This window comes from Podarcis tiliguerta, assembly GCF_965153285.1.
Source record: "Podarcis tiliguerta genome assembly, chromosome: 12".
Lineage (NCBI taxonomy): Eukaryota > Metazoa > Chordata > Lepidosauria > Squamata > Lacertidae > Podarcis > Podarcis tiliguerta.
Window position 1 is genome coordinate 9,230,971 of NC_139545.1, and position 288,358 is coordinate 9,519,328.

Below are 288,358 nucleotides of genomic sequence, written 5' to 3' on the forward strand. Positions count from 1 at the left end.
GCTAATTCTATTTCCCATGATAAAAACCCATCTGTTTCCACCGAAAAAGCCTTCAGTCGATTGTTTACAACAGTTTGGCACCATTTCTGAGTGAATTGCAGAACGTCAGATTTTTGCTGAAATTGTGACCGCGCGGCTTAGGGATTTTTCAAAAAAAGGTGTTCAGACATCGAGGGCTAATTCTGTTTCCCATGATAAAAACCCATCTGTTTCCACCGAAAAAGCTTTCAGTCGATCGTTTACAACAGTTTGGCACCATTTCTGAGTGAATTGCAGAACGTCAGATTTTTGCTGAAATTGTGACCGCGCGGCTTAGGGATTTTTTCAAAAAAAGTTGTTCAGACGTCGAGGGCTAATTCTGTTTCCCATGATAAAAACCCATCTGTTTCCACCGAAAAATCTTTCAGTCGATCGTTTGCAACAGTTTGGCACCATTTCTGAGTGAATTGCAGAACGTCAGATTTTTGCTGAAATTGTGACCGCGCAGCTTAGGGATTTTTTTCAAAAAAAGGTGCTCAGACGTCGAGGGCTAATTCTGTTTCCCATGATAAAAACCCATCTGTTTCCACCAAAAAAGCTTTCAGTCGATCGTTTGCAACAGTTTGGCACCATTTCTGAGTGAATTGCAGAACGTCAGATATTTGCTGAAATTGTGACCGCGCGGCTTAGGGTTTTTTTCAAAAAAAGTTGTTCAGACGTCGAGGGCTAATTCTGTTTCCCATGATAAAAACGCATCTGTTTCCACCGAAAAATCTTTCAGTCAATCGTTTGCAACAGTTTGGCACCATTTCTGAGTGAATTGCAGAACGTCAGATTTTTGCTGAAATTGTGACCGCGCGGCTTAGGGATTTTTTCAAAAAAAGTTGTTCAGACGTCGAGGGCTAATTCTGTTTCCCATGATAAAAACGCATCTGTTTCCACCGAAAAAGCTTTCAGGGGATCGTTTGCAACAGTTTGGCACCATTCCTGAGTAAATTGCAGAACGTCAGATTTTTGCTGAAATTGTGACCGCGCGGCTTAGGGATTTTTTCAGAAAAAGGTTTTCAGACATATAGGGCTAATTCTGTTTCCCATGATAAAAACCCATCTGTTTCCACCGAAAAAGCTTTCAGTCGATCGTTTACAACAGTTTGGCACCATTTCTGAGTGAATTGCAGAACGTCAGATTTTTGCTGAAATTGTGACCGCGCGGCTTAGGGATTTTTCAAAAAAAGGTGTTCAGACATCGAGGGCTAATTCTGTTTCCCATGATAAAAACCCATCTGTTTCCACCGAAAAAGCTTTCAGTCGATCGTTTACAACAGTTTGGCACCATTTCTGAGTGAATTGCAGAACGCCAGATTTTTGCTGAAATTGTGACCGCGCGGCTTAGGGATTTTTTCAAAAAAAGTTTTTCAGACGTCGAGGGCTAATTCTGTTTCCCATGATAAAAACCCATCTGTTTCCACCGAAAAAGCTTTCACTCGATCGTTTGCAATAGTTTGGCACCATTTCTGAGTGAATTGCAGAACGTCAGATTTTTGCTGAAATTGTGACCGCGCAGCTTAGGGATTTTTTTCAAAAAAAGGTGCTCAGACGTCGAGGGCTAATTCTGTTTCCCATGATAAAAACCGATCTGTTTCCACCGAAAAAGCTTTCAGTCGATCGTTTACAACAGTTTGGCACCATTTCTGAGTGAATTGCAGAACGCCAGATTTTTCCTGAAATTGTGACCGCGCGGCTTAGGGATTTTTTCAAAAAAAGTTGTTCAGACGTCGAGGGCTAATTCTGTTTCCCATGATAAAAACCCATCTGTTTCCACTGAAAAAGCTTTCAGGGGATCGTTTGCAACAGTTTGGCACCATTTCTGATTGAATTGCAGAACGTCAGATTTTTGCTGAAATTGTGACCGCGCAGCTTAGGGATTTTTTCAAAAAACGGTGCTCAGACGTCGAGGGCTAATTCTGTTTCCCATGATAAAAACCCATCTGTTTCCACCGAAAAAGCTTTCAGTCGATCGTTTACAACAGTTTGGCACCATTTCTGAGTGAATTGCAGAACGCCAGATTTTTCCTGAAATTGTGACCGCGCGGCTTAGGGATTTTTTCAAAAAAAGTTGTTCAGACGTCGAGGGCTAATTCTGTTTCCCATGATAAAAACCCATCTGTTTCCACCGAAAAAGCTTTCACTCGATCGTTTGCAACAGTTTGGCACCATTTCTGAGTGAATTGCAGAACGTCAGATTTTTGCTGAAATTGTGACCGCGCAGCTTAGGGATTTTTTTCAAAAAAAGGTGCTCAGACGTCGAGGGCTAATTCTGTTTCCCATGATAAAAACTCATCTGTTTCCACCGAAAAAGCTTTCAGTCGATCGTTTACAACAGTTTGGCACCATTTCTGAGTGAATTGCAGAACGCCAGATTTTTCCTGAAATTGTGACCGCGCGGCTTAGGGATTTTTTCAAAAAAAGTTGTTCAGACGTCGAGGGCTAATTCTGTTTCCCATGATAAAAACCCATCTGTTTCCACCGAAAAAGCTTTCAGGGGATCGTTTGCAACAGTTTGGCACCATTTCTGATTGAATTGCAGAACGTCAGATTTTTGCTGAAATTGTGACCGCGCAGCTTAGGGATTTTTTCAAAAAAAGGTGCTCAGACGTCGAGGGCTAATTCTGTTTCCCATGATAAAAACCCATCTGTTTCCACCGAAAAAGCTTTCAGTCGATCGTTTACAACAGTTTGGCACCATTTCTGAGTGAATTGCAGAACGCCAGATTTTTCCTGAAATTGTGACCGCGCGGCTTAGGGATTTTTTTCAAAAAAAGTTGTTCAGACGTCGAGGGCTAATTCTGTTTCCCATGATAAAAACCCATCTGTTTCCACCGAAAAAGCTTTCACTCGATCGTTTGCAACAGTTTGGCACCATTTCTGAGTGAATTAGAGAACGTCCGATTTTAGCTGAAATTCTGACCGCGCGGCTTAGGGATTTTTTCAAAAAAATGTTCAGACGTCGAGGGCTAATTCTGTTTCCGATGATAAAAACTCATCAGTTTCCACAGAAAAAGCTTTCAGGGGATCGTTTGCAACAGTTTGGCACCATTTTTGAGTGAATTAGAGAACGTCCGATTTTAGCTGAAATTCTGACCGCGCGGATTAGGGATTTTTTTAAAATAAAGTTGTTCAAACGTCGAGGGATAATTCTGTTTCCGATGATAAAAACCCATCTGTTTCCACGGAAAAACCTTTCAGGGGATGGTTTGCAACAGTTTGGCACCATTTTTGAGTGAATTGCAGAACGTAATTCTGTTTCCGATGATAAAAGCCCATCTGTTTCAACCGAAAAACTTTTCAGGACATGGTTTGCAACAGTTGAGCAAAGGTGAGTCCCCAAGCAAGTCTCCACCCCCCATTCGTTCTTAGACTCCTTATTGGGTGAGCCACGCAGCAAAGCAACACAGTCAGAGCCTCCCTCCTCCCTGGCCGGCAGGGAGGGAGGGAGGGAGAGGAGCTGCTTCCTTTGAAACCCGGGAAATTTAAGGGACATCATCAATAAGGGACAGCAGCAGGAAACAGCACTGGGATAAGGGAGTTTCCCGCCAAATAAGGGACAATTGACAGCTATGACAGTGTAGGGGTGCTACTTGCTGAAGGTACAACTGAAATATGAAGGGGAGAGGGGAACAATGGGGCTTAAAAGGGAGACCCTGCCTTCTTTCAGAAGCATTTCAACTGCAGCCGCCGACCCTTCGGCTTCAGGAACACTGAGATCTTTCAGAAGCAGGGCGTTCAGGCCTAACACACACACACACACACACACACACAGATAGACAGAGTGAGGGATTGTTGCTCACCCTCTCCACTTATCCTGAGGACAACATCTAGGTGCCAGGCTGCAGAACCAGGTCAAAGGTCCAGCAAGTCAGAGAGACAAAGGAGGCTGGACCAAATCAGGCCCTTGAGCCCATCTAGCTCTGCCTGACCACAATGGCTCTCCAGGGTCCCAGACAGGGAGTCTTCCCCTGAGCCCTACCTGGAGATGCCACTGAAGCTGGGGCCTTCCGCACGCCAAGCAGGTTCTGCCATGGAGCTACAAAGGCCCTTCTTCCACCCAAACACGGTCTCTTTGGGAGAGTTATCTGTGGCTTGTTGTGCGAGAGCTCTAAAACTGCTTGGTTCTCTTAATCTTTTCAAAAGCTGCCCGGCAACCTTTGCTTGGTCTGTCTAGCTCAGCCCTGTCTCCTCTCGCTAGACCACCACATTCATCCCAGATGTACAATTTCACCAATTTTGCCGTCAAAGGAACTAGAAAAGGGCACGGAAGAAGTGTTGGCTCCCACTGACTGTCGACTGAGGCCAGACATCAGACACACGGAGAATGGAGAAATTGATCTGGCTAGCAAAGAGAAAGAGAGACTAGAAGAGAAGCAGAGAGCTGCTTGTAAGGAACGTGCAGAAGATGAAGCCGAATGGAGAACAAGATGGTTTCATCAGGGCACCAATCCATACCTTGGGACTCTTGACTGGTTATACTCAGGAGGGTACTTTGACAGAAACTTCTTTGACTGTCCAGATGTCTGCCGAAATCTTGAATGCAGTTGCTCCTTTGCCCAGGTTTGGCAGACTTTACCCCAGTGACTCTGGCACCACCATGACCAGAAACCATCCTTCTTCTAAAGCTAAATTTTAATGAAAATTATCAGTCATCGGTGAAGGAATTGTCACAGTTTTGATTACCAAACTGTCTCCTCTCGCTGGCAGAGCAGTGGCTCTCCAGGGCTTTCAGACTCCAGAGTCTTTCTGCCACAAAGCCACAACCCCTCCCCTTTTCGATTCCTGTTTTAATAGAAAAGGAGGGGGGTCTAAGTGGCAAAGCCAACTGCAGAGGAAGAGCGCATGCCCCTCCACTCTGAGTGGCCTGTGCCGCGTATGTGTGTGTGTCTTGGCAGAAGAGGTTGTTTCTTTCATGTGCCCACAGTCTTCTTCTTGCTGATGCACAGATGAAAAGGCCCCTCCTGGATGAGTTGGTGCTCCCTCAGGTCAAGGTTCTGCACAGCAGGGGCAGAAAAAGGCAGCATTACACAGAGGGGAAGAGCAGGACAAGGCCAGCTGTTATGTACTGAGTTGAATAGGATCCAGATTGCAGCAGTCTGATTGGTCCTAGAACAGGAGGATTCAGAATGCAGCAGTCTGATTGGTCCTAGAACAGGAGGATTCAGAATGCAGCAGTCTGATTGGTCCTAGAACAGGAGGATTCAGAATGCAGCACTCTGATTGGTCCGCAGGAGCCACCCAATCCAACTCCAGGTGGAAGTGAAGTCGCAACCTGATTGGCCTACAGGAGAATCCCAGAATTAGCCAATCATGTGGCACCCATTGTGTAAATAATGTCTATAAAGCAGACATTTGGGGGGAACTTCCATTCCTCACTACTATGAGCTGAATAAAGAGCATGAAATCCACACTCGACTCCCAGTATATTTCAGGGATTGGAGGGCAGGGCAAAGGGGAGGCCCTACCTGGAAATGCCTGGCCAGTGGGTGACCGTTCTTCCACAGAGACCTGGCATCCAGGCACCTTTGGTAGGCAGCCAGCTGCTGGTGGTACTCTGCCTGCCTCACCTCCTCCTTCACTCCTTCAAGGAACTCCTTACACTCCTTGCATGCCAGGCAAAGGCACTGGTGCTCACAAATTGACTCTGAGCAAGGAAAGTGCAGAGAGAGGCACAGAGGCTGCCTGCAAAGTTGGTTTCATTTTATTAGCTTGAAAGCCAACGCAGATCCCAGCACAAACTAGGAACAAGGCTGCACTGAAAAGCAAACAGGTCTGAAAGGCAGATGAGCAGCAGCAGCAGCCCAGATACATAAGGCAAAGGGATCCTTGTTTGCTGATAGGAAAGTGAGCTGCTGAACAACACCTATGCCCTGCAGACACAGCCCCACAGGGCACTAATTCAAGCAGACGGGGTTGTATAAACACAGGACATCATCTCTCCCCCCACCATCACCCTCTTGGGCGCTGGCTTTCCCCAGTAAGGCAGGCTCAATGCAGCTCACAACCCCCCAAAGTTAGGAAGCATATCAACATGGAATCATGGAGAGACACAGCTCTCCTGGGACACAAATATATGGAGAAGGAGGAAGAGTGTCCTGGGTGATATTATTCAGCAGCAGAGGGTAAGTGGCCAGGCGCTGCATCTTGCAGTCCAGGAAATTGGTCAGCCGGTGGTGGTGGTGGCATTCAGAGCCAGCAGACAACAAAATGGATGAGACTTAACTGAGAGTTGAATCGAACGGGAACTGAACTGAACCAAAATGGCTGTGTGACTCTGCTTTTATAGAGTCACACTCATCTGCTGAATAACTGACAGCAGGGACAGGAAGTTACACCCCCACACACACACCCGTCTCTGTCTACTCTGGGAAGTAAAGCATGTTGCAACTGACTGCACTGATGTAACACATCCCACTACAACAACCCTGTGAGGTAGGTTAGACTTAGAGGCAGCAACTGGCTGCCACCTCCATCCTCCCCTGACCAAGGCAGTGGATGCCTCTGAATAATCCCCATTCCTGGGGGGCATTGTCCTTGCGCTCCTGACCTGCTGCTTCTGCCCCCCCCCCCTGAAAACAGGCTGTAAGACTGGCTGGGTCCCTTGGGCCTGATCCTGCTGCAGAGCTCTTTGGGTGCTGTGCTCCGATTTTTGGCCTTTCTCCCTCTGCTCCTGACCTGCCCAGGAAGAAGCAGAGGCCTGGGCCAGCCACAGAGGGGAAGCAGACTTACTGTGGATCTTGAGCAATTCTCGTAGGTTGGGGAAAATGAGGGCCAGCTCCTCCTGTTAAAGGAGTTTCTATTTATACATCCATTGGTAAAACAGGACCACCAGACTATGCAGCGAATGTAGGTGGGAGGCCTCCGTCATAAACAGCTCTGTGCAAAGAGGGCAGAAGGAGAAGAACATCAGGTTGAGGCTGAATCCTTAAGGGTCTGGAAAAGAGGCAGCTAAAGTGGGTTCTTTCAAAAAAGACTTGGGCTCTGCCTTACAAGGAGAGATGGATCCTGCTCTCCTCCTGAACTGGGAGCAAAGTCCAGACTGGCCACTGGTGGGGCGCCAAGGAGCTGCCTTGTCCAGTCAGACCATTGGTCCACCTGGCCCAAAGTGACCTCCACGGCAGGTGCCTCAAGCAGGGGTCTCTCCTTCCCAGGCCTTCCTGGAGATGCTACTGCACTTGGGGTTCATGCAGGCAAGGCAAGAGCTATGGCCACTCGCCAGCCTAGACACCAGGAAGCACCCAATGGCTCTGCTGGTTTTAGGGTGGCGTGACTGGTGTGGCCGCACTGGGTGCCACACTGCAGCGGGTGCCCAAAGAATGCTTTGGAACAGAGCACAAGTGGTGGCAGTGGACGGCGGGGGGGGGGGGTGGGGGTGGGGGTGGAGTTGCACAGGGTGGCACTGGAATTTGAGAGCCCAAAGTCCACCACTGCCATTCTGGGTCTTGTTTGGAGAAAAATTCTCTCCTGGCCATTTTCGAGAACTCCAAAGTTCCAGGCTACCCTTGGGAGGGAGAAGGAAGGAGATTCTGGCTCTTCTGTGGAAGAAGGGAGAAGCAGGGGTCTCAAGTCTGTGCTATAGGTCTCCAGCCCTTGATTTGGGGGCTCTCTTGGGGTTCAGCATTTTAACAGAGGAAGAATGAAGACATGTATTTCCCGTTACATCACTGATAGCTGAACCCTTTCAGTTGGAGTGGGGGGGGGGGTATTTATGTATGCTACTACTGTGGCCTGTGTTTTGTTAGCCCCAAAATGGAAGACAAGAAAGATCCCTACTAAAAGTGATGGACTATGTGCAGCTTGCAGACTTAACATATAGAAAAAGAGAACAAGAAGAACGTATGTTTTAAAAAGATTGGAAAATGTTTACTGAATATATGGGTGAAAATTGTGTACGTTTCAAAACGTTGGCAACATTAAGATAAATTCAACAGTGTAAATCAGTTTTCATGGATGTAACAATGGAATACTGAATGGTTTAGTTTAAGCACAATATGCAGGGATTTATGGTATGTGAAATGAACCATGGAAAGAGAAGGGAAGTCATTGATATTTTAAGGTTGTTTAAATGAATATTCTAAAATGTAAAGCAGAAAAACTTAATAAAAAAATTATACCAAAGGAGGGGGGGAGGGGAGAAAGGTAAAATAACCATTCATGCGGGGGCGTGAATTTTCATAATGTCTCCCCTCTTTCCCATGATTTTACCTTCTGCAAAACCAGCAGCACATTACGCAACAGGTCTGAAAATATCCAGAACAGAAGAAGTGATCTGATCTTCAACCGAGTGGGCTTTCAACTGACCCAGGGATCCTTTCAAGCAACTCACCTGGCCTCCTAGGAAACAAAACATTCTGCAGGATTCCACAGCCGGTTGTGAGGTCAGAGGCTGGCCAAGGACTGGAGCCAATGGGCTCTGGGCTCCAGGAACGCTCTCTCTGCCACGCCCATGTCACCTGGGCAGCTGCCAAGCATCTGGCCCACCCCTGCATTTACCCCCAAGCAGAAGGCTCAGGCAGCTGGAACCCCTTAGAGTTCCCCCCAGTCTTCCCAACTTTGCACCCCTCTGGAGAATCGAAGGAAATAAGGCAGACCATGACTGATCCAGTTTCTGGCACCTCTTTAAAACTCACCTGTTTGCCCAGGTGTGGCTGGATAGTGGGCCACCATTTGGTCACGGTGTAGTCTAGGTTCTAGGGGGGTGAATGTTCTTTTTTAAAAAATGAGACAGGGACTTCATTGTATTATGGAACCACCTTCTCTCTCTGGGTGCTCACCCACATTTGCCACCTCTAGGCATCTTTTTAAAAACATGTTTGGCCTTTCTTGTTGCTTTATTGCATTCTTACATGAAAACTCATTTTTTTAAATCAAGGAACTTGGTATACGATGCAATTCCTCTCTCCAAATGATCTTCACAATAACCCTGTGAGGTAGGCTAGGCTAAAAGCCTGAAACCTGGTCCAAGGTCACCCAGGGAGCTTTATAGCCAAGAGATTTGAACCCTGGACAGCTGGGTCCTAGTCCGGTCTGGACACTGCAGTACATTAACAACATGGATGGCTTTAAAGGAGGATCAGACTGAAGAAGGCAAACAATGACTACTAGCCATGGCTGCAATATTTTGCCTTCACAATCAGAATGAGTAACACTTTGGAACAGGGCTGACCCAAAACATTTTGGCACCTGAGATGAACCATGAATTGGCACCACCCACCCACCCCAATTAGTGGAGATGATGGTATGGAAGAAATTTGGCTTCGTTTGAAAAATGTACAAACCCAGGCTTTTAAACACAACACTGTAGTCTCCACACAATGAAGCCCGCAAAAATAAAGTCATAGTGTTTTGTGCCCTTTGGAACTTGAGTTTACCTGCTTTTAGCATTCCAATTCTGGTACCAAGGAAGTTTGTGCAAGCTCAGTGTTGTCCCCACCCCCGCCTGCCCAACACTCTCAGGTGTCGGGTTCGAATTCCAGCTTCTTTGTAAAGCTCACATGGTCACTTTGAGCCAATTACAACCTCTCAGCCTAACCCACCTCACCAGATTGTTGTGAGGAAAAAATGTGCAAAGGAAGGGATAATGTGCAATACCTTTATCTCCAACAGATAAATGAAATATATTTTTTTTAATTTCTAGAGTTGGAAAAAATATCTGAGCCTAGCATGCAAAATCCTAGCCCTTGCATTGCGTGGTGCCTTGCAGTCTACACACATTAATTAATCCTAAATTTAATTTTACAAAGACCCAGGGAAGGCAGCAAAGTTTGTCATCCTTTGCACACTCACCTGTGAGTAAGCGCAACTGAGCATAGTGTGACTGACTTCTGAGTAAGCCTGCATAGGTTTCTGCTGCAAATCCTATAGACTGACTGACACGAAGCAACCAAGCAGAGCAAGCACAGAAAGGAGAAGTTAAAAATCGGCACCAAGCAATCAAAAACAATTTTTAAAAATAAAAATGCCTCTTTAAAGACAAATACAGTGGTGCCTCGCAAGACAAAATTAATCCATTCCACGAGTCTCTTCGTCTAGCGGTTTTTTCGTCTTGCGAAGCAACCCTATTAGCGGATTGGCGCTATTAGCGGTTTAGCGGCTATTAGCGGCTATTAAAGGCTTAAGGGATTAGCGGATTAGCTGCTAAAAGGCTATTAGCAGCTTAGCACCTTAGAAAAAGGGGTGGGGAGCGAAAAAAACCCTCAAGAATCGCAAGACATTTTCGTCTTGCGAAGCAAGCCCATAGAGAATTCGTCCTGCGAAGCGCATTGAAAAACGGAAAACCCTTTCGTCTAGCGGGTTTTCCGTCTTGCGAGGCATTCGTCTTGCGGGGTACCACTGTACTTGTGCCATCCCCGAATCCCCAGTGTGAGGCATGAGTCAGAAAAAATGAAATGCATTCATAGAGGCTCCTCACGAGGCTGGAGGAACAATGCCTGGCTGTGGGGTGTGAAGGCCGCTCCCTGCAAGGCCCTTTCCACCTGGCCTAGGGGGTGAGGCCCAGACTCTCCAGCCCCACTGAAGAGGCTCCTCATGAGGCTGGAGGAAGACAAACTTTCCCTTTGCTAGGCTTCTCTCCTGCTATTAAAAGCAAGCAGCAAATTATTATTAAATGGCCTCGGTCCAGTATATCTCAAGGAGCGTCTCCACCCCCATCGTTCTACCCAGACACTGAGGTCCAGCGCTGAGGGCCTTCTGGCGGTTCCCTCCCTGCGAGAAGCCAAGTTACAGGGAACCAGGCAGGGGGCCTTCTCGGTGGTGGCGCCCACCCTTTGGAACCCCCTCCCACCAGATGTCAAAGAGAACAACAACTACCAGACTTTTAGAAGACATCTGAAGGCAGCCCTGTTTAGGGAAGCTTTTAATGTTTGATGTATTACTGTATTTTCATATTTGGTTGGAAGCCGACCAGAGTGGCTGGGGAAGCCCAGCCAGATGGGCAGGGTATAATTATTATTGGCTTGCAGCAGCACGTGATAAGAAGCAGGCTGTATTAGAGGCCTCTCTAGCAGTCTAGCGGACTGATTTGGGGCAAGGGTGGTCATCTTGAGGTAGTGATGGCATGTGACGGCTTTCTAGCTTCTCCTTTCTCTTCTTTTGACAAAGGGGGGAACAAGACAGTATATGATTTTGGGTGGCAATTGGCGGCCACCTTTTTCTGAAGCGACAGGAACCACCAGTTATGATAGCCGTTATTCCGGCTAGCCAGGGAAATGGGGATTGACAGCAGCCCACCCAAAGGAATCACAGCATCCACAACCAGTTTCTGGGCCAGGAGGAAACACTGGATGTGAATGGTAACCGACACACATTGCTTCCAGTTTGAAGTATTGCTACCTGGTTGAAATGCTACACAGCTGTTGGGGCTTAGTTTAAACTGGCAGGCACCTAAGTCCTTCACCAGTTATAGCCCATTGGGGTTTTCCTTCCTATAGTGAGGAGGATGTACAATCAACACAACATTCAGTGCTAAACCAATCTAATTAACAATTGACTATTGTATTTGACACGTGACCTGGAAGTGTCTGCGGACAGCGCTGGCTCTCGGCCTATAGAGTGAGATGAGCGCACAACCCTAGAGTCTGGCAAGACTGGCCCGTACAGGCAGGGGTACCTTTACCTTTACCTATTGTATTTGATTGAGTTAACGTGGAGTGGAGAAAGCATGGATTCCTCTTCAATTTGCATGAACCTTACAGAAGGGTGTTTTCCGCTTCCCAGTGTCCACAAAACACAGCTACTTCTGCTATTGGAAGGGCAGCCAAGGGGCACACCCAGATAGTCATCTAGATTTAACATGTAAATGACAACACATTTACCCACAAGAGGTCAAACCCGATTATATTCATAAAGATGCAACACCAGTGACATTTCCTGAGTTCATTTGCCGGGGAACCAGAGAAACCAAGCTGAAGTTTTGCAGTGTGTTATCATTTCATCTCACGAGATATGCAGCTTGAATGTCATAAAACTTCAAAGTGGTTTTAAAAAAGAATAAAACAATAAATTTACCAGTAGGTAAAAACAACTTGGGACACGGGTGGCGCTGTGGGTTAAAGCCTCAGTGCCTAGGGCTTGCCGATCGAAAGGTCGGCGGTTCGAATCCCCGCGGCGGGGTGCGCTCCCGCTGTTCGGTCCCAGCGCCTGCCAACCTAGCAGTTCGAAAGCACCCCTGGGTGCAAGTAGATAAATAGGGACTGCTTACTAGCGGGAAGGTAAACGGCGTTTCCGTGTGCGGCTCTCGCTCGCCAGAGCAGCAATGTCATGCTGGCCACGTGACCCGGAAGTGTCTTCGGACAGCGCTGGCCCTTGGCCTCTTTGAGTGAGATGGGCGCACAACCCTAGAGTCTGTCAAGACTGGCCCGTACGGGCAGGGGTACCTTTACCTTTACCTTTTTAAAAACAACTATTTAAAACATTTTAAAATAATAATTAAAACCAATGCAGCTAAAAACCAAATCAAAATATAATGCTTGTCTAGTATTCTTAGCGAACACTCAATGCCAAAGTCACAGGAGTTATATTTTTTGATAGAAAACCAAAGAATGTTCCCTTGAAGAGATTTACTGATTTGCCGAGTGCATTCGTTCACAGAATAGAACTCTCAAAAACCTTCGCAGTCAGAAACAGGTCACTATCCAGCTTTCTCAAAGTATCTGGTTAATATGTTATCCCCTCCATTACAAGGTGGAATTTATTCCGACAGATTTAAACAAGTCTGTTTCCTTTGCTATTTCAGAGTACTATCCTACAGCCGTTTTTGTAAAAGGTTGCATAACCAAAGCCCGATACATTATGCACATAATGTCTTCCAAAGTAAGTCACTTTCAAGGTCATGCAGAAATCAGCAGAGCCTAATACCACTTTTTTACATGCAGTAGTTCCTATCAATCTTCAGCTAGTACATTCATTTAGGTAGAACAACGTCATAGGTTTACGAGACACTTCAAGCAATGAATGCTGTTAGGCTCTAAACTGTGCATTCATCTTTAGACCCCATGTGCAAGTAGGGACCAGTTTCTTAACGTTTTAGCATATGGTGGTTTTACTGCTAGTCACCCCCCACCCCACCGTAGGTCAGGTTATGATCTGGTAGCGGTCATGCACAACAGCTGAAGCTACAGTAATTAACAGTAGCTAGCTACTAATTACTGGACGCGGGTGGCGCTGTGGGTAAAACCTCAGTGCCTAGGACTTGCTGATCGCATGGTCGGCGGTTCGAATCCCCGCGGCGGGGTGAGCTCCCGTCGTTCAGTCCCAGCTCCTGCCCACCTAGCAGTTCGAAAGCACCCCTAAGTGCAAGTAGATAAATAGGTACCGCTTTATAGCGGGAAGGTAAACAGCGTTTCCGTGTGCTGTGCTGGTGCTGGCTCGCCAGCTGCAGCTTCGTCACGCTGGCCACGTGACCCAGAAGTGTCTTCGGATGGCGCCGGCTCACGGCCTCTTGAACGAGATGAGCACGCAACCCTAGAATCGGACACGACTGGCCCGTACGGGCAGGGGTACCTTTACCTTTACGATACTAATAAACTCCTTGAATCTACTTCAGCTTGAAATCAGTTCTTCCAAGACTTCCTCTTCATTTTCATTCCGGCTCACGGCAACAAGTGTGTGAATAACCCAGACTGAAAATAACAAAGGGGCTTCATGCAGCCTGGAGAATGAACTGAGCCATGCTGTGAAATGGCATCGTGAGAGCAGAAATTGTCAGTATTCTTGCAGAGGATGTAGTATAAATGCCGACAGCTGCCTAATAGTTTGCAATGTCAGCTAAACCTAGAATGGTCACATGGACGTCCACATTTTTCTGATCAGGCTGAGAGTGGCACCCACCATAGCTAGTAGCATTTGGGAATAATCTCAAAACCCCTTTGTGCCTTCAGACCCTGAGGAATAGGATTCACTGTGTTGATCCTGAATTCCAAGCCAACTTCATCTACTTCTCCTGCCAGATTTATAGTTTGCAAAAGTGGGTAGATAGAGCACCAGCACTTACTTCAGCATGAATTCAAGCGTACCAACATATACATTCATGAGAACTTATGTTTTGTGTCTTCCAAGTTCAGGTAAGGCCTATATGACAGGTTTAGAGAGATATCAGCAGTTGATTGAATTCTCCAGAAGCTATCTGGATATGATCTGGAATTCCACAATATACTGTAGGCTCTCCAAGAATCCTTGTTAATTCTCAGCATTCAAGCACCAAATTCTTCATAACACATATGATTCTCCTAACCTGAAGCTAGGAAGGAGTATCTCCCTGATAAAGCAGCAGCAGTTGACACTATTACAAAAACATTCAATAGAATTTCCACTGCCAGAGGCCAGGATTAAGGATGATAAACTACATTTTTACCCAATACAGTCTGTTATGTAATCTTTGGCAACGCTTACAGTCAAAGTATGTTTAAATGTGTTTGTGTTGGCTGTTTTCTTCTCAGATTTAACTTAGTTTACCAGGTAGTCAAGAAGCTACTAACATGCTTATGATTCACTGAAGGCTCTTGTTTAATGCATCCAAATCAATCAGGAGTTTTAAGATAAGAGACGTTTTTATTTAAGCTGCAACACACATGGTTTTAATACAACATTTAAATCAGGTGAAAAGTAAAACACTGAACTATCAGCAGTAGAACATTTCCATTGGAAATGTGTTAAAATTCTCAAGGATCTCGTGTTACCATCTTACTGCAGTTTTCTTATGTGTTTCTAGCCTACACTCCATATGTTTTCTGTAGTCATGCAAAAGCAAATAAGATTTTGAATGGGAAGTCCATCGACTGCAAAGAATCATTTTTCACAGAGTAGCCAGCTTAGGTAAGAACAAAACCTGCAGAAGTTCTTCATGTAAACACACACATTTTAGAAGCCATGAACTTTCAGCTGCTCCTCCTTGACAATGCCAACCTGCAGAAGAGAAGGAGATGGCAGTAAGCCGGCAGCAGTTAGAACCTGAAAGTCCAACACAAAAATGAAGTTACACACTTGTCAATCCCAAGGCAGATGGAGAAAGAGTTAACATACAGATGAAACTGTACCAATGTACAATGGGAGGGGGAGAGACTCTTTTCGGTCTGAGGTGTGCCATCTTCCTGGTGTGCAACTGTCTATGGGTTGCAAGCCAGAAGCAAAAATGAGTGGACCAATGGAGGCGAATCTTACCTCTGTTATAGTTGGCTACATGAGAGCCATGGGTGGGGGGAAATCAGACTAACACATTCTATCCAATGAAGAATTACTGTTCAAGGACTCGTTTCAGGCAGGCTAAAGCACTCAAGGAGGGAGTGGAGCAACCCCTAGTACGGGGCATGGACCCAGGGAGTGAGTTTGGCCTTGGGAGAGTCCCGAGGGCTGAAGAGAGAAGCCTGGAAGAACACATCTGCCCCCTGGACCAGTGCCCCCCCCCCATGGTACAAGAGGATCTACAGCAGCCATTCTTTTAAGGTTACATTCAGAGAAGTGCCAAGCAGTGCCTTATGCAATTAATTAATTTCTTGTGATAAAACCCAGCTGCTCAAATATATATCTCCGACTGCCGAAGTCAGGCCTGTTGCATTCCTCCCCCCTTGCCGCCAGTGTAACTCAGCTCACCCCTTTTAGTCCAGGCAGCAATATGGCTCACAGCTAGGGGTAGTGACTCACTCAACCCTGCCATGTTATGTTACATTCAGAGTCCAAAGCGTCTCGCTTAAATAGGCTTCCGAGTGCATTTTAACATTTGAGCAAGCAGCCTGAGCTGACTGACCTCTAGGAGGAACTGGCAAATGTTCTTCCTTTGGTCCCCTTGCAACTGGATCACTTCCCCGTATTCAGGATGCTCAATCACAGTACCATTACAGGCAAATTTCTACAAAGAAAGGTTTAATGCTTTAAAAAAAACCAGTAGCAAATTATGTTTAGATCACTTTCAGAAGAGAACCAAAATCCATTATTTTGGTTATTATTTTTTTCTTTCAGAAGACATGCTCCAAAGGTTTTGCTAGCAAATGAGATATATGCTTTTCTAGTGATGGATTTTGGCAGAAGTTCCTAGATGCTTGGAGCTTAGAATTGCAGAGCTCAGCAATGCCTAAATCAACTGCAGAAGTCAAATCAATGTTCTGGCCCAACTTCACATTTCCCCCTACAACCTGACGACCACAAACTAGATGAGTACACTGTATTTTGCTCCACTCCACACCCAACCTCAGATATCTTCCCATATCACCTCCCAGGGTTTTTCCTCTTTGCTCCAGGCTTGTCTCCCCACTTTTTTTTACTACTGTTCTAGAAATATAGAACTGAATGTTCAAAATAGAACTCGATGTAAAAACATCAATTCCTCCTCTGCAACACAATTGGCATTGTCAAAAACAGGCAACACAGTACTGAGCTATTTGTTCCAGGAACAACTTTCTGGTTACCTTTTGCAGCAATATATCTCCTTATGTGGCTTTAAAGTCATTTTAAAGGGTCTGGATCCATTCCTAGACAGTGACAATTGTAGAAAAGAGCATGAAAGCTGGTTATTGCAACTAAATTGACCAGCACACTGCTCAAACATTAATTTTTTTTCAGTTAAGACTGGCTGCTCCTGTCAGTGCATTCAACATCTGAAATGGTCTTATACTGGAAAGCTGTCTCAACCAGAACATTTAACACGCCTGTCGCAGCATTTGATCTTTCACTTCCCCACTGGAAATTGTTAATTTACATGCATTTCTCTTTCAAGCACAAAAGCTTCAGGACCTAGGAGAAGAACAGTGCTACCTTTTTGAAGGCTTTCACAAGCTTCTTTTTGTCATAGTCATCTGCAATTCCCTGAACAGTAGTTAGTGTCTTTCTGCCGTTTCGTTGCTGGATCCTTATATGAATGTAGTCTTCAGTCCCTGCCGGGAGTAAGTCGTCACCCTTAGTTGCATCAGCAAAGGGGTCTGGAGGGGTGAAAAGTCAACATGAGTTAGTCTGATGCAAACCTTCAAGTTCCTACATATTTTGAATGTCTTTTCCAAATGGTAGATAAAACATACTTCTTAGTATTCTAAACTACTTAATCCAGGCAGCAGCAATTCATTACCATGTCAATACAAACATGATCGTGAAATATTGTCACATATGGTAATTTCTGCATATCTGTGGGTGTTGTCTGCTCTCTAAGGCCCATACCTGGGCTCTGTTTCTCATTCTCTGCTACAGACTAACCCAGTCTTCATATCACCTTGAGAACTTCCTCAAACACTAATCAGGAATACTCTAACACAAATGTATTCAGGACAGACTACTAACTGTGGGGAGAAAAACATACCAGCAACCATAAGTAGTCTGATATTCCATTAGGCACCCTGGTAGTGACAAGGTTTTTATTTTAGCCTTTGTCCACTAGTGCTCCCAAACCCACCAATTCCTCCATACGACGTTTCACTGCTTGCCTGCTACTAAAATGGGTGCTCCTTTCCACCTATGCCTTGTTTGAGGCTCAATCTGAGGAAGATCAGTTCCCTGCTTTTAGGCCAACCAGCTACCCGGATGAGGAAAAGGTCAATCTACCTTCAAAGAACTCCTTCCACAGCAGTCTGCCATGCAACTCCTGTGCATTGTAGAGGGGAGATTCTGGGGCCACTTCCAAGGTACACTGTCGGTTCGCACCAGGCACTGGAGAGGCCTGTTGGGCTTACCCATTGACACATAGGAGCCCCCCTGCAGCTGCACAATGAACCTAGAGGTAATGCTTTGGCAAGTTAACAAGGGGAGGCAAGGGCAAGTCCAATATAAACACCAGGTACAAGCTGTACAATGAGGGAAGGCAGAGAATTCCAAATGGCCCTGGCATTCAAATCGTATTGCATGAATGAGGAAACTGTGGCCCTATGAGCATCGTTGGCTCCAACTCCCATCAGGCTACTTCTGCGTCACTGCAAAAGTTACAACAACTTGTTCACAGACTCCAATATGTCCAAGTCTAGTTCTGAGAGGCTACAAGCCTGTGCCACACTTCTGGCTGTAGGGAGGGCTGGAGCGCCTTATTGTTTTTTGTGTTTTTATTCTGAATGAGGAGCAACGAGTCATATGACCTCCCTCCCTGCAGTCAGAGCTTAGACAAAGGTTGACTACCTCCGTGAACTCCTTAAAACGGTGCTGTGTTCTGTGAAGCAGAAAGTGGATTATGGGAGAATACGGCAGAATTTTAGCTTAAAGCATCTTCCACTGTTCCCTTAGCTACAGAGACCAAGCCTACAAAATCTGCACTCCTTCATAGCTACTTGTCACTCCCCATCTGAAAGAGAAGTAGAGTCACACTGAAAACCCATTATCAATTTTCCACCATTCCCTCCTTTAGCAATTGACAAATTCTAAAGTCCTATCCAATTCAGGCATAAACCTCTACGAATGAAAAACGTCTTCAAAAAGCTGTTTTCAACAGATCAGGAAGTTTATTCATGGCAAGGTGGATGTATCTGTGTTCAATAAGCTTGGACTGGAGGGGGGAATCACTTGACTGAATGCTCCTCAGGAGAATAATGTCAAATAGGCACAGAGTCATTGATCCCTCAAGAAAGAACATGCAACAAGGTAGCTCTCCCCCCGCCCACACCCCAATATAAGTATTAAGTTAGCAAATGCAAAGGAGAGGGAAAGTTTCTGAGTCATTATAGCACTGAGAACTGCAGGAATAAACTGCAGGGCTGGTGATCTGAGCGGCTCAGACAGCTTGCAAGATGTCAAATGGGTAGAACAAGCCAAATTCCTGAACCGCAATGCTGGGGGGGGGGGGCAGGGGGTTCCTTGAGGCAAAGGGGTCCCTCTGCCCAGTCCGTCTGCTGGCAACGAAACTCTGCTGCAGGTGAGGAAGTCCCAGGAACAAGGGGCACCCTAATGTGTCACTCAAACAGCAAGTCAAGTCGGTGGAAGCTACCACTGGTGTTACATTCCTGCTGTTGATAGCCAGCAGAAGACACACCTCCCTAAAAGAAAAAGAAACAAGAGAAGAGCTTGCTGGTATAAAATCCACTGGATCCAGAGTTGGCCCTTCTGCCATCATGTGACAGCAACAGACCCAGTTTGGGCCTCTTCCCATTACCAGCAAGGGTTCCCTGCCCCAGCTTCAATCCTGGCAGGGCTGAGGATGCAAAACTTGCTACTACTCCACTAACCCCACCCTTGCTGGCCAGGAGGTTGCATTTTATCCCAATTCTTAAATACGCTGTTAGTACAGCTTTATGTCAACAACTGGCAATACTAATGTGGAAGGGTCTACAGTAGGCTACAAACCAAATTTGGTCAATGCAGTAATAACAAATGGAAATAGCTGGATCAGGTGAGTGAGTAAGATCTTGTGCACTAGGCTAGCTAGCTATATAGAGGGTGTAACTGATTTGTCACATAGATATCAGTTACGGGAGCAGGAGTTTACTGTGAAGACATCAGCAAACAAAGTCTTAACATCGGACTATACAATGTGGACCAAGGTTAATAAAGTGGTTTAACCTAGCCCAGTGTTTCCAAAAGCTGAGTCTCCAGCTGTTTCTGGACTACAACTCCCATCATCCCTAGCTAGCAGGTCCGGTGGTTGGGGATGATGGGAACTGTAGTCCAAAAACAGCTGGCGACCCAAGTTTGGGGAAACCCACAAGCTACACTTAAAGTCCCAGTTTGCAAAACAGCCGCCAACTAGCAGAACACAGTAGAAGCCTGTTAAAGAGATACCATAATGAATAATGAATAATAATAATAATACAAATATTTTATTATTTATACCCAGCCACTCTGGGCAGCTTCCAACAAAATATTAAAATACAAGAGTCCATCAAACATTAAAAGCTTTCCTAAACAGGGCTGCCTTCAGGTGTCTTCTAAAAGTCCGTGGTTGTTTTCCTCTTTGACATCTGGTGAGAAGAACTCTGGCCCTCCCATCCACAAAACACACAGCCTCCTAGAAGGCACTTTGAAGCCACTGAACACCCAACATTTTTAGACAGCAAGGGTCAAGCAGACGTGTCCCGGCCCCATAGCAAGGAATCAACTCTGCGTGAAAGGAGAGAGGGTGAAGGGTGTGGGGGCAAGCGCAGAGGGGGCAAAGGCTGGCACAGCTCACCTTCCCTTTGTCAGACCAGGGGCAGGAAGATGCCAAGACCCGTGCCAACAGCAGCAAACCCTTGCAGCTTAACAACATGGACTGCGCGCAGCGCAGGGAAAGAGGCGTCTCTGCTGGGATCCCCCCCCCAAAAAAATCTTGCGCGCTCCATCCATGCACCCATTTATCTCAACCTCCTGGGTGCTGCGCAAAGGGATGCAAAGGCTTTCCCGGGGGGGAGAGGGTGGCAAGGGGGGCGGAGGCAAGAGAGGACTCCCCCTTATGCGCACCCCGTTTGCTGCCAGGATAACGGACACCTGAGATGGGCATCCCCGAGCCCCATTTCCCTCCACCAAGACCGAGGGAGCCCGGGGCGGAGGTGGGGCGTCTTCGCTGCCGGGCCTTTGCGCCAGTCCCCGTCCGATCCTGCGCTAGCTGCGCGGGGGCCGCCGCTTCTTACCGAAGGATTGGAGGTTCTGGATAGTGGACATGCGATTCTGTGGCTGGGCGCTGCTCGGGGGGAAAAGGCCGCGGCTGCGTTGGCCCGGGGCTCCCTCAGGTTCAGCAGCGAGAGGAAGCGGGGGCCGAGAAAGAGAGAGAGAAGAGAGGGAGGGAGGGAGGCAAGCAGCCGGCGAGGCCCGGGCGGCGAGGAAGGCAGGCAGAGCGGACGCGGCGGGAGAGAGGAGAAGCAGCGGCGGCAGCAGCAGCAGCAGCAGCTGATCTAACGGCGACGTTCGCTCACAAAATGGCCGCCCGCTCGCCCGGAGCCTCTCCTTCGCCCAAGCGCGGGGCACGTGATTGCAGTGGGATTCAGCCCTCCGCCCCGCGCGGAATCCCGGGAAACGGAGTCCTCTCCGCCAAAGGAGAGCGCGAGGGAGCTCGCAGGAGGGACTACAACTCCCGGCGAGCATGGCGGGAAAGGGTTTTGTTTTTGTTCTGGCGCTCTCCGCCTCCTCCCAACCGCCTTTTCTCTGTGTGTGCTTGCCGTCGAATGTCACGTCAGGACGAGTGCAAACGCGTGTTGCGGATGATTATAAATTGATGTGTTATATATTACATGTTATATATAAATTATATTATATTATATATAAATTATACATATTGTAAATTATATTTTCATTAATGATAAATTATTTATATTAATATTAATTAATAAATTATTATTATTATTATTATCATCATCATCATCATCATACTGCCCTCCATCTGTAGATCTCAGAGGCAGTTCACAAGATGGAAACACAAAATACATCATAAAAACAAAAACAACACAATTTTCCTACTCCCATTCCCCCAAACACATTAAAAAGGGGTATAAGATGTTAATCAGGCCAAGGCCTGGATGAAGAGGAATGTTTTCACCTGCAGCCTAAAAATACATAGTGAAGGCACCAGGCGAACCTCCCTGGGGAAAGCATTCCACACACAGGGGCCACTGCAGAAAAGGCCTTTTCCTGTGTCAGCACCCTCTGGACCTCTCATGGAGGAGGCGCACGAAGAAGGGATCGTAGGGTCCAGGTGGGTTCATATAGGGAGAGGCCTTGAGGTATTGTGCAGGTTAAGGCTTTATCGGTCAAAACCGGTGAGGCATCTGATCAAAGATCTGTATTTTAAAATAAGCTTAAAAATATATTTGTAGATGCTTGCTCCAAATGCTTGCTCCAGGCCAGGCAGAAACCACCTGGCTGAGAGCCTTTTGTTTATTCTCCTGAACAAGGGCCCCTCATTGATTTGTTGCAGTACCTCAAAGTTGTAAAAAGGAGCAAAAGCTGGGAACAAAAGGTCATACAATTTACAGAATACAATCCAAGCTGCAAAAACACTAATTAGAGTTGGTAAATAATGCCTCCCATCAAACATCTTCTCAAGGTTTAAGGTATCCTGAGAAGGTTAAAAGGCAAAGAGCTAAAAGCAACAAAAGCTGCTGCCTGGTGAGGAAGAGAAACTGCTCTGAGGTTGTTTTTTTGGTCACTTTGGAAACAGTTCTTGTTCTTTTGGTCATTTTAGAAACTTGATTTTTAATAAGTTCTTCCCTTCTAAAAATCAATCTATATATATATATGTACTGACTTTAATGTGACTTTAATGTAAAAGAATGTAGAAAGTAAGAGATGTTAGATTCTTATGTTAGATTCATATTTCATTGATGGTGTGTGAGAAGGTGAACCCAAGACCTCTGTTTATATGACAAAATTTGAAACCATGAGCCATCTGTTTTAGCCATTTGCCCCTGTTGCCAAGGGCAGAAGAGCAAAGAGCAGAAGAGCAAAGGGCATAGGGTGATCTGATATTTAAGAGGCCTTGTCAAGGCAAATGTAAGATATTGATAGAAGGAAATATAGCTCTTTGTCTCCCATAAAAGGTAATAGGAAATGGGTGTATCTTTTATGATTGGTTCTAGCAAACAGCCAATAGGAATTTCAACCAGGCTGATTGGACAGAGGCAGCCAAAAGGAGGAGTAAGGAGGCTGGGCTGAGGGAATATAAGTGCTGGTCACCAGGGCTGGGGTGGTGCAGAGCTTTTGGTAAATATACCACTGTGCCAATCATTTATTTGTCTGACAAATAAATTATTATTTTAATTTCTCTATTGCTGCGTTGAATATTTCATTCCAGCTAAGCGTTAACCACAAGCAGGGTGCTACATTTTATGGTGCCTCTGTGACTCGGATAAGTGGTCTGCTGGAACGCAGCCCCTTCGCCTTAGTGGGCAGGGTACCAGAGGGAGGACACTCACTGTCTACCCAGCGCGCACTGGAACTTTTTTCCAGGGGAACGCAGCAGTCTCGTCTTTCTACTACCCTGCTCACTGAACGGCGACGGAACCGGGGGGAACCAGAGAAATTAACAGGGAACCAGCTAAGGGTAAGTGCACAAAAGGGATTGTGGCCCTCCAATTAATTGGGAGGAAGAGAAGTCTTGATCAAACTTCTGCGTCTCAGTTAAGGGGAACTGAGTACGCTAGGTGGCTGGGTACATCAGATGCTGGTCTGGTGGAGGAAAAGGGAAATATTGGGAGGTAGAGTGTGGTGAAGTATCCAGCGCATTGTATGTGTGAGAAAGTACTATTTGTAGCTGACCTGAGTGTGGAGTGGGTAGTACTTCGTTTCCCAGTAAGGCGACTTCACTGGGCAAGGAACCCCACGAAGCGAGTGTGTGAGTGACTGAGTGGATACTTCACAGGGCCATACAATGGGAGTTGGAGGTTCAAAGGGGGGAAATACACCTCTTGAATGTATGTTAAATAATTTTAAGAAAGCCTTCTCAGGAGCTTATGGTGTCAAAATGACCCCAGAGCGCTTGAGAACGTTATGTGAATTAGACTGGCCGAAACAAAATACTGCATAGCCGTCTCAAGGAACTTTTGATATAAATTTAGCAAGCAAACTTTGGTCTAACATCACCAAAGAAACTGGAGGGTGCCCAGAACAATTTTCATATATAGACTCTTGGCTGAGCACATTAAATAATAATCCTCCATGGATAAGGGAATGCAAAGTCCAACAATGCAAATTATTGGCTGTAAAAGCCGAAGCTAGGAAAGGAATCTTGCCAAATAAACTCAAACCCATTTTTGAGGGACCAGAGGAAGAGGTGCTTTCACCTCCACCCTATGCTCCACGTCGGGGGGAGCCTAATCCAAACACTCCACCAGTTGCAACCCCAAGGCAAGAAAGTGGAATGAGTAATGGAGCTGAAGTCACAGACCTTGATTCCTTGATAGATTATGATAAATATCTTCAGGAGGCATTGGAGTCCTATAATAAAGCCCAAGCAGAAGTGGTTGTTCCACTTGTGAGTCCCAGTAGAACTCCATCTACAGTCTCCTTTAGTGGAACAACTGATTGCCCACCCCAAACCCCTGTACATCCAAGTCCTAGAGAATTATTACAGAAGTTACAGGGAGACCTTGAACGGTCAGCAAGCAATACAGCCAGGCGTATAAAGCTGCTAAAAGAACGCCTTGGGACAGATACCATCCCCTATGATTTGAGGCCCCTAGAGCAAAGTGAAGAGAAAGGTCACGTAGTAGCCCCTCTTAGAAGAGTATTTGATGCACTTGAGGAGCCTGTGCTGGTTAACGGGCAACCCGGACCACGGCCACCTCGAACTTCGACCCTCCAATACATTCCATTCACGACTATGGGTCTAATGAATTGAAAAAGCACAGATATATTTGCATGAGCAGGCCAGAGTGGGAAATATTTGTCATCTCCAGGACAAACTTCCCCTTGGAAGATCCTAATTGGGATCCAAACAATGCAATTCACCTGGCCAGGCTTACTACCTACCGCCAGACGCTTGTGCAAGGTATCCGCAGGGCATGCCAGAAGCCCACTAATATGTCTAAAGTCTCAGAAGTAGAATAGAAATCAAATGTTCTACTTTTGGCCGAGAGACTTTTTGAGAGGCTGCAGGAAGTCTATCGTATATAGACTCCTTTTGACCCTGAAGCCCCTGAAAACAGCAGAATGATTACTGCTACTTTTGTGGCCCAGTGCGCTTCTGACATTCGTAAGAAAATTCAGAAATCAGAAGGGTGCGCACCCACAAAAAGACTTAAGTTGTCACCTTTTGAGTTCCTGTATGGGAGGCCACCCTCCTTTGTTCGGGATATTCCAGCTGACCTCAAATAGGAGACCATGTGACACAGGGACAAGTGCAATCTCTCTCCCGTGTTTTGTTTGTTTGTTTGTTTCTCTTAACAGGTGGGCCCTCAGCGCACGCCGTGCAGCATTGCCGAGCCGATTCATCAGTTCCAGGCTGGCATAGCTATGGGTGAAAGAGTGGAAACCTGATCCACTTGCTCCTAAGTGGCGTGGGCCTTACACCGTCTTGCTCTCTACTCCAACAGCGGTGAAGGTAGCTGAGGTGACCCCCTGGATTCATCACTCCCGTTTGAAGAAGTCCGAAGGCAGTTGGACGTGCAAAGGTGACCCCTCTAATCCTTTAAAACTGACTCTCTCCAAAAACCCCTGTATCTAGCCCTACGGGGAACGGGCTAGGTCACGGGCAACATTGAGATGACCGGCCTGCTGCAGCCACAACCTGGAAGCTGGCTGACCTGCGCACGCCTGAAGCTTGAGGAGCGTCTAAACCAGCGATTGTGAACGGGAAGATTCTCTTATATAATTGATTGACTGCCCCCCCCCCCTTGTGGAACAATTATCAGGGATATTACTCATTGGGGATCCTCGGGATATATGTTTTGGTCTTGGTGGTTTCCCATTTCTGTCACTGGGGGAATTATATAGGGGCTAATATTTTTTGCTATCACAATAAGGTAATCTTTTGTGGGAGGAATGCATATACTAGACATCAACATGATTTTATTATTAATCCTGATCCCTTGGGAAGGGGAAGGGTCCTTGAATCTGACCAAATATGCTAAATATGGATTTCGCCATGACCACAATATGTGGGTAGGCTTAGCTGAAATGGTAGCCAATGCTACAAATAAGACTAATTGCCTTGTTTGCTCTCTTGGGCCAGATGATTCAGAGGGAGGTATGCCCTTATTACCGATACCATTAAATGCCATTGGTATGGTAAGCGAAATGCCATATCAAACAGAAGTACAGAATTTCCCTGGATGGAACTCACCTAAACCAATACGAGTTATACCTGTACAAGGGGAATTCTGTGTACATAAATCATCAGATGCAGCTGATTCTACCATGGTAGGCTCTTCTCGTTGCCACTATACTTGGAATTATATTAAGAATAATCAAACCTGGGCAGACGGTACTTCCTATCGAACTAGGAATACCTTGCCCTGTGCACCTCCTTTTATTCATGCATGGAAAATGGTGTGGAACAAAACTGTGACAGCAAAAGGCAATCTAACATACTGTATTGTGAACTCTTTACCCCTTGTGATATTTCGCCTTATGCACTCCACGTTCCAAAAACCTCAGACCCGATGGTTGTGGTGGATATGTGGAGAATGGGCATACAAGCAACTCCCTTCTAAATGGAGTGGGACTTGTTTCCTGGGATGGGTATTACCACCAATGTGGGTTATGCCCACTAGTTCAGTCAAACGTACACGAAGAAATGCTGATATTTCTCATATAGCAGGAGGAAGTACCCAGAGTTGGAGCGATACTGATGATTGGCCACCAGAGCGCATTATAGCCTATTATGATCCTGCCTCCTGGAATCCTGATGAGCTGATACAAGGGGCACGGGATCCTATTTATAATCTAAACAGAATAATTCGATTGCAAGCAGTAGTGGAACTTGTAACCAATGCAACGGCCCAGAGTTTGAGACTAATTGCACAACAGTTGGATGAAAGTAGAGCCGCCATTTTTCAGCTAAAATTGGGAATGGATTATGTACTTGCCAGGCAGGGAGGCCTATGTGGAGTCTTGAACTTGACAGGGAATGCCTGTTGCTTTAACATTTCTGATAATGGTGAGGCAATCCGTGTGTTGGCCACAAAGATGGAGAGTATAGCACATGTCCCAGTACAAACATGGGAAGGATGGGATATGGGATGGCTCACCAATTGGTTACCAAATGTTGCAGGACTCAAAGGGATACTATTGTCTTGCTTGTTTTTCTTGACGGTAGTAGTCATGGTTTTATGTATGGTGCCATGTATCTTTTCATGTTTTAGAAGTACAATTAGCAAGATGATTTCAAATGAAACTCTACCTCATATCATGGCCCTATACAGAGCTTTACCTCAGGAATATGATGAAGGTCAAGCTATCAAGGACACTTGGGATGAAGGTCCTTGAGCTTGAAAGGGGGGAATGAGGCATCTGATCAAAGATCTGTATTTTAAAATAAGCTTAAAAATATATTTGTAGATGCTTGCTCCAAATGCTTGCTCCAGGCCAGGCAGAAACCACCTGGCTGAGAGCCTTTTGTTTATTCTCCTGAACAAGGGCCCCTCATTGATTTGTTGCAGTACCTCAAAGTTGTAAAAAGGAGCAAAAGCTGGGAACAAAAGGTCATACAATTTACAGAATACAATCCAAGCTGCAAAAACACTAATTAGAGTTGGTAAATAATGCCTCCCATCAAACATCTTCTCAAGGTTTAAGGTATCCTGAGAAGGTTAAAAGGCAAAGAGCTAAAAGCAACAAAAGCTGCTGCCTGGTGAGGAAGAGAAACTGCTCTGAGGTTGTTTTTTTGGTCACTTTGGAAACAGTTCTTGTTCTTTTGGTCATTTTAGAAACTTGATTTTTAATAAGTTCTTCCCTTCTAAAAATCAATCTATATATATATATGTACTGACTTTAATGTGACTTTAATGTAAAAGAATGTAGAAAGTAAGAGATGTTAGATTCTTATGTTAGATTCATATTTCATTGATGGTGTGTGAGAAGGTGAACCCAAGACCTCTGTTTATATGACAAAATTTGAAACCATGAGCCATCTGTTTTAGCCATTTGCCCCTGTTGCCAAGGGCAGAAGAGCAAAGAGCAGAAGAGCAAAGGGCATAGGGTGATCTGATATTTAAGACGCCTTGTCAAGGCAAATGTAAGATATTGATAGAAGGAAATATAGCTCTTTGTCTCCCATAAAAGGTAATAGGAAATGGGTGTATCTTTTATGATTGGTTCTAGCAAACAGCCAATAGGAATTTCAACCAGGCTGATTGGACAGAGGCAGCCAAAAGGAGGAGTAAGGAGGCTGGGCTGAGGGAATATAAGTGCTGGTCACCAGGGCTGGGGTGGTGCAGAGCTTTTGGTAAATATACCACTGTGCCAATCATTTATTTGTCTGACAAATAAATTATTATTTTAATTTCTCTATTGCTGCGTTGAATATTTCATTCCAGCTAAGCGTTAACCACAAGCAGGGTGCTACACCGGCACTTGCGATGGGGCCTGGAAACTAATGGGCAGAAAGATGCGCACAAGGCAGTGAGCAAATCCTTGTTTTGCAAACATTATAGGCCAGGCACATCCCTCACAAATAGCATCACATTACTTTGTGCTTATTCCATCCTGATCCCTCAGGACAATGGATCGCATAAGCCTCTCATTACTCCTGACAGAGTCAGGGATACTTCGTAGTGCATGGTACACAGGGTCCTAAAGGTAAAGGTACACCTGACCGTTAGCTCCAGTCGTGGACGACTCGGGTTGTAGCACTCATCTTGCTCTATAGGCTGAGGGAGCCGGCGTTTGTACGCAGACAGCTTCCAGGTCATGTGGCCAGCATGATTAAGCCGCTTCTGGCGAACCAGAGCAGCACACGGAAACGCCACTTACCTTCCCGCTGAAGCAGTACCTATTTATCAACTTGCACTTTGACGTGCTTTTGAACTGCTAGGTTGGCAGGAGCAGGGACTGAGCAATGGGAGGTCACCCCGTTGCGGGGATTTGAACCGCCGACCTTCTGATCAGCAAGCCCTAGGCTCTGTGGTTTAGACCACAGCACCACCCGTGTCCCCTGAAAAGGGTCCTGTTGTTGTTTAGTCGTTTAGTCGTGTCCGACTCTTCGTGACCCCATGGACCAGAGCATGCCAGGCACTTCTGTCTTCCACTGCCTCCTGCAGTTTGGTCAGACTCATGTTTGTAGCTTCGAAGACACTATCCAACCATCTTGTCCTCTGTCGTCCCCTTCTCCTTGTGCCCTCCATCTTTCCCAACATCAGGGTCTTTTCCAGTGAGTCTTCTCTTCTCATGAGGTGGCCAAAGTATTGGAGCCTCAGCTTCAGGATCTGTCCTTCCAGTGAGCACTCAGGGCTGATTTCCTTCAGAATGGATAGGTTTGATCTTCTTGCAGTCCATGGGACTCTCAAGAGTCTCCTCCAGCACCATAATTCAAAAGCATCAATTCTTCGGCGATCAGCCTTCTTTATGGTCCAGCTCTTACTTCCATACATCACTACTGGGAAAACCATAGTTTTTACTATACGGACCTTTGTTGGCAAGGTGATGTCTCTGCTTTTTAAGATTAAGAAAAGGGTCCTAGGCATTGCCAAAGATTACTTTGTCCTGGGCATTCTCACTGGAGATTGTTTGTGTGTGGCTCATAGTAGGTGGCCAGCGAACTTGTGGAAAGAACAGGAATAGGTCTAAACCTCCTGATGCTGCATTGCCTAACTAGGAATCCCGAGCCTGGAAAACACGCTCAGTCCATATGACTTGCGCCTGCCGATCTCAGTTCGTAAAATAAAATAACATAGAGTTGGAAGGTACCATGGGGGGGGGGGCGTGTCATCTCATCCAACCCCCTGCAATGCAGGAATCTCAACGCATTTGAAACCATACCAGACCCTGCTTAGCTTTGCAAATGTGGTAGCAGTTTTACTGCTGCACCAGGCCTGCGGCGATGAAAACCCATTCTATCTACATATGCTCAGAGGCACTCTCTTTATTCTCCTTCATTTCTAGTTGGGTTTTTGGTTTTTAAAAAAAGGGGGGGAAGAGAGGTGTCAGTATTCATATCTTGGTACAAGCGCTGTGGGTGCCAGCACAAGATGGCTGCTGTGGACAGAAAATAAACAAACAAAAATTGTGGCAATGCTGTATAGTGGTGAGTACACTCGGGGGGGGGGGGACTACTGCTTATTACCGTATTTCACACTTTCAGCTAATAAAACAGCTCTATGGCTTCCTTTAAATGTCTTCTAAAGGTTTAATGTAGAGTTACTTATCTCCTTGGCTCAGGGGGTCACATAACTTCATACCCTCCAACATTTCTCTAATGAAAATAGGGACATCCTACTATACCCAACAACATTTCTCTGATGTCCCAGTTTCCAGGATCAAATTGGAAACTGGGACGGCTTCTATAAATCTGGGACTGTCCCTGGAAAACAGGGACACTTGGAGGGTTGTGGCAGCAGCTAATGGCTGAGCTGGCCCTATCTGGTCTACTGTTCGGTGTGTCACATCATTTGGGAAGTCAGGCGAACTAATGCCAGTGTACCAGAAGAAGCAAAGATCACCAGTGTCAAAGCAATGATTCTTCAACTTCAGCTTTGTTGGACTGGTCATATTCGGATGCCTCATTATCGTCTTCCGAAGCAACTGCAGTGGTACCTCAGGTTAAGTACTTAATTCGTTCCAGAGGTCCGTTCTTAACCTGAAACTGTTCTTAACCTGAAGCACCTCTTTAGCTAATGGGGCCTCCTGCTGCCGCTGCACCGCCGGAACACGATTTCTGTTCTCATCCTGAAGCAAAGTTCTTAACCCGAGGTAATATTTCTGGGTTAGCGGAGTCTGTAGCCTGAAGCGTACGTAACCTGAAGCGTATGTAACCTGAGGTACCACTGTACTCTATTCCGAACTTAAAAATGGAAAGCATAATGGTGGTCAACAAAAAAGGTTTAAAGACTCTCTCGGGGCAAAGCTTAAAAAATGTAATATAAACACCGACAACGGGGAAACACTGGCCTGCTCCAGTTGGAGAACAGCCTTTACCAAAGGTGCCATGGGCTTTGAAGATGCTCGAACTCAGGACGAAAGGGAGAAACGTGCTAAGAGGAAGGCACGTTTGGGTGATCAACTCCCGCCCGGAAACCAATGTCCCCACTGTGGGAGGACGTGTGGATCCAAAATTGGCCTCCACAGTCACTCACGGACTCACTGTTAAGACCGTGTTCATGGAAGACAATCTTACTTGGCTACAAGTGATCGCTAAAGAAAGAAAGAAGACTGTTCTGCCCATTAGCCTTAACAGCCCACAGCTCAGTGTCTGCTGTTATTCTTATGTGTTCATAGGCACCTTATATCAACGAGAGAGCTACAGGCTGCTATCATTCAGTAAGATGGAGTAGCTCCCCCCAGCCCCAGTCTTAATAACCTTGCAGTCTAAACGAAGCTGTCTTGAGCTACTCCAGAGATGAAAGACCCTTCCGGGGTCTTCTGGACTGGAAGGACGTTGAGGAAAAATACACTGCCGTTTTCACAAATAAGGGGCTGGCATAAGACGTTAAGACTGCTATTCTGTACGCCTCCTTCCAACGATTAGTCAAGGATCTTCGCATCCAGCATATCCTGCATTGTCCAAGATGCTCTGATAATCATGGGAAAGGTTATATTGGTCCAGAACAGGCTTGATTTCTTAAAATAAGTGCTTCATTTCTAAGAGAGTACAGATGATAGAGTTCAAAGCTTCCTGGAAATCATGAGTTTTGACTTGGAAACCTTTAATTCTTCCCTGAGGAGCAGGGGTTTGATTTGTGAGCACCAGGCATTTGCACATTCTCTCTTAAATTATTTGCCTTTTCTGAAGATCCAGAACCCTGATTTAAAAAGGTACTGGGGCTTCACTGGGCCTTATAAAATTGAAACTAAGTTCTGATGCAAATCTCAAAACATTTCCTTCTGTTTCTTGACTTTGGCAGCCTATCTTGGGAAAGCTGAGAAACTGCCCATCTCGAGAGGGGACAGTTTGTACTTTGAGAATTAACAACTGATCTTTCAGACCCTCCAAGTATCCCTATTTTCCAGGGACAGTCCTGGATTTACAGAAGCCGTCTGGTTTCTGGTTGGATCCTGGAACCTCCTGCTTTTCCTTAGGACGTTCCTATTTTCCTTGGAGAAATGTTGGAGGGTATGGAGTTATCCGACCCCTGAGCTATCTGGAAGCAGCACTGTACAGGGAAGTTTTTCAAAGTTTAATAGGCAGAGTATAAATAGTAAAATTATTATTGTTGTTGTTGCTGTTATTACTATTACTATTAAACAGAGCACCTCTATTTTAATCAAAGAAATATTGGAGGGTATGAACTTTCCCTATCTTCTTTACATGTTTGACTCCCAGTCCATGATAACGCTCTGAAGGTTATACTGCTGAGTCTGTACACTAGGTGGTGCTCATCTATCAAAAAACATCTTAAAAAAATCTTTAAATGTGCTTCCTCTGAACCTGGAGAATTTGTGTTTGTGTGTGTGTCTGAGTCCCCCAGTTCACATGCAAAAAACTGTTAATTATGCTCTGCTAAATTTATGTTTAATGTAAATCGGAATAATTTACTGCTTTGTTCCCCAAAACTAGTTGACAATCCAAGCAGTTGCTTTCTTTTGATCCACGCGACGGTCACCTCCAGACTGGATTATTGTAACTCGCTCTACATGGGGCTGCCCTTGAGACTGATCCAGAAACTCCAGCGGGTGCAGAATGCCGCAGCGAGACTCCTTACGGGGTCTTCGCTGCGAGATCACATTCATCCGGTGCTATACCAGCTGCACTGGCTCCCGGTGGAGTACAGGATCAGGTTTAAGCCCTATACGGCCTAGGACCCTCGTACCTACGGGACCGCCTCTTCTGGTATGCCCCACAGAGAAACTTACGGTCTTCAAATAAAAACATCTTGAAGGTCCCAGGCCACAGAAAGGTTAGGCTGGCCTCAACTAGAGCCAGGGCTTTTTCGGCTGTGGCTCCAACCTGGTGGAACGCTCTGTCACAAGAGACAAGGGCCCTGCAGGACTTGACATCTTTCCGCAGGGCCTGCAAGACAGAGCTGTTCCACCAGGCCTTTGGTCAGGGTGCAGCCTGACCCCCCCCCCTCCTTTGGCAATCTTTACAAAACTTTAATTTATGGTTGCCATCAATTTTGAATTTGATTTTAATTATTTTTTTATAATGTTTTTATAATGTTGCACTATTTTAGTGTTGTTAGCCGCCCTGAGCCCTGCTTCGGCTGCGGAGGGCGGGATATAAATAAAATTTATTATTATTATTATTATTATTATTATTATTATTATTATTATTATTATTTTCTAAACAGCAAATTATTGTAGAATGAGCAAAGTTTAAAGCAGAGGCTGGAAGAGACATCACAGTAGTGAATTTTCTGCATCAGCAGGGAATTGTACCAGATGACCTCTACGATTCTACGGCTCCCAGTGTGAAAACACGTCTTGCAAACAATGCTGTAAAAAGTAAGGCAACTGAATATATAAAATGATGAGACAAGCCTCTCTTGGGAAAGGACACTACAAACCACCCAGTGTTGGATTACGAATCTGCTGCAGATCCAGCTGTCCTCCTTTAGCAACACAGTTCCTTTTCCTCCAAGGAAGAGTATCTTTCCTCCTTGTTCTTCGCATTTGGCAGAGGAGTATTTATTTATTGGAGAGTCACAAAATTGTGTCAAACTTTCACGTTCTCCAGAACTCTTCATCGGTCAAGCTGATAAAAAAAGCAGGCGTTGGTGAGACGAGGAATTTTTATTTTTTTTAAAAAAATATAGAATAGGTTGGATGTTGCAACCTTGAGGTCAGCTGGTAGGGTAACTACAGGGGGAAATGGTATTACTTTGTGGTGGAGAAACTATGTAGGTTTTGCTTTATGCACACATATGACGTTGTTATAAAGACAGCTGACCGTTTCTTTGGGTTGTATTCAAAGTAGTGCTAAGGGGAGGGTTCTATCAGCACGACTGCACAATTCAACTTTTCCGTCTCTCCTTTTCTTCTCCACGCCCCCTAAAACTGTTCTGGGTCCCCCCCCCCCTGAAACTAATATGGGGATGGGGGGAGCATGATTGGGGGGGGCCAAGTGCCCTTTCACAATTGGAACGCATTCTGCTTGTGCGATAATTTAGATGAATACTGTTATGTACTGAAGTTCTCACCCTGGGCCAGCAGGGGGATACTGTAGATAGTTATGCAAATGAAGGATCAAAAAGTGACGTTTAGTGATTGGATAGTTTTGTATGCAAATGAAGGATTGAAAAGTGACGTTCAGTGATTGGATAGTTTTAGAACGTTGCAACAGTTACAATTGTTCTGTAGCTCTATATAAGCAGGCTGACTGAGCTCCTCAGTTTAGTTCTGTTCCAGCTTACAAAATAAAGAGCCGCTTTGGAGAAATCGCTGTGTCGTCTGCTATGTCAACCCACAACTTAACAAATACCACCCATTGTGTGGTTTCTTTTATGTATGATTTTATTTTACTCGTCTTTTGGGGACAACTGAAGACTGTAGTGTAGGCCTTCGTTTGCATTTTGTTAAGTACTATGATCAGGCTGATAAATGATGAGTTGGTTGGTTGGTTAACTGAGTTATTATCTAAAGAATTTCATATCATGTATGTGCAAAGAAGACACTATCATTTGGCTTTACCAAATGGACCATCCCTATTTCTTCCAGAGATGCATAACATCCAAATTGGCAAGAGCTCGGGTGTTGTGGCGGAAAACCTAGGAAAGGCTACAAACAGTTATCAGGTTTGCTAATTCTGTCTTGAAAGTACTAAACAGGCCTAGGATTACAAGAAGAATGTGGTATAGTAATATGGATTTAAGACAATAAGAAGAGAGTTGAATAGAGTTGAATAGAAAAGAGTTGGCGGTTCCCTCATTGCGAGAAGTGAGGTTACAGGGAACCAGACAGAGGGCCTTCTTGGTAGTGGCGCCTGCCCTGTGGAACACCCTCCCTTCAGATGTGAAGGAAATAAGCAGCTATCTTCTTTTTAAAAGATATCTGAAGGCAGCCCTGTTTAGGGAAGTTTTTAATATTTAATGCAGTATTGTTTTTAAGACTTGATTGGAAGCTGGGGAAACTCAGCCAGATGGGCGGAGTATAAATAAATTATTATTATTATTATTATTATTATTATTATTATATAGTAAACTGAAGGAACTAATTATATAATTATATAGAAAGATGTTTGGGAGAACTGTTAAAAGGTGATATAACAAAATTCAGTTAGGGGGGATTTGAGGAAGTCACTTAACAATGGAATTTAAAATGAATATGAGAAGGAATATGTCTTTTTGTTTTTATTTATTTTTTCTTTCTTACTATTGTAATGTGTTTTGTTTTGTGTGTTTTATATGTTATATTTGTTATAAAGGTGGAAAATCAATAAAAACATTTGGGGAAAAAGTTTGCTAATTTTAAGAGCTCCAGCAAGGAACAGCAACTTGCTGGTGACCAGCCTGCTTTCTCTCTTTTAGGAAAAAAAAATAGTAATCGATGGCATCACTCGCCAGACCAGTCATTTTGTCCGTTCAGCCTGACAGTGATGAGAACGCAGTGTTAGCATTCCAATCACGAAGAGAAAGCTATCAAAGTCACAGCCTCCAAGCTGAAGTAGTGCTTTAGAAAAAAACCCACTTTGTGCGTCTCAGTACAACACAGTACGTCAATGGAGACAAAAAGCTTGCCTATTTTAGCCTCCTGTGTTTTTTATGGTACCCATTGAATGAAGTGCATGCAGCAGGGAAATGTGAACATGAATAAACCAAGGTATCTGTGTCAGCTTTACTTCCTTGGAATAAGCAAAGGGGTGTTTCTGGGGTCTAGTAACTAGACTCTAGTTCCTACTGAGGAATCTTTTTTCCTCTTCCTCCCCTTTGCCACCGCTTCCAAAACTCTCTCCTATGATCTCTGCTTTCTCACTTTCTCCTGAAGCTGATTCCTCTGGGCTCATTGGGCTGGAGTAAGAATAGGCTACAAATACGTTGGTAAGGAAAGTTCACAAGTAATTTGGGGGTGTGGTGTGCAGAATGGGTGCAGGATAAACTGGAGCCAAGGAAGCCTATTTAAAAAGTATATATGTAACATTTCCAGGAATGTGAAAGACTTTGCTCAGCAGCAAACCACACATTATGCCAACTCAAATACTGAGTTGCCAGTGACCACATTTGGGATTTTGAGAAAGTGCCGTTGGTGCCTGCCACAAAATGGCTCCTGTAGAGTGTATGGAGTAACACAAAATGGCTGCCCCATCAATGGGGGGAAAAGGCTCCTGTATCAGCTACCGCCACACTTGCTCACATAGAAAAGCACTTTCCCCCTCTCCTCTGTTCAGTACAGAAGGGGAGGTGGGTGCCCAATCTGTGGGATAGTCATCCTCATATAACCAACACGCTGAAGTCTAATTAATGCATGAAGGGGTTAATACCATGGAGTAAGTTGCCCTGCCCGGCTTAGCTCACCTTGGGAAGAAGGTAACCATGCCTTTGCTCCCTTCAGTCTACCTGATGAACTCAGCGTGTGAAGAGGCTAAGCTGGTTGCTCCAGCTCAGCCACATGGCTCTCACAAGCCATTCTTGTGTTCCTATACCAATAACTTAGGAACTTTCACACTTTGGAACTAAACCAGGCATAGGCAACCTCGGCCCTCCAGGTGTTTTTGGCCTACAACTCCCATGATCCCTAGCTAACAGGACCAGTGGTCAGGGATGATGGGAATTGTAGTCTCAAAACATCTGGAGGACTGATGTTGCCTATGCCTGAACTTACTGCCTGTGCCACCTTTCTGACTGATGTAAGAAAAGGCACATGAACCTGGTCTTTGAAGAGTTTGTAAGTAAACCTAATTTTAACTTACTAAACATGGGGTATTTTCCTGTGCTGGGGCAAGAGAGAAGCTTTGGGATGCACAAGGGCACATTTTAAAGGTCTATACTTCCCCACTTTACTTTGCTGTGGATTTTTGAGGGGATATTTACTGAAACTTTTTTGAGAGTGGTACAGGAGGCACTGTATGTAACAAAGTCTCTTTGGGGGACAATGACAGGAAGGAGAGGTTTAAGCAGTTCCTTCTTTGATGCAAACTGTCCTCTTCTGTCCTACAAAAGAGAGGGGAGCTTTGCAGCTACTTTAGACAGTTGCTGAGCAATACGTGGCTTCGCCCTTCATGTGTGCCTGGGTATGCAATTAACAAGGCTGCTGTGTCTAAATATTGAGTCGCAAATGTTCACCCTTTTGTTCCTGAAGTACAAAAGAAAATGTTCTGAAGGTAAGAAATGGAGAAGACGGGGCTGATATGCATTATTGACTCGGTCATCTTCAGAAAGCAGCATTGTGACTCCCAGTCTTTGAAGGGAGATGATGGCTCATCAATTAGGCAAACTCGCCCTGTTGGATGATGGCTTCCTTAAAGCACACACTCCACAACTCGAGAATGATTCTTTTCTTAAGTTAGGGAAGTGGAACATAGCCAGTTGCTGCCCCACTGCTAAGGGTGAGCTGTGAGCAGGTGTCACAGGTGGGTTGAGAAAGAGGGAAGGGGAATACATCAATGGCAGGACACCTGCTTTGTCTGCAAAAGGACCCAGGTTCATCATTTGGCATCTCTGGGAAGAACAGGGAGTATCTCCTGCCAGGCATCTTGCCTCTCAGCCTACCCTACCTTTCAGGGTTGTTGTGAGAATGAAATGGGGAGGGGGAGAACCATGTACACCACCTCAAGTTTCTTGGAAGATATACTGTATTTTTTGCTCTATAAAACTCACTTTTTCCCTCCTAAAAAGTAAGGGGAAATGTGTGTGTGTCTTATGGAGCGAATGCAGGCTGCGCAGCTATCCCAGAAGCCAGAACAGCAAGAGGGATTGCTGCTTTCACTGCACAGCGATCCCTCTTGCTGTTCTGGCTTCTGAGATTCAGAATATTTTTTTTCTTGTTTTCCTCCTCCAAAAACTAGGTGCGTCTTGTGGTCTGGTGCGTCTTATAGAGCGAAAAATACGGTAAGTGTAACCCTAAAGAAAATACAAATATTTGTTTTAACAAGCTGCTCTGAATGAGGATCTTTGGCTGAAAGGTAGCTAATACATTTCTTGAACAAATAAACTATGTAAAAAATAAATCCACACTACTGGACATTAGCTGGGAGCGATGGACAGCATTCTTGCTCTGAAAAGATCAATGAAGCAGAAGGATAACTCATCCCCTCCTATCTTGCTTCCCCTTTCCGGGTGGTGGCGGCTAAGGACTTTGCCAAAGTTGACTGTTCCTTGCTAATAAAGTGCTCCCAACACGTACTTTGTCAACACCACTTCCAGCTAGCCTCTTGATCTGCTTTTAAAACAGCACTACTAGAATGCATGCCCCTGTATTTAAATGCTGCTCATTGATGCAGCTGACGTGTCCTCATCCATTTCCCCTCTTCCCCTCCCCACGACCAGATCTATAAAGAGTCTAGCTATGGTTGGCTTGGAGCATTGGTCACCTGTTGAGCAGCCCCTGAGGAAGCAGGTAAGTGGGATGCTCTCGCTTTGCCCATTCCTCTTCTCTGGGTTCCTGGGAGGGAGAGAAAAAGCAGCAGAAAGGCTTCTGTCCTTTGAGACGGACTGAATAGAAAGAAAGAAGTCTAAACCATGTTATTTGTTGTGGGCAGGTATGAAGGCAGCCAAGTTAGACTGTTTCTTCTTATTTTCCTCCTTTCCCCCTTTTTGTGGTGATCTCCCTTTCCTGCAAGTCTACCTGTATAAACAAAGATCTGCTTCCCAGTTATTTGATTTTGTGAGTGTATATTATTTTTTATAGCCCAAGCAGCTCTAAGGTTTATGTGCTGTGCAGTACCATGCATCTGACTGCAAGCAGTGAACTTTATTTGCTAAGTGTGTTTAGGATAACAGCCTTATTCATAATTTTACCCCACCTGTTCGATCTTAACGAAGCTCTTCAGGCAGCTAGTTCAATGGTGTTTACTTTTGAGTAAGTATGTATAGGATCTCACCCCTAAAATGTGATGCCTCCTCACTGATTGGCTTATTCCTAAATTCCACTGATAAGGAATAAGCCACAGCGGGTAGCACTGTGGTCTAAACCACTGAGCCTCAGGGGATTGCCAATTGGGAGGTTGGTGGTTCGAAGCCCCGCAAAGGGGTGAGCTCCCATTGCTCTGTCCCAGCTCCTGTGAACCTAGCAGTTTGAAAGCATGCCAGTGCAAGTAGATAAATAGGTACCGCTGCGGCAGGAAGGTAAACAGCGTTTCCATGCTCTCTGCTTTCCGTCACAGTGTCCTGCTGCACCAGAAGCAGTTTAGTCCTGCTGGCCACATGACCCGAAAAGCTGCCTGCGGACAAACATTGTCTCCTTTGACCTGAAAGCAAGATGAGCGCTGCAACCCCTTAGTCGCCTTTGGCTGGACTTAACCAGGGGTCCTTTACCTTACCCACATTGGAAATAGAAAGGTGGTTTTTGCACACTTGGTTTTCTGTGGCATTTGTCTGTGCCTCATGGTAATCATGTGCAGCAGTAGATTCCCACCCCCCTTAAAAGTTCAACATTCATAGTTAAGGCCTGATATCCAAAACAAGTCTTGCTCACTGTTTTAAGCCCAGCAGGCTTAAAAAGTCATCTACTAAAGGTCCTCACAGCTGACAGAGTAAAATGCACAGCAGAGTTTGCTGAAAATAATCAGGTGTAAATCTTGTAGCCAGAAAGTCTGATCTTGTGATAGCGCCCTGTTCTCTTAGTGGCAATAGTCCCAGCGAATTCACCGCCTCAAGTAAGTGGGAAGGGATTAAGAAGTGCAAGCATATCTATTCCACTGGCTAATCAATGAGTGTGGAGGATTGTCCTTCAGTAACTGGAATCCTGTGCACACTTACTAAGGAGTAAACACCACTGGTTGCAGCGAGGAATTACTTCCGAGTAAACATGCACGGGATTGTGGGGCAAGGGACCGAGGGGATGCTTGCATGCACAGTCCTGAAGTTAGTGCATATTGTAGAGGGATGAGGTGTCGGAACCCCCAGATGTTCCTATTTTCCAGGTATAGCCCCAGATTTACAGACGCTGTCCTGGTTTCTGATTTGATCCCATAATGTCCTGCTTTTCCTTAGGACGTCCCTATTTTCATTAGAGAAATGTTGGAGTGTATGGAACTATGCGACCCCCGAGCCAAGGAGATACCGTATTTTTCACTCCACAAGGCGCACCTGACCATAAGGCGCACCTACTTTTTTTTGGGGGGGGGGGATTCAAGAAAGAAAGAAAATGCGGCTCTTGGGGGCTTTTGCGGGAGGTGGGGGGAGTGAGAGAGCGTCGCTCTGTCCCTTCCCCCACCTTCCGCAAAAGCCATGGATAGCCGTGCGAAGCCTCCCCAGGGCAGCAGGATGAAGGCTCCCTGCTGCCCTGCAGAGGCTTCGCAGGCTACCCCAGAGCTGCTCAGGAGCTTGTGGGGTTGGCAGGGGAAGCCTGGCTTTTCCCCACCCCCAGCCCCAAAGAGCAGATCAGGGCTGGCGGGGGAAGCCCGGGTCCCCCCCCCAGCCCCAGGGACCACACATTCGCTCCACAAGACGCACAGACATTTCCCCTTAGATTTTAAGAGGAAAAAAGTGTGTCTTATGGAACGAAAAATACGGTAAGTAACTCTACAACCTTTAGAAGACATCTGAAGGCAGCCATAGAGCTGTTTTATGAGGTGAAAGTGTGAAATATGGTAATAAGCAGCGAGGTTTCCCCTCCCCCAGGGTACTCACCACTATACAGTATTGCCACCATTTTTATTTGTTTGTTTATTTGCTGTCCACAGCAGCCATCTTGTGCTGGCACCCACGGCACTTGTACCAAGATATGAATACCTTTTTCTTTCCTTTCCCCCCAACCCAACTAGAAAATGAGGGAAAATAAAGAGAGTGCCTCTGAGCATATGTAGAACAGGTGTTCATCCCCGCAGGCCTGGCGCAGCAATAAAACTGCCAGCACATTTGCCAAGCTAAGCAGGGTCTGTTATGGTTTCAAACTGGATGGGGAACTATATGTTGAGATTCCTGAATTACAGGGGGTTTGACTAGATGACCCCACGGTAACTTCCAACTCTATGATTTTTATGAACTGAAATCGGCAGGTGCAGGTTATATAGACAGAGCAAGCTTTTTAAATGTTTAATATTTTGTTTTATATGTTGGAAGCCACCCAGAATGGCTGGGGCAACCCAGTCAGATGGATGGGGTGTAAATAATAAAATTATTATTATAATGGAATAGGAAGTCCCTATTTTCATCAGAGAAATATTGACGGGCATGAGGTGTTCTGACCATGAAAGGAGGGGAGCGAGTTATCTTCTCCTTTGCCTCAGGCAACAAGAATGGTTGCCTTAAATCCCTTGCTTGTACACTTTTGAAGGCATCTGACTGTTTGGAAACAGAATTCTTGACATCCTAGATAGTCTTGGTCTGATTCAGCAGTAGATGAACCCTGAATTGTTTTTCTTTTTTAAAAGAAGTATCTCTATTTAGCCAGCAGTCAAAGAAATAACACATTCATGATTTAACTTTTTAAAAGTGTACATATTTATTTCTTCATGCCCCGCTTTTCTCAGAGACATAAACAATGCAAATAATGGATTCCACATGGAAACTTTCAAACTGTGTGTGTTCCTGTTTGCTAAGGCTGCTGGGAGTTGTTTGGAGACCCCTCACGGCACCACAATTCTCAGCACCCTTAAGAAACCACAGTTCCTACGATTCTTTGTGGAAAGCCATAGCCGCTACAGTGTAAAAGAGGGCTTTCAATGTATGGTGTGACCAGCATAAATAAATCAACCCACATGGCAACACTCCTCTGGGCCCCATTGCACTGACTAGGTGCATCTTTTGTTGTCCATAGGGATGCCACCAGCTACTATGGGCTTAGCCACACCGTCATTTGTTCCACCGCTTTGCTCTGGGAATACCTCCTCTTTAGTGCTGAATCGGAACAAACGGCAATCGGGTTTCTTGCGGGTTGCCGTTTGTTCCAATTTAGCACTAAAGAGTGCATTTCCCTTGGGAAAGTGGTGGGGGATGGCAGAACCACTCAGACCCATGCCTAGAAAGCGCAGAAACCTTGCTTAGACCTGTGCGTAGTCGAACCCAGAGGGTCTAGTAAACCATGATGAGAGTGGGATTAGGGCAATTAAACTGAAGGAGAAGGCATTTATATGTCGAATTCTTCAGCTGGATAGTAGTTCCAGCAATGAAGAAAGGAGAAGTGTCATTAACACAGGACCATAACGGTTGGCAATGACTCCATTGAGAGAGCGGGGCTGGCCCTTAATAATCTTGTACCACACTGTTATGTATTGATGAGTGAATTAGTTCACAAATATGGACTATTTGGTTCTGTTTAAGCCTTTTAAACTTTGTGTGCAGCTCTCAATTGCCAGTTGGTGACTTTCCTCCTTCTCAATGATGCATTATAATTTCTTGAAAGCTGGTATATTTCTCCTTATTCTTTCTTTTCCATGTTTATGCCTCAGGTTTCTAGAGACGACTCATCATGTGTGGTCTTGCCTTGGGGTTTCCTCCGTATCAGTTTTGTCCTCGACCCAAATCATCAAAACTGATTACAGTCTACATCTTGGTGCTGATTCTATCAGTCAGTTTCACTTCCGGCCAAAGAAGCTACTTTAAACACCAGATTGACAACCGAAGTGAGTAGCAACTTCTCTGCTTTTCATATTCTTACTCTTTTGCTTTTACTTAAAAAAAAAAAAATCAAGAAAATCAAATTTCAAAGGTCGTGTTAAAGGGTAAAGGGACCCCTGACCATTAGGTCCAGTCGTGACCGACTCTGGGGTTGCAGCGCTCATCTCGCTTTATTGGCCGAGGGAGCCAGAGTACAGCTTCCGGGTCATGTGGCCAGCATGACTAAGCTGCTTCTGGAGAACCAGAGCAGTGCACGGAAATGCCTTTTACCTTCCCGCCAGAGCGGTACCTATTTATCTACTTGCACTTTGATGTGCTTTTGAACTGCTAGGTTGACAGGAGCAGGGACCGAGCTACGGGAGCTCCTCCCGTCACGGGGATTCGAACTGCCGACCTTCTGATCAGCAAGTCCTAGGCTCTGTGGTTTAACCCACAGCGCCACCCGCGTCCTTTTAAAGGTCATGTTAGGTCTATGTGAAATGTCAGAATGATGCTAGCAGGACTAAATTAGGAGTGTAGGAAGAGGAAGTTTTTAACTTCCTGTCTTGCATTTTGCCCAACTATAATTCCACCTCCAGGGTACTTACCGTAAGCTGTTAAAAGGGTTTGAGCCAGGTCAACAGCTCCTTCTCATTTTTCATCCCATCTTCCCTCAGCCAATGCTCTCAGCAGTCTGTGGCTCAAGTGCTCTCAAGATTCCTTATGTTTTGGAAGCTCACAGAGCCATTTTGAGGAGTTTTAAAATAGCCAAACAAATTTACTTTTGGATAGCCCAGTTTTGCTACTAATGAAAAGTTGGTTATTATAGAAGGAAATGATAACAAGGAACTGAATGAGTGAAACATAAACTCTGGAACCATAAAATAAGCCTACCTTAAGCCAGTTTGGGTTGTTGTTATTTTGTTCTCAATGAACAGTCTGTGGGGAACAGGGAGTCTTCTGGCAATTAAGGTGAAGATCATGAGGGACAAAACTAACTTCTGCAGAGCATAAAGACGCATTCCATTAAATGTTATGGAAATTTGCGGTTGAGATGCATGAGAAATTCCATCTTTGCAAGTTCCATCTTTGCAGATGTCCTGAACTGCCTTTTTCAGAATAACATCTGCATTGGGACTTAGATGTTGCAACTTTCAAATGTTGTGATATAGTTCTTGGCAGTTTAAATAAGTATTTGAGTAAGGTGGTTTTTTGTGGGGGGGGGGTAAACATTGCAAATTAGTGTGGACATGTAATTGACTTACGAGTAAAGTCTGTGTGAGATGGACATAAAATAGATTCATCTGTCCCTAATCCTAGGTATTTTACAGAGAAAGTAATAAGCAAGCTGCTACAGATTCTTCTGTATTGGCCCCCCAAATGCAAAGCCCTTAAATAACAAAATGAACAAGAAAATACAGGAGCCCTAAAATACCCAGACCTATATGTATTTCATCTTCAAGCAATGCTGAGTGCTGTGACTTGTAGCCGTGCTGCAAATTGGGCAAATTCCTCTCTCATTTTGTACCATTTCTTCTGTATTTGCGTTGCTATTTATGCGTTGCTTATTCTGGTCTTGCAAGTCATAGGGAGGGGCAAAGCCCTATGGAGGACAGCGGGACTCTTCACCTCCTTCTCTGCCCCACCAAAGATCTGTTTCAGCCACTACTACTAATATACACACCTCATGGGCACTGCAAGTAGGCTAGGCAAGGGAACTGTGTTGAAATCAGGCGAGAGAGTGGTCTTGTCTGGGCTGTAAGTTGTTTAGCCTCACCACAATGCATCTATCAGCAACAGGATTGTGGAACCACTCTGGCTGAATTCCAGATCCTGAATCCAATTAGGCCAATGTGGGTTGCTTTAGGATTGGGCTGGAGTGAGCTGAGGCAGCCCCAAGTCACACTGAGTTCACCTGGAGTAATCTGGGGCTGTCAAAGTGGGTGGAGGCTGGGTAGCACAGGGAGGAGACACAGGCAGGGCTTAATTAAATTAAATAAATTATACAATGTGCAACCCCTTGATTCAGTTTGGGGCCCAGATCTGGGCTTTGACAGCCACGGATCATCCCGGGTTGTGATGGAGCCATTCCAAAGTGCCACATGGTGGTGATGCGCAGTCTTGATTTCCATTTCAAGTTGCATAGTGAATATATCACCTGTCCTTTGACTCTTGTCAATACTATCCCTTTTATGATATGCGTTATTGGTAAAAAAATATTGACGGCATGTTCTTCCCTTGGGTTTGTTTTATATACCTCCTGTCAACAGTGACAAACCTTTGAGTGTTTTGCAAGAGACCAGGGGATTTACGGGTACATTGTTATGCCAAGCATTGCTAACCGATAAATGGGTCGATAGGTCTATGTTCACCAACTGCTTTGAATTCCAGGTCCTGAGATCGATCCATTTTGGTATGTGGGGCGTGGAGTTCGACCCATTGGCCGGTTTGGGAAAAGGCAGCTGAAGTTTGGTCGGAATAATCTGCGGTCTAGAAGCAGAAACTTGGAACTTATCTTGACTGCTTTAAAAAAACAAGCAGCGCTAGAAGCAGATGATGATGGCTGGTGACTTTCTTTCTGCTCATTATACTTAACAGAAACTAACTTTATTTTCATTTTTTCACTTTAAGTGCCATCTCCTTTCTACACACCCATGCTCATTTGCCTGGTCTAGATTTGCTGCCCTGTACTTATTTCGTGTGCAAATGGCATGTACTTAAGATTCAAAATCTTGAATCCAATTCACGTCCAAATCGTGTAGTGAGCACAAATTCAGTCCCATCTTCCACCCCATTACCTTAGTCAGGAGACCAAGAGTCTCAGAGCTGACCATGAGAGCTGTTTATGAAGGTCCATACAGCATGTGCCATAATGCGCACATTTCCAGAAACTGGATGCAAGGGGACTTTACTCCATGGGGCACCCATTTGTATGCACAGGACGCAGTGGTCACTCTTGCTAAACTGGGATAACTTTGCTGTTACACTGGGCAAAAGATGCCTGCATTGCAGGGCGCTGGACCCTCGTGGCCCCTTCCAACTCTACAATTCTATGATAGTTTGACCAAAAAGATATGCACTTGAAATAAGTTGTATAAAAAGTTATCGGCTGCATCCTGTCCTGCAATATTTCACAGTGTGTTATAATGAACGAAAACTACATTGATAAAAGCATTATGTAATGGTTACTATTAAAAAGAAAGAAAGATGTGAAATCTGAACTCTTGTCTGATTTTAGGCTGTTACCAATACAGCAGCCTGGTGGTCTGCAGCTCTCATCGGCACCTGCAAGGCAAGGAGTTGGTTGCACTGGAGTTGGTTACTGGAGCCAGTCATTCAACAAGTGTACAAAATGTTAAGAAAATTGGATGACATGAGGTTAAAAAAAAGGTGGATCACTTGATGGAATGACCCATACGGAAAACCACTTGGAATTTGGGGTTCTGTCAAACTCAGATCCATAGCCTGGGATTAATGGAGGGGACATAACAAAAATAGTTCTCCGTGTATTGGGCTTTGGCCTAATTCTCTCTGAGATGGACGTCTCCTTAGGGCATGGCTGGAAGCATTCTCAGGTCAATGCAGTCCTCCAACATACGATAGGAATGTATGAGCAGCAGGTTCATCTACTACTAGAGCGTATACTGTATTGTAATAGCTGGCCTTAAATCCCATACATACATCTGGTCAGCAATATATATATACACAAATCCAAGCATACTGAGTACATTACATGTTTTCTGTATCAATCAGGGCCCCTAAAAACCACGTATTTTTCCGTAAATCATTTGTTTTACTCTCATATCATTTCTCTTCACAATAATTCCTGGCAAAAATGCAGATAACAACAACAAGGCAAGCATTAAGTTCCACTCAGACTGAATCATATTATCTTAACCATTAAAATATTCTTCATTTATATATATAAAAAAATCTAAATATAAATATTGACACTAAGGATTGAACTCACTGGATGACAAAATAATTATTTGTGTGCTATAACATATACATTTTATGGTTTTCTTTAAAACGGTAAATTAAATCTTTGCACATTTGGCACAGGTAAACCTTTGTAAAAATCGAAATGCCATACAGCAGGCAGGGATTTGACTTTTTTTTTTGCAATGTCTACAAGTACACATTTTTGTCAAAGATGACTGAATAGTTTAACATTTGAACACAGTAGTTGCTTCTCATGCCTCTTATGGAAAACATTCTATTCCAAACTCAGTTTTGTTTTATATCACACCAACAGAACAAAAGTCAAAGAGTTATCTATTAAAATTAGTCATGTTGGATTGAATATTACATACACAATAGTAGCTAATAATATCATTGGACAATTATGTAGACCAGCCATCATTATTGACATTTCGTTAACACACACAGACCTGCAGAAACAAGAATCTAGGAATGTATCTTGGACCAGTACAGAAAGAGTGGTGTGAATGGAAACCGACACAATTGTATTAGACCCCTACTTTAGTTAAGTAGCTTAGTTTATTTGATCATATACTATATGGATGTTTTTTATATACTGCAGAAAAAAACCCTGCCATCTGAAGAGTCAAGTTTTATAAAACTTAGTAAGAATTTCATGCATGTATATAATAGCATCATTTTGTCTGCAGCATGTTAAAAAAGGGAGTGAATGTGGATAGGGATTTTAGATAAGGGCCTAGGAATACACAAACCCAAACGAAAGTAATGAAACTAACATTGTTGCAGGTACGCAATTCCATTGTAGTGCAATCCTAAGCCTGTTTACTCAGCAGTAAGTGACATTAAGCTCAGTAGGATTTACTCCCTGGGATTGCAGCCAGAATCTGTTTTAACCAGTCTTCTATTCTTACAATTAAAGAGTGGTAAAGGCATTAAGTCTAGCCTTTTAATGCATGCTTATGAGTGAAGTGGGGGTTCTAATGTGTTAGCATTTGTCGCATAGAACCTGGGTTGCTAGTTGTATGAAGATTATCAGAAAAAGAGCACGAGGCTGCAATCTTGTACACAGTGTCCTGACCACAGTAGGGCTTGCAGCAACAAACCTATTTGCTGTTCATTCTAATGTGCCCAGTGTTGCTGCCTGGATTTTAGCTCACATACTCAACCAAATCAACTGCTAAAGCCACTAAATGATTCTGGCCCAGCACCAGTTTTTGCCAGCCAAGTCAGCCATAATGAGCACATAGTAAGCAGTACAGACTGATTGATGGACCTCACTTGTCTAGATTGTGGGGGTTGAGAGCCCTGAAACAGAACCATCCATCGAAATTATGACTTTCTGAAAAGGACCAGTGATTCCAAAAGCCCCTTCCGCACACTCTGGTGGGAACAAAGGAATCAATAATAGACTCTCAATCAAGGGACTATCTGATCATTAAACTGCAAACACACACTTCTAAAAGTACCTATATATATATATATATATATATATATATATATAGTCCCATATTAGGGTGATCACCTACACTTTATGGCTAGCTCACTTTTGTAACTGAAGGTGAAGCGAATGTGCATTAATCTGAATCTTATATTCTAGGAAAGGCTCTGAAGTTACAGACTCGGAGACCAGTTCTAGCAGTGGAAAGACTAGGACTGATTTCAGCTGCACGTGCCTTTTGTTGAGAATGGGAGAGATTTATAATTCATCCAGGGGGAAGTTCATTTAACAAGCAAATATAGGGTGCTTCGAGATAGGAATTTATTGTGGAATCAGGACTGCTCATGAACACAAGGTTTGCCCAGCATCTGCCTGACACGGTTGTCATCAAAATGTCAGTCCATACCCTTTTCCACACACACACACCCCGATTTCCTTAACATGGAAAGTAAAATACCTCATTGAACATGCACAGCCATTGCTGGTGTGAAAGTTCTTTAGCCCAGTGGTTTGTTAGGTGTGAGTTGGTGTATTGATAAACAGCCTCTACCACCACACTCCTACCTCTGAGTGTGCTCCTCACATGAGCACAACCTAGCCATTTCGTTTCTGGTGGCCATGGCCCAAACAATACGAGTGTGCCTGTTTCTGCAGATTGCCACATGCGGAAGGCCTGTCCGAATTTCAACAGCCCAGTTTGGAGGAGCTGCTCTCTCAAGATCCTCAAACAGTACATGCAAGGAATTACTGACTCAACACACAATTTTAATACAGAGGTCTTTGGATGAGCATTTCAGTTCTTCGTTGCTGATGTGCTGCTGTTCATTTGGTTGGGGGACTGTTTGTTTATGCCGCTGATGGTTACAGGGGTCTGCAAAGTATTACATTATTAATTGTTTTGGATACTGCTGCATCCAAATCAAACAGCTAAGTATCACTCTTGCAAAAGACCTCAGTATTATTATTATCATTATGGAAAAGAACAAATGAATGGAAATTGATTCCTGCCCCCCAAGCCCACCCACCCTGAAAAAGAAAGTACAAACCTCTGTTTCCTGTTGTGAATTAAGATAAATAAAGGCTTGTAATAGCACTTCTGGTAATTTTTTTTTTAATGATTGCACAAAAGTACCTGCACATATGCTCAGAATGGAACTGTAGTGGGGGAGGGGGTTTGACATAAAAGGCCCAGCACAGATGCATTCTTTCAAGCTCTGTGCATTGCTAATAACTGAATAGCAACAGATGTCCATAACCGGGGGGGGGGGGGGGGGGGGGATGAAAGCTAATTGACAATAGGTAAAGGGACCCCTGACCATTAGGTCCAGTCGTGACCGACTCTAGGGTTGCGGCACTCATCTCGCTTTATTGGCCGAGGAAGCCGGCGTACAGCTTCCGGGTAATGTGGCCAGCATGACTAAGCCACTTCTGGCAAACCAGAGCAGTGCACGGAAACGCCGTTTACCTTCCCGCCGGAGTGGTACCTATTTATCTACTTGCACTTTGAGGTGCTTTCAAACTGCTAGGTTGGCAGGAGCAGGGACTGAGCAACGGGAGCTCACCCCGTCGCGGGCATTAGAACTGCCAACCTTCTGATCAGCAAGTCCTAGGCTCAGTAGTGGTTTAACCCAGAGCGCCACCCGCGTCCCCTAATTTGATAATAGTGTGCATATAAAAAAACGAATCTGAGCTACCTTTTAGATTTATAAAGCTCGTATCTGGAAGCACCCATATCTTCCACTTACAACACTCATGGAAGGCAAGCACAGATCACAAACGGAAAAATGCTTTCCTTCCCATTTAAGCTCCCCAGTGGCCATCCCTTTCCAGCATTTGCTTTGTGATTTACCCAAGTTACTTTTGGAGTTTCTCTTATTGCTCAACAATACATACATGACTATGACTGTGTGAACAGTAAGGTCCAAGCAAATCTGGATGACGGGGTGGATGGCTTCAGTTTTTCCTTGATCTACACGTGGGATATCGGCTGACGTTAACGGATGAATTAGGAATACAAAACATACTGTATTTTAAAGACAACGTATTTTAGAACAGTTGACAATGGGGGGGGGGGGAGTGCATCTTAAAACATGGAGCCTTGCTTATATGAAACTCGACGTCCTATTTGGAGTCTCATGAGAACTTTAAGGCAGAGCTTCCAACAGCAGACCACAATGCTGAAGACTTGAACAGCTTTCTCAGTGAGGTATCCAAGCAAAGCCCTATTACCGAGGCATTGTGGGTTCTTGAGGGTCCATTTTTTTATTGGATGTATACAATGGCTGTTATATAAAGGCACTCGAGTGTGTAGCCTCAGGCAGTGTGTTAATGGCAGTAGAATTATAGAATTCTAGTACATTACAGCAGACCCTATTGTTGGTTCCTAAAAAGGGGAAATACAGAATTAAAGAAACATTAAATTTGATAACGAAATAATATAAATATACAGCAAAACTTCTAAAAGGCAATTATTTAACTCATGGGATCAGACTATTTACAGGCTCAATGATCCAAAGTCCACAATGGTGAAAGGGCTATTCCAAAGGTCTCTTGGTCAGTTGCACCTCACTGTTCTTCCCAAAGGTGAACAAAAAATTGTAATTTAGGCTTAACATGTTACTCATTTCTAAAACTCAATTTTGGCTTTGAAGTTCAAAAAAATTTAATTTAGAAACTGAGATTTTGAAGTCATTTTATAACCGGGATGACGTATCGCAAAAATGATGGTGTTAAAAATACACACGTGTTTTTTTGAGTTGCAGCATGAAGTTCCTGCTTGATTCAATACATTTCGTTGGTAAACGAATTTTAGAATTCAAAACTTGTAATGAAGTTTGAAAGTTTTGGGGTTTTTTCCTCTTAAGATCTGGGTTTTGGGAGAGAAACAGCAAACCCAAGAACCACTGGGATGAGTGAGTTTGGGAGAGGTGGGCCCTGGGCTATCTCAGGTCTAGGCTGGCAACCCTCAAGCAACTTATGTTGGAAGCTCGGCTCTGCTCTCGCCGGTCCTGGAAGGAGCCTTTAAATAAGTCCCATATGCTCAGAGACTTTGCGCCTGTTCATTGGGGGGTATAGGAAGCCCAGAGCACTTGTTCTTTAGATGTCCCTTTTATGAAGAGGCTTGTAGTAAGACCATTGATCCCCTACTGGTGAGGCTTGCTGACCTCCCGGAAAAGCAAAAATTCAACCTTTTCCTGTTAGGCAAAGATCAGAAGACGACCTGGATGGTCGCCAGATTCTGTGTACATATCTGTAGGCACAGACCATCTCCCAACTCAAACTAGTTCGTTAAGAAAATCCCCAAACTCGGTTTTATGGGTGACTCTGGGTCAGCTCCCTGCGGTAGTTTATTGTTGTACATTGTTTTTAAATTTATTGTTGTACATTGTTTTAATTGTTTGTTTTCCTTCTGTGACTGTACCCCAAGTGTGTTTTATAAGCTGGTCTCCGACCATAATAAATTATCTATCTATCTATCTATCTATCTATCTATCTATCTATCTATCTATGTTGGCATAAGCCCCCAAAGGGGTGTTATGGAGGGTGAGTAGAGTATTACATCTACTCCAAACTTCTTTTCACTCGGTCACAAGACCTGGCAACCCAGCAGAAGTTATACTAGCAAATGGGGTGGTGTAAGTCAGACTGTATTGTAAAGGCTTGTTTTCCTCCTGCCAAGCTCGTTCTGGATCAGCTAGCAATAACCTCACTCCTGAACAGAGTTTGGAACTGGGGTAACTTAAACCAGCATCAACTTATGCCGGCTTCCTCTGCTTCAGGTTGCTCTGTAAGCTTCTACTTGGTACTTACCTTCTTATCCTTGGCAGTGCTTTTCCTCTCCTTTTTGGTTCTCTGCGTGAGAGATCCTTGGAGTATGAAATTCCTGTTGAATGTTCTAACAGGTGTAACCGGAGATGCGTCCATGTCTTCACCTGAAAAAAGAGTCGTCACCAGCGTTCTGCATAAATTCAAGAGAATGATGGAGGAGGCAACATGTGTAGCTAAGCTCCTACAAAAGAAGTGGGGGGGGCAAGGTTCAAATCTGGAAGATGCAGTATGAGCCATTCTCAACCTGGTGGCCTCCAGATGTTTATATGACTGTAGTGCCTATCAGCTCCATCATCCATCAATGATGATGGATTGTGGGAGTTGTAGTCCATCAAAGCTGGAATGCACCCATTTGCGAAGGCTGCAGTATGTCTTCCAATCATGAGACAACACTACCTCTTTCCTGTGGAGTTATCTCTTGCTGAAAGTGCACCGCGTACCGTATTTTTCGCTCTATAAGACGCACCAGACCACAAGACGCACCTAGTTTTTGGAGGAGGAAAACAAGAAAAAAATATTCTGAATCCCAGAAGCCAGAACAGCAAGAGGGATCGCTGCGCAGTGAAAGCAGCGATCCCTCTTGCTGTTCTGGCTTCTGGGATAGCTGCGCAGCCTGCATTCGCTCCATAAGACACACACACATTTCCCCTTACTTTTTGGGAGGGAAAAAATGAGTCTTATGGAGCAAAAAATACGGTAATTTCCCAGGCTTCCCTCTGAAGTAGGAAATTTTGGCGGTGGTAGAAAGAGACTTTCAGCCGAGTATTTCTTAGGCTGTGTACATCTGAAGCACATTCAAAGAAGGTTTCTTTCCCTCGAAGAATTCTGAGCACTGTAGTTTGTTAGGGGTAGCTAGGAACTGTAACTCTGCAAGGGATATCGTACTGTACCCAGAATTATTAGAGGAGGGGCAGATATGCTTAGAATGTGCTATACAGTTAGAGTGCATATGTGAATAATTAATACAAATGACATGCTTGTTGTATGACCCTCAAGAAGAAATGGCAAAAGATAGTTAATATCAATTTCATTCAGCTTTAATGACAAAAAAGCCCAGAAAAAAATCCTGTCCCATCTCCACCCAGATATGGGGAAAAATGGGAAGATTAGGGTGGGGAATGTAGCTAGCAACCCACCCTCTCAAAATTGTTTCTAAAATGCTTTTCTAAAATAAAACTGTTCCTGCTAACTGCCATTCATTTGCAGTGCTGTATATTCTCAGATGGAAGGTCCAGTGAATTCCATGAGATACTCCCAGGTAAGTATACACAGAAAATATTTTAAGGCAGCAATTTTATTTATAATAAAGTTATGATTGTTTGTTTTTAATCTGGCTTTGAAATATCCAAAATTTTAACATGTATAATAAACTCATAGTTAGTGATGTGAGGTGAGAATGTTCTTGAGAATTCTCCGGAGAATATTATTCACAAACTGTAAATTCTAATGTAAGAACTAGTTTTACAACCCACATTTTTAAAAAATCTAGTAAATAATAAGTCAAGTTATGATATTGCCAGTATAAGTAATGAATAATTATTTTTTGATCCAGTTATATTAATGGGCATTGTGTCATTCACCATTGGCAGTTCTGAAATGTGAGCTACAAAAAACATTTTTATTTATTTTTAGTTTTAAAAATGCTATTCATTTAATTTGATGAACATTTGTATTCATATGTATTTCAACTATATGTAATAGCCTTTTTTCTATTTTGTTGTGACATTATTTGCAATTCTATACCCTTGACCAGTGTGATTCCCCCCCCCCCGAAAGCATGTTTAATGCTTTATACACTTAAAGTACCTAGGCCTATACAATTCTGTGTAACAGCATGTGAGGTGGCCTTGATTTAAACAGTTGACGTTTCTATATTTTTATTTAGTGCCAGTTGCTGGTTTTTGCAGTGCCATTTACCAGAGATTGACATACTGAAATATATTATCATATAATGATAATATATTTAATGTTAATGGCTCCTTTATTATATATATGCATATATAGCCTTGTTTATCAAGCTGTGTTTTAGTCACCAAAACAGCTATGAAGTGTTAGAACTATTAGAAACACAAGATAGCCTATTACTGAATTTACTTGTATCAAACCTTAACATGCCAATTGTATATTTTGACTTGTCCTATATGTACATGTTCTAATGGAAGAATAAAATATGATTTAACTACTGAGTTTCCTTATACCAAAGCTTAACATGACAATCACTGGTGCCATCACCTTAGAATGGTTCGGTGCAAAAAATCAACGAATGTGAATTCACTGCATTGCCCCATTGCATAAAAGTATCTGTACAGTTTTTGGTTGCCATCTGAACAAGTTTACCCATGAATAAACATGTATATTAACTAATTATATCATTTTCAATGCATTAAAATTATATCATTTTCAATGCATTAAAACAAATATTCTCCTATGTAATGGTTCTAGGGGTTGCTCGTGCGTAAGTTGCCTTTACTCCTGGCTAGGTTGCATGGTTGAACCCTTTCCGTCAGGACAGCCTCAAGATCCGTGGCTGCCTCAGTCGCTGGCAGAATCCATCAGTGGGCGTTTCTTAAACCGCTTCCAACATAGAAGCTGTTTGACGCCCAGTCTCCTCCCCCGTTGCCTGCGCGAAAGTTTCCTGCGCAAGGTGGGTGTGGGCAACGGAGCACTCGTCCCCTCTCCGCTGGTCTCCTGCGAAGAGTCCTGGAGCCACCTCTCCGATTCCTCTATCTCCTCACCCTTTCACACTGGTGTTACGCTGATTACCTTCCCCAGCAGATGGGCTATCCCTCCTTCTACTAGGACCCTCTCCACCATCGTCCGGGAGCCTCCTCTCCACCTCCCGCTCCGATGGCAGTTCCCTGACATCCTATTTCAAATGAAAATTCTCTAATATTCATATTAATCGAGAATATTCTCGACAATATTCTCCAAAAGATTATTCTCAAGAATTTAACATCCCTAGTATAATTTTCCATTGTTCCTAAATTGGTCATATTGGCTGCTGATGTTGGCACCCATCTTTCTTGAGAGACAATGGAGTGCATCCCTGGGGGTGAAGTCAAACCACTGTACTAGCAGCACGGCGTGATCTCCCTGGGGTGCCAGCCTGGGCAGTGTCTGGAGGTCCTTGGCTGCCCAGACAAGACCCCCTCTCAGCCTCGCTGATGTGTTCCAAAGGAAAGCAGAGCAATGTGTTTGGCACCAGGTTGGCTGCAGAGTTGCTGGAAGGAGACAAACAAAGGTGCCATCCAACCGTCTTAGGGACTCCACTCTGAATTTGTGTAGGGTTTATTCTCCCAAGGATACCCCACAAGGCAGCAGAGGTTTAGGATCAGAGTTTTCCTTCTCTGGATGGGCTACCTTCCCAGGTTGACAGGCCCCATCCACCCCTCACTTCCCTCTAACAGCATGTGCAGAAATCGCCTTCTTGACCGTTTGGACCCATCCTTGGTCTTATCCACTCAATCTGCCAAAGCTTGAGCTCAAGTGCAGGGGAAGTCAATATGTACTACAGAATCAAAACAAGCATACTGTTGTTTTCCACTGTTTTTCAGTACCTGTCACTGGTGGAGCTGGAAGCTTTCGTCTCTGCTGTCTTGATGTGTCTATCGTGTGCATCTATGGGATGAAAAACGCCCCACAGTTTATTAGTAAATGATTAGCACATAACAGGGAACCAATACTGGCTCCAGTCCAACTCTGGCTACATACAGCTGGTCAAATGCAAGGGCTAGTAGTCTGGACCACAGCAGACCAGGGACATCCATCCCCCACCTGCCTTACAGACACATGGCCAGCTTAATGAGGACTAGGTGAGGATTATGCTGCAGATGTTGACACACATTTCAGTGGGCATCTATACCAGCTTTGGCCATACAGATGTGTGCCTGCTTCACTACACAAGTCTGGTTGGATCAGTGGGGTGGCTACTGGTTTAATTTTTCTCACCTGGTTTGTTTGCTGTTGGTCACGTTTCCTTGTCAGATGAACACACGGAGCTACATTCAAGCCTGCCACTGTTAGTGCTGAAATTCTGCTCTCTATATCTGAAATCTTTAAAAGAAACATTCAAACAATAATTCAAATCAGCAATGAAAACAGATGAAAACACATATCCGGGTAGACTTGTTCAATCAGAAATGTTTTTAGTAGGAAGGTGCCTGCCTGGTGTCAAAAAGCAGGGAGTCCCACGCTGCCACACTAAAGGATTGATTTCTTACAAATGTGGAATGAGTATTATGCAACATTGATAGCAGTACTAGTTCCACAGATTGAAATGGTCGAGCGGGAATGTATGGGGAAAGAAGATCTTGCAGGCAAAATGCCTGCAAGTTGCTAAGGGCTTTATATACAGTATTGTGATGAATGTAGCTGAGTCCATCTCACGGGTGGTTGTTTAACACAATGAAAGAATACGAAATTATCTGGCAGGTACGAACTGGGGAGCTAGCTGTTCATCTCACCTGAAGTTCTGCATGATGAACCTGTGCTGCTGCTGTTGCCACTTGGTCTTCCAGGTCAGCCAACTCTGATTCTGAACTAATGCTGTTAATTCTGCGTGCTGCATCCTCAAGGTCATTGAGCTGACTCTCCAAGCCATACACACTGCCGGCTGTTAGGTAGACCTAAGCAGTACATGTGCCAGAATCCAGTTAGGTAAGTCTACAGCTTTGGGGCCTCTTTAAGCACTAGGGCCTGAGGTTCCTGCCGCCACCCCACTGACCACTACTGACCAACACTGCATTAATCATTCATTCATTCCACATTTTAATGTGTTTCCCCATCAGATTTGGAAGTGCAAAAGGCAGTTTCTTTTCTGTTTAAAGTGAATTTGTTGTGCTAGGGCACGCTTTAAGCCACTTTAATTAATCAAACCTAAATTTCCTCCCTTCTGCAAAACACTGACAGTCTGGCAGAGGTGCTTTAGAGACAAATGCGTAAGTAGAAACATTGCAGTTTGGGATGCCAGTGTCTGCAAAACATTGCTTTGGCCAAGATCATACTGTACAAGCAAGAGGCACTTTTGCTCATGAAGGTGGGGAAAGGAAGATTTTCCTCTTCTCCAGCCCCAGGTCCTGCATTATCAAAAGTGGTTCCAGAGCAAGTATTTCAGGAGAATACAAGAGGACTTTTGATATTGGGGGGGGGGGGTGGATTGTGAGTCTCATCCCTCCAAAGAAGCAGGTGTGCTCCTAACTCGCACAGTGGGATATTTGGATCCAAGCCAATGACTCCAAATTTGTTTACATTCATGTAACTACAGTGGTGAGCCTGTGTGTGATCACGAGGCTATCTTCAACATGACAAGTCTCAGCTCAAAGGATACAGCCCTTTAAAAAATGCTTTGCCCCCCCCCCCCCCAAGTGATTTTTACATTCATTTTGTCCCCAGAGGAGCTTAGGACAGAAATGGATGAATAAAAGATGAACATTCCGACTTAACAAACAATATGCTTGATTGATTTTGGAATATTAATGAGGACTAGTGAAAATTCGCAGACGTGCTCTGTTTGTAAGTTAAACTTAGAGAGCGTACGTGTGTGCTTGATTTTCTTTGCTAATCTACTTGTTCCGTGCTTTGGTTCGAGACCTCATTCACCTTTCCCTGACTATGGAAAATGCCCCAACAGCTCATCCAAACCTGGCTTCAACTTTACTACTACTGCATAAATGTGTTTTCCTGAATCAGAGATAAGTAAACATGAAAGAAGTGATTCACACAGAGGGACAGATGTTTTTATTTATTTTTTATTATTAATTATTAATTATTATTATTATTATTATTATTATTATTATTATATTATTATTATTATTATTATTATTATTATTATTATTCTGCCCTATACCTGCAGCTCTGTCTCTGTTGCTCTGTGTCTGTTGCTATCCCATTCTTATGCTGTCAGATGCATTTTAGAACCCTGATTCTAAATCTCACAGGAATAACAATAAGAATGGGGGGGCTTTGCTCTGATTCAGAATACCTAAACAGGGCTTTTGTCTTATAGTTTGCTTGGGTTTTTTGTATACACAATTGCCATTCGAAACCAGCGGCTCTCTTTTCCCACAAGACTAAGCTAAGCAGGACTACCCACAGCACAGACAGATAGAACATGAAGTCTTCTGCCACTCTTACATTTTCTTCCAGTGTGGTGAGCTGCTCATCAAGTCTGATAGGGTCTGCACCCAGGGGGAATTCTCCTTTGCCTTTGTCAGAGACATCTGCTGCAAAATCACAAGGACCTGTAGATTCTGCTATGAGCTCCTCTGTTGCATTGATGACTTTTAGGACCTCAGTAGATATGTTGCAGAGAGACACTGCAGAATATTTCTGTTGTAAAACAGGAAAGTTTCTTGTTAGAAGGAAGAGGCAAATGTAGTGAAATTATTTTGCTTCATGAATACACAAAAGCCTCAGCTTTCCTTTTTTGATAAGCTCCCGTTTAGCCACATAATCTGCTTACAACAGGTAGTCACCCTCTATCTATATAATGAAGCTGAATGTTGCAGAGATTTTTCCATATGGACTTTTTTTTTTTTTTTAAAAAAAAGCAGATTACGACTAAAGATAATGGGCTTATGAATCAAACACATGTGAAATTGAGTGAAATAGAATAATCTATCTTTCCTGAATCATACCCACCATCTCCCTAGTCTTGGAGTTGATTGGGGTTTGAAGAATAGACAGGGAGATTGGCAAAGCCATTGTGAAATCTACTCTCACCAGTGATCTGTATCTCCATCAGTCCAGTTGGTATAAAACACCAAATCCAGGCCATGGTCTACAATGCACTTTTGAACATGTTGCCATTCTCCTTATCTACTCATGCATGAGCTTCATAGTTTATACTGGCAATGTTATTCAGCACTCACAAACAAAAATCTGATGTAAATAATAATAAAAACCAATAGTTTCCAGAATGGTTTATTCTTTTACAACAAATCAGATCCCATTGTATTTTGAGCTGCACAGGGAACGAGTTGGCTCTCCTGCAAGAAAACTGACATGACAGAATGTTTGCTTATTGTCGAGGACAACAACAAGTAAACGTTTTGTCATGTCCCCTGAGACAGTCGGCTTGAAGTTTGGTTATTTGCAGACCATAACAGGGTATAGATAAGAAGAAGCTCTGCTGGCTCTGACCATGCTGTAATTGCTTTCCTAGCAAGTTATGGTTCCTATCCACAGAACAAGCAGTGCTGTACTTTAGATATTTGGGAAGTAGGCATAATTCGGTGGTACTGCATTTGCTGTGTACACAGAAGGCTTCCTTCCGGTTTCATCTCAGAAGATGTGTAGGTAGCAGGTCTAGAAAAGATCGCAGTTCGATACCTTGGACAGCTCCTGCCATTCAGAGTAATTAGCCCTGGCAAGATAGGCCAGTGATCTGACTCAGTGCAAGGCAGATTTGTATGTTCACATTCTTCACATGCCAGTTCGTCAGTAAGATGTTTACTGAATAAATGCTCTTTCAATGCCTTCATACATTGATCTTCCAACATATGGTTGAAGCCCCGTGATTAAAGAGACACTCAGGCAGCAGGTTAGATAGAATCAGGTCTTTGGCCTGTCTGGCAAGAATAACAGCGATAATTAAAGCAGCTAAATGTTTCCTGTCTTCACAGACTGGGAGATACTTGAATCATGAAGAGCTGCTCAACCTCTCATGATGTTTCCAAGTTTCCCATTTACTCTTGCAGGTGCCAATTAGTTTGAAGGAAATCAATAATATTTAGGGAGAAATCAATGCTGTAGAGGGGTTATTTTAGGTATTTTGCTTTCACTGGCCTCTTTTCCATGCCCCATTATTCCATTAATTATATTTTTTATTTTTTTTTAAAAAAGCTGCCAGAGCTATTACATTTTCTTCAAAGTATCTACATATTGACAAATGTTTCAGTCTTCAAAGAAATGTGCCCGGAGTTCTTCCTTCTTCATAATCCAGACAGCACTTGAAAAATATTTATTAAGTCTTAGATCTTTATGTCTTGCTGCAATCCTTTATAAACAGGTCACAAATGATGTGAAACATTCAGAGCTTATGCACACAACCCGAATATCACCAGTTGTTACATGGACTAGCAGTGATGATGGTTTTATTTTATTGACTGTGTAAACACTTCCAAAAATATGTACAATCGTACCTTGGTTTTCAAACAGAATGCATTCCAGAAGTCTGTTCGACTTCCGAAATGTTTGGAAACCAAGGCGCGGCTTCCAATTGGCGGCAGGAGCGTCCTGCCGCCAATTGGAAATCGTGGAAGCCACGCTGGGTGTTCAGCTTCTGAAGCAAAGTTCGCAAACCGGAACACCTACTTCTGGGTTTGTGATGTTTGAGTTCCGAGTTGTTCATGAACTAAGCTGTTCGAAAACCAAAGTACAACTGTACCAGTGCCTGACTCAAGCAAAAAGATGACTATCACGGGCATCCCACAATGGATCATTGGTCAGTGGCAACTACCGACATGGATGCTCTCATTCCTTAAACAGCAATATTACATTTGAATTCCCATGAATTACTACTGCTTCCTATCATGAGAACACCAGTTGTGGCAAGTATTAGAACTACTGTAAAAAGAATCCATTGCATTAAAGTGGATTAGAAGAGACTCATTAGTGAGGGTTATCCAGAAGAATAGCTCTATCTGATAGACCTATTTTGGAAGCAGTGACACAAACTCTCTCTCTCTCCCCCCCCCCCCCCGTGCAGAAAGCAGGGATAAAGGGCATAAGAGAAATAATTGGGCACATGGCCATGAGAACCAAGAACCACAAACCACAATTTCTCCAAGCTGTAGCACTTTTACAAACAGATCTCTGTGTTATCATATCTCTGAGTTGCTGTTTTAAATCATGGCCTATATTCAGCCTCTAACTGCCCAGTCTATAATTTCAATCACCTGGATGATTTGACTCACCAAGAGAAAGTGGGTTTTTGAGGGTAATGGAAGAACCCTGAATCAGGAGGCTGGCTCTGATTTTCCTACTATAAATAAAGTAGGTCTAGCCATCAGAATAATGTTGAAATGTTTAGGTGGAATAGGCGTTCCCTTATAGTCACAAGAATGTACAAAGAAAGGTCAAGTAAACAGGTGGACAACTGGTACTGGGGGGAAAGCCCTTTTGACTGGCATTTGCTGTATCTGACTCTTCATATTGCTGAAAACTTATCCTTACCTACAATAGGCGATTCTCAAAGATACCTGTCACATCTACTCGTGTTTCTCAGCTAAGCAACTATTAGGGAAGTGACAGACATTTAGGCAATCTAGCTGTGCTGTTGCAGTTACAGAGCTAAAGAGAACCGAAATCCAAAATATTAGCTAAAGCTTCTGCATCAGCTCTGCCAGCATTAACTTTAAGCAAATGGCAATTACTAACATAATTATAATTATTAACATAATGCTGCATAATTATTATTATGATGCTGCAGTAGCATAGCATAGGTTGCCAGTGTCCAGGGCAAGGCAAGTATCCTTGGCATTGCCCACTGATAGGCTGGAACGAAGAGCCAATAGCTTGGTGACCTATCCAAGTGGCAGCTGTAGCACCCTGTGAGCATCAAGCACGGTGGAAAGCAGGATGGGGGATTGGTTGGCAACAGGTATCTTTCTAAAACCTATGCAGAGGGCATCCTAGCAACTGGCTGTCATTGCAGAGATAGGAACATGGGAATGTATCTTTGCATCATTGGTCTATTTAGCTCAGTATTGTCAACATTGACTGGCAGTGGCTATCCAGGGTTTCAGGCAGGGGATTTCCCAGCCCCTCCTGGAGATGTTGGGGGTGGAACCTGTGACCTTCTCTTTTCCATTGAGCTAGAGCCTTCCCCCTTCTGGAACTAGCTTTGACACAGAGACCTTCAGCGACTGTTGATGACCTGCCAGTAGGGATGGAGGAGACATTTTGAAGTGAACTAACCTAATTTGCTGATCACAGACAATTTAAATGATGGGGGTTTTTATGCTTAAAAGGGACTGGCCCTATGATTGGGAAACTGACCTGGGGAAGGCAGAAACCGATTCATCTGTTCCTACCTACTATAATTCCACTAATGGCTGCTCATGAATACAGAAATGTAGCAAATTGCATTAGGCTGAGATCTTTCCCATACATCCTTTCCCCCAGTCTGTTCTTGTTACTTGCCAGCTGAAAGGTTAATGGTGCTAATTTTAACACTGAGAGCCCTTAAAATTGGTTCCACTGAAACTATGGGGTGATACATTTGTGAATGGCAACCAGTAAATTCAGGAGGAGATCCAGCAAAGAATGGGACAGCAGTAGGTAGTTTCAGGGAAAACCAGCACTTTTGCTTTCTGTACTTAAACCTACATTAGTTCTTGTTAACTTCCTCATTTATTTAAGTTACCAATATTTAAGTGGTTGTGGTACTGGTATATTGTATTTGCATGCCTGATATTGAACTTCCATCATACATTATTGCACTGGAACCTGATTTTAAAGGGTATTTGAACTCTATGAATATTTCCATGCTCCACTCCAAATATCCTACTTTTAAGCAGGTTTTTGTTTGTTTGTTTGTTTTGTTTTTAGATGAGGCTCAAAAAGGGAACAAGAGGAAGGGATCTTTGTTGCCAAAGCAGTTGGGCTGCTGTTCTTGAGCTCCAATTAAGATGCAGTTGTATCAGAATGTGGGTAGGGATGTGCATTTGTATGTGAATCTCATTGAAAAACCAATTCAATGGAGTAAGCAGCATCTGCATTCAGATGCGCACTATTTTGTACTCACATCCAGGATGCCCCCTATCTAGACACACTGCACTGCTAAGCAACGGTCTCATGGTTATAGTGGGCACCCCAGTATGGCAGCCTCAACACCCTCCCCTCCCGAAAACTGATGGCCTCTCTCCCCTCCCTAAACCAATTTAAACTGAGGACAGACTTTTGGTTTCATTTGCACCTGTCAGTGATGCTGTCACTTTTAATGGGAGAAATAAACTTGTGCTTAAATTTAACCCATTTAAATAAACTGGACAGAAAAGTGCTTAACTTTGACTGGGCCATTACTCCTAAAGTTTTGGTCATTGCTGAGTGAGATACTACGAACCTTGGACTCTGAATTCAACGGTGATTTATGCAGTGACTTACGCTATCTCTGAGGAAACGTCAAATCAACATGAGGCACACAGAATGAGTGCATAAAAATCTTTTCCATCTCTAATGGCTCCTGTCAGTATTGACCACATCCTTAAATCACCATGCACACATTACAAGCTCCATTATTGAGGTGCTTTATCATGCTCACAGCAGTGTGGCTGTTCTTCAGTCATTATCTGTTGTCTTCATCTAAGGGGTGGTAACAGGTTGTACATTGATTCATCATTGTTGGAGTTACGCAATTCACTTCAGACTTCACAAAAATATTGGGGGGGGGGGAATTGAAATGTACCTCATACCATGCCTTTGACTCTCTTTCATTCTTTCAATTTGCATTCCTTTTAAGCCTCACAGTAAAAATGGCTGCACCAACTAGTTTCTTAGAACTAATAGCAAACTTTCTGAGTGCTGGTCCCAATACTCTGGGGCATTTTTTCAGCCGGAACTCACTGGAGCCCTGTTCTGGCACCTCTCAGGTGGGCACCATTGCCATTCTAAGAGAACAAAGGTAGTGTTTTAAGGAAGTATTTTCTAGAAAAATAGCACTGCTTATATTGCCAAAATTGTACCATCTAAACACAACAGGGAGGTATCAACAAGCTTTAGGGAACCCCAAATAGTCTGCCCTTGGATAAAACAACCTCCTACATCTATATTATTGTGTTTCTAAGTGGTTTCCTCCAAATTTCTGACTGCAAGGCACACCTTTTCCAAATTAAAATTGGAGTCACACTTCTCTTCTCCAGCCAAAAAAACACATATTATTTTTACTATGTAGGAGCAAGAATAAGCTGCCCCCAGAAGAGTCCAACATTGTCACTGTCACTGTCACTGTCTTAGGTCAGAAGTCAGGCTGACCTAAGACATTTAGCTGCAAGCAAAGGACAAGCTGGCATTCCAGTATATTTGGGAAGGGGGAGAATAATAATAATAGTAATTCTATTATTTATACCCCACCCACTCTGGGTGGCTTACAGCATATCTAAAAACATAAAACATCAAGCATTAAAAACCTCCCGATACAGGGCTGCCTTCAGATGTCTTCTAAAAGTTGTGTAATTTTTTATCTCCTTGACGTCTAAAGGGAGGGCGTTCCACAGGGAGGGCGCCACTGCTGAGAAGGCTCTCTGCTTAGTTCCCTGTAACTTCACTTCTCGCAGTGAGGGAACTAGCAGAAGACCCTCAAAGGGAGGACCTCAGTGTCTGGGCTGAGCAATGGGGGTGGAGATGCTCCTTCAGGTGTACTGGGCCGAGGCTATTTAGGGCTTTAAAGGTCAGCACCAACACTTTGAATTGTGCTCAGAAACATACTGGGAGCCAGTGACGATCATTTAGGAGTGGTGTTATACGGTCCCAGCAGCCACTCCCAGTCACCAGTCTAGCTGCCGCATTCTGGATTGGTTGTAGCCCCACGTAGAGTGCATTGCAGTAGTCCAAGTGGGAGATAACTAGGGCATGCACCACTGTGGTGAGACAGTCTGTGGGCAGGTAGGGTCACAGCCTGCGTACCAGATGGAGCTGGTAGACAGCTGCCCTGGACACAGAATTGACCTGTGCCTCCATGGACAGCTATGAGTCCAAAATGACTCCCAGGTTGTGCATCTGGTCTTTCAGGGGCAAGGTTACCCCATTCAGGACCAGGGAGTCCCCCACACCCACACACCCCTGTCCCTCCCCCCCAAACAGTACTTCTGTCTCGTCAGGATTCAACCTCAATCTGTTAGCCACCATCCATCCACCAACTGCCCCAAGACACTCACATAGGACCTTGACAGCTCTCAAGCCCAGAAGTCTGGCTCATGTTTTATGATTAGGAAAAATGAACAGGTTGATTATCAGCAGCACACAAAGCAAAAGTTTGACTCTTTTGTTATTGTTTTCTTTTGCTACAATACGTTTTATCTGAATGGTGAGCAGAACAGTTAAGAAGCAACTTAGAAATGCATTATTAGAATTGCTTTTTATCATATCCAAACCCTGCAAACCTCAGAATACGAGTAAATGCATGGAAGAGTGATTATTTCAGATGAAGATCACTAGCACACATAAAGTCGTCCAGTCTCACCTGCTGAAGTGCTGAGGTTAAAAACTGGAGTTTAAGATGGAGATCAAAAGCCTTTTGTTTTTCCTAGGTAGTTGGAAAGCAGTTTAGAAAAGAAGAGGAGAGAGAAATTAGATAGTGATAGACACAATTAACTGGGCAAGAGCTATGGAGTGAAGGGGAGACAGAATAAAAAGAGTTAAAAAATGTGTACTAGTTTGAACCTACCATTAAAGGTTACTATCCTGCCCTTAGCTGCACATGGTTTTGGAAAATGGGAGCTGTTCCACCATGGAGCTATCCCACACAGTTGCAGGTATATTGTGGGCAGGAGGTAGAGTAGTTTTGTGGGTCTTCTCCATCTGCTTGTTACCCTCCCCCCTCACATTGTCACTTGCTGCCCCATTACAGTAATAAAAGTAATTAAAATGGAAGATCATTTAAAGGGTTCGCCTGCTGTTGTTTGAAATACTTGTTCGCTCATTAACACAGCAAATCAACTTTTATAGTGGATGAAATGCTCTCAGCCAGCTGAACAATTTATCACTAGACTATGTTGGATTAAAAAACCAGTATCTATGAAGGCAGTTTTTTGAAGTTTCTACAGCAAAAGAGGACTTCCTCTCTTAAGCGTAAAATGTAATAGGCAATACTTTGTAGTTAATCAAATTTTATAAAGTGAAGTACTTTCCATCACAACATCACACCAAAATGGTTTTTCAAATAAACAAGCTCAAGATTAAGCAGTGTTGCAGCACAACTAGGCCTAAAAGATCACGATTTCAAATGAGCACTGCTTGCTTCAGTTGTCTTATTGTCATTAAGACGCTTTTTGTCACATGTCAGAATTTCAGTTGCTGGGTGAGGTAACTGGATTTTCCACTGTGGCACCCAGTTTATGAAACAACCCCCACAGAGTGGTTTGGTTGGTGCCTCATTGATCACTTTTAAGCAGGCACTAACAATCTTATTTTCGCAAGCATTTTTGAGAGAAAAAATAAATCATTGGTTTTGCTTTTCCATTTCACCTCTGTTGATTGCTGGCTTTTTGTTTGATTATAGATAGATCGATAGATGATAGATGATAGATGACAGATGATATGTGATAGATGATAGATAGATAGATGGATAGATAGATATAGATATATATTTAAAGTCACATTGAGTTGTTATTTAGCCTAGCAAGGTGGGTTACACAATTTAATAATAAAAAAATTAAATGATTAGCATTAGTATCTTAAAGCCAGAGTCGTTCCAACCTGAAAGGCAAACCATGTGCTAGTTTTGCAAACAAGCCAGGAATAAAAACAGAATTTTCATGTTTCATAAACTCTGGAGCAGGAAAGAGGAAACAGATCCATCTGTGCGGACTGCACGATGACTGGAACTTTATGAGTCATCTGTTCCAGAGTTGTTACTTGTCATCAGTCTTGGTAACTAATTAGTGACTAAACTTTAATAGCCAATTGAATGCTATTTGCTTAATCACACCAAATGATTTATCAAAGCTTGAACTTCTACAGATCATAGAGTTTACTCCTGTCATCTAACTGTATGAAGCTGCCACTTCTAAAACCACCACCATTTACCACTTAAAATATATCTATGTTCTGCAGGAACAGAGATTGGAACAATATACCAATGGGAGTTCTATGTCTTATTTTATTCTTGTTCTTTTGTATATACCTTTGAAGCACTGGATCATTGAAAATGAACCAGAAATATATTTGTTTTTATCTATCTATCTATCTATCTATCTATCTTTTAAAAACAAATCTTTGAGAAAGGCTTCTATCCAAAAGAATGAACAAAGAGCACAAATCTGAACACAAATGTTCCCAGTCACCTTCTTGAATTGAAGAATAATGTTGCCGTCAAATGCCATCATCCAAAACACTGGCAGTCACTCACCCAGTCATAACATGATACTCATAGCAGCTACAAGGAAATGAAGTGGAGACTTAACAATGCAATGCTGCCAGCCACATGGTGACTGCATATACACTGGCTACGATGCGGATGCTGGCAAATCGCAACTTGTACTTGTGGCAACCGCTGCTTCTAGGCACATACGTGTCTCCTGCCCCAGTAGCATATTCACCCGTGTTTGCAAACCGTTCAACCACCAGGCACTACCTACCTTCTTTAGCTCCTCCTGGATGCATTTGCCACTGTCTTCTGAAGATAAGCACGATTTCTGGTTCTCAGATTCTGTTCTTGGCTCTGACACCTGTTCCTCTGAAGAGGTTTCCCTATTGTCACTCATTTTTGCAGCCAGTTCATATAACCTTGACTTCAGCTTTTCTTCCATAGGGTCTGCCTTGGTCTGATGGTCTTCACTGCTTATGTCAGTTTCTGATAAATCATCAGATGCCTTAAATATATTTTTTTAATAAAAAAGAGAGGGACAAAGAAAAAGCATCTCAAAGAGAAGAAAATCAAAGTTATATATATACAAAAGCTATTCAAAAAAGCTGTTTATACCACAGGAGATCTATAAGCGTATCACTCTGATGACAACAACATAAGTAGATATAGTGGTACCTTGGTTCTCAAACGCCTTGGTTGCCAAACATTGAAAAGTAAGTGTTCCTGTTTTCGAACGTTTTTCGGAAGCCAAACTTCGGATGCGGCTGTCGGCTATTGTTTCCAGGGCACCTGTGCCAATCAGAAGCTGCGCCTTGGTTTTTGAACATTTTGGAAGTCAAATGGTCTTCTGGAATGGATTAAGTTTGGCGCTTTTGTTTTTGCTATTTATTTTGCGTTTTTGTTTTTGAGGCTTTTTTGGTTCATTTGTTTTTGTGACTGTGTGGAATCCAGTTTAGCTGATTGATTGATTGATTGATTGATTGTGTGACTGCGGAAATGGATAAAAGCTGACTATCATCAGTGCAGGTAAGGAAAAAAAAATAATTGTAATTTTTATCATCTACAATACTGTCTTATTTATTTTATAGTACAGTACATTGATTACTGCTTTCATTTTATGGATCAATGGTCTCGTTAGATAGTAAAATTCATGTTAAATGGCTGTTTTAGGGGGTTGTTTTTAAAATCTGGAATGGATCAATCCATTTTGCATTACTTTCTATGGGAAAGCAAGCCTTGGTTTTGAAATGCTTTGGTTTTGGATTAAGTTTGAGAACCAAGGTACCACTGTATGGAGAAATAGGTTTTCATTTCTGAACAGCATGTGCTCACTACAAATCCATTCTCCACTACAATCTCCACTACAAATCCATTCTCCATCCATCCATTGATGAAAACAAACCTCAGCTTCATGTTTGATCTTGCACCACAGCTTTTCAGCTTGATGTGATATCTTACATATCAATTTTTTCATGACAGAACAGGAACATTATTGTTTTATTTGTGTATATGTTGTATACTCCTCTGAGATATGTGTAATGCATTTTGTACAGTGAGTAATCTGTTGGATACATCCAGGGCTTAGGATGGGGAACATTTCCTTATTGTGATATTACACACACACACACACACACACACACACAGAAAATTTAAAGCAGCTTTCAACAAGTTAACTGTGCAGACAGAGGTAAGACATGGTTTGTTCAGACTGCTAGGGAATCTCTGCTCAAGCACTAAATCAAATTACTCTGAAAAAGGAAAGTATTGTCCTGTGGACTGTAGCTGTGCTAGTGTCAGAAATGCTTTTTATATAGCACCTTTTGACATCAGTGCAAAGAATGTCACCTGTCCGTTTCAGTGCTGTTTTGAATGTTCTGTTCTTTCAGAAAACTCTTTCACACACACACACACACAACAATTTTTGTCTTTGTAAAACTGTGACTTCTTTCCTCCAGAGATAGAATGGTGCATTTCATAGAATCATAGAATTGTAGAGTTTGAAGGGATATGAACATTAAAAAAAATCTATTCTCCTTGACTGCCCAAAGGGAATATATCTAATTAATTATTTCTTTAAAATTGCATGCTGCTTAATCACAGCCATGTCTAAGCAGTGTATGGGAGACCCAATACAATAAGACTAAAAATGAGTTGAAACTATAAAATCAGAATTAAATTAAAATGCCTGTTGGAATAAAAAAATCTTCAGCAAACACTGGAAGTAAGTTCAATAGGGAGAGGGACTATCTGATCTCAAGTGGAAGGAAATCCCACAAAATTTGGCCCACATGCATGGCTTCAAGTCCTTCTGACTTGCACTTTCATAGGAAAAATAACAAGTCAGAGAAATAAAAAGTTGTGATCTGAGTAGTGAAGAGCACAAAGGAAAACCCCAAGACAGAATCAAGTCACCCAATAATGGCATCCGTTCATGGTACCCATGACTATTAATGTGATGTTTTTATCTACATATAAAACTTTTCAAAACTACATCATCTAATTTCACTCTCTTTCATTTAAATCTAGTAAGTGAAAAGATAGACCTGTTCCAAGCTGGACCAGCTAAAGTAATCGTCACATGAAAAGTTTAATTTTTTCTTTAAAAACTACCTCTTGAAATGTGATCTGAACTTTGACAAAATGTACATTTGATTTAGGGACGCGGGTGGCGCTGTGGGTTAAAGCCTCAGCGCCTAGGGCTTGCCGATCGAAAGGTCGGCGGTTCGAATCCCCGCAGCGGGGTGCGCTCCCGTTGTTTGGTCCCAGCGCCTGCCAACCTAGCAGTTCGAAAGCACCCCCGGGTGCAAGTAGATAAATAGGGACCGCTTAATAGCGGGAAGGTAAATGGCGTTTCCGTGTGCGGCTCTGGCTCACCAGAGCAGCAATGTCATGCTGGCCACGTGACCCGGAAGTGTCTTCGGACAGCGCTGGCCCCCGGCCTCTTGAGTGAGATGGGCGCACAACCCTAGAGTCTGTCAAGACTGGCCCGTACGGGCAGGGGTACCTTTACCTTTACCTTTACCTTTACATTTGATTTACTAAATGGCTCTTGCTTGTTAGACGCTGCAACAACCATCCTGTATGTGATAACAATAGGGCAAGAGATTCCAGCAGCTCTCTTAGCCTTGAGCATAACAACATCCGAAGCACAAAGTGAAAAAAGCTCTGAATTGGCTTGCAGTTTAAAATTTGATTTCCCCGCAGTATACTAGCTAAAAGCACCATCTAGTGGAAGCCGGGGAATAAAAAAATTGAGTGTCCTAATTGTAGCAATCTTGCTAATAGGCTAACGTGTAAAATAACTGATGAGGCCATTAGCTCAATATTGTTACTTACTAAGGAAAAGCATTATTAAAATATGTGTGCCCGCTCCCTCCTCTCTCTCTTTAAACATAACAAGCCTTTTATGAATAATAGTAGAATGGACCGAAACTTTGCTTTGTAGTAAAAAAAATAATGCAGAATGGGTGTAAAATGTTGTGAAGTATTAATAACATCCGTTTTCCATACTATGCTTGCCTGTGGCTGGGTGGCTCATTGGAATATGTTGCCCCTGCTCCACTGTTAGCAGCAGACTATTTTAAATTAGTATACATTTAAATAAATTAGTATACATTTAAATAAGCAGCCTTGTACTTACCCCCAGCCAAACACTCAACGATGGCTCTATGGGTAATGCTCTCCCCTCTGTCTCTTTTAGCCTCAAGGGGCTACAAAGGGCCGAACTAAACGTGCCATTGAATTTAATGGGCAGGTTTTTAAATTCCACATTTCATCAGTGGGAGTGGCTGAAAATTATCAGGATCACTGCAGGTAGGGCTGCTAATACCAGATTCAGGGATTTTCGCCAGGACCACAGCAGGGGGCAAAAGGGTTGACTCCCCCTCCTATTAGCTGCTATTCTGATACGTGTCACCCACAAGCACACACAGTTCATGCTGTCTGCCTTAAACAGAACCTGCATGCTAAGTACAAAGACACATTGAAAATCATATCAAGATTGGCATATCAGCTTGGCCATTCACCAAACAAAACGCAGTGCCATCCCAACCCACCCCCACATTCCCACTCTCCAAGCCATTAAATTTTACGATATGCCACATAGTCAGTTACATATGACAACATGGGTCACTTCTTTGTGATCAAGGTTACCAAAACCAGGGGGTGCATCCTGTTTTCAGAGTAGTTTCCACAGACTATGAGTAGCATTTTGGGAATGAGAATGAAGACCAGAATCACTGTAAGTATGCAAGCCAAAATGCACATTGTTATGCAGCATGGCTGCAAATATGGTATTCATTGTATGTAGCATGACTACAAATACTGTACTCATTACTAAGGAGGCCATCCTTGAAATTTATGTATCATATGGTCACAAACCCTCCTGTACGGAAAAGTACCCGATTAACTTAGTTTATTTACTGCAATTGTCTTTGGCACAATCCTGACCATGACATAAAACCTGAGCAATGAGAATTAAAACTGTGTTCTTGTGTCTCTGAACAACAGAGATAGATTTGATGCTTGCAGGCAATACATTGCAGGATGCCAGGGAACTGCCATCGGAGCTGGAGGCGGAGAGAAGGCTCCAGAGGGATGCCGGAGAGGGTCCCAGTAGGGAGAGAGGCAGCCCATCCGCTGGGGAAGGAAATCAGCGTAACACCAGTGGAGAAGGGGGCTAGATGGGGGAATCGGAGAGGTGGCTCCAGGACTCCTCGCCGGAGACCAGCAGAGAGAGTACGGGTACTCCGCTGGCCACACCCTCCCTGCGCAGAAGACTTCCGTGCAGGGAGAGTAGAAGGAGACTGGGCGTCAAACAGCTTTTATGCTGGAAAAGGTTCAAGAAACGCCCACTGATGGATTCTGCCAGCGACTGAGGCAGCCACAAAACTTGAGGCTGTCCAGACAGAAAGGATTCAACCAGGTAACCCAGCCAGGAGTGGTGGCAACTTACGCACGAGCAACCCCTAGAACCATTACACATTAATTGAAGCCTAATTACCTGACCTGTGCTCAATTTCTTCATGTGCGATTTTGTGCGATTTTTGCCTTTGCATAAATCCTCTGACGGAGTCTTGCCTTTTTTCCACCTCCTGGACCTCTTTTCCAAGTCATGATAGGCTTCTTCGCTTTCACTGCTATCTGAATAGTCTAAACTGGTAGCTTGTGGGTTAAAGTTCACATCTAGTTCCTCCTGGAATTGTGCTTTTTCCTCTCTGGGTTTACTGTTACAAGTTCTCCTCTGTATCCAAGGAAGACAGCTAGGCTCCCTAGCCTCCCTTGAAGAACTGACTGAGGATGTTTCAGAATCAGAGTACACTGCCTCAGCATTGGTAAACAGCCCAGATGATGGGGAGGCCACAGGCTGGTAGGGTTCATTGCCACACTCCCATTCAGCATTGCACTGAGAGCCAGCGTAATTTGACAGCTGCTTGGGTCTCTGTCGCAGCTTGTTCAAAGCCACATTCCAGTCATAGTCGTCTTCGCTATCAGAGCCCATCTCATCATAAGCAGATACAACGCTGGATTCACTCTCCAAGGCTTTGAACACTTGGCTCTTTGGTTTGGCAAGCATTCGTGGGCGGGGCAAGTTGACGTTTTGCAGGGCCACCCAGTTTCCATCTGTGCTTTCCAAAACAGGGGGGAAAGCTAAGGAAACATAAGAAGAACATACAATTCCATCATTGTTGTGTTGCATTACCCTAAAATGTTCTACCATACCTGGGTCTGCTGTGTCACCAAAAGAAAAGATTTGCACAGCATTTCATGTCACAGATCTTGGGTGGGAATAATAGACACTTGCAAGAGGCTTGCATCCAAGGTCTAATGATAAGGTAATGAGGAGTGGACCAACCAGGGTTTGATCCAATTTGTTAGAAATTTATTAGAGCAGGCACCCCCAAACATGGCCCTCCATATGTTTTGGGACTACAACTCCCATCACCCCTAGCTAACAGGACCAGTGGTCAGGGATGCTGGGAATTGCAGTCCCAAAACATCTGGAGGGCCGAGTTTGGGGGTGCCTGGTTTAGAGGGCAAGGGACATAAGCAGATCAAATCCCATCTATCAATATAGTTAGTGGCATAATTAAGTTTTAAGTTATATTAGTGCTGACAGCAAACATATTTCAGTGCCTATAAGCACTGCACATGTGCTGGGCTTTGTGATTTAAAAAAAGGCTTCCCGGAATGTGTGCTTGAAGTATCACAAATGTGTTTGATTGGCACTTGCACTTCTTCTTGCCCAGCTGTTCCTGCTGACAGTGCTGACTCTATGTAAGGTGCCAATTCATAAAAGGATGCACCACTGATTTGCATTATGTGTGCAGAAAATTTATTTCAGGCATGAAGGAGCATTGCTAGATCATTGTACAATAAGCAACATGCTGAATATACATATACTTTCTAGCACTTTCTAGTAAGAAAATCTGTTGTATAATGTCACTTTATAAGAACCAACCATCTGGGCTGCAGTTTCACATTGCCAGAAATGACTTTCAAAGTGGACAGATTAGATGGCCTTGAAAATACTAAAGCTAGAAGCTTTATCTGTCCAAGCCTTAAATAGCCTTATTATGTGCATATTCAGCTAAATGTAGTGATTTTATGTTTTGTTAGGTGAAAGCATGGGTCCCCAGTAGTTTAATGACCATAAATAAGTTCTTGAAACTTGAGATAATTTCACTTGCAGCATTATCTGTTCAGCACTGCATATATTATTAATAGATAAAATCTACAATATACTAGCGACAATGATTGTGGGAAGGCTGGAGCAAAACACGGGAAAGCACAAAATGTGAATAAGCAGAACTGTCAGGTTCTTATTTAAATTACCACAGCCTATTTATGCTTGCAAATTGCTGCTTATGTCAAAGACACAGTGAAACGCCTTGGAAGATAATTCCTTCATGCTAAAGAGGTCAAGGTCTTTCCCAAGACTGAATCTTTTGAAGTATTCAGTGCTTGACTAGTGAAGTTCACATAAGCATCATCTGCTAGGGCTTATTCAAGCAACCTCACACAAAATGTGTGCACAGATTACCTTCTTGGGTTTCTGGAAGAGCTGCCTGGTGGCTTCTGCCACCAGTGCATTAGGTAGCCAGTTAAGAAAAACTATCATTAGCTACAGCTGTCCTGATTCAGCCAGGGTCATGTATGCTTGGAAACTGCCTTTCATGGATTTATTCTTAGCTGGATAAGAAGCAAAATGTGTAAAACATAAGGCAGGCGCCTATAATATTAGCATTTAAAACTGAACTCTTCACTTAGTCTTTTGCTGAGGGGTGATCCATCTATGTTTATGTATAAAGCTGATCCACTGATTTGTGATACATTTTGTACTGAGAAATGTACCACATTTTTCGCTCTACAAGATGCACCAGACCACAGGACGCATCTAGTTTTTGGAGGAGGAAAACAAGAAAAAAAATATTCTGAATCTCAGAAGCCAGAAGAGCAAGAGGGATCGCTGTGCAGTGAAAGCAGCAATCCCTCTTGCTGTTCAGGCTTCTGTGATAGCTGCACAGCCTGCATTCGCTGCATAAGACGCACACACATTTCCCCTTACTTTTTAGGAGGGAAAAAGTAAGTCCTATGGAGCAAAAAAAAAAAAAAGGTAATTTACTGTTGATTTTTTTGTTATGCTATTCACCACCATATTTTTTATTTTTATTTTCTTAATCTTGATGGTTTATAGGGTTTTGTTTCTGGTTTTGGTTTTGCAAATAATAAATAAATAAATAAATAATTGTTGTGATTATACACCCACACACAATTCAGATGTCAGGGACTAATAATGAGCACTGGTAAGCAGTTTAGCTTTAACCCATGTAAGACATAGAGCTTTTATAACAATTTAACGTAATTATATGTTTTGAGGAAGTCTCTTTTCCATTTGACATTAGAATCATATGTTTGTGTCTATGGCAAGAGATCAGATACCTCTTCTTATGTAGGCTACAGGGTCTGATTGTCCAAAATTGGTTCATATAACACGGTAGGCCAAGCTATGCCTTGGTAAGGCTGTGTAAATGTGCAGGTTCCCAGAGAAAAGCTCACAGCCATCTTTTTACTCTTTTACATATTTTACAGCTCTTTTTACTGTTACGCCAAGCTAAGGTTTTGCCTTGGCACGTGGTTGCATGTTTGCACAGTCTTTGCTATGCCAAAGTTTGGCTTCCTGTGTCATGTGAAATAGGCCAGTGAGTCAGAATCTTTAGCCAAATTACTATATTTTTTCTTCCTAATCAAATATAGGAGGTTATTATGAGCAGAAGTTTCAAGAGAAACAGCCCATTCAGTCAATTTGTGGGCGGCTGTTCCTTTATTGTACCCCTTTAAGAAGTTCTTCTTCTTGGTTTCAGCCTAAAACCTTAGGGAGAAGTAGCTACTTTCACACAGAACACAGAAATGTTATGCAGGCATCACAGTCCTTTACTTGGCTCATTTAGTTGGTCCGCACTCTTCCAGCTGGGCAATGCAGAAAGCCTGTCCTCTTTCTGCTTTCCGCTCGGGCCTTTGGGTTGTCTCCAGAGAGATTCGGGCACAGAAGATGCACGGTCCCTGTCTCTGCGTGATGCATCTTCGTTGGTCAGAGAGAATGCAGACTGAGACCGCTGTTAGGGGGAAATATGGAGAACGATATATTTAGCAGAAGCCAGCTATGGAGATGTTAAATGTTAGTTAATTGCAAGAGCAGCAATGAGAAAAGTGCAAATCACTGAAGGGAAAGAGAACGGAATTTCGTTACTTCCATATCAAGAGGTAAACTCTTTAATCCTTCCAATTGTTAATTCCTTTTCAGAAATGCGTGCAAGTTAATTACTAAGGTCATATCATTATATATGGAATAGTAATTAACAGAAAACAAACCGACAAGATAAACTTATTTCAGGACTATCCTGCTTTATGCTTTCCCAGAAAGATAAGAAGACATCCCTCCCCTTGACATGGCCTCTGTGTTGCTGCTTTCTATTTCAGTATTTTCTAATGAAGTAGTTGTTCATTCTGATCATAATCAGCATACACAGCCTCCTCCTATCTTCCCTTTCATCCCCCTAAGGTGAATAAAATATGGTCTTCCTATTCCATAACAACAACAACATAATTATTTACACCCCATCCATCTGACTGGGTTGCCCTAGCCACTCTGGAAACCAACATATATTAAAACATTAAGCATTAAAAAAAATTCTGTATATGGGGCTGCCTTCAGATGACTTCGAAAAGTTGTAGAGTTACTTATCTCTATGGCTGGGGGGGGGTCGGGTCACATAACTCCATACCCTCCCACATTTCTCCGATGAAAATAGGGGGAACCTATCATACCCTCCAACATTTTCCTGATGAAAATAGGGACGTCCTAAGGAAACGTGGGACATTCTGGGATCAAATCAGAAACCAGGATGGGTTCTGTAAATCTGAAACTGTCCCTAGGGACAATTGGAGGGTCTGGATTTGAGCACAAGAGCACTCTCCCATCCTGTGGTAGGTAAAAGGTCTTAAAGAAGGAAGGAAGCTATACAAAACTGAAAGGAAAGCAATTATATTTGCCATGCTCAAAATGATTATGTCAGCATTTGAATGCAAAGAAATTGTCAGAAGCAGCTGAATATTATTTTCCTGCCAAATCAACCCACATCGCTCCCCACCCTACCTCACCCCAATCTCTCCACAATTCCATTTACCCCATGTTCCTGGAGAGATTTAGACGAGATGGTGCTGATTGCATCCTCAAAAAGCCCTTGTAAGGCTATTTCTCACTGCTGATGTCAGTTTTGCTTGGGGGTTTAGGCTAGATAATCAGATTGTGTTTTATTCTGATAACCCACAGGGTAATTGAAATTGTTAAAAGTCAGAATCACTGGTGCAAGCACTAGTAAGTGAGAAAGCAGTAGACATAAAGGAAAGCAATCAATCATGTTCAATATACTGTAGGAAGAAAATAGAAGGAGGGGAAAGGGCTGAATTTGCTAGAGAGGCATTACAGCTTGAGGCATTCAGACCTCTTAAAAGGTAGGCATTTAGCTACAACATTTGACTTCTGAGAGTGCTCTTTTGCTGTCAGCGCTGGGGGGTTGGTTATTTCGAAGTCTTATTCAGACATTCATTTAATGTGAGGCAGTTAACTGCTAATTACTTTCATTTTGCCCAGAAGACTATCTGAAGCTCTCATTCAATGGGTGGTTTGCTCATTGAGGAACCTACGCAAATTGTATCTTGGGGGTGGGGGGATGCTGTTGCCAATCCCACCTGCCATTGAACCAAGTGGGTTTGACCATACACCATTTTGGCTTTAAGCATGATTCCTGAAACTTAACCCCTGTGTATGTTGCAGGCTTACTGTATCAGACGGCTTACGGGGCAGGAAGAGGGGTTTAATGGACTGGAGTGGCTAGAACTCTGAACAGGGGACACCCCTCCACTGCAACATTTTGTGGTAGGTCAAACTTATCCCTTAAAAGGTAAAGGTACCCCTGCCCGTACGGGCCAGTCTTGACAGACTCTAGGGTTGTGCGCCCATCTCACTCAAGAGGCCGGGGGCCAGCGCTGTCCGAAGACACTTCCGGGTCACGTGGCCAGCGTGACAAGCTGCATCTGGCGAGCCAGAGCCGGACACGGAAACGCCGTTTACCTTCCCGCTAGTAAGCGGTCCCTATTTATCTACTTGCACCCGGGAGTGCTTTCGAACTGCTAGGTTGGCAGGCGCTGGGACCGAACAACGGGAGCGCACCCCGCCGCGGGGATTCGAACCGCTGACCTTTCGATCAGCAAGCCCTAGGTGCTGAGGCTTTTACCCACAGCGCCACCCGCGTCCCTAACTTATCCCTTAGGTATGCCTGAAATTTTATATGGGCACAGCTGGGAGTAAGTTTCATTGAACTTAGTGACAATTACTTCTGAGTAACCATGCACAGGATAAGTTTGTGAAAAAAAGGCTGGGAAAGTGATAAAGCTACATTTTGGTGGTAGTGGCAATGGTGGGCTCTGGTAAGTCAACAAAAACAACCAGTAACAAATATAATATCTAAACCCAAGCACTGTAATAAAGTGAATCAATTTCGATAGCATAAAGTTACATTTGACATTGAAGCAAGTTAGTTCTTGCTGAGCTACTGAATAACATTTCCCCTTAACAATGCCTCTGCCTCTGTAAAAGAACAGAGACACTGTTTAATTAAAATTGAACACTTTGGAAAGAAGCATAGGGTAATATTGGGAGAGACTGATTCTCCAATGACACCACACACACACAGACCCTGTGGCTATGGCCCCTGCAGAGATGCCTGATTGCTTGGGGCAGTTACAAGACATCTGCAGAAATGCAGTTGGTGAATAGTGACAGTAGGTGAACTTGAAAGAAACGGAGGTTAACGATTGTTGGAGGGTAACCGAGATACATTTCTATTAGTTCTGACACACTAGATAGCCAGAGGCCACACAATCATAAGCAAATTGCCTCCAGGTGACCTAATGTAAAGCGCGGGCCAATTGAAGCTGCTCTTGAGCAATTAAATGCTGCATTTGGGAAATGCCAGTTAACATTATCTCCACCGCACCTCATTCTGCAGCGCTCCAGAGAAGGCTGCAACTTGAGCCAGCTAAACCCGCCAGGGATTTTCAGTGCAAGTAGCCTCAAAGGTGCATTTCTCTGTGCCCTCACAGAATACGTAACCCACAAGCAACTTTTAAGCTTGAAAACGTAAGGTATTAGGATGGCTGGCGCTTAAAAGCTAATGCTAAAATTAGGCCTCCGTCAGCTGACAGCAGGGGAAAACAATTAAGCATTTATTTTAAGGTTCCAGTGTGCCTGCTTCACTTCAAAAACATTTTTGACCAGTTTTGAGTATATATCATGGATTTTATCCAATGGTGTCCCTCTGCTGGCCAAAGACTCTTTGATCTAGTGGAGACTCCCATAGGTGGAATGGGGAGGGAGACTATTTTTGCCAATTCAGCCCCTCCCCACAAGCTTTCGACACGATCTGCCATGTTATTCCTCAACCTTTCGGAACAGATTTTAAGGGGGTGATGGGGGGCTGCTAGAGGGGAGGGGCACATTGCCTGTTCTACTTGCCCGTTGTTTGAAAATTGTTTCAAGCAAATAAAAGTCTACATAGTGCAATAAAGATCTAGCAAAAACAGATTATCTGAAGACCACAGAATCTTTATAGTTTATATAACAAACTGTAAGATGCAGTTTGTTTGTCTGTTTCAGCCAATAAAGAGAACTACTGCTATATCTGCAGCACTGCTATTCTTGGCAGAATTACAATTTAAGATATTTTTTTTAAAAGTCAGGAAGTAGATTACTTATATATCTGCAGGAAATATTTTCTAAATTTGTAAGAAAACTAAAGTATTATCTACCCACAAACTACTCTGCAAACAATTTCCTCTCAATTCATTTATTTCAGTGTTCATTGCAGTGAAAAGCTACCTCAGCAGGTGGCAGCAGAAGCAAATAAATTACTCTCCCCACCACCCAGCCATGCAAGCTATTTATAATCTATGCCAGCCGTGTCACAGTGGACCTGCCCAAGACAAAAAAGAAAAAGAAAGTAAAAATATTTTGAGTATTGCTAGGCGGAAATAAGGTGAAACAAGTAGACAAACATTACAGTGGTACCTCGGGTTACATACGCTTCAGGTTACACACTCCACTAAGCCAGAAATAGTGCTTCAGGTTAAAAACTTTGCTTCAGGATAAGAACAGAAATCGGGCTCTGGCGGTGCGGCGGCAGCAGGAGGCCCCATTAGCTAAAGTGGTGCTTCAGGTTAAGAACAGTTTCAGGTTAAGAACAGACCTCTGGAACGAATTAAGTACTTAACCCGAGGTACCACTGTATTAGGCAACCATTTGTGCATTTGACTACTGCTAGGAATTGAATGGGACTCAGGTGGCACTGTGGTCTAAACCACAGAGCCTAGGGATTACCAATCGGAAAGTTGGTGGTTCGAATCCCTACGATGGAGTGAGCTCCTGTTGCTCGGTTCCTGCTTCTGCCAACCTAGCAGTTCGAAAGCACATCAAAGTGCAAGTAGATAAATAGGTACCACTCCGGTGGTAAGGTAAATGGTGTTTCTGTGCACTGCTCTGGTTTGCCAGAAGCGGCTTAGTCATGCTGGCCACATGACCCGGAAGCTGTCTGCGGACAAACGCCGGCTCCCTCGGCCAGTAAAGCGAGATGAGCGCCGCAACCCCAGAGTCGTCCGCGACTGGACCTAACGGTCAGGGGTCCCTTTACCTTTTAGGAAAGGAATATCTATTCTGGTTTCACTCTCATTCTCATTTCTCCAATCTTGCATTCAGTCCTCCTGAAAATTAATCAGTACATTAGTACATAGAATCATAGCCTTGGAAGGGAACCTGAGCGTCATTCAGCCTGATCTCCTGCAATGTAGGACTCTTTTGCCCAACATGGGGCTCAAACCCACAACCCTGAGACTAAGAGTCTCGTGCTCTAGTGACTGAGAAGTGGCTGGAACTTTGTCCTGGGCCATGACACAGCTCCATTAGAGAATCACCAATAGCATCACTGCCCCGCTTCAGACAGAGAAGGACTACCCTAGGTCCAAATGACTGTAAAAATTATGGGTACTGAAAATGAAAGTTGAAGGATTCTTCCAGGCACTTGTAACATATTTTAATATGAATTATTGTACCTAAAAGCTGGCAGGGGCTGATGGCAGCTGCAGTCTAACAACATCTTTAATAATAATGATAATAAATATTGAGGATATCACTTTAGCTACCTCTGCAATAAATGTTTCTCATCTCAGTACTTCAATCTGACTTCCAACAAGGCAATCAGGCAATATATTTTTAGCTCATTAAACAGGTACAAGATACTCCAAATGCATATAATTACTGCAAGAAACAAAGTGGCAGATGCATAACATGATGCTATTAGAGCGAAATTCGTTATGCACATCTAATGTATTATCATCAATACTTTTCTTTTGGTAAAATTTAGCACTATGTTACCTGTTTTACTGTTAAACATGAGCAATTCCTCTTAAATGCAAGAACGTAGAACCTTCCTAGCCTTGAGTAAACACTTTGGCACAGACTATGTTAGTTCAACTTAGCTTCCACTGAAATACATTGGACTTCAAATATTTGATTGTGATGAGACTTAAACTCAACTTAGTCTAGATCCAGCCCCATGTAAGCATCACTTTTTCTATGAAGAGAGCAGGAGAGAGTAGGTAAAAAGGTAAAGGTAAAGGACCCCTGGACAGTTAAGTCCAGTCAAAGGTGACTATGCAGCACTCATTTTGCTTTCAGGCCGAGGGAGCCGGCATTTGTCCACAGACAGCTTTCCGGGTCATGTGACCAGCATGACTAAACTGCTACTGCCACATGGAAGATCGTGACGAGTGCCAGAGCGCACAGAAACACCGGTTACCTTCCCACCACAGTGGTACCTATTTATCTACTTGTACTGGCATGCTTTCGAACTGCTAGGTTGGCAGGAGCTGGGACAGAGCAACGGGAGCTCACTCCGTTGTGGGGATTCAAACTACAAGCCCAAGAGGCTCAGTGGTTTAGGAGAGACTAGCACCGCCCCCAGACACATTAATCTCCCTGTTAGCATGAGTTGGGGCAATGATGAAATGCACACTGCATAGATGAGACTGACGATACATTCCATTTCTTCATGATCTATGTCTTTGCAGCCCAAATGATATTGATTTCAAATATTTCAAAATACATTCTATTCTGACACGGAAAATGTTATAGAAGAAGACTTCACTGAAGAGAAGAGATCTGAAGAACAATTTCCCACGCAGCAGTTTAGCACTCCTTTCTAGAGAATACTTTTTTTTTTTTTTTTTTTTTTTACTTCTTCTATATCTATAAACTCTGTGGCAGCAATGTTTAGCATTAGTGTAAACAGATCAGTTAAAAAATTAATAGCCTGGAATGCTGTACTAAAATATAGCATTTATATCACAGGTTTTCTCTGAGGAGCTCAACGTGGCACAAACATTTTATTTTCATACATTTTAATAGCAACATATTTGCCGCATTTTATCCACTTTTAATCTCATCGGTTAAAATTCTAATTCCATGGAAACCAAGCAAGGCTGAAACTAATCATGCTTTTAAAATGTGCATATATAACTGAAATATTACTTTCTATTTACAAATATTCACATCTGAATGCACAGCATGCACATTGTGAATTCAGGCTTTGCTGTGAATATTTGTTTCTGTTCCATAGTCAATGGCACTAAAATAGCCATTAATGTAAATGAACCTATTACTCAACAGAATTTTTCATGCTAAGTAAGTGTGCGATGTCAGGGTTAGAAGCACTGGAGCCTATGTGTGAAGTCACAGCTAATGAATATAGCTTGAACATCAAATGCTAATAAAGTTCTGGTAATGAACTCAGCATGTACTTATTTGTAAGCTAAAAATTATTCATGAAAAATATCTAATGGTATGTTTCCAATTGAAAATAAATGTGTGGAACAAATACATTGTTTATGGACAAGCTTCTGCTTGAGGTCTAGTCTCTGCTTTTAAATGCAGGTGGACAGGTGTTCTTCTGCATAATGTTATCTCATGCATATGGTATTACAGCTCAAATCTGAAAATGCTTATTTGCTTAATTTTAAATCCAGCCCCCCCCCCAATAAACCCATGTACTATAATGTATCTGAGCACCCTGCAATTAAACTAAGCTGATGTTTAAGCCTACTTCTCTGTTGACATTAATCAGCTTACAACCAAGTAGTTCGGCTGAACTCATTTGTGGATTGTGATGCAAGGGCAGAATTAAATGCAGGCTTATTGGGGAGTTTTCCATTTCTGAACAGCACATTTGACGCTTTAATTGGCAGAGCGTTTTGAAGAGGACCGACTTCTCAGTGCGAATAGTGTGCAACATTTTATACCTATGTACATAACCTCTCTCAACAGAAGACTGCTAAGTGCTTCTTAATGATGATTAGTTATGCTTTGCAAAACACCGAGGAACTGTGCTATTGAAATTATTTTGCAGTGGTAAATGGGGCAATTAAAATTTGGAATAATGACTGAACTGGTGAATCCAGAAGAATTGGATGCTCCACGGTTGGCAAGACAGATGTTAAGATCACTTGATCTCAGTCATAAAAGTATACCATATTCACAGAAAGAAGTTGTCACCAGGTGTTCACTGGAGTACCACCTTTATAAGCAGGCCAGAACTTGACCTTATGCGCCAGTGAAACTAAATATCACACACCAGCTCGGCACACCCTTCAAATCAGAACTTCCCTTGTTAACAATACTAGGTTTGCTTTTGTTTCCTCACTTGCTGTCCTCGGCTCTGCTTTTAAAAGTCCTTCAGCTTCCATTCTTGCTCCTTCCTGATGTGTTGCACTCAGACCAGCACCCATCGCAGCTAATCAGAGCATATTCCCTGCTTCTTTGACAGGAAAAGCCTATAGGCTTCCTTTTTTAAAAATAAAAAATGCTTTTATGTGAACAACCGCACAAATGCACCAAACTAAAAATACCTTGCTAAATACTTCAGTACAGCAGGCTCCAGTTATCACAGATTTTTAATTAAGCCTTAAAAGTTTTAAGATCTCTGACAATGAGTGGAGATAACATGCTGTTTCATGGAAATAAATAAATAAATACACACTGAAGCTTGAGTAGGAGAAACTGACAACATGCCTTGTTTCTTCTTCTGGCCTCTTAAGATCAAGGCTTTCCCTGCAGATCATTGATTTTTCTCTGCCATGTTCCTGCCATTTCACAACCTTCTGGCTTTCCATTAGCTTTTGCGTCTAAGGCAGTGTTTCTCAAACTTGGGTCTCCAGCTATTTTTTGGACTACAACTCCCATCACCCCTAGCTAGCAGGACCAGTGGTCAGGGATGATGGGAACTGTAGTCCAAAAACAACTGGAGACCCAAGTTTGGGAAACCCTGGTTTAAGGGCTCATCCAGACTTCCTTTTGTGCCGCATTCCTAGACACAGATGCATACTTTCCCCCACCCCACACGACTTTCCCTGTGAAAACCTATACTGCTGAATCAGAGCAAACAGCAATCCACAGGAAATCCAAATTGCCATTTGTTCCGTTTCAGAGTTAAAGAGCAAGTTTTCCTGAGGAAAGCAGTGGAGCAAAAAAGGAAAAAGGGGAGGGGCTCAAGGTGGTATACATCATTCTCTCACTCTTAATTTAATCTCTACAACAGCGCTGTAAGGTAGGTTATGCTGAGAGGCACTACAGGCCCAAGGTCACCCAGTGAACGTCATGACTGAGTGGGGATTTAAACCCTGATTTCTCAGGTCCTAGTCTGCCATTTTATCACTATATTACACTTGCTCTTTTTATTTCTCCCCTTATGGAATTATACAGGTGGCAGGGACTATGGCGGTCAGCTAGTCCAACGACTTGCAATGCAGGGATTGTTTTGCCCAACGTGGGGCTCGAACCCTCAATCCTGAGCTCCAGATGTCCAACCAACTGAGCTATCCCACATAACATTTATACCATGGGCTACTTAACAAGAGGGTTCTAGACAGAAGGAATAAACGGTCTCCATCGAACGTGCAAATCCACATGCACGGAACAAAGTTCTGTAGAACTATGTGGCAGTAAGTCCCATTTACATGAGAAAAAGCAAATGTTTAGGATCTTTTGCTTGAAATCCAAGTGGGGAGACTTTTGTCGTACCCCTATGCTGTTTGTGGGCTTCCCGCGAGCACTTGCTTAGACACTGTGAGAACAAGATACTGGACTAGATGGACTTTGGGCCAGCAGAGCACTTTTCATGTTCCTATGCTAGTTTTATAAAAAGTGAAAAGAAAGAACACCCACACCCCTAACATTTATTCTTAAGATAAGCCTTCAGTGCCCTCTGATCCACCCTCTGAACATTTTACCAAAATTCTTCCACCAGTCTCCCCGTTCGGTGTAGTGATTCCTTTTCTCCCCTCCCTGCCATGAATGGCTGAAAGATGCAGAAGTTATCAGAACAGCTGTACTTTGGTCTTGCTATGTTCAATGGAGTCTATACAATTACAGTGGTACTTTGGGTTACATACGCTTCAGGTTACAGACTCCGCTAACCCAGAAATAGTACCTCGGGTTAAGCACTTTGCTTCAGGATGGGAACAGAAATCCTGCGGCGGCGCGGCAGCAGCAGGAGGCCCCATTAGCTAAAGTGGTGCTTCAGGTTAAGAACAGTTTCAGGTTAAGAACGGACCCCCAGAACAAATTAAGTACGTAACCAGAGGTACCACTGTATCTGCTAGAGATAATAACATTACTGAAATCTCCACATAGCGCACCATGTTCTGTGGCATTGCTGTGGTATAACCAGTTTATAAGACCAACTTGTGCTCTGCTGAAGAAAGGGTCAACTGCAATCTCAGTTTGGAGAAGGAAACATGGGTTATACATTTTGTCATTTATAAATAAACATGAGGAACCGTGAAAGTATTCAGTCATTATTATTATTTTTTTGTCAACGTAAAACACACCACAAGACTTCCTTTTATTTTGCTTTTCCCTTGCCAATCCTGCATCACATCACACTTTACTGCTGTTTGTCAGATTTTCTGCAACAGTCTAACAGGCTATAAAGGCTTTCTGCTGAGAAAAGAACCCAGGGGATGTGGGAACAGTCTTAAATATAACATGATATATAAGTGGCTGTTAAATTTACCTGGGGAAAGACAGCAAAGAAGCAATTTTAAAAGCCAGCATTTTAAATTGAATGTTGAACTGACACCTTAAGTTCTGAGAAAAGGGACTGCAACAACACATCAGCTCACAAAGTGGAAGTGCTTTACACTAAGCCTCACTGTTCTCAAAGCCAAATTGAGGCTTGATGCCAGTAAAAATCTATATCCTCAGCTACGAACACAAAGGCTTCCAATGCTGCCCGACTTTCCCTGCCATTAAGTACTCCTGTCCAATTCTGTTGTTTCCAGTGGTTTGACTCTTGGTTTATGAGCAAAATCAGGACCCAGTTCACTACCCTTTGTACGAAACAGCTCTTAAGTTCTGATGCCAGCTAGCTATAGTTATATTACTTGACATCCCAGCATCCTATGTATCCGTTTTCAAGCAGCTGAGGAAAGTGTGACGGGTCAGATCTGGTAGCTCACCCATAATGTGTACGATCCCCTGCGACTCCCTGGGAAAGTCAGCATGCTCTGATCTGAGACAGTAGCAGATGTGAGGCCGCTGCTGCTCCTGGACTGCGGCCATTCGAAACCAGCTTCCACCTGCTCACGTTTGGTTTTCTGCTTCCTTATGATCTGCAGCACGTCGAAAAGGAAACAAGGAAGGGTTCAGTGCAGAGCATTGCCACGGGAGCCATACCAAACTGACTTCGGACTGAGTCATCAAGATGTGAGACAGAAGCCTTAACATAGCTTCTTCTTTTCCTCTAGCTCCTGAAAGGTTGATGTTTGGGCAGGTTGTGTGCAGTTCTGTTATCTGAATTCACTGTACTTATAAAAAGCCCAAGAGTGAATTATAACAACAAGGTGTGTGTACACACAGACACACACACGAGTACTTCTATTTGAATTGAAAAATCTTATCCTTGTAGAAATTAACCTCACAGTGCATATAGAGAATTAGCAAAACATAGGAAGTGAGCTAAGACATTAGGTGCTCATTATGTGCAATGTCTGTGCAGTCTTAGGGCTTGTCCACACCTGTCCCATGCCTAGAAAGTCTGGGTTCTGTTTGCCCATCCGCTTTCCCCAGGAAAACCTGCTCTTTACTGCTGAATTGGAGCAAACATCAATCCATGGGAAACCCAATTGACATTTGCTCCAATTCAGCAGGAAAGAGAGGGTTTTCCCTGGGGGAAAGCAGAGGGACAAGCAGAAGTGTGGACAAGCCCTTAGCCACTAAAGCAGATCTAGTAGAGGCATTTTAAAGAAGTATTAAAGGTACTGAAGTTATGTGAATGATATAAATAAGGGAGTGCTATTAGCACAGCATGTTCAGTGCTTTTCTCTGGCCCTAGCTTAGCAGACCTACAGAACTTCAGTTTAATAGAGATCATGCTGTTCTATGACATATTACATTTTACCTGGAGAACGAAGAAGCAGTTTAAGAAACTGGTATTTTCCCCATGCTTTCTCTTGTTAAGAGAAGACTTGTTTTCACATGCAACAAAGAGGCATATCCCTCTGCTGAGTGATACATTTCTCACTGGGTTTCATTTATACTGCCTTACTAAATCCAAGTGCATGTTGATCTACACAGCTATAAGCCCTTACTGCAATGCAGCACTGATTTCATATATAGAACCAAACAGCCCATGAAGAGGTTAGGGAAACACAGCAAAATACACTCTGAACTAATAATACGTTCTAGCAAACAGAGGGATCCTACAGTATGTAATAAACTGGTTGTCCCCAGTGTAAACGACAAGAGAGGGAAATAGTTTTTTTACTATCAGAACACGGGGGTGAAAGTAATCAAAAGGATACACCAACTCGTGCAAAAAAACAACCCACAAGCACCACCACCAAACCACTGGGCAGACTAATGGGGTGAGGTGGGGAAAACCCTTGTTTGCCCAACAAATAACACAACGTACCCCCTCCTTCTGAGTCGTGTAAAGTTCTGAGCAAAAGCTATTCTTTACACTGTAGTTTACTATGTAAAGGGGATTTCCATTAGAGGAGGGAGAGCTATGGAGTTGCTACAGAATTCTATTTATTCTGACTACTGCAGTTTTAAGTAGTCAGGCTTACAACTGGGAAAGCAACCCCTAGAACCACCACATGGCTTGCTGGAACCTCACCTTGCTGTAAGGAGGCATGGACCACCCCTTAACCCACTCAGCCAGTCCCCCACTGGCCTTTTTAATGAGCCAGGAAGGACAAAGATCTAGCATGCCTTTGGTAGCTCTCATATTTCCAGGGATCTGGTCCACACCCTTGGGCTGTGCAAATTGGGGGGGGGGGGGACCCATCCATTATCATTGAACAAGCAGGGACCAAAGTTACATCCACTTGACCAGTGTCAAGTATTGCATCCAAGTCAGAACAGATCCGAGTGATTTTGTCAGCAAAGTGCTGAGCAAATTGTTCAGAGAGGGCTGTTGAGTAGTCAGATTTATCCTCCAGAGTATAAAAGATCCCTGACCACTCAAAACAGCTCTGCTGGATGACTGCTTGCTGATGCAATGGAGGCAGAGGAAAATGTTGGATTTTTATTTTTTTGCTGCCCGCACTGCCACAGAGTAGGTCTTCAAGTAGGCTCCAGCCTGTGTTCAGTCAGACTTGTCCCAAGTATTCTGCCACTGTGGATCAAATTATGAGTTACATTAATTGCATGGCTAGGAGCCATGTTAGGGGTTTTTAGAAATGTAATCCAACCTGTTGGGTGGGGGCAATTTTCACTGAGACACCAGCGTGTGGGGAGTGTGGCTTAACCATTCTTTCTGAAGCTGTGATCCTAATGAAAGTTGCCACAAAGCTAGAGTTAGGGCCAATGGGAGCCCCCCTAAGCTAACTTTAGACAGGTGGGGTGCTTTTTTGTTGGGATCATGGCTGGAGAGGCAAGTGTCAAAACTCACTTCCCCATGCGTTGTTGCCCTGATGAAAACTTACACCTTGCATGCCTAGGATTACATTTAAAAAAAAAAATGCTGGCATGACAGCTAGAAAATTCTACAAACATACCGATAACTGTTCAAAAGTTTCTATAACTTATCATTCCTAGTAGTCAAATCAGCTAGTAGCTAAGTCTTGAGTCATACCTTCTGGACAATGGTGGTAGCAAGCTCTTCTATCAGCTCCTCCTTATGGTCCCGTAAGTAACAAGCTTCATTCTGTTTGTCCTGCACAAAAGGCATGCATGGGTAAGTATTGCATAAAGCAACTCTAAAAATGCACAGAATGCCAATAAAGAAAAAAACTGACAGCTGTTCACAAAGCTCAGAAATACCATGGCCCTTCTACTTTGCTCCTTTCATTAATTTCTGTGTGGTTAGAACTTAGGAGGACTAATTTTAATAGCCTCTGGAAAGGTTACAGGGAGTGGACTGACTGCTTTCATACTCTGGACTTCCCAAACGTATCTGGCTAGGTGTCACAGGAAAGGTGACGACAGACTAGATCAGCCTTTGGTTTGATCAAACATGATGTTATCACTTGGCAAACCAGTCACAAACCCTCCAAACAAGTAATAGGAAATGTTGCCAGCGGAAAGTCTCTAACACCTTTGCCATCTCCTAAACTCAAGCAAGCCTAGGGCATGCCAAGCCCAGGGCTTGCCAACCCAAGATGCCTATGGTGGCATTTGAAGAGGTGTGTTGGCTGGGAGAGTTGTCAGTAGATGGTAATTTGTTGCTTGGGGGGTGGGTTGGGGGTAGACTTAAAAGTAACTTATTATCATAATTCTTGGTACAACAAAAGGTAAAGTTAAAGGGCCCCTGGACGGATAAATCCAGTCAAAGGCAACTATGGGGTGCGTCACTCATCCCACTTTTCAGGTTGAGGGAGCTGGCGTTTGTCCACAGACAGCTTTCCAGATCATGTGACCAGAATGACTAAACTGCTTCTGGCACATAGAGGACCACAACAAGTGCCAGAGTACCTATTTATCTACTTGCACTGGTGTGCTTTCAAACTGCTACATTGGCAGAAGCTGGGACAGAGCAACAGCTCACCCCATTGCAGGGATTCGAAACACCAACCTTCGAATTGGCAAGTCCCAGAGGCTCAGTGGTTTAGACCACAATGCTACTTGTGTCCCCTTCTTGGTGCAATAATGAGGATATAACTACACTGCAGAGCTTTTAAATAATGCAATAAAATATCCTATGATGGTGAAGATCAGAGTCTTCTCTGACTACACTGCTCCTGCTAATTAAGCAGGAGCTATCTTTTTTTTTGGGGGGGGGGTGGAAATATCATTATAAAAATAATGAATGTAATTACAATATTCTTACCAAGCTGTCTCCATACATCTCTGCCTTAGAAATAGCTTCTTCTATTGCTTCTTCTGCAACACGCAAGGCCACAGCAAGGGTGTCCATCATGCTGTGTCCTAAGCAAAGAATGCATTAAAGCATGTTTAGCATTTATGGAACGGAGGAGAGCAGTGAAGTGGAGCAGGGCGGCAGCGAGAAATGCCTGTTTTCCAGAACCCCTCTCTTTCTAGGAAAAATACATCCATTCACCATTTCCCTTCCAAAAATTCTCAGTCTGTGCAATTAAGACTGCACTGTGTTTCAGGTAGGAAGCAGAATTTGCTTGCAGGGCAAATAACTCCAATTGATCACAAAGGAAGGCAAATAAATACTTTACATATGATATATAACAAGAGCAATCCCACGGCTGAACTACTCCAGCTGCAGGGCTGTTGGATATGGCAAAACCCCTGTTACAGACATGACAGACAGATATGAGGATAGAATACCACAAATATGCCAGTAGGACACTGTTGTTGAACTAAAACTCCCATCATCCCTGGCCATTGGTGATGTTTGCTGGGACTGATGCGAGCTGCAGATCAGCAACAGCTGGAGGCCCAGAGGTTCCCCACACCTGCCCTAGTGCAAGAAGTATACTTAAAGATACACAAAGTTAGGAAAGTGATGGGGAAAGGTGCGAGGTGAAAAGTGGGAAATGAACAAATGATTGGTGTGAAGATGTATAAATACTCTGAAAGCATATCAGGATGAATGCACAATAGACAGGATGTGTGGAGTTTTTTCATCTTTCAGCACTATTATCATATGGAGGAGATCCATCTATGGTCCCGGTCATTTCATCCAGTAACTCAATTTGCAGCAATTTAGTTATAGTAAAACACATGCACTTTTGAACGTAATTACCTTCTGTCTGTCTGTAGAAAGTCGAGTCACTGCCACAAATGCTTCCTTCATTTTCTATCGTTCCCTCACAGAAGCTTCCTGCTTCTACTCAAAAAGAACATCATTGTCATCGTCACCGTCACTGCCATTCACTAATGCCATATATAACTTCAGAAGAAAAGGGTTCCCTCTAGAATGTGGCCGTTATTTCTAAATGCACCACCATTACAAAAACAAGCAAACGGGGGAGGGGGGAAGTGAAATATCCTTAACACAAAAGACATGTGGCTGAAAAATAAATCCTTTTTAAAAAGAAGTTATTGTGCTTCGTTTTTCATAAATATTTCTTTCCAGAGGAGAAAAATTTATCACACCTGGCTAATCCCTGGATTCAGACAATGGCTGCTGGAGTAAGAGAGAGAACTATGAAGTTAACAATAAGCAGAGATTGCACGCAGAATGCCAGTGCAGAGGACTTGCTTTGAATGTGACATTTTGGACTTGAAATAGATCACGGATTCCAAAGGGCATCATTTCATATAAGAAAAGGAAAATTAATCCTGCTTCTGTATCAAATGGAACAAGAGGACTATCTCACAGTCACAGTGGAAAGAGGCAAACATCAGTTGCCAGTGATGGAAAAAGAGAGGAGTTGTTTCTCTGAAGCCGATATAAGCTCTCACAAACCCTGAGGGGTAAAATGATGTTTTATCCGTATGGTTAATAAGCCAGTTTTCTGCCATGGACATTATAATAGAATTAGTAGCAACGTTTCCATCGTGCCTGATGGGAGAGGAGGAGAGTATGCTAAGCAGCTAAGAGGCAGCCTTGCTCAGCTCTTGGCTCATTTGTCATTTCCTTCCTCCTTCTCTCTCAACATTGGCTTGGTTCCTGGGACCAGAAGGTAGCTCTTCCTCTGCAAGATCCTTCTTCCCAAACTGCAGCTCCCTACCTAAACTGTTGTTGCAGGCAGTGGCTTGAATCAGGAGTGGTTAGGCAGCCAGCAGACTCAAGAGAGAGAAATAACGGTAGTTTATTAATATACAAGTTCCATGGAGGAATACAGCGCAGGTACTGCAGCACAGAGATTGAAATACACATGGATTTTTCAGAGTGATTTGTGAGCAGGATACTGAAAGGAGGTGATGGGGTGGTGGTAGGGGGAGACTGGGCATGACACAGGAAGGCTGGTACAATTTAGATGTTCCAGAATTACTCTGACCAAAGAGGAATACTCATCCACCACCCCAAATCATTTCAAACTTTCATGTTTTATTTCTCTTTGAGTCCCCCTTTTCTGTTCATCACTTTCCTGGAAGGGGCTCTATCCAGGCACAAAGGATACTTGGCTGTTCAGTGTGGTCAGAGGCCAGAACTTCCTCAGCAATGACAGCTCAGGCTTATTCTGGAATGTGCTTTGGAAACAGCAAAAGGGGGTTCTGGACATGCTCGTGTTCTCCTTGCCAACAGCCCAGGCTTCAGGCATGAATGTTGGCGATTATAAACTCTGGGACCCTGTAAGATCCCCCTGCAGCCAGTTGGGTTACATCAGGGGTAGCCAACATGGTACCCCTCCATATGTTTTGGATCAGGGATCAGACGATCAAGGATCATGGGAGTTGTACTGCAACAACCTCTGTAGGGTTCCCTGTTGGTTTCCCCTGGGTTACAGAGGAAGCTCATATAAAGACAAACAATAGACTGAGGTTCCTCATTTCTGCTGTAATTGTACTAATAAATATGATGGATGGCAGATTGATTTCTATCTGTTCTCTGCTGCTTGGAGTTGCTTGGAAGCAAGGGTACCTCTGGGCTGCATTATGTTGGCAGTCTATAGTATGAAAGCACAGATGATGAGTAGCCTCTTACTGCAAGGTTTCTGCCACCTTCGGCTCAGAGATCTTTCCATTCTTTTTGGGGGTTTTTTAACCAACATGATGTTTTCCATCTCCATAAAGACACTCCCTGATGGGAATTAATACAAAAGGAGGAAAATGTCCTAGCAGACGTTCGCTAAGATGACCTAACATATAAAGAATGGTACTTGCAAAAAGCAAAAAATAATAATAATTGTCAGTTAAAAATTAGATGTAAGGATTTTAATTGGATTAGAACAAAGCTAAAATAGAGGCACCCTTAAGAACTGATAGCATTTTTTCTGTATGTGCTAATTAGGGGCAATGGCACTGCCATGGGTACCACCTGCATGGCTTCACATTATGCACACTTCTTCCTTAACTCTGCTTTCAAATGCCTCTCCCCTTCCTGAAATACACTGATGACATCTTCATCATCAGCACCCATGGGCAGTAAATGCTTGAGGAATTGCAAGGAGGCTTCTATAAGTTTCCACCCCAACTAGTTCATTCTGCACATTCATCTTCTGGACACTACTGTGCAGCTACACAACGGACATATATAAGCACTGCTTAGACCAGAAACCACTGACACATATTTGCACAATTCTAGCTTCCACCCAGAACACACCACAAAACCCATTGCCAAGTCTCATGATACAACTGCATTTCTCCCAGCTTTGTTAGGACACAGATCCATGCCTTGATATACATGACACATTACAGATCAAGAGCCAGTAATAACTTACTACAAGACAGATCCAGAAGAGAAGGTGACAGGATACTATATCATGTCCCATACTGCTCACAGCTAAAATCACTCCAATGCATTTTCAATTTTCCTGGTTAATAACACTTTCCTCCCACAGGCCTTGGATAGCAAACCAACCTTTGCCTAGAGATACCCCACTAATTTAAAACAGCTGATGACCAGCAACAGGACACATAAGAGAGAGATAAACACAGAGGCTAGATCAGAGGTCGGCAAGCTAAGGCCCATGGGCCGGATCCAGCCCATGACTTCCTGGAACAGGCCCACAGCCGTTCTGTGAATCGGCGTGGGGATTCTGTGCTTCTTTTCCACCGCAGCGCCAATTTTTTTCTCACTGCGGGGACCAACTTCTGGCGTATATGCTATTTCCGCCACACTTCCGGTGTGCGCACGTGCACATGCTATTTCTGGTGCTCTTCCGACCCAGAAGAGCGCCGGAAATAGCTTCAGCACACGCACAGGTGCGCACGCTCCCGCCCACTGAGAGGTCTGCCAGGGAGTGGACCGGCCCAGCCTCAAAAAACGTTGCCAACCCCTGGGCTAGATCCTGCAACAAGCCTAGATGCATCTTTCTGTCCCTGTGTACACTCAGGCAACACTATTACAGGTTCTAAAGTCAGCTGCAATACCAGGTTTCCACCCATCTTCCAATGTGATATGCTCTCACCTGCAAGCAAAGCTCTTCTGCATAGACTGAGCAGGCTGGTCTCTACACATATGAGTACAAGCAACACACCCACACCCAATTTATGTGGGGTTTATGTTCCGGGTGATCGTGGGCATAAGCCTACCCTGCCTCGTCCCACCCTCTTCCGGTGTCAAACAGTTGTGCATGCATCAAACAAGCACAAATTAAGAGTTGCCTGTAAACGGACACAAATCTGACATCAGAAACTGCAACAGTGGAAGAACATTTCAGTGTCCCGGAATACCCAGTTGCTGACCTGAAAGTTGTCATTCTCCAGCAGAGGAATTTCAAATGGAAACACCAGTTTGAAATTTATAAATCAGACCTAATCAACAACTTTTATTCTATTTGCTTTAATCTTGAATGCAGACAATAGTTTACAATCCCACTACAGGTAGCAACTAGCGTAAGAAAATGAGGATAACGCAACCAGTTATTGCTGTTAAGAAAAGCAAAATAAATATTCATAAGCTTTACAAAGAATTCTCACAGATTTATGCTTTGCATTCCTGCCCTCCATACCCATGTATGCACAGATGTGATAAAGTGGACTTGTGCCCATGAACATTCATGCTACAATAAATCTGTTAGCCTTTAAGGTGCCACAAGACATTGCCTCTATACCTAGTATATCAGAACAAGCTCCGGTCTCCAGCCGATGTTTTCTGTATAAATTCTTCAGGACTTTAGCACTTCCAAAACGCTTGAAGCGGCTTTTCACATTATTGTAGTACCATTCCAGTGACTGAGCTCGTAAAAGTCTGAAAGAAAGGAAGAAAGACAGATTTCAGAAAATTTAGAACCAAGCTGGGGTTTCTTTTAAAACAATTTCTCAATAGGTTTAGGAAGGCTGGGCTGGGGTAAAAATAAGAAGAAGAAAAAAACTCTAATCACTACCCCTGGTTTTAGCCTAGCTCTCTATCACGATGTTTGTTGTAATTTGTCTAATCTGCAAACTGAACACATTTTGATGCTCTTACAACAGATAACATTATGGTTTTAGGTTTGCACAAGCAAATAATTATAGTCATTGTTCAGGTGTTTTGAATTCTTTTCTCTCTGTTTCGCAGAGGTTTTGAGAAAACATTCTTTTCATAACAATGGAACCCACCAAACAATTGGATTCATGGTATGTTGATCACATCTTCCTCTGCCCCTCCTCCCTTCCCCAGGTGATCAGAAACTATTTTGAAATTCACTTTGCTATGCTTCTGGTGAGTTTTTAATCTGACATTTGTCCGATATATTAATTTCTACCATGAAGTCTAAATCTGTGTATCTTTTCTGCATGAATTCCCTAACAGATTGTGATGAATCTTCTAAAGCTTTTCAGCCTCTTAGCGTTATGTTAAGTCACAAATGTCCCTCCTGATTCCTACTGTATAGAAAGGATCTGGAAGGGAAGGAGCTATCCCTGTTAGAAGGTATTACAATAAAGGGCCCATTCAAAAGAGAAATAAGGACACAGTCTGCTTGTTTCAGAATCCTTTAATGTTGACCTGCATTTTGGAAACCACAAGTAACCGTGTTCTGCAAATGCAGCCTTTAAATGTATGTAGAAAACTGAATAAACTCTACCTCCAGATCTATATATAGAATCATTTTCTTTCACTTACCTATATTGCAGTGTATGCCGATTCTCTCCATGAAATACAAACGCTCATTTAAAGAACACTGTTACTCTCATTTTAAAGGGGAAAATGGCTATAGCTATTTTCTTCTAGTTTCCGTGCTACAAGGGCAGCCATATTAATTGTTCGCAGCCTGAAATCCCAAGGCCATAGATTGTGTTATGTAAAGTCAAATCCTATTAACAGGTGGTTTTTTAAAAAAAAATCCACAGAAGCAATATTGTGACTGAGTATCAGGATTATGTGTCATGTGATGATTCAGTCAATATTCAAGTACTGAAAAACTCACTGGTTCAATGAACGAACCCAATGTAAAAGTGTTACTACAAACCATGAACTGATGAGATCACACAAAGGGAGAGCGTAGAGGCAAGAAAAGTAAGGGAAGAAGGGAAGGAAGGAAGGAAGGAAGGAAGGAAGGAAGGAAGGAGGGAAGGAAGGAAGAAAGAAAGAAAGAAAGAAAGAAAGAAAGAAAGAAAGAAAGAAAGAAAGTAAGTTGCTTACACACAAGCTCTTCATTCTGAAATGAGAACAGTAGGTAGCAAGCCTGTCCTTAAATCTTGAGTGGTGCGCAGGACCTGGTGCAAAACTGAAGTGGTGTCAAACCTGGTGCCCATTTCCCTCCAAGGTGAGAGGAAGTGACATAGGCTAAGCCTGGCAGGACAGCTTACTTTATGGCATTAACCCCTTCATGCTTGAATTAGACTCATGCATGCTGGTTATATGAGGCTGGGTCCCTACAGGCTGATGAAGCTACTCATCAGCCATGCACTTGAAACTGAGCAGTAAAAGAGGCAGAAGCTGCAATGCAGAAAGAACTAATTTAAGGTATGAAAACCTTTAAAAGACTTCTTAGCGCTTTGCCAGCACCACAATGGATGCCACAGTTGCATTTTAATAATGGCCCCGAATCTTCTCCGGAAAAGACCATAGGGCGGCACAGGCAGACTGGAGTGCAACATGTGTTGGCAATAACATTGTCTGGATTCTCCTTAAAAAGTGAGTGATGGCAATTCCAGGCAAGAAGTATAAAATCCGTGTGCGGGACAGGAAAGAATGTGTGGCTTTGAGATTTGTGGTGTGTGTTTGTTTGTGTGATAGTTGCGTGACATTCTCCTTGGAAGTGCTGTGCCCCAACTGCCCTAGTGGACCAGCCTCCACAGACAAAGATATTCATGAGAATCTGAAGATACTGGCAACATTCCTTGCAAGCTTCCAACATTTCACAGATTAAAATAGATGATATGCTTATAACATCTTCCCCCCCTCAAAAACCACTGCTCAGGCACCATCCCTCTGCATCAGACATTGGTCAGTGCTCTGTTCCATCTGCTATATTTATTTGCCCTTTGATATCTTCCACTATTTTCCACTCACTGAAAAATCCCAACACAGTAGTGCATTTTTTTTTAAAAAAAAAAAATCTACCATCACATACTTGTCCTACACCAGGCTATATCAGCCGTCGAAAACAGATCTCAGCATCTGCAGCGTGTGAAATGTCAGACTGTGATTCCTCAGTGTACAAATACGCATGCATGTGTGTTAGAGATGAAATGCATCCATCTACCCACCCAATCAATAATGTAATATCTAGAGATTCTGAGAAAGGAGTGGAACTCTGAAGAGTGACAATCCTAGCAGCTCATTGCGTGGCAAGGTCCCAAACCTTCCCGTGAAGTGGAATAAAGACACATGAAACAGTATTTTAGGTTAATGGGCGAAAAAGGCCACAACTTTATTAGTTACAGAATGTGAGTGGTATTGGCTTAGGCATTGGAAACCACACGACTATATCTGACTCCTGCCTGTCTGCAGGAAGTCTTGGAAGGGTTAACCACCAGTAGGGGAGCCCTGCCAGTGCACATCAACTAGGAACTCCCCCAGGGTCACCGCTAGGAGTGGTGCCATGGCCCTAGCCCCCCCGTCTGGGGCTTCGGAAGGAGACCACGCCCCCGGATTCCTTTGCTATGAGGTAGGAGAAAAAAAACCAAATGGCCGGTGCCAATTTGCCAAGCAGAAAAATTCCTACCAGGCCCCTTGGACAACCAAGGCGACCAACTGAGGTTCATAGCAAGGTCAAGAAATAAAAGAGCCTAACCTAAGGGAGGGAGGGCAGGAGAACTAGCCGAGTAGGGAGAAAAACAGGGGTGAGTCCTCGGCCGCGGGCAGTTTAAATACCTCGTGCCACGCCACCGGACCATCCGAATTGGACGGCCTAAGGATGACGTGGCCAAGGACCATCCAATGTTTGCAGGGGCGATCATAGAATCATAGAATCATAGAGTTGGAAGAGACCACAAGGGCCATCGAGTCCAACCCCCTGCCAAGCAGGAAACACCATCAGAGCACTCCTGACATGGTTGTCAAGCCTCTGCTTAAAGACCTCCAAAGAAGGAGACTCCACCACACTCCTTGGCAGCAAATTCCAGTGTCGAACAGCTCTTACTGTCAGGAAGTTCTTCCTAATGTTTAGGTGGAAGATCCCACCCTGCGCACGTGGGGAGGGCTGGCTCCCAGCCCGCAACGTCATCTCTCTGGGAACAGGAAATGGCTTACTAACACTATTTTAATGAAGCGTCCTCAGAAAGCAAAACAGGGGAGAAAATTAGGGCAGTGATTTATCATAGAACTGAAAACAAGGACTGGACCAGGTAAGCTAGCTAAACACTTGGAATGCATGCAGCAAGCACTCAAGGGCTAACCCTTTAGAAACTCTGAAAAATTCCAGGTTTCTTTTTTAAAACCTTTAAGCTCTCATGCCTGCAGAGGAAACCTGGAGAACAGCGGTGAGTGGAATCAACCTTAAATGCTCCTACATCAGAAGCTTATTTGTAAATATAGCAAAATATAAAACAAGTTTAATTCCCCCAGTTCATCATTTTAAAGACAAGTTTGTTATTCTGAGAATATTCAGGTTCTAGGACAAACATACAGCCCTATTCATTTCACTAGCCGTGATCCAATAATTCATCTGATTTTGGAAACACTGCAAAAACCTGTCAAGAGCAAGCCAGAAAACCAGTATTGTAGCTGCAGTCTTTCCACTCTGGCTGGTGCAGTGCTAGATGCTGAACTAATGCTGATACCAGATGGAAGGAAGATGTCTTGTCCCAGGGGCTAAAAGACCTCAGTTTCATTAGTTTCATAAAATAGACACATCTGCCCATTACAGTTTTCTCACCTGTGAAGGAACAGCTTTCTAGACAAAATGAGTAAATGGGTTTCAAATGGAAAATTTAATATATATGGTTTTCAGTCTCCCAAGTTCAGTTTTTCCTCGTTTTGCTTATAAAACCCTGTGAAAACTTCTCTTCACTGATGTTGCCAGCTACTTTTTCAGAATGCTCCTCAATAATCATTCATATCATGCCGTCTTGACTTAATCCAGGGTCTCCAATGCTCTTGGGGTACACCCCCAAGGACTTTTCTTCCATTCCCATTTCAATGCTTGATGTCACACAGTCAGGAGACATACCCCCCCCCCAAATGAGACACCCCTCCATCATGGTGCTTTAGTGAGCAGACATATAAGGCAGAGTGCCTTATATCAGGTTCAGCTGGTGGCCCAGCAGTGACACTATCCAGACAGGGATAATCCAGCTTGTGTTGTCTATCCTGTGGTAGCCTCTAAGTTAGATGACTGCAATGCATGATATGTGGGGCTGCCTTTGAAGATGGTTCAGAAATTGCAGCCAATGAAGAATTCAGTGGCCAGGCTGCTGACTGGGACCAGAAAGTCTGACCATGTAATGCCAGGCGCATGCCCAGCCGCAGAGCCCCCCGCCCCGGTGCGCCTGATCTGGAAGGGTTAAAACAAATGGACACGACAACTGTCTGAGATTTAAATTGACCACGACTTGTGTTGATTTCAGATGTAGGAAGCCAAAGGCACTGGGCAGTAGCCCTCTCAGCCCCCTCCTGTGGGTCTGAGGCATGACAGGGTCTATTTGGGAGGTGGGTCCATCGCAAAACACAGGTTTATGCAGATGGCCCCCCAAATGCTGAGGGAAGCTCTATGGCCCACTAGACCTAAGCAGCTGGCTCTTTGGACAGAGACTTCCCTCCAGAACCCTCTAACGGGGGACCCTGTTATTGCCACCGCAGGAAAAAAGGGGGAAATAAGTCTCCACTTCAACCCCCCCCCACTCGAATGGATGAAAGAATACAGGATTCTGCCCGAGGCCTAAACCACCAAAGTTGTGACTATGGGGAAGGCGAAACCTGCAACGCAAGGAAAATTCCTTCCCAGCCCTGAATACAACAACTGTCAAAAGAACACAGTAAAGCCCTCCTGGCTGAAAAGGAAACAGTTAAAGCAATATGCAACTATTAATAAAGGGAGGGGGCAGGGTAGGTGACACTCAGCAGGGTCGGCTGGGATAAATAGCCAGTGGACGGACCTGAGTGAAGCCTGCTTCCTTTGGGTCCGTTCCCCAAGCTACACGCCCAGGCTGCCGTGGATTGGCTCATTTGAATCGCCGGGTTTGGCAGGAACCTGTGAGCCTCTGCGGTGGCCAAGTGGGGTGCTGGCACTGTAAAAACATGGCGCGGCACAGTGGGGCGGGCCGAGGGCGGCACTGCGTCAGGCCGCCGCCGCCACTCTTTGGGAAAGGCCTGACTGTGTCACACCAGTTCTGGCCTGGCTCCACTGACTACTGATGGGTTTCCAGGCACAACTCGCATTGCTGGTTTGGATCTATAAAGTCTTATGCAGCTCAAGAACCCAGTACCTCAGGGACTGCCTGAGCCTGAGCTTGTTATCAGAGGTTCTTCTCTGTGTGTCTCCTCTGACAGATGTGAACTTTTTCAGTGGTAGCTCCCAGAAGGCTTACCCCAGGCAAACCCCAGTGTCTAAGGATCTACATAATACATTCCTGTTTGCAAAACATTATTATTATTTAGAAAAGAAACCGAAAGATAAATGTTCTAACATCTATTCATGCATATTCTATGCATCATTTGGAAGTTTGATAACTCACATGCTCTAAAACTTAGCGTAGCAACTATCTAAGATTTAGCATACACTTATGTTGCCATAAACCATGTTGTTTCCCTAGAATGGGTGATTTATGACACTGACATTCCAAAGGGAAAACCCCTCCCTCCCTCCCTCTCTCTTTTAAAAGGGAAACTTTTGGAAACTGACTTTTGCTTTGCAACTGTTGGCCAACAAGGAATGAGAATTGTGATTGGCAAGTTTGGGACCAGCCAAGCAGGAAGCTAGTTTTGTCCATGGCCCTTGTAGGTGTTCTGTTAATTACTAAATTGCAAATGAGGCAGGAAAGGAATCTCTATCAGAGTCGGGAAATTTTACAGTTAGCTAGGTACTCAACAGGTAGGCAGGCCATGTGTTATGTTCGAAGAGTCAGGGGCTATGTATGAGACCTTGGGGACACATTTCATGTTTCTTGAGATGTGAGTAATGCAGCATGTTCTCATAGCAATCTTGGAACCAGTTATAGACAGTTAAAGTATCAAAACAGTGCATTTCTGGCCATTTGTGTTCATTTACATTCCAAATAAAAATACTGTAATCATAATAGCAAGATAATGTAAAACTTCTGCAGCTGTTCCTTTGATGAGTGTATCAGCATATGAAATCTGCAGCTGAAACACAACAGACTTTCTGTATAATAACTTTTGAATTGATCTGTTTCAGGAGACATTTTAAATGACAACAATTTTCTGTTAAAAATGACAGAAGTGCAATAGCACATGAATTGTGTTGTGCAGTATTAAATATTTCATTCAATAATGGCATGCACTGCTACATTTCAAAGCAGATTATTGATAAATACCACTTGTCCTAATATAACCTGTACACAAAACCTAATATAAGGCTATGAAATGTGGCTACTGTGTGTTTCTATCCTGCTTTGTCAAACTGGAATGACTTGCATGCCATTCAGAAGATTCCAGTTTAACAGACAAACCTAACATTCTATGATACCTAGCAGATATCAAACAAAGCAATGTATAAATCATAAATTAGTTATTTAAAATTACCTAAGAGGAGGTTTCTGTTTCTGCAAGCTTCACATCTGTCCAAGGATTCTCGAAAAATAGCAGAACAAAAATCTGCAGTTGCTGAAGCATAAAAAATATTCGCAAAAGAGATACAAGGTCATCTCTATTTGAAAAATAAATAGCACAGGATGAACCATGCAAATTAATTCTGTAATCCTGATTATTAAAAATGTGCACAGCTTTTTATTTACAATACGAACAGCAAAAAGTCAACAACCTGATCCGAGATCTGCTCCTCACTTCAAGAACATGTTGCAAACGAACAGCTGGAAAACCCCAGCTACAGAGAGGAAGAAAGCACTCACCGCTATTAACAAAAAAAGCAATTGAAATTCATTTGAAGCTCTCTTAACAAACCACATTATTACCCCTCCCCCCCGAATTTCTTATACTGCATCTGCTCAGATTCAACTTTTATCTCTAAATGGTTAATCCTTCACTCTGGAAGTCTAGCCTTTGCAAAAAATAGAGATGTGAAGTCTGCTTATAGAAAGCACGTACGTCATATTTCATCCTCCCACTTGGAGAAGCTGTGGATATTTGGAGATGTGCAAACTGTTCAAGGCAGCATACTGCATACGTGTGGACAGAGGAGGTATCAGATAAACAACTAGCTCTACAAATGCAAGTCTCAGCCCTCAGTTACACTGCAGTTCTTAAGAGAATTTGGGTACCTCTAAGGTGCCTTGTTGGGGCAAGATTCCCAGGATATGGGAAAGTATACTTTATACTATATATGTACTATATAATATACTATAACATAGTATATGATATGATAATATACTATCATCTGAGCTGGCCACAGCTGCAGAAATGTGACTTGCTTAACACACCAGAAGCCACTTCTAGCCTTGCTTGACTGGTTAAAGAAGCAACATGCGTCTCCTCATACTTTCTCCAGGGAATGCTAACGGTAGTTTAAATGGAGGAGAGTTCCTACTGCATGTGGCCTATATATTCTGCTATACTTTTTATGGTATGCATTTTATATGCAAATAAACATCTAAGCATTCCGTGCAGCCAGAGTAATTCTGGTTTTGCTCCCAGGAAACACAGCAAAGTAATGCCTTCAATGTTTTATGCACTTTGCAAGCGGAATATGATTTGAAACCACCTGGGAACAGTTACTTTTGCTTCTTTATTTATTTTCCCTCCTATGAGCCACTAATTGGAAAAGTGATGCATTTAAATGCACATCTTTTTCCAGCAGTGCTGCTGTGTTCATACAGTATGTTCAGCCAGGAACCAGATGCTAGAAATGTTAATTTTGCCAGCTGTCCAGCAGCCTACCAAAAGGTAGAGGCCAGTTTAGGAGATTAGAAGAAACCACTCCCCGCTCTAAAAACAGAATCTACACATTATACAAATGAGATTTTTAATCCAAGTTTACCTAGCCAAAAGGGGTTAGAAATCTGAGCACAAATGCCAATGAGTTTTGGATGCCCATAGGCACTTATCTGAAAAACTGGAGAACTTGGAAAAACAAAACCTATTCCGTTGCCACTTGCAATTCACTCCCTGGCTCTTCTGACCACATTGTAAAGCAAACAAGGGTCTATCAGCTACCCAGCACAGCATTAATTTGGAGTCTGTTTGTCAGGAGTGTGTGCAGGAGCCAGACCCTGTGACCGGTAGGGCTTCTCAGGACTGGGGCTTTCCTAAGTTTGTTCTGAAGAGGCAAGGCACAGGTGAGGCCGACTGGTAACTCACAGTACCTGGTGGCAAGAGCCAGGAAGGGATATAAAGTCAGCATTTCCCTTTGGCTCTTTGCCACAGCAACACACTTCCTGCCTTGCTGCGTTTAGCTTCTTGACTCCTTGCTTCCTGACCCTCGGACCCTTGACTCCTGGTTTCCTGACCCTCGGACCCTTGGCTTCTTGACTCCCAGCTCTCTGACACTGTTGGACCCTTGGCTTCCGGACTCCCGTTCCTGCTCCCACCCTGCCGTCTTGCCCCCGGTCCCGACATCCTCTGCCAGGACTTTGAAAATTTTGGGCAAACTTGATGTTTGGCATGTGTCAGAATGCAGGCATTGGGCCTGGGAGGCCATTTTGGCAAAGCCACGCCCATCTTTCCTGCACCTGATGTAAGGATGCAGCTGCCTGCCGAAAGCAAGGATTGCAGGCCCTGTGTCTTTGCTCATGTGGTTTGAAATCAATTGAAATTGATTTCAAACCACACAGATAAAGGAAAATAGGTTGCCAGAGTGGACTGTGAAATCAAGTGATAGGAGTGTTCCCCATCCCTGCTATAAAGGGAGAGCATTTAAAGTGTGGCATGGCTGAGGAGATGGGTACTAGACTGTTCTCCTCTCCCACAGAAGAAGCAAACCAACCAAGCCAGCTTCTTCCCAGCAGCTGTTTTCAGAGATCAGTATAGTGAGAGCAACAACAGGGGATAAGCAGTACTTAGGGGGGCAATGTGGACAGCACCCTCCCTGGATAATAATTTAATTTGTCCCTCAACACACACTTTTATGGGAAATGGACAATAATTCAGTTTCAATGCATAGGTCTGGCAGTCAAATCTAGCATGTTTCACATAATTTCCAGGCTGGCCACCCAGTGAAACCAACAAAAACTTCCATATGAGTCTTCATGAGACCAAATATTCCAAAGCCCTGTTTGGCTGAAACCATTTTCTTGCCTCAGAGAACTAATTCCCTTTGCACCACCTGTTAAATCCCTTTATGTTTTAATTATGGGTGAGGTCCACTGAGACCTCACACGGTCACAGCAAAATGCAGAAGAAGCAACCGGCTTACGAAAAGTGTGGTGGCATCTTATCATGCCCTTTACTTCCTTCTTGACTCTCAAATCTTTCCTACAGCCATCAGTTTTTGAGAGGTGCTGACTTTATTTAAGTTACATGTGTGCTACTGAAGAACAGCGCCAAATGTTAAAATACAATATCAACCCATCATCAATCAATAAAACAATAAAGGACAAAGTTAAAACATCAGCAAGGAAATTTAAACAAATAGTCCACACATAACAAGCTCATCACATTATGAGCTGCTTTGCCTAATGATGGCACTGCATTCTTGCAAAAAAAAAAGTGCCTACTTCAGATATTTAACACCACAAAGCTTTTACAATTATCATACATATAAACTGGGCCAAATACTCAGTCGAGAACACTCTACCCTAAATTAAGCCTGTCCTAAAGGTCAGTAGTAAGGACGCGGGTGGCACTGTGGGTTAAACCATAGAGCCTAGGGCTTGCCGATCAGAAGGTTGGTGGTTTGAATCCCTGGGACGGGATGAGCTCCAGTTGCTCGGTCCCCACTCCTGCCAACCTAGCAGTTTGAAAGCGTGTCAAAGTGCAAGTAGATAAATAGGTATCGCTCTGGTGGGAAGGTGAACAGTGTTTCCATGAGCTGCTCTGGTTTACCAGAAGCAGCTTAGTCATGCTGGCCACATGACCTGGAAGCTGTATGCTGGCTCCCTCGGCCAGTAAAGCGAGATGAGTCGCAACCCCAGAGTCGTCCACAACTGGACCTAATGGTCAGGGGTCCCTTTACCTTTAAAGGTCAGTAGAAGAATGGGCAAAATAGATATTTCAGATCAGCCATGATCCAACCTCAGACCGTTGTTGAGCATGTGAACAACTGGGAAGAGAACTGGGTAAGCAAACTGGGCTGGTGGTGGTGGGGAGGTTGAGTGAGAGTAGCATGATCATGGGGCGAAAGGGGCATGCTGAGCTTGCACCAGTGGGATGATTTAAGGGAGGGGGAGGGGCAGCAGCACAGGTGAGCTGAGGAGGCGCAAGGGGCTTGTGCAAAGAGTAAGGGAAAGGGGGCTTTAAGCAAGGTCGGTGGGGGTAGGGGGGTTGGTGAGCAAAGAGAGCAGGGGTACCAGCCCCTAGTATCATATACTTTTGTTATATGCTTGATATTTCCCTGCTTCATCTGCTACGCTTTGGTGTGTCATGCTGTTGTTAAAGGCCCCCAAGTGGGACCGGGGGCAGGAAACACATCCCTAATGTTCAATTCTGTGACATTAAGCAACAGAGTAAATTATTATGCCAATATTTAATCTCCAGTTAAATCTAACGTAAGAAATTAAAAAAAACATTAGGAAAAGCCTTCTTGGGTCAGCCCAAAGGGCTATCTAGCCAAGCATCCAGAGTGACCAGCATGCATAAGGGAAGCCTGCAAGCAAGAGTTGAGTGCTACAGCACTCTCCCCACTTGTGATAATAGCGATGATGATGATAATAATAATAATAATAATAATAATAATAATAATAATAAATAATTTGTTATTCATCTGACTGGGTTGCCCCAGCAACTGATATATACAGAAGCGTACTGCTCCCAACATTGGTGGTAACACAGAGACATCATAGCAAGAAGCCACTGACAGCGTTATCCTCCGTGAATTGGTCTAAATGCCTTTTGAAGCCTCAGATAAGGAAGCTAATCTTACGGGAGAGCCACACATTTCTGTTAGAAGATCAGCATTTTCACATTTGAGCTCTTGAAGAGGAAGGGTGGGGGTACAGCTTTAATAAATCATAGGTTTCTTGGTTCTCCTTGTTAACCACGCTGAAATCCTCTTGGTCTGGGCGATACATCTATTTGAGATGTTATCTGTTTGGGCTTGTAAACAACACACATCCAAGGATTTTGTATATTTTGGTTAGCCACGAAGGCAAGCATTCTAAATAGCTGACTATACAAGGAGAGCTGAACTGTTTGATATAATATAGTGATAATCTGCATTAAGTATACTTAGTATTCATTCCGATTAATTCAGCTAAATTGAATTCAGCTGAAACAGTGGTAGGGCAAACAATAAATCCTTACTCTACCACCAGCTGTTCACAAGTACAACATTGTACATAACTCATGCAATCCTTTCCTTTTGTACAAAAGCTAGACTCTTCTAGCCAAAACACTGGGAGTGTGGCTGGTTTTTTGTTTTTTTAATGACTGCTGCTTTTATGAAAAGATAAAGAGCTGTTGGGCAACACCTGCTTGTTCCCTAGCTAGGATTTTATCCTTTTTTATTTTTCAGAAACACACAGATGCTGCACAGATTGTTGTTTGTCCTCTTATTGCTAAGGCTGCATTTTTGTTTTAAAAAAATGCTTTTGGCTAATGTGATCAAAAATACCTTCACGTGGCCAAGGAAGGCTAGGTTGTGTGACCAGCTTGAAGCTTTTAGTTTAAATCCCGGAGTTTATAAACAGAACTGCAATATTCACATCTAAGCCTGGGATAACTTGCAGCTCAAATGCAGTAAGGAATGCAAGCACCGAAAGCAACATTCATAGAGGAAGTCTTGCTTAACGTAAGGCAGGGACAAGGTTTTATATTAGAGCACCTAAGTGTTATTTTTATGATGGAGTTTGTGCGCTTGCAAAGGCCCTCAGAGAGGGTGCAGTATTTTTCTGTGTTCTACAAAGAGACACTTACAGGGGGTGGGGGAAATACTAAGAATTGTATTCCAAAATTCTGGCTTTCTTTTGTGACAAGAACACAAACTGCTTTTCTCAGGGCTGGCTCAAGTCATTTGCATAGCTGTCAACTTTTCCCTTTTCTTGCGAGGAATCTTATTCAGAATAAGGGAATTTCAGCTATGATCATTTGTTGCCTGAGGAAAAGGATGGGGAAGCACAAGCACCCTGATTCCACATACGCAAGTGAACCTGATTAGCTGTTGAAGTCTTGTTTGAAGGCAGGAGGCTAGTTTAATTTCTTCTAGTTCCTCCCCCCTGTCCTAAAATTCAACTTTAAAGCTGCCTAGTATAAAAGCCCCTGATTCTATTTGTGTGCATTTTGGTAGGTTTCTTATTCAGGAGTACTCTCATATGTCTGAAATTTTCAAATCAATTTTTCATAACCACTGCAACTCTGAAATTGAGCATGGTTAATGCTCTCAGCAGGGAACACCTTCCCTATGAACTTTATCAAATTCTGCCCCAAAATGAAAGGTTATGAATGTTTTCTTTAAAAAAGAAAAAGATCATCAAACTTTAAAGGCGCCCATCACAAAAACCCCTATACCTATTTGCCCGTAATCTGGCAGGCTGTAGCACAATTCTGTAGCTATAATGCCTACAAATTTCATCTACAGTGGTACCTCCGGTTGCGCACGGGATCTGTTCTGGAGCTCTGGTCGGATCCCAAGGAATTCACAACCGGAGGTGCCTGTTCTGCACATGCGCGCAGCGCAGTAGAGTGCTTCTGCACATGCAGTGAAACACGGAAAAATACTTCCGTGTTTGCAGTGTGTGTAACCTGAAGAATATGCAACCAGAGGTGTGCGTATCCAGAGGTACCACTGTATTTTTGTCAAAAAGAAATTAGTTATTGCCTTTTAAAGTTTCTCAATACTGAATTAGCAGGGGTGGGGGGTTAGGAACAAAGCAGGTATGGCCTGAACTGGACCAAATTGGGCAGACTATGAAGTGCCTTGGATCAGGGCCGGCTGCTTTGTGAAGCAACAGATTAGATTTTGATCCCAAACCTCTGATCAATATGCATTCCTAATAAGTAGCAACATTCTCTCTTTTGAAGTGTCCTTGTCTCATGCACGGTACAATAAGCGGAACGACTAGTACCAAAACTAATATACATAGTTTACTTCAGTACTAGTCTTCCAAAAATCTGTAAATGTGGAGTTTAGAGTTGACAATAAAACAAGAAGACTGTGTTCAATTTACAAACATATTTAAAGTTTGAATGTGGATTTCGTCACCTCCTAGTTTCCATTTTTCAACATCTGTCCAGCTTAAAGTTTATGTGAAGGGGCTTCTGATATTTGCGATGTGCTCCTGGGCAAATATTTCTGCTCCATGTCAGCTTCTTGCATTTTCCTATGCTTTATGGATACTTAGATTCCTAAGGAGTTACTTTGCCTTTGATGAAAGGTGAAACTATTACATATGTGACAGATTACAAAGCAGAATGGAAGGAATATAGAATGTCACTTGCAAATGAAGTCCTACTTCATTCCAGAGGTGAATTTCCCTGACGAAAGAGGCTGTGGGCTTGACATCTCCCCACACGCCATGGTCTCCATTCTGCAATCTCTTCTCTTTCATGTCTGGTCTGGCTATGGCTATTTAGTACAGAAGGGGTTGGCAACCTTTTGGGGCCTGCGGGCACATTTGCAAACTCAAGAAACTGCTGTGGGTATTGAACTGCATCCCATTATGTGAGTGCATGCTGTGCACCTGTGAGCACGCCATGTTTTTGTGACTTCTGTGATAGAAGATGAGCTACTCTGCATATTCTGAGAATCTCTTTCAGTCTTTATTATTGCTTTCAATGATCTAGGGGTAAGTGTTGTGAAAATAAAGGTAAAGGGACCCCTGACCATTACGTCCAGTCGTGACTGACTCTGGGGTTGTGGCGCTCATCTCGCTTTATTAGCCGAGGGAGCCGGCGTATAGCTTCCAGGTCATGTGGCCAGCGTGACTAAGCCACTTCTGGCGAACCAGAGCAGTGCACGGAAACGCCGTTTACCTTCCCGCCGGAGTGGTACCTATTTATCTACTTGCACTTTGATGTGCTTTCGAACTGCTAGGTTGGCAGAAGGTTGTGAAAATGGACACCAGGAATTCGATTTACAGGACCTGGGTAGCTGCTTACCAAACATGCTATTTTAATCAGCTGCATTGGGTGGGTGGGTGATGGAGGGATAAAGGCAGGGAGTACCAGTAAATATCATAAGGCTGGCAGCTTACTTACTACCTGTGGGGCCTCTTGGCCATGCTGTGACCTAGGCCCCATCTAAGAAACATGCAGTTCTGCTAATGGTTCTTGGAGGCAGGGCCTGGGATCAGACTTTCTCCTTGTGATCTGCTTCTAGGCCATAGGTAAAGGACCCTTGGATGGTTAAGTCCAGTCAAAGGCGACTGTGGGGTTGTGGTGCTCATCTCACTTTCAGGCTGAGGGAGCCAGTGTTCGCTTACAGACATCTTTCCAGGTCATGTGGCCAGCATGACTAAACCGCTTCTGGCACAATGGAACACCGTGACAGAAGCCAGAGCACGCGGAAACGCCATTTACCTTCCCGTCACAGAGGTACCTATATATCTACTTGCACTGGCGTGCTTCCGAATAGCTAGATTGGCAGGAGCTAGGACAGAGGAACAGGAGCTCACTCCATTGCGGGGATTCAAACTGGCAACCTTACGTGGCTCAATGGTTTAGACCACAGCGCCACCTGTGTCCCTTTCTAGGCCATAGATAGGGGGCCTGACCACTCCCAGTTCCCCACTGGAGGGTTCCCTTAAGAGGACTTGGCGGCATTTCCTCAGAGCCTTAGCACCAGCCCATAAGACTAGCACACAGCCACCACACTCCCAGGTTGCACAATAGGCCTGTGGAATTGACTTGCACTTGGGTGGGCCTGTGATTCATGCAACTTCTGTCCATGGTATCCCAGCATTCAAGACTGGGGTGGTGGCACTAACCACTAGGCTGCCTAATGACTGGGCACCTACCATATGCCATGCCACACTCTGTAAGCTGTAACCAATAAAAGTCGTGACCATTTAACATCATGGCAGCCTTTGTGTGGTCATTTGCTTCCACATCTCAGCCCCTTACTCCATGCTTCGGATGCAAGACTGAGGAACAGAACATGTACGAATAGCGCTTCTGATTTTTCTTCTTTGAAGCAGAGAAGAGGTTTTACAAGCCCTTCCTACCCCCCTACCCCGCTAAGGATATGTAAAAAATCTCTAACTTGGGAGAGGGAATTTCAAAACCTAAGCATCCCAAACACTGTGGTTGGCAATATATAACCAAAACTGTATTTGGCAGTTCCATATTTGTCAAAATGGCTTACCATAAACAAATCACAAGACAAGCAGAAAAGAAACTATACAAACTAGAGTATGAGTTCCATGAAAGGGAATGGAAGAAAATCAGAAATAAAGAGGTTCTGTAGCCAAGAAAGTTAAAAGTTGCTATCCTCTGCTTTTACTTCCCTACACTAGGAAAACAGAAAGCATTAAATTCAAATCTGATAACTAATGTTTTGTCAGCACACCATTGATTCTATGCTCCGTTATTATTCATTCAAGCTCTATATCTGAGCAGTTGAGAAAACCAGCTGCAAAGTGCTTAACTAGAGCTTATCATTGCAAAAAGCCTGTAGTCAAAAGGAAAAGCCTTGGGAGAGATCCATAAGATTATCAACATTTCATATAAATTAATCCATCAAGTGGACAGTAATGGATCTTATCCTCCAGCAGAATAAATATTCAGACATTACATAATCCTTAGGTAAGCACTTGTACATATTGTGGAAATAAACATTCCCCCAGCTATAAAACCTTGTCATACGTTGGGCTGGTTGAGGTGGGGGCGGGGACAAATACAGCTACAATAAACTTGCCTTTTTTTAATTACCCAAAGTAAGAGTTAGTAGGGGGAGGGTGTTGAATAATAAAGATCATGCTTATATTCATTGTGACCAATCTTTTGGGAAGTACACAAAGTATTTGATAGATCCAGTATGGAGTAAAAGTACAGGACATTTCCAACCCCCTCTACTTTGGGATTGAAGGGATATTGTTGTTGTTGTTTAGTCGTGTCCGACTCTTCGTGACCCCATTGACCAGAGCACACCAGGCACTTCTGTCTTCCACTGCCTCCTGCAGTTTAGTCAAACTCATGCTGGTAGCTTCGAGAACACTGTTCCTACCACCTCGTCCTCTGTCGTCCCCTTCTCCTTGTGCCCTCCATCTTTCCCAACATCAGGGTCTTTTCTAGGGAGTCTTCTCTTCTCATGAAGTGGCCAAAGTATTGGAAGTCGCCCCTTCATGGATCACTGCCTTGCCGTGGCGAAGGGGCTTGAATAACTCAGAGAAGCTATGAATTATGCCGAGCAGGGCACCCAAGATGGACAGGTCATAGTGGAGAGTTTTGACCAAACGTGATCCACCTGGAGGAGGAACCGGCAAGCCACTCCAGTATCCCTGCCAAGAAAACTCCATGGGCAAAGCCAACAGGCATATAAAAGGCAAGGGATACAGGACGACTTCATGCTCTTGCTCACAGACCCTACTACCTGTGTGAATTGAGGTATGTATGTGTCTACTTTACCCAGCAGAAGGTACGGTGCAATTCACCCTCATCTACATGTAATTAGGATTGTGGCATTACATACTTGTTATGTTGTCTTCGTTTAATTATACGGTTGTATATAGTTAGTTTTAAACTGTGTGTCTTACAAATTAAAAAGACAAACACAACTGTTTGAAAGCAGGCTTCCTCAACCTGGGGACATCAATTGGTTTTGGACCACAGACCCCATCATTCCTGATCATTGGTCATGCTGGCTGGGAGTGATGAGCGTTGGAGTCCAAAACATCTTGCCGGGGAGGGAAGGGGTAAGGTTTATTTTAGGTTTATTTATTTAGGCTGGGGAAATCTGGTTTAAAGGAACTTGGCTATACGATTTTATGGAAGATCAGCAGCTAGGCTACAGGATCCAATGTATGGACAATTTTAATTTTTTCCTTCCCTGCCTGCTGTTGATCTCTTGAGGTTGAAATTTTTCAATTCATTAATAGCAAAATGTGGCTGCATGGTGGAAAACTAAAAAGAAGAACAAATGAAGATAAGAAACCAGAAATTCAAGCCCCACGAACAGGAACAGAAAATGGCACTGGGGCACTAAGAAATGCTATTCAAAGGACAATTAAAAGCCTGTCCCCTTCTCATTACTAATTCCCCATCTCATAACTATTGCTCAGGCTCCTAGCCATAATATTCACCACACTGTGGAAACAGGTCACATTCAAAATAGGAAGTAATAGGTTTTGCACCATGAGTATAGCCAGGATTTATTGGTGGGGCAGGCTTTATGTTGGGGGGGGGGGGCAGAACTGAGTTATCTGCAATGCAATTGGTCAGTTAGTTAAGTATTTTTATTTATTTACTTGATGGGAGGCAGCTGCACCCCCTGCCATGCCCCTGGTTTGCACTATGCTTACAGCAGATGAAGAGAAGACCCTCTGTAAAAACAAACTGATACCATGGAACACTGTAATTGCTGTTGCTAATAATATTTCAGTAAACACTGACCCTAAAGCCAGCAATGCCATTCATTTATTTGTTCATTTATGCCTGCTTTGGATATTTCATTAGGCAAAATGATATAGCAACTGCAGGCTTTATGTTTTCACATGTTTTCAGGATTGCTTCAAGTACTAAAAGCATAATATGGTATTGTTTGGGAGTTCAATACTGCCCCAAAATGTTTAAGCTTGGTTTTAAAAATTTATCAAATGCAAAAAAACAAAAGAAAACCAACAACTTTAAAACCTAAAGCCTATTATTATTGCCTTGGAAACCTCTCTGTTTCATTCACACTCTCTGTTTAAATAAAGCAAATGTTCATTTGGAGCAAAAATGTCCACATGGAAACATCTTCTAAATTGAATATATTTAGCTGTATTAAAGTCAATGAATCCTGCAGTTCACTGAAATACATTACATCTGTATTTTGCAGCACTATAGCATTCAGCAAGATGATTTCTGGTGTTCTGCAATGCAAATATTTGAAAGCTGTCCACCATACTGTTTCTCAGTGCCTTAAAAGCTGGCATATATTGTACTGTGTCTCAGGAAGCAGATGTTCTGGTGGAGATTAGGTGAACAGGTGTGATGTTGCAGAGTATTTGCAATCTCTTCAAAGGAGTGGGACAACTAGCTTCATATAACCAATATGCTTAAGTTTAATTAACGCATGAAGGGGTTAATACCATAGAGTAAGCTGTCCTGCAAGGCTTAGCTATGTAACTTCCCTTACCTTGGGAAGAAATAGGTTATCAAGCTATTGTTTTCCCTAGGTTGGCCTTGAGACCTTAATGAGGAATATTTGCATTTGAGCTCATCATTCTAGAATCTTTAACAGCGTCCCACACAAACCCACAAGCTAGCCTTAAAGGCAGACTTCCTCAAAATCAGTCCTCCAGATGTTTTGAGACTACAATTCCCATCATCCCTGACCACTGGTCCTGCTAGCTAGGGATCATGGGAGTTGTAGGCCAAAAACATCTGGAGGGCCGAGGTTGAGGAAGCCTGCTTAAAGGGAACTGTATCTCCACAGTCACTGAGGTACCGTATTTTTCTGTCTATAAGACGCCCCCATGTATAAGACACTCCTTATTTTGGGGGACTCTGATTTAAGAAAATGGGGTGAGATGGCCCCCATATATAAGATGCCCCTAAATGTTGGACATTATTTTTTAGGGGGGAAACCTAGTCTTATACACAGAAAAATACGGTAAGTTTTACTGGCTGTGCAACTTTTCTGAAGCACATGAATCTGACCTTTGAAGAGTTTGTAAGTAAACCATTCTTTTTTTAACTTACCCAGCGTGTGGTTACTTTTAGTACATTAGAGGCAGAGTGAAATTTTAGAACTCAGGGCATATTTTAAAAGGTCTAAAAGCCATGTGTATGTTTGTGTGTGTGTGTACACACACCCCAACACTTCTTTGCATGTAAGTAAGCATGTATGGGGTGGGAGGCATGGAGATGAATGCACCAGTTCCATCTGTTGACCTCCACATGTTTGAAGGTTTGTGAAGTAGAGAGTTTCCTATACTTGTGGAAGCTCCTAGTACTGTTTAGTACCCTGCAGTGGTGACGGGGACAGAGATAGCATGCTCATCTTAACCACTCATATATTTGCTTACATGGAAAGAAAAAGTGCCAGAGAGGGAAATATGAAATGCAAACAAAAATGCAGATTGTTATGATTATATTAAAGTTTAAATTGAACACTCAGGGATTACTAAATTAATTAACATCTGCAATCCACCTGCCCCTGTATTGGTTTGCTTTCCATTGTCCTACTGATTAAGGCTGCAGTCCTCATCCCTCTTACCGGGGAGGAAGCTTCATTGAATTCAATAGGACTTATTTCTGAACAGACATGATTAAGATTGCACTGCTACTCACTAAGGCTGAACTGTGCTCCTTCATGACCCCAATCCTGCAAAGTATTGTCACTAGAAGAGGACCACGGCGTGAGTGAGTCTTCACCCCCATGCTCCTTTGCAGAATATCCTGCAGGATTTCTGAAGTGCTAATCAGAAAATAGGTGGCAGCATTGAAGGGAGGTAGTAAAGTGACTCTGCTGAAGACTCTCTCTTTTACATCTGAGGACTGTTCAATAAACCACCTCAACTGACTGAGTCAATACCAAATTAAAGGGGCAATGCAGTGTTGAAAATGAATAGGCGAAATAAATGAGGTCATGAAATGTAGGAGCAAAAGCTACTTCAGTTCAGTCCTTTGAAACGCTTTGAGTAGTTATATTAAAACAGTGCTATTAAGGTAGAGAGAGGGTTTTTAAAGAGCAACACACAGAGAGAGAGAGAGAGAGAGAGAGAGAGAGAGAGAGAGAGCACCTCTTTGAAATAGTGCATATTTCAATCTAAAATTCCTTCGGGAATTTCAATACACAAGAGGGCACCCATAAAAAAAAGAAGGCTTTTCCTCCTCGAAAGAGTTTTCTAAGTTTTCTTTTCCACTCACTTGTATACACACATGCACACTTACATAGCTTAATTCTCCTATTTAGTGTACGGTAATTGAAACACGAGGAAAATGGCCGCTTACCTGGTCTGAAGGGTGATCGGCTGTTGTGACCCGGCACAGCTACTCTGGCACCCTCCAGAGCCCCGCCATGTTGCTTGAGGTTGTTTGCTGCTCCCCCAGCTGCTGCAAAGCATCACGGGTTACCCCCAGACCCGTTTTTGAATTCTAAGCCAATCCGCAGTGGCCTGGGGGTGGGAGCAGGGCCTCAGGAGCAGACCTGGAGACCGCAGTCTTCATTCCGGTCCGCTCCCTGGCCATAAAAGCCGGCCAACGCTGCATGCTGCAGCTCGGTCGGCCCAGGTCCCTCCCTCTATTATAGGGTTGTGTTTTTTTATGTTCTAAGCTTTCCCTTTTCAGATTGTGCAGGCTTTGCTATGGTTTATAATGGTTGCCATATTTGGAGCCAGGAAGGAATTTCCCCTGCACTGCAGGTTTTGCCTTCCCCATCACAACTTTAGGCTTTGGGCAGAATCCTTTAGTTTAACACCTAGCAGGGGGTGAAGTGGTTACTCACAAGCACAGCCCTTCTTTCAGCGGTGATAACAGAGTACAGTGGTACCTCGGGTTAAGTATTTAATTTCTTCCGGAGGTCCGTTCTTAACCTGAAACTGTTCTTAACCTGAAGCACCACTTTAGCTACTGGGGTCTCCTGCTCCTGCTGCGCCGCTGCCGCACGATTTCTGTTCTCAACCTGAAGCAAAGTTCTTAACCTGAGGTAATATTTCTGGGTTAGCGGAGTCTGTAACCTGAAGCGTATGTAACCCGAGGTACCACTGTACTCCATTAGAGGGGTCTGGAGGGAAGTCTCTGTTCAAAGAGTCAAAGAATGTGGCTAGCAGACCATAGAGCTTCCCTTGGCACCTGGGAGGGAGAGGCAAAGCTAGCTGCTCCAGCACCTGGAGTGGCACATATGCTGTGTGGCGGGACGAGCGTCCCATGGGGGGCAGGGTGAGCCACCCATGGCAAGCTGCTTCCTGGGTGGTGGGGGAGGGAGCCGCACCACTTTGCCAGCAGCCTTCCTCCCTTCCCTCTCCCTTCTGACAGCTTGGGGGAGCCTATCCTCCCCCCGCCAAGCAGCCCAGGAGTGGGGGGGGGGCAATGGCACACAGCCCACCCGTGACTCCCAAGCCTCCCCTGGGCTGTCAAAATGAAGGGGGAAAGGGGGAAGGCTGCCAGCAAGGCGGCGCAGCTCTGCACCTTCCCCCGAAGGCTCAGGGTAGGCTTAGGAGTCGCGGGTGGGTGGCGGGCCGAATGTCACCCCCCTCAGTGATGACACCTGGGGCGACCCGCCCCTACTGCATCCCCTTCCTCTGCCCCTGCTTGCAGGTGGGGGGTCCATCTGCGTAGACCTGCGTGTTGCGATGAACCCAAGATTGACTCTGTCATGCCTCAGACCCCCGGCAGTGGGCTGAGAGAGATACATGCCCAATGCCTATGCCAAGGCTTACCTACATATGAAACGAATAAAAGTTGTAGCCATTTTAAATCTCAGATTGCTGTTGTGTCCCTCCTTTCCCTTAGCTGGCTGGGCTCCCAGGGGCAGGGACTCAGCACCTGGGTATGCAACTAATTCTGCTTTCCTCCTTTTCTCACATTGTGCATGCACTTGTTTATCAGACAGCAAAATGGAATGGGAATTGCAACACGACCAGTAATAGTACATATTAAGATAGTGAATATGATAGTGTAAAGCAGGGATAAGGAACCTGTGTTGGACCTTAAGTCCCATTAGCCCAGCTGGCATGACCAGTGTTCAGGTATGAGGGGAGCCGTAAGTCCAGGACCATGGGTTTCTCCACCCCTAATGCAAAATGTCAGCAGGCATCTCTTGGTTCACAATATAATACACATTAGTTTGTGCAACTGCTTCAGAATGGGGCAGCGGGAACCCAGTTGTACAAAAGTTGTTTGAAAAGCAAGAATATTTAGGCTTTTTGTGTAAAAGTGCTGCAGAAATAAAGGAACAAGTTTGCACATTCCCAATTGCATGTCATTCTATGAAGGATGGAAAGGACATCAAGGGGAAAGGAAAAAAACACGTTGTTTGAGAGTGCTTACAAGTAAGGTACAGAATCAAACTGCAGGAGATACTACTAATATGATCCCTGAAAAATGTATATTCTTTCAACATGCATGAACCCTGCAGATTTTATAGAATGTAAGCTGTGTTTTCCTCCTTTTGTCTAATCACTGAATGGCAAACTGGGACACTGGGGTGCTTTCACATGCCATGTTTATGCCAAGCAGCTGTCCTGTATATCTAGGAAAAACATCTGAAATATTTTATTATTCACTGCCACGAATGCTCTAAAATTACCGCTATGAATGCTCTAAACATTAAACCTGTCAGATCATAGGAAATCTCTTATGAAGAATGCTTAAAATTCAACCTTCTCTACAGTGCAAGGCTTCTTTGTTCCTACGTTGACACTTTACAACCAAAACGTAGGTGTTAGGAATATCACAACAACTTAACTCCCCATGGCCAAGGTATCTCTATGCTAAATATGTTTGAAAGGATATGTCAACTTCTGCGTATGAAACTAGACATAAAGGTAGGTGGGAATTGCACAATATGTTTCTGAAACCACTAAAATATTTTATGTAGCCCATAACACATGTTCACGATGAACTGATCCAAATGTTCAGCAACCCATGGCATACGATGCCACCTCAGAGTAAGGCTGGTTCCATCATTAGGTAGGGTGGGGCACCAGATTTTAAAATACAATTAAAGAGCATAAAATTGTCAGTTATTTAGGTTATACAGTCGTACCTTGGAAGTCGAACGGAATGCGTTCCAGGAGTCCGTTTGACTTCCAAAACGTTCAGAAACCAAAGCGCGGCTTCTGGTTGGCTGCAGGAAGTCAGACGTTCAGGTTCCAAAGAACGTTTGCAAACTGGAACAATCACTTCCTAGTTTGCAGCATTCGGGGGCCAAAATGTTTGACTTGCAAGGCGTTCAGGATCCAAGGTACGACTGTACCAGGGGGAGAACATGATTTTGGTTTTGCATCCCAGGCATCAAAATATCTTGAGCCATCTCTGCTCCAAGGGTGCACAGGTGAGATTGCTTCCTTGAAAGGAACCTGACATCAAACTCTTCCTGTGTTTATTGTGTTTATTAGAGCATTAGGTTATAACACTGCACATGCAAAAGATTTTCAATATGTGGGAAGACGTTAAAACATGTGATACCTCAACATGCATTCAAGGATGTCACTTTTACTTCATCATTAAAGAATTGGGCCTGAATTAATTCATTAATGCAGAAGTATAAATGTATAACTGTTCCTCTTCAGTCAAATCTCTCACAAAAGTTCATATTAGAATGTACTGTATCTGCAACTGGACATTCTCTATTATAACGCTACCAAATTTTGTGGGGGTGTGAGTGAGTGCATGTGAGAGAGCATGCATATATCATATCAGTGCATTAAATGAAATAAACCTCAGTCTACTAGTACCGTATTTTTCGCCCTATAGGACGCACCGTCCCATAAGGCGCACCTAGTTTTTTGGGGGGGAAATAAAGGAAAAAAATTATTTCCCCCCCCCAGGCGCGGGGTTGGGGAAGCTCGAGCTTCCCTCGACCCCAGCCCCCAAACAGGCAGCTCTCTGCAAGCCGTGGGAGCCCAGCGCTGGCTCCCGCTGCTTGCGGAGAGGTCCGCGAAGCCTGGACGCGCTGAGCTCAGCGCGCGCAGGCTTCAGCATGCAGGCAGCTCTCCGCAAGCAGCGGGAGCGCTCCCGCTGCTTGCGGAGAGGTCCGCGAAGCCTGCATTCGCCCCATAAGACGCACACACATTTCCCCTTCATTTTTGGAGGGGGAAAAGTGCGTCCTATAGGGCGAAAAATACGGTATTTTTCCTTTAAGTGTGCACACCTTGCTGAAGAAAAAGAGTAGCAAATAATATGTGTGATAACAGAATATAAGAATGTAGTAATGTCAGCAGCCTTTTCCCCCATTTATACCTTCTTCTTCTGCATTATGCAGCTTCACTCTTTTGATTTCCTTCCCTCCCCTCCCCCCATCTTGGAGCTCATGATATTATTTATGTGCTATTAACGCTCATAAATAATTTTGAATTATTTGAAAAATAAACAGAGCTTCATTTATTTAGTTTTTACTACTTAAAATTCCATTAAAAAATTCAATCAAACAGGGCCACTGCTATGCATGAGCTGTGGGACTTTGACATTTCGGACAGAAGGGGACTGAAAGCTTTTGCTTCCATTTTCAATTGACCGCAGTTTGGCATTATGTCCAAAGCAGGGGGTGCAGACCCTATAGAACATCACTACGGCATCTGGTGATTGTCAGGTCAACTTTGGCCTGCCTCGGGTGGGAGAAAGATAAAGAGCTGACCCTCCAGATATAAGAAGAAGAAGAGGAGTTTGGATTTGATATCCTGCTTTATCACTACCCGAAGGAGTCTCAAAGCAGCTAACATTCTCCTTTCCCTTCCTCCCCCACAACAAACACTCTGTGAGGTGAGTGAGGCTGAGAGACTTCAGAGAAGTGTGAGTAGCCCAAGGTCACCCAGCAGCTGCATGTGGAGGAACGGAGACACAAACCCGGTTCCCCAGATTACGAGTCTATCGCTCTTAACCACTACACCACACTGGCTCATATAAATGTTTCCCAACCCCTGATCTAAGCCAGAGGAGTTTGGTAAGCTATAAAGGGAATGGGGGTGGAAAGCTGTAAGGGGCGGGGATGCGCAGAAGTGAAGTCCTTTGGCAAGGAATGGCGGCTTTGGAAGGGTGGCAAGAGAAACAAGTAGGGGCAGTAGCCCCTAAGTATTAGAATCTTTTCTTAATTTTGTTATTGGAGAATTTGCACCGTTGCTCCTGTGTACCCATTTACTCAAGAAACATTGTTCTAATAATATATTTTTTACCCAAAGCTAATCCTGGTTATATACACAATTCATAAATACTGCATGATGCTGTCTCAAGATACGCCCCCTCCGGTTTTTCAAGAAACTGCATCAATGTTCTGCAATGTTGTTATAAAAGAAAGTACATTGGTGTAAATGTACTAACTATTCCCTTGCTGACGACTGCAGTGCCCGGAGACAGACAGATTGTGTATCCACAGCAGTCCCCAGAGGAGGAATGACCACCGGGAGGACTGCGGAGCGATGAAACGCCATGGTGCACCTGTAGCAGCACAACCAGACACCTTAATCTGCTCCACTGGCAACAAAACATGTCTCTCCTATATTGGTCTCTGCAGCCACAGCAGGCTCTGTAACTCTCTGTTTGACTTCACCCCCAAAGGCACACTCCTCCATTGTCTCCCGAGATAGACAGCTGCCAACAGAAACATATATGCTGATATGCTCCGTTTATTTCATCTGAAATAAAACCAAGCTTGGCAGGAAGGCAAGCTGAGTTGCTTCATGGATCTCGTTTCCTTGACGCTGGAGGAAAAGGGAATGATTTTCTATTTTAGCCAGAGCCTATGCAGAGTTTCATGCCAAGAGTACCAATCATGGATTCACTGTTTTTCATCCAAGTTACACAATCCATTTGTGCTGCATTATATACTGAAATACAAGGAATGGTTTGGAAGAAAATAGCGAGGTTTGTGGTTAAACTCTCCAAAATTACAATATGAAATGCCCATTTTGCTTCCTGTGGAGAAAACAGGAGTTTTTAATTGATGTTGTTGCCCCTGATTGCTAAAGCACATTAATAACAAAGGAGGTGTTCGTTTACTGTTGCTATTCACAGCCAGCAAGCCAAGTCTGGAATATTTCCAGTGTTAATTATCTCCATTAATAAGATACCAATGCCAGTCATAACATTTCAGTTTATTTCTAAAGAAGGATAAATATAGTTTTGGACGAAAGACTTGAAAGGAAACGTAAAAGCATAACAAGGGACTGTTGGAGCCGACCAAAAGCTGCCCGGTGTAGCATCCCTTTCTCACAGTGGCCAACCAGATGTTTATAGGAAGCTTGCAAGCAGAAAATGAGCACAATAGAACATTTTCATTCACCACCTTAGAAGACACAGATTTTTAAAAAACTCCTTTGTGAGAAAGGGCTGTATAAAAATCTATGATTGGTAAAAGTAGCCCTTAGTCTGGATCATAATTCACCAAGCCTTAACTCCAGGATATATTTATAATGCCAACATTCAGCCACAGACAACAAAATATGAAAATAAAAGCACAAACCTTTGAATATCCTCCTCCACATGCCTATTGAAATTTACAGTAGGTGCTCAAGAGCATGTGCAGGGCGTCTTTTACAACTAATTGATATAAGTCATCCTTTGTGGTCTGATGGCCGTGTGTTGAGGAACAAGAGGCCATTCCATGTGTCCACAAAGCTGAATTACAAAGTTTGCTCGACAACCAAGGGACAGAATAACATTTCTGGCACATCACTGCTAAGTGCTAACCTATGTTTTCAGTTTTCAGTGGCAAGTTCTCTTTATAGGAGTTCCTGATTAAGCCCAGATCACCACGGGCAGGAAGCCAATTAGTACAGCCATGTGGATTTCTAACTGCCGCAACACACAGAGAAGTCATTTGAATCGGTCATGAGGGATATATCAGAGAGAGCGGTGGGAGGGAAGCGATAAGCCCCCTTACTTTAGAGGTTACTTTAAACTACCTCATTTAAACCTGCATTTTAAAAGCTAAACACCCTTTGCTGTTTTAATTTTGCATTCTACTACTACTAGAGCTTTGTATATTAAAAGGTGTGGATTTTGACCTGCTCCCTCTGAAATCAGACTGCAATATTCCCTGCCCATGATTTCCATTTTCAGAAGAATATTCTCTGCACACCGCACAGTATCAGGGCACAAGGATGCGCCAACCCTGTTTGAAATTACTCTGCCCATGGCGGCTGTTTGCATGTGACCAGCAACTGCTGTGCATCACATTGAATGGCCTATTTTCTCCACGCTGCTTCAAGGCAGGGCCATGGAGAAAAGCCACTCCATCTACTTAGCGAGCTGTTGCACATAAACAGCTCATCATGTAGACACAGGCCCCATGGGAAGCAATTTAACACAGTCTCAACGTTTCATCCATTCAGTGTACACAAGCCCTCAATATTTGGTCTAAAGAAGTTATGGAAATATTGCTTCCTGCTACCTAATGGGATACTAATTGTTTTAAGGGTATGGTTTCGCCATATGGAGAATATGCTTATTCAGTTGGGCAGCAAAGTATTGCTAGGAACCTTTAAAAAAATCCCATATAAGGCATATTCTCATCTACTGCTTTTAGATATACAGTGGAATTGTCTATAAATGTTACGTGTAAGGACATTTCATATATCATTTAAGCATCTGAAGAGAAACTGAAGTACGAGACGATACAGTGACACATCTTTGTGCTGGTGACTTCTGAAACCATTAGTGATAGCCTTGTGTGCTATTTCTGACCTTTTATTTTAATCGGCACACAGAACATTCTCCTACTGTCCTCCTGAAGTGCCAGAATACTTATGTAACAAAAAGGCTACCTTCAAGGGAGGACTTTGGACTCTTCTTGCCCTTTACGAGGCAAAAAATTGGCACCACCACCCCTGCCTCCCGCTTTCCATTCTGTTCAATTCACTATGTCATAGTTGCAACAACCTGCGGCACCTCTGAGGTTCAGAGTCCAGTGTGGTGGGAACTCGTTGCACTGCCCTAAATACGCCTCTGCTATCTTCTATCCCTGCCCTCTCCATATCTATCAACAACCCTCTGTCAGTAGGTAGACTTTCTGCTTTATTCTGTCACCATTTAATTGTGCCTTAATCCCCAGAGACTACCGTATTTTTCGCCCTATAGGACGCACTTTTTCCCCTCCAAAAATGAAGGGGAAATCTGGGTGCGTCCTATGGGGCGAATGCAGGCATCGCGGACCTCTCCGCAAACAGCAGGAGCGCTCCCGCTGCTGGCGGAGAGGTGCTTGCATGCTGAAGCCTGCGCGCGCTGAGCTCAGCGCGTCCAGGCTTCGCGGACCTCTCCGCCAGCAGCGGGAGCGCTCCCGCTGCTGGCGGAGAGGTGCCTGCATGCTGAAGCCTGCGCGCGCTGAGCTCAGCGCGTCCAGGCTTCGCGGACCTCTCCGCCAGCAGCGGGAGCGCTCCCGCTGCTGGCGGAGAGGTGCCTGCATGCTGAAGCCTGCGCGCGCTGAGCTCAGCGCGTCCAGGCTTCGCGGACCTCTCCGCCAGCAGCGGGAGCGCTCCCGCTGCTGGCGGAGGGGTGCCTGCATGCTGAAGCCTGCGCGCGCTGAGCTCAGCGCGTCCAGGCTTCGCGGACCTCTTCGCCAGCAGCGGGAGCGCTCCCGCTGCTGGCGGAGGGGTGCCTGCATGCTGAAGCCTGCGCGCGCTGAGCTCAGCGCGTCCAGGCTTCGCGGACCTCTCCGCTAGCAGCGGGAGCCAGCACTGGGCTCCCACGGCTTGCAGAGAGCTGCCTGTTTGGGGGCTGGGGTCGGGGGAAGCTCGGGCTTCCCCAACCCCGCGCCTGGGGGGGAAATAATTTTTTTCCTTTATTTCCCCCCAAAAAAACTAGGTGCGCCTTATGGGACGGTGCGTCCTATAGGGCGAAAAATACGGTAATCTTTCACCTTTTCAGGATTAGTCCTAATTTTTTTATTTTTTTAAAAGCAGGCAAAGTGAGTTCCCCAGCTAATTTTTGAAGAGCTTCTATTTTCACTTAGGAGTAGGGCTTCAGAACTAACAATACAAATACGTTGATGATTTGAAGTAAATTACATTGCAGACAAGAGGGCACTAAGTCCACTTAGACTGCAATTCCTAAACACAAAAACTTGAGAGTAAGTCTTATTGAACTAAGTAGACATCGGTGCACTTGCACTGCAACATAGGTAGCTAATAAAAGTAGCTTTCTTCAGTCCAATTTTAAATTGGTTTTAATGTCTCCTTTTTGCTTCTTCCATTTCAATCTTACATGCTGTTTTAGTGTAAATCGGGGTTTCTTTTTTATTGAAGTATGTTAGGGGTGCTCTTGAATAAAAGGTCATTTGCCATGACCCAGAATCATAGAATCATAGAATTTTATAGCTGGAAGGGACCCCAACCACAACCCTCTACAATGCAGGAGAAAAGGCCTGAGAGGAAAGCAGAGAAAAGCATTTTAAATTTCCATTATTGAAGCCAAATCTAGATGATTACTTAATGGATTAAGCAATTAAAGTAACATTTGAAAAAGGCAGTCAAGGAAAGGTAACTATTTTACATAGATAAGTCCTTAATCGATACAACTCCAATGCAAAAACAAGCAAACAAAACCACTCTGAATCACAACATACTGAGTGCAGCTAAAGAGAATAACAATTATCTTATCTGAAAGAAAACAATCTGCTTATCACAAAACGTCTATGAATGTATCTTCCATTGCAAGACCGTAACAGTGCAACATGCATAATTTAAACACAGATTCTGCATATGTTCAAACATTTTTTTCCAGAACTTTGCAAGGCACAATAAAGGTGGATAATGACTGTGCAGTTTCAGCAGAGAATACTGCAAGCAGTACATTTACAAGGTTTTCTAAAGCACCAAGAGGCCAACTTTTTCCTATTGTTTTTCCCCCCATACGACTTTGTGCTAAGTGCACAACAGTCCCTGGGAGAGCGAAGAGTGAATAACTGAAGACAAAGCTTTCCACAGGCAGCCTGGGAAGAAGAACTGATAGACTTTGTGTTATTGATAAGGCAGGCTGACTGTCTCCAGGTCTCAGTTGTGTTTTATATCAAAATAAACCAGTAGTAAATAGCAGTGCTTCTTCTTACTGGAAGCTTCTATTACAGCAAACTGTAACTGACTTAATCCCAGTATATATTTTTTAAATGAGAGGGGGGATAACACCCATCCAAATGTCATTTGTCTAGAGATTAATCGCTTCTTCTCAGATTCATCAACTGAATGTGGCTGTCATGTTTCAATTCTAATGCATTCTAAACTTTGGATCATTTTTGATAGGGCAGTTCACACCATTTAAGCCAACATTGAGAGAAGTGTATAAAAGAACAAGCAAAACAAATCAAGAAAGGCATTAATAAATAACAAAAGTGATGGAGCTGAGAAAGCATCTACCCAAGATTCTGCCCAGTGTGTGAAGAACAGTGTACCCGGTATTTAAAGTACTTGGTTCCTTCTGATTTGTGTGTAATAAGAAGCAGCTAAAATGTCAGAAGCAATGGAACATTCAGTAAGGGGAACAATTACTTGAATTTATTCATGAAATTTAAATTATCTTGTTCTATTTATGTTGTCTTGAGTAAACAGATAAAAATTAACTGTTTTTAAATCACAAAATAACAAAGAGTTGATCCTTCATGGAAAAATCTTGACTCAACTGTACAAAAACTTATGCCTGCATATGACAACGCACTTGGAGCTGTGAGAAGGTATACTGAATAGTGTTTTGCCCGAGGCTGGTAGTTCGTGTTTTAAGACCCATTTTTATGCTGAGTGCCAGCTGTGCAAAGAGTCAGTCCTCTGCACCAGTGACAGCATGTCATCTTTTGAGTAGGTGAGGCTGCCTCCCTTTCCAACCACAGAACATTTCAGCCCAGTGCAGCACCCAAATGCAAGGGTCAAACGCTTTTAAAAGTCTTCCTGTACCACTGAGAGACCATTTCCCCACCAACAGCACCTGAAGTGGTTGCTGTCACGTGCTGCATCCCTGCTTTTAAAGCACTTACAAAAGAAAATGTAACTTTAACCATGCCATGGTTCACCCCACTGAGAAATATCAGCCATTCTCTCTACACAACCATGGATAAAAGGAAGGGATCCCGTGCGAGAGAGTAAGGTAAGCTTGACTTCCAGTCAAAGTTCCAGCACCTCCCATTGAATCCATGCATTTTAAGGGAATGTGGATGCATTGTCATGACAAATAAAGCAAGAAATACATCAAAGTTTTTGAAACATCAGGGAATGTTTGCTTCTAGTTGCATGCAATCTGGTTTTTAAAAAAAATTGAAATCAACATATAAACCCAAATTACATCTTTCGCTAAAACTGAAAAAATATATCTTTCAGCCACACAAATGTAGGAGTTTAATATGGGCCTGAGCTCCTTAGCGCTCTCTACTATTTCCAATGGTGTGGCTCAGTCCTACGTTCCAAAGAGAAACAAGGCACCAGTGACAGTCTCACCTCACCAATGCCTCTGCTGATTTGAGTTAGCACTGAAGATTAGCTTGGATAACCAAAATCAATAAGCACAATGATGCAGTTATATTTAATTGTATTTTTCTCTCTTCCCCCATCCTTAGGGAGACCACTACCCTTCAACCACAATGTTAGGGGTGCTGCAGGGATAATAGACATACAGTGTTCTGTGCATGCCATGGCAGAATGACCCGCTCATGGCTCCCTTCAATCATAGCACATCACAGAAATAATGCTTTAAATGACTGTGAGAATCAGCTCTTAAAAAGGGATAGGTCAAGTCAGAATGGAATGATGGAAGATGTGACTATTAACAGAGCACAGGTCTCCTATCTCCAAGTATTCGTACGACTGTGGGGATGCTTTAGAATGACACTGGGAAGCTGCTAAAAGAGGAAATAGCATTATTGTATTCTTCTGAATCTATTTAAAGTATTTCTTAAATGCCCTTCATCAAAATATTTCAGGGTGGCATATGAAAGAACAGGTAAAATTCACACAGAAGTCTAATTTAAAACCAACAAATATACTTAACAAAATACAAGAAGACCAAAAAAAACAAAAATAAACAAACAAAAAAACTAACCCCCCAAAACCCCAAAACTAAAAGCAGGAGCAGGAAATAATACCATTTCCCTTTAAAAATCTACAGTTTAAAATGTCTGGGCAAACAGGAAGGATTTCAATTGGTACTAAAAAAAACTTGTAATGTTGGTATCAGGCATGTTTCCTTAGGGAGAGAATTCCAAAATTGCGGCAGCAACAGTGAAAAGCTTCTTTCCTTTGTTAAAGTAAAAGCCCAGTTCACATGTCACAGCAAGCCAGAAAACCACATTTTACTGTGAACAAGCACTATACTATCACACACTGCTGAACTGCTCCTGTTTCACTTCACCCTGGAGCCAGGAGAAGCGAATCACAATACTTATGGTTTGATTCGCTTAAACCATGATCAGGAAGCCAATAGCAAAGTTTGGCTTCAGAGCATGGTTTGCTTGGAGAGAAACAAACCATGAACTTGCTTCACACACCAAACCCTTGTGGTTTGCTGCTTCCAGTTCCCAGAATGGCAGAGTGAAATCGTGGTGATTCGGATTGCGGATGCAGTCCTATAGTGAACATCTGCTAAAGAGGGCAGTTGGAACATGGCCTTTCCCAAAGATCTTATGGCAAAGGCAGGCTAGCATGGGTCAAGGCAGTTCCTTCAGGTATTCAAATAATGCTACCTGTTCGTTATGCACACAGGGCATCACACTTTGTAGAACTTGCATGGGACTTTGCATGAAGAAGTGTGCATGCACACGAAAGCTCATATCAATAACAAACTTAGTTGGTCTCTAAGGTGCTACTGGAAGGAATTTTTTAAATTTTATTTTATCACAGTTGCCAATACAGAGGTTTCATATGTCTCTCTAAAACCCTGTTATGCTGATTTGACATTTGGTCAAAGCAACTTGAAAACAAAGCTTGGTAAAAAGAAAAGAAATGAGCCATATGTTTCATGATTGAAGCAAGATTAATAGAAGAATGAGTAGGACTCTCCAGAGAAGCAATGGACTAACAAGTCACACAGCAAAATGTTGTTTTAATGGAGTAAAATTTTAGTCTCTCTTTGTCTCATCTGTGCCAACGGCTTGCAATTTAAAATAAAAAATAAAAAAGGTCAGAAGGCGGCATCAACCCTGTTATTTATTAGTATCACAAAATGCACTCACCTAGCTTGCTGGCAAACACTGCAGAGCCAACCTTTCTCCTTCCTTTGATAGGAGCTGCAGTTCTTGCAGATGTTGTATTTGCAATCCTGGCACTGCCGCTTGGTATTGATGAGAAACGTAAAAGGGGAGCAGCAACGCATGCAGCAGCGCTCGTTAAACCTCTGCTGCTTGGAGAGAATGCTGCACTTGTTACCCTCTTCATCGAGCTTCTGCTTCATTTCACTGGAACCCCAGAAGAAAGAAACGAAAGAGAGAGAATCAAAATAATGCCGTTTCCATTCAGCAATCGGACCTGTCTTCAATAGCACAGGGACAGACCCTCCAAGTGTCCCTATTTCCTAAGATTAACAGAAGCTATCCTGATTTCTGATTTGATCCTGGAAAGTCCCACTTTTCCTTAGGATGTCCCTATTTTCATCAGAGGATATGGAATGGGTACTCAGGTCCATGTTAAGCATATGTACTGCCGGGGTGCAAAGATCCGCCCGACGCTCCCCCAGGTTGCCCAGAGTTGTCAACCTTTTTTTAAAGAGCTGACACCACGCTTATTTCTGCTCAGGAAAAGAAAACAGGAAACATAAGGAGCCCAGCGCAACAAACCAGCCTGAGGCATCAGCGTTGGCAACTAAGCGAAGCCGGGCACCTCATGATGTAAGCAGCGTGCGCTGGGTGGGCCTCTCCATGGCCCTATGCCAATCCCAGGCGCGCAGGAGGTCGGAGCTAGCCGGCCACCTCAGCGCCTTGCTTGCTCACTCACTCACCCCTGAACTCACGGCGCAGAGCCGCCTGTAGCAGAAGAGACTGACGCGGTGCTCTGACCGATGGGCGGTCTCTTCCCCAGACTCTAACTCTCGGGCCCTGGACTCTTGGCCTGGCACCCCTGAGAGCCTGGCACCCGGCACCCCTGGCGCCTACGGTTAAGACAGCCCTGCGAGTACTGCAGGTTTGAGGGACCCTGGGGCAAGCTTTCATGGGGGGGGGGCTCTCCAGTTCATGCTGCCCTGGTGGCCATTCCCAGGTTCTCTACCCTGCCAATGCCATGCCTGCTCCTTTGCTTGCTTGGCAGCCCTACACTCCTGCGCTGCACTGCCATCCATCCAAGGGCAGGATCACCCTTCCTGTCGCAGGCTTGTTGTTGTTGTCTCACCTGAATGTTCTAGTCCAAGTATTCATCAACCCAAGCTTGTTGGCTTACCCATCTAGGCAACAGACTGTCCGCTGGCCATCTGAAAATGGCACCCAGAGCATGTGCAAAGAGAACTACTCTATATGATTAGATAGCACTGTTGCCTTCCCATTTCCTCTGAGATCCATTTTCAAATTGGCAGCTGGTGCTGATGATCTCTTAAAAAACACACACACCCTGTGGCACCTCCCACCCATCCCACATGCTTTGTGTGTAGGTGGGCAATATCAGGTTTTCATTGTCATGGTATATCACCAGCTAAACATCACTGATATACTGATATATCACAATGTCTGAAATAAGGAGGCATTGAAAAGAGGCTGCCTTCAAGGTTTTTACTGCATTGTGATTTTTGCCATCGCCTGCTCTTGTGATTTTCTGCCCCATGCACAAGGCAAGGGAGGGCAGAGCCGACAGAGTTAACAGGGGCTGCAGGAGTCGAGGCAAGCATTTGTGGCTTTTCCCGCAACATGATTTTTGCATAGCGCGCATGCACACACACACACATGTACAATGCATCTTGGAATGCTATTTTCACTAACATACGCCTTTCTGTGCACACTTTTCCCCAATATACTCGTTTTTCTACACATTATTTGGTTGGAGTACTGAATTGCAAAAAATTTGGAGAAGTGTGAATTTTGAAGGACAACTGTGTTTCACTTCACTTCTTGCTTGGGGAAGTGTGAGCTAGGTTTTTTTGCATTAAAATGTAAACAGAACTGAATTGCTCCCTCATTCCTGGATTAGATTTAATGAAAGACTCTTAAAAACTATACTGGAATGTTGTTTTAGAATCACAAATCTGTGAGGTATAGTTATTTTTAGTCAATACTCCCCCACCCCATGCCTTGAGGAGGGATAAATGAGGTCTACTGCAATGTGCTTTGAAGATTCCAGAAGCCTAGGAGCAGTGAGCCATTAAACTTTAAACAGCCTAACTACATTCTCTAAAGAAGTTATAAAGGTTTAATGCCAGTTTATGTAATGTTTATATAATGTCATATATTATTGCTCTTCTGTTTAATGCTCACTAGAACCTGTTGAGTGGTGTCCTTCATTCCATTTGAGTCGCCCCTGCTTTTATAATTTCCAAAACTTGTATTTTATATTTCCCACAGTACTAGCCTAATAAACCACACTATCAGTCTGTGTTACACATGGCAGTCACTTTCCTCCTTGCTGATTAACAAAGGACTGTCTTCTCTGCCAAAGCAAGCATCCTGAAGCCCTGAGAAAAGTAATGCAGTGAGGGGACAAAGTAGCAACTGGTCTGTCTAATGTAGTAGCAGTAGTAGTAGTAGTAATCATCATCATCATCATAACTTATTATTTATACCCCGCCCATCTGGCTGGGTTTCCCCAGCCACTCTTTTTTAATGACCTTGATGACATTATTGATTTCATCTTCATAGCCTCAGAATCTGTTAACACCTCTGCTCTTTCCTTCTCAGAACATTTCAACCATTTGCTGCATTAGGTCAACAAACAACTAGAGAGAGCTAGTCTGAGAATGCTACCTGCTATCCTGCCAAATCTTTACCTAAAAGTTTCTAGTGGAATGCTATCTGTCTGTCTATCTACTGTTTGCCAGATCCCAGACCAGGATACAAACACATTTAAATGCATAACAAGACCATAAAACAGGAGGTGATAACAAATCGATATGAGATAAACCATCCGCATTATAACCAACATGCTAAGTTCTAATTAATGCATGAAGGGGTTAAGACCATAGAGTAAGTTGGTGTGCCCAGCACAGTTATGTCTCTCTCTCACACACCTTGGGTGGATGGATTATCAAGCCTTTGTTCTACCCATGTGAACCTTACCAGTAAGGAGGTCTAAGATGAATGCTCCAAGCTTAGACCACATGACTTAAGCAAGCCTCCACCCCCCCCCCCAAGGAACCTGTGTCTTTTGCCTAAGGATACAAACCAGGGTAACAGCTGCGGCTGGTATTTCCAGACATGGGGAATCAGCCACTTTTTTGTTTCTTCTTCCCAAGCAGATTTGGTGTAGTCTGGAAGCTGCATAACGCCTACATGGTCTCATTTGAATGTCTGCTAACTCCTTCCACATTCCTACTTAAGTCTTTTACAAGATGTAGAGTCCAGCCAGCTCCCACCTTACCACTGCTTTGGTTACCATCTAGCCCCATGAAGAGTTCTGAATAACTCAAAAGCTTGCACATTATTTTGTGTCATTTTGGTTGGCTTAATGAAAGTATTGCTCCAATATGGATTTTGGAATCGGCTGATTCTGAAAGCACTACACTTAAAAAAACTATAAAAAAAAACTTTAAGGATAAATAGACTAAGAGAAATACACTTTAATTAAACATGCCAGAAACGTTTACTGAATAGAACTTATCTGTGAGTAGGCTTTACAGAAATATCGTGGCAACTGGCAAGGGCACTGCTAGTTGTTAATTCAGTGTATTAAATACTCTGAGGAACCCATGTTCTAATTCCGTTGCCAGCTAATTGAGAAAAAAACACAATGCACCCTTTGAGAATATAAAAGCCGGAAGTTATTTGCATCTGTCTCTGGCACTAATTGCACTAAGAAAAACATGGAAGGAAATCTGGCATTGGTAATGCATTGAGCATAGCAGCAATAGAATTCATGGTCCCAGGTAATATAGTCTGAAGGCACCTGAGTGAGAAGCTACCACCTGAACAGAAGTTAAGTAGTTCTGTCCAGTGCTCGGATGACTGCCATGGAATCACATGTATGGTGCTTGGGTCTCCCTACTGAAGAAAGGTGGGAAATAAATGTAAGGAAATAACAATGCTGTTTTACGGTTACATTATGTCACTGTTCATAATTTGGATTTATTCTAACAGAGGAACACAACTTGCATTCTAATGAATAATGAACAGTGGAAACTCACTTTCTAGAAAACATCCCTAGACAGTGCCGAGTTGGAATTGTAGGAATAAAACAGAAGATAAGTCTTCAACATTTGAAATGATAAAATATTTATTTCCTCTACTTCTAAAACTCCCCAGATTTATTATTTAATCAGCAGAACAGAGGGGATATTTGTTAAAGTTCAAAGAATAACAGATGCATCAAGGAAAGTGGTAAGTTATGCAAATTGGACAAACATTTCAAATTACGCACTGTGATTGCCACTACTCAGTTTTAAAAAGACTGCACAAATATGCACCCCCCCCCCCAAGAATATTGATTTTATATTTGTCTCATCTGGTTTCATGAACTGATCAAAGTTTGCTTTTTAATTTCACATTGCTAAATTAAGCTCACCTTTAAAATCAACAGGGGCAAAAATTAATGTAATTTATTGCATGTTGAGATGGCATGTGAGATTAATTCACACTGAAGTCTAGTTCACATAAACAACAGATGAGGTGTTAAAACTGTGCCTGGATGACTCCACTTCAAAGGGAGATGGGAAATTGCATGATTGAATGCTTTCCCAGGAGAAATATTTCCTGCTCTCATAAAGTGGGTAATTCACACATGCAACCCTGACACCCAATTTCAGATCTTTTGACCTTGAACCTCCAGAATGTGGCACCTCAAGGGTGATAACCAAGATAAATCAAAAGTAATTTTATCCTATCAAAAGGGAAATACCATACTTATTAAAAGATGTAACATGGAATCAATAAACACAGACTTCGTGAGCGACACACTAACAATAGCCTAAATTTAAAAGGGTTTGCAACTAGTAAGAATTAAAACTAATCATATAGCCTATGAGGTCTAGGACCACTAGGATCATCTAGTTCAACCCTCTGCAATGCAGGAATTGTTTCCCCAAAGTGGGGCTTGAACCCAGAGTTAGGAATAAGCAAAATACAGGGTGGTTCAATTCACCTTAACACACAGAACCTAATAGTAGTATTTGCTGGCACTGTATGCATGCACAGAGTACACAGTCTGACAAAATGCATGAGAAAATAAATATATCTAATCTTTGGGCTATTTCTTATATGAGGCAGAAACTGGTTTAAAATGCCCCATTAGATGTACAATTTTAAAAGCAAATAGCTCTTAATGCATTTTCCCTTGAGCCTCAACATTTCGTTATGATTTACTGTCAAAACTGGTGTTTGCTTTCCGTTGCCTTGTGGAACCCTCTGGCAGTGGGGCAGCATACAAAGCTGAAAATGAAATTGCTATCATACAATAAGAAGTTTCAAAAAAGTAATAAAGCCGCACATCTTCAGCAACTTCATTTGCTAGAAAATGTTGGTATTTATCATGAGCATCTAGTATGGAATCAAGTACAACTATTTATTTAGATTTATAGTTTTATTTGAATGCCCATAGCTAAAATATCTCATGGTCCAAGTGTGGCTTCCAACAATATGCCTGGGCTACAGACTAGCCTCAAACTCACACAAGACTGTGGCTCTCATTCTGTTAAAAGATTTTTCAGTCATCATGTACGGAGCCAAGTGTGCTGCTCAAATGTTACATGGTCCATGGAAGGAGTGCAGTTCACATGGGAAGTTAATTTGTGCTAAGTGGCCTTAGTGGATTAAAGTTATAGAATTTTGATTTCTTCCTCCTCTTTGTATCCTTTCCCTCTTTCTCCTTTGCTCCCTTTTCTTTGCTCCTTACTTCTAGTTATGGTTTGAAATATTGATTTGAGGATCTCTTTGTTCAATGATAGATAGGGCTATGAAGAATTCAATATGCAAAAGGTTCCTTTGCCCATCATTTTTTCCTGTTTCCTTTGGCTGGTGCTTTTCCATAGAAGTAGAGGATATTGTTAGGAAATAATGGTGTATGATAGCCCTTAGGCCTCTCCCTTTGTATGCTGAATGCATGATCTACTCTGTTTTGGAAAGGGGTTTGTCTGTTGGTCCATATTTCCACCCATCTGCCTCCCCATATGTAGATATCCAAATGCCTTTCACAATATTGCCATCCAATCTGTCACAAGGGTTCCAGAGGTGGAGCAGCCATTTTTCGTCTACATTTGGAAACGTGGCAATGGTTGGAGACCACTTTGAATCAAGATGACGAACCGAACAGTTCCAAACTCTAATGATTTGGACATCTCTGAAGATATTGTCACCCAATTTGGCATCGATAAGCCAATTTCCAAAGATAGAGAAAGATTGAGATAGCACTGGATGCCATTTTGAATCAAGATTGTGGGCTGAACTCTTCAAAACTGTGCTGATTTTAATCAAATTTGACAGTAATCTAATAGGGTTGTGTACCATATTCAGATAAAGCCTTACTTCTGAACCAAATTGGGCAGATTTGGGTAGATCCAGGCTTGGGCTGAAGAATTTCAGCTAATGAGCAGAGGGTACAATATTGGTGGCTGCAGGGGTCTTAGTCACCAGCATGTTACCCACAAGGAGCACACTAGGGAAGTAGACTGCTGTAATAAGTTTAACAACAACTATTATTATTATTTCCAAAATAACAAATCAGACTATTTGCATTAAGGAAAGTGATTGGGAATGCACTAGGAAGTATGGAATAACAATTGCTTGACATGATGTTGTACAACCTCCCCTCAGAAACAAATCAGAATGAATGCTCAGTAGACAGTGGACATCGTATAATCTCCCAACAAAGCTTCTGCAAACTAATCAGGCTGAATGCTCTGGGCGAATGCAGCCAATATTGCAAATGGGGAAGACTGCTTTTCAAAACTTTCCTGGGTTTCCAACTTGTGCAAAATTTGATAAGAACCCACCCTCTGTTGCAGCCAGGTTTTGTTGCTGCCACACTTAGTACCACCAGCAGCATTATATAAGTATTTCTATAAATATTAATAAGTGAATTTGGTGGGACAATAATTGTTCGGGTTTGTCCAATAATTTGCATTGGTACAATAGTGAGTCACAGTGGATGTGCCACACAAGAATTTTTATATCATTTCATAGCATAAAATTGTCCTGCAGCAGTGGTTTAACATTTGAAGTGATGTGGTAGACTAAAAGCATTTATTATGTAATGTACAGACATTATGTGAATCTCATGATTTGAGTAATGATTAAAGCATCCTTTAAAACCGAAAATAAATGAAGGGGAAACATGAGAGCAACCACTGTCAAATATAGCTTTCGGGTTTGGCATGTTTCTTGCAAATAGAAAGGAACAGAGATCTCTAGAGCTACTCTGATAGTCTGAGTGCAATATACCAGCAAATTGGCTGGGCAGGTGCCAAGCCTTACAGATTCCATATGGCTCAGTACCGAGAGAGATAAACTTTAATGCAGCCTCCAGAAAAGAGAATAAAAATATTCAGTTTCTTCTTGATGCACAGAAGTCAAGTAACTTATTTTTAATCAGAGCCTCTGCAAGATTTACAATCCCAGGGTTCATCACAGAACTGATTTCCAAGAAGCCAAGTTATTACAGTATTTGTTTGGTGCAACCATTCTATACCTTCCTGATAAATGCTTAATCAAATAGTTCAGAAGTAGGTGATCCTATAATGGTCACTATTATGCCCAGTGGCTGCAGGCTTCTGCAGTGTTTATCACAGTTCTACTACTGATAAGAACTGTAGAGAAGGAGGGTAGGGTGACTTAAACCTGTCCCCAACTTTTGGGTGGACATCTCTAGGTTTATGGTATTTGATCCAGAAATATTGGTGAGGTATATAGCTAATCCACAAACGGCTCTTTAGAAACCTATCAACTAGGGTATATGGCATGCAGCACAGATACCCGCTATGCTAACACTAATGTTCAAAATGCATTCTGTAGGGGCTTGGATATGCCAAGCTGATATTAATGTTAGTCCAGGCAAAGATACCTGCTAAAACCAGTGTTTTCTTTTTGAAATCAACTCCACTCTCCAGAATAGAACCATCTACTTCTTCTGAGTGCTACATTCTGGCCTCTAATACTATCCTTATTGGAAAGTTTATATTCTACTTCTAAGACAAAGCTGGTTGTAGAGTAATTAAGGAAAATAACATCTGTACATTAATCATATGGTTTGAGCAATGCCAAACTAGTTCTCAGGGTGATGTATTTAATGGAATAGTCATCTCTGCTGTGAATGATTAGATGTATTTTCTGCGCTGGTGTTTCAAACTGGATTATCTTGTGTTAACTGTTTGAGAAATACAATTTTACGCCTCTCTATTAGCCGCCCCACTGCCATTAGTGCAGAGTGAGAGAAGGGGGGCTAGGTGCAATTTGGGAACCATGGGCAGACACCCTTTTCCTCCTAAGATACATTACCAAGGAATCAAAGTTTGAGATCACTCTCAGATTCTATACTGCTACTCACATATGAGCAACCCTAATGACTTAATGTTGAGGGGAGGTGGAAATGTTCTATGGGAATTCTCAGCTAAGCTTTTTCATCAATTGCCTTAGAGATTTCTTCTACAATCAAATGCAAGAGTGGACATTTCAGTTTACATTCAGCTGCCTTTCAGCTCAGATCTCACCTGGCCTTTGGCAATTTATGGCTGAAGATGTGACTTGACACAGAAACAAACGAAAATACATTGCAGGATAGGTTTCAGCAGTTTTGGGGGCTAAATGATATACATTGTTAGATGCTGAAAATCCAACAGCAAAACCACTAAACATATAGGATAGTTTTCCATTTTGACCCCTTACACAAAACACCACTTGAGCAAGACAAAGTAACTAGCATATAAAGCCTGGATTAATGACTAATACTTTTCACTGAATTATGACAGTGTATACAATACTATTTTTCCTTTCAAAACTCAGTGCTGGGCTTGTTACAAAACAAAACAAAAAATGAACTGCAGAAAGGGATTAACAGGCACATGATAAGAACTGAATAAGGTAAAAACCCAGCTTTCCTGCTTGGTCAGCCTCCGAACAAATTAGGTCATCCAAGAAATGCCAAGAAAGTTACATTATACATCATGCAAGCAAGGCTAGAAGACAGGTACCGGTGGTCATCCTCACCAAAGAAATCACCATACAAAGAATGGGCATTATGCAGAACTTAAAATGAATGCAGGAAAATAGCAACATTTAAATGGTCAGTTGTGGTGATAATGACCTCTTTTTAAAAAATCACCCCTGCCTTCTCTCTGCATTGAAAGCAGCTCACACATTTAGTAATACTGGAAATGTACTGAATTAACAAGAAGGAATAAAATAGATTAAGGCTGCAAGCTTAACAATGTCTACCCAGTAGTAAGACCCATCGAATACCATGAAACTCACTCCCAAGTAAATGAGAACAGGATTGCAGCAGAACTCCTCCATAAAACGTTCAGAAGTGGTTGCTCATCTAGAATGCCTTTCCAAATTATTCCAGGAAAGGCAATCATGAGCTTCATTAGGAAGTACATTTCACAAGGTCAGAGCCACAACCAAAAAGACCTTGCTCTACCAAATCATTATTCTTGCAGAGGTGATGGTGGCAGACCATATTGTGAAGGTAAAGTAACAGCTAAGTATAGTTGGTGCTCAGTGACACAGCAAACCTCTTATCATTGTGCTGCATAGACCTGTCCCACTCTGCTTTGTATAAGCTGCTGCAATACTATCGCCACCTTTTATTAACAAGTGGAGTTACGCTGATGTAGTTGGCTAGGTTTAATTCACAGCATCTGTAGGTAGGGCTGGCGATATTCTCTGCAGAGCCACTGCCAGTTGGTGACTTTTTTAATGTGTAGGATTGTTTTTTTAAAAAAAAAAAATAATAAACAACAACAATACTTCTCTCCCTTCCCCAAACAAAGATTGGCTAACATTTATAAAGCAAACGGTATCTTTAAACATGTCAAGATTGCCATGGTCTCAACACCTTAAAATATTCTCTACAGTTAGTTGGGACGCGGGTGGCGCTGTGGGTAAAACCTCAGTGCCTAGGACTTGCCGATCGTCAGGTCGGCGGTTCGAATCCCCGCGGCAGGGTGCGCTCCCGTTGCTCGGTCCCAGCACCTGCCAACCTAGCAGTTCGAAAGCACCCCCGGGTAAGCAAGTAGATAAATAGGGACCGCTTACTAGCGGGAAGGTAAACGGTGTTTCCGTGTGCTGTGCTGGCTCGCCAGATGCAGCTTGTCACGCTAGCCACGTGATCCGGAAGTGTCTTCGGACAGCGCTGGCCCCCGGCCTCTTAAGCAAGATGGGCACGCAACCCCAGAGTCGGACACGACTGGCCCATATGGGCAGGGGTACCTTTACCTTACAGTTAGTGTAGACAATAATGGGATAGAATGATCTGTAGCCTAACAGGGACAGTTGGAGCATATGTGACCATCACCATATGCAGGCCTTTTTGACTTTATAAATTACACCAACTTATAGAAGTACAAAGTTATATAAATGACATAGTTAAGAAGGCAGGATAATGAGAGTTACCATCAATACTGCTGTAAATTCCGCTCTGAAGTGCATTAAAAGTCGCTGCGGGAAATGATTTGAAGGGTGAAGAAGTAAATAAATACATAAATAAAAGATGTAGACCAGGATGCAAATAATCACATTGTGCTAGTTTCTTGCCCAAAGGTACTTTACACTTTAATTTCTCAAATCAAAATCTGCATAGCAAATGTGTGTTTTTTGTTTTGTTTTTTAAGTCTTCCTAAAGTTTCAAAATAAGTTTGCTATGCAGCACAGAGGGGATGGGCTGATGTTCAATAAAAAAAACCAATTTAATTGGCATGTGTAAGCCTTTGGTTGAATCTAAAGTGCTTTGGAATGTGACAATAGAAAATGCTTAGGTTGTATATATGTGTAAATAAAACCACATATTCTAAAGACACCACAGTCTCCATTGCCATTCATTCCTAGGAAATTGAACTCTGGGTATGCACTGGAACCTGTGAAATCTCACTATTGAGAATTGGGGTGACTGTGACAATAATATTGCCTCACATAAAGTCACCAGTGGCTTTACTGCCAGTTAATATGAAAGCAAACCACTGCTGTTTAAAAAGCTGGGTGCAAGCATAGGTGAGTTCTACCAGCACAGCAACTGATTTGCACACTTCTACCTTTTAGTGCCGCAAGCAAGTAACATAAAACAAAACAAATGGTAAAGCTGCTTCTTAATTGCAGTTTATTTTCCAGAAGGCTCTGTGCTTTTTAGGTACCTTCTGTCGTTTCTTATTCTGAACATCTGCTTAGAGGAAGGAAACTCAGGAAATGCTAACAGCTTAGTTATGCAGAGGTGCTGGGGGGTGTCAAGAGTTTCTAAACAAGTGAACACTTCTGTGATGATATAGAGACTATTAACAACACAATCCCATTCATATCAATATAGGGCCAATTCAATTCAATTCACTTAGCCCCACTAACCCCAGTGAGGCTTACTTCTGAGAAGGCATGTATAGAATTCCACTACAAGGTAGTTAGCCAGGAGTTCTTTGCCCAAGGAAACTGATTATCCTAGTTCAGTGGTGGTGAACCTATGGCACATGTGCACATGTGCCAGGGTGGGCACGCAGAGCCCTCTCTGGTGGCACACGCACTATTGACAAATCTGGGTGGAGGCAGCCACTGCCAAAGAAGAGCCCTGCCCCCTCCGCCACTGTTTCCCGCCGGCGCGGCCGCTCCTCCACCAGCCGGGCGCTCTTGGGGTAGCTCCCCAAGTAGGCTGCGCGCAGCCGGCTCCCGGCGGCCCCAGCCCCAGCTGCCGTGCCAAGTCAGGAAGCGCCATTGATTGCTGTGCACCATCTTTACTGAGAGGCAGCAAGCCAGAGAGTGGGGCTGTGCCATGCCTAGGAACCTGCCTGGAGCACAACCTGTCTTTCGGGGCGCTGCAAAGACGTGGCTCCCATCCAAGTTCCGGGGCCCCACCGGAGCACCACCCAGCCCCTTGCCTGAGCCACGTCTTGCCACCGCAGCGAAACAGCGGCGCCTATACAGGGTCCGGGGCCTCCTCCTGGGAAGCGAGATACCTCAAAAGCCCAGCTGGCCCACATGGTAGAACTTTGGGCAGCATTCTTGGAGCGTGGTCCCTAGCTGGGGCTGGCCTTCAGCTTCACTGGTGGGGACGCAGCAAACGGTGGCTGCACCTACGAGAAGTCTCCCCCAAACAACAACCCTGGGGAACCCCCCCAACCAAAAAAAGCTCAACAACTTTGGGCACGTTGTGTTGGCACTTTGCAATAAATAAAGGGGTTTTGGGCTGCGGTTTGGGCACTCAGTCTTGAAAAGGTTCGCCACCACTGTCCTAGTTCTTAGGTTCTGGGTCCTGAGAAGTTCAGAGTCCTCAGAGAAAGAGAAACTCAAAATACTGAAGGTAGGAAGGTGACCTGCTTTACATACTGTAATGGTAATGGTATGAGAGTTTGACTATTAATTCTGATGGGCATTTAGTATTGGTTGTCTTTGTATCAGTGATGCTTTAGATAGTCTGTGGGCTGTTGTGGTTTTAATAGGCTATGGCTTGATTTCTGTCTTGTCATTGTTCTGTTTTAATCCTTTGTATATTCTATATTGTCTGCAAACTACCCTGGTATTAGTTATGTAGGAGACATCTGCAAATGTAATCAATAAATGTCTGCAAAATTTAATGGAGAATAAATAATAATGTATGTCTAGATACAAGTTACTTTTGCTCTGGAGGAAAAGTAACTTACATCAGGCATCGGGGAAGTGCTGGGTGGAGATTTGGAAGGTGGGAAGAGGCCTGCCATTCTGCCAAATGCTCTATGCCTACATACACACACAGAGGGTGCAAAGGGGACGAGTCTTCATCAACTGTTATGGTAAACAGGGACTGAGTTCTCTCTTCTTGGACTCCACTGGATGCCATGATCAGTACGGAATTGCCAATGACAGGCATTAAGAACCAAAGCATTTTTTTTGCAAGAGTAATGCTTAATAAGAAACAATTGACTAAGGCAAATCAAGGTTTCTCCCTTGAAAACCATTGCCAATTCTATTAGGCCAAGAGATTACAATCCCATTGTGCTGGTCCTGGGGGGGGAGTTACCGTGAGGCATGGTCAAAGTCCGGTCCTGGGCCGAGGGTCTGGAGACTGTCCACCAAGGGGGGAAAACAGGTCTGGGTGATGGCAGAAACAGGTTTCCAACTTCGTTGCTCCCTCAACCTGGGACTGGGCTGACTGACCTTTATCTCCTCTGAGGCCAGGGGCAGTCCCGGCCCGCAGGGGACCCGCTTCTCCTGGCCTTAAGGCGAGCACTCCTCCTGAGAGCACTTAGTTCCCTCCGCCTCTCTGCCCTGAGCCTCTGCAGCTCAGGAGAGGCTGGAGGGTTACTGGACCCAGGGCCAGCTTCACCTTCCCTGACAGGGCTGGGAGAGGCGCGCCTGCAGGCAGTGGGTCCTCAATCACCTCCCGAGCCAGAGTGGATACATCTGGTGTCTGCTCCTGAGGACCCAGGCACAGGTGCAGGCCCTTCAGATTCAAGCCCCTGCCCCGGCCCGGCCGGCCCTGGAGGCGGGGACTCCTGTGCAGGCTGGGACTCCTCAGATTCAGCTTCTGAATCAGATTCCCAGGCCATCACACCCATGCAGTGGAGCAATTAATCTGTGGTACTATCTCAGTTTTTGTAGCACCATTCCCTTATGAGCGATCCCAAAATTTTCTTCTAGAAATGCAGGTATCCAAAGTATAAATGCATAAATATCCAAGCACTATTATGAAACTGAATATATATGTGCTAACCTTCCTTCTGTGGAGAACCATTTAAATGAAGCTTTTCGTGGATCTTTCACACATTCTAAGCACAGATGCTACTGTTGCCCGTCCAAGTTACTTTTTAATTTGCTTCCAATTATTAATTCTATTAACTTTTATTAGCTAGAGGTGCAGAGCTTATCCAGCGCCATTATGGAAATGGCTCAGCGGAACCTTCATCCAGATACCAACAAACATTTGGGATGTCATCTGAAATCCACTTCTCCTTCCCACAGACTGGATTCTGGTAGCTTCCGTCTGGTAGCTGTGGTGCACACATGCAGAGACTTCCTGTGCAGATAAGTTGATCATCACATGCATCAAGAATAGGGAACCTCAGGCTCCTTCCCTCCCTTAACCAGCTTTGGGAAGGCACCATGAGGGTTGGGGAGAGTCATGCTCTCACACAGGGCACTATATTACCAAGGTCTACCCCTGCAAGTAGACATGCATAGAATTCAACTGACTCAGTAGCTTCAGCATTTGTCTTCTTTTGGGGGGGGGGGGAGGCATTTTGTACTCGAGACCTTTACACAAAAGATTATTGCTATGTTTAAGCATATAGACTTTAGTGTTGTTTTCATCTTTTGGCTGAAGATCCAAAGGATCCCGTAGATCTGAAGCTGTTGGAGCCCCAGTGCTACCCTAAAATGCCCATTTTGGGGCTATCTGTAGGTTATTCCCCAGTAGAAGAACTGCTGGCAGTGGCTTTCTACCCAGCTGGTAGATGCTGGAAAACTAAATAAATTACCACGCATTTGCAATCAGTAAGCGCTGCAGATAAGCTAATGGTGTTCAGGAAACACCCACATGCTCTTTTCCCACTGCAAACCATTAAGGTAGCCTTGGAATTTTCATTCCAAGTCATACCTTTCTATAGTTCTTGTTCCACTAGATTTTAATTCTGCGCCTAACTCTGTCAAGGTTACTTACAGGCCTCTCACACAAATAATGTTGCAAAGGAGTAACCTGCAAGAATTACCTATCTTCTACTAATTTAATAAAGAAACTTCATCAAATTATGCAACTGTTTTTAGAAAATGTTCTGTGCAACCAAAGTAGAATTGAGACCTGTGCTGTGCCAAAGTACTTAGCCTTTTATTATCACACTTTTTCACTACTCGGCTTTCCAAGGTACATGTACGTTGATAGACGTAAACTGCTATTCAAAGCACTAGACAGCATATTATGTCTTCACATCGTCACACAGCTTATTCACATATTCTTTGAAGCAGCAATTTCTCAGCTCTTCCCGTAATCTCACAACCTGAGTGAGTGTGCAGGATTCTGGCTGCGTGGGATTGGAGAAATCTTCCACTGGCTAGGGTTGCATATGAAGAGGACACTGATCTGGAAATTGGCAAGTGCCTTACAGGCTGGGTGTTTACTGCTGCATTAATGGGTTCCTTCCATGCTCTTCCCACCCACAATGGAGGGCAAATCAGGTATCCCCTTTCTTCTTTCCTATTATCTGCTGAACAGGGAGAAGAAAGCAATGGAGCTGAGGGGAAATTTGAAGTTTGGTGCTCATCAGGACAGCCTGTAGCAGGAGAATAAAAAGTGTCAGCAGTGCATATACTGTACATAATGGTACATGCCTAATTTATGAAGATCAGCATGACTGAGATTCTATGCACAGTTGGCTATGGGCGACTTCCAGTTGTGCTTACTTAGTGATTCTTACTTCAGACCACGTAGGTTCAACTTGACATTTAACAAAATATATTTCTTGTAAAGAAGTGTTACCAGTATGAAGTAGGAACCCAGTCTAAGAAAAGAAAAACTCTCTACCCTTTGCCAGACTATCTCCCCATTCTCTGGCTTCCTCCTTGCTAATCTGTCACAACCAAACTTGAAAGCCTCAGGATCTCCTCACTGAGTTGTGAGAGGCAGGAGGCTCTGTCCATTAACCTGGTGCTAAGGCAAATAGTTTTATTTTATTTATGTAACGAATTTTTATCCTGCTCTTCAGCTTAAAAAAAGACTCCTGGGGAGGTTTATAAAGGTCATGGATAAGACAGCCATCAGGCTTACACTCTGAAAGACGGGACACAAAAAGAAAAGGGAGGGAGGAAGAAAACAGAAAATTCAGGCCCAGTTTCGTGGTTACAGAAGATGGGACTGCTCCTGCTCTGAAAAACGCCCTGGAGCTGCACTCCTCTGCATTCCCATTCTGTTGGAAGAGGACAGATCTATGAACACAATAGCAATCTGCAAGCATAGCAGCAGGAAGTGTGCTCACTGCTACATTCTTGGAAGTCTGCTTTTGCCTCTGCTTGACACAGTCCAGACATTTCTTCCCTCTCCTGTGCTGCTAGTTAGAAGATTTCCAAGCACAATCAAAGGCTATATCCATGCCCCACTGCTATGTTTGTGGAGATCCGCTTGCTTCTCCCACTTCAAGAGGGAAAACTAATTCATGCTACCAATCATCTGTTTGGTGGGAGAAAGATTTATGAATTAGAGTGAATTAACGCAGCATTAAAATGTAGCTTATTTTTTATTTCATTTCATAACTGGTGGTGGGTTGAGCTCAAGATGTGCAGTACTCAATCTTCCAATTTTCAACAGTTAGAAAACTAGAGCCCTTTAAACACTGGTTCAAATGACAAAATTAAAAATATTTGCAATCATAACTAAATAGCTGGATCTGATGTAGAAAATTACAAAAGGGGCTTGTTGCTTTTTAATCAAACACAGTAAATAAATAACCATTGCTTCAATCTTCTAGCCTGCTCCCAACATTGTCCCCAATAGCTGCTTTAAAAAACCTGTGTTCTAATTTCATAGAATCCAAATTATTAAGCAGACTCTAATTTATGATTCATTAATCCAGTCAGGAAATTGTTCTACAAATGTCAAGTGATATCAATACTACTGAAAATGAACCAGCCACATTATTGATGCACATTATAAATAATCAGCTGCATCTCATACAGGCCAAATAGTGAAAATAATGAATGCTTGGGCAGAATTTCCTCTATTTTAATAAAAACTATCATTTCAAAGTTACATTATTGATATTAATCATAATAAAACCTTTCTGAATACTCTTCTGGGTCCATCTTCCAAACTTACAGATACCAAAGTATCTGTACCACAACATATCAGCTGAGAAAAGGGGATGTACAAAACTTGTGGTATATTCCTTTAAAGCAGGAGTAGGCAACCTAAGACCCATGGGCCACAAGCAGCCCACGGGGGTCGTTTAACTGGCCAACAAGCCGCCCCCATACCAAGCCACCCGCTCAGCAAGTCCCTGCACGCTGCACTAAACTGGCACAGCGTGACGTGAGGACTCGCTTCCGTGGTGCCGGAAATTGCGTCTGTGCATGCTCAGACACTGGAAATCGTGCAGATGCAGGAAATCGTGGCCGTGCGCTCCGGCCCACAAAAGGATCTCCACTGGACTGAACCGGCCAGGCAAGGTAAACCTTGCCAACCCTTGCTTTAAAGTATTTAAGTAGGACGATAATTTATTGACCACTATTCATACATTTCAAAGGAGAAAAGTAAGTATCTTTACAGATATTCGCCATTCCCAATAGCATGCCCTAAGCATATTTGTGATATATCTATATAGATTCGTGGTTCCCAACGTGGGGCACACACCCCACAGGGGGCAATTTGATTTTTAAGGGGGGCAATTCAAGAATGAGTTAGACCAAGTTATTGGCCTTTTAGGCTTCCTCCAAGTGAATAGGAGTTCACTTTTTGAATACTAAGAATTATATGTCGGGGGGCAGCATCAGGATTTTAGAGATGCTTAGGTGGAGCATGGCCAAAAAAAGGTTGGAAACATTGATATATAGATATAGATATAGACATAGATATAGATATAGATATATACAGTGGTACCTCGGGTTACATATGCTTCAGGTTACATACGCTTCAGGTTACAAACTCCGCTAACCCAGAAATCGTGCTTCAGGTTAAGAACTTTGCTTCAGGATGAGAACAGAAATCGTGCTCCGGTGGCGCGGCAGCAGCTGGAGGCCCCATTAGCTAAAGTGGTGCTTCAGGTTAAGAACAGTTTCAGGTTAAGAACGGACCTCCGGAACGAATTAAGTACTGAGGTACCACTGTAGATAGATACATAGATATACACCCAATACATAGCAGCATGAGAAGCCTCCCAGATAATGAAACATATGCATTATCAACTAAGTATCTGACACATGGCCCCTTTGGGAAAAAGCTATCACCCAGGAGGGCAGCTCCTGGAGAGGTGACTCACAGGGAAGCCCTGGCTGGAGACATTTGTCACTGCTCTCGCAGGCTCCAGAAACAAAGTGTATTAACCATTAAGTCAGCTTGTAGTGAGTTTTTACAAAAACAGTTGTCAGACATGATTTCCGCAAAACAGACACCTCCAATAGAAAACCACATGAAACCTCTTTTTGTCAATGGGCTCATTACAAGGTTTATAGAATCATAGAGTTGTAGAGCTGGAAGGGACCACAGGGATCATCTAGTCCAACCCCCTGCAATGCAGAAATCTTTTGCCCAATGTGGGGCTTGAACCCACAACCCCTGAGGTGCAACTCAGTCATATTAGGAATAACTGAAAGAGCATTCCTGCTAAGACACGACAGGCACCCATGATCTATATCAGGCATCCCCAAACTTCGGCCCTCCAGATGTTTTGGACTACAATTCCCATCATCCCTGACCACTGGTCCTGTTAGCTAGGGATCATGGGAGTTGTAGGCCAAAACATCTGGAGGGCCGCAGCTTGAGGATGTCTGATCTACATTTTCTGGAAACAGCATGTTTTTCTTCTGACAAGGTTTTCCAGCTGAATGAATAGATCTCCGTCATGGTATTGCTTTTAAATTTATCTGCTCTTATTTCCTGCACCATTTTTTTAACTGTTTTTATTGAATCTTGTACGTTGCCTTTAGACATTCTGTATAAATGGCTTTGTTTTTAGAACTTTACTGGGTTGTATCCGATTAAGTCTCACTCAGAGAAGCCGCAGATCAGCAGCAACAGTTGTATACAAAGAGAACAGTAGCAAACTAGCCCTCTAATGACATATTTTTGTCTCTTTGCATCCAACCCTCCTTCTCTCCCAATGCAGATGGACACAGCAGCAGCGTTTAAAATGGGTCAAAGCTATTACCTCACCAATCTTTGTAACTGCCATTATTCTGCATAAGTGGAATGGAAAAGCTACGGCAGTCTGGATGCTGCTAAACTCCTCCATCAGCCTCAGATAGGTGCAGGTTTTTGTTTCTGCCTTCCGGGCCAATAATGATAAGGTGTGTGGGCTTATTGAAAATGAATATCCACTCTAAGGACACTGTTCAAAAATTACACAGTGGAGAAAATTTTTGTGTGCCCTCCTTAATTCTGAAACTGGCCTAGCTGTGGTATGCATTAAATAGTTTGTGGCTGCACCAGACAATTTAGTTAGAAAGTTCAGTCCAAACAAGGGACCAAGGCTTTCCTATTTACTTCCATTGCAGCTTCACCTCTGCAGAGGGATATATCTAACTGACACTGAAGTGAAGCTGTAAGGCAGTCCTTGCTCGTGAGAAATTTCTTATGCACTTTGCAGCAGCTACTGGATAAGGCAGGTGGCTGAGCCACTTTTTTGTCCTAAGGGCCTCATTTGCTGTTGGCCAACTCTCTGGGGGCCACATGCCAGTGATGACTGTGACTAAAGTTTAAATTCATAGGTATGCATGCACAGACAAACACACACACACACGAAAAAAATATTATTCATTCATTTATATACTGCTTAATGTGCAGCTGGCATCTAAGTGGTTTGCACAACATACAAAAACTGCACAGCACCATGTGTGTTTTTAATACACCATAATTAAAATATGCAATAATACAATCTCATTTAAATATTAAAATATAAGCATCCATGACTGAAATATGTGATAACACTATCTGATTAAAATGGTGACTAAAAAAGGAGACTCGGGTCAAGAGAACAGAGGAATGCCTGTGTAAATAGGCAGACACACACGCACACACACACACACACACACACAGAGAGGTAGACAGGGAGGTGTGCATGTGCAAACACCCCAACATAATTTCCACCCACTTATATGAAAATTCGTCTTGAGTCTATCTATATTTCCTCCCTCAACCAAATGATGCAGGAAGACCCTGCAGCTTCATAAAATGCAAGAGTGTGGCTTTCTTGTTCCATGCATGCTTTCTCACACTACAGGGAAGCTGCAGTACCTGTGCAGAAAAGAGATAAAAGGGATTGATACAGGTAAAGTAGCTACACTGTTCTACTGTCAGCTTTCATTTTTGCATGAACAAGCCAAATGAGACTGAGAGGATGAGAAGGACATTTAAGGAGACAATCTCTGCTATGGCACTTCTTTAAAGAAAAGTGAAATTAAAAAATGGCATTGAGCAATTTTCCTATAGTTGGATTAACATTTTACACAGATTTTTCAAATGAGATGACAAATCTAGTATATTAAAGGGCGACAGCTACTTTTTTGTATTACTAGCTAGCTATATTAAGAAAAAGTCATAAAGCAACTCACTCTCCATGCTCTATGGAAGACCACGACACCATGAGATCAGAATTCAGGCTAGCACGAATCATATTTACAGCTGGACGCTTGATGCTGATATCCAGTACGTAAACAAGACTTGAAAAGGCAATAGCCAGATGTATGGCAATACCACTTGAAAGAAGTGTCCAAAACAACACCCACCAGAGGGCAGCATTGTATGTATACTAAAATTACTAAATGCACCATTCATTACACTGGGCAACAATTTTTTACTTTTTGAATGTTGTCTAGATTTCTACAACTGATTTAGGGTATTTTTGCACTGCTGAATCAGGAAATGGCATCCGTTTCTCTCCATCAGGTCAGGTTTACTGTAAACTGAATGGTGGGCATTGATAAAGGTAAGTACACGTAAATTGCATGTTGCTTCACCATTTTTCAAACTTCAGGGCTTGAACATCCGTTTCTTGGAACTCCTGGAATGCTCAGTGGCAGGGAGGTCTCTCTTCAGAGTCCAACAGTAGTCAGCCATCATGACTGCGTCCCAGCGACCCTGATACCTGGTCTCCATCTCTTTCATGTCCTGATGGAATCTCTCCCCCTGCTCGTCACTCATTGAACCCAGGTTCTCAGGAAACCGGTCCATATGTGAAAAAAGGTAGTGCATCTTGACGCTCATGTTGCAGCCCAGGTTTCTGAAAGCAGTCAGCATGTTGTTGACAAGTTCTGCGTAGTTTCTGGCCTTATTGTTGCCAAGAAAGTTCTTCACTACCAGAACAAATGCCTTCCACGCTTCCAGTTCCACTTCGTTCATTGACTTTCCGAACTCTGGATCTCTGATGAGCTGACGGATCTGAGGACCGTCAAAGATGCCAGCTTTCAACTTCTCCATGGTCAATCCTGGAAAAGCCTGGTACAAGTAAGTGACGCAGTCACCATCTTTGTCCAGAGCCTTGGTGAACTGCTTGATTAAGCCGAGCTTGATGTGCAGCGGAGGGAAGAGTATTCTTTCTCTGTCCACCAGAGGGTCGTTGATGACGTTCCTTTTTTTGCAAGGCACCAATTCCTCCCACACAGGCTAGTCCTTCTTCGTGTAATGCTGAGCATGGTCCCTACTATCCCACATGCACAGAAAACATGGGTACTTGGTGAAGCCAGACTGTTGTCCCAACAAAAAGTTCACCATCTTCAGATCAACACAAATAAACCACTTATGCTGATCCTAACCAATTTTCTCCAGCACATACTTCACTGCTTCATAGTTCTCCTTCAGTGTACCAGGGGTATAGAGGCAAACTGGTTGCCATTGTGTAGCAGAACACATTTCAGTGATCGCTTGCTGCTGTCAAGGAACAGTCTGCAATCTTTGGGTTCGTACTGCGGCACTCCAAGCTTGAGCAGAAGCTGCGCAATATCTGCACAGTACACCAAGTCCTTCTCTTCCAAGAAAAAACAGAGGTTTTATGACTTCAAACTGATCCCTTTTCGACATAATCACCCAGAACTATCGGACCTGAATATTTCTTATCATTAAAATAATCATTTCCAATCAAAACAATTATTCGACATGGCATTTTACCCCCACCAACTTCTTCTAAAATGCTCCACACAAGCGTACATGTGAACAAAGACGTAAAAAAAGACATGTGACCATAGCTCAAAAACTTGACCTGATTGAGCAAAACCAATGTGATTTTTGGATTCAGCGCATCAGATTCGTCCTAAATCAACTGAAAAAAACGCAGACAACAAATTTGTTGTTGACCAGTGTTATTTATGATATTGCAAGCAATTATAGTTTGAAAACTAATGAAAGACACATGATCAGAATCAGGTTTAAGAGTCCTTCCCCCCCCCCACGAATGTTAAACTTACTATGTTTTTTATGTTTTCCCCATCATTATTTATAAAGATGTAAGTGATAGTAAGTGGCTGTCTAGAGAAACCATGTTTAATATAAATTTTGGACTCTTGATTGGGTAGATTCATTTCAAAGTGCAGTACAATATACACAAAAGGCCTGTTTTTTTGGGGAGGGGGGAATCAATGCAATCTGCAGAGTCAGAATTTTCCTGATTAAGCCAAACTGGATGGATCTCATGATTTGGAATTTGCAAGCCTTTCCCAGTATAACCACTGCAAGGGAATGGCAACTCCCAGGCAAAATGATTTAGGCTGCAATCCAAATAAAACTTACTAAGCAGTGAGCTCCATCTGTCACACTAAACCATGTCTTATCATGGTGGGAATAAACTGCAACAAGCCTTTGTGCAGCCTCCAGGCCCTTGCTTCCTCTTCTCCGCAAGGAGATTGGAAGAAGAAGAAGAAGAAGAAGAAGAAGAAGAGGAGGAGGAGGAGGAGGAGGAGGAGGAGGAGTTTGGATTTGATATCCTGCTTTATCACTACCCTAAGGAGTCTCAAGGCGGCTAACAATCTCCTTTCCCTTCCTCCCCCACAACAAACACTCTGTGAGATGAGTGAGGCTGAGAGACTTCAGAGAAGTGTGACTAGCCCAAGGTCACCCAGCAGCTGCATGTGGAGGAGCAGGGATGCAAACCCGGTTCACCAGATTACGAGTCTACCGCTCCTAACCACTACACCACACTGGCATCCACTTCGACTTTAGATTAACCACAATTTAGTTCTAACATTAACACGAAGTTGTGGTTAATCTTAATTAATATTTGTTGAAAGAAGCCAACTTCAAATAAGCCATAGGTGGCTGGATTCAGGATAAACAATAAGCTGCATTTAATCAAAGATGGAAGGAAAATGCTTCCCAACTCTTCCTCGGAGTCACACTGGAGGTCCACACTGTGGCTTGTTCCAGGCACAACGAACAATGGTTTATCATGACACCTAAACCAGCTCAAAGGTGCCTTTAGGTAGCACACAACGTTCTTGGAGGATATAGATTACTTGGCACCATTTCGATTTGGGTTCCGATGCGGTTTTGGGACTGAATCAGTCTTAGTTGCCCCGATGTATGACCTGTATCAACAGCAGGAAAAGTGAGACTTTGCTGCTGCTTCTGGATCCATCCACAATATCCACTGTATCCTGCTGAACTTCATCTGTGGGGTGGACATCAAGGGACACTTTTTTACTGTGGTTCTGCTCCTACCTAGAGGGCCGTATCGAGAGAGAGTATAGTTGGGAGACTATGTTTCAGCTCCGCTGGGTTTGAAAGTATGGGGTACCACAAGGTACAACCTTGTCCCTAACACTGTTCAACATCTAAATGAAGCCACGGGGTTTGGTCATTATGAGTTCTGAGGCAAAGTGTCATCAATACACTGATGACACACAGCTCCATAAAATCTGAGTCAGGGGAGGCTATGCATGAAATGGCTATACATGGTCTGGGTGCAGTGGTGGACTAGATGCAGGCTCAAATCCTGGGAATACAGAGGCACTGTGGGTTGGTGGTTCACATGCACTGGGAGAACAGGTCACTCACCTGTTTTGGATGGGTTTGCACTCCCTTTGAAAGAACAGCTTTAGAGTTTGGGTGTGCTCCTGCATCCAACTTTGTCACTGGAAGCTCAGGTAGATTCAGTGGCTAGGGACAGTCTGGTCCTGGTGATCCATGCATTGCTAACCTCAAGACCTGATTACTGCAGTGTGTGGGGCTACTCTTGAGCCTAGTCTGGGGGTTCCTGCTGGTGCAAAATGCAGTGGATAGAGTGTTGATAGGGACAGATCATCACCACTACATAACCGAAAGCTTGAACTGGCTGCCCATACATTGCTGGGTTAGATTCAAGGTTTTTGTATTCATTTACAAGGCCCTTAACAATTTGTGTCCATGATACCCCAAGGACCACCTAATCTCTTGTATCCGTGCCTGAACACTGGACTTTGGAAGAGTCACTATTAGTGGTCCTCCATGGCTTGGATGCATAGCTCATATCTACCAGGAGTTGTGTATTTAATATTGTGGGCCCAATTTTATGGAACTCCCCTTCCAGTTGAGTTCACATAGGTCATCTCCCTATTGAATTTCTGCTGCTATTGAAAACTTTTTTTTATTCCAACAGGCATTTAATTGAAGTTTGATTTCATAGGTTTAACTCATTTTTACTTTCCGTATTGCATCTTCGTAAACTGCTTTGAGACAATTGTAGTTAAGCAGAATAGAAATTGTTTCAGTAAATAAAATACGTAATAAATAAGACAAAGAGGGCATTTATGCAACCAGAGGACGTTAATTCTTAACGAACAAGTATTTCTATAAATGTCTATTAATGCTCAATTTCACAAAATACAGGCAACAGCAGCAGCTGATGATCCTTAGTGTGGCTTGTTATGGTGGGGGAGAAGGGGGAAGTAAGTTGTGTGTAAGATCCTTCTAATTCCTGGTTCCATCAAGGGTTAAAATAGAATTTTCCTGTGTTGAGGTGAAAGCCTGGGTGATGGGCCATTAAGAGAAACCCAAGAAATGGGCTCTGTGTGAGACAGCAAACAGGTGAGGCCCCTCCTCCAGTTCGCAGTTAGTTAGAAGGACAAAGCACCAGAAACTCCTGGAATCTCACACTGCTCAGAGATTGGGGTAGCGTGCAGCAGGCTAATGATAATAAGGATTCTAAATTAGGTTCAATTTAGCATACACTGGTATTTTTAGAATCTACAGTATAATACATAAAAACATTAATATCCATAGGCATACTCAATAGCTGTCAGCGTCTTGTGATCATAAAACAGGAACGCATCGAACTTATAACCACCAGAGCATAATTGATCGCACATCAACTTAATAGCATGTAAATGTTCCCAGCTGTATTTGCTCTCCATTACTTTGCAACTAGGGATAGGCGTAAAGCTGTGCTGGTGCACTGAACACTAAAAATATACTAGAACACTGTTCATAAGCATACAAAAGGCTCAGTGAAGGTTACAGCATTTTAAGAACTAGAGCTGCAAAAAGAAATTTGTAACAACTTGACTCTACGAAGTATCAAAATATCACATTAAATCCCAACTCAGACCAACTCACCAAAGGCAGCTGAAGTCTATGCAGACTTCCCAGTGATTTTTCCAGTGTTTTGAGGGACAAACAGAATCACAGAACTGCAGAGTTGGAAGGGAGCACAAGTGTCATCTAGGCCAACCCCCTGCAATGCAGGAATATTTTGCCTTCCATTTTTGTGAGTCTACAAACTCTGTAGAGCCAATAAGAACATCTCTTTATATGTTCTTGCCACATGGCTCCAGCAAATTGTATGCACAGGGTATTTTTCTTGGGTGGTCTTAAAGAGTGCTGGGAGAGCAGGAAGGTTTTTAATTGTCAACTTAAATAGTACCACTGATGGAAACGGAATACAAATGAGGTCCTTTTTCTGGGAAGCTATTCTGGACTGCAACTTCCATCTGCCCCAGTCAGCCCAGCCAAGCTACTCATGTCTGATGGAACTTGAAGTTCAAAACATCTGAAGGTCTAGTCCATTGGCTAACATTGGTAATAAAATGCATTTTAAATAAAGACTATAAACTTGTTTTAGAACCCATGGGCAAAAGCACACACTAGACATTCCCCTTGACCTAGAACAACAGCCCATTTCTCAAAACATGCAGTACAAATGGAAAAATCTTTGCAGAAAAACCACCACAGTAAAAACTTGGGGAGAAAAATGCACAATACCTTGTCAATATGCCAGTCTCCAGTCAAAACATTTAATGTCCCTGAAGTAATCTGTTTAATCCTTTCTACCCTCATTTAGCATGAACCATTCTCAAACCTTCTACACTACCAAGTTTCAAGTCAATTCACTGAGCCATTTTCCAGCTATATAGAATCACAGAATCACAGAATCTTAGAGATGGAAGGCATCTAGTCCAGCCCCCTGCAATATAGGAATCTCAGCTAAAGCATACATGACAGATGACCAACCAAAACCAACCTCTGTTTAAACACCTCCAAGGAAGGAGAGACCTCTTGTGGGAATCTGTTCCACTGCTGAACAGCTCTTACTGTCAGAATCTCCTTTCTTGCAACTTGAAGCCTACCCTCCAGAGCAGGAGAAAACAAGCATGCTCTCCCCCTCCATGTGACTGCCCTTAAGATACTTGAAGATGGCTATCATGTCTCCTCTCAGTCTCCTCTTTTCCAAGCTAAACATACCCAGCTCCTTCAAGCATTCCTCATAAGCCTTGGTTTCCAGACCTTTGATCATCTTGGTTGCCCCCCTCTGCACATGTTCCAGCTTGTCAGCATCCTTCTTAAATTGTGGCACCCAGAATTGGACAAAGTATTCCAAGTGTGGTCTGTCTAAGGCAGAATAGATTGGTACTATTACTTCCCTTGATCTAGACACTATACTTCTGCCGATAGAGCCTAGAATAGCATTAGCTTTTTTCACTGCTTTTCTAAAAAATAGGTTTTAACCTATAAAACCTACTACTGCTTCAAAATTGTCATTATTATGGCAGAATTTGATTCAACCAACTCACCTTATCAATAAGGTTACAAGTGGGGCTGTATAATATAATATATTTAAACGTTCATATACCTCTATTCTCCTCCCCCCACATCCTTTTCTGTTCCTTTCTGCCTGACACTTGCTCTCACTCCAGCCAGCATTTCATTCAGACCCCCACCGTAACCTTCTCTCACAACAGGTTCATGCTAAGCTTTTTATGATGTCAGGTGTAGGGCAGGTGGGTTTGGTTGCCTCAAAATGGTCTGATGGGCCAAATGAATGGGCCTAGTGTGCCAAGTCTGACCTGTTGACTAGAGGTTCCCAACTCCTAGGTTAACTATCAGGTTGTACAATATTAGATGTTAGTGCACTAAATGTTTACAGTGACACATGCTGCCAGATTCACACAACCATTTGACACCACAATCATCCATAGGCTCCAACCACTCTAAATCTCATTCATGGTATATTCTGCCTAACTACTGTTATGGCTATCTGCAGGGCTTAAGTTCCCATTTGCAGTTTTCAAAGCAGTATTAGAAATGCAGGAAGGAAGTGCATCACAAGTTGTTTTCAAAAAGAAGTCAGCCAAGAAAACACATTCAAAAGAAGGTCAAAGGGTTCGAAAATGTCAGAAGGTAAAATACAGCCTAGAGACAAAAAGAACAAAACTGTAAAAAGAAAAGGCAGGTTACTAAGCATAGAAAATGAAAGCATTCCTAGATATATAAAGCTAAAAGCAGCCCTATTGAGAACCAGATTTTTAGATACAATTCATCAATTTTATTTTTTGAAAAATGATTTTTCCCCCTTTACATGGCAGCATAAGTACTGTAGTGTCTGAAACATAAAAAGTGTGAAGAAAAGTAGACAAAGTCCAGGGAGCCATTGCCAAGTTTACCTTCCCATTGTGCATCTATTCATATAATTGGGCCACCATGAAAAGTCTGAAGTGGACTTTAGCAATAAGAAAAAATTAAAATATTTGAAACCAGAATTGACTATACAAGGTTTGGCAGATGTCACCATTACAGCATTCATCTTTGCCGTAATCCTGTACTTTTTATAACCATTTAACCATGATGCTTTCCCCCAAAAAATTGGATAAACTATAGTTTGGCATTGGTGTCACAAATTCCTTCAACTATTCCTATCCTGCTTTGCAGAATTACAAACCCCTAGGTTCGCAGGCAAGATGGAATGGCTACTAAACCAGTTACATTCTTAGGGTACAATGGCAGAAGAGAGAGGGAAAAAACCATGTTGGTTTTTTTTACTGAAAACAAGAAGTTGGGGCTTATATGATGATAATGAGAACTCACTATGAAAGAGAATTCAAAATGTACTGAGTTCCTCAGAATTCTCTACTAGCCAGAAGCAATTCAGACTTGCTATATAACACTTTTACTTAATATCATATTTCAGGAAGTAGCTTGACCGCAGCATAATGTGATGTCTTACATATAAGGGGTTGACATGAAAACTGAGTATACAATAAAAGAAAAGAAAAGCAGGATGTTTATTTGACGTTGTTGTCATTTGTTTACTTACTACATCTATATTTTGCCTTTTTTTGCAAAGTGCCCAAGGCACAGTTTAAAATAAAAGCTAATAATCAATGTAATTCTTACAATGTAAGGCTGAAATCCCAAAAACATTTATCTGGAAGTAAGCCCCATTCAATACTGTGGGAGTTAGTACTGTTGAAATGTTTGGGACGAGATACAAAAGGTGGAAAAGAACGTCTAGCCTAGGAGCTCTCCAGAGAGATGTACATAACCCTTGTAAACAAATCAGTGATATTACTAACACTTGAATTTAGTAAAGGAGGTATATCAGCCATTGGCCCTGTGTGCATGTCACACTAAGCCAAACCCTGGTTTGGTGTGAACACATATGGTATGTAGCTCCCAGAGAAAAGCCTGCAGTCACTTTGCTTCTTCTCGGTCCTTTCTGCTTCCATTCCATGCTGAACTAAGTTGTTTGATCCAGAGCTCACTGAATCATGCTTAAGCTATCTCTTCCCTTGGTTTGTTCTTGGTTACAGTTCATGGTGGGCTTAACCACGAGCCCTGATTTGGACATGCTAAGCCAATTATTTCTCCACAGTTTTATTTACACTACTTTGGATACTTTGTAAATTAAGAACAGCACCATAAATTAATAATATTAGCAACGTATTCTGTTTATAATTAAGTTAAGAGAAAAGTCAAGTGGGGGGATCATCATCGGAAACACTGGATTTCTAAGTAATTTTGCTTTTTAATTACATTTGGGCTTACAAAATGTGATAGTAAGAAAGCCTGCATCAAACATTCCTTGATGTCCCTTTTAGTAGGGTTTTCCATTACTAATAATGACTGCAATCTCAAATTCAGTTACTAGGAGGTGTGGAAATGGTCATATGTTGCCTTCTTTGTGAGAAGCCAGAAAGCATCTGCTTTGTTTCTGATCAGTTCTGTAAACATATTAAATGCCCAAGAAACGAACCGTGAATGTGCAAGAAATCTCACAGGTTTTGTCATGCCATTTTGTTCCTGTGGGAAATGTGTTCAACTCAGAATTGCCAAGTCTCTTCTCCCACCCCTCACAGATGACCTTTTCTATGGAAATTTCCATTTGACCTTAGAAATACTTGAACAGAGTCTACCATACCAGATACCGTGTTCATGGAAGGCAATCTTACTTGGCCACAAGCGATCGCCGAAGAAGAAGACCATACCAGATATCTTAAACATCTTCAAAATAATCAGAAAGATTAGGACTTGCTGCCTTGCATTTATGTGACTCCATAGAAAGGTTTTTTTAAAAGAAGGTGGCAAGCCAAAGTGCATTTGGTTCCTCTACTGGGTGCAGAGTTTTCTATCCTGTGTGCATGGATTGTAGCCAAAGGGAAGAAGTGCAGCATCTTTCCTAGGCATGCCTACTCAGAAGTAAGTCCTGCTGACTTCAATACAACTTACTTCCAGGAAAGTGTGTAGAGGATTTCAACCTCATAAGTCTTTTAGATATAATCCCATATGATGGCTGTAAGATACAGAAAACGCGAATCTCTGCAAAGAAGGAGAAACCCAGGGATGTGGTGGGGGAGGGGAGAGTTGTAAAGCATAACCTGAGATCTACCAAAGGGCAAGACATACATAATATCTTATCATGCTCTCAGCAAAACAAGCATGCTAGGCAGTCCTCTTCTGACAATTCAAAGGATAGGCTCGCCAAAATGAATGTAAGAAAGAAGTAAACCAAGTCAGCCACCTGTTTAAATATTAGACAATCCATTAATTATTGTAACAAGCGCCATTTGAATTAAGCAAATATTTGATTTCTGCCCTTCAGTTCAGGAACTGTATAGTTTTACAGAAACTATGATTTGTAATCTCCAGAAATTACAAGATACTCCTTTTGCAAGATACATCTGAAGGCAGCCCTGTTTAGGGAAGTTTTTAATGTTTATTGCTGTATTGTGTTTTTAATATTCGGTTGGAAGCCGCCCAGAGTGGCTGGGCTATTATTATTATTATTATTATTATTATTATTATTATTATTATTATTTTGCAGTCTGTTAAAACACATTAAATAAAATTGATGAAATCATTAATAATCGTGAAAAACGATTCACTAGATAGGCAGATCATCACAAGAATTTGAGAATTAACAGCATGGGTATATCATACCTTTTATATTTTCCCAACTCTCCTCATACTTCGCTGGCTTTTCCTGAACCTTCTCTGAGAACGCTTGCAAAATATGAAGTCTTTTTTTGTTACAGAGAGTTTTCAGAGGAAGATTGCAAATTTACCCTTGTGCAGTTATGAAGCATTTATTGGGAGGAGAGGACAGGATGATTATGGTGGTAGATACTGGAAAAACCTTCTTGGTCTTAGCCAATTCAGCTTCTGGTAAGCCATGCACCTTCAGTTATGCACAGGATTCTGCTTTTGATTGTGTGAATATGTCCCAACAGGGCTTTAAATCAAGCTGGCAATGGCTGTACATCTATGATGTGATGAATTGTTAAACTATCAAGCAGCTCTCTTATAAAACTCATTAGAAATGCAGCTCAATGTCATCTAAAGGTTGCAAAGTGCCTTAAAGAATTCAAACAACTAAATCAATACTTTAATTAAAGGAGATTGAATTAAGTGTCAAGGGACCTTACCTATTACTGGCAAAAGAAAAACAACCCTTGCACACATCCCCAATTTTTGATATTAAATAAGACTCATTAATAAGATCTAGCAAGGTTAATTAACAGATAATGTCAGTGGAATGTGATGGCACATAATTGTGGTACCCAGCTACTTGGTAATGAGAAAAAGAATGTCTATCGGAAAGCAAAAAGAAAAACACCGCCTTCTCCAGATGTCCTGTTTATATTGAGCATTCATCCTGATTTGCTTGCACAAAGCTTACATGGAGGTTAGACTATGTCTTGTCTTTACTGAGCATCTGCTCTGATTTCTTTTGTGGGGTGGTTATACAATAATAAGCATTCATCCTGCCTTACTGGCGGGGTGTTTACAGTATATGTCTTCTCATTAATCATTTGTTCATAGCATGTTTTAAAATGCATTTTCCAAAACACAATGGGTCTGTTTCTTTTTAAAAGCGGATTCATTGTGCTAGGGCAGCTTAGTGCTTTAATCCACTTCAATTCCAGCATGCCTAAATTTACAGTCTGTGCTTGAATCCCTTCCACAAAATATTTACAGACTGGAGGCACCCACTGTTAAACTGAGCAGTTTTAAAGATAGAATGAGGTGGCTAAGAACCGACTCAACACTATGGACCCCTGTACAGAAAATGGCCTCCACAAGAGGACCACTACAAATAAAATCTTATTGTGAACTCTACACACGGGTCTTAATATATAGCACCACATACTGCAGGGGCTCCACATCACTTTATGGCTGACGACAGCTTATGGACATTACAAGTAATGGCTCCAGAGTGGAGAAATCACTTTGTATCTGACTTTGAGACCTGTTGCCATTGCAAACACACACCACAGTAATTAATCTGCTCATTTTTATCCTGAGTTTGGCTGCTGTCCTTGAACTTTTATGTAGTTATGTCTCTGCAATACAAAATACATTTTTCGTACGACAGGATACAAGAGTATGATGTGCCACAAAAGAGGGGGAAATATATAACTGAAGCAACTGAGAGGTCATGCCACCAACAGTATTTTATTCATGTCTATAGTAAGAAGGATGCTTCCAAAATCCTTAAAACGCTTCCATGATAAATGGAGGAGTCTTACTTTCCTGTCTAAAGACAATTATCTTTTAAGAAAACCAATATAGTCCTTATGAATAATATATATTAGGATGTCACACATCCAGGAAGCACCACTTTTTCAGTTAAAAAAATTGGGCGTCTGCAAGAAGAATCCTATATAGTAGCTTAGCTCCATGTGAGCGTGTACTCAGACTCATAGCTACTAACTTAATGACAAATATGATTTTTATTCACTTCTGTCAGTTTGGCAAAAACAGCGCACTCAGACAAATAGACTGTACTTCCTGGCTCACTTTGTCAACGGAGCTGTTGAACCAGTTTCAGCTGCACATCAAGCCATAGGAGAGATGAAATAAAAGTGAATGTAGCAATAGAGACCTGCTTGGGAAGAGGGAAAACGCTACCTTGGGTTCAGATTTCCATTTTCATATAGACAAAAACAATTTCTTCTGTTTCTCTCCCCCCCCCCCCCCAATGCTGAAGCTAGCACAACAGAAGTGAGTTTCTGGGGGAAGACCCTCCTGCCTGCCTTTTGCCCTTCCCCAGGAGGAAATTGTGGCCTTCCAGATGTTGTTGGACTCCAACTCCCATCACCCCCATACAGGAATGATAGGAGGTGTAGTCCAACATCATCTAGAAGACTGCAGGTTCTGTACTAGTACAATAGCTAAATCAGCTTGATTATTTACTAGAAAATATCTGTTATTACTAATGGAAAAGAATGGCTCACTTGTCATGTATTCTCATAAGGCACTCACCAGGGCCAAAGCTATGTACTTAAAAGACTAGGGCACAGGGCAATGGCATAATTTTGCATGTGCTGCATTGATATATGATGATGCATATTTAGGTCAACTTTCAGAGGAGAAAAACAAGTGCTGGCTCTTACTGTTAAGACTTATTCTGGGCTATGGTTTGCCAAGAGGATGTTTGGGATATGTGGATTGGTCCCTCCACCCCACCCATAATCTTTCGGCAAGAGATGTTGCTTATGTACACTAAAACAAGCCTTGCTCCACCATCTAATGTAACCCCCATCTCTCTCTCCCTCGCCCCATACCAGTGACTGCATGCATCACTCCCGTCACCAGTCAATGATATCCTCACACAATATCCAGCAACCACAAGTCAGCACTATCTGTGTTGAAAATGGAAAGCAAATTAAGATGCTGGGTGACTGGGGACTCAGATACAAATAAAATGTTTTACATGTGTTGTAAAGTGCAATATACAAATGTGACATTAGAGGGCGAAAGTGAGCTATGCAAAAGTCAATGTATTTTTTCAAAACGTTTTAAAATAAAGCATTTTCACAGCGTTTTTTAATATGTGTGTAGGGTCCACCTCGGATACCAGCACTATGCATTATAGTGTGCCCAGCCATCCTGCAAAAAATACAATGGGAAAGAAGCAAAAGAACAAGCGCCTGAGCAAAATACCTTGCTCACTCTGGGACACCCCCTAATAATACCCACGGCACTGATCTCCCAATGATAAAAGTGATACAGGGAGAAGGGGCCAGCGCTATCTCAAATCCCTGAGGCAACTACAAAAAAAAGGACCATGGAAAGCTGCAAGAGGTGATAAAGGCAGATGAAAGGAGACTTGATCAGGTCCATAATTTGGACATCCCCACCCCATCTGCCACAGCACACACGTACACACATACACATTGAATTATATCAGTGTTCTGTATATGTACTCTTGCAAGCTTTTTTGCCTGGTTACTATGTTTTAGAACAAACAAATACAAAACAATGGAAGGGACCTTTTTCTTTTAGAGCTGCAAGTCAGGAAAGAGGAAATCCTTTGGGCACAGACGGAACATGTTGCCAAGTCACAAAAGAATTTATGAACTGAAAACAGGGCAAGAACTTCATTACTTGAAAAAAAAATCAGTTTGTGGGCATGTCACTCCGGTGTTTCGTTTTGCTCTGTTTGCATCAAGTTTGTAAGACACGGTTGAAATCTATGTATGTTAAAGATACAAAAACTTTAAAAACAGGTTGCAACAGCTGATTGTGACAGCAGGCTTCTAAGAAATTCAAAACAAATATTCAATGAGGTAGCTTAAAGCAGTGCCAATCAGGACTTGGCCAAGATCCTATGGAGGTGCTCAGGGAGGTGAGCTAGAGAAGAATTATTGGAGATCAACCAGTATAATATCCGATAACGTATATTTAACATTTAATATTTTACTGATTTTTTTAAAAAGTGCAAACATGACAAAAAGAAGTAAAAATAAAGAATAAAAAATGTAAAGCATAAAAGCACCAGAGCCCGGAAGGACAAAAGTACAAAGAAGCACATGAATAAGGGCCTCAGATGATAATTTCAGGATTTGGGTAGGTTCATATGGAGAGAGGTATTGAGGTCCTGAGCCATTTAAGGCTTCATAGGTCAAAACCAGCACTTTGAATGGACCTGGAAACTAATTGTGGCCAGTGAAGTCGGACCTGGATCGGTGTAATATGCTTGAATTTTCTTGCCCTGATGAACAACCTGGCCACTGATTTCTGCACTAGCTGAAGTTTCTCAACCATCTTTAGAGGTAGTCCTGTGTATAATGCATTGCAGTAATCTAACTTAGAGGTTACCAGAGAACAGACAACAGAAGCTAGAGGAAGGAAGGAAGGAAGGAAGGAAGGAAGGAAGGAAGGAAGGAAGGAAGGAAGCTAGCTGATGGAAGGCACTCCACGCCACTGAGGCCCCTGAGCCCCAAGCGAGAGCAAAAGACCCAGAAGTACCACCATCAACAGCAGGCAACAATGTTACTGTCCTAAAAGAAAATAAGATTAAAAATTAACAGGAATTTTGAGGTTGTTGAGGTTCAACGAGCATCAGCCAAGTAATTCTCTTTATGTTTGTTTAAATTACAAAATATTTAAACTTCAAGACAGAGAAAAGAACCGGAATTTACAAGGTGAGCCTCTGTATATAAAACATTTTATAACTTCAGTGAATATAGGAATCAGATGCACAGTCTACTCTTTGTTTTCTTTGCAACATGGGACTGACGCCATAATCATTGGGTTTATTTCTTTATTTTAAAAAATATGTTCCTAGCTTGGATCAAAGCGGAAGGGGAGCAGATCCTAATCCCAACAGACAGCTTGACACTTGTCAAACTATTTTTAAAATGCCCACTATCTGTATACTGCATACTGAATTTGTCAGAGTACTGTTTTTCACTTGCAGGTAAAAAAAATATGTACATTTGTACTCATTTCCTAATTTACTACTAGAGGATAGAAGTTGTCCATGGAAATGTTAACTTTACTTTGGAATTTTAGAGGTTATCGTCTGGGACAAACAATGCCATACTCTCATATCCCACGAAGTTTAATTTCAGTTCCAGATAAGCTATAAAAACTGAGGGCGATTCCAGAGGAAATGCCTCCAGATCTTTAAGATTTAATAGGAGGCACTAAAGAAGGCCAATCTGCCTAGTTAAAGAACACAGGACCTGCAAACAAAGAGCCTTGATGACATCACTTAGTAAAATGCAAATCAATTTCCAACTTCTCACTCCTGCTCACAATATATTGTGCCAGCACAAATGTGAGTGTAGTTTTTCAGTAGATCAATAGCTGCACTGTGGGTATCACCTTGACATGTTCAGCCTGTTTCTTTTTAAAGGGTACATCTGCTCTCCGACTGTGAGGAATGGAGCTATATAACCAGACGCTAACTTTTAAAACAGCAATAAAAAGTATCATTAAAACGGCTAGGCAGTGTTGTAGGGGGGCAGGGGTTTTCCCCTGAAAATAAATGGGGGAAGCGCAAATCCCTTTCCAAGGGGTGTACAAATTGGTTCAACCATGGGGTGAGGAGGAGTATCTGTCACAGATAATTTATAGTAATTCCATCATTGCTACACATCCATCCATAGGGAAACAATGCTCATTAAATCCAATTAAAAATCCAATTAAAAGCAACATTTTTGATCTGATATAAACTGGTTTGATTAATCTAGAAATTAATCTAATTAATGCTTTCAGCCCTAGAAAAATATAGTTCTAAACAAAGATAAATTGATAGGGAAACACTGAAAAGGACAACCAAAGGTAAAGGTAAAGGTACACCTGACCATTAGGTTCAGTTGCAGACGACTCTGGGGTTGCGCGCTCATCTCGCTTTATAGGCCGAGGGAGCCGGCATACAGCTTCCAGGTCATGTGGCCAGCATGACTAAGCCGCTTCTGGCGAACCAGAGCAGCACATTGAAATGCCGCCTACCTTCCCGCCGGAGCAGTACCTATTTATCTACTTGCACTTTGACATGCTTTCGAACTGCTAGGTTGGCAGGAACAGGGACCGAACAACAGGAGCTCACCCTATCGCGGGGAATCGAAACACCGACCTTCCGATTGGCAAGCCCTGGGCTCAGTGGTTTAGATCACAGCGCCTCTATTGCATAAAAGTATGGGAAAAGCGAAATAATGCCAATGATCTGAACAGGGTTTCTTTACACCTAAACTTATATTGTCCACTATTTGAAACACTGAAGACACCATGGAAAAACCACAGGGTACTGGAACCAGCAGACTCATGGAACATTCAAACGGTTCAGGGATAACAGGAGTCCCTGAACTTATTTTACAAACAAGATATAGCTTAATGGTGAAGCAGATGTGCTACAGGTAGGAAGGGGTACATGGATTGCTTCTGGAATTTCAAGCTGAAATCTTTTCACATAACACAGACGGAAAGGGGTCTTGCCAGATGTCTTTGATACTTGCAGCTATTCTGAAGACATATTACACATTAGGTTAAATAAGCGATTTTTAAAGCCCCACCTTCGGCTTTCTACTCGTGCAATATCACACATGTGGGGGCAAACGAGTGCAGAAGGCGCCTCACTTCAGAGGGCAATTGAAAAGTACATAAGAGCCTGCTGGATCAGGCCAATAGTGGCATTCGTTTATGAACAGAACTAAATAAAACAGAATTGTGCACAGTTGTTTCCTTCTCCTGTCCCCTGGAAGAGCAGCATGTGCATGTTTTGCTGACTGCCATTAAACAATTTTAAACAGCTGATATTAGGAATTGAATGCCGCAGTCTTGCCAAATGACTTGGAATAAACAGATAAAATATTTATGCTAACAGGCCCAGATCTTCCAGGCCAATGAAGCTGTGCTTGGCTCCAATCTGGAGTCAGAGAATGGGAGCCAGGGTGTGATGTGCAGCCGGGAGAAGCAAGTTTCATAATGCCAGTCCAGGCAAATACAGGCCCAAGGTGAAGGGCCCAAGGTGGAAATTATATCTGACTGCACTAAGCATTGGCCATAGTGCCCTTCTGGAAGGACTCTGGGGTGGGAGGGAGATAATGCTCTGCTCCTACCTACAGGGTCATTGCCAGAAAGCAGCACTAGGGGCTGCTCCTCAATCCCATGGCTTTTGAACTGTGGGGTCCTATAAAAGTCCATTCTGTTTCCTACAGCTATACAAAATCATTGGGATTTGGAGCATGGTATAATCAGTAAGTTAATGACACACAGCTATATCTGAATCAGGAGGTGCTGTGTAGGGTGTCGTGCCATATCTATGTATTTCAAGTTATAAGTGCACCTGCTTCTGGCCAGAATTATATCTGTACATCACCAGCATTCCTTACTGCCCTTGGTTTTCACCATCCCTTCTTTCTGTCATAGTCCAGCTGTTCCTTTTTCTTTTTTCCAAGGGCCATACACAGTTCTATTCTTTTATTTCTTCTGCCCTATTTCACATATTAATGCACTGCCTTCTCTGCCCTGCACTTGTCCTTGCCTCCACTCATCCTGCTTTCATCATTTTCTTTGGCCTCTGAAAACAAAAGGAGATGAAAACATTTGGTTTTGTTTGAAGCAAGGAAAGAACAGGGATTTTAAGAGAACCTCAAGCTGCTTCTCAAGATTTCCTCAAGAAACCTCAAGATTTCTTCTTCTTTGGCGATCACTTGGAGCCAAGATTGTCTTCCATGAACACAGTCAGAACACAGTGTCTGTAGGTGACTGTGGAGGCCAATTCTGGATCCACACATCCTTCTACAGTGGGAACATAGGTTTCCGGACAGGAGTTGATCATGGTGTTTGCCAAACATGCCTTCCTCTTAGCATGTTTCTCCCTTTTGTCCTCAGTTCGAGCATCTTCAAAGCCCATGACACCTTTGGTAAAGCCTGTTCTCCCAACTGGAGCACTTGCAGGCCAGTGTTTCCCAATTGTCAGTGTTTATACTACATTTTTTAAGATTTGCCTTGAGAGAGTCTTTAAACCTCTTTTGTTGACCACCAGCATTATGCTTTCCATTTTTAAGTTTGAAATAGATTACTTGCTTTGGAAGACGATAATCAGGTATCTGAATAACATGACAGTGATAATGTTTCTGCTCTGCTCAGCAATGGGTGAAGGAAATTGGGGTGGGGTAGGGGAGATATTGTCCCATTATGTACTGAAGCGGCTGCTCAAGACTCCTTTGAAAGTTATCCCATTCCTACCCTTCCTCCATGATTTTCAGATTTTGCCTCATAAGGACCCTGTGAATTAGGATAGGCTGAGAAATACTGGTTTGCCCAAGTGAGGTGGATGTAAATATTAAGCTGAGATACAAACATCCAGACATGGTCAATGAAGAGAGAACTTAATGCTTTATTCTGTTAAGTGTTTTATAACATTCTGATTAACAGCACTAACTCAAAAATAAATAAATTTCACACATTTAAAATGTGTTATTCTTCATCTAATGTTGCTTAATCTAATTTAAAATTACAGAAGAGGAAGGAGCAAAATGGTAGGTTTGTTTATATGAGGGCAATGTAATAATATTTGGCTCAAGAGACAGTGACTGAAATAATTTTGTTTTCTTGAAACCAAAAGCATGCTGGTTCTAACTGCTGTTTTGTTTTGTTTCATTGCCATGCAATTAAATAGAATTTACCTCCAGAACCCAGTGCTTCCGAACACCACCATGTTTGGTGCAAAATATCAAATAATAGCATTTAGAGATGTGCTATACATACAGATATGCATGAATCCTTATGTTCTTTTTAATAGGTTTGCTGCAAAAGGAACAACTGTGTCAGGGGAGAAAACCCATGAAGTATGTGCCATTTCCGTCTTGCCCTTTTCTATATGTGAAGTTGATTTAAAAGAAAAAAGAAAAGACTACAGTCATTCAATTTTCTAGCGTTTTGGAGCTAGAAGAACTATCCAGAGAATTCTATGCAAATGTGATATTGTAAACTGGAAAACTCATTCAATTGGTTTCTTTAGGTCTTATACTAAGTAATATTTCATGCTTTGGGTATTATGATTTAAGAAAGATTTGGGGGGAAACAACTAATTATAACAGATCAAGAACGCTTTGCAGACTGAAAACTAGGCATCTAAAACATGGGGACAAAGGTTATTACAGCCAAGCACAACATTCATGAAATTATCAAGCTCACACAGAAGTTGTATACGTTGACCATTGGCAGTTTTCTTAGCTTCTCTTCTCAGAATATGCAGGGTCTCTTAGAGATCTTATTTCTCAGTTTCAGACATCTTACATAAAGTACAGGAGATGGGGAACAACCTTATTTGGCAAGATTAGGAATTTCTGACTCATTTCATTTCACCCCAGGATAAACAGCAGTGGTATTATCTACGGTCAGGAAAGAAAAATCATGGAAGCTGAAACACCCTGGAATTCTTTGATCATGGGATCTTAGGAAACAGCAGTACAATAACTTTTTTAGTTTGTATAAAGAAGTCTAGGTGCAGCTATTGTCTCAAACCTGTATCTTTCATACTGGAACTTGTTGCAGAAAAGCAGAAATATCAGTTCTACACAACTTAAGCTTTACTGAACTTAACCTCTACGAAAGTAAACAGCCCACAGAATCTCTAACAGCACAACTGTAGCTGCGAGTACAAGCCGTAAGCAAGGTGTGGTTGGGGGTTTGCAATCCATGGTTTGTCAGAAGTGAGGCAAACCACATGCCACAAACCACAATCTCCTTCCTTTTGGAATCCTCACACTCATGCATTTCCACTAAGCCATGGTTTGGCATAACATCATGTGTGAACCAGTTTATGCATTCTGAGGATATATGTCCCATTTTAAAACGGGGGGGGGGGGGGGGACTGTGGCATTGCAATCAGTGGCTACCCTAAGGTCAATTAGTGCATCTATAGAAAATAATTCTTAAGCAGAAATAAATAAAAGAATCATTATAAGCATGTGCAGAATGCTCTCCCAACGAAAGTAACTGCATTAAGAAGACCGAGTTCTTCATTTATCAGAAAGGGACACCTGATTGTGATGTCAGACAGAGGGTTACAATTTCTGATAGACTCTGTGGAGGAGAAATGGAAAATATGTTATTGTTCATTGTGCATACCATTTATCTCCCTTCATGGCCCCACAGCACAATCCTAACCGTGTCGACCCACATGTAAGTCCTATTGAATTCAACCAGACAAATATCCAGTGGTATCCCCTACCATGTTATACATCCCAGGATTCCATCCTGCTTTTGAAAACGGACTCATGGTTTGAACTCTGGTGATCCTTAGCACAAGGATCTAACTAAATTAGAGCGTGGAGGATGAAGGAAGATTACACAGACCAAAAAAACGCGGGGGCGCGAGCCATTTGTGGAAAATTTTCTGGAAGGAAAGAGGATATGAAAATCAGATGTAAACCATTGTAAAAAGCAAAGGATATGTTTTAAAATGTAGCCGTTTTCTGGCAATGGAGATGCAGTCAGTGCTTAACATATTTAAAGAGAAAAGGGTGCTGGGACTTTAAGCCATGTGCAAGACAGGATGGATAGATAGATAGATAGATAGATAGATAGATAGATAGATAGATAGATAATACCACCCTATAATCTGTTCTTCCATCTTACACGTAGAACAGAGGAGCAGGTTGCCTCTGAACACTTGCCAGCTCAGTTTATTCAAGGGCCAAGCCCATAGTATCCTCCGTCCTGGTTTTTCCTCCTCTCCACCTTCCTTGTTCCAGCAGCCCAGCTCATGAAATAAAAAATGTATTTTTAAAATAAATATAATGATGATGATGGTGGTGTGCTGTCTTCTACTATGCTGGATTTTTTTTTCAAATATTCATCCTGTTTTGTGGAACGTCCATTTTTTATTATACAACAATCAATAATGTATAGGAGTGAAAAATGGGCTGAACACATTTTTTCTTGCATAAGATCCTCCTTGTCATGCATCCCCAGTAGGAGGGGAGGTTCAGAGAAAATGGGTCAATAATAATGCGTCTAATACTTAACATTTTACACTGAGGATTCTCCGAGGGAAGTTAAAAAGGAAAAACAGCATTTTAAATTTTTGGAGCTTGTCTCACTGAAAAGTGTATGTAATATAGCTGATTGCTATAGGTCTTCAATAATTCTGCTTCTTCGTAAGATAAAGAATGTAAACAATTCAGAAGTTCGTTTACAGATTTGATGAATTTTTTGTTTGGATACCTAGTCCGTGGACCCCAGTTAGCATAGGCATCAATACATAAGGAAATGTAGCTGCATCGTGTCAAAGACATAAATTTGGCCTGCTAAGAGCGTTTGCCAGAGTGGAAAAGTAAAGCATCAATACAGGATATAATGGGATTTGGAGCTCCAAAAATCAGAGCACCATTGCTGGAGCCTTTTTGCTCAGACCTGCTATTGAGCACTATAGACTAGAACAAGCATCCAAACAAAATTAGGCCTAGCTGCAGCTGCCCTATGCAGATCTGCCTAGAGATTGCGATGTTAATAAAAGCTCTGTAAAAGCATTAATGAGAATTTCCATAATTTTTGTTCGTAAAGGTTTTCCTTCCTCTTTGAGATTAGCTCTTTATTGCTATAGAAACTAGGAAGGTGACGGCTCTCATCAGTCACCAGAAACAAATGTAATACAAGGTTGTGTTGCCACGTCTTCCAGGCTCCTTATTTATTAAATTTGTATATTGCCCTTAATCCAAAGATCACAGGGAGGTTCACAACATAAAAATGCTAAATGGGAGCACAAAGTGCATAATAAACAGAAACAATCCCTTGATGCAGCCCTACATTTCCTTAAAATATTTAAGTCCTGTGCTAATCTAGTTTGACCCTTCCTGATCTGGAACATCTTGTAGCCAACAAAAAAATTGCAACCCAGTTTATGAGAGGAGGAGGCCTGTGCCTTAAAAGGCAGAAAGCCAAGGGAGAGCTATGGCAGGATGATTAGTTGGGGAAAGGCCACCAGAAGGAAGAGGCCTAAGGAGGCAAGAAAAATTGTGATGGTAAAGAAGGCAACGCGAACCTTTGGTTGTAGCCCTCTAATGCATAACATTTTTTTTATTATTTATTTAAAGGATGCATGTGAATACATAATCTTATTTGTATGCTGCCTTTCCACAGTTCAAAGCACACTCAAGGCAGCTTGCAACATGAACAAATACATCACTACAACGTAACAAAAGTGGTCATAAGCAATAAATTAAACGTTAAATATATATATATATATAACCAACTGAAAAATTTCCACATAAAACCCAACAAAATCTAAAATAAAGATACAAAAAGATACAAAAGACCAAAGTCAACAACCGCACACAGAAATAAAACCATATGTTAGAGAGAGGGGATACAATCCAAGGCATGATTCTTCCTTTGTTTTTCGGAAACAAGTCCCATTGAAATAAATGGAACATAGAGACTTTAGTGGAACCTGGTCCATCTGGCCCGGAATCCTGTTTCCAAAATGTTGTATCAAAGGTCTCCAATGCGTAAGTCAAGAAAACTTATCTTACATAATCTCATTTGTGTTACCAGCCTAGGAAAGTGAATAATACTCCTCCTATAAGGCTATCAGGCCCAGCTTCTGAATACACAAGATATCCATAATTAAATATTGATTTTACATTCCAGCTACTCATTATCTCATAGTATGCCACATCCTGTGAGCTAAACAATAATTATTAATTTGTCTAGCAGATAGGGTGTTGACCTACAAACTTAAACCAGGTTAACTCAAGAGATCTTAGAACAAACTTCAAAACGGTTGTGCAAACATTGTATTAGTTTACACAACCTGATGTTCTGGGCATGTAGAAACATGTGGTTTGATTCAGCCTTTATGGGATTTTTTGTTGTTTTTTTCTGACAGAATACTATATTGGTACTGAATGCACAATGTTCCAATAAGTGAAATAATAGAATAGTTTCCCACTACCTACTGCCTGCTTCCTATTCACCCCTTTTCTGTTCTTTACCTTTTTTGTTTTTCAGCTATTTTCCCCTGCAGTCAGGAACCCACCTTTATCAAGAACCAGGAACACAGATATAAGATTATAATGTAGATACTATACAGGAGCAGATGGCACAGCGGGTCAGTGCATCTAACCAGAAGGTTGCTGGTTTCAGCCCACCCAGAAATGGCTGTGGGCTGGATTCCTGCATGGGAGGGGGCTGGCCTAATGACCCTCGGGGTCTCTTACACCTCTATAATTATCTTTGATTCTCTAATCTGAATGTTCAATACAAATCAATGTTCCACAGTATACCTGGAATTCTGCTGCATGCAGTGGAAATAAAATCGAAATTCCAGAAATATTTAATGGAAATCTGATACAGTATTCAAGATGGAGAACAACAGTATTGAAATATTTATATTTTATATTGCAGTAAACAACAGCAATGAAATAGTCTTACCATAAACTTCAAAGCGCCAACAGATTCCTATGATAACCTCTAGAGGTCAACCTTGGAAAACCCTATTCAAATTTTTCAACTGTAATCAAAGAATGCTTCTTCCTGGCAAACTGATTTTCTAGCATACCTTTTTTTGTGGGGGGGGGGGAGTATAATTCAGTTGTGAGAGCTCCCCCTGCCCAGTCTGAAGAGGGAGAAGCCAGATGCAAGCTCACCATTCAGTGAGAACCAGAACCAAGAACTACTGTTGTGATGAAAAGTGGGGCCAGAACTGCTATGAAATAATGTCAGACTTATTTCTAGGTGCACCACTTATTCTTTGGCATACGATTAGGCACTGAATTATGATGAAAACTGCAATTACTCTCAATTGTAATCAGCAGCTGCCACATCCTGCCATCCAATGTGAAGTTGTTAAGGTGCCCATCATTCTAGCTTGTTGTTTCAGGTTATCATCAAGTGGAAGTACAAAACAACAGTTCCAGGTCCATTTTTTCCTAGCCTCTTTGAGCTCACCTCTTTCTATTAAGCTTCTTAGGTATGGACACAGAAATGAGTCACTTGGTAAACACAGAGCCATGGGAATATTCCCACCCCTTCTCTAGCAGGAGTGCTTAAAGGAAACACTTTCAGCTTCTTACTGTAGGTTGAATATAAACTAGTATTATATAGGAGGCATGTGGGAGTAATTCATGTCATCGGTGACATCTAAAGTTCCAAACTCAAATGTTGCATTAATTAACATAACACATGTTTTAATATATTCCAAATCTGTTGACAGCTCATCAAAACACTCCAAAGCTGACCTTACAACATATTTGAGAAACAAGCTTTAGAAATATTGCCCTATCACAGAGTTCAACTGAGTTATTAGCTACATTTTCATGTGCTACTGGCAGAAAAGAACCAAAGGAATTTCAGTTACGACAACAGTACATTTTGCTCTTTCAACACAGCTCTAAACCACTGACCAAATGAAATACATGAAATGTTGCTCATTGCCAATCTCTAACACGGAGATGGATAGTGTTGCAATAGTCTTGCATAAACTGAAAGTATATGTAGCAATGGCATGGCAATTACTGAGTTTTAGATTAAGCTGGTATGGTTTTAGTGCTCTCATCTCTCAGGTGGACTTCCACACCTGGACAAAAAAATGATGAATTCTGATTAAGTAACTATAATTTAATTTTCAGTTAACATGAATGGCAGGCTAGGTGCTTGGTAGAAAACCACAGCGAATGAGGAGTATTAACAGCCACTAATAGAGAAGATCGCTTAACTTATGGTTTCCTGCCTTAATTTTCTTCATCGGCTATCATTTCACTTAGTACTTTATGCTTAAATAACTATCTGAAACAAAATAGTTATAACAGGCCAGGGCATTTGTAACCTCGGTTCTCTGGAACTCTTGCCCTTTGTCTCAGCTCTGAGCAATAAGCACTGGCGGAGGAACGGGGGTGCAGGGGGTGCGGTCCGCCCTGGGTGTCATCCCTGAGGGGGTGTGACATCGGTGTGCCCCCCTGGGATGCTCCCCGCGGGCGGCTAGCCCCATCCCCACGGGTGGCTAGCCCCGCCCCCGGGTGCACAGCCTGTGCACCAGCTCCGGGTGCTGGAGCAACTAGCTCTGCCTCTGGCAATGAGCATGGTACTATTACAAGGAATCAGAGGAATCCGGAATAGCCAATCCAGGTATCAGGTGCCTACCAATTATCTTCCACACCTTGGCCAGAATGCATAGCCTTGGCCACATCTCAGGCAAGTATATACCTCCATACTCTTAATGAGGCATTATGCAAACAAGTTACAGAGGGATTTCTCTAGCAAGTACCTTGCCCTCCTCCCTCCCCCAACTAGAGCAAGGTGCTGCAAGTCAGTCTAACCTTCCACTAAAAAATTGCATTGGTGGTTCAGTGGTAGAATTCTCGCCTGCCACTAAAAATTTGCTTAAGCTTTGTAAAACAGAAGTGTTGGACTCTTAATTCAATCACATCAAAATATAATGAATTCAGATTACAGATGGTGCAAAACAGTTTTCTTATCTAAATGCTTACATGTTCCACTTTCACGGGTCTTACCTCAGTCTATCTTCTTCTTTCTTGCGGAGGGTGAAATCTCGCTGGACCACCTGCAAGACATGCTCCGCTTCATCATCAGTCAAGCCAGACAAGTCTAGCTTCCTCCCCATGGTTAGTTCTATCTTCAGTGCAATCAATTAAAGAAAGGAACCTAAACCACAAAAGGAAACAAAATAAAGAATGTAAAAACTAAAAACACACTGCAGGTCTCCAGTTGAGCTCCTAAAAATTAAAAACGAATACTCATTTAAAAACTGGTATAATTCACAAGAGGGTGAATCTTTTTTATATATGTAGAATCAATGTACATCTCAGGCCTACAGTTCTTATGAGTCAAACTGCATGTCAACTTCCAGCTCAGGGAAAATATTCACCAGATTGATCAACAAAACAAAATGTACCTCAAAGCAGTTTCAGGGAGCTGCAATTTAGAGAAGTTTGCATGGCAATGGCAGATAGATGCTCATCTCTTTCTCTGCAGTTTTGTTTTCTTACCCCTTCAAGCTGCTTTTCTCCCCATGGTGTGGTAAAAAGGTACAGATAACTGTACTTTTTCATACCAAGAACAAAAAGTAGCTTGAAGTGTGTGCCAGCATGGGGGGGGGGGGGGGGAGCAAAATATATGGCAAAGACAATATTTTTTAAACCTCTTTTGTTCTCACCAAGGTCCCTTCCATACAACCTGTTTATTGAGCATTCATCTTGATTTTTTTGCGGAGAGCTTAGATGGCATTGCATTGAGTGTTATCCGACACTTTCCAGTGCATTTTCCTGCCATTTTGCTTATCCTAAAAAGTCCAATCTTTTCGCCTAAAGGGTTTGCTGTGCAAAAGCTCCCAATCCACTTTAACTGTGAAACCGAGTTCTGGCACAGTCTAGAACCGCTCTGCTGAATCTCTTTCTGAAATGTTACAGTTCAAAATGTCTAATGCTCCTCTCTCCCTCTAAAACAAAAACAAAAAACCTTCACATAAAAAACTAGTATGTTAGGATTATGTTCAGGATTATAGGCAACCATTTCCCAAGATATTCCGTTATACTGTACAGTGGTACCTCAGGTTAAGTACTTAATTCGTTCCGGAGGTCCGTTCTTAACCTGAAACTGTTCTTAACCTGAAGCACCACTTTAGCTAATGGGGCCTCCTGCTGCTGCCACGCCGCCGGAGCACAATTTCTGCTCTCATGCTGAAGCAAAGTTCTTAACCTGAGGTACAATTTCTGGGTTAGCAGAGTCTGTAACCTGAAGTGTATGTAACCTGAAGCGTATGTAATTCGAGGTACCACTGTACTACCACCCAACTCAATCAGCACTCTGTATTCACTAAGCATGCTCAGTCTTCCTTTTTGTGTGTGTGGGGGGGGATCCTTAAAAAAAATAAATCACCCAGCTGCAAACCTTGTATATTTTATTGGAAATTATTATTTAGTTATGGGCATGTGGTTTAAATACTTATGCATGTTGTATTTTATTGAATATTTGTATGCCACCTTGAATCCTTTGAGCTGAAGGGCAGTTTTAAAGTTTAACAAACGCATGATTTGGGGGTTCCTCCAAGCCTACTGAGACCTCCGCCTTGCAGGTGGACGGACCTGTTTCAACTATGAAGAGATCAACACTCAAATAATGAGTTTGCTGTTAGTAAACAGGAAATGCTACATTTGGAAAATGGCTTTGAAATTTCCTTACAATCAGATTCTAGATGCCAAATGCAAGTTATTACATGCAAGATTTGGAGGACAGAAGTAATCAAAGCTACTTAATTCTGAACAAGAAACTGAGACTGCTCAAGCACTTTGAGTAGTGCTGCCTTAGCCTTTGATCCTCAAGGCAATCCAATAATAAGCCTGTCCATAAAGCTAGAACTAATGAACAACACACACAACTCCAGTAAAAATGCACACACACACACACACACACACACGGAAATGAGCGTGAGTTGTTTAATTACTATGGGAAAAACCCAAACCAAATTCCCAGTTCCCATTTTTATTTTCCCCACAGTACTGGCTATTAATTTATGTACATAGCCAACAGAAGAAGGCACCATGAGTGAAATTAGCAGGGGGAGGGTTGGATTTCAATATTACTGGCAATACAGTGTTCCACTGTTGTGAATCAGATCTACACACAAAAAAGCATGAAAACAAAAGAACAGACACATCAAGCAAACACTAACTTTAGCTGGTGAAAATGGGAGTGACCAGATAATCTGGTCCACCTAGGTCAACAGTTCTGCCAGCCATCATCATTTAAGTTCCATGAACATTATTCATTTTCGGCTCATGTTTGCAGGGCCAGACCAGGACTGATGCAGTTGCTTATGGGTCAGAAGATAATGAGATGCAGAGCTAATCATGTGAGGTAAATGGCTAATAGGGACGCGGGTGGCGCTGTGGGTTAAAGCCTCGGTGCCTAGGGCTTGCCAATCGAAAGGTCGGCGGTTCGAATCCCCGCGGCGGGGTGCGCTCCCGCTGTTCGGTCCCATCGCCTGCCAACCTAGCAGTTCAAAAGCACCCCTGGGTGCAAGTAGATAAATAGGGACCGCTTACTAGCGGGAAGGTAAACGCCGTTTCCGTGTGCGGCTCTGGCTTGCCAGATGCAGCTTGTCACGCTGGCCACGTGACCCGGAAGTGTCTTCGGACAGCGCTGGCCCTTGGCCTCTTTGAGTGAGATGGGCGCACAACCCTAGAGTCTGTCAAGACTGGCCCGTACGGGCAGGGGTACCTTTACCTTTACCTTTAAATGGCTAATAGGCTAAGACAGGGGTTCCCAATTGGGGGGGTCTGTGTAACCCACCCAGGGGGTCTGTGGCACCATTCACATAACAAAAACTACCACAGTGGTATCAAAATTTTCAGAAGTTTGGCTTTTGAAAAACAGGGGGTCTGCAGTACTTAGCAAAATGGGAACCACTGGGCTAGGATATGGGAGAATAAGGGAATCATCTTTTTCAAAAATCTCCTAGCTTACTGGCCATGTACCTGCAACCATACGCTATTTAATAGTAATAATAGTAGTAGTAGTACTGTATTTATACCCCACACATCTGACTGAGTTGCCCCAGCCACACTGAGCAGCTTCCAACATATATAAAAATATAATAAAACATTAAACATTAAAAAACTTCCCTATACAGGAAGTATATAGTTTTCCCAGTAGTGATGTATGGGAGTGAGAGCTGGACCATAAAGAAAGCTGATCGCCGAAGAATTGATGCTTCTGAATTATGGTGCTGGAGGAGACTCTTGAGAGTCCCATGGACTGCAAGAAGATCAAACCTCTCCATTCTGAAGGAAATCAGCCCTGAGTGCTCACTGGAAGGACAGATCCTGAAGCTGAGGCTCCAATACTTTGGCCACCTCATGAGAAGAGAAGACTCCCTGGAAAAGACCCTGATGTTGGGAAAGATGGAGGGCACAAGGAGAAGGGGATGAAAGAGGATGAGATGGTTGGACAGTGTTCTCGAAGCTACAAACATGAGTCTGACCAAACTGCGGGAGGCAGTGGAAGACAGGAGTGCCTGGCGTGCTCTGGTCCATGGGGTCACGAAGAGTCGGACATGACTAAACAACAACATACAGGGCTGCCTTCAGATGTCTTCTAAAGGTTGTATAGTTACTTATCTCCTTGGCTCGGGGTGTGTGTGTCATATTACTCCTCCAATGAAAATAGGGACGTCCTAAGAAAAAGGATCAAATCAGAAACTGGGACAGCTTCTGTAAATTCAGGACTGTCCCTGGAAAATAGGGACACTTGGGAGGGTCTGCGTAGCTTCCCTAACGAAATATGTATCTTGGTAACTCTGCCACTGGAAGAGTCAATAATAATTAAGGGCAATTATGGCTTGGGAGGAAAGACTTAAAAGGAAACATAAGAAGAGCGCAGTTGGATCAGAACAAAGGCATGCCTAATTCAGCTTCCTGTTCTCACAGTGACCAACAAAATGCCTATTGGAAGCCCAGAAGCAGGACCTCAGCATTTGGAGGACGTTCAGATTTTAATAGGGAGCTGCCTCTCTCTGGAGATCTGATGTGAGACACTGGATTCAGCTGCCTGCTCTTCCAAGCTGTGCCTCCACCACCTATGCTCTACTCAAATATTATAAAACACTGCTAGCTGCCAGTAACTGAAGGAAATGGAATCTGGATAACTGCTTTGCTCCTTAAATTCTCTTGAAATCTTTTAATCTGGCTGCTTTGCTCCTACAACTCGAGTTCCTGAAGTGAAGCTCTAAAGGAACACTCTCCACAACTTTAATCTAGAAATGGCCTTTTCGGCACCTTTTGCAGCTCCACAATATACTCATTGGGATGCAGTAATCAGAACTGTACATGGTATTCCAAGTATGATAAGGCATTATGCTACTGGCAGTTTTATTTCTGAACCCCAAAAGAATCTATCTTTTCCACAGCTGCAGCACACTGGGTTAATGTTTTCACTGAGATCCACTATGACTACAAGATCCATTTCCTGGTCAGTCAGCCACTAGTTCAGCCCTCATCATCCTATATGTGATTTGTTTGCCCCAATAAGCATCACTTTAACAGTGCTATTTTTCTAGAAAAAGAGGTGCCAAAACTCACCATGAACACCTCCCTTGTTCAATGGCACCCACCTGAGAGGTGCTGGAACTGCTCCCGGTGAATTCCAGCTGGGGGGGAGTGCCCTGACTTTGCACATACTTACATTGAAGTAAATGCTAATGCTCATTCACCCAGTCAAGAGAGATTCTTTTGGAGCTCTCCGCAATCCCTTTTAGTTTTTACCATCCTGAATGATTTAGTGTCATTTGCAAATCTTCTCTGCTCACCCTTAGCTCTGAATCACTTCTGACTAAGTTAAAAATCACTTGTCCCAATACGCCCATTATGGCTTCACAGAGACAACATGCAGTTCCTACCTTAATACTACCACTTTACTATTGCTGCTGCACTTGAATAACTCACATTGGACTCTACCTACAAGGCAAGACTTCCCCTAGCTGGTGCCCTCCAGATGTTTCAGACATAATAAAATGTAGTGTAGTTTTGCAGAAAACAACAGGTGTATGTACTTTTCTAGCCTTTGATTCCAATACTGTATGTCAAAACAGTTTACAGGTATTAATTCTGCTTCAGAACCATTGTGACTTAATTCTGCAGAATGTTTCCCAGGTTTTGCAATGGCAAATTTACTGGAAGAGACACATTAAAAACAGGTAATTGACTCAGGGGTTTATGAACAGCACTGAACAACTTTGCAACTGCAAACAGTAATTAAGCTTTACCAAAACAACCTGCTGCTGGTGCAGTATTTGGCCAGTAAAGAGTTGATGATCAATACATGGATTTGGGGAAAGTCAGATCATCAGGATTGCCATTAATGGCTATGACACAGAACAGAACTCTGAGCTACTGGAGCTAAGGCAACACCCCATAAATATGATGAGTACAGTTGCTACTGAATTTCAGTCAAAGCAAATTTATAATTGAAGGAAGTCAACGTATTTTCAATAAGATTAAGACATCTTGTAAAGGAAGTACTGTTATCTGCTCTTGCCAGGTTGACCATGAGGCCACCCATACTTCCTCTCATTCCTGTTCAGCCCTTAAATGAATAAGCCCTTTAAGAAATACCAAGTAATTGTTCCTTACATCTATGAAGGGTTGAATTAGAGCTTCACAGTACAGTGGTACCTTGGGTTAGGAACCTAATTCGTTCCAGAGGGCCGTCCTTAACCTGAAACTGTTCTTAACCTGAGGTACCACTTTAGCTAATGGGGCCTCCCGATGCCGCCGTGCCGCCAGTGCGCAATTTCTGTTCTCATCCTGAAGCAAAGATCTTAACCCGAGGTACTATTTCTGGGTTAGTGGAGTCTGTAACCTGAAGTGTCTGTAACCCGAGGTACCATTGTACTATAATTGGAACCCAGAACCTAATGATATAATGTCCACAATGCAAAAAGAGTTGACAATCACAGGGGGAGTTGGCAATCCTTGGAGCACCTGCCCAGTGCCCCGAAATATTGATACACATTCATATGTATTTTTTAAAAAAATTGACATTCATTGATTTGGTGTGTACTAAATTGAGTCCAACTGGATGCATCCAACACCTGCAATTCACCAAGGGTGGGAGCTTTGGTGATCTTCATAACGATTTCTGTTCATTCTAAACAATCTAGCAAAGTAACTGCTGGTGATATATGAACTATGCTGCAAAAGCACTGATGGTCCTGAGAAATCCATGCCAGTTGTTGCTTGCCCATCCCCCAAAACGTATGCCACTCTTTGTTTAGATTTACTACCAGAGGATTGGCAGGAACAGTTCTAAGTAATTTTAGCAATTGATCAAATTTCAGGGATTGTTTTAGAGGCTAGAAGCAAGCAACGTTTAGTTTTATTATTAAAAAGATTGCATACCTTTATGTGCAGTCTAAGAAAAGTGCTATGAATAAAATTATTGGGTAAATGGCTTCACATTATTTTATCAGCAAAATGTAGCACGCAAAATTCAGGAAAATGTCATAATTCTTTCCTTAAGACCTGAACTTTCAAAAGAGTATAATTATCCAAGAAAACAAGCTGATAGTGTTAGCAGTCAAGACAGAAAAATGTGCAGTATCTAACTAAGCAGCCACATGAATGAAACACTGCCTGTTGAAATGGTCACATGAAATAAACACGAGACAGTGCTTTCACCGAGAACTGCCTGTGAAAGAGAGCAACAAATAGCATATTGTTCCTTATTAACACAACATCATTTTCTTTATTATAGAGATCAGCTACCACTTTTTTTTTAAACAGTTGGACAACGTTATCAAACAACTGTTCTAAAAACCTATTATTTGCATAAAGATCTTTTTTTAACTTGCAAAAGCAGTTGCATTTTGAATTCCTCCAAAATTATGCCGACGCTATCAAAAACTATTTGTACCTTCCCTTTAAATCCCTGATGTAGTTCTGTACAGAAAGTTGGACCCAGAAAATTAACCTGGATTAAAACTTCACATTTTTCCAACTTTGCTGACCTTCTCCAGCAGTGTAGAGACACAGGAGAGGGATGGCTGGGTTCTAGGGTTAAATCATAGCTCAAACAGAGAACTAGTAAGACCAGCAGGATCCTACCTGACCTTAACGTGCAGCCCAGGATCTTGTGCAGCACATAAGAGTTCTACATTAAAGGCTGTTAAGCAAACCAATCAGCATGGAACCGGCATTTCAAGATACGCTGGAAAACCACCAGTTTAGAACTGATGTCAATTTCAGACAAGTTCCTTACACTACTCGTGACAACTGTTTTCATGGCATTTGCCTTCTCAAGCGAAACCAGTTATCCAATTCATAAACCACAGAAACCTGGAGTTAGCTTGCAAAACTTCACTTTCTGCTTTTGGCAATGATAAATCAGCCATCCCATTCACCACAAGCAAAGAGTGGGCCATGGGCATGGAAGTAGAGTCAGCACAAGGAAGTTTATTTGTTGAACCATGACATTCATAGCTTGCCTTTATTTCATCGTGTAACTACAAGGCGACCCAACCAGACTTAGACCTGCTTAGTTTAAGCCACGGGTGTCAAACACAAGGCCCGCGGGCCGAATCCGGCCCGCCAGACCTCGTCATGTGGCCCGTGTAGTCTGGTCTATATATATATCTGTGAGGGAAGCTTGGGCTGCGGTGCGCGCGCAGGGCGCCTCGGGTCCCTTCTGCGCAGGGGCAGGCGCAGGCCTCCCCCTCCTCCAGCTACCTAGCTGAGACTTATTTGACACGGCGAGGGCGGGGTTGGATATGGGAGGCCGCTGCTGCTGCTCGCAACTTCTTTTCGGGCTCGCCGGGGTGAAATAAGTCCTGGCGGGAGTGCAGCGCGCCTGCGCGAGGTGGAACGCGGAGAAGGGCAGAGCCGGCTTCGCGTGCGTTGGAGAGAGGGAGACCGAGAGCGCGCTTGTGTTTCGGGAGCGCGCCCTGTGAATACTCGGGGCGGCGTGCTTTTGCTTTGCTTTTCTTTATTTATTTCTTTAGGCGCGTTTCCGCGCTGCCCAATGAACAGCATCCTCCGCCTCTGGGGATTCGTGATTCAAAAGCAAATTCGATACGCAAGTGCATGTTTTGTAAATAACGTCAGGCGCGGCTTCCGCAGGGTGTGCGTTGCAAAAATTTATATATGGGGGGAAAGCTGATAAGGAATTGGTTTATTTTTTAGGGTATTTACACATCATGCAATTTTTCCCTCAATGTTATTACAGGGTCCGGCCATCAGTTCCCACCCTCCTCAAAGGTTTAGGGTAGGTAGCAAAGGGGGGGAAATCCAAACAAATGCTCGATTAAAAATTGGGGAATGAGAAAAATTAAAACCTGCACATCTTGTGTAACTTAAACACCAAGCCAAGCAGGAAACAATTTTTATGTTCATATATGTATTCAAATGAAATCAAGGTGTAGTGTTCCATGAGCCAGAAGCTTTGCATTACTTAATCCAGCTGTTAAAGGTGTCATGGGCTTTGAAGACACTCGAACTCGAACCAGCCCTTTGAGGGTGACCAAACTGCTGATGCGGCCCCCGGTGAATTTGAGTTTGACACCCCTGGTTTAAGCAATGTTTCTTTGTCCTTTTGAGCATGTCCTCAAACCAGTTTGGAATCTGGATTTATTCTGACTTATCTCTAGAGCAACTCAGGAGGGTGCATGCCTTTGTTCAGGTCTGGGGAATCACAGAAAAGTTAACATCAGCAGAACAAAGAGACTCTCAAAATTGTTTCAGAGCTTCTTTCTAAGGAGAAAACCCACTTCAGGTTGTATTTTTATTGGGACTGCTCATGGTTTTGGGGAAATCATCTTTATATTTCTGACACAACCTTTCAGGTGCCATAGGAACAGGCAAAAAATCGTTCTTAAAAAAGACAGTAGATCAAGCCCTGTCAACATTACTTTTTTGATAACTAAAATTGATCCTGATGGCTAATTATAGGGTGTCTTGGTTTATATCCCACCTGTTAAATAATGGCATTTACTATTCATTACCCATCTGTATTCTCCGCTTACATTAACAGGACTCACATGATGGCAACTGTGTGCAGAATCGTGACCTGATCTTATGCAGCAAAACCTCACTGGTTTACTGATACTTAGCCCAAGTAAGTATGTTAGTGATGAATGGGATGGAAGTGAGAGCTGGACCATAAAGAAGGCTGATCGCCAAAGAATTGATGCTTTTGAATTATGGTGCTGGAGGAGACTCTTGAGAGTCCCATGGACTGCAAGAAGATCAAACCTATCCATTCTGAAGGAAATCAGCCCTGAGTGCTCACTGGAAGGACAGATCCTGAAGCTGAGGCTCCAATACTTTGGCCACCTCATGAGAAGAGAAGACTCCTGGAAAAGACCCTGATGTTGGGAAAGGTTGAGGGCACAAGAAGAAGGGGACGACAGAGGAAGAGATGGTTGGACAATGTTCTCGAAGCTACAAACATGAGTCTGACCAAACTGCGGGAGGCAGTGGAAGACAGGAGTGCCTGGCGTGCTCTGGTCCAGGGGGTCACGAAGAGTCGGACACGACTAAACAACTAAACAACAACAGCCCAAGTAAATGTGTACAGGGCAGCAGCCTACGTATAAGCACAGATTAGAGACAGGTGATGCTATGCAGCAGCTAAGAGCAGCAGCTATGCTCTCAGAAGTCCCTAGTCTGCATACCCTAATAATAAATTATTCTTATAATATTGTTTTCAGCTATACACCCTGGGCAAGACAAGTTACTGTCTCTCAGCTTCACCTGCCACCTGAAGTAAAAAGACTGCTTACCAGCTGTTATAAGCTTTGAGCACTTGAGAGAGTGCCAAATGAAGACTAATTACTACTCTTGTTGCTGAAATTTTCAAAGAATAATAAAATCTGAGACATAGGTGGAATCTACACACATATAAAAATGCTGTAAAAATGCTTTTAAAAAGGGTTTTGAAAAAGACATTGAATTTTGCATAGCTCACTGTCATCATCTAGCGTCACATTTGTATAATGCACTGTACAGAACATTTAAAAGGTTATATTTGCAGCTGTGTAGCTGAGTCCATAATAAACTATTTTAGCTCCTTTGGTTCACATCTTGAAGCAATTTAATACATTTATTGTTGTGTTTGCCTTTGCTCCAGAAGTTCCCCAAATACTAAAGATAGTTCTTTTGCCAACAAATGGAAGGTGGGTCTATGGTTTAGTACTAAGGAATCAGTTCCCAGAGTAGAGAAGTAGTCTGGATTTGAAAGGCCATTTTAAAGTCCCACATGGAAAGAACAAATTCCAAGTAGTAGTGAATCCCTCCGCGGATATTCAAAGGTAATATTTCTTCATGATTTCCATATTAGAGCTGGCGCTGAAATTGACTGCAACAATGCCGCTTGGAATGTGGGGTGTACAGTGGTGCTCAACACTGCAGTGCCTGATGTGCAACAAACACCAGGCTGGCAGTAGCACGACATTAGTCTCAGTCCCATCCATTCTCTCGCTTAACTGTCTAAAAGAAAACATGCTTTAATTTAGCAGGGGGTTGAACAAGACAGTGTTCTAGCATGACCTGCTAACTGTTCAGGAGAAGTCGACAGTCAATCAAGAGTTAGATCCAGATGAGGTTTGTGAGGACAGCACAGAGAGAGACATGGTCAAGAACCAAGCAGGCTGGAACAAGAATTTTTATAAGCTGAGATCAATGCAGAGTAGCTTTGTGGTGAAAAGGTTACCTTGGGAGGTAGCCAAGGTCTGCAATAGCAAATGAGCAGAATTTATATGTAGGAGTGCTCAGCCAGAAGTAGCTAAGGAAGGTACAGGCTTTTGCAGGCTTCTTTTTCCTCTTTCCTTTCTTTCTCTCATTTTCTTTTCTTTTCATACAAAAGTGTGAAGGACCAATGGCAAATTAGATTGGCTCCAGTCCCTCACTTCCAGTTCAGGACTGGCACATAAAGATGCGTGTCCATGGTTATAAGCAGAGAGAGGGGATGGAGAAAGCAGCAACCAAAATGCAGAAGGAAAAGGGCCAAAAATACAAACACTACCAACACTACCTAATAATCATTCTAGGGCTGAAAGAGTTCCAGAAATCCATCTATCTTAGCTATCTGCAAGTACAGCAAGGCTATCCATTCACTAGACCATTCAATCTGATCAAATGTGGCAGTCCAGGATACAGAATGGCACAGGGTGAGAAAAGCTACGCTAGGGAAGCTGGCTGCAGGGCAAGTGGTCCAGATGACTGAAGAATATAGTCATGGCCTAAGCTACATCACAATTTTTAATGTGTAAAATTATTTCTATCTCACTCCCCCCCCCCCCATGTAAATCAGAGTGGCATATAGCAAAACTCTGTAAAATATACACAAACAATAGAACACAGTATAATCAGTTCCCTCCTGACAGCTCTGCTAGCTGCAGCCTCAAAACAGCATCCCAAAGCAGCTAAACATGATAGTGCACGCAAATAAGGCAATAAATTTCAATTGCTAGTGCAACTAAGAAATAAATCAATTTTCCTGACTGTAAAAGAAAGACATTCACAGTTTGGGGTTGCGGGAGAGAGATCTGCCTAATTTTGGAGCCACGATTACTATTGGTTATTACTTCACTACCTGGTCCATAGGAGCCAACTCTTAGGGGCTTGGGGGGGGGGGCTTCACACACCCCATAAATTATATGAGGGGGCAGGGGCCTCCCCAAAGTTGATGGGCATTGCCATTCAAATGGTGTACGTGCACTGTGTCATGAGATCAATTATCTGGGGCAGGGCTTACATCCCTCCCTCAATATTCAAGTTGGCATCCCTGACCCAAACCTTATTTACCCAATCTTATCTAGAGAAAGTGTGTCTTCCAAAAATAAAATATGGCAACAACTTGAGATCATGACCAAAGAGTTACCCAGCCACCTTTAAGCAATGCATGCAAGTCCAACCCACTCATCACCCAATCTTTGCTTGTGGTAGGAAAAGGAAGGGGCAGCACCAAAAGGACTAGAATCAAAAATCCAAAAACTTCAAAATGATGCTCAAAATAAATAAATTTATTAGAAAATATATGCTTGTGTGATTTGGTATGCCACATTCTTCAGAGGCAAATACCGGCAAATTGTTATTCATTCAAAGCATGCTGCCTCAGACCTAAAAAGACAAGATGCCAAAATGAATTTGAAATGTTATACTTTTGCATCAACTTCTCAAGTTCAAGCATCATTCTGAATCTTTTGCCGGGGCGGGGGGCTTGCAGGCCCCAGTGCCCCATAAAATGTTTGTTTGTTTGTTAGTTAAGTTTAAAAACAAAACTTATATCATATACCCAGAAAATACACCCTCCCTGACCTTCTGGCCTACAAGTGAATCATCATCAATAGCCATAATTCTTTGCACAGATTTCTCTAAATCATTTTATTATTAAGAGTTAATTGCAGGACACAACTACAAGCTTATTTTAATTTAGTGCCAAACTGGCTTCCACTGAATCAGCTGTGCTTCATCACTGGAAAGCTGGCAAACTTATTTGTGTATTTCTTTATGGAAACACATTAAGGTAAAGTTGGCCTCTTGCCTTGGTAATAAGCTATATCAATTTTTAAAAGCTTTCAAGGAACTAACACAGGGCAGTAAAATATATTGAATCACTCGTTTGATCATGATACACATACCAGCATTGTTTTGCTAGCTCTGACAAATTGCCGTACTACATAATGTTTTTGTAAACCACTTTGTGTTGTTGTTTTTTACAATCAAGCATTGCATATTTCTAAATAAATAAATTAAAAGTTTAGCTGTCATAAAGGAAATAAATCGATATGCTCACCCCTTTTCTCCAGGTGGTACAATGTTAGTGGAGTGTGGTTTCTTTTGAAATGAGGCAATTGGAGGCTTATGGCATTTTGTAATATTTTAAGATTATTTAAAATAAACAATTTGAGATTGCAAAGCGTGCAGTTTTAACGCTCCAACAGCAAACGCCACTGCCCCACAACAGGTATGCAGATGAAGACAGCTAGCACCCTAAAATGTTTACACAGCCTGAGCTCAGCCCTCTCTTATAGCTCTCCTAGGCTATTACTCCATGTCTCAAACCTGCAACTTATATATTCTTCTTTTCACACACGGACATAGATTACATCATCCTTAGCTGGGGTGTGGGGGAAGGTAAGCCACATATCCCCTTCTCCTTTTCTTTTCTTTTTTTAAACAGTTCAGAACATTGCTTCTTGATGTAGGACTACCGTACTTTGCAAACTTCAAACCATTAGCTGCCATTGAGAGACATCACTTAAATGTTCACAGCTGCTGAATGTCAAATCCCAGATTCTGGCCAGGTATGGCCTTAAAGCAAAACGACTGCTATTGCCCTGCCCCCAAAAAATCCAGTAACAAATCCAATAGGTGTTGGATTACTAGTATCAATTAATTTAATGCCACCTTGCAGCTGAAGCAGTTGGACCTTTGAGATACTGTTCTGTAGGACTAAACTCCAGCCATATCTTTCAAATAATGCATAGAGTCTGTTTTATTGATAAATCACAGATTTTTATATATAGTGTGTGTGTATATATATATATATATATACGTGTGTGTGTGTGTGTATACGTACACACTTTAGTACTGTAACTGGATATTCCTCATATTCCTCATAATATAATGTTTTGGTATCATGAAGTTGTCCACATCAGTTATGATAACTGTAAAAGACCAACTTTTCTATGGCTTTTACCCTTCTTCAAAATCACAAAGCTTTCCCTCTGACTCTTCTAGAATATCTAATTCTCAATTCAGTATAAAAAGCCTACCTCCAACTAGAATCTAGGCCCTGGATGCTTGCAGAACAATTGCTTTGTTGCACTAAAACTGTAATTTCTTGGAAATGCATGTGCAGAACTAATTGAGTAAAGAAAATGCTTTTACTAATCAAGTTTGCAAACATTATTTTTTAAAAACAGAAAGTAAAGAGTAAGGCTTAAAATGTGCTGTCATCAAATATAGCTGTGAAGCCAAACAGATTACTATTATGTTGCTAACATTAGCAGAATATCCCAAAATCAAAAGAGCGTGCCATGGCTCTTTAAAGTGTAGGCAAACTTTCTTCATAAGGTTGACTTTCATTTCTCACATGCCAACCAAAGACTGTCGGCATCGGTGCTTGTGTTTTTGGAATGTGTATGCATAATAAAAATCATATTATCCCAGAACTGCAGTGAAATTACATCAGAGTCACTTGCAGCTAACCCGGCACAAATGCTTTGGAGCAGGCTCACTTTACAAGGTAAATAAAAAGCAATGATTTTGATTCCTGAATATAGTAAAGCAAACAGTCAGCCAAAAGACCACTAAATAAATCAGCAAAAAAAAAAACCCAACAGCAACGCACACATTAAATAGGAAAGTGGTGCTGTCAGAACAATTAACAAGCTTTTGATGAAGTCACCAAGAAAGGAAGACAGGCAAAGAGTGCCTAAAACCAGCATTTAGACTGACAGTTGCTAATATGCTAAGCAGTTCTTGTTTGCAGGTACTCGTAGCATAAGATATACTTCATTAACAGTTGACCTTTACACAAACACAAAAACTCAAAACACATTGAAAAGTTTCAATCACTGCTGCTTCTGCTTGTTAAATAGAATTTCCATTGATACAGCTTGAAGAAAAAAACCCTTTAAAATTCAGATTAATTTCTTATCTTGTTTAATATTCCATTGATTATTTCAGACCATTTTAATGAATGGTGTAATGGGGGGATGCCAAATTTAACTTGCTGTAACATTAAACATAAAAGAAATGGACATCTATTATTTATTCATAAATCTTCTGAATGACAATGACAATTGGGTCTGAGAATAACCAAATATAAAAAGAAAATATCCCATATTGGTCAATAGAAGCAGATGATATACTGCATTTGATTAACAAGAGTACATAACAAGTATCTTTGATTTCTACTAGCTACCTAATTTAAGTGTAATCTATATACCTTTGATTCTCCAAGTCTGTATTTTGACCCCTAACATTCTCTTTCTTCCAGTCATCAGAAAAAAATACACTTGTAGTTTACAAACTTTGAATAACCAGCATACATACTCATGTGATTGTGATTATATTTTACTTATACATCAACTGTGCTTTTCGAAGTCAAGGTTTTCCCTAGGATGATTTATCTGAACGAAAATATATTGAGCGCATAACACTTTTCTTCAGCATCAGTAATGAATGCCTGTTCTGTCCTTTTTCATCTACTGCAAATCCCATAGCCTTCTTAAACATCCTTATTTGTTCAGACATTGTTACGGTGTGGAAACTGCTTCCCTAGCTGTGTGTGTACAAAAGCAGGATCTTTCAACATGTTATTGTCAATGCAAGTCAAAGTCAAATCTCATTTGCAATAATAATATTAATAATAATAGTTTGCCGATGGGTTACGAGTAAGGGGAAATTGCTTTGTTTCTTTATCTGCTTTCTGTGGTGTTCTAGTGGATGGCTTTGTCCATATAACAGAGAAACCCAGCAGGAAGCATAAGCCACTGCATCTAGAACTCCAGCCTGTTGCCTTAAAAAGCATTTTAGGTATACTAAGGTGGTCAAGGTATAATGCTGTATTCTGCTAAAGTTGCAATCCTATGCACATTTACCTGGGAGCAAGGCCCACTTTAATGCAATAGAAGTTGCTTTCTAGTAAACATGAAGAGGGCTACAAAACTCCCCAACCGTTTCCGTAATGTTTAGATGTGCTCACCATCAGTTACAATCCTCTATAAATCTAATTATTTCAGGTACTTCTAGGCATGCAACCTAGAAGGGGTCAATGACCCTGTTTTGCTAAAGCCCAATACAATAATAGCAAAAACTACTCTTGGACTCTAAATTGTTTTTAATGGATAGTGTGTGTGTGTGTGTGTGTGTGTGTGTGTGTGTGTGTGTTCCATAATTCTTCTCTGTTATAATTATATGTTCCTATTCAATTATCAATAAATGTTGATACCAAGGTCATAAGCATAACATAGACAACAGCACTTACAGGGCAATCCTAAGCAGCAGTCATTTACAGCTGCCGTGACAGAGCCAGGAACACATTACTGCCAGTCCCCAAACATCTCTCCAGGTAGGGACTCAAATCCCCATATACTGCTCACAACTGCTGTTTTACATCACAATGCACCAGGAGAGCTCACACAACACAGCCCCCCCCCCCAAGCCTTGGAGCAGGATATTTGCAGTGCATACCAAAACCGTTCCTAAGGCAAGGGTTCAAGAAGTGGAAGGGAGGGATCAGGATTATAATACAGGGCAGTGGCAGAGACCCGAAACTGACAGCAACAACCTCCAGTGACTCTGTATACAGGGGACAAAGTTAGGAAGCAGGAGATGGGAGTTTGGCACCACTCACTTTTAGCAAGCCTGACAATAACAGCAGCAAAAACCGTGAGAGGGGCAACTGTCAGGAAACTCCGAATAATAATAATAATAATAATAATATTTTTACTCCGCCCATTTGGCTGGGTTTCCCCAGCCACTCTGGGCGGCTTACAGGACATAAAAAATTGTAAAACATTAGTCATTAAAAATTTCCCGATACAGGGTTGCCTTCAGATGTCTTCTAAAAGTCAGATAGTTGTTTATTTCCTTGACATCTGATGGGAGGGCGTTTCACAGGGTGGACGCCACTACCGAGAAGGCCCTCTGCCTCAAACTCAGACTCAAACTCACACTGCAAATGGCACAGGGCAGTTCCCTACCACTCAGCCACAGGAAACAGATACATCACAGGGCATTTGCCTCTTCTCTTACACACCAAGTCATCTATACCAGGAGCACCGGACTGCAGAAGCCCTTGCCAGGTGGAGCAACTCAGATCTTACATTCAGGAAGTATACAGCCCCCGCACTAGGAAAGGTGGGACTGTACACCTTTCCACTTAAGCCAACCAGGAAGGGTACTACAGGGCCTGTAGGCTACTCCCTATATGAGCCAACCGGTGCTTTATTATGACATCACACCTCATTGTTCTTCCCTCACCACACCATGCCAGATGACTGCCTCATGTACCCTGGCATTAGCTCCCATCCCAGTTGTGGATCCTGAAAAGTCAGGCTTATCTCGGGAGTTTCATCCCAATGGGGTCAGCTGGAGCCAGGTCCCAGAAACAGCAGCAAAACAAAGCATATAGCAGTGTGAAATATTTTATTGAACAGCTTCTGGGATGGAGGAGACCCCAAAAGGAAATGACACATATCTGGGGTTGCCAACCAGTCACTCCAATGGGCGCCTTGCAGGGTGGCAGGTGTAGCGTCCCATATGACACCAGCTCCACATCAAAAATGTCTTCATGTGTTGTATAACTACCATGGAGTTTGCCAGGGCACAGTAGCCTGCCTACAGGGAGCAGGAATTATCCTGGCCACTAGTGCCGGTCAATGGCTGTGCCTCATAATATGCATAGAGTTGGTTGCAAGATGGTGCCACCCCAACCCTCCCATGGCACTGTTCATTTTAGGCATTCTGCCAGCATATTTGTAGTGTTGTGTCAGTGTAGCCACCATGGTGATGGCATCTCCCTCATTCCACCAGTTCCTGACAATCTCCTCAACAGGCAGAACTCATGGACAGAACTGTGACCCTAGTATGGAATAATTAGACAAGTCACTTGCTGGCAGTTAATAGAAGCAGGTATCTTCCTGGGTGAAAAACCAAAATTTCTTCCCAGTATCTGGAAGAGCATTTTCAAAGGAAGAGTAGGGATGGGAAGCCTGACCAACACAAGACAGATTATGCATCTTTAAGCCTTGCAATGTTAGTTAAAGATAAGCACATAATTAATGGACTTAAAGTGGCTCAGCTTTGGCCTTGCCCCCCTATTTCTGTAGAAATCAAGAGTTCTTGGCTCCAACAGCCAATTTGGAAAAGGAAAATATTTAAGCTTTTTAATGCACATGCAGCATATTCATCAATATAATTCCCTTAGGCATGGTTGTATTCCCTAGGATATACTTAACAGCACAGCCACATTTTAAAGCATTTTGCTTCATTTTTTGTTCCAATTTGGTTACATTAATTTAAAAATACAGCTCAGCACAACAGCACTGATCATTTTAATTAATTTGCTTAAGACAAGTTAACTTTGACCAGATGGCATTTTCTTGCATAATTGCAATGTGCTGTCCTCACGTTAATGTTATAGTAACACATGCTCCTTCCTGTGATTTTGAAAGGTGCTGCTGTATATACTAGCAGAAATAATGCAGTCACAATATTGCATGTATAATATTGTGCACTACTGTTTCCAAAATCTATTGGAAGTCACTGCAGAGCAAAACATTGTGTTGCTTTCTAATAAGAAATAATAGGAGCAATTATTTGTGATCAGATAATGATGTTTTAATAAATCTGCCAAGTTATTTGAGCAGCTGGCCACCAATCCAAACTAAATAAATCTGATTAGTGTTTTAATATAAATAAATGAAATGAGCAGAAAGGGACAATGGCTTAAAGCAGTTGACACTGCTCGGGGCTTTTTCATTATTATTTTTTTAAAAAGATGATTTCAGATATGATGGAACTGTGATTTCCAGACTGTTACAAATTCACCTTTTTAATGACGTCAAACACAGACATAAAACCAACTTTTACTACGCCCTCAAGAGAAGTTTATCTTTGGCACAGAGCAAGTAACACGCACCCATATACACAGACACCTTTGGTTGATTCAGCAGCATAGATTATTTTTCAAACAAACCCAAAACTCGGGTACAATAGCTAGCAACACAATAACTTATTCAAAGCAATGTACCAACATATTGACTTCTAGGCTAGCAGAGAGGGATCAGCTGAAGGGTACAAGCCTAGAGAGCAATCCCTGTTGATCTCTATGAGACTTACTTCCAACTAAACATGCCTATCTTCGGGCTTCACATCATTTAAAGCAATAGCAGCCTTTCCCATTTCGTTCATCCTCCCTGCTTGCTCCATCTTCCTCTGCCTGCCCCCTTTCCCTTAACACGGTCTCTTCACTCAATGCCAAGCCAGTTGTGTGCCATTCGGCCCCTAGCGTTGGAATTACCTGCAAAGGCAGTTAAGGGGCAGCACAAACGCCACACTGGAGCCCAAACTCCGGCAGCCAAGGGGGAAAGAGAGAGAGCTGATCTTCAAGAATATATATACAGTACATCCCAAGGAACCCCAGCCCTGTTTTCCCTCTAAGCCACCCTGGCGCCGTCCTAACGTCAAAGTCAGCCGGGATCTGCCTTCCCCGCATGACCCAGCTGGGAAATTGTGGGCATATTAGCAGCGTGTGTCCAAGCGAGCAATCGCCTCGAGAGCAGCAGCACCAGACACATTCTCCCTTCCCCTGCAGCAGCAGCAGGCACTGCGATAAAGGAAACCGGGAGGGGAAAAAAAAAAAGAGGTGGACAATTATCAGTCCTCGCAGAACGCCAGAGAGAGAGAGATGCACCAAAATGGAAGCTGGCGGGCAACTTCCCCCATCGATTCTACCCACCCCCATCTCGGGAAGGACTCCCCCCGAAAAAACGACATTCCCCAGAGCCAAAGGCGGGTCCACAAGTCCTTCAAACCGCGTCTCCCCCCCCCCCACTACACCACCCCACCCCACCCCGCATGCATAGGCTGTCAGGGTGCGGGACACCTTGAGGCGCCGGTTCCTTTTCGCGCCCAGGAGGACAAGGAAGGAAGGATGCCCACCTTCAGGCTGGGCAGCTGCGCGCGCCGAGCGGCTCCCCGATATCCCGGACCCGCAGAGGCGTCGGCGGCGTGTCCAGCTATGAGGCGCGAGTCTCCCGGGCGCGAGGCGGGCGTCCCATGAGGAGACCGGTCCGTCGAGAAAGAGAGCGGCGCTGCTGCTGCTGCTTCCTCGGCGCTACCCGGGCGGCTGTCACGGGAGAGTGACGGCTTTCCACCTTCGCCGGCTCGCTCTCCCGGCAGGGGCTCCTCCTTCTTCTCCTCAGAGAGCGCGGACGGGGCGGCCGCGGCGGAGCCAAAGCGTCGGGTCGTAACGGCGGCGGCAGCGACGGCAGCGGCAACGACCCCGGCCAAGCCGTTCCCGCCCTCGTTGCCCTCTCCGGGCTGCTGCGCTGCCTCCCGCCGCCGACACCTGGCCGGGACGCCCGGCGGCCAATCAGAGGGAAGCGGCGGCGGCTCCTGAGGGAGGAGGAGCGGCTGAGGCGGGCGGTTAAGCGAACGCGCGCCGCGCTCGCGCTTTCCGGATCTCGCCAACGAGCTGTTCTTGCCTCTCCGTTGGGGTGGGGTGCGTTGGAAGGCGCGCGCGCACACACACACACACAAATTCCCCGTTTGCGCGCGCTGCGAATGCCCGGCCGTGGCGCGCGCCCACGTTGCAGCAGTTGGGGGGAGCGGCGGGAAGGGAGGCAGCTGCTGCGCCTCAGGAGAAAGCAGCAGCCAGGGAGGGGCTTTTAAGTTAAAGCACAAGGCGGACACCCCCCCCCAAAAAAAAAGTATTGGAATGTGGGAATGTTATAACATAGAGGAGAGGGCTCTTGAGCATGGGCAAAGTGCACTGGGGGACCGCAGGGAGCACACAGCTCCCATGTGGGTTCAGGGAAAAGGTTTCCAATTATATTTTATTAAGTTTCTACCTTTTTAACATACACTGTCCAAGCCCAATTTCGACTTTTCCCTTATTTTTGTTGACTTGCCTCCCCGTTTTCCATAGAGTCGTCGTTTCTCCCCTTCTGCCGCACCCTATCTTATTCTACCTGTTAAATCATAACCCCAGTACAGTGGTACCTCGCAAGACGAATGCCTCGCAAGACGAAAAACTCGCAAGACGAAAGAGTTTTTTGTTTTTTGAGTTGCTTCGCAAGACGAATTTCCCTATGGGCTTGCTTCGCAAGACGAAAACGTCTTGCGCCTTTTCCTTAAAACCGTCAATGCATTCCTATGGGAAACCGTCAATGCATTTCCTATGGGAAACCGTGCTTCGCAAGACGAAAAATTCACAAGACAAAAAAACTCGTGGAACGAATTAATTTCGTCTTGCGAGGCACCACTGTATTATAATCTAATTACTTATGTTTCTCGTAGCTCAAATCCTGCGTGTGAGTTTGTCATACCTTAATATTTATTTAAGTAGTCCGAAAAAGGCATCTCACCCTTAGTTTCTCTTGAGTTTGCTGTTATTTTTGCCCGTTCTGCTAGGAAAAGGGGTTTCCTCAGCAAAGGCGCTCGTCTGCATGTAGGCCTCTGCGACTGCATCTTTCCCTTTCTGAGATGATGCATGGGAAGAGGTGGCTTGTCAGTTTATTGCATTGTTTATTATTTTCCCCACAGCTCAAGTGCGTTTTATATTCCAGCATAAAGAACAGGTATTTTTAAAAAGCCAAAACAAATGCCATATATTAATAGCATTAGTAAAACCAGTGTGTTCCACGTAGGAAAAGGAGAGAGGCGGGAAGTGGTGGTCGATTTTTGTATTTTAGAACTCAAAAGGGCTTATGTTTATCATTCCGGAAGTATCATTTCTGCATCTTCAACCTTCAGTGTTTGCGAAATATACTGCAGACTGTGGAGAAGTTAGTATTCAGCGGAGCTGGCTAGGGGCCGGCTCCTAGCACCAGAGTTGGCAAAGGAGACACTTTGCAAAGAAGGGGAAGGTGGCGCCTGCAACATTTATTCTTGAAAGGCTTAGAATCGAATTGTGGATTGCTAGGAAGAAGGGCATGGATCGTGTACTGTAAAGTTTTTTTATTCTCAGCGGAAGACAAGGAAGATGAAACTGCAGCGGCCAAAAATAAGAGAGTCTGGCACTACATTTTGCCAGGGGCCAATGGCTGGATGGACTGCTTATGATTTGTTTATAAAGCACATCCCAGCTTTTGTGTAGCTTTCATACCAAAATATGGAAGGAAGAGAGAGCGAGGAAGAAAGCAGTTGCCTAAACTGTAAAATGAATCTGTAGAATTTGGAAAGTGAGAGAGGTCCCAGCTAATGAGAACTGGCAACCTAAGTTGACAGACTATGCACAACTTGCAGATTTAACATACAGAATCAGAGCAAGAAGAACGTACATTTAAAGAAGATTGGAAAATGTTTATTGAATATATGGAAAATAACTGTGTACAACTGTGTACAACTATGGGCTTGCTTTGCAAGACGAAAACGTCTTGCGCCTTTTTCTTAAAACCGTCAATGCATTCCTATGGGAAACCGTCAATGCATTTCCTATGGGAAACCGTGCTTCGCCAGACGAAAAATTCACAAGACGGAAAAACTCGCAGAACGAATTAATTTCGTCTTGCGAGGCACCATTGTATTATAATCTAATTAGTTCTGTTTCCCGTAGCTCAAATCCTGCGTGTGAGTTTGTCATACCTTAATATTTATTTAAGTAGTCCGAAAAAGGCATCTCACCCTTAGTTTCTCTTGAGTTTGCTGTTATTTTTGCTCGTTCTGCTAGGAAAAGGGGTTTCCTCGGCAAAGGCGCTCGTCTGCATGTAGGCCTCTGCAACTGCATCTTTCCCTTTCTGAGATGATGCCTGGGAAGAGGTGGCTTGTCAGCTTATTGCATTGTTTATTATTTTCCCCATAGCTCAAGTGCGTTTTATATTCCAGCATGAAGAACAGGTATTTTTAAAAAGCCAAAACAAATGCCATATATTAATAGCATTAGTAAAACCAGTGTGTTCCACGTAGGAAAAGGAGAGAGGTGGGAAGTGGTGGTCGATTTTTGTATTTTAGAACTCAAAGGGCTTATGTTTATCATTCCGGAAGTATCATTTCTGCATCTTCAACCTTCAGTGTTTGCGAAATATACTGCAGACTGTGGAGAAGTTAGTATTCAGCGGAGCTGGCTAGGGGCCGACTCCTAGCACCAGAGTTGGCAAAGGAGACACTTTGCAAAGAAGGGGAAGGTGGCGCCTGCAAACATTTATTCTCGAAAGGCTTAGAATCGAATTGTGGATTGCTAAGAAGAAGGGCATGGATCGTGTGCTGTAAAGTTGGTTTTATTCTCAGCTGAAGACAAGGAAGATGAAACTGCAGCGGCCAAAAATAAGAGAGTCTGGCACTACATTTTGCCAGGCAGTGGCGTAGCGTGGGGGTGCAGGGGGGGCCGGCCGCACCGGCCGCAACATCTGGGGGGGGGGCGCGCTCGCACTCGCAGCTCTCTGCCCCTACCTGGCTCACTCACTCTCTCTCACTGCAGTGCTGGCTGTGCGAATCCGAGCCGCCGGGTCGCCGCCCACTGTGGAGGGGAGGGTGCCAGGCGTGCAGTGCGGTGCGGAGAGAGAGTGAGGGACTATCTGGGGGAGGGACAGTGCAGCGGGGGTTAGGGGGTGCAAATTACTTACCTTGCCCCGGGTGCTGACAACCCACGCTACGCCACTGTTGCCAGGGGCCAATGGCTGGATGGACTGCTTATGATTTGTTTATAAAGCACATCACAGCTTTTGTGTAGCTTTCATAACAAAATATGGAGGGAAGAGAGAGCGAGGAAGAAAGCAGTTGCCTAAACTGTAAAATGAATTTGTAAAATTTGGAAAGTGAGTGAGGTCCCAGCTAATGAGAACTGGCAACCTAAGTTGACAGACTATGCACAACTTGCAGATTTAACATACAGAATCAGAGAGCAAGAAGAACGTACATTTAAAGAAGATTGGAAAATGTTTATTGAATATATGGAAAATAACTGTGTACAACTGAAAATGCTGGCTGCATTAAGATAAATTCAACAGAGTAAATAATTTTTGATGGATGTAATAGCGGAAAACTGATTGGAATGGTTATTGTAAAGTATGCAGGGATGTAAGAATTGCAAAGTGAACCATGGAAAAAGAAGAAGGGAAGTCACTGGATTTTTTAAAGTCTGTAAAATGTTTATTTGAAATTGTGAAATAGAAAATTTAATAGAAATTATTATTTTTAAATGAATCTGTAGAAGTAGAAGTGGGTCTTGCATACTCAGCTCTCAGATTAACAGTACAATCACAGAATCATAAGTGTGGGAATCACATGCTATGCTCTCTAGGGTTTCCCCAGTTTTTTCTCTTCCCATTGTATTGTGTTTCCCCCATCCCCTTTTTATTATTATAATAAAACTCCTTTTAAAAAATCCTGTAGAATCACTTTTAATAATTGGTTCTTGAGTTTAATTCCCCCCCCCCCTTCTCTCCCTGTCCCATTTTCCTCGTGTGTTGTGGTTTTTTAGATTGTAAGCCTGCGGGCAGGGACTGTCTTGTTCTAACTGTATGTAGGCCACCACACTTGGAGCATTTTTGGCTGAAGGGTGGGCTACCAAATACTCTAAATTATTTATTATAATTTAATACTTTTAGAGTTGAGATGAACCCTGGAGCTAGTCCAGCTCCCTGTTCAGTGCAGGAATCTTGCAACTACAGCAGGAGGTTTAGCTGAGTGCTTCAGCATTCCCTGAATTGCTAGAATAACTGTATCCTTGCAGAAAATTTGTTGACCCAAAATTGTTGCTTTGGGTGTACTGGACTCCACCTCTCTTTATGATGGCATTGTTTAATTTAGATAGATTCTGGAGATGTAATGCTGGAAGTGGCTCATTGAGGCACATGATGTGGGTTTTCCAGTGATATCGCCTTTTGTTGTCCATATTAATTTTGTATTGGCAAAAACCTTGATATTTGTGGCTGTCCATGTACTTTTGAATTATATCCCTGTCATATGACGATTAAAAACAGTGCAACAAAAATGGACTTTATGAGCCTTAATGGTTGCTAAGAGACATATACACTTTGAGCCTGGAAGCATAAATATTCACCCTCTATTGTGCAATGAAGACAATGCCCTTGCTACATTAGAACATACTTTTATAAACATTGATTTTGTTTAGATACCTATTCGGACATTTGAATGTCACATGGCACATATTCATTAAGATGGATATGGTGATGTTTATTGTACAGTTAATGCGAGCTAAGGGGGAGTTCTTTCCCCTCCTTTTCCTTCTTCTCTTTTCTTTATAAATGTGCAATAAAAAACAATTTTGAAAAATTGAAAAATTCTGAAAAAAACAAAGAACAAGTGTGTTCCATCTTCTGCATGACAGCTTTCAAATAAGAGCGTTATCATGTCTCCCCTTATTCTTTCGTTCTTTCATTCTCCAGGCTAAACACATCCAGCTCTTTCAACTGCTCCTCATAGGACATCGTTTCGAATACAGTCCTATACACACTTAACCTAGAAGTTTGCCCCACTGAGTTCAGTAGGACGTATTCCTAGGGAAGCGTATATAGGAATGTAATTCCTAAGTTCCCTTCTGTGTGCATTGGACTCACACTGGCTTTCTTGCTATCACTATAAAGTGGGAGATAACCTTCAACACCCTTCTTCTGCAGGCTAGATTTACCATTATGCTGTGTGGTAGATTCTAGCCTAACTTGAGAGCCTGCTGTGGGGGAAATATTTTGTGGAGATTGCAGTATTCCTGGGGTTGGTTTGTTTGTTTGTTTGTTTGTTTGTTTGTTTTTATGTAGGTCATTCTTCTGCATTCGCATCTGCTCAAGTGGCAAGTCTTGGACATAAAAGTATAATTGCTGGTAGCCGGGTTAGTCTGAAGATGTGCTGTTTGTTTGCTGTTTCAAATTTCAGTTGAGCAGTTGTCAGGAACAGTAGCTCACAGATTGCCTCTAGGCCTCCAAACAGCTTTATCTGGCCCCTTAGTGGACCATATCAAATTTAATCAAGTTATGATACACAAATAGAATGCCATCAGTTACAATTCAATTCCTTCAGGATCCTAAGAAAGGCTCCGTCATGTTGTGTGTGTTCATATACAGATGTCTTTAAACTTAGAATCATAGAATTGTAGAGTTCAAAGGGACCCTGGGGGTCATCTAGTCCAACCCCCTGCAATGCAGGAATATTTTGCCCAATGTGGGGCTCAAACCCACAACCCAGAGATTAAGAAGTCTCATGCTCTACCAACTGAGCTACTCAATAAGTTCATGGAAGCAGTTAAAAGCCAAAGTTTCCATTTTCTTTCTTCAACTAATTGAAAGCTCCATTGTGTCTTTGGATAATGAGTCCTCGCTGGACAGATAGTACCTAATTAGGTAACAAGCAGAAGGCGAAGATCCATATTTTGTGCTGTGGAGCTCTTGCATCTGAATGCTTTGCACAGCAAGCTGGAGTTACGACTGAGGTCTGCACTCCTGCCCTAATATCTCAAAGCTCCTTTATTATGTTTACCGTACTTTGCATTACGAGCAAGCAGGGAGAACAGAAACAAGACAAAGCAACTGGCAGATTTATGAGAAAGTCAAGTGCTTGACAGAAGGAAAAGGACAGAATCAAGAGGAGAACATATCTCCTTAGGACAGGACGTTCTGTAATATTTCTCAGCAGAAGACCTAGAAAAAAGAAAATCTTGATAGGCTTTCTTATTTGTTGCAACCTCTGGCCAGTGGTAAAAATTCTATTCATCATGAAATCAAGAAGATCTGTCCTATTGTTATTAAATTTGTCATGAATTGTCTACTTCATAATCTGAAAACATCACTGAGTGTGATGGAGTTACAAAGGTCCCATTGATTGCAACCATTTTTCTTTAAAGCAAACGCATACTGTAGTGTATTTCAAGATCCACATTTTAAATGTTGAATAATCTACTGAAAAATTGTGCCATGAATACTAGATATATAAAAAGAGAAATGCAAGACCAAGGGAAAAATTGGGTTGCCGTATGTCCAGAATTTCCCGGACATATCTGGAATACTGCAGTCTGCAGCAGTGTCCAGGTGGAAATTGGTCAAATGTCCACGAAAATCCCTCAGACTAGGAGGGGGGGGAGTTGCATCTGTTGGCCACAAATATTTCTAGAAAAGAAAATCCTAGCAAGAGGTTAAAGATGTTGAAGGTTCTGTTTTAAAATCTCACAGCTACATGTTTTCCATGGCATTTGGACCGATCATATGTTATGACCTATACTTATGTTTCATTTGCTGTAACAAAGAGTCCGGCCATAACTCTCTCATAGTGATAAATGAACAGTATTCTCTAGAGCTTCATTGTAGTAATTGCAAAAGAACCCAAGATATTGATTTATGAAGAAAGCATACTATCTTCAACCTGAAGCATTCTATTTTCATTCCTCAATATTGGCTATATTTCCCAAATAGCAACTGCCATCAGACCGCCTTTATTAAAAACCAGCAAAATGCCCATCAGAATGATATGTGGAGAGGAGAGTACTTTGTGCTCTCGCCTTCCTGCCCTCAGTTAGTCATAGAGGTGACTGTTGGAAGAGGGAAGTTTTTAATGTTTGATGCTGTATTGGTTTTAATATTTGGTTGGAAGCCACCCAGTGTAGTTGGGGAAAGCCAGCCAGATGGGCTGGGTATAAATTATTATTATTATTATTATTATTATTATTATTAGGCCTGGTGAGCAATGTATTTTGTTCCATGACAGCAGCAGAGGCCTAGGAGAGCTAATGGGCCACTCCCCGTAAGCTGACAAGGTGGCTGCTAGGATTATGGACCCATTAGCATTTTGCTTTCTGAAACTAGAACTAGAGCCACTAATCTTACACTATTCCTTAAAGATCCCCAAGGTGATTAATGGCACAGGATGCTTCAGAGCCTGTAAGTATGACGTGGAACGGTCATGTTCTATGAAAACGAATTGCCATTCAGGAAAGGAAAGTTAGGATCCAACTCAAAGCCATTAAAGTTTATCCAAAATTTCAACCTAATTCTAAAATCCGCTGCTTCTTGTTTCATTAGGCAGGAAAGACCATTCTTCTTCTTCTTCTTGACCTCATTTCAAGTGTATGATAAATCCCATAACTTTCCTCTCCTTTGGCCTAACTGGACCTATCTTATCAAACTACCTAAATTGCCTCCCAGTGGACTTAGCATCCTCATAGTTCTTCTCCAGTTTGTCCATGTGGTGACCTGCAGATTCATCTTGAAAGGAGAACATTAGCAATATTGTTCGCTCATAATATATGATCAACCATTGGGAGTGGGAGTTCTTCAACCTGATCTTTGATCACCCAAGGAGTGCTATTATGTGTATTTCTAAAACAGGTTTGTAACAAATGGTAATACCAATCGGCATCACTGTGTTGTAAACAACAAAGGTCAAAACTAATTTGCTGCATCACTAGGCACATAGTAATACAACAGCCGTGCCTATAAATATTTAAAGGGCTTAAAATATTTAATGTGCAGTCCTAAAAATACAGACGCTATTTACAGACTTATTATGCACTTGAGGCCTAGAGTCAAATTACCACTTAATTCGGATTTTCTGTAAATAGCTGCTTCTGGTCACTATGTGGACTAGGATGGTAAATCACATGATGGATAGATGGATGTGATTCTTCAGTAGCATTCATCTTCCTGACCCCATGCAGAATCAGACCAAGGATGAATCAAGCATCCTGCCTACAGTAGGGTGCAGACGATGGAAAGCCCAAAAACTTCTAGGAAGTCTGCAATTTGGGCACAAAAGCCAACACCCTCCCCAGTTGCTTGTCCCCTCCAGGACCTGGTGCCGCCATTGTGTGAATTCCAATCCTCACAAGGTGTAAAGCTCCCCAGACAGAGGTGTTGTTCTTGGTAACTCCCTTTGTAGTTAGGCCATTTCTTGACTCTGCAACTCGCTTTGCCTCTTGCGTGCTTCTTGGTTCTGCCTTTTTCTCTTTGACTACAGTTTCATCCTGAACTTTGGGCTGTGCATCTGCACAAGCCTTCCACATGCTGCAGAAGGTGTGGACAACAAGCCAGCCAGGCCACCCACCCAGGGATCAAGAAATGAAAAAGGAACTGAAAGAGAGCAAAGAAAAACACCTGCTCTACAAGTAGGTGGTTTTAAACAAGGAAATTGCTCTTGGACTGCAGCCAAGGACCAAGGCTGCCAAGCCTGTTATGCAAAAGTGGGGAGGAAGGTGTTTGTTCTGGGTTTCCACAAGAGACGTAAGAAGGACACCTCTGAAAAGCTGAGGAAGAGAGTGCGCAGTCATTTCACCTCTGGGCTTCCCAACCTAGGGAGCAGGATTCTTTTCATTGGCAATGCTGCTTCTGCTTAGTAACTGTGATCTTCATCTACTTCCTCCAGTTGTAAAGGTAAAGGTACCCCTGCCCGTACGGGACAGTCTTGCCAGACTCTAGGGTTGTGCGCTCATCTCACTCTATAGGCCGGGATCCAGCGCTGTCCGCAGACACTTCCGGGTCACGTGGCCAGCGTGACAAGCTGCATCTGGCGAGCCAGCGCAGCACACGGAACACCGTTTACCTTCCCGCTGGTAAGTGGTCCCTATTTATCTACTTGCACCCGGAGGTGCTTTCGAACTGCTAGGTTGGCAGGCGCTGGGACCGAATGACAGGAGCGCACCCCGCCGTGGGGATTCGAACCGCCGACCATGCGATCGGCAAGTCCTAGGCGCTGAGGTTTTACCCACAGCGCCACCCCTGTCCCATTCCTCCAGTTGTGGCCTTTGCTTTTGTCCCGAATCTTCCACGCCAGTGCCAGGAGCGTATTGTTGCAAAAGTTGGGTGCCACGCCCACTCTCTGCCAAGCAATAGTAAGATCCCAGAGGGTTCCAGGCACTCACGCAGGGTCTGTGTTCCTTTAGAGAACTGAGACACGACAGAGATTGTAATAGCTTTACGAAATGTGGTTTTTTTCACCTATTTACACCTTCAGCCTGCATGGAGGGAGTCCAGCTCTTACAGCATGGTCCTTTCAAGAGGGGCTTGAAAGCCACAGCAGTGCAGCCCTAGAATCCAAGGCACCTCTCCCAGCCAGCCTGCAGCCAACCTGCCCAAGATGGATACTAGTATTTCTTCTCCCCATAACACCTTACTAAAAGACTCCCTTTTTGTGGCACCTCACACCCAGTTACCCTGACGCCATCTGTCTCCCCAGGCCAAAGGATCCCTCTCTGATGGCCCACCAACCCCTTTTATCATATGAACAGATTTGTTCTTCACTCGGCCAGCCAGGCTGGTTTATATAAGTGGCGCAGTGGTATAGATCACAGCGCCACCTGCGCGGTATTGTTACCTTACGGGGGGGGGGTGGCTAGTTCACACTGGTTCTCCAGGCCAAAAGAAGACAGCAGTGCATGGAAATTATTCAGTTTTTATTCAAACCACAGTGGGAATAATGGTCCAGAGAATTCTCCAAATTCTGGACAGAGAATGCAAAATTCAAGACACCTTTCTAACTTCTTACCCTGTGCCCTGATTCTTCCAAACATAGGAGCCGATGCCTAGGGGCTTCGGCAAAACAGATCACGGAGTTCTCTTGATGGTGGCTGCTGCCTCTGCCTGGTTCTCTTTGTCTCTTGCATTGAGGGAGCATTGCAACGTGACAGACATGCCTCCAGCTCAATCTCCACAGATTAGTTCCTTCTCTGTGTGATAGGTCGGCATCATCATCCTCTACCACAGTTGGCAATTGTAAGTGTTTTTCTTCCATTTTCGGATTTCCCAAACAACTTGTTTCCTCTCTCCTCCCAGCTGCCTATGGCAGCCTTTCCACTCAAGCAGTGATAGTGCATCTTCAGACCCAACATAACTGGAGTACAAAATTGCTTGGCCCATCATGATAGTCTTTCCAGCAGCCTTTTCCGCGATGACAGATGCAAGGAATTAATTTAGCTTTTCTGCAGATTCACTATCATTTCCCAGTCATTCTTTCTCAGGTTTGTCATCCAGCACTAGAATTGCCTCTCTGGACAATTTCTTGATTCAAATGCATTTGAAGAAATGTGCACTGTTTGTTTTAAGCAATATAATCCTCAAATTATTGTGCTTTTTACAGAGTTGTGCTCCTCTTATATTTTTCTCATTTTGGTAAAGCCTCCACCATTTACAAGGAGCTTTTTGCCTTTCCTCATTTCCTTGTTTGTTCTTTGGCTTGTTTATACCTTTTTGCCATGGCTGTGCTCTGAGCTGAAGTCTGGAGCGGGTGAAGACCAAACAGAAATCAGAAGAAGAGGGCACACCAGAAGAGCAAACCTGGAAGTACCAAACACAGCAGAGCTCAGATAGAACTTGCTTCTCAAGCAAAGCTCCAGTGAGGCAGGAAGTCTTATCCTCCTTCCTGTCTAGGAGGAGCCACACTTATCTGTGCCTAGAAAGCCAGAGGCAAAAGGTCTGTGCTTTCAAGTGCCGTGTTGGAGTGTTGTTGTTTTTTTGCCCAGCGCTTTCCCCATGAAAACCCATTATTTACTGCTGAATCAGAGCAAACATTAATCTGCTTCTATCATAGTAGTTTAAGGCTCTGTACACACTTAAAACACGTGGTGCCCCCTCAAAAAAAATCATGGGAACTGTAGTTTAAGTCGCTGCCATTTATAGCTCTGTGAGGTGTAAACTAAAGTTCCCAGGATTCTTTGGACTAAGCCATGTGCTTTAAAAGTATACTGAGTTTAAAAAAGAGAGGTAAAGGACCCCTGGACGGTTACATCCAGAGAAAGGCGACTATGGGATTGCAGTGCTCATCTCTGCTTTCAGGCCAAGGGAGCCAGCGTTTGTCCACAAATAGCTTTCCGGGTTATGTCACCAGCATGACTAAACCACTTATGGCACAATGGAACTCAGTGACAGAAACCAGAGTGCACAGAAATGCCGTTTACCTTCCCGTCACATGGTACCTATTTATCTACTTGCACTGGTGTGCTTTTGAACTGCTAGGTTGGCAGGAGCTGGGACCGAGTGACGGGAGCTCACTCCATCACAGGGATTCAAACCACCGACCTTCTGATTGGCAAGCCCAAGAGGCTCAGTGGTTTAGACCACAGTGCTACCCGCGTCCCTACATACTGTGTATACAGCCTTTGATAATATCCAAGCTTCCTGAAGATATTTGAGACTCCTGACTGTCCCTTCCAGCTTCTTCAAACTAATCCCATCATGATTTTTAAGAGCTTTCTCTTCTGAAAATTAAATATGACTGTGATAGACTTTCTGAACAAGTTTTTATATTTCTTGAATTTAACAGAACTGTCCCAAGTGATTAAAAAACACACCATGAACCAAGTCCTGGGCATCCTTGACTAAATGTACAAAGAGACAACCATTCATCTAAAAGTTTTGTCTTTTTGTCACAAGCTGCTCTCTTAATCTCTTTGTTAGGTCTTGTTCTCTTAAATGACTCCACCTAATCTCCTTTGCTTCCTCCTATGCCTGGCACACTATAGAGCTTTTACACAATGCCAGTTCACTCTCTTCCTCCATATTCCTTGCCAATAATCATTTTTTTCCTTGTAGGTTTCTCCCCTTAACTCCTTAATCCTCATCTGCAGGCATTTTGCTTTTAAAGTACTATATTGAGATGTCATCCTCATTTGTTCCAGGACCGAACACAAGCACAATTTCCAATGCCTTAATTTCCCAGCTTCTTTGGCCCAAACAAAAGCTTACTCGGGTTTTTTCCTGGCGATAATATTGGTACGCATGTGGATAATCATCATTCAGTAATTGGAAATTGTGATTAGTCTTTTCGGAAAGATTGCCAAAAGTTCCCGTAATGTGTATGCTGAGAACACCATGCTCTGATAATGAAATTGTGGTGTGGTTAGTAATTTCAGCTATCACCGAGTCATGCAAAATTTGAAGCATGCAACCCTTAGCCAGAATCTGCTGAAAAAGGGTAACTTCCTTTTCGTGTTGGCCTGAAAACGTAAGAGCCCTGCCGAATCAGATTCAAGGGTCTATCTGTACACCATCCTGTTTTACACGGTGGCTGGCAAATGATATTCTGACATATACTGCCTTTGAATCTGGTGGTTCCATTTAGCTATTTGGGTAATGCTCATCAACAGACCTGTCCACCTAGGTGCAACCTTTAAGACAAAAAGAGCCATTTGGACCTGTTTCCGAAGAAAAAAAAACTGGGAGCCGCAAAACCATTGCGACATAGAAAATTAATCAGGGCCCCAGTGTACCATAAATCATAATCAGTGCCTGATGTAAATAATAATTAATAATGAGGGCCCAATGTCATCCTTGTCATTATAAAAATAACTTTTTTGTCACTTTTTTATTATTTCTTTGTTTGACCCCTCAGAATTACTCCTCCTCATAGAAATAAACGTTAAATTAACAAGTTACCTTTTTGTGTATGTGTGTTCTTCACTCCCCTTCAAAACAGTGACCAGCGTACATGCCCCCTTTCAATGCAGTGACCTGCGCACATGCCCCTTACAATGTAGTGACCACCATACATGCCCCTTACAATGTAGCAGGCAGGCAGGAAGGTGATGTCGGGACGGTGCGTGACTAACGCACGCACCCCCCCCCCATGCGACGTCACAGCCAGTACAGCGCCCGCCACAGTGGGGAGTGTCGGGGCGCATAATGCGCCTTCTCCCCTTGCTAGTATCCGCCCTGGAGCCACGGCAAAGGTGTAAAAGAGCCACATGCGGCTCCGGAGCCGCGGGTTACAGACCCCTGACCTAGGTCAAAGAAAGACTTCTGGTGTTCTTTACAGTCTGCTTTGAATATTACCACCCTGAACAAGTTGGTATCATCTGCAGAATTGACTGCTGAGACCCCTCCCAATACAGATCCTTGGGGATCCACACTGCTTCCTATCTCTGCTGTGAAAACTGCAGCAAGATACGTTGCTGATTGATTTTTCTTGTTGGCTTTCCAAGTTAAACTCTAGGTGTTTTTGTTTTGGAAAATGTATTCACAAAGCTATACAGCAAACTTTCCTTTTATAAATTTGAATAATGGAAGCTACATATGCAGGATGCTAACACCTTACCTACAGACACAATTGTTCTTAAATTGTCTCTGTGAAAAATCTCTGGAGGCACTTTTCATGCATTAGTAGCCCTGTTTCAAAAATGTAAAACATCTCGTTTTTCTCATTTTCTTAGGGAAAAGGTTAGTCATACTCAGTTGCAGCATTGTTCACACAAAACATGGCCCGGTAGAAAATGAATCTGGAAAACCTGCAAGGCAGGCAAAGTATAAAAATCAATTATTTGCCTCTATTAGAACAACATTTGTTTTTTAAAAAAATCCTCAAATTTGTTTGAAAGCGGTGGGTGGGGTTTCTTTCCCAGAGAGCCATCAAAAGAACTTGTACTTCTAGCTAGTTCTTCTTGCTGAGGAAGAAATAAGTTTTTGAACCTATTAAACATCTCATATGAACTGAACGATATTAGGGATAAAGGGTAGTAGAGCTAACTCTATACAGCCATATTATTATTGCAAATCTGAAAGAGCTGCTTCACACAAGGGCTTTCTGCTCATGCCTGGGGTATATCTCCCTGGCTGGGTGCAAACACCTGGCTGGGCTGCCCAAGTGAACCTCTTCTGTCCGGACAGCCACTCACCCGTGGCTGACTCAATCGCTGGCAGAATCCGTCAGTGGGCGTTTCTTAAACTTCTTCCAGCAATGAAGCTCTTTGACGCCTAGTCTCCGCCTACCCTCTCTGCGCAGAAGCCTTCTGCACAAGGAGGGCGTGGGCAACGGAGGACCCCTACTCTCCCTGCTGGAGAGTCATGGGACCGCCTCGCCACTTCCCCCATCTGCCCCCCTTCTCCACTGGTGCTACGCTGATTCTCTTCCCCAGAAGATGGGCTGCTCCTCCCGATCCCTGGACGCTCTCTGGAATCCCTCTGGCTTTTGCGCTCCCCCTCCAGTACTGATGGCAGTTCCCTGACACGCTGCTAAGGTATAAAAGATGCAATGTAATAGATCCATCCATACCAATGTTCAAAGAGTTGCTCTGGCTTAGCAAAGTGTTAAGGATAGAACAGAGTCTCAAGTGCAAGATGCTCAGTCAAAGATGCTAAGTCAAAGTTCAAAATAAGAGATGGTCCGGGACAACATTGCCAAGCCTAAAGAATCTTAACACATTTCCATTGAACCTGGCTGACAGATACTATCAAAAAGGATTTTTGGGGGAACCATTTGACACTCAAAGAAATCATAAATAGAAGAAAGTGATACATGCTATTGTGCTGCGTATCATTCTTAGTATAATTTTCAGGATATGCAGTTGCAGTTACAGGGAACCAGGCAAGAGGGCCTTCTCGGCAGTGGCACTCGCCCTGTGGAACGTCCTCCCTTCAGATGCCAAGGAAATAAAGAACTAAACAACCTTTAGAAGACATCTGAAGGCAGGCCTGTACTGGGGAGTTTTTGATGTTTGACATGTTATTATGTTTTTATTTGTACTGGAAGCCACCCAGAGTGGCTGGGGAAACTAAATAAAACAATAAAAGAAAATAATAAAACAATAACATAATATGTTGTTGTTGTTGTTGTTGTTAAATATGCACTTGCAAAAGTACCAGCTATATTGAATGTTTAGTTGGTGTGATGCATAATTTGGACATACAGTACGTTTCTGAGCACAATTCAAAGTGTTGGTGCTGACCTTTAAAGCCCTAAACAGCCTCGGTCCTGTATACCTGAAGGAGCGTCTCCACCCCCATCGTTCAGCCCGGACACTGAGGTGCATCACCGAGGGCCTTCTGGCGGTTCCCTCATTGTGAGAAGTGAGGTTACAGGGAACCAGGCAGAAGGTCTTCTCAGTAGTGGCGCCTGCCCCGTGGAACGTCCTCCCAGCAGATGTCAAGGCAATAAACAACTATTTTACTTTTAGAAGACATTTGAAGGCGGCCCTGTTTAGGGAAGTTTTTAATGTCTGATGCTGTATTGTTTTTAATATTCGGTTGGAAGCCGCCCAGAGTGGCTGGGGAAACGCAGCCAGATGGGCGGGGTATAAATAATAAATTATGATTTTTATTATATACAAGATATACTAAAAGATGTTGATACAAAATCCAATCACTTGTATTCACCATGCAACTATGGTAACTATTTTCAGTCATTCAACGCAACACATTCAATACAAGGAAGGGAGAAGCAAAGCAAATGATGAAAACAAAGCAAAGCAAAATAAAGAAAAGCACTGAAACATCCGTTGGGAGTCTACAGAATCTTTAAATGATGTACTAGGATGCCGCTGAATGACAAATTGCATCCCACACGTAGATAAGAATTACTCCAGTCTGAGTCCCATTACAGTTTTCTGGCATAAAGTTCCCATTTAAGTGAGTTGTTGCTCGGTCCCTGCTCCTGCTAACCTAGCAGTTCGAAAGCACGTCAAAGTGCAAGTAGATAAATAGGTACCACTCTGGCGGGAAGGTAAATGGCGTTTCCGTGCGCTGCTCTGGTTTTGCCAGAAGCGGCTTAGTCATGCTGGCCACATGACCTGGAAAAACTGTCGGCCAGTAAAGCGAGATGAGCGCCGCAACCCCAGAGTCGCTCGCGATTGGACTTAACTGTCAGGGGTCCTTTACCTTTACCTTTTTGGCCTTATCCTGTGCTAGAACATGTAGACAAAAATGCAGTGTGGTGTAGTGGTTAATAGCGGTAGTCTCGTAATCTGGGGAACCGGGTTCACGTCTCCACTCCTCCACATGCAGCTGCTGGGTGACCTTGGGCTAGTCACACTTCTCTGAAGTCTCTCAGCCCCACTCACCTCACAGAGTGTTTGTTGTGGGGGAGGAAGGGAAAGGAGAATGTTAGCCGCTTTGAGACTCCTTCGGGTAGTGATAAAGCGGGATATCAAATCCAAACTCTTCTTCAAATTTTGAAACATGCCGCTGCCATTCAATAATTATTTGAGTCTATGTGAATTCAGCATATACATTGGATCTTATTTGTATAGGTCTATTTCTCACAGAGGCAGTGAAGATATCTAGGCAGCATCACTTCACACCTGCAATCAGAAGTGGCCAAGACACAGATTTACCACCTCAAAGAGAAATAGGCCATTAATAGGTTCCATCGTTTGCTAAATAAAGAAGGCGTAGAAATAGCCATTTGTTATGTTTGTTCTTCCCTGTGTAGTCCTTGGTGCAACCGGATATCTGCACGCATACCCTCCAACATTTATCTGATGAAAATAGGGACATCCTATTCAATGATGATGATGATGATGGAGATAATTTTATCATTTATACCCCATCCATCTGACTGGGTTGCCTCAACACACTGAAAAACCAAATAAAACATTAAACATTAAGTAAAACTTCCCTATACAGGGCTGCCTTCAGATGTTTTCTAAAGGTTGCATAGTTACTTATGTCCTTGGGGGTCGCATAACTCCATACCTTTCAACATTTCTCTGATGAAAACAAGGACATCCTAAGGAAAAGCAGGGCATTTTGTGATCAAATCAGAAACTGGACAGCTCCTGTAAGTCTGGGAATGACCCTAGAAAATAGAGACATTTGGAGGGTCTATGCACAGCACCTAAGAGCCTCATTTGAATGTCTGCTGCCACCTTTGCCTTAAGACTCTTACCAGATGCATACTAATGGGGCTTATCCACACTTACTTTTCCTCTGCTCTTTCCAAGCATAAACCAATTTAAAGCTCTGTGTCTGAGCACCCCCAACTTTATTTCTTTATTTTTTTGCTCCAGAACTTTCCCCGCAAAAACCCACTCTTTAAAGCTCAATTGGAGCAAATGTCAATCAACAGAAAACCCAAATAGATGTTTACTCCGATTCTGCTTTAAAGAGCAGATTTTCACAAGGAAAGCTTGGGGGAAAACAACCAACCAAACACACTTGGGACATGGAGCTTTAAGGACGGGCCTCTGTCTGGAAAGAGGGGGGCAAAATGTAAGTGTGGATGAGCTCGCGGCCTTGTCACCACAAGTCAAAAATTTTATTCCACCTGAAGGAAGAGTTCTGCAGAACATGAAATCATGCACATTATTTTGTGATCTTTCGGTTGGCCCTGGTGGGGATTTTAGAATTTTCATTATGGGACAAGATGACTATCTTTACTTTTTGCACAGAGTGTTTTCAAAAACCGTGTAAAGCACCACGCATATATCAACTCTATAAAAGCCATTATTGAAATAAATACTTATGTGTGGTGCATTTTAATCTGTAGGAACCAAACAAAATGAGAGTTAAAAAGCCAGATTAGTAAACAAATTATTTGCTTGCAGATGAAGCAGGCCAATTAAAAACAACTTGTTAATTTCATGGTTCAAGCACATGCTCTACAATGATATTTTATTTTCACTGGAGAATGAGCATAAGACTTTGCAATTTGGTTGCAATGTTCACATAGCTTCGCTCAGTAATCATGACAAACATCAATTATGTCTTGTGTTGCTTATTAGAAAGCAGACGTCTGTTACAAATGGGGTATGTGCACACTCAGCAAATGTTTAAATGAATTGCCAATATTGCAAAAATTATTTCTGTGAACAAATATTAAAATGAACAGAAGACATGTGAAGTAATGACCTTAACTAAAAGGGAAAGGGGGAGGGAAGCTAACAGTACAATCCTATCTGTGTCTACTCAGAAGTAATGTCCATTAAGTTCAACTGGGTGTACTCCCAGGTAAGTTTCTGCAGCATTCTAACCTAATGTAGCAAAGAAGTTAGGCTGCAATTCTAGCCCCTCTTACCTGGAAGTAAACCGCACTGAATTTAGAGGGATGCATTCCTGCGTAGACAAGAGAGTAGACATACATCATTACCTGGCAATAAATCCCATTGAATTCTAAGCGTTAATCATCTTGCACATGCATAGGGTTGCATTTTTAAGGAAACAAGAAGGTAATGTACTTCTGTCTGCCTCATTATTAACATTGAGTTTTAAAACATCCCTATTCACATAGGCCAGTGGTTTTCAAGCAGTGTGCCATGACACCCTGGGGTGCCTTGAATGATGGCCAGGGGTACCGTGGGCAACACTGGCCTCTGTCCCCTTTTCCTCCCCTCGCTCCTCCGATGCCCTCTCGTGTCTCTGCCTCCCAAAGGCTTGCACAGCTGTTCGTTGCAGCAGCCCTGGCTACAAGCTCCCCAGGCGAATGGTGCCTCTGGGGCTGGCCAGGGGGTGTTTCCCAGGCCCCTGTGGGGCAGTGTGAGGAGGCACCTCTCTTTGGGGTGGGGCAGCTCAGAGACCAGGGGCGGCAGCTGCGGCAAGGGGTGACCTAACTGGACTCCTGAGCCCCACAGGGCTGCCGCAGAAAGCATATACAGTAGTACCTCGGGTTACAGACGCTTCAGGTTACAGGCGCTTCAGGTTACAGACTCCGCTAACCCAGAAATAGTACCTCGGTTTAAGAACTTTGCTTCAGGATGAGAACAGAAATCACGTGGTGGCAGTGGGAGGCCCCACTAGCTAAAGTGGTACCTCAGGTTAAGAACAGTTTCAGGTTGAGAACGTATTTGCAAAATCATATTGAAAAATCAGAACTCCTATTCAAATAAATAAGTTCCGTTATAAATACTGAAATGCTAAATAAGATGGATAACAATGTATAACAGAAAAAGAAGCAGAAAGTTGGTTTAAAAGTGTGTGAAAGAAAGTAAGAGAAGTGGAAAGAAATTGCAATTGAGTAGTCTAACACAAGGGTGGCGTGAGGAGTGAGGGACAGTGGTGGGAAAAGGAAGTATGTGTGGGATTGAGTGTGGGTATGTACGAATATCTTTAAGGATTGTATGAAATGTATGTTTGTCTGTATATTCGTAATATGTATGTATTAATGTTGAATTATTTTAATAAAATAAAATTCTTTTTTTAAAAAAAAAACAGTTTCAGGTTAAGAACGGACCTCCAGAACTAATTAAGTTCTGAACTCGAGGTACCACTGTAGTTGGTCAAGGGAGCCATGGACTCAAAAAGGTTGATAACCTCTGACCTAGGCACTTGATGGCTACCTTTAAATTTTTAGCTGCAGAAGATATTTTTAAAATGCTTTTTGTTTGGTTTTTCCTTTTCTTTGTTTTTGGCCACCCAGCAGTCCTTGAAGTTAAAGGTGCAATAGAAATTTAATAAAGAACAACAACACAGGAAATAGACAACCAATCACTTTCAAAGCATTTAGAGGGAAAGGAAGCCATTCTTAGCAGTCAGTGTAGCTTTAAGCGACAGAAAAGTAGAACAGATAAACCAAATGATTCTTCTTCAACTCTGTAAGCTTGTGAAAAAGTTATGTTTGCTTGAAGAGCTTACCAATTTAAGTTAATTGTGAGGAGAGAAATAGATAAGATACAAATATTTAGTTTCTAACTCAGTGGAAATGAAATGTTATTAAATTAAAAACAAAGTTAATGGGGGAAAGCAAAAGCAAACACACATGCACATATATTCTACCAATTGCAAAGTCACTGCAGTGAGCTTATAAAATGAAAAAAGCAGATATTAATCGTTTGTTATTGGGTTTTTAGCCTGATGCAAGCCACTCAAACATAATTCAGACTAAAGAGAGGGGTATGAAAGTGCATGTAACAAATACAACCGATTCACAAATAGGTCATTTTTTTCTATTCTCCCCCTTAAAAGGGTTTTTGAAAGCATCTGATGGCTTGTTACCAAAAAGGAAGCAATTGCACAGTGTTTTTTCGGTAGCATTAGATTTCACTAGACAATCACTCAAGTAGTAAATCCTTCATCAAATCTATTTGCTTCTGTGGAGAGAAAAACTTTCAGGTGAAACAGCGGCAGCTGTGACTGTTCCACAGCAAGACTTCTTGCTCTTGCTTATCTTTTAATAGTGCTCAGATAACAGAGCATGTTGAGAGAGAAAGAGAGAGAGAGAGAGAGAGAGAGAGAGAGAGAGAGAGAGAGAGAGATGCCTTTAGGTTTTCTGGCAATATTGTTGGAAATGTCTACTGGAGCAACTCCCAAAGGCTTTAATTAGAATCAGTCCTCCATTGTACTAGGCACTATGCAAACACTTGCGAATTCATTTTGCCTGTCCCTGCGAGCTTATGCCACAAACCACTCCAATTCCCTTTTCACATTTGTATAATAGGTTCAACCAACTGCGTTGTAATAATAACAATAATAAACCCTCCTACTCAATAATAGCATTATCTTGATGAAGAATTGCATTTGCCGACAAATGCAAAAAATAATCTTGTCATTTTAAGGAACTCGAATTCTCCAAGGATTGCCCTAGTTTTGCAAAACTGTACAGTATATTCTATGTTAATATTTGCATTGAGTTATGTATATACTATGAATATTGTTCCATGCCACGCCAATCTCCCAGCAGTATGAGATTCCAGGGGTTCTGGGTGCTTATCAAAAGTTTGCTTTCTTCAGCATGAGGGACAGCAGAGACTGTGTAAATCTATGGTTTATTTACACATATACCGTGAGGGGGGAAAGTATTTGATCAACCAGCCAGATGTCAAGCTACCTGGTATCTTCACTGTAAGTAACAAGCTGAGATTAGAAGCACCTGCTGTAAGGGAGAGGTCTTACCTGTAATCCCAGCTTGTTACAGTACCTGTACAAAAGACACCTGCCAACAGAAGCAATCAATCCAGCAGATTCCAAAGTATCCACCCTGACCAAGACCAAAGAGCTGTCCAAGGATGTCAGAGACAAGATTGTAGACCTGCACAAAGCTGGACTGGGCTACAAGACTATTGCCAAGCAGCTTGGTGAGAAGGTGATAACAGCTGGTGCAATAATTCGCAAATGGAAGAAACACAAAATAACTGTCAACCTCCCTTGGTCTGGGGCTCCATGCAAGATCTCATCTCGTGGAGTTGCAATGATCATGAGAACGGTGATGAAGCGGCCCAGAACTACACGGGGGGAACTTGTCAATGATCTCATGGCAGCTGGGACCATAGTCACATGAAAACAGTTGGTAACACACTACGCCATGAAGGATGGAGATCTTGCAGAGCCCGCAAGGTCCTCTTGCTCAAGACAGCACATGTACAGGCCCGCCTGCAGTTTGCCATAGCACATCTGAAAGACCCAGAGGAGAACTGGGTGAAAGTGTTGTGGTCAGATGCGACCAAAATTGAGCTCTTTGGCATCAACTCAACTCGCCGTGTTTAGAGGAGAAGGAATGCTGCCTATGACCCCAAGAGCACCATCCCCACCATCAAACATGGAGGGGGACATATTATGCTTTGGGGGTGTTTTTCTGCTAAGGAGACAGGACACCTTCATCGCATTGAAGGGACAATGGACGGGACCATGTATCGTCAAATTTTGGGCGAGCACCTCTTTCTCTCAGCCAGGGCATTGAAAATGGGTCGAGGATGGGTATTCCAACATGACAATGACTCAAAATACACGGCCAAGGCAACAAAGGAGTGTCTGAAGAAGAAGCACATTAAGGTCCTGGAGTGGCTTAGCCAGTCTCCAGTCCTTAATCCCATCAAAAATCTGTGGAGAGAGCTGAAGGTTTGAGTAGCTACACATCAGCCTCAAAAACTTACTGACTTGGAGAGGATCTGCAAAGAGGAGTGGGACAAAATACCTCCTGAGATGTGTGCAAACCTGGTGGCCACCTACAAGAAACATCTGATCTCTGTAATTGCCAACAAGGGTTTTGTCACTGTACTAAGTCATCTTTTGCAAAGGGATCAAATACTTCTTTCACTGGTTATAATGCACATCAATCTCTGACATTTGTCTTCTGGGTGTTTTCCTGTTATTATTCTGTCTCTCACAGCTGCAGCAAACCTACCATTAAAATTATGGACTGCTCATTTCTTCGTCAGAGGGCAAAGGGGCAAATTTAGCAGGGAATCAAATACTCCCCCCCCCTCACTGTATACACAATATGAGTCTATGATAGAGGGGCTTACAGCATTAACACCCCAAGAAGGTTGTGTTTCTCCCAGAGCCACACCCTTGGATTCCAGCAGAAATCAGGCATGGCTCTGTCTCTCAGCTGCCCAGCTTGCTTCTAGCCTCTAGCTTCTAGCTCACACACCTCAGCTCTGGTTTATGTCTTTCTACCAGACAGTTGAGGGCGCAGGGCCTTCCCATTTGTTCTCTGCCATATAGCCACTTCGTTACTTTAATGACCTATACTTAGGGGGCCACCACCAAGAAACTTGTCTGGCTTTTCCAGCAATTGAATCCTTGTTGGGCTCAGGAAATAGAAGAGATACAAACATATAGTCTACGCCGCCGCCCCAGAAAAAAACATCCTCACAATAACAGTATACATGGACAGAGTACTTAATATAGGTCGGATAGAATTGAGAGAACCCAGACAAAAACTAGAGGCGGGCAGACTATTTCTAGCAAAATCAGCCATGACACAAAAAAGGCACAGGATTAAGAAACAAAAAACTCCCAAAGTGATTTTTTTTCTTGTGAATTTTTTCCCACATTTGAGAGGTTTCAAAGCAAGGATTTTCTGGCTCATACTACTCTTAGCTAGGGAGGACACTTAGGCATCACCAAAAAGAAAAAGAAAAAGAAATGCACCACCAAGGAAGAGGATAGACAAGGGTGCAGATTTGCATAAAATTTGCATAACTTGGTAATTTGGAAATTATAATTTAAATAGAAAGACAATACAAAACTGTCACTGGAATGGCTTTTTGGAAAAGCCAAGGTTAGTACAACACAGAGAAGGAGGCAATAAATGAAGAGGACGAATGTTGTCTTGTTAAACAGACTGGGGTGAAGGAGACAAGATTTGGACCAATCAGTCAAACAGTGCTGTATTTCATAGGCATTGCCAAATAAAGATACTTCAATGGGATAAGTAGCTTCCTTTTTTATTTTTAAATATAAATCTTTATTAGTTTAAAATACAATCATACAGTAAAGGAAAGTATAACATGACGTTGTATAAATATGTGGTTGTTTTAATTGTCTTTCCCCCCCTTTTTTGTCACTTTTAAACCTTTCTTTGACCTTTTTGAGGTGACGAATCCCTTTTTTCCTCTTTTGTGCTTAATTTTGTTATACTTACATTTACTGTATGATTGTATTTTAAACTAATAAAGATTTACAGTGGTACCTCTGATTAAGTACTTAATTCGTTCTGGAGGTCCATTCTTAACCTGAAACTGTTCTTAACCTGAAACACCACTTTAGCTAATGGGGCCTCCTGCTGCCGCCGCGCCGCCAGAGCCCGATTTCTGTTCTCATCCTGAAGCAAAGTTCTTAACCTGAGGTACTATTTCTGGGTTAACGGAGTCTGTAACCTGAAGCGTATGTAGCCTGAAGCGTATGTAACCTGAGGTACCACTGTATATATATATTTTTAAAAGGGATAAGTAGCTTCCTGTGTTTGTTCACATGCATCACAAAAGCCCTCCAAGTGGCAGCAAAGTCCATTGGTTTAGCACAGGGGTAGGCAACCTAAGGCCCAGGGGCTGGATGCGGCCCAATCGCCTTCTCAATCCGGCCTGTGGATGGTCTGGGAATCAGTGTGTTTTTACATGAGTAGAATGTGTCCTTTTATTTAAAATGCATCTCTGGGTTATTTGTGGGGCATAGGAATTTGTTCATATTTTTTTCCAAAATATAGTCTGGCACACCACATGGTCTGAGGGACGGTGGACTGGCCCATGGCTAAAAAAGGTTGTTGACCCCTGGCTTTAGCAGTTCCCTTAGAAATCTGAAAATGATGGGTTAATTTTTCTGAGAAAGGTGGGGGAGGGGGTTACACCAGCAGTCCACATTAATAACAGAAACATCCCTGTGTTGCAACCAGTCTGGCTGCAACTAAAAGGGAAATCACCAAAGGTTTTAAAGGGTAGTCAGCCTTAACTCCTGGGAAAACAGAAAGAATATACAATTTGCAGTTTAGGAGTGGTGAACGGCCAATAACAATGCCAATTTCCTTGAGAATTTGTGCCGCTTCTTGGCCTTTTGCTAAGATCACGCAAAACCATTATCTAATGACTAGGTGATTTGTGCGACTGCTCAGTCTGGCTGTCTAGGTGCTAACTGGAGTTGGGCAGCTTCCAAGGCCATTGCTATTTTTGTAGCAGTCTTGGACAGCGCAGCTCTTCAAATAGTAGATGCCTTCAAAATAGAGGACTCTCTTCTGTAAAGCAAGGTGCACGGCCACCTCGTTTTTAGCCATTTCGCTACACCAAGATTACGACAGCATTTTTCTGTGTAGTGACAGCTATGGCATTTTTATCCTTGAGGGACTTCAAAGTGACAGCCATGTGATATTGAAGAATAATAGGTAGACAGAAAGAGATGATGTTTGTGAAAACTGATGGACCACGCTGAAACAGAGAGAGAGAGAGAGAGAGAGAGAGAGAGAGAGAGAGAGAGAGAGAGACCTGAAAGATGTGGTGGTAGAAGTGGACTTGGACAATGACAAAGACAAGAGGAACTATTATCCATCTGTCTAAGTGTAGCACAGATCAAGATAGGACAATATATTATACAAAGACTGCACAGCTATAAGTGGCCTTTACTAAGCCAAATTAAATAAAAATTAGCAGAGACCTACCTACCAAAAATAGGGACGCGGGTGGTACTGTGGGTTAAACCACAAAGCCTAGGACTTGCCGATCAGAAGATTGGCGGTTCGAATCCCCGCAATGGGGTGAGCTCCCATTGCTCGGCCCCTGCTCCTGCCAACCTAGCAGTTCGAAAGCACGTCAAAGTGCAAGTAGATAAATAGGTACCGCTCCGGCGGGAAGGTAAACGGCGTTTCCGTGCGCTGCTCTGGTTCGCCAGAAGCAGCTTAGTCATGCTGGGCACATGACTCGGAAGCTGTATGCCGGCTCCCTTGGCCAATACAGCGAGATGAGCGCCCCAACCCCAGAGTCGGTCACGACTGGACCTAATGGTCAGGGGTCCCTTTACCTTTTCCTTACCTACCAAAAATGCCACTTTAGAAAAGTGACATAAATCATTCATTTACTACAATTTTGAGGCTGGGGGAATCTGCTTTTAATGACTTATTTGGGGAGGTTTCAGGCTGGAGGGTTATTTGATTTTTAAAGGCCACACAGGTCCATATATTCATTTAATGAGGTGATTATTTGATTGCTGAATATTTGATACAGGTTATTGTATTGTACTGTCAGTTTCATGTGTTGGGACTTATACAGACTGCAACTACTCTCTTTTATAGACTGCAACTACAGCCAGTGTGGTGTAGTGGTTAAGAGCAGAAAACTCGTAATCTGGGGAACCGGGTTCATGTCTCCGCTCCTCCACATGCAGCTGCTGGGTGACCTTGGGCCAGTCACACTTCTCTGAAGTCTCTCAGCCCCACTCACCTCACAGAGTGTTTGTTGTGGGGGAGGAAGGGAAAGGAGAATGTTAGCCACTTTGAGACTCCTTAAAGGGAGTGAAAGGCGGGATATCAAATCCAAACTCTTCTCTTCTTTATCGACAGCTGTTGGTTGAAGTATTTAAAACACTAATTTACAGATGTATAATCAAAATAAGCATTTCATAAAGATCTGGGTAATCTAGGGGTAGAGGGATAGAAAAAGGTTTTAAGAAAACAGTTGATAACAGAAATTGAATCCTAACAGTATTCTTACATATAACCTCAACTATAATTAATGCATAGGAACAAAGACATCAATCTTTTTTTACTATGAAAGGAAATTAAATGAAGTATATTCACATTCTCTTATTCAGAAAATGTTTTCCTTAAGATTGCATTAAATATTATAAAGCATAGGTCTCAGGATCGCTTTCACCCTCTACTAACCTCTTAATGGAATGAGAAATCATCCCCATCTACCCAATACAAAACCTTTTCTGTTAAAAATTGTAATTTATAACTGAAACAAGTTTCACCAAATGCTGCCAAGAACACATTCTTAGCAGGATTTCTAAATCACATGCTACAGTAATTCATTAGAAAATCGCAAAGACGTCTTTGCTACTGTAACCATGTCCACATTATCCCATTTCAATATACTGCCATTGTACAAGGTTTTAACTAAGTTAGCCACGTGGTGTCAAGAAACCTAATCATAAATCCAATTCTAACTGTTTGCATTCTTCTAATAAATGAACTTATTGTATAAAGAGTTGCTGCACAGAGCAATAAAGGTCAAGCACAAACAACAACAGTTTATCGCCATTAGAGCTAAGCTCTGCTGTTGTCCTTGCTTACTAATGGAAGTTGTAGTCTTCTTTCAGGAACATCATTTTTTTCAAGGTTTCTCTCTTATCCAGGCCGAAGGTACCAGAGTTACAGGAATTCTCCAGTGGTTTTTCACTGAACTGTCAGGCACGGAATGTCCAGAGTGAGGAATTGATTCTTTATTGTCAAAAGTAAACCTAAAAGTTAGGGAAAGGCCTGTCCACCAGACCAAAGTCTCTTAGCTACTCCTAGGTGTGCACCAGATGAGGCGGTTGCCACAATAAAGCTCTGACCTCAGCTTATGTAATTTCCCAAGCCAAGTTGCGTGCAAACAGTCTAAGACTTTGTCTGTGCGTGACCTCCTGCTGCTCCTTCCACTTCAATCCTTGCCTGGTCCCAGGAGAGGAGAGGACAGGAGGAGGAGTGGTGGAAACCCATGACTCTACACCAGCCTGACCTCTCTCTCCTTTCTCCTCCACCTATTATTCACCCTCTGCCAGGGCTGGGGACCGTGCCCTCCCTCTCCTCTGCTTCCCTCAGAGGAGGAGGGGTGGGGGGGGATTGCCCCCACTTCCCCAGTAGTTTCGGGAGAAGAGAGAAACAGGATTGAATTACAGCAGAACGCAGAGCTGCCAAGTTATGAGCTGTTAGGAGAAGAAGGGGGAGAACTGCCAGCAGAGACGTCCTTGGAAAGCAAAGAAAGCATAGAAGCACCACCATCTCCTCATACTCGTCACTCAACTAGAATTCAAGAGCAAAGGGCTCAATGACAATTGATTCCCGAGGCAAGGACAATTGCTGGGGAAAGGAGGGGAGGAGCTCAGAGTGAGCAACGTCACTATGGAGTTAGGAAGGGATTCTTTGTCTTGCAACACAGGAACTGAATAAAACCATAAATACGAACTTTCTTGTTTCTTCCTTGATCCTTGATGCTAAGGGGGAAGGAGAGAATTTCCCAAGCCTGACACCTTCCAATCCTGCAGCTTCTCCTGCCTCTGACTCTCGTCTCTCGGCTGTTATAGGTTCCCCTAGTTCACTGATCCCTTCTTCCAAGTCAGTCTCCAACCCCACTTCTCCTGGAGCCCACCCATCAGTGCCCAGCCACCACGCCTCAAGGACCAACCATCCCCTTCTATAGTTTGACACAGAACAAATTACTCGAGTCCACCAATGTATGGTATCCTCCTGATGTTGTTGGACTCCCAAGTTCCATCAATCCTTGTCAGTCTGGCCAACAGTTGGGGTGATGGGAGTCGTAGTTCAACAACATCCGGAGGGCACCACATTGGCTTCTCTTGCTTGAGTCCGAGTTCAACAGAGCCTCGCCATTTCTGCACCTATATAACTCATGGATACAGATGGGAGTTAGGAGGCAGGTAAAATAAAGACAAGATTAAAGATGGCTAGCTCCAAAAGAAGCCAGAGAGTCCTGTGGCAAATAAACAAATCCAAATTGTAGATAGCTTGGGTCAAGGCTACATGCTGACAATAGCAAGGAAATGAAGGACACGTGAATCTGGCTTCTGTTTTTGCCCATTTAATTAAATGGGTTAAAATCCACTTGCGACTGGATGTCCTCTGTTTTTACGCTATGCAGTATAGATTCTGGTGAAAAATCATGACTGTTCCTTTTAGTTTCTGGCATTGGTGTACTTTGGTAGCTGGCTGGAATGTGCCTGCTGAGGACACAGAAAATTAAGAATGCACTGGAGTCAGAAATAGGAGCAATCAAGGTCGCCCTGCACAGCTCCCTGCCCCTACTCATCTATCTTAGGCCTTGTCACCAATACTCACTTCTGCATGTTTTCTGGTCGTGATCCTCCATCAGGCTCAAAGGCATCCTCAGAGTTAGAGGAGGCATCACCTGTGGAGTCATCAACCCCCCCTCTCTCAAACCATCCAAGCCAAAAAATGTGGTCTAGTCACACCCCTCTGGTTCAGAGGATACCCCTCCAATGCACCCATCATTAGGAGCCAGTGATTGCAGAACAAACCTTTTAAATGAACAAACAGCTCTTCGCAGGGGGTGGACCCCCAAGTATATGACCAGCCCGCTATAAAAAGGCTCCAGCATGCTGCTGAGGCAACACTAGCCCTAGGGAGCTCTCCAGGGTCCTGAACAAGCTATCTTTTGCCCTGTCCTGCATAGGACAGCAGCTACCTAGAGAGAATGAATGGGTTTGATGTTACCACTAGATTCAACTACACTACTGGACATGCCTTGTCCTCTCCCTGCTCTTTGAGATGGTACACCTCCAATGTGTATCCTGGCTTCAAGTTGGGCTCCACTGGGACTCCAATCCAGGAGAAGACAGGACAACTTCCTTGCTATATCCATCATGGCGCAACTGTTCTATTTCAGTGAAAGACAGGTATTAAAACTAGAAAAGAAAAACCAAACCAAGCAAACAGCACATATGGGATTGTCAAGGTGGTGCCTGTGGTTGCAGTGGTGTCCTTGAGTACTTCACCTGAAAAGTCTCTTCTCATTTACTGTCTATGTTGTCATGAAGTGGTGAGGGTGGTTACCTCTTTTCCTCTTGAAAAGGGGAGGTGAATGAGTTGGAAAAATGATGCCTTATCCCACTTCTCTGTATGCAGCCCTGTACGCTTTTCAAAGCTCTGATAAGCACCTGCGTAGCTGAACAGAGCAACTGAGAAGACTGGAAGTTTAAAGGAGTAATCTGGGAGACTGGGGGGCAGGGAGAGAGAACAAGACAGTGGACAAAGGACAGCTGTGGGTGTCAGGGGAGAGGTGGAGAATGATGCACCAGAAAGAGAAAGAGAGATAAGTGCATGCACATTGCTCCGGTAAAATGGTACTTCTTGAAATTGTGTATTTTTTCACAGGTTTCCCCCTGCCCCCAATCAAAATACACATAACATATATCTCCATTGACTGAACTGTAAAAAATCATTGATCTGGCACTTTCCAGTGGTGTTGTGATACAAAAACGTAGATCTGAGACACAGATCCTTATGGATCCTCATAATTTTCACAAGGGATGGCTTTGAAACATCAGGTGCATTCTGTGATTTGTTGGTGGTTTTGTTGTCATTCTGTGTAAAAATCATGAAGTTCCATGATGATCCATGCCTTAGATCAATATTTTTGTGGAGCTGGCAAGCGCCAGATTTCCAATTTTAACTGTGTCTTCCAAAGCAAGCATTAATTTCTGGACTACATGGAATTGGCGGAAATGACTGGCAGAATCCGAGACCAGGGAGAAAAGTCGGTGGAAGAAGATTGGAAAAAATTCAAAGTATATTTACAGAAATACTGCAAAATTAATGAATGTTAGAAGAATGCTGGAACGAAGTTATATGGTTTTAGCAGAAATGTTATAAAGAACTAAGTAAAAACTGATTGTTAATGGGCCAAAGTGGAAAATTTAAAGTTAGATTGTGTTAAGATAAATTATAGAACAAAAAATTGAGAAAGATGGAAAGGATTTGCTGAAATAGCTAAATTGAACTAGAATACAAAAAAGGGAGGTGTGAGGAGGTTGATGAAACAAGTAAATGAAAGGTAAAGATACGGAAACATTGGATGTGTTTTTAAATGTTTTTGTTTTTCTTGTTGTTTTAATGTACTGTTTTTTTTCCCAATGTATTGTTTGTTATTTTTTCCCCCTTTTTTGTAGTTATTAAACTTCTAATAAATATTATTTTTTAAAAAAACAAAAAAAAACAAAGCAAGCATTCATTTCATGGTGTTTGAGGGTGGGGTGGGTGTGGAAGGACCCTGTGTAAAATCATGCAAATTCAGGAGGATCCAATTTAATTGAAAAACAAAGTGTGCGCACTCATGCACAGGCAAGTACCAGTACCATTTCCACAGAATTTAGAGCTCCATGGTGCAGAAATTATTGTTCACCATTCAGAGTATATTCAGCACATACCCAGAAGATGGACTTCAAAATGGTTTCAGTTAATAAACTAGTAAGATTTTTTTAAAAATGTTGACTATAGTATCTCCTGAACTGGTAGTAAAATAAAATAAAATGATACTGTTGAACATCGCCCATTGGTATGATTAAAATAAAATAAAGCCTTTCAACTTTTGTCAGCGTACGGCTCACATCGCAATCCCTGTTGGACACCAGAACTTCAACTAACTGTTTGCTTCCTTTCGCCTTTGCTCTTCGGCAGCTTAGATAGAACATTGTTTCTCTTCAAGAGACCCCTGTGGGGGTATGGCTGCTGCCTGGCTCACAACAGCTTGCTGATGCTGAGTTTTTGTTTCGCGTTTTGTCTTGAAGTATAAATCTCCTGGCTCTAACTCCATGCACAGTTGTTTTGGGGAGCTTGGATTCAGAAGCCAAAGTGCAGAAGCATCTTCAGAGACTGTAGTGTAGCATTGCTTCTGATAGGCTCATCATAACCAGTTCTCTTTTTTTCAGGGGGTACTCAAGGATACGCAGTACAGGCACCTCTTTTGTTGTGGTTGGTGTTGAAAGTGTGACACTTATTGTAACAACTTCATGGTGAATGCTGGCCACAGCCTTCCTCTTCCCAATGCAGGGCACATTTGTGTAGGGGGAGAAGGGAGAAGAGGCGGCTGCGGGGAGGGAATCAGTCTGTTATTCAGAGTTACTGGAACAGCAGTCCTTCACCAGAGCCAATCAATTTACCAATTTAATATGAAGTAGCAGAGGACTGGGGTGAGGGTGGGAGGGGTGGAGGGAAAAACAACAATAATGAAACATCACCAATCTTGAAAAACCAGATTCTTCCAAATGACATCAATGCGTTCAATGAATAAAGTGAAAGTGGTGCTTCTTCTATTTATCCTTTATAAAATACTTTCGATTTGCAAGTTCATTTACTATCTGTATTGTGATTGCCTGCAACATATGCCTATGTTGCAGATCAAATACTGCCCACACTGAGCACAAAGTTAATTGAGGGAAATCTGTCTTTCGGTGATCCTTTACAGCTTCACATATTTTTGCTCATTCTTTCTCCACATTAATAGGTGTATTTTTAATTTTTTTTAAAAAAAAAAACAACACACCACACCTCTCAAAATGTATTATTTTTCTCTTAAAAGCAATGTTTAAATGCATGTTTTGATATGTTTATACTGCCAAGAACATTGAGAGATGTGCGAAACCAGGGAGATAGCTAAGTTCCAGTCTACAGAGTGGTCCAGTATCAGGTTGTTTCATCTAGGAATTTGAAAAGATTGAAATCCTCAAATATGAGACAATGTGGCTTGGCCAAGGCTCTTCCACATCTAGAAGCAAACGGTAAGTTATTCAGAGCAGTCTCCACTGAATAATAACACCATGTTCTTACACCAATCATTTCAATGGGGCTTGTTCGAAAAAACTTTCTGGTGGATTGTGGCACAGGACCTTACAAAGCAATTTAAAAAAAAAAAAAAACCTCTCACTTTTTTATTGAGAAAGCTTGCTTGTCTCTACATGAAATTATATAGCCCAGCCTTTCCCACCCTGGTGCCCTCTGGATATTTTGACTACAATTCCCAGCATCCCTCACCACTGACCATGCTGACTAGGCTGATGGGAGTTGTAGTCCAAAATATGGGAGGAGGGGCAGGTTGAGTAAGGCTGACATAACTTTTAAAAAGAAAGGCACACCATTTGTTGTTGTTGTTTAGTCGTTCAGTCGTGTCCGACTCTTCGTGACCCCATGGACCAGAGCACGCCAGGCACTTCTGTCTTCCACTGCCACCCGCAGTTTGCTCAGATTCATGTTTGTAGCTTCGAGAACACTGTCTAACCATCTCGTCCTCTGTCGTCCTCTTCTCCTTGTGCCTTCCACCTTTCCCAACATCAGGGTCTTTTCCAGTGAGTCTTCTCTTCTCATGAGGTGGCCAAAGTATTGGAGCCTCAGCTTCACGATCTGTCCTTCCGGTGAGCACTCAGGGCTGATTTCCTTAAGAATGGATGCGTTTGATCTTCTTGCAGTCCATGGGACTCTCAAGAGTCTCCTCCAGCACCATAATTCAAAAGCGTCAATTCTTCGGCGATCAGCCTTCTTTATGGTCCAGCTCTCACTTCCATACATCACTACTGGGAAAACCATAGCTTTTACTATACGGACCTTTGTTGGCAAGGCACACCATAGAAGGAAGCTATGACTGGTTTCAAGGAATGGCTGACAGAGAATATAGAAAGTCAAGAATAACATAGAAAATCAATAAATTAGGGCCTTGGGGCAGCAGGGAGAGATGACTCCAAAAATGTTTGAGCAGTTAATCAATTGCTCTTTCACAAACCTCTTTCTCCTGTTGATGATTTTGAAAGACTCTTTTTTACTTGGTGGCTATTTCCACAAGGGCTATGCTACTTTCATATCAGTCTGAAAAGCATCTCTCTTTCCAGCTTTGTGTGTCTTTCTATATCTCCAAACAGTTCCTTACTGTGCAGATGGATCAAGTGTTATAAGCACTAGTTTACTTCTACAGTGGTACCTCAGGTTACATACGCTTCAGGTTACATATGCTTCAGGTTACATACTCCCCTAACCCAGAAATAGCGCTTCAGGTTAAGAACTTTGCTTCAGGTTGAGAACAGAAATCATGATCTGGCGGCACAGCGGCAGCAGGAGGCCCCATTAGCTAAAGTGGTGCTTCAGGTTAAGAACAGTTTCAGCTTAAGTATGGACCTCCGGAACGAATTAGGTACTTAACCCGAGGTACCACTGTAGAAGGAAAAGAACACAGTGCTTCTACTTGGACTTTACACAAACATACACCCCTTCTGTCATGGCCCCCTGCTCATAACCTGCGACAGGAGGTCAAATAATCCCCAAAAGTGTAAATATGACTTTGGTGACACTAAGTAACAAGCATTCATAAAAAAAGATTTACAACAGTGCAAGGCTGTGCATACCTACTCACAAGTAAATTCAACTGATTTATATGATGTAAGAAGTGCAGCAGGAGTGCAGTCAACATTGCTAACCTGATTTGCTAAAAAAAAAAAAAAAATTAAAGAAAGAGGACTACATTAATGTTCTAGATGAAATCAGCCAAATTCTGCCACATCCATTTTATTCAGAAGGGCTTCTTTGGGCAGCATAATTATTCATAGTCTTCAAATTTGAAGATTCCCACCCCCCTTCCATCAACCAAGACAAGCATTCAAAGCAATAACCCCAAGGGCAGAGGGGTCATTGCAGACAATTGTACCGGAACAGGCATTCCTATTTCTCCTTAATATGATACGATATGAAATGAAAACAACCTGAAGCTTTATGAAGCCACAGCAAAGTGAAGTGGAGCAAGAGCAAAAATCGCAAAAAACCCGGAACTGCTGCAAACCAGGATCCTATGGAGATAAACTAAGAGCCCTTCCACACTTCTGTTCATCCCATGATTTCAAGTGATTTCAAGTTCCGGGTCTGAGAAGGTTTGCTATTTTCTCTCCAGTCAACTAAGCTGTGAAAGATCTCTTAGTGTTTGCGTGTGTTGCGGTATCTTCACGTCTGAGAAAATGAGGCCCTTCTTACAAATGGTTTGCCTATCTTTGGTCCCCAGGTGCCAAATCTATGCACACATCTAGAAGATGAAACACTCCACCGTCAGACACAATTTAGGTATGTCAATTCTTCACACTTAATAATCAATAACCCTCCAGGATAACTAGGCTGGGGGCTCTTCAGATCTTGCAACCTAAATGCTTGTTTTCCACACTTTGGCTCATTTTTGCGCCCATCATCACAGTATATCAACTTTAATTTCCTGGACCAACATTTCTAATGACATTTTGGCAAGGTTCCCAGTAATGAATTTGCACATGCTGTCATTTTGCTGCTAGGGCGCACCGCCTCGTGATCAATGTGCATCGCCCATCAAACAATCTGTCACACTTAAGTTGCCTCGCCTTAAGTGAGGGACAACATGGGACCATGTCACTCTTCTTCCTTCCAAACACGTCCATTAATGATGCAAAAACAAACTTGTTCCATTCAGCTGGGAACTGTCAGAGTGGAGGTGGGGGATACGCAAAATATTCTACCTTCTACCTTTAATGGTTGCAAACTGTGAAGTGGGCAGGTGTCAAAAGCAAAGTCTGTCAAGAGTTTTTGCAAGATCATGGCTCAAGTGTAAATACAGGGGGTGGTATTCAACTGAGTTTTACTCAGAGAAGACTCATTTAATGGCCCTAATGATGTCCTCTTTCTTGATTTGCATAGGTCTACTCTAAGCAAAACTTAGTTGAATTATTATTTCTATATTACCCTTCACCTGAGGATCACAGGGTGGTTTACAATATAGAGACACAAAAATAAATGTCATAGTAACAAAAAATAGCCATCCCTCCCACAGTTAAAAGACCATAGATTGTTTAATTAGCCAAAGCCATGGGAGAAGAAGAATGTTTTTGCTTGGCACCCAAGATATGTAATGAAGGGGCCAGGTGAGCCTCTCTGGGGAGAGCATTCCACAGGCAGGGAGCCACCACAGAAAAGGCCCATTCTCATGTTGCCACCCTCCAGACCTTTCATGGAAGAGGCACATGAGGATTATGATAGCAGATGAATACCACCCTTGATCCATAAGCTGAAGGTATCTTCTAATGGCTCAGCCATTGGCAGGAGTCTGATGTGAGCCAGGGGCTGAGAAGCATTCTTGCAGTCAAGACGAAAGACCAAAGCAGGAGGCGTGTTTGAGGAGCTAGCCAGGAGTCCATGGACCAAAGACAACAAAGAATACAGAACTCAGCAGAAAAAAGGAAGATATTTTTGCTCAAGCAAGGCTCCATTGGAGCATGAAGTCCAGGTACACCTCTACCTAACTAGGAGGAGCCAATGGCTAACCTGGGTGGGCAGAGTCAGTCCAGGGCTGACAAAGAAGACTTCACTGAGAAGGCTGTTCAGTGGTTCAGCAGATGGGGCAACTGTCCACTGATTCCTTCTCCTAACTGCGGAAAAATGAAGACAGAAGAGCATTGCCAACAGTGGCCAGTGTCAGGCACCCACAGAAACAGTCCAACTACCATACATTAATTGGAAGAAGAAGAAGATTCTCTTTGTTTATCAAATGACTGTCATAGGTATTAAGTATAATATGAAGGTTGCTAATTCATGTGGAGTCTGCGCCAAACAAAATGCAACAAAGCAGCCATGCTTACATATTCACACACCTTCACCATTTAAAAACCATAAAATGTAGGGCAGGGGGTCTAGTTTTTACATGTACAGTGGAACCTCGGTTTTCAAACTTAATATGTTCCGGAAGACCGTTCGGCTTCCGAAAATAATTCAAAAACCGGAGCAGTCACTTCCGGGTTTTCGGTGTTCAGGAGCTGAAACATTCCAAAATGGAGGCGTTCGGGAACCAGGGTTTGGCTATAATAGAATGAGCAGAGAAGAGGAGAGACTGCATCTCCTTTCTTGCTTCAAACAAGGTTTACCCAACCCATTTCTAATACTGGGAATGAGGGAGGCCATAGCTTGAAACAATAAAGCACTGCTGGGGAAAGTGGAAGAGACCAGCTAGCTTTACACCCTTTCTCTCAAACAGTTCCTTTTGTGCAAAACCAGAAAGAGGCTCCACAACTCACTTTCTATGTCATCAGGGCAGACCCTCCTCCACCACCATCACATCCAGCTTAGTTCTTCTGGGCAAGAATGATTATAGAATATTAGAGTTGGAAGGGGCCATAAAGGCCATCTAGTCCAACCCCCTGCGATGCAGGAATCTTTTGCCCCAATGACCCTGAGATTAGGAGTTGCATGCTCTACCAGCTTAGCTGTCCCACCATCACTGTTTGACACCTTCCTACTAAGATGTTCTGAGTGCACCTGCAGACATGGGAGAAAGCAGCAAGAGTCATTTTATGCTTGCTAAACCGTAGTGTGAGTAGGACCCCATGGGGAACGACTGAAAAGGAAAAACAACCTTCCACGAGAGAACATCCCAATGTCAAGGCAGCACCTTGGATTTTAAACCGAGGGGCAGAAGCAGACAATTTGGTAAATATTTAATGAAGTGCTCTGCTCCTAGATGCTACCAGAAGCATAAATCTTCCCCAGCCGCAGACCCCCAGCCTTCCTCTGAACTGTCAAATGGGATAATGTGCCGGCACAGCATTCGTGTAAGAGAACAAGCAAGGGCAAGCTAATCAGCAGAAAGTGCAGTAATGTCTGGAGCGCTTGTGTGCCGCGGAGACTAGCTCCCCAGAGCTCTTCTTTGCAGGCAGCTTGTGGCTTTAGCCACTGCCAGTTCCGAAAATATGCCGCGCTTCTTCCCAATCTCCAAACAATATGACAGCTGCCAATGTCAGCCGTGCGCCTTTCCCCGTTTCCCCAAACACTGAGCTGAATCACAGACTTATCCCTGCCTTTGATTTCAAAAAGGCTCGCAAGCCGCCTTTTGTCTGTTCTCTCTGGAGGGAGGGAAAACGTTGCGTTTGGGAAAAGGCGGGTTTCCAAAAACTGCTACCCTTTTCTTCCAGCTGGAAAAAAAATATATTCTTCCACTTGCAAGGGTGCATCTTCTTATTTGCTTCACTGACGCCCCACTTTCCCCCCCAACGAGGAAACATCATGCTCCACCCACCCCCTGCCAAAAAAATTCATCTCTACAACAACCCTGTGTGGTAGGTTAGTCTAAAAACAACAACTGTCTGGCTCAAATGCACCTGTTAAGTCTCTTGGCTGAGTGGGGATTTAAAACTGGGCTTCCTCCTGTGTCCTAGCACAGCACTCTGAACCACTAAAAGACACTCCTGACCATGTGCAGAGCCTGGAGAAAGGTCAATGGAAATAAAGTTATTCCAGTGCCTCTCTTAAACATACTGAACACAGCCTGAGGCAAACAGGGATTTCTGCTTTTCATCTATGAGGCAGAATACTTTTTAAAAACAAACTTTTCTTCATTTCCTTTCCGAAGGACATAGTACAAAGAGCGAATGTGAACACAAAATATACCTTGACTGTAGGGTTACAGTACTTGGTATTGTGTTGTTTAGTTCTCATTCAAATCAGAAGACTTCCTTTGCCTCCAGAGCAGAAAATGGAAGTTCTGTGGAGTTGTGCATGCACAATGGAACTGCTACATGGCCACAGGTTGCATATAGAAGCAACGGCACGCTATGCTGTGGGCGCCCCATTTGTTAAAAGCTCTGAGCACATAACAGTTAAGTTTTCTGTCAAAGGGAAGCTCAGTTATTTTCTGTCTGCTCCGATGAGGCCCATAAACTCTCACAGACTAGGGGGCAATACTAATTGGGCTTTGCTTAAATGGCAAATCCCTTTTCAACTTGTCTGATTTTATAAATGTCACATTTTTATATGTGTGACCTTTACTGACTTTTCTCTCAGACTTGGAAGGAGAGAGAGAGAGAGAGAGAGAGAGAAGTTCAAAGATGGGAAGGGGAGATCTCTTTGATAATAACAGGGAGATGCATTTTTTCATCATCATCAACAACAATATTGTTTACTTGACATTCATAGTCCACCCATTAACCATGCCATCTGGGTGGTACACAGCTGTGTGGTTTTATTTTTTAAATCAAATATAAACAAAGAAATCAAAACAATAAAATCAGTGCAACTACGCACACAAAGCCAATGCAAGCATCATAAAATCATACTAAAATGGCATTATAAACCCGTAAATACAATATATTCTGAATATTATTTTATTATATAGGCTCACAAGTAATGTCTGCTCTTTCCATTGTATCTTTTACATTTCAACCCCAAAGAATTAATTGGGGAGGGGGGGCAGAGGAAGACAAAGAGGAAGACTCCTCCCCCTCCCTCCTTACCTTCCTTTCCCCTTCTCCAACAATTTCTCACCTAATCCACTAATAAGGAAGTCAAAGCAGTTTTCTGCCACCTATCACTTGCTAAATGTCCTGTGCTGGCCAAGGGTACAAACCAACATGGAAGGACAAAATTCCCAGGGAACTCCCACAGAAAGACACACAAGTTGCTAAATTGCTAAATTTTTCTTGCAGTTTACCAAATAGGTATGAAAAATGTGCAGGTACATCAAGGCCTATCAAGCACAGAGAAGGGGCTAGATTTTACAAATATATATGAATTGAGAGCGGGGGAGGAAGGCTAGCTTTAGCCTCATCCACTGCCAGCACTGCCCCCCCCCATGTGATCCTTGAACACTTTCACCCGCAGAAACGCAGCCTTTGATATCAATTTTTTTCCCCACTTCTGATTTAAGGAACTGAGTAATCCTGTCAATTTTAAAAAGCACTGAATATTGCAGGCTTGTATATCACTTAATTCCACTTAGCAAAGGAGCTTTTGATCTGCTTAACCAAAGGGAAAATAACAGCTTAAGGACTCATTGACCGAAAGAGATGGCGTGCTGATTGTTCCAGAGAGCTACATTTTATTTTAATTTGGAAATAGAGCAGCTAGATAGCTAAGAACCCAAGTCTATTACAGCCCACTCTTCAGCTATTGCATAGAGGGAGGGCAGGAGGGGGAGAGGTCTGGGGGGGGGCAAGAGGATGTTCCCTTCTTCCCAGCTATAGAGCAAGGAAGGCCAAATGAAGCAAACCTTGTCACCATTTCCTATCGCGCTGGTCTCTCGCATCCCACTGAATGAGCTTGCCTACAGAAACTCAGGCAAAGGTTTGTCTTTTTCCCCCAGTTGTGGCTTCCATCTTGTCCAATGCTCTTTCCTGTCAGGATGTTGTCAGTGGCTCTCGGCTGGTTGCCCAGGAAAGTATGAAGGCAAGGAAAAGTTTATTACCATCCTTTTTTATTTCAATTTTTACAGAGAACCCAGCCTCTTGGATAATACCATTGTCCCGAGTGAATCTCCCACTTTCTTTCTCATTCTTCTTCTTCATCATCATCATCATCATCATCACCTCCTCTACGGGTGCTGCTACGTGCCCTCTGTCTTTGAGCTCTTTGCTCCCCTTTTTTTCTTTCTTTTTTTATTTGCTCAACACATAACAAAAAGGACAAAAGAAACCATAGTGAAAATACCATCAGTTGCGCCTAACACAGAGAATTAATATAAATTTCATAATCCATAAACTGTCATTGTCTCTTCTTTTGAAACCCGACTTCCCATCTACCCCATAAATCACATTACCATCCTTTGCTGCCAATACATGTTATTACTTTCATCTCAAATCACTTCAAAATTTGTTAAATCGTATAACCAGTGAACGATATTGCTGGAATTTTTCAAATACCGCTATGTATATTAAGTCATTATCATTGATTTTCAAATATATTTTAAATATTTCCCATTTTGAAATGAATTCTTTCCTTGGTTTGTTCTTTAATTTTTCGGATAGGCTGTCTAATTCAGCATAATCAATCATTTTTTTGGACCCACTCTTGTCTTGAGGGAACTTTTTCACTTTGTAGCTCATCCCTCACTTCTACAAGTGCTGCCATGTGCCCTCTGTCTTTGAGCTCTTTGCTCCCCTACTTTTAAGGCTCACCGGGTTCTGGGAGATGGAGGGTCTGGAATGCTTTCGAATGACAACGTGTCAGCCGGGTGTTGCTCTGGCTCTCCCATGATTTCCCAGCTTTCCCCCTCATCTGCCTCTGAGCTGCCACCTCTCTTAAACCCCTGTTGTAAATCTATACTGTCTTCCTCTTCCTCCTCCCTGGAAGGGTCAGGATGGGGAGGTGGTCTCTATCATTCCTCCTCTGCCCAGTCCCTGACATTTCCAGCAAGACTCAAGGCTGTCTGGAATCCTGAGCATGAAATTTTCACACTAAACTGTCCTGTTATGAGTTCCACTTTTCCATTATTCATTAAGCTGCTTTACCCAGAAGGTTCTCAACAGTTTGTCCAAGGCTATTGTAAGTTAAAATACATGAAATGTTGGAGAAGGTTGAGTATTTATCCTGGAACAAGAGTCCATTTTAGGCATTTGTAGATGAGCATCCTCCAAGCTCTGAGACCCAACAATCCTGGACCCCTGTTCCTTGACAGTGGGAAGCTGAATGCAAAAAACAGACAACAATGGACTGTCAACTGTGAAGGGTAAATCCAAATTAACCACACTTTTGTTTTAGCTATATGATCAAGTCTAAACATGCTGCTTCTGGTTAGCAGAGCCATTGTGTCAGCTGCTGAGTTCTGAATGCTAATTCTGGAATCCAGGAGCTTATAAGAAAAGGTTAAATGTATTTAAGAGCTCAGGAACAGAAATTGGATCAGTACAGAAGAACGGCTTGCCATCCATCCACTGGGATAAATGGAACATATGATTCCCCCTCTAGATTGTCTTTGTTATGTTGGATTTGATTTAATTATTTGAACCAGTGGTTTCAGAGCCTGTGGTTAGTTAAATAATAAACGTTTCAAAATAGCGCCATCCAGTTAAATCAATCTACATGGGGCGAATCATTCTCATCTGCCATCAGCAATCAATATGAAGGTCTTTGGCTTAATTAGAGCATTACAAAGAGAGGTTAATAGATATTCTTTTATATCAAAATGAGACTTCAGTGAACAGACTAAGCAGTACAGACATCTTGTTAAACAAAAAATAAAAGACAGACTTGCATTTTTGCCTACATAGTTTGTAAATGGAATTTGTGTGGGCCAAACACGTTGTGTAAAAAATTCTTCATCACGGAGCGCATAGTTAAACTATGGAATCCATTCCCACAAAAGGCAGTGATGACCACCAACTTAAAGTGATGGCTTTATAAGAATATAACACATATTTATGGAAGTTAAGGCTAGCAGGGGCTACTAGCTACAATGGCTATACTCTATGGTGGGAGGCAGTATGCTTCTGAATACAGTGGTACCTCTGGTTATGAACTTACCGTACTTTGTTCCAGAGGTCCATTCTTAACCAACAACTGTACGCACATAGAGTCCAACCAGAAAAATCCAAGGGTCCTCAGTTTTGCAGTCTTCAGATTGTCAGTCAGCACCTATGAACATTAGACCAAAGGCCAGCTTTCCCCAGGTGTGACGCCTCTGTGTTTTTATACAGGTTTTGTATGAAAAGAGACTGCTAAAGTGGTCAACACAGTCTCTTTACTAAGTTAATAGCTCAAGCCAAGTCTGTTAACTGTCTCTTTGCAGGTCTAAAGAGTTCTAGTGACTAGTTGACACAGAAGGTACTAGCTGGAGATGCTTCCATTGTCGTGTACATATATAAAAATAAATTTTGATGAAATGCAGTGTCAAAACTCTTTATATTGAAAACAACTTTACTTTCATAAACACATAACTGAGAAGAGCATATCTACAATCTCATGCTTATTCACTTTGTTCCTTATAGAGAGCACAGGTTTCTCCCTATTAACATTTAGGGAACTTCCTGCCTCTTCTTCACCCCAGACTGACCACACCAACACACACTGCCTCAGCGGCATCCAGAGAAACCTCTCTCAGTAGCCACTCTCTCACTTTATCATTCTCTCTCACCCTCACAGACACATGAGCAGAAAGCAGTTAAAAACGACAGTTGCTTGAATAACAGTCACAACAGAATGGAATGCCTTTCTCATGTGACTTACAGTCAGCCAATCACATGAGAGAACTACTACCAAAGGAAAAACCCCATGCCAAAAATACATAGCAATTCAGCATAAGCACACTTTCCCATTTCAGGAAATTAAGCCATTATCCTTAACATATAGAAGCTGGTCTATAGGGACCAGGCCTCCCCTGGCTGGTGGTGATATCATTAGTGAGGGTAAAAGAGCTGTTATAGGTTTGGGGGGAGAAAAAGGAGAGATCCATCTTGGGCAGGATGGCTGAAGACTGGCTTGGAGAGATGCCTTGGGCTCCGGGGCTGCACTGCTGTGAATGTAGCAAAGCAACATCTGCCAACTGCAAAAATTCAGTCCTAGGCGCCAGAAGCACATGAACCGCACACAAGGAGCACTTGCGTAGAGGGGCAGCTTATATATTACATGCTAGACTGAAAGTCCCTGATTTGAATCCCAGGGTATATCCTACACTAGGAAAGTTTTTTGAGGGGTCATGCACAGCTGAGGGGGGATGCGGGTGGCCCTGTGGGTTAAACCACAGAGCCTAGGACTTGCCAATCAGAAGGTTGGCGGTTCGAATCCCCGAGACAGGGTGAGCTCCTGTTGCTCTGTCCCTGCTCCTGCCAACCTTGCAGTTCGAAAGCACGTCAGAGTGCAAGTAGATAAATAGGTACCACTCTGGCGGGAAGGTAAACGGTGTTTCCGTGCGCTGCTCTGGTTTTGCCAGAAGCGTCTTAGTCATGCTGGCCACATGACCCGGAAGCTGTACGCTGGCTCCCTTGGCCAATAAAGCGAGATGAGCGCCACAACCCCAGAGTTGGTCACAACTGGACCTAATGGTCAGGGGTCCCTTTACCTTTTTACACGGCTGAGGCAAGCAGGAAGAAGGACAGACACAAACAGAAGTCAAGAGGAGGGAAATGCTTTCACTAAAGCTTGAATGAATTTGAAGGTTGAACGAATCTCAGTTCTGAAGCTTGAATGAAATTGCTCCACTGACTAGGGTATGGCCATTGTTTGAAGGAGTTACAGTGTAAGTGTTTTCCTTCCTTGAGTGGCCCAAGCCCCAGACATAAGTCCACGCCTTTCCAGCCATTCTGATAGTGTGTATGAGGCATTTCACTCAGAAGCAGCCAGTGTGGTAGAGCCCTGCCATGCCATACTCTCCTGACAGTGGCAGCGATGTTGCTGTCAGAGAGCAGCTCTCCGCCACAATGGCCACCGCTTAGTTCCACTTGTGTACCTGTTATGGTGGCAGTGTATCTGGTGTTCTTCTGGCACTGAGAGAGGGATTCCGTCCTTCAGCTGGTGGGTGATGCATGCAGGATTACGCCCTGAGGCATTTGTGATTCCTTGATCACTGTGTTCCTTTTAAGTTCACTCCGTCACAGGGATTCGAACCACCAACCTTCTAATCAGCAAGCCCAAGAGGCTCTGTGATTTAGACCACAGTGCCACCTGCATCCCATTGCTCTGTCCCAGCTCCTGCCAACCTAGCAGTTCGAAAGCACACCAGTGCAAGTAGATAAATAGGTACCACTGTGGCGGGAAGGTAAACAGCGTTTCCGTGTGCTCTGTTTTCCGTCATGGTGTCCCATTGCACTGGAAGCGGTTTAGTCATGCTGGCCACATGACCTGGAAAGCTGTCTGCGGACAAACGCCGGCTCCCTTAGCCTGAAAGTGAGATGAGTGCCACAACTCCACACTCGCCATTGACTGGACTTAACCATCCTGGGGTCCTTTACTTTTACCTTTACTTGCTCCTTTTGAATGGGAGGGAAAACCTCCATCCCCTTAGCCCTCCAGATGTCCATCATTCAGGCAGACTGCAAAGCAGCAATACTTTTATATCATTGCTACCTAAAGTCATGCAAACTTTGTCAAATCCCAATACCATATTATTACTTCAGATAATGGGTCTTTCTCCAGTTACACAATTATTTCCCCTGTCTATCTGGCTGTCTTTTTATTTTTGAGGTTTTAACACTGATTAAAGACAAAGGTGTGTGTCACTGCTAATTTTAACTTTAAATTACTTCAAAAGAAGAGCTTTTACACTAGGGCATATTTGAAGGAAAAAGAATGTCTCTGCTCAAATAAATTATCTTTTCTTTTTATATTTTTTTCCCTTCTCAATATGATTTAATATCTTTTGAGTTTGAAATTGAGCTCTCATTTCTCTCTGTATACCCAGAGATATAACTTATTTGATCCTCAGCGATAAAACTAGATACTTGTAATTCTCTGAACTTTATCGCAGTTCCACTGGATTACCATTCAAAGGAGATTCTTCCCCCAACACCCCAATGGCTTTTATTTGAAAAAGAGATTGAAAACAATATTGAGTGAGAAGCAGGACCAGCCCATGACACGTTGATGCCCAAGGTGGAACAAGAAATGGTACCCCATCCAGATGCAGACTACCCAAGGCAGCTGTGCAGGGCCATCTTTGGCAGATGCAGTAGGTAAAGGTAAAGGTACCCCTGCCCGTATGGGCCAGTCTTGACAGACTCTAGGGTTGTGCGCTCATCTCACTCTAGAGGCCGGGAGCCAGCGCTGTCCGCAGACACTTCCGGGTCACGTGGCCAGCGTGACAAGCTGCATCTGGCGAGCCAGCGCAGCACACGGAACGCCGTTTACCTTCCCGCTAGTAAGCGGTCCCTATTTATCTACTTGCACCCGGGGGTGCTTTCGAACTGCTAGGTTGGCAGGCGCTGGGACTGAGCGATGGGAGCGCACCCTGCTGTGGGGATTCGAACCGCCGACCTTTTGATCGGCAAGTCCTAGGCGCTGAGGCTTTTACCCACAGCGCCACCCGCGTCCCTGGCAGATGCGGTGCCGGGGTGCAAATATTCGCCCAGCGCCCCCAAATAACCATGGATGGGGAGGCGAAGCTGTCAGGAGCTCAGCCTACACTTGAGTAGGACCCTGGCAGAGACACATGCCCAACTGGCATGTTCTCTCCCTCCTGGTCGATTGTTCAGGAGCTTCAAAAGCTTTCTTCAGCCTGAATATCACAGCAACTGATGCCAACCGACACCGGCACACTTTGGGATCTGTGGAGTCTGCACAGTTCGTGTGACAGAACTCAGCATTTTGGCTAATCTACTTTATTTACATATAAATACACACGGAGCACTGCAACATGGCTCCCTCTCTCTCTCTAGCATCAGACAGCAAAGAGAAAAAGAACAAAGGATAACAGTGCCACTTCACGGAACACAGTAACACAAACATCCTGTCTCTGTCACTTCCCGCTCTGTGGAGTCAAAACATATACCGCCATGTCAAAGACAACAATCCCATGACTGCAGTCACGAAGCAGGAATTCTAACAGAAGCTGCACACTGCCAGCCACGGGGGGGGGGGGGGGGGCACAACTCTCCCCCATGCCATTGTGGGAGAGCAATCCCCGCAGAGGCTTGGGAGGGAAGCCACGTGCCTGCCAGCCATATAGTTGGCAGGGCCCAGCTTCCATCCTAAGCTTCTGCAGTATTTACTCTCCTCCTGCGGAGGTTTGGGAGGCAAGCTGCACACCCACCTGCCATATGGTTGGCGGGGCGCAGCTGGCGGGCCTGCATGGAAAGGGGAGGCCGCTGGCAAAGCCAAGCAGCTCCCCCACTTGCTGGGGCGCGCCTGAGAGGCCGGCACTCTGGCGCAACGCACCACTAAGCCTGATGGGAAAGACGGCTCTGCAGCTGTGTCCAGGGCAGCTATCTGCCATCTCCATCTGGTACTCTGGCTGAGACCCTACTTGTCTGCAGACTGTCTCACCTGAGTGGTACATGCTCTGGTTATCTCCTGCTTGGACTACTGCAATGCACTCTGGGTGGGGCTACCTTTGAAGGTGACTCGGAAACTACATCTAATCCAGAATGCAGCAGCTAGACTGGTGATTGGGAGCGGCCGCAGAGACCATATAACACTGGTGCTAAATGAGCACAATTCAAAGTGCTGGTGCTGACCTTTAAAGCCCTAAATGGCGTTGGCCCTGTACACCTAAAGGAGCATCTCAACCCCCATTGTTCAGCCTGGACATTGAGGCCAGACCCTCCAAGTGTCCCTATTTTCCAGGGATGTCCTTGATTCAGAGAAGCCATCACAGTTTCTGATTTGATCCCTGAATGTCCCACTTTTCCTTAGGATGTCCCTATTTTCATTGGAGAAATGTTGGAGGGTATGAAGTTATCTGACACCCCAGCTGTCTGAATGCAATCCTGTAAGGGGAAGGTTTTTTTTTTACTGCTTAATGTTTTATTAAGTGTGTGTGTGTGTGTGTGTGTGTGTGTGTGTGTATGAAGCTGCCCAGAGTGGCTGGGGCAACCCAGTAAGATGTGTGGGGTATAAAGAGTAAAATTATCATTATGGAATACAGCGTCCCTATTTTCATCGGAGAAATGTTGGAGGGGATGGGAGGTCCAGCTCCAATGGCCTTCTGGTGGTTCCCTCACTGAGAGAACTGAAGTTACAGGGAACCAGGCAGAGGGTCTGAAGGCAGCCCCGAATTGGGAAGTTTTTAATGTTTGATGTTTTATTATGTTTATATATATATTGGAAGCTGCCCAGAGTGGTTGGGGCAACCCAGCCAGATGGGCGGGGTATAAATAATAAAATTCTGGCAGTTCCCTCATTGAGAGAAGTGAGGTTACAGCGAACCAAGCAGAGGGCCTTCTCGGTGATTGTGTCATCCCTGTGGAACATCCTCTCCACAGATGTCAAACAAATAAATAACTATATGACTTTTAGAAGTCATCTGAAGGGAAGTTTTCTAACATTTGATGTTTTCCTGTGTGTCAGGGACTGGGCAGAGGAGGAATGGTGGAGACCACCTCCCCCATCCTGACCCTTCCAGGGAGGAGGAGAAGGAAGATAGTATAGATTTACAACAGGGATTTGAGGGACGTGGCAGCTCAGAGGCAGATGAGGGGGGAAGTTGGGAATAAATCGTGGGAGAGCCAGAGCAACACCAGGCTGACACGTTGTCATTTGAAAGCATTCCAGACCCTCCATCTCCCAGAACCCGGCGAGCCTTGAAAGTGGGTGAGCAAAGAGCTCAAAGACAGAGGGCACGTAGCAGCACCCATAGAGGAGGTGATGAGGATGGCGAATGAGGACGTGGGAGAGATGGGGTGTTGGGATTCCATATCCAAGAGGCTGGGTTCTATAACCTCTCTCTGTAAAGTTTGAAATAAAAAAGGATGGTAAGAAACTTTCCCTTGTCTTTGTAATTTCCTGGGCAACCAGCTGGGAGCCCTGGCAGCATCCTGACCCCATGTTTGATGTTTTAATTTGTTAGAAGCAGAGTGGCTGGGGCAACCCAGTCATATTGGTGGCATATAAATAATATGCTGTTGTTGTTGTCGTCGTCATCACCATCCTCTCTCCATTTCAACAGTGGGAGGAGTGCTGAAGAAGTACAATAGAATGGTTGGCAGTGATGCTGGATTCTTAAGCCAATGAGCCTAGAGATGCCCTGGCCAAGGAGATCAGAACTGGTGTCTTGTTTCTGAGCATCACGGCCAAGGATAATCCGGTTCTGCGGACTTGAAAAGTTGGCCTCCCGCAATTTAAGCTGTACATGAGTTATAGCTGTAAGGTGGTCTTCCCCTTCAGATTCTTTGGACTTTAATGCCCACCCCTACCTCCAATATGGTCAATATCCAGGATGATGAAGCACTCTCAGCCACTTCTTAAGACTGTTGAGGGTTTGGGATTTATTCAGTCCATCAGCTGTTACATCCCCCATGCATGACCTGAAAAATACATAGGGCATCATGCACATCATTATGCAGTGAATACTACTACTACTACTACTGCTGCTACTACTACTACTACTACTACTACTACTAATTTATTATTTATACCCCACCCATCTGGCTGGGTTTCCCCAGCTACTCTTGGTGGCTTCCAACAAAACACTAAAATACAATGACCTATTAAAATTAAAAGCTTCCTTAAACAGGGCTGCCTTCAGATGTCTTCTAAAAGTCTGGTAGTTGTTTTCCCCTTTGACATCTGGTGGGAGGGCGTTCCACAGGGCAGGCACCACTACCGAGAAGGCCTGGTTCCCTGTAACTTGGCTTCTCGCAGCAAGGGAACCGCCAGAAGGCCCTCAGCGCTGGACCTCAGTGTCTGGGCAGAACAATGGGGGTAAAGACACTCCTTCAGGTATACTGAACCGATACAAATAGCTAGCATGCCCACAATCTCCATGAGAAAATCCCTAATACTCATCACAGAAATACTGGCACTTTCAGATTGTGACAGGTCAATGCTCAGAACCAGTTTGCTGCATGCGCACATTCTGTTTTGTACAGCAAATTGAAAAATACCCCCCTGCACACACACAACGGCCACATGTCTTATCATCTTTTGCTGCCATCTGCATAAGAAATCTAGAAGAACGGTTGTTTAGGGAGATTTGGTGGGGAGGTGGAGTTGATGAACATATTACTTTAAACAGTATAATAAAACCATCATCTTCCACCCGCCTAGAAGCATCAAACTGCCGTTTAAACCCAGGCTTGTTTGTGACGGAGGTTTCTGGCAGAAGTGAGCATGGGATGCTAATGCTCTGATTTGTATTCCAGTCACAAACGGCGCTAAAATTGCCACCTACCATGAATATTCCATCAATAAAAATTCAGCCAGCATTTCTCACTCGCAAGTCAATAATCACAATAATTTATTTACTAAGGAGACCCATTGGCAATAGTTCCCAGGCGCTACATGCATATATAAAAGAAATGGGAAAACTTCAATAACCAGTAGAATAATAAAGCCTCAGAACATCTTCTTAGTGACTGAGCTTCTGTGAACTTTTACAAAGATCATTTGGTTGGAGATTAAATAAAAGCAGGGGAAATCTGCAAATGGTAGCAGTGAACAGAGGTACATTCTACAAGGTTTAATCTTGCATGGGGGGGGGGGGGATGATCCAGAAGTAAATAGGGGGGAGGGAATAGCTCCAGTGTATAGCTACATGAGAGAGTGTAGGATAATCTCAAGTTTGTTTCCACCTGTAGCTAATGGGTGCAACAACTGTTCACAATAAAAACAGAATGAGAAACAGTCTAGGAACTCAGTTACAGAAGTAGAAACAAACAGTGTTTTGAATGGGTTATAAACATGCAACACCAGATGGTGCTATAGAGCAGAAAACTTTTCTACACTGTTTTACATAGGGTTTTTTTTCTCTTTTGTTATAACGATCTAATTTCTGATTTATTTATAGCGTCCCCCCCCCCATGTGTAGATCCACCCCAGCCTACCTATACCATACCATCCAATCTCGCAAAATCTACACCATGTTCTAGTTTCAGATCTGGTTCATAGTAAAGTTGGAAGAGTCCCCACCACCGCTGCCGCTCTGCCCTCAGACCCAGACCCACACTTCATCTCAGCCCTGAGAGAAATGCCGTGTCTCACTTCAAATCCTTGTGGGGGGGAAAGACACATGCAACTATTTTGTTACATACCCGGCAACATTTCTCTGATGAAAATAGGGACGTCCTATTCCATCATCATCATCACCACCACCACCACCACCATATCCTGCCTGTCTGACGAGGTAGCTTCCAACATTTATAAAAACATAATAAAACATTAAACATTTAAAAACTTCCCTATACAAGGCTGCCTTCAGATGTCTTCTAAAGGTTCTATAGTTACTTATCTCCTTGGCTCAGGGATCGCAAATTTAATTAAAAAAAATTATACATTATAGCATATTTTTAGTTACAACAATCCTACAAATTACTTCATCAGTTTGATCATTCCTTTACCCCTCAGGTGAGGTTGAGAAATAGTGGCTTATCTTAAGGCCACTAGTGCATGTTTACTTGGGAAAATGAGAGGTGTTCCCGCTGCCCCCAAAACGTATCCCCACCCATTCAGAAAGTCACCTGCCACCACTGGAAGCCCAAATGTAAGCAGAAGGCACTGAGCATTTCCCCCAGAAGCAGCTTCTAGCTGACTTGCTTGGGATTTGTCTATCTCTCAGCTTGCATGAGTGACCCAGCTGGCAGAAAGCCCCAGGTGCACAAATTTATCTCTTCTGCACTGACATCATCTCTGGTTAACAGTTAAAGGTTCGAAGGTAACCCTATGTGAACTATGGACATCAATGGAGTCTACATCTTGTCAAACCTCTATAGAGGCCAATTCAATTACAGACTCCCTAGGGGTTGTCAACCTGGTCCCTACCGCCCACTAGTGGGCGTTTCAGGATTCTAGGTGGGCAATAGGGGGTTCTACGACACAAGCTGAATCCTCCTTCCATCGAGCACTGGAGGGCGGTAAGGAAATTTTACCATCAAGAAAGATGCATTAGTGGGCGGTAGGTATAAAAAGGTTGACTGCCCCTGCCCTATACAAACTTTGCCAGGGGTGATGGTGGTGAACTGGTGGATGCATGGCCTTGAACCTTTTCCAAACTGGAGATTATGTTTCCTGCCTTCCGGCTGCCACCCTTCCTTATCCTTTCAGTTTTCTCTAAGCATTTTGCTGCACTGTGCTGAAGCTGCTGTTATTTATAGTAAAATAAGCAGACACTTCAGGCAAGTGTTTCACATTCCATTCTGTATGGTTATCAAAACCTTTGCACTGCGCTCTCTCTCTCTCTCTGTCTCTCTGTCTCTCCCCTTCTCATCTAATATAATCCTTTCAGCATTGCTTTGGAGCACTTGATCATGCAAGTCTGCAATCAATGTAATTTTGGTGTGTAACACTTTGGATATCATATGGATTTTGATACTTGTTCAAACAGGTTGCCATTATCTTTCAAGCACATGCTTCTAAGGAAGATTACTGATTTCCGATTCACGCCATCATATCTGCTGTTCTCAGAAAACGAAACGACAGTGGAATGGACTCCATAAGAAAGTGATGGACTCTCCTTCCTTGGAGGTTTGTCATCATAATAATAATAATAATAATAATAATAATAATATTTTTTATACCCCGCCCTCCCCAGCCAGAGCCAGGCTCAGGGCGGCTAACACCAGTAAAATTACAGTAAAAACATAACAGGGGGAAAAACAACAATTTAAAATACAGGTTAAAATGCAATTTAAAATGCAGCCTCATTTTAAAAGTAGCCCATAGATCAAAACCATAAGGGGAGGGAAACATAAGGGTCAGACTGAGTCCAAACCAAAGGCCAGGTGGAACAGCTCTGTCTTGCAGGCCCTGCAGAAAGATGTCAAGTCCCGCAGGGCCCTAGTCTCTTGTGACAGAGCATTCCATCAAGTCGGGGCCAGTACTGAAAAGGCCCTGGCCCTAGTTGAGACCAATCTAACCACCTTGTGACTTGGGACCTCCGAAGTGTTGTCATTTGTGGACCTTAAGGTCCTCCGCAGGGCGCACCAGGAGAGGCGGTCCTGTAGGTATGTGGGTCCTAGGCTGCTGAAACGGGCACTGTTTGTGTATACAAGTCATTATATGGGGGGGGGGTGTCTGTCTCCAATTAAGTAATCATGTTTACGAACAAAACCAAAAATGCTCTGAAAGATGCGGAATTAAATCACGTTGCCAAAGAAATTTAATTCAAAGCCTCCTGTTCATTTCCATGTTTGTCTCCCATTAACATGGGTGCTGCCTACTAGGTGTTGAACCCTTGGCAGGGCCTGTGACAGAGCCTTCTCAGTAGCATCTCCATGGCTGCAGAACACCCTCACTGGTGAGGTGGGTTCATTATTAACATTTAGGAGGATTTTCAAAACATTCCTGTTCACCAAGGTTGTTGCTGGCAACCTTGACATTCCTAGTTGTGAATGTATGTCCTTGTTTTTAAATGTTTTCAGACATTTTTAAATGTTCTTAATGTGTTTAAGGGTCTTTTGCTGTATTATTTTTGCTGCTTTGTTTTTCGCTGCCCTAGGTGCCTTTATGAGGCAGTATGGGCTAGATATTTAATAAAGAATATTGGTTATTGATTTGTTTTTGTTGTTTTCGTTGTTTTGTTATGTAACCCGTAAGGCCTATTACTGGTAGAAATCAATCTTCTCTCTCTGCTTCTCATCAAGAGGTTTATGGGTTCATAAATCCTCTCACTTCAGTGGAAACAGAGTGTTTGTATTTGAAAAGAATAATGAAACAGTGCAGAGTGAGGTTGAGGTCTTTTATCATAGCAACGGGGTACAGGCTCATTTCTACATCTTTCCTTATAAGGACCCAAAATGAATATTCTGCCTAGATTCAGGCTTCAAGGTACAATTGCCACCAGGAGCTCAGTCCATTCATAAAAGTTGCACTTTGATGTATCAGCTATCGTTACGTTCCTTTACTCCATAGCAATTGACTTGTCTTCTTCTGTTTACTTTATTTTGCAATAACGGGGACAGCTTTTCTGTAGCTCTTCCTCAGCAAGTCTGATGTTGGAATCTCAAGCAGATAAGGCATGTTCTTATAGTTTTGCGGTGTTAACTTCTGAGCTGTGTAACAGCACTGTTTCAGAGAAGACCTGAGGTTCTGGTTCATCATAAGCACAGCCACAAATTAGTACTAACTCTGAAAATCAGCGCTGATAAATTGGAGGCCAAGAAGAAAGTGCTGAATGAATCAAATGTCTATGGTGTAATAGAAGCAATTAAGCAAGTTAATTGGCATTTTCCCTGAGCATGTTGGAAATTAGCCATGGATCAAAATTGCACCACAAAATTAAATGCTGATGTATAGGCAGGATCACAAAACACAACCCATTCATTGGTTTTAAAGCCTTTGTTGAAATCTCAGTGCAATTTAATAGAATGTCAGATTTTTTAAAAAATAAACAAACAAACCAGTTTTCAAAATATTTGTTGGCTAAGTTTTGGAATGGTAAAGCATTCAACATTTATGTGCTGAGCATTTCCTAACAGAAATATAACTGAGTAAGCCAAGTCTTATGTATCTGGGGAGATATATCTGTTTTCACATTCAGGAAAAAAAGAGGTTACATCTAAGGAAGTGCGGTTTTTATCAAAACATGGGTAAAAACTGCTTTTCTCAAAACAAAGGATAATAACATGATTTATCGCTGTGGTCTAAACCACTGAGCCTAGGGCTTGCTGACAGAAGGTCAGCGGTTTGAATCCCCACGACGGGGTGAGCTCCTGTTGGTCGGTCGGTCCCTGCTCCTGCCCACCTAGCAGTTCGAAAGCACATCAAAGTGCAAGTAGATAAATAGGTACCGCTCCAGCAGGAAGGTAAACGACGTTTCCATGCACTGCTCTGGTTTCACCACAAGCAGCTTAGTCATGCTGGCCACATGACCTAGAAAAACTGTCTGCGGACAAACGTCGGCTCCCTCGGCCAGTAAAGCAAGATGAGTGCTGCAACCCCAGAGTCATCCACGATTGGACCTAACGGTCAGGGGTACCTTTGTTGTTGTTTAGTTGTTTAGTCCTGTCCGACTCTTCGTGACCCCATGGACCATAACATGCCAGGCACTCCTGTCTTCCACTGCCTCCCGCAGTTTGGTCAAACTTATGCTGGTAGCTTCGAGAACACTATCCAACCATCTCGTCCTCTGTCATCCCCTTCTCCTTGTGCCCTCAATCTTTCCCAACATCAGGGTCTTTTCCAGGGAGACTTCTCTTCTCATGAGGTAGCCAAAGCCTCAGCTTCACAATCTGTCCTTCCTGTGAGCACTCGGGGCTGATTTCCTTAAGAATGGAGAGGTTTGATCTTCTTGCAGTCCATCGGACTCTCAAGAGTTTCCTCCAACATGATAATTCAAAAGCATCAATTCTTCGGCGATCAGCTGTCTTTATCGTCCAGCTCTCACTTCCATACATCACTCCTGGGAAAACCATAGCTTTAACGGACCTTTGTTGGCAAGGTGATGTCCCTGCTTTTTAAGATGCTGTCTACGTTTGTCATTGCTTTAGGGGTACCTTTATCTTTACTTTTATATCAGTGTTTCCCCATTGGGGGGCCTAGGATATTCCAAGGGGGCCACAGGTGAAAAGTGCATAAATGGGGGGTCATAGCACAAGGCTTCCCTGGAAAAGACCCTGATGTTGGGAAAGATGGAGGGCACAAGGAGAAGGGGGTGACAGAGGACAAGATGGTTGGACAGTGTTCTTGAAGCTACCAATGTGAGTTTGACCAAACTGTGGGAGGCAGTGGAAGACAGGAGTGCCTGGTGTGCTTTGGTCTAGGGGGTCACGAAGAGTCATACACGACTAAACAACTAAACAACAAAACAACAACAACAGCACAAGGCTAGGGGGCCACAGAGGGATGTGAGAAGTGAAGATTTTTTTAAAAAAAAACCTAAATAAATAAATAAAATAAAGCATGTGGGTGGCTATCGTATTTTATCTAGGCAGCCAGGGCTCCTCTGGATGCTAAGATCTTTTTGCACCAGGTCAGTGAATACCACTTGCTTTTTAGAATTCTCCCATATATACAGAACTCCCTGTGCACTTTTTGGACTGTATCTGCAGGTTTCCCCCTCTGTGTCAAATAACTAGGGTCAAATAAGTGTTTACTTTTTATAATACAGTGGTACCTTGTCGAGCATCCGGGATCTGTTCCAGAGCCCTGGACACTCAACAGAGCATCGCTCTACGCATGCATGTGGAGTGGTTTTGCGCTTCTGCGAATGCGCGAAGCGGCAAACCCTGAAGTAACCTTTTAATGTTTGATGTATTACAGTATTTTAATATTTTTTGGAAGCCGCCCAGAGTGGCTGGGGAAGCCTGGCCAGATGGGCGGGGTATAAATAATAAATTATTGTTATTATTACTACTACATGTTCCGGTACTTCTGGGTTTGCTGCGGACGTCCGCCAAAATGGATGATCAAGGGGGTGGACATTCACGGAGGTATGACTGTACAATGGTACCTCGGGTTAAGAACTTAATTCATTCTGGAGGTCTGTTCTTAACCTGAAACAGTTCTTAACCTGAGGTACCACTTTAACTAATGGGGCCTCCCGCTGCCGCCGCATGATTTCTGTTCTTATCCTGAAGCAAGGTTCTTAAACTGAGGCACTTCTGGGTTAGCGGAGTCTGTAACCTGAAGCGTCTGTAACCTGAAGAGTCTGTAACCCGAGGTACCACTGTACGTGGAAGATGGATCTCCCTTGGAGGGCTCTTGACTCCCCTTCCTTGGAGATTTCTAAGCAGAGGTTGGATGGCCATCTCTCATGGATGCTTTAGCTGAGTTTCCTACGTTGCACAATTTACAAGATGGTGTTAGACCACATAGTGTGCCTGGGTAAGAGTTTAGGACTTCCCTTTCTTTATTTTTATTGCCTGAAACTAGATTTATTTTCATTTGTCCCCAGAGAACACCCTTCTTGATTTTCACTCAAGGTGCATTGCAGCTATCACAGCACCTCTATTTAAAGGAGGAACTAAATTTATTCTCCATCATTCACTTGCTCTGTACATGGAGCTGCCCTCCCCTCCTCGTTGTTGATTTTTAAATAAATCTTGGAAGCATTTTGGAAATACACAACAAGGGAAGTATAAACCTTACACAGTGAACCTCAGCTCAAGGTCTATTTTAATTCCCTGCAGATCTAAAGACAAAGGTAGGTCGTGTCAACTGAAAGTCACATGCAGATTTTCCCCACTGCTCTGCCCTTGCAGCTCTCCAAAGTGACCAGAAAGCTTAGAAATGGATAAAATCGCATCACCAGCTGCAATGAAAGATGTTAGTGCTAGTATTAATATTGTTATTACTTGTGGGGCTCTGCCCCCCCCCCCCGTTCAGTCAGTCACCAACTTGCCAACTGCACCAGACATTCTATTTCAAGAAATCACCCCAGCTTCCCTGTTCTGTTCTGCAGAGCCATTTTGCACCCATTTTCACCTTCACCCCCGGGCTGATGCCCTCTTCTCTCGCCTCCTATTCTGCAGCACCCCTTGCATACAGACAACCATCATGGTAACCCCCTGAATCTTTTCCTCCCCCCTTCCCCACAGCAACTACTAGGTACCTTTTTCACATTCTGTCCAGTTATGATGCCACCATCTTCTGAAGCCCATTTTCTCCTTCACCTCTTTTCATGACTTCTACTCGTTCCTTCTCCTGTGCTATTTTTTTTTTCTAGAAAAAAAGGTGCCATAACTCACCATGAATGCCTCCCTTGTTCTCTTATAATGGCAATGGCACCCATTGGAGAGGTGCTGGAATAGTGTTCTAGTGAGTTATGGCTGAAAAAAGGCCCTGCTTCTTGCAACCCTCTTTCTTTCTTTCTTTCTCTCTCTCTCTCTCTCTCTCTCTCTCTCTCTCTCTCTCTCTCCTTCTCCCTCTCTCTCTTTCTTTCCTTTCCTTTTCTTTTTGGGACTAAAAGGTTTGTTGTTGTTGCTGCTGCTGCTGTTAATGATTTTCAGTTTTATACATTTCAGTAACTTTACAATCATTTGAACATTTCAAAACTCGACTTCCTTCCCCCTCATTCTGCGGTTCCTTAATTTTTTTTATCCGCCCCCCCCCCTGCATATTCCAAATTAACTTAATTTACTTGTTTATCCATCTGCTTTAAATATATACTCTTTTAAAACTGCAGTTCTCCCTTTTCAACTTCACACCCTTTCCCTTCTGATGGGGCCGGAACTCTGACTTTAAGCAAATCCGGAATTGCGACGTGGTGCTACAAATCCTCCAAAAGGAGCTATGCAATGATGGACTAGCATAGATATATTATCATTAGGAATTTATACCTTGCTGGCTGCCTGGGCATGTAAGGAGCCAATGCCCTTTCAGCTGGTGAGGCACACCTCCTGGAAGAGGCCACTCACTGGCCAATTTGTAATGCCACAGCTGGTGGGGGAATTTGGGCCAGCTACCCAGGCAGCCAGGGGGAATTCCCCCAGCTGGGCATGTGCATTCCGTTCCAGCTGCCTGGGGATGGCAGGATCTGCAACAGCCGCCCACTCGGAGGAAGGCTGAAGCATCCATTATAGGGAGATTATTATTCGGAATTTATACCCACACTTCCAATAAATTCCCAGGGTGACTATAAAGGACCTAAAGCACTAGAAACCACATTGCCATTAACACCTGAGGTTCCTTTTGAGGAAATCTTCAGAGCTACATAGAAGCATGCTTTAGAGAGAGAGAGAGAGAGAGAGAGAGAGCACCGAGATACTCTGGAGGCTGAATTCTGCATTCTTGCCACATCCTACACTGATTTTACATGCCTGTGTACATCAACCTGCCTATAAGTCCACATGGGGTCACTCAACAGATAATTTCCATATTTTAAGCAGTGCCCAATTGGGCAGTGACAGGACACGCACACAAACACCTCTGCTGCCACCTTTGCTGTTTCTGTTACTGCCAGAGCTCCTCTCAGATTTTCAAGCAAGAGCACCGCATTTTGCGACCTCTTGCTACTCTGTCTGAATAGCAATTTGTTTGGCTTGTTCATTAGAAAAATACCCTCTGGCAAAATCACACTGTCTGAAAGCCGAGCTAAAATTTTTGTTCAGCCATTTAAAGCCGTAGTCTTTTGCTGTAGGTCATTAGTGTGCACATTATCGTACCCAAGAAACTATTAGCATTAAGCACAGGCTCTGGGGGGAGGGGGCGGGTTGAACCTCAAGCATTTCTGCATGGGAAGCAGCTTCTTATCTGAAGCATCAAGACAAGACCTCAGACAAGGCATCTGCACTGCTGCAACTGGAACTTGAATATTGCAGCCTTTATAAAATGTTCGTTATGGTGAGCACTACCAGTAACTGAGTAACGCACCAGAAACTTCAACAACACTTGTTATATTCATTTTCAAAGTCAAGCAAGGTTTAAACAATCAACAAATATCACCAGTGGAAAGGATAGGCGTCAAGGTTCACAGCAATGTTTACGTCAAGATACTCCTGCAAAAATCAACTGCAGACTACATTTCTTCCTGGGATATGCTTGAACGTAGCATAGCGCTGTCACTCAGACCTTAAAACCATGCATCGTTTATCACCTTTCCTTTCTTCGCGGCTGGGTCTACATGCCTCCTGCTGCCAACTTCTCCGGCCCTGTTCTTTCCCTTCCTCTTCTGATCTCTTTGTATTCCGCAAGGGTGTCACTATCCATAATTCATTCTCTTTATGAGTTTCTGTACACAGAGAGCTCTAAGGAAGCTGCCAGCTTCCCCGACTTTCAATAAGGCACTACTAAACACAGAAGCTGATGTTCGAGAGAAAATGGGCAGTGAGGCTCATGGAAGCGAAAGGCGTTTACGCAGATGGTAACAAGCAACAAGTTGTGCATTAAATGATTATGGTTTTGACAGCTCCTAGGATCCCATTACAGCTATTCTGTAAAAATCAAGCCTTATTATTATGTACAATGAAGGACCATTTCAAGGGTCACTTGCTACAGATCTAGTACATGGGGTGAGGCAGTGGACTGGCACACACACCAATCCTCCAAGTGCCCCTATTTTCCAAGGACAGTCCTGGATTTATAGAAGCTGTCCCAGTTTCTGATTTGATCCCAGAATGTCCCATTTTTCCTTAGGATGTCCCTAGTTTGAGCAGAGAAATGTTAGAGGGTATGGAGTTATGCAACTCCCAAGCCAAGGAGAGAAGTAATTATACAACCTTTAGAAGACATCCAAAGGCAGCCTTATATGGGAAAGTTATTTAATGTTTAATGTTTTATTATGTTTTCATATATGTCAGAAGCTGCCCAGAGTGGCTGGGGCAGCCCAGTCAGATGGGTGGGGTATAAATAATAAAATTGTTATTATTATGATGGAATGTTGTTGTTTAGTCGTTTAGTCGTGTCCAACTCTTCGTGACCCCATGGACACGCACGCCAGGCACTCCTGTCTTCCACTGCCTCCCGCAGTTTCGTCAAACTCATGTTAGTAGCTTCGAGAACACTGCCCAACCATCTCGTCCTCTCTCGTCCCCTTCTCCTTGTGCCCTCCATCTTTCCCAACATCAGGGTCTTTTCCAGGGAGTCTTCTCTTCTCATGAGGTGGCCAAAGTATTGGAGCCTCAGCTTCAGGATCTGTCCTTCCAGTGAGCACTCAGGGCTGATTTCCTTCAGAATGGGTAGGTTTGATCTTCTTGCAGTCCAAGGGACTCTCAAGATTCTCCTCCAGCACCATAATTCAAAAGCATCAGTTCTTCGGCCACCAGCCTTCTTTATGGTCCAGCTCTCACTTCCATACATCACTACTGGGAAAACCATAGCTTTAACTATATGGACCTTTGTTGGCAAGGTGATGTCTCTGTTTTTAAAGATGCTGTGTAGGTTTGTCATTGCTTTCCTCCCAAGAAGCAGGCGTCTTTTAATTTCGTGACTGCTGTCACCATCTGCAGTGATCATGGAGCCCAGGAAAGTAAAATCTCTCACTGCCTCCATTTCTTCCCCTTCTATTTGCCAGGAGGTGATGGGACCAGTAGCCATGATCTTCATTTTTTTGATGTTGAGCTTCAGACCATATTTTGCGCTCTCTTCTTTCACCCTTATTAAAGGGTTCTTCAAATCCTCCTCACTTTCTGCCATCAAGGTTGTGTCATCTGCATATCTGAGGTTGTTGATATTTCTTCCGGCAATCTTAATTCCAGTTTGGGATTCATTCAGTCCAGCCTTTTGCATGATGAATTCTGCATATACGTTAAATAAGCAGGGAGACAATATACAGCCTTGTCATACTCCTTTACCACTTTTGTACCAATCAGTTGTTCCATATCCAGTTCTAACTGTAGCTTCTTGTCCCACATAGAGATTTCTCAGGAGACAGATGAGGTGATCAGGCACTCCCATTTCTTTAAGAACTTGCCATAGTTTGCTGTGGTCGACACAGTCAAAGGCTTTTGTGTAGCCAATGAAGCAGAATAGAACATCCCTATTTTCATCAGAGAAATGTTGGGTATGGTGGTGTACAATAAGAGAGAGAGAGAGAGAGAGAGAGAGAGAGAGAGAGAGAGAGAGAGAGAGACTGATTATAAACCTAGAGTCTCACTATATAAACAGGATCTTTAAAAGACAGAAACAAAAGATGTTTAGCCATTAACTGTTTGAACGGGACTACTATCTGGACCCATTCATGAGTAGGTGTCTATATAAAAATGGATGATTCTCAGGAGCCTGCGTGCTTCACTTGGTCATTAATAGCATTTATTAAATCAATAAATCCAACAAATGCCTTTGGCAGAAGTAAATATCCAGTGAATATTGATGAATCCAACAGAATTTCATTCCAGATTAGCCTTTCCGCGGAAAAGTGCAGGTGCCAGAAGAAATATATTTTTTCCTCATCTCTTATTCAAAACAACATTTGAGAAAAGACGGCTCCTAGATCTCAGAAATTTCTTAGGAGGAATCTGCCCCCAATTCACCTACCAAAAAAATGTCAAGGAAAGGTTGTTAAGGGAGTAAAGCTGGCAGACATTTATGAAATTGAAATCTGAAAGTGGAACAGGGCACAACTCTTCCTATCATTCTTTTCATGCATAGATCTAAGGAGAAATGAAAAGGACTACAATTCACAGTTTACTGCTGAGGTTACTCAAGGACACACAGTAAAGGAAAGTGACTTGTCTAAGTTTAGCAAATGATTTAGTTAATAATAGTGACTAGAACAAAGGTAACTAGAATTAAGGAAGGAAGCAGAAACTTGCTGTTTCATAAATCGACACTGCAATTTGTCACAAGGCAGTAATGGTGACAATCATATTCCTGGAGGGAAAACAAAGTCAGGGTGAGTCTCCGGAGGTAACCACTTTTGTTTTAATCAGATCTGTCATGTTGGGGGTTGGGGTTTTTATTTTTTTTATTTTTGTTAAAATAAACATGCAGCCTTATCTATGGAGCTGCTTGTCTTTCATATGATCACACAGTTGCTGTGATCATCTCTGGAAGAATGTAGTGTCGTTGCCACTACCAGGCTCTGTACGAAACAGCTAAATAACTGCTTTATATTTTTCAAAAAAGCACATTTTGACAGAAAGCATGAAAACAACCCAGTGTAACTCCATGGGAGCTGCTATCCTAGGCTGAATGTTTTGAATATCTGAAAGAAATCCCTTTAGGGATGTTTAATTATGGCTCTCCACCAGGAGCATCACTGATAAGCTGAAGGCTTCACAAAGCAGCAGCAAGAAGTTGCATAATTGCCTGAAAGAAAGGTAGAATGGGGGGGGGGGAGAGCCACCTGGAATCACCATACTAAGGCCAGGAAAGATATTTCCATGGCACCTATTATTTGGTTTTATTGGGTGTGTGTGTGTGTGTGTGTGTGTGTGTGTGTGTATACACCCCCACACCCCAAATGCTATAGCAGAGACAGAAAAGAACAATATGCATGCACAACGGATGGATGAATTGTATACAGTTTGAAGACACACATGCCAATCAAGACCAGCAATCTTTAAAGAAGAGAAGTATTTTGAAGGCAGTAGCAATACTCAGGGATGAGAAAGGGGCGTCTCTAAGTGACAGTTTTCTTTTCAAACCACACCAAATGGTATTCTTCACTGTGTATTAGTTGTAGGCCTGACAATGGCACAATGTCCCATTCTCACAAAATTGTTAGGTAGTTTTGCTGCATGGAAGAACAGGATTACTGTGAGTAGAAACTAGTTTTTCCACTTGTTTTCCCACCTAAGGTCAGTCATCAGAATTGTGTGTGTGTGTGTGGGGGGAGAGAGAGAGAGAGAGAGAGAGAGAGAGAGAGAGAGAGAGATTTAACCAGCCAAGAAAGTTTAGCTCTGCCTACTACCAAGTTCAGTTACTATATGCACATTTCTAGGGTTGCCATATTCCCAAAAGTTGTTACTGTTGTTTGAGCTTTGGGGAGGGGGGGCATCTCCGCTTCCTGGATAGACATTTCCCCGCAGCCTGTTGGAGATTCTGCATATTGACTAAGCCTGGTGAATGTGCATACTGTCCAGTTGTTATGCACATTAATCACTAAATTTACATTCCTCTTAAGTGGTTCATTTATGCCACCACAATTCAAACATCACAAACCATCGCGGCAGGACCACTGCATTTTACATGAATCAGTTCTGCCACATTTCCAGTATAACGTCTTTGCAATACAACTGCTTCCTTGAGGGAAGACACCTGAATTTCCTGTAATAGCTAAGTATTTATAATGCAAGTCATCTGGAAAGGTCAGAATGATAAAGTATTGGAAGACCTGAAGCAAGTAGCTGGCCTGTCAGTAAAAATGAATAGCTGATAGAACACAGGCAATAATTGCCAAATTGGTCCAGATACCTTAGATAACTTAAAAATAATTAAAACAGCTAGACTCAATACATACATGCATACAACCTTTCCACAGTTCAAAGTATGCCCGAGGCAGCTTACAACATAAAAAAATACATGACTACAACCAGTCCTTTTTTTTTTTTTTTGCTAAAAAAATGTTTAGGGGTACTCTCATTTTCCTACTCATATTGAAATATTGCCCCTCAATGAGGCCAAAATTAGATTCACAAAGGGTTTAGGGGTATGGGTACCCTCCAGGAAAAAAGCACTGACTACAGCTTTGTAGTAATAAACAACAAATACAACATTGAAAAATACACAACCAACCTGAACAATTTCCACATATATCACAATATCTGCAACAACAGCAACAACGCCCCCCAAGAAATACAAACAAACAAACAACACCCCAGCCTTAGTTATCCTTAATAAATTGGTACAAGTTGTTCCAATGTAGGGAAATGCTCTACCACTTAAGCCATACCGTCATCTAAACAGGAAGCTTAACCAGTACAGATCAGACTCAACTATAACAGATAAATAAAGGGACTCAATGAGTTTCTGTTCAGGTCAAGTAGAGATTGATCAGTGGTTCAATAACCCAACTTCCTACAAATGAAAAGTGAAATGAAATGAAATATGTTATCCTTTAAATAATCAACAATCAAATGAAGAGCTCAAATTTCAGAAAGTCGAGTTTGCAAGTCCACCATCACATCCAAATGGTGCACATGTAAAATTCATGGTTTTCCCACAAAGAATTCTGGGAACTGTAGTTTGTTCCTCGCTGAGCTACAATTCCCAGCACTCTACACAGACTACAGTTCCCAAGAGTCTTTGTGGGAAGCCATGTACTTTAAATGTATGGTGTGACTCTGATGCAAGAGTGTCTAGTTTACAATCAAAAGGCAGCTGTGGATTCAAACCGACGAGTATTTATGCATCTCCAGGTGTCTTTGTACACTGAAAAGACAACAGCAGAATCACTGGTAAGACAATTATGCCTTCGGGTAGCGCTTCTGAGTGTCACATTAAAGGATAATTTCCCTACTTATTTCCATATAGTCTTCAGGGTGTTGAGCAGGAGTCCAGACACTAGAACTGAATTCTTCCACATTAATTATCTGTTTGTTTAACTAATGAACTCTAGCCTGCAGGATTCAGAAGAGCTATTTATCTGCTGTTGAATGGTAAACTGCTGCAGGGGTAACTGGTAAAGAGCAGATTTTTTTTTTAATCTCCCCTTCTAGCTTTTCACCACTATAGAAGCATTTGCTTCTAAGGACTGAGCCAAAATACACAGCATCCTATTCAATCCATTTCTGAACTACATCTCAGGTCATTTCAGATAATCTGGAACAGCAGGAATTTAGTTTAAATGCATCTCTTCTTGCTCCCCCACCTCCTCACCTCCCTCTCCCAAATTATGACTTTGATATGATAGATATAACATTACATATGTATACAATTTATTTCTGGAGGATGTTTTCAAAGGGTATATTTCTAATTTGTCCTTTAATAATCTCTGCATGAGCCACTTAAGAGAGAATATGTAATGCTACACATTTTGAAGAGAACTATCCCAATGGACTGGAGTAAATATTATGTGCATTTGGTGTTTGACACATGGCATTACTGTCATATGCACTAATCCTAGCATGCTTCCAGGGGGAGGGTGAACAAGCATGTAATGTTTAAGCGTCTTCCCAAACATGGTGCCTCTCAAAATGTTTGGACTACAACTTCCACCATCCCCGGCCATTGGCTGTTTTGGCTGGGAGTGTTGGGGATTGTGGTCGAAAACATGTAGAGGCCGCAAGGTTGGAGAAGGGCGACATAGAGATATAATTAGATTCACCCAATATAATGCATTTAATAATTGCGGAAAAGTTAGTGCCTTGTGTGACCCTTCACATCACTGAAGATCTACTCTGGCTAAGCTGAAGTTGCTCTGTGATGGATGAAATTAACCAGTCAGGCATCAGCATCTGAAAAGCTAACTGTGGAGTGCTTGGGTATGTCAAGTGAATTTCTTGATTTGTCTGTTTTAACTGAACAGCATTTCTTCTCATGCACCACTAGGGCTGGGCAATATACAGTGGTACTTTGGTCCTCAAACGTAATCCGTTCCAGGTGTCTGTTCGACTCCCAAAACCGTTCAGAAACCAAGGCGTGGCTTCCGATTGGCTGCAGGAGATTCCTGCACTCAAGCAGAAGCTGTGTCAGACATTTGGCTTCCGGAAAAACATTTGCAAACCAGAACACTTAATTCCGGGTTGGCGGCGTTCGGGAGCCGATTCGTTCGGCAACTAAGCTGTTCAGGAACCAGGGTTTGACTGTATCGATATATCGTCCAGAATCGGTTTGATATTGCGGTATCGGTTTCATAATTTTTGACCACACATGACGTGTGTGTGCTATGCAAAAATCACAATGTGGGGAGAACCGTGAAGCTGGCCAATGCTTCTCTCAATTCCTACAGCCCTTGTTAACTCTGCCAGCTCAGCTCTCCCCTGCCTCATGCAGGAGCAAATCACAGGAGCAGCCACTGGCAAAAATCACAATGTGGGAAAAGCAGTGGGCCTGTCAATGTCTCTGCATAGTGTTAGGATATTTCCGTTCCACCTTAAAAGGGAGCAGGATGTTTGTGTCACAGCCTGCGCATTTCCTGTCTCACAGGATGTTTCTGTTGTGTCTTTGCTTTCGTTTCTCTCTCTCTGCTGGAACTCTCAAGCAGGCAGTCATGTTTTTCTTTGTTCTGATCAACACTGAATAAACTTGTAAATCATGCTGTCCTGGGTGCATCTTTCGCTGTGCATTATCTGCTGATAAGAGCGTGCATCGGCTCTGGAATGTGGGAAGCTATTTCTGGAGCTCGTGTCGCTAATTGCTGATACTGCCTGTCAACGGGAGATCAATGGACGTCCGGAGACAATGTGAATAGTCGAGATGGACTTTGTCTCCCTGGCAGTATCCCAACAACTCCATCCTTATTTCAGACATTGTGATATATCACCATGTTGAAAACCAGGGATCGCCCAACTCTACCCCATGCTATACTGTGAACTGCTTTTGAAAATTTTCACACTTCCAAAGGTGGTTGTCTGATAGAGAGCTGCTGTTTGAGCAGGAGACCCCCAAATTCCTGGACACTGAGGTCCAGCTCTGAGGGCCTTCTGGAGGTTCCCTCACTGTGAGAAGCGAGGTTACAGGGAACCAGGCAGAGGGCCTTCTTGGTAGTGGCACCCTCCCTGCGGAACGCCCTCCAATCAGATGTCAAGGAAATAAACAACTATCTGACTTTTAGAAGACATCTGAAGGTAGCTCTGTTTAGGGAAGTTTTTAATGTTTGGTGTTTTTAATATTCTGTTGGGAGCCGCTCAGAGTGGCTGGGGAAAACCAGCCAGGTGGTTATAATTAAATTATTATTTCCTAGCCAAGATCCTCTGTTCTGCACACCTATTAAGAGCACCGGAAATTCCTCCCTTACGGAATCTGTGCCTATCATGACCAAGCTATTTCCATAATGCCATTTTTTACTAGGGGCAGATGAATCAAAAATGCTGGATGCAGAGGAAAATTTATAACATCCTTACTTATAATTCAAACCAGGCTCCACATATGCCCCTGAAATAAAGCATGTCATGCTGCGTTGTCATCTAGTATAGGGTAAATGCTTCTAAACACCATTTTAATGACATGCAAATAAAAATACACACTCATCACTATAATGGTTAACAGTAATAGCTGCTGACCTTTGTCTGCAACCACAACGTTTTACAAAATGGTTGGAAAATGATAGGCTGAATCTGCCAGATGTATCAAATGAGCAAACAAGGAAGTATCTTCCACCCCTTTCTCACCCCCCCCCCAATGAACTGTTACCAATAGCAAAACCTTTCTGAATGGGAAAGGTCATTACACATTTCTGAGAATGAGTTACAATATTTAAATTAGTGCCAGGAAGGGTGCATCATTCACATCTGCATTTTTTAACGTAATGGAAACCAAAGAAAAACACAAGCACGGTTAGCTGATCTATCAGAAAAAATAAAGAATAAACCAAAACAGGAGTTTGTTTCAAAATGGGAGGTTTTCAAAGAATATTTGAAATATAATTGCAGTAGTTTAAACTCTTTTGCAGCATTCAAGGAAATTCAGTAATAGTTGCAAGTTAGACATAAGAGTTAAGATATATTAAGAAAAAGTTAAATTATGATAAAAGTGTGTATGGCAATAAGTAATATGAAATTGAAATAAGGAATAGACGGGAGGTGGGGGTCTATAGTGTTAAGACCAACTTATGTTTTATTGTTTGTTAAGAAAATTTTGTGTTCATTGTTATTCTTGTGTGTAATTCTGTATCTGTGTTTTCCTTTTTTTGTTGTATCAATAAAAGAAAAGAAAAAAGAAAAACACAGTGAGACCATAAATTAATCTGCAGAAGTTGTCTCTAAAGTCCATGTCGAAAGCTAAGGAGCACACTCTAGTCCAAGCGTAGGAAAGATGTGGCCCTCCAGATGATGACAACTCCCATCATCCTTGTCCATTGGCTATGCTGGTTGGAGCTGATGGGAGTGAGAGTCTAAGGACATCTGAAAGGCTGCAGGTTCCCCCTGATGTAGACCTTCAATAAGTACAGTTCTCACAAGTTCAGTTCTCTCAATGCAGCCCTGTTTTCCTCCTCTCAGTCTATGCAGATAGACAGTGTGCCAAACCATTATACTAGAAAGGTAGAATCGTAGAACCATAGAGCTTATTATTGGCACAAAAATGGAAACAAGAAATGAAATTAATGGAATATGCAGAATAAGACTAACTGACAAGAAGGATTCGAAACCTGCGGGACCAGAGATTTTTAGAGGACTGGAGAAAATATTTGAACTATTTGAAAAGCAATTGTACTAAACAGATTACGCTAGTAGGACTGCAAGAAGTTTTGTAAGGAGGATTATGTGAAAGATTGCAAGGAAGACTATGAAGAGAATCATTAGTTAAGGACAATTAAAAGTAATAAATTAAGAAATGCAGATTAAGTGATACAGAACGGAAAATCTTCAGAGGTAGTTGATGGAAATCTAAAATATTGTATAAGATAAGAACGTATGTTAAATGACTGTTGGAAATGATATGTTAAAAATGAATATATATATATATATATATATATATATATATATATATAATCATAGAACCGTACAGCTGGAAGGGATCCTGAGGGTCATCTAGTCCAACCCCCTGCAATGCAGGAATCTCAACTAGCGCATCCATGGCAGGTGGCTATCCAACCTCTGCTTAGAAGCCTCCAGTGAAATAGAGTCCACCACCTTTTGAGGGAGTCTGTTCCACTGTCAAATAGCTCTAAGTGTCAGAAAGTTCTTCCTGGTGTTTAGCTGTAACTTGAATCCATTGGTTTGGGTCCTAGCCTCCAAAACAGGCGAAAACAACCTGGGGCAGGAGACGGCTGGAGAATGGGCCGCTTTGGTTGCAATCCCTGTCTTTAGAATGCACTCCTGTTTCCTGCATGCTATTATTGTCATTACTCTTCTTCCCACTCTGGTCTCATCTTTTATTCTCCTTCAATTTTTGGATGTGATATTGGAATACTAATGAGCCAGTGCTGGATCTCAGCCCAGACACTCGCGTTCACCTTAACTCATATCCCAAGATGCCCAACACAGTTGCTTTCAAATCATTTGCACAGTGGCTTGGTTGCCAGATTCGTGCCTCAGAGTGCCAATGTTTTGTTTTGCTTTTCCCCACCTGTTGCTTTACTATGTTGGCTCCAACAGGTTTATTGGGCTTATTCACATATAGTTTGGGTTGGATCTTAGCATCTATAAGCCCAGGATTATGTTTGAAATCTGGTTAAAAATTAAAATTAAAAATGCATTTAGGTGTCATGCATAGTTGCTAAATAACTAGGAAACCATGGAAAGCCTTGTGAGACCATGGTAACTAATTGCCTAAGTCAGCCTCTCCTCCCCACCTGCCCCCCCAAGTAATGTTTTTGAATATAAATTGTGCACTAAGCATTCTCAACAAGAGCCCTATCTAGGGTTGCCATACTTTGAAGAGCAAAAAAAGAGGGTGCTATGACGACTCTCATTTTAGATATCTCTACAATATGTAGGCTATAGAAGCTATGATATCTTGCTGAGAGGGGCAGGAGAAGAGAAGAGGAAAGCAGGTCTTCAGCCACCAGTTACCGTATGTCTATGTCTCATCCAGAAAGTATAGCCAGAGACATTTTGGCAAATTTAAAAAATCCACCCCTGAAAAAGAGGACATGTCCTGGAAAAAGAGGATGCATGGCAACCCTAGCCCTACCACCATGCAAAAATTTAGTAACAGATTAAGAAATGGGTCCACAAATGTTTGGTTGGGTTAAAAGTGGGCCCTGGTTCTACGAAGGTTGGTGATACTTGCCTGTCAGGGGCTGGACTGAGGAGGAACGGTGGGGGCTGCCCCACTTCTCCTGAACCTTCCCAAGAACAGGAGGACAGTATAGATTTAGATCAGTGGTTTGCAGAAGGGCATAGTTCAGAGGGCAGAAGCTGGGAAATATTGGAAGAGGAACAGCAGGAAGAAGAAGAAGCGCCGGGGGGAGACAGCTGACAGACTCAGTGTCCTTGGAAAGCATTCCTGACTCTGCTTCTCCCAGGACCAGACAGGCATTGAGGGTAGTAGAACAGAGAGCTCAGCAGCAGAAAGCTCAGATCAGCTGGTACAGGACTGATGTAGAAAGGGGGGGCATTACTTGGAGCAACACCATTTCTAGAGAGAGACCGCATTCCTTTGTTTCTCGCTGTGATTATTGAATAATAATAATAATAATAAATATTTATATCCTGTCCTCCCCAGCGAGGCCAGGCTCAGGGAGGCTAACATCAAAATATAAAAGGTAATGCTAAAGGGACCCCTGACCATTAGGTCCAGTTGCGGACAACTCTGGGGTTGCGGCGCTCATCTCGCTTTATTGGCCAAGGGAGCAGGCGTACAGCTTCCGGGTGATGCGGCCAGATGACTCAGCCGCTTCTGGTGAACCAGAGCAGCGCACGAAAACGCTGTTTACCTTCCCGCTGGAGTGGTACCTATTTATCTACTTGCACTTCGTGCTTTCTAACTGCTAGGTTGGCAGGAGCAGGGACTGAGCAACGGGAGCTCACCCCGTCACGGGGATTCGAACCACCGACCTTCTGATCGGCAAGCCCTAGGCTCTGTGGTTTAACCCACAGTGCCACCCGCGTCCCTAACATCAAAATATATAATACACTAAAACATTAAGTCAAACAATCAATTAAAACATAGTTTAAAATTAGGTTAAAAGCAAAATAGAATCATATGGCAACCTACGAATTATAACTGTGGGGGTTGGGAGCATTAAGTGCTCGCCAATTAGAATAAACGAATTGGTAAGAACTCTTCCCCTTTTTATCTGCCTCTTTGCTGCCACCGGGGGAAGGATCTGATTCCCGGAAGCCTGACACTGCCCTAGACTAGAGTTAAACCATGAGCTATAATGCAGCCTCACAAACCATTGTCAATTTCAAGTCTCCCCTCCCCCCGGGCATTGCACAGAAACAACTTTGCACCTCCGAAATGGCACTTCTCTTTAATAGCCTCGTAAAATTCAATTTGCAGAATGCCAAACTGCAATATAAGCTAGAAGTGTTACATGAATTGACTTGCCTTTCACACAAATTATTGGGAATGATTTGGTTGTCATTGACATTTCAGCCTAATGCAGGAGTCTGAAGCATCTTTCACACACCTTCTTTGGCCATGGTATGATCCTGTTCACATCACACATCAAACTCCCATTATTATTTGCTTACCTGAGTACTGTCCTCCCCCTCATGTGCTTCTGTAATACTGGGAAATAAACAGCCTCTCATACCAGTTATTTTCCCCTAAGAAGCAACATCCTTATTTTTAAAAAGGAAGCATGGGAACTAAATAGCCAGCCTCAAAACCTCAATACAAGAGAAGACACCAAATTGGTCCCTCTGTCCCTGCCGTTTATGAACCCTGCTGCGAGACTCATCTCATGCATTCGCCAGCATAGCATTTACACATGTCCAGCAGCTAAACCAGCAATTGTAGGGCAAAACGTATTGGTTTTTAAATTGAGCAAGTAACAGAAATGGTTGATATGCAGCTTGACCTGGTTTCCCAGGGAACGGGGGGAAAATTACTTAGGAAAAAAAGACAATGAAGGAGTCCCTTCCCCCCCCCCCAATTAAATTTATAAACTGGCATTTTATTGGTTTTTGCACACACGTCCTGATTTTTCCAGAAACACTCTGGTTTTCCGTCATGGAGAATTGAGAAATTGCTTTCTTCTTGATATGGTGAATGAAAATAATTAATGCGTTATTAGCTGCTCTAAGCAGTCTTTGGAACTTGTTTGTCCCCAGCCATCAGGAACAATGCGAGGATGTCATGGACTAGCTGGACACAGAGGAATGTTGGGGGGAACGAGCTGGGGAACCCCCAAGGGAAGAAGGCTCAGAGCCATGGGATTGGTGGTGGGACAGTGGTGAGTGGTCAGAGGGAGAAGACTGGGAAGAGGTGGTGTCAGAAGCTGAAGAGATAACAAGGTTTGGTGAGCAGGAAGAGGCTGTGGCAGAGAGCAGCCCAGAAGCAGAGGCAGAAGCAGAGGCTGGAGAGGAGCGGATCCAAGATTCAGAGATGAGGCAGGCTGGTGAAGAAGCCAGAAGGTCTCCCCCTCCTCTTCTAAGAAGCTCCTCTCCCCACCCCAGCCTCCTAGGACCAGGAGAGGTATGAAGTGGGAGCAGCAGACAGGCACACTGGCGTAGTCTCAGATTGCTTGAAGAAGAGCCTGGGGAAGAGGAGACTTAGGCAGCTGTGGGAAGACAGGGACCTTCAGGCTCCACAACTCATAGGGGCAAAATCTATTGAAGAAGAGTTGCTGTGCAGTTCCTGTTTCTTCTAAGTTCACTTAATCAGTGTGATTTATTGATGGCTCGCTTTGGTTCGCTTCTGGCAGAGAATAATGAAAGGGCTTCCAAAAAGGATAGCCAGAATAAAGCCCATCTTCTTTAGCCAAAGATGTCAAGAGAGCCAAGGATGCTTACTAGACTCTGAGTGAACTGGTAAAATGGGCAGACCTCATTATGAAGAGGAGTGGAATGGGATTGGGTTCAAGTTCCTTGGAAGTTATTGAGCTAGGAGATCCCAATGGGACAGTTATCACGGTTCAGCTGGTGGCAAACATATCGCTCTGCTTTCCTTTGGACCACATCAGCGAGGCTGAGAGGGGAGATCATAAGGTCATATCTTCTGGGCAGCTCAAGACCTACACACACACTTCTCAGGCTTGCGCCCCAGGGAGGTCACTTTGGTACTGCTAATGCAGTGGTTTGACTTCACCCCCAGAGGCACACTCCATTGCCTCTCAGACAGATGACAACAACAACAACAACAACAAACAACAACAACAACAAAAAGTTATAGGAACAGGATGACGTGTGTGTGTGTGCACGCGCATGCTTAACCACACAGGCTGTATCAACGAGTTGCTTAAAACACCCAACATACTCCTTTTTTAAGCAGCACTCCTGCTTCAGTTGTGCATTTCACCTTTTCAGCCTTCCCTCTGCTCTGTGATTAGAGCTGCAGGACATTCATTTCCCCCCATTTGTGGCATTAGCACAATTATACCAACTGTGTTGCCATACACTTCCCATGGTTGCACTTAACAGGATTAAAAGGTATTGAGATGTTTGGAAATGTTTCCCCCCCCCAGTACAAAACAGCAACATGAGACATCCAATACAGATTATGTCAAGAAGGATTTGCCTGCAGCCCGGGGGGGGGGGGGGGGAGACTCTCCCATTATACCAACCTCAGCCTGTTCTCAGCCAGCCCTCACCTGCCTGCCTGCCTGTCTTCTTCCCATCATTCCAGGGAATGAATTTCATGCTCTTTATTCAGCTCGTAGTAGCAATGAATGAAATTTCCCCATGTGATTGGCTAATTCCAGGCTGCTCCTGTAGGCCAATCAGGTTGTGGATTCACGTCCAGAAGCCTGATTGGCTGCTCCTGCAGGCCAATCAGGTCACTGATTCACTTCCACCTGGAGCTGGATTGGGTGGCTCCTGCGGACCAATCAGACTGCTGCATTCTGGATCCTATTGGTCTAGGATTCAGCTCAGTACATAACACAGGGGAAGCTTCAGAGCTGGAGGATGGAGCCCAGGATTGGTCAGAAGACGAGGAGGAAGAGGCAGGCAGACAAGTGAAGGTCCAGCAGCTTCCCTGCCCTCCCCTGTGATACTGTCTCCCAAAACCAGGAGGAGATTGAGGAGGGAAGAGCTGAGGCAGCTTCCACGCAGGTGTAGTCTCCAGCTGTGTTTGAAAGCATACCAGTGCAAGCAGATAGATAGTTACCGCTGTGACAGGAAGGTAAACAGTGTTTCCGTGTGCTCTGGCACTTGTCATGGTCCTCCGTCCTCCAGTAGTGGTTTAGTCCTACTGGCCACATGACCCAGAAAGCTGTCTGTGGACAAACACCGGCTCCCTGAAAGGCGAGATGAGCGCCGCAACCCCATATTCACCATTGACTGGAGTTAACTGTCCAGGGGTCCTGTACCTTTACCATCTGTGTACACACATCCCATTGGGGGGACGTATGTAAACTGGTGGAGGAGAAGTGGATCTTGTTGCTGCAACTGCTCCATAGAGCACAGATCTGGGAAATGCTGCCTCAATGCAAGGTATTTGGAGCTGTCAAAATGGTGGTAAGTGTCAACAAAAGCAAATGTCCCACCCCTCCTGCTCCTCCCTCTCCCAGTAACATTGCACAATGTAATACAGTGGTACCTCAGGTTACAGACGCTTCAGGTTACAGACGCTTCAGGTTACAGACTCTGCTAACCCAGAAATAGTACCTCGAGTTAAGAACTTTGCTTCAGGATGAGAACAGAAATCACACGACGGCAGTGCAGCGGCAGAAGGAGGCCTCATTAGCTAAAGTGGTACCTCAGGTTAAGAACAGTTTCAGATTAAGAACGGACCTCCAGAACGAATTAAGTTCTTAACCCGAGGTACCACTGTACCGGGATATCATTGCACTGCAAGTTTCACTGCCCTCACAAGTGGTAGCCAGTTGAGTCGAGTGGAGAAACTTGCAGCTCAATCCGGTTTTGTCACATTGTGTATTCTGTACCAGCGCAGGGATGGCCCGCCCATGAGGCAGAGTGAAGCAGCTGCCTCAGGTGGCGGAAGTGCCAGAGGCAGCATCACCATGGGCAGCCCACCCAGGGAAGTGGCACAGGCTCCTGCTGAGATCTCACTGAAATCTCTCAAGATCTCGCAGAGTCCACAAGGTCCGTGACAGCTAGTCTTTGCTATAGAACTCTATTGTTTCTGCAGCTGCAGATTAACACAGCTACCACTTTGGAAGTGCTCTGTAACAGCTGATGTTCCCCAAAGCACCCTCACATATCACACAGAATGGAAATTAAGCCTAGATATCACTAAGCCTGACGGCCATTTTTTATTCCCAGAAGGCGATGCAGCTGGCATTCTGACTAAAATTGGGAGAAGGCTCTCCAAAGTACATGGATAACACCAAGGCATGGAGCATGTGGCTGCTATCTGCACAATAGGACTTTCAAGTAGGCCTCTCCATTACCATCCCACACCTAGAGATGGGCAAATCTCTTAAGTTTGGTTTCTGTTTCTCATTTTTCCTATGTTAAGTTTTAGTTTGCCACATTTCTACATGGCTTCGTATTAAAAATGAAAAAAGAAAAGCATTCCAGAAAATTCAGTGGCATTTTAGTTTTCTTTTCCCCCGATGAATGCATTTTCACAAGTTGGTTAGAGAACTCTACCACACAATCCAGAGATGTGTGACTTTCAAAGGATGGTGGAGATTTGGTTCATTTTCACTTCAGGAACTGCAAACTGGGTTTGTTTGCCTTAAAATGGAAACTGACCCAAATTTCTCCCCCACCGCTCTCCACATTCAGGCTGACCACTTGAATTTTTGTCTTTTACTTATTGCAAAGGCCATTAAAGCCTGAAAAAAGATAAGTGCATTCCAAAATATGCAACGGTGCAGTTAGTGTTGTTTTTATTCCATGCTCGTGTGATAGGTCTAGATTCACATAAATTTTTAAAGCCACCCCGGGAGCTAAGAGCTATCTCATTTCCATTGTCTTTTCCTTTGTAACCATGAATATACAATGTTTCCAAACAGATTAAATTTGTACTTTTTATGGGCAACGCAGCCATTCGGGGAGACTGATGTAAAATTGCTTTGGGAGACAGCCAAATCAGTGACCAGAGATAATGAAATTTCATTTGTTGCAGCCAAGAAACATGCAGTGGTGACCCAGAATAGTGATGTTTTAAACCCACTAAGGTGGGGGGGGGGGGAGAACATCAGCAATGCTTTTAAAGAGACTGAAGGGAAATGGTCAGGAAAGAGTACAGAAGGATGGTTATTTTAGAAAGGAACCTATCTAGTAAGAAAATATTTGTTGATATTTATAAGTAGAACGGTGACCAGATTCATAGGAGCATTGTGATTCCATTGTGATTCTGTAGAAAGTGTCACACCCGTAAGGGGGGCAATTCACCTGAAATGTCTCCCACGTGGTTCAAAATTGATGAGAACTACACCAGAAGAGAGGACACGGGTGGCGCTGTGGTCTAAACCACTGAGCCTCTTGGGCTTGCCAATCAGAAGGTTGATGGTTCGAGTCCCCGCGACGGGGTGAGCTCCCGTTGCTCCGTCCCAGCTCCTGCCAACCTAGCAGTTTGAAAGCACGCCAAAAAGTGAAAGTAGATAAATAGGTACCGCTCTGGTGGGAAGGTAAACGGCGTTTCCGTGCGCTGCTCTGGTTTCGGTGTTCCATTGCGCCAGAAGCGGCTTAATCATGCTGGCCACATGACCCGGAAAAACTGTCTGTGGACAAACGCCGGCTCCCTCGGCCTGTAAAGCGAGATGAGCACCGCAACCCCAGAGTCATCTGCAACTGGACAACTGTCAGGGGTCCTTTACCTTTATCTTTACCTTTTTTACACCAGAAGAGAAACAACTGGTAGCAAGAATGGCCAGGAGTCTCTTGCAGAAGAAGAAGAAGTTATTTATAGAGGCCTCCAGACTGACAGTGTTCTGTGGGAAGCATTCAAGCACATACTAAAACATTAGGTTCACGCACTTAAATGAACTAAAGCATTCTAGCACAAAAATCCATTTTTAAAAAATTAAGCAGGCTTCTTGTGGTTTGAAAAGTCACATGACAATGTTTTGAAAAGGTAAAGCCATGATGGAAACAACCCACAAGCACAATGGGATGAGAGCAGGATGAATGGCTGTGGCCATAGAACCACTCCGTAAACAAATTGGAACAAATCCTCAGTAAAAACTGGGTATAGCTTTGCGCAAGCCAATCAGGATGAATGCTAAATCTGGAGGACCCCTGCTCTTAATCTGTGGTCCTCAGTAGGTAATCCATCCATTTACACACACAAAATTCAATACCGCCCTTCATCCAAGGATCACAAGATGGTTTACAATGTAAAAACACACAACACAGTAACAAAAAATAACCGTAACACACACACACAGTTTAAAAGGCCATTTGTTGTTGTTTAGTCGTTTAGTCGTGTCCGACTCTTCTTGACCCCAGATTGTATAATTAGCCAAAGGCCTGGGAGAAGAGGAATGTTTTTGCTCAGTGCCTAAAGATATGTAATGAAGGTGCCCGGCGAACTGCCCTTGGGAGAGCATTCCACAGGCAGGGAGCCACCGCAGAAAAGGCCCTGTTCTAATGTTGCCGGCCTTCCAGGCCTCTCATGGAAGAGAAACATGAAGAAGGGCTTCAGATGATGATTGCAGATGAATGTCCAGAAGGCTGTGGGATAGTAGCTTGGTCAAAGAAGAAATGATAACGCCAACAGCAAGGCCTGGATTCACCACACAACATGATCAGGCAGCTACCAGGCCCTTAATACCTGCTTTCATTCCCCCCTCCCATGCTCAGTATTTAAATTTCCCACAGTACCCCCAATATAAGTGTCTGAGATAGCTCAGAATCTAAGGTTTCTTTGGTTCCGCAATGTGCTATTTCTATTTGTGCAAAAATTGGAAGGGGGGGGGGAGAGAGAGAGACCTGAGGGAATAACTACCCATTTGGGGAACAATCTCTGAATTAAAGTTATACCCTTTGCTTGTTAAAGGGAGTATTCCTCCTACAAACTCTCCAACTCTTTCATACACATTAAGAGAAATCTGATGAAAGTCCCCCATTAACCTTGTTACAGATGTCTAAAATTTCTGCTTAAAAAAAAAAGTTTGGTAACACTTTGGTAATATAAAAGTAGGCAAATTACAAGGGACCCACGAGAAGATCTGGTAGGAAATTCCCACCTCAGAGAAAGTTCCCTTTTGGGGGCCGCTAGGGGCGCCTTGGAAGATGGCCGACAATACCATCTCTCCGGCTCACATGAGGTAATTTAGGGGCTGATTATGGGAGTACATCAGCCTCCCGAACTCTTCCCAGGGGATGGGAAGATGCAGCCTCGTCCGCGGTTGCCCATAAATCACCCCCGAGTTCGAAAGAAGGAGGGGGTGGGGCACTGGACGGAAAGCCCTCGAGTGAGCTCTGGATCTCTCTGACGCTGCTTCTGAGAGCGACGCTTGTTGCATTACTTAAGATTAATGATTGGATATAAAAGTAATTGCACATGTTTCGAGCGAAGGAAAGGGTATATTAGCTGCTAATTAAGCCACTGAGAAGCTAAGAGTGACAGGAATGGACTGAACAGAAGATTACCTCTAAGAATTACAGCTATGTCGGTATGTTGAAACGGAACGGAAAGTGGGGGGGAAAGCTTCTTCTTCTTTTATTTACGATACTGCCTAAGGACCCCTCCCCTAGAAGAACCATCACATGGCTGATAGCAAGTGAGATTGGAAAATAACTGTGTGGAATAAACAAAATATTAATGGAAACAAAAATATTAATTAAAGGCTTTGCTTTTTGGAAGATATGGAAAGAAAATGAAAGGCTCTCCGGTGACACAGTTCTTAATCGGGATCTGCCATTATGAGACAGACTAAGTTTCGAGATTGATAATCAGAGGGGGAGGGGAGCCATTGCTTTGTTATCATGTTTGGATTGTGTGTTTGAGTTGGCAAACCCTCCCCTGGAAAGACTGATTTATGGTGCAACTGGTCTGGGAAAATTAATGAGCAGACGCTTAGACTTTATTATATCGGAACAAACTAAAATGGCGCCTGCCGCTCGAGCAGAACTTTTGGATCAGCGTGTGCTGATTTAAGGAGAGCCTTACAAAGTTCACACAGAAATATAACAATGTTTGGTTTAACTTGCCTTCGGAAACAACTCAGAGGTTATTAAGAAGAAAAATGATAACAACAAGAAGACTGGAAGATGGGATTTGTGAACATCAAAAGCAGCAGAAATATGAAATGATTGGACCCTCAGTCAACTCGAAACATGGGAACCCCCAAGAAAATATTCGGACTTTATAATATGTATTGGTATAATTTGGAATAATTAATGTGATATGATTGGATTGTTAAATGGAAAACTTAATAAAATTATTCTTGTACTCAAAAAAGAGAGAGAGAGAGAAAGTTTCCTTTCACTTTAGACTTCATACTTCCTTGTGTAGTTTCTTGTGGATTTGGAAAAGTAAGAGCTTCTTGCATTGTCCTTCACTCTTGAACTATTCAATCCAGGGAGGCAAGAACAAAAATGGCCTTATCTTCCTGCTATTTGTAGAACTGTCACATGGAGAGCTCTCAGGATAAAGTGCACAGGAAGCCTTCTTCTCCAGCCCTCCCCTGTGCTAAGCTTGTGCCTCAGGGGTAGCTGATATGCTACCCACCATACGTTGTGGGACCCCAACTCCCATCAGTCCCAGTAAGCATGGCCAATGGTCAGGGGTGGTGGAAGTTGTAGTCTAGCAACATCTCATTAGGATGTTCCTAATGAGAAGGCCTCTTCCTTCTGCTAAGACAGAGGCTTGCTGACACAATGCAAATAAACATGCTTGACATTAGAAATGGATTTCTGTAGCTGTTGTTTTCTGCATTTGGACCAGCACACACCTGGCTTTTCCATGTTTAGATATAAATTGTCAGGGGGATGGAGGCAGCAGCTCTGCTGATACAACAAATTCTATGAAACAGCGATAGCTTCCTGGCGAACAGGAATCCAATGGCTATCCCTGGTAGCAGTAGAAACCAAACAGGTGCCAAAAAGTGCTCGGAAGAAAATATTCATTTTCTGAACATTTTGGTGGATTTTTTGGTTTAGGCCAAATCCTCCGGTGTCATGAGCATACTGGCTAAAGTGAATTGACATCTTTCTAAAAGAGGCAAAATTATGCTCACAGTAGTATCACATAGATATTTGGGGGGGGGGGGGATGAAAGTGAAGAGTGGCGTCAATAGAAAAAAGGAGTTTTTATTTTATTTTAATTTTTAGTTGTGCTAACATTGTATTATATTTTGGGAGTCGAGCATTGGGGAAGGGACTAAAATCATTTTCCGTGCTGGCTGACTGGCTGCTTTTTATGGGCATGGGAGCTCCGATATATATACAGTCGTAGCTTCGTTCTTGAACGCCTTGCGACTCGAACGTTTTTTCTCTCAAATGCCGCAAACCCAGAAGTGAGTGTTCCGGTTTACGAACATTTTTTGGAAGCTGAACATCCGGCGCGGCTTCCATAGCTTCCAATTGGCTGCAGGAAGCTCCTGCAGCCAATCGGAAGACACATTGGTTTCTGAACGTTTTCAGAAGTTAAATGGACTTCCAGAATGGATTCCGTTCGAGAACCAAGGTACGGCTGTATTATGTTTTTTTATTTTTATAACATTTTTAAATGGTGAAGTGTGCCTGCTGAGGATATGGGCTCTCCTTAAAATGGCAGCCTTCTTTGAAGCAATGAGACGGTCCATTAGCTTGAAGAAGACATTGGAGGAAGATAAGCCCTGTTCAGTTCAACTATGACTCATGACTTCCTGCATTTTCTTAAGTCAGTAAAAAATAATAATTCTGCATATTCTTGCTCCGTATTTTCTTCCTTTTCCCCACCTTTCTAAATATATTGGAGCAACAGGAGCTTAATGTGCCAAGTAGAACATTTCATGGAATACTGAGCAATTTACAGATACTTTCTGTGTGATTCAGGGTAGCCTGAAGGATACAGGGATGTGTATTTAAAATGCAAAATTCAAAACAGCAAATTCAAATCAGGATGCTTCCATTCCTGCACATTCTTACCATGCCATCAAAGAAAGGCATCTAGATTGCAGACTGCATGCTCCTCTTGCTGCAGACCCTCCGTCTTTCAAGATAACAGACATTCCCGAGTAGATAGAACAATTTAAATCCCCTTTAAATTCTGGGGTTTTACAGAATGCGTTGCAAACCAGAGGCGCAGCCAATGGGAGAATGCTATTTTAATAAGCGTACAATCTGCCAGCCTCAGGAACGTGAGAAAAAGGAGCAGCAAAGAGAGAGAAGATGGAACACTGGAGGGGGACAAATTAAATGGGCACATTATTTAAAGAGCTGCTTGCAAGAGTGATAGAAATGTTCTCCTTCTCCCATCAAAAAACACTATTTCAGTAACTGAGCCATCTGAGTATCACCTCCTTTGCTCCAAAAAGTAAGCAGGTCCGATGCCAGTTAAATCTAATCTAGAATTATCCATAGATGATGATGGAATTTTGTTGTTGTTTAGTCGTGTCCGACTCTTCGTGACTCCTGTCTTGCACTGTCTCCCACAGTTTGGTCAAACTCATGCTGGTAGCTTTGAGTACACTGTCCAACCATCTCATCCTCTGTCGTCCCCTTCTCCTTGTGCCCTCCATCTTTCCCAACATCAAGGTCTTTTCCAGGGAGTCTTCTCTTCTCATGAGGTGGCCAAGGTATTGGAGCCTCAGCTTCAGGATCTGTCCTTCCAGTGAGCACTTAGGGCTGATTTCCTTAAGAAAGGATAGGTTTGATCTTCTTGCAGTCCATGGGACTTTCAAGAGTCCCCTCCAGCACCATAATTCAAAAGCATCAATTCTTCGGCGATCAGCCTTCTTTATGGTCCAGCTCTCACTTCCATACATCACTACTGGGAAAACCACAGCTTTAACTATACAGACTATATGATGGAATAGGACGTTCCTATTTTCATCAGAGAAAAATGTTGGAGGGTATGCAAAGGCACCACTGCATGGCAAAGGGTCAAGCTCCCCACTTCCCTTACACTAGGGTGCCACTTCAAATCAATTGAAACCCATTTAAAAAGGATCATTAAATGTTAACTTCTGCTGTTTCAGAACGAAGTAGCATCTGCTTCCCTCTCAAAGGGCTTCAGGACAAACCTTTGTGCCCTCCACTTCAGCCTCGACAACTCTGTTTTCGCCGTGGCGTTTCTTGTTTGACACAGGCTTGCTCTTTACCATAAAATGCCTCAGCAGAGACGGCATGCCAAAGACCATGGCAAAAAGAGCTTTGACACTGCTGGTCATTAGAGCTGTGCTTCAAACATTCTTTTCCCCCCCTTTTTCAAAGGCAGTACTGGTGCTTCAGAGCTACAGGCCTGATTGCGCTGTTCCCTGCAGCTCTTAAAGAGAATAGCTGTACCTTGAAATAAAGAGACTTTCACTCAGCCTTCCTGGAATACAAACAGCACTCTCCGAGGGAGGAAGCTGGGCATAAGACACTTCACTTTACTTCCTACTTCTTTATATGGTTGTTTTTCACATTTCGGGGCTGCAGTCAGTTGTAATTTTTTAAAATGCGCATATTTGCACACGGCTGAATACCTGTAGTTAGCGATCATTTTCCCAAAGTGTGGAGGAAGAGGAGGAAGAGGAAGAGGAAGAGGAAGAGGAAGAGGAAGAGGAAGAGGAAGAAGAAGAAGAAGAAGAAGAAGAAGAAGAAGAAGAAGAAGAAGGTCCTCTCCGGAGGACTGGCAAAATAGATGGGAGTGTTCAACTCAAACATCAAGTTTCCAATATGGTTCGTTGTATGAACGTCTGTGAATTAAGTAGACTGAATGTTAAGCTTACTGTAAACTCTTCCTGTCCTGAAATAAAATGGCATTTCTTTACAATGGATTTCTCAAGACAGAAGGAATGACTGTTGACCCCTTTAGCAACATTAGGCAGGGTGGGTGTGTATGTGTGTGTGTGTGTGAGTGAGTGAGAGAGAGAGAGACAGACAGACAGAGAGTATTCATTGGTATGGAGTACTATCACCTCTTTTCTTTTCTTTTTGATACCCATGGCAGACATTTTGTGTTGGCACCCATAGTACTTTCATCAATATATGAGTACTGCTGTCCATCAGGCAATGGCTTTTTTTCCCTGCCTTGCCCCACCCTCCAGCCCTAGGAGCCCTTCCCAGACCATGACTTTGAAAACAACAAAGGAAGAGAGAAGAGGAGAGAAGAGGAGTTCATGGACATTTCAATAAATAAATACAGTAAATTATAATAATTTATGTGTGTCATTGTTTCTCAGTTTGATCCTTTTAGCTGGTTCTGTATGTTTTGTGGTGTTTTATGCATTAGACTGGCCATTATTTTGATTGATTATAGTGTAGTAACTCTTTATTGTAACTGTTAAGTGTAAACTGTTTAATTATTATTTGCTGATATATAATTTTACCGTTTAACATTATATTCTAATGGGTTATTGAATATTGCTCTATTTGATATAAGTTGTTCACTTTAAAGTGATTGTGACTTTTTTTTGTATTGGATAAGATTGTTGCTCGTGTGATCTTGTTGTTTCTTCAGCTTGCAGATCGCCTTGTGCATAGTGATATAGAAAGGCGGTATACAGATTAAAAGTGAAATGAAATGAAATCTTTCACCAAAAAAGAAAAAGGGGGGAAAGGACACTGATTAGGTCCCTGTAAAATGGAGCACATGAGAAATTCTTTTTCCCCATATTGGCTTTTTCTTGTTTCTATCTTTGAAAACAGTATTCCTCATGCCTATCCTGTTTCTGGGCAACAATCAAGTAGACAGCAAGATTGTCCACTGAAGACACTAGAGGGTTGATGGTGCAAGGATTACTCAACCTTGCAACTGACACTGCTGAAGACATGTAGTTGACATGTGCAGAGGACCTTGGGATGCAACTCGGAAAGAGCAGAATGCTTATCCCAATCCCAAACACTGGAAATAATAAAAGCCCATTCCCACAATAAAATAAAAACAGTATACAGAACTTGCAAAACTAAGAAGCTCATGACAACACATAAGAGCAAGGCAGAACTATATCTATCACTGCTGAGTAAATGGTTTCAGTGATAGGAGATTCTATGAATTTCAAGCAGGCTAACCAGTTCTGGAAGACGAGCTGAGAAGAACACGCTCCATCCATCAAAACCTCAATTACATCCAGACATCCAACAAGGGCTGCATTTTTTATGTACTGGCTGGAGTTTGCCGCTTGTCAGTTTTATGCCTCATGTGTCAGAGGGTTTGTTTGTTTGTTTGTTTTCCAGTAGGCTTGTCAGATTTTATAACAGCTGGATAGTGAAAACATATATATTTTCAAAGCTGTCACAGAGAGCCACATTCTGCAGCTAGAGGCCGTGCTCATTATCCACACAGTATTCCTTGAGAGAATGAAAAGGAGACATGGACGACTGAAGTAGAGAGCATCAGGTCCAAGATGGGATTTTGGTGTTCAGGAAAGTTGCTCATTTTAGTACAATATTTGCCAGCCACTGAAGCAAATGCTTAGCCAGTTTTTTTTATTTGGAAAAAATCAGAAATGTTCAGAAGGTGAAACAGTTGAGCTGGTAGGTGTGGCAAATGTGCCTTACGCCAAGTCCAACCATTTATCCAGTTAACTGAGTATTATCTACTCTGAATGGTGGAAGCAGTTCCCTGGGGTCTCAGGCAAAGAAAGGTTTCACCTATCATTTCAACAAGAGATGCCAGAAATTGAACTAGGAAACTTCTGCAAGTTAAACATGAGCTCAACCGCCAAGCTATAGTGGTTTCTATTGGGAAATTGCCTGCAAGATAGGCCTGAGCATTGTGTACTGGCTTCCGTTAGTGGTTTATTCAACTGTGCTCTCCAAAAGCAGATGTTCTAGGAAATCCTTGGTCACATTCACATTGTACATTTAAATAACTCTTACAGCACTTTAATAGTCATGACTTCCCTCAAATAATCTTGGAAACTATAATTTGTAACAGAGCTACAATTTCCAGTTCCCTTAGCAAACTACTGTTCCCAGGTTTTTCTGTGACTGCTAAAGTAGGATAAAAAAGGTAAAGGTAAAGGACCTCTGGACAATTAAGTCTAGCCAAAGGAGACTATGGGGTGCAGTGCTCATCTCACTTTCAGGCCGAGGGAGCCGGTGTTTGTCCATTGACAGCTTTCCGGGTCATGTGGCCAGCATGACTAAATCGTTTCTGGCACAACGGAACACCGTGACAGAGGCCAGAGCACACGGAAATGCTGTTTACCTTCCTGACGCAGAGGTACCTATTTATCTACTTGTACTGGCATGCTTTCGAACTGCTAGGTTGGCAGGAGCTGCTACAGAGCAACGGGAGCTCACCCCATCGTGGGGATTTGAACTGCCAACCTTCCAATTGGCAAGCCCAAGAGGCTCAGTGGTTTAGACCACTCATCCTTATCCTACTTTATATATATATATATATATAAAAGTGCCTTAAATGCAGTGTGTGTGTGTGACCTTTGTATAATGCAAAATTGCACATTTGGAGAAGTGTGAATTCTGAATGATGGGCTACATTTCAGTTTTTGTACTGTTTCAGAAAGTGTGAATCCGGGCGGGGGGCGGGTTGCATTAAAACTGCAACCAAATGAAATTTCTCCCATGTTCCTACTTGCTGGATGCTACTTAGATGGCACACTCTGCATTTGAGTCAGTGGGGTATGGAAGCTGGAGCAATGGACTGGAGCAATTGAAAGACCTGAGTAGTGTGACTGATTCCTCCTTACTGGGAGCCGAGCTGAGAGCACTTGCCTGACTATGGGAAGGAAACATGACAGCTCTGACAGGGTCCTAGAGTCTTCCTGTCTGCTTCCCAAAGCTCACTTAGTGATTGCCCAGCTTTGGGAAGGAGGTGGGATAGCTCTAGAACCCTGCCAGAGCCCTCACACCTCCTTTCCAAGGCCTGACATAGCATGAGCACTGGGTTTGTATGTGCGCCAAATTTTGGGCTAGCTCAGGGCGCCATAGTACCAATGTCGGCCCCTGCCACTGGGTAACCTCAAGCCCATTGCCAAGTCTCATCCTAACCTACTTCATGTGATGATGAAAAGGTGGTCCATGTGCCCCAGCCTCAGGTCCTTGGAGGAAGTGTGGATAAAACTATAATAAACACAGTTGCTGTTGTCAACACCCATAGTGGGTCCCAGTGGGTCGAAGACAGCAAGGGGAGTGTTTCTGAAACCGTATTTCCAGGCTTTGCAATCTCACAGGTTCATACATTTATAATTATAAAAGTTAACTTTTTTGTACAGTCACTTTCCCATTTGACAACTGATAAATAAGAGTTATAAATCAAATTTTATGCAGCTGTGCTGTCGCCGAGTTTTGAATCATGAGACACTGCCATATATTTTGATGAACCGCAGGCAGTGCCATGATCCATAGAGTTTTAAAACCTAATTAAAGACTGGGGTGAGAGATGGCATTTGTTTAGCATGCTGCTCGTTCAGTTTGAAAGCGGCAGAGTGATTAAGACTCTCCCTGGGGTCCTCAGGTGGAACACCACCCAAAGGTCAGTGTTTATTTAAAACCAGCTGATGGGGCAAATATGGAGGAGTTATACCCTGTAGTTGTCATTAAAACCTTTTTGCCAAATGCATCATATAGTTTAAACATGCAAAATGTGCATATTTATTCGCCTGCGGCACAAAACTCAAGGTCACTTTGCGAAGTGTCATCAAAATCATACAATAAGGGTCCTCAAAGATCTGCATTGGCTCCCGGTAAGTTTCTGAGCATGATTCAAATTGTTCGCATTGACTTTTAAAGTCCTAAACAGCTTTGGCCCTGTATAACTGAAGGAGTGTCCCCAGTCCCGTCATTCAGTCCGGACACTGAGGTCCAGTTCCGAGGGCTTTCTGGTAGTTCCCTCCCTGAGAGAAGTTAAACTATACTCTGACTGCTCATTGTCATCTCAGCACCAGTCTCCTGGCTCTGAGACTTCTTCCCTTGGGGGCTCCCTAGCTTGTTCCTCCCACCATTCCTCTGCATCTAAACCAATCTGTGACATTTACTACCCTGGAATGCTCCAGCTTCCTAAAAAAGCATAGTCCCAGATACAGGGGATGCGGGTGGCGCTGTGGGTTAAACCACAGAGCCTAGGGCTTGCCGATCAGAAGGTTGACGATTCGAATCCCCGCGACGGGGTGAGCTCCCGTTGCTCGGTCCCTGCTCCTGCCAACCTAGCAGTACGAAAGCACGTCAAAGTGCAAGTAGATAAATAGGTACCACTCTGGCAGGAAGGTAAATGGTGTTTCCGTGCACTGCTCTGGTTCGCCAGAAGTGGCTTAGTCATGCTGGCCACATGACCCAGAAGTTGTACGCTGGCTCCCTCGGCCAATAAAGCGAGATGAGCACCGCAACCCCAGAGTCGGCCACGACTGGACCTAATGGTCAGGGGTCCCTTTACCTTTACCCAGATACAGTGGTACCTCGGGTTACAAACGCTTTGGGTTACAAACGCTTTGGATTACAAACTCCGATAACCTGGAAGTAGTTACCTCGGGTTGCGAACTTTGTCCCAGGATGAGAACGGAAATTGCACGGCGGTGGCACAGAGGCAGTGGGAGGCCCCATTAGCGAAAGCGCGCCTCAGGTTAAGAACGATTTCGGGTTAAGAACGGACCTCTGGAACAAATTAAGTTTGTAACCCGAGGTACCACTGTATTTGCTATCCAAGTCCCAGATCTCATTAATTCTATTCAAAATGTACTCCCACAGGACTTATTTCCACTCTTACTTACTTCTAGGTAAATAGGTTTAAAATTGTGGCCTTCCGTCTATGAATAAAACCAGACTTCCCAGAAATGCTGATGTAAGTTACATTGCATAATGTAACTTAGGGTCATTGTCTTTTTATAACTTATGAACCTGCTGCTAAGACATAATCACATTTTCTTTATCTAAAAATAATAAAAATGCACAATTAACCATTCTATCTGGAAAGTGTTATAATCTAGGGGAAATCATGTGGCCCCGAAATTTCAAAAATGTATTATTTATTGCTCTACTATTGCACTTTCTTTTCCTCTTGAACCTATATTTAAAATAGGAGGCATCTCACTAGATTAAAACTCAAAAACCTAAAACAGCTTTTAGCAGGTTTTAGGCAATTATTGATTTTGCTATTGAAGTAGAAAGGATTGTTACCATAGCAACTAGCTCAGGACTCGGTATGTACAGCACTGCTTGCTCTAAAAGGCTTAGTCCTCATTTTTGAAGAAATATGCAGTCACTCTCAAAGCAAGGCCATGGAGAAATGAAAGGATGCGAGTTCCTTTCACTGCCCACTGACTGCAGCCAAGTTCAGAGATGTACATGGCACACACATCTAATACAAAGTTGCGCCCTTATTAAAAAGCATTTCAAGTTCACTCTGTGCATACAAAACTTATCCATAAGGAAAATGGCTACAGAGCATCAGATTCCTGGTTCGGATTATATGTTATTTCTAATTTTTCAGCTTTTCATACAGCAAATGCTGTCACTATCAGAGAACAAAAGGTTGTCACTAGCAAGCTGCCAAGATGGGACGAGGAAGACACCTGAGAACTCCTTTCACAATTCAAGGAGGCTCCCGGCTCACCCATAGAGGTTTTCTATTCTGGTTCAGTAATTCTTATATAACCCTGCCACAAAAAGATTAATCTCAGCTGGTGCAGCAGAACTCTTCTGAGAGTCAAACCCAGACCAGATCTGGCCACCAGAGCTACAGTACTAAATGTAATTGGTTTTAAATGCATCACAGCTACTCCCATGGAAGCTGCAATACATTTTTTAAATTGCAAAGCACATGGGAATATTAAAGGGGCACAACAAAATACAATTTTCTACCATCCCTCTTGTACATGAATGTTTATACTGTATCCGCATTTCCACCAGTTACGCAGTAAATAATGTTCTAAGCTACAGCATCACATATTCCATTCCAAACCTGTTGTGGTATATTAGTGGGCTGCAACTATTTCAAATTTCTCTAGATTTACTTTGATTGTTTAAAATCACAATTAATTTAATGAATCCTAAATATTCCTATATTTTCCTAACACTAACCCCACTTACTAACGCTATTTACCTCGCAATAAGTCCTGCTGAATTCAATAGGACTTAATTGGTCAGGATCACAGAGTAATTCTATTTTACTAGGCTTCTCATCATATTACATCTGCTTCTGGGCAAACACTGAAATATAATACCATATTTTTCGCTCCATAGGGCGCACCGGACCATAGGGTGCACCTAGTTTTTAGGGGGGGAAATAAAGGGGGAGAATTATTCCCCGCCCCCCAGCCCCAAAGAGCAAAGAAGCCAAGACAGCGAGTGGGATCCATCCCGCTCGCTGTCTTGGCTTCCTCTTTAGCCACGCGCAACCTCTCCAACCGGGAGAGTCTGCGCGGCTTTGGCAGAAGCCAAGACATAGCTTCTGCAGATATGTCCGCAGATTGTGGATACCTGCCTGAAGCCCGGGGAGCGTAGCGCGGGTTTGCGCTGCGCTTTCCGGGCTGCAGGCAGCTATCCGCAAGCCTTCAGAGCCCAGCGGGCACTCCCGCCGGGCTCTGAAGGCTTGAGGATAGCTGCCCAAAGCTTGGAGAGCGAGAGGAGTCGGTGCGCACGGACCCCTCTCGCTCTCCAGGCTTCAGCGAAAGCCGGCATTCGCTCCATAGGACACACACACATTTCCCCTTCATTTTTGGAGGGGGAAAAGTGCGTCCTATAGAGCGGGGGGGGGGAATACAGTAGTTGTCGAAACCCTACCTCTTTGCTCAGTCATTTCCTCATTGTTAATATTGAGTTGCATAGCCTATTTTTTCTAATATTTTGATACCTGTTTTCTTTTGATGTATGCCTGATTATCGTCTTCCAAAGCAACTACTCTATTCCGAACTTAAAAATGGAAAGCGTAATGCTGGTGGTCAACAAAAGAGGTTTAAAGACTCTCTGAAGGAAAATCTTTTTAAAAAATGTAGTATAAACACCAACAACTGGGAAACACCGGCCTGCGAGTGCTCCAGTTGGACAACAGCCTTTACCAAAGGTGTCGTGGAATTTGAAGACGCTCAAACTCAGGACGAAAGGAAGAAACGTGCTAAGAGGAAGGCAAGCTTGGCAAATCCACACTGTGATCAACTCCTGCCCAGAAACCTATGTCCCCACTGTGGAAGGATGTGTGGATCCAGAGCTGGCCTCCACAGCCACTTACGGACTCATTGTTAAAACTGTGTTTATGGAAGACAATCTTACTCGGCTACGAGTGATCGCCGAAGAAGAAGAATTTTAAGTATTATAATTTTTGTTCCTATAAACCACTACTTCCAGGCTTCCTTGGTGGCAAAAACATTAGAAACATGTGTCTCTTTTCTACAGGGCATCATGGTACACCTTGCTGCAATAAAATTGCAGTCATGTTGAAAAGTGGCAGTTTCTCATACACCACCAAGTACAGAAGATATCTTTACCATATCCTTGATTCCCTAGATTCCACTGGTTAGCCAAGACTGTTATTGAAAGATTCACTGTTCTTGGATTGTGGAAAACACCTTTGGAGAGGTGACTGAGAGAAATTATTTTGAGACAGTTGTAGTTCTTGTTGTTCTCTTTCTTTCCTCATTATTACTCCTGTTGATAGATAATATATCTATAGATACATATTTGGGGAGTCAATGTTTTTCAGCTCCATGTTCCCTTCACTATTCTGATGCCACAATTTTAAGGAACTCCCAGGGCGGAGATTAAAACAAATGCTTATTAGCATGGAGATTACCAGATGCACCTAGGGTACGTATGTTCAACTCTCAAAGGCACAACACATTTGGTTTGCCGTCGTTTGTGAAGGAATGCCACAACCCACATCACAGCTGACACACTGCATTTGAGATACAGCTTTATCTCCACCCAGAGGCCTGTGACGTTCCAAAAATGATATGCTACAGGCCACACAGAACAGTGTGGTGATATGTGCACATGCTGATAAGCAGTATCAGCAGCCTTCTGATAATGCCGTAGGAGGATCAAAGATCCAGCAGAACAAATGACAAGCGAACATATTTTCATAGTCAAATAAGAAGGATAAAAACCAGTCTTGCCAAAATGAGCTTAACTCTGGCCCCGAAACAAACACAGATATTTTCAACATAAGATGTATTTGTGAGAGAATTTAATATAGCAACAATTCTTGGCAGTTAAACATGTGAAGGAAAGCTAAGAGTTCGTGAGCTTATTCAATGCTTTTAGGGAATAGAGCTTCAAAGCATTTGATTCCAGTTACTATTATGCATTTCCCTAAAATCTATCAATGCTAATGAACTGATGGATATTTACAAATGTTTCTGTTTACTTTGGTCCCTTAATAAGAACTAAATGTCTTTGGAAAACCCTCAGCGAATTCTAAATAAAGGGAAGTTACCAGAATCTCACCAATTTTCAGATAAAGAGAAGTTACAAATAATGTCATCATAGTGTTAGTTTCTAGAGCAGGGATGACCAGCAGGTCTATGAAGCAATTTTATCTTGCCATCTTGTGGTTCAGTCTAATTTTATCTAAACTATGGCTAAAAAGTGTCACCCATCAGTTCACTTATGATGAAAATAATATTGCTTTCACAAGTTGCACATCTGAAAAAGAATCCAAACATTAATGTTTCTTCTCTGCTTGGGTTTTTGATATAATGCCCTGGCTATATGGAAGCTTGTATACTTTAAAACTTAATGCAATAAAGTACCACCTTTATTATAAATCCTGATCACATATGAACAGTGATGTGCTATGCAATAAAATCCACTTCTGGCTTCTGGAATGTTGTCTGTTCAATAAAGTTTTCCCCTCCCCAACTGCTGAAGTGGCCCCTCTCTCTGCTACATGGGCAGAAGGTTTCTAAGTGCATAATATACAGGTATATAGAAGACAAAGAAATTTATAGACAAACCCAGATCAGAAATTGAAAAGTCTGTGGAGGTAACGGAGTCATAAATTCAATAATGAGAGCCAAGGCAAATGTTCTAACAGATGAAATCCGAGCTAACAGCAAATAGCAAAGCTATTGCTGGGTAGAAGCCAAAACAAGAAACCTAAAAGGCAAAAGAAAAGATTGATACTAAGAAAGGTGGAACAGCAGACAAACCAAGATCCAAAACCCCCAATTGTATATCCTTACTGTTGCTTGTTCAGCCCATGGAACTTTTTGTAGTGGGCAGCTCTGGTTAAATCAAGAATTGTGTTGGGTGGGGTGCTATAGTTTTCGCTTACTTTTTCAGCACTGTGGACAGCTCCCTGGTTACATAATAGTCATTAGCTCTTAGTACTTCTAAAGAGTGTTTTAAAAAGTAGCGTGGGCTTGGCTTGTTTACCATCCATAGAGCAGGTTTGGGAGTGATCCTGAAGTTTGCCTGTCCTGCTTCACTGTTCTTAAAGCCTTTGCTATGAACTAAACCCTATAAATTATGCCTCACTCATCTTTGTTCACTCAATTTTTTAAAAAAATGCAGTGCACAGGTTGTTCCAGCAGGGCTGACTCGCACAGCATTTACATGTGAGTTCTAGTTCATTTTAAAGGTTTCCTCTACATTGGGCAGGATGCATGAATCCAGGGCTTATACTTGGATGTACACATGCCACACACCGGGGCTGTGTGTGAGCCAGCTGTCGTTTCAGTAATTCTGAAGCTCTGCAAAACCCACAGGCATGCAATTCCACCCCGTGTAAAAGCAGTCTATGAGCTGTAATCCGGCATGTTTTACATGGCGTATATCCATCAGGTTCCAGAGAGTCACGTGTGGTTTTCACATGTGCACATGGACTTTTCCAGTTCCCATATTCCCATGGCAACCCTGCCTCCAAAAGCTGTTCCTAAAGGCTGCAGGGGTGACATTCAACACAGCTGGAGGTGGGGCAATAGAAGCTCCTCCTTACAGACTTTTTTGCTTTTGCGAGGAATTCCTTGGGTCCTGTCTTCTGAGAATAAATTCTGCATTTCCCTAAAACAGTATTTAGTGGTAGGAGAGCCTACCTGATTATAAAGGAGAAGTCATATTCCTGGCTTCTCTGAACCCCCTGCTAACTCTTCAAACACCTCCTATTTCATTGAAATTGGAATGGATGTACAATTAATATCGTTCTCTAGGAATGCATTTATAAAGTAAGAGTGCTTGAGCCAACAGGGATGGAGAACCTGTTTAGGATCTTAATCAGAACACAGCCTTCTGCTGGCTAGTGTCATGGAAACAAAGCTGTGCAAGACATCCACTTGCTAGAATGTTGTCATAAATTTGATGCAGGAACTTTCATGTGGCTAATACAAATTCTCTGCCTTGGAATATGATTGCTGTATTGTTTACAGAAGAATAGCTTCAGAGGAGAGCTTTATTTTTAACTTCATCAATGAATAAAAGTCAAATGCAATAAAAGCAATGGCCCGATGGGCAAGCACGTACAAGGCAATATCATCTATGGAAACTCTCTTGCTTGGAGAGCCCATCAGTTTGCTCCTTCTTCTTCAGTGGAGGAGCAAGAAACATTTTTAACTTATTCATCCATCTTGCGCTACTGTAAAACCCCCACAGTGATGGGTGGAAGAAATTAACTAGAAGTTGCTGGAGGTTGTTATAAAAAATAAATAAAGGCAGAGGGAGACAAAATGCCCATTTAGCTAACATGTTATTTATTTGTGGGCTTATCTAATTGATGACCCTGGGGTCGTAGCACATAGCTTGACAAAGATGTCAAACTGGTGTGCAGCAGCTGTGAAAAAGGTGAATTTCATGCTAGGGACAATTAGGAAAAGAAGTGAAAATAAAACTGCTGGTATCCTAATGCCATTACAGTGGTACCTCAGGTTCGTTCTGGAGGTTCGTTCTTATCCTGAAACTGTTCTTAACCTGAAGCACCACTTTAGCTAATGGGGCCTCCCGCTGCCGCCGTGCCGCCAGCACACAATTTCTGTTCTCATCCTGAAGCAAAGTTCTTAACCCAAGGTCCTATTTCTGGGTTAGCGGAGTCTGTAACCTGAAGAGTATGTAACCTGAAGCATCTGTAACCCGAGGTACCACTGTATACAAATCTATGGTGTGGCCATATTTGAACTACCGTGTACAGCTTTGGTCATCCAAACTCAAAAAGGATATTGTAGAGTTGGGAAACCAAAACAATCAAGGGAGTGTCTTGTGAGGAAAGATGGCAGTATTGGGGAGTTTTTATTAAGGGGGGGGGGACGACAAGTAAGAAGTGGCATGATAGAAGTTTATAAAATAATACACGGCACGGAGAAAGTGGAAATAGAAAAACTTTTCTCCCTCTCTCATAGCAGTAGAATGCCAAGAAGCTTAATGATGAAGATTCAGGACAGATAAAAGAAAGTACATTTTCACTTAGCACACAGTTAAACTATGGAACTCACTGCCACAAGAGGCAGCGATGGCCACCAATCTGGATGGCTTTAAAAGAGACTAAGGCAAATTAATGGAGGATAAGGCTAACACTGTCTGTTAGCTATGGTAGCTATGCTCTGCCTTCATGGCCAGAGGCAGTAATGTTGCTGAATATCTGATGCTGGAAACTGCAGGAGGGGAGTGTGCTCTCATGCTGAGGTCCCGCTTACGAGTTTCCCGCAGGTGTCTGGGTGTAAAAACAGGGTCCTGAATAAATTTACAGCCTGTAATGCTTTGAAAGAGAATATGATAAAAATGCTATATAGATTATATATTACACCAGTGAAATTAGCTAAAATGTATAAAATAATAAATGTTGGAAATGTAAAGAAAAAGAAGGAACATTTTATCATATGTGGTGGGAATGTAAGAAAGTAAAGAACTTCTGGGAAATGATATATAATGAGATGAAAAAGATGTTGAAATATACATTCTTAAAAAAAAACAGAAGCATTTTTACTTGGTATTATAGGCCAAGACATTAATTGGCAATATGTTAAATGGTTCTTATATGCAACAACAGCGGCAAGAGTACTGTTAGCCCAGAAATGGAAGCAAGAAGAAATTCCGACGAAAGAAGAATGGCAGACGAAATTAATGGACTATGCAGAATTGGACAAAATGACAGGAAGGATTCGAAACCTGCGGAACCAGAGATTTACAGAAGATTGGAAGAAGTATATGAATTATTTGAAGAGCAGCTGTAATCAACAAATTACACTACAGGACTACAAGATGTTTTGTAAGGAGAAATATACAAAGTGTTTACAAAGTAGAAAAAGATAGAGATATTGGTTATGAGTTTGAAATGTAATAGGGAAAATAAAAAATGCATACTAAGAGATTAGACTGGAAAATTTTCAGACAGGACTAATGGAAGTCCAAAAAAATTGAATAAGATGTAAAAGTATGTTTAATTACTGTTGAAAATGGTATGTTAAAAAACTAATTATATATATATATATATATATATATATATATATATATATGAGAAAACAGGTTGCTGATCCAGCAGGCTCTTCTTATGTTCTTACCTTCCTAATAACTTTAGACATTTCTATACCACGGCTGATTACTATACCACTCTTCAGTCAATGGATGAAGTTAAAAACAATGTTGTTGCTTATTAACAGGCTCTTATGTCACCCACATAATTGCAGGCAAGTCCTTAAAAAGGGATTCGTTTCCAGCACTTCTACTATGGCCGTTTGAGGCCCTGGAAGGCCACACTGTCACTCGCATCTTTGGATTGGGATGGGAGAAGTGGAGACAGGTTTCTTTGGGCATTATATTCCAATAGGAATTCTCCCTCTGCTTCCAAAATGCCTCCCATTATTTCCCTCCACACCTTGTGCTGCCCATTTCTTTCGCCAGTCCATCTTTTTAAATACACAGCCTACCCTTTCCCTATCAGTAACACACATAATTCACTCTCTATGGCAGCCAGCTACCCTCCCTTCTTGTGGTATGGGCCTGTCTGGGGTCTGTTTTCCTGGAGAACATCAATGCACAATCTCAAAGAGTATGTGCATTTCCCTTCTAGTGTATCTCCTTTGCTTCCTACGTCTGAAAGCTGTTGATTTTTTAAATCAAAATTGGCAACAGTACAGCTGGAAGGGGGAGGAGAAAAAGTTAAAAACTGGAATGGTTATCTGCTCTCGGAATATGAAGTATGTTATGTGAAAAAGTAATTGGACTTGCTGCCACCTAATGGCTTTGACTTAGCAGTGCTGATACATGCAGGGACTTGCCAGTTGATGCTCTAAACTCATAGTGGAGAATCCCTTTGCGCCCTCAAGACCTCTCCTTTCCAAGAATGTCTTTCCGCAAGGGCCAACATTGATGCCGAAATCCAGCATCGTCTGAGCTCTGCAAGTGATGCTTTCTCCCAATTGAAGTGCAGAGTGTTTGAGGACCAGGACATTCGCAGGGAAACCAAAATGCTTGTTTACAAAGCTATTGTACTACCAACCTTACTGTATACTTGTGAAACATGGACCAC

General features: G+C 43.1%; 2 protein-coding genes and 2 long non-coding RNA genes across 8 annotated transcripts; all 4 read right to left on the reverse strand.

Annotated features, from left to right (window-relative positions):
• Positions 1-4,140: 4,140 nt before the first annotated feature.
• LOC310661366 lies at positions 4,141-8,558 on the reverse strand. The gene is made up of 4 exons (XR_014503914.1): positions 8,233-8,558; positions 6,757-6,903; positions 5,493-5,671; positions 4,141-5,021 (listed from the first exon to the last, which is right to left on the reverse strand). It is a non-coding gene; the product is annotated as an uncharacterized lncRNA (long non-coding RNA).
• Positions 8,559-14,554: 5,996 nt separating this feature from the next.
• On the reverse strand, positions 14,555-20,851 carry EIF1B (eukaryotic translation initiation factor 1B). Its single transcript, XM_083406882.1, has 4 exons — positions 20,532-20,851; positions 16,771-16,934; positions 15,767-15,868; positions 14,555-14,928 (listed from the first exon to the last, which is right to left on the reverse strand). The coding sequence occupies exons 1-4, from the start codon at positions 20,560-20,562 to the stop codon at positions 14,884-14,886; spliced, it is 342 nt and encodes a 113-aa protein (XP_083263008.1). The 5' UTR covers positions 20,563-20,851; the 3' UTR covers positions 14,555-14,883.
• Positions 20,852-45,740: 24,889 nt separating this feature from the next.
• LOC310661220 lies at positions 45,741-48,803 on the reverse strand. Its single transcript, XR_014503841.1, has 2 exons — positions 47,528-48,803; positions 45,741-47,485 (listed from the first exon to the last, which is right to left on the reverse strand). It is a non-coding gene; the product is annotated as an uncharacterized lncRNA (long non-coding RNA).
• A 932-nt stretch (positions 48,804-49,735) lies between these two features.
• MYRIP (myosin VIIA and Rab interacting protein) lies at positions 49,736-193,481 on the reverse strand. Of its 5 annotated transcripts, none has more exons than XM_083406941.1 (18): positions 192,950-193,481; positions 173,276-173,426; positions 127,586-127,807; positions 94,100-94,236; positions 90,181-90,264; positions 89,293-89,390; positions 88,099-88,179; positions 85,478-85,630; positions 74,790-74,967; positions 71,355-72,001; positions 66,624-66,857; positions 64,508-64,570; positions 57,460-57,654; positions 55,791-55,952; positions 55,276-55,380; positions 54,885-54,945; positions 51,310-51,431; positions 49,736-49,882 (listed from the first exon to the last, which is right to left on the reverse strand). In XM_083406941.1, exons 2-18 carry the CDS (start codon positions 173,383-173,385, stop codon positions 49,850-49,852), a joined length of 2,685 nt encoding a protein of 894 aa, XP_083263067.1. In that variant the 5' UTR covers positions 173,386-173,426; positions 192,950-193,481; the 3' UTR covers positions 49,736-49,849. The 5 variants fall into 5 exon arrangements, with proteins under 5 accessions (XP_083263067.1, XP_083263070.1, XP_083263069.1 ...); XM_083406944.1 differs by lacking the exon at positions 192,950-193,481 and adding an exon at positions 190,111-190,162; XM_083406943.1 differs by lacking the exon at positions 192,950-193,481 and adding an exon at positions 189,988-190,026.
• Positions 193,482-288,358: the final 94,877 nt, after the last annotated feature.

What these genes read in the sequence shown, in the direction of transcription:
- EIF1B (XM_083406882.1), bottom strand. Translation starts at nt 20,562, where the DNA reads ATGTCCACTATCCAGAACCTCCAATCCTTCG. An exon ending in CCAGAACCTCCAATCCTTCG is followed by an intron (nt 16,935 to 20,531) that starts GTAAGAAGCGGC and finishes TCACCCCTCCAG; the next exon opens with ACCCCTTTGCTGATGCAACT. An exon ending in TTTGCCAGTTCCTCCTAGAG is followed by an intron (nt 14,929 to 15,766) that starts GTCAGTCAGCTC and finishes TCTCTTCTGCAG; the next exon opens with GTTGGCATTGTCAAGGAGGA.
- MYRIP (XM_083406941.1), bottom strand. Translation starts at nt 173,385, where the DNA reads ATGGGGAGGAAGCTAGACTTGTCTGGCTTGACTGATGATGAAGCGGAG. An exon ending in TAACCTCAGCACTTCAGCAG is followed by an intron (nt 57,655 to 64,507) that starts GTGAGACTGGAC and finishes GTTTTACAACAG; the next exon opens with AAATATTCTGCAGTGTCTCT. An exon ending in TCACCACACTGGAAGAAAAT is followed by an intron (nt 55,953 to 57,459) that starts GTAAGAGTGGCA and finishes TGTACTGCTTAG; the next exon opens with GTCTACCTAACAGCCGGCAG.